The following is a 288358-nucleotide window of genomic DNA, read 5'->3' as shown; positions in this document are numbered from 1 at the left end:
GACAAGAGTCAGCCAGCTCCTAGGTAGGCGGGTTGGCTCCCAGGATAGGGGAACCTCTTGCCTAACCACTCTGTCCTCTTTCATATTCTCTCTCATGTCACCTTAAAGATGGCCTCAGAATCAGCAAAGGAGAATGTTTCAGCCAGACCTGATGGTGTGTGACAAGATGAAGAACCAGGCTCCTCAAACCCGTCTTCTCAGTACACGCCGGACATCCCTGCTCTGAAAATCTGGAATCCAGACTCCCAAACCAGAAACTTGTCGAACACCAAAATGATACCCCAAGTGGAAAATTCCACACCATGAAACCTTGCTTCATGCATAAAATTACTGACCGTATTATATAAGATGACCTCAGGCTATGTGTACAAGGTGTGAATGAGACAAATGAATCTCGTGTTGAGACTTGGATCCTGTCCCCAAGGTATCTCATTATGTATACGCAAATATTCTAAATATAAAATCTGAAATAATCGTGGGCCTAAGCAATTCAGATAAGGGATTCCTCCACCTGTATGTCCTTCTCCCTTTCCCTCTGGGACATTTGTGGGCATCACATTGATGTGGAAAGCAAATGGCATCAGCTGAGAAGTGTTTACTGAACACCTATTTTATGCCAAGGGACACAGATGGCTCTGCCTTCAACTTTTTAGTTAGGAGTGGAGACAAGTGGTAAATGCTGGCTCCACTCCTGGCCCCTTCCAGACAATTTCCACACTATGACCAGAGCTCTCTTATCCTTCTTATTCTACATCTTACTTCTGCTTAAAACTCTTCAATGATGTCCTATTTACTTAGGGTCAAGTCCCAACACCTTCACATACACTAGCAGTCCTCCTGGTCACCTCTGACCCTTGCACATTCTGTTAAGACCCTTCCGTCTCCACCTGCCTAGCATGACATGCTCTGAGTCCTCGCTCCTGTCATGCACACGGCGGTGACGATGGGAAATCTCTGCTGCAGGAGGCTCACACGCACCCGTGTTCCAGGGAGACAACCAGCCACATTCTCTGAGGCTTATGCAACAACATAAGGGGAAAGTAGCTTTTTGCCTCAGTCTGCAGTTCATGTCAAAGTCAGACGGGGAGACGGCGGGCAGGCCTCTGTGGGGAGCAGAGCCTCTTGGGACCAGACACCCAGAAACCGGTCAGTGTCCCAGCAGCTCTTGACTCATGCACAGTCAGGGCAGCCTCCCTGGTCCCTGACCCGTGAGGGCTCCCCACCTGGGATCCTGCATTGCCGGGCCATGGGGTCAGGAGGCTGCAGAAAGCTAAGCAGGATGAGGGAGGCTCATAGGGGCCTGAGGGTAGGTGAGGATGGGTGCTCTGGGGGAGGCTGGGGTCAGGAGTGGTCCTCCCTGGCTGGCCAGAACCCTCACTGGGAGGGACGGAGGCCAGGCGCCCACAAAGCTAATCTCAGACTTCCATCATCCCTTGCATGAAGCCTTGTGCTGGGAACTGGAAGGTTCTCGCTCTATGAAGCTGTGGGACCTCAGATTTGTTGTGGGAACCCAGAATGTCAGAGCTGAAAGGACCCACCCCCTAAGGTACAGATGGGGAAACAGGCGGGAGTTGGAAGGAACAAGTCCAGGGGGCCAGAGGAAGCTAGTAGCTGATCTAAACCTGGGGCTCTAGGGCTCCAGGGCAGCACATGGACTATCGTTGGCAGTTTGCTTCAACCTCTCTGAGCCTCAGTGTACTTATCTATAAAATGGGAATGAAGTCACCTAGCTCAGAGGGTTGTGGGGACTAAACGAGATCCTTCTTCTACTCAATAAGTATTGATCGAGGGCTATGACAAGGGCTAATTACTTCCCTTTCTTTGACATAGAGCCCCAACTTTTAGCTAGGAACACAGCCATTTGGAATAGATAACATTTCTCCCATTTCCTTTGCTTATGTGAAGGTGCAAATTGGAAATATCAACGGAAGGAGTGTATGCAACTTCCAGACAGCCTCCTTAGAACAAGGAAGCACCATCTCCACTCTCTCCTCCTTGCTAGTGGGACTTGGAAGTGGTTGCTTGAGCGATCTTCATGGACCCTGATATCAAAGCCAAGATTTGAGGATGGCAGAGCAGCCAAGCTGAGCAAGCCTGGGTTTCTGATAGTCATGGGGTTTGCAATCGGAACAGGAATCCTTGCCCTGGGTTTTATTTATAAGAGACAAAAATAAAAGTGCATTTTAAAAATTATTGTTATTTTTTAGTTGTAGGACACAATAACTTTATTTTATTTATGTGGTGCTGAGGATCGAACCCAGTGCCCCACAAATGTGATACAAGTGCCCTACCCCTGAGCCACAGCCCAGCCCCAAACACGCATTTTTTTTTTTAATTTTTTATTGTTGGCTGTTCAAAACATTACATAGTTCTTGATATATCATATTTCACACTTTGATTCAAGTGGGTTATGAGCTCCCATTTTTACCCCATATACAGATTGCAGAATCACATCAGTTACACATCCATTGATTTACATATTGCCATACTAGTGTCTGTTGTGTTCTGCTGCCTTTCCTATCCTCTACTATCCCCCCTCCCCTCCCCTCCCCTCCCCTCCCCTCTTCTCTCTCTGCTCCCTCTACTGACATTCGTTTGTCCCCCTTATATTATTTTTCCCCTTACCCTCACTTCCTCTTGTATGTACTTTTGTATAACTCTGAGGGTCTCCTTCCATTTCCATGCATTTTCCCTTCTCTCTCCCTTTCCCTCCCACCTCTCATCCCTGTTTAATGTTAATCTTCTTCTCATGCTCTTCGACCCTACTCTGTTCTTAGTTACTCTCCTTATATCAAAGAAGACATTTGGCATTTGTTTTTTAGGGATTGGCTAGCTTCACTTAGCATAATCTGCTCTAATGCCATCCATTTCCCTGTAAATTCTATGATTTTGTCATTTTTTAATGCAGAGTAATACTCCATTGTGTATAAATGCCACATTTTTTTTATCCATTCATCCATTGAAGGGCATCTAGGTTGGTTCCACAGTCTAGCTATTGTGAATTGTGCTGCTATGAACATCGATGTAGCAGTGTCCCTGTAGCATGCTCTTTTTAGGTCTTTAGGGAATAGACCGAGAAGGGGAATAGCTGGGTCAAATGGTGGCTCCATTCCCAGCTTTCCAAGAAATCTCCATACTGCTTTCCAAATTGGCTGCACCAATTTGCAGTCCCACCAGCAATGTACAAGTGTACCCTTTTCCCCACATCCTCGCCAGCACTTGTTGTTGTTTGACTTCATAATGGCTGCCAATCTAACTGGAGTGAGATGGTATCTTAGGGTGGTTTTGATTTGCATTTCTCTGACTGCTAGAGATGGTGAGCATTTTTTCATGTACTTGTTGATTGACTGTATGTCCTCCTCTGAGAAGTGTCTGTTCAGGTCCTTGGCCCATTTGTTGATTGGGTTGTTTGTTCTCTTATTGTCTAATTTTTTGAGTTCTTTGTATACTCTGGATATTAGGGCTCTATCTGAAGTGTGAGGAGTAAAGATTTGTTCCCAGGATGTAGGCTCTCTATTTACCTCTCTTATTGTATCTTTTGCTGAGAAAAAACTTTTTAGTTTGAGTAAGTCCCATTTGTTGATTCTAGTTATTAACTTTTGTGCTATGGGTGTCCTATTGAGGAATTTGGAGCCCGACCCCACAGTATGTAGATCGTAGCCAACTTTTTCTTCTATCAGACGGCGTGTCTCTGATTTGATATCAAGCTCCTTGATCCATTTTGAATTCACTTTTGTGCATGGCGAGAGAAAGGGATTCAGTTTCATTTTGTTGCATATGGATTTCCAGTTTTCCCAGCACCATTTGTTGAAGATGCTATCCTTCCTCCATTGCATGCTTTTAGCCCCTTTATCAAATATAAGGTAGTTGTAGTTTTGTGGATTGGTTTCTGTGTCCTCTATTCTGTACCATTGGTCCACCCGCCTGTTTTGGTACCAGTACCATGCTGTTTTTGTTACTATTGCTCTGTAGTATAGTTTGAAGTCTGGTATCGCTATACCGCCTGATTCACACTTCCTGCTTAGCATTGTTTTTGCTATTCTGGGTCTTTTGTTTTTCCATATGAATTTCATGATTGCTTTCTCTATTTCTACAAGAAATGCCGTTGGGATTTTGATTGGCATTGCATTAAACCTATAGAGAACTTTTGGTAATATCGCCATTTTGATGATGTTAGTTCTGCCTGTCCATGAACAGGGTATATTTTTCCATCTTCTAAGATCTTCTTCTATTTCTCTCTTTAGGGTTCTGTAGTTTTCATTGTATAAGTCTTTCACCTCTTTTGTTAGGTTGATTCCCAAGTATTTTATTTTTTTTGAAGATATTGTGAATGGAGTGGTTGTCCTCATTTCCATTTCAGAGGCTTTGTCGCTGATATACAGGAATGCCTTTGATTTATGCGTGTTGATTTTATATCCTGCCACTTTGCTGAATTCATATATTAGCTCTAATAGTTTCTTTGTAGACCCTTTTGGGTCTGCTAGGTATAGAATCATGTCATCTGCAAATAGTGATAATTTAAGTTCTTCTTTTCCTATTTTGATGCCTTTAATTTCTTTCGTCTGTCTAATTGCTCTGGCCAGTGTTTCGAGAACTATGTTGAACAGAAGTGGTGAGAGAGGGCATCCCTGTCTTGTTCCAGATTTTAGAGGGAATGCCTTCAATTTTTCTCCATTCAGAATGATGCTAGCCTGAGGCTTAGCATAGATTGCTTTTACAATATTGAGGTATGTTCCTGTTATCCCTAGTTTTTCTAGAGTTTTGAACATAAAGGGATGCTGTACTTTGTCAAATGCTTTTTCCGCATCTATCGAGATGATCATATGATTCTTATTTTTAAGTCTATTGATGTGGTGAATAACATTTATTGATTTCCGTATATTGCATCCCAGGGATGAATCCTACTTGATCATGGTGCACAATTTTTTTGATAAGTTTTTGTATCCGAGTGGCCAGAATTTTATTGAGGATTTTTGCATCTAGGTTCATTAGAGATATTGGTCTGTAGTTTTCTTTCTTTGAAGTGTCTTTGTCTGGTTTAGGTATCAGGGTGATGTTGGCCTCGTAGAATGAATTTGGAATTCTCCCTCTTTTTCTATTTCCCGAAGTAGCTTGAAAAGTATTGGTATTAGTTCCTCTTTAAAGGTTTTGTAAAACTCTGCTGTATACCCATCCGGTCCTGGGCTTTTCTTAGTTGGTAGTCTTTTGATGGTTTCTTCTATTTCCTCAATTGATATTGGTCTGTTTAGGTTGTCTATATCCTCCTGACTCAATCTGGGCAGATCATATGACTTAAGAAATTTATCTATGCCTTCACTATCTTCTAATTTATTGGAGTATAAGGATTCAAAATAATTTTTGATTATCTTCTGTATTTCTGAAGTGTCTGTTGTGATATTGCCTCTTTCATCCCGTATGTTAGTAATTTGAGTTCTCTCTCTTCTTCTCTTCGCTAGCATGGCTAAGGGTCTGTCGATTTTGTTTATTTTTTCAAAGAACCAACTTTTAGTTTTGTCAATTTTTTCAATTGTTTCTTTTGTTTCGATTTCATTAATTTCAGCTCTGATTTTAATTATTTCTTGCCTTCTACTTCTTTTGCTGTTGTTTTGCTCTTCTTTTTCAAGGATTTTGAGATGAAGTATGAGATCATTTATTTGTTGGTTTTTTCTTTTTTTAAGGAATGAACTCCAAGCAATGAATTTTCCTCTTAGAACTGCTTTCAATGTGTCCCATAGATTCCGATATGTTGTGTCTGTGTTTTCATTAATCTCTAAGAATTTTTTAATTTCTTCCTTGATGTCTTCTATAACCCATTGATCATTCAGTAACCTATTGTTCATTCTCCAAGTGATGTATTCTTTTCCCTTCCTTCTTTTATCGTTGATTTTCAGTTCCATTCCATTATGATCAGATAGGATGCATGGTATTATCTCTACTCCTTTATATTGTCTAAGAGTTTCCCTGTGACATAATATATGATCTATTTTTGAGAAGGATCCATGTGCTGCTGAGAAAAAAGTGTAACTGCTTGATGTTGGGTGGTATATTCTATATATGTCAATTAAGTCTAGGTTATTAATTGTGTTATTGAGTTCTATAGTTTCCTTATTCAACTTTTGTTTGGAAGATCTGTCCAGTGGTGATAGAGGTGTGTTGAAGTCTCCCATGATTATTGTATGGTGGTCTATTAGACTCTTGAACTTGAGAAGAGTTTGTTTGATGAACATAGCTGCACCATTGTTTGGGGCATATATATTTATGATTGTTATGTCTTGTTGGTGTATGGTTCCCTTGAGCAGTATGTAGTGTCCCTCTTTATCCCTTTTGATTAACTTTGGCTTGAAATCTATTTTATTTGATATGAGTATGGATACTCCTGCTTGTTTCCGAAGTCCATATGAGTGATATGATTTTTCCCAACCTTTCACCTTCAGCCTATGTATGTCTTTTCCTATCAAATGCGTCTCCTGTAGGCAGCATATTGTTGGGTCTTGTTTTGTGATCCATTCTACTAGCCTGTGTCTCTTGATTGGTGAGTTTAAGCCATTAACATTTAGGGTTATTATTGAGATATGGGTTGTTCTTCCAGCCATATTTGTTTATTTATGTTACTAAACATGGTTTGTTTTCCTCTTTGATTATTTCCCCCCCTTTAGTGTCCTACCTCCCACTGTTGGTTTTCATTGTTATTTTCCATTTCCTCTTCCTGTAATGTTTTGCCAAGGATGTTTTGAAGAGATGGTTTTCTAGCTGCAAATTCTTTTAACTTTTGTTTATCGTGGAAGGTTTTAATTTCATCTTCCATCCTGAAGCTTAATTTCGCTGGAAACACAATTCTTGGTTGGAACCCATTTTCTTTCAGTGTTTGAAATATGTTATTCCAGGATCTTCTAGCTTTCAGAGTCTGTGTTGAAAGATCAGCTGTTATCCTGATTGGCTTACCCCTAAATGTGATCTGCTTCCTTTCTCTTGTAGCTTTTAAAATTCTCTCCTTATTCTGTATGTTGGGCATCTTCATTATAATGTGTCTAGGTGTGGGTCTCTTATGATTTTGCACATTCGGCGTCCTGTAGGCTTCTAGGATTTGGGGTTCTGTCTCATTCTTCAAGTCTGGGAAGTTTTCTCGTATTATTTCATTGAATAGATTGCTCATTCCTTTGGTTTGAAACTCTGTCCCTTCCTGTATCCCAATGACTCTTAAATTTGGTCTCTTGATGTTATCCCATATTTCTTGGATGTTCTGCTCATGGTTTCTTAACAGTCTTGCTGAGCTGTCTATGTTCTTTTCAAGTTGAAATACTTTATCTTCATTGTCTGATGTTCTGTCTTCTAAGTGTTCTACTCTGCTGGTAGTATTCTCAATTGAGTTTTTAAGTTGGCTTATTGCTTCCTGCATTTCTAGGATTTCTGTTTGTTTGTTTTTTATAACCTCTATTTCCCTGTATAGTTGATCTTTTGCTTCTTGGATTTGTTTATGTAATTCATTGTTGAAGTGATCTTTCATTGTCTGATTTTGCTGTCTGATGTCTTCCTTGAGACTCCAGATCATCTGAAGCATGTATATCCTGAATTCTTTATCTGACATTCCATCTGCTGCAGCTATTACCTCTTCTAACGTTGAGTTGACCTGCAATGCTTGTGGTCCTTTCTTTCCTTGTCTCTTCATACTGTTCGCGTTCCTTTCTACTTGGTGAAACTGTTGTGCTATTGAATTTTCCCCCTATATATTTATATTGGTCTTGTATAGTTGCAAAGTCTCCCTCGCAGGCACGGGCGGCGGCTCTGTCCCTCTGCGGGCCGCTAGGCTTGTTCTGTTGGTGGTCACAGTTCTGTCTACTTTGCAGGCGCAGGCAGCGGCACTGCCCCTCTGCAGGCCTCTGGGGCTGTACTGCCAGTGGGTTGCAGGTCCGCCTACCTTGCAGGCGCAGGGGGGGGCGGCTCTACCCTTCCTCAGGCCACTGGGCCTCTTCTGTCTCTCGGTTGCAGGTCTGGCCTGTTCTGATGGTGGTCACAGTTCCGTCTACCTTGCAGGCGCGGGGGGGAGGGGGCGGCTCTGCCTCTCAGCAGGCCGCTGCTCCTCTTCTGCCGGTGGGTCGCAGGCCCGCCTACCTTGCAGGAGTGATTGGAAGCTCTGTCCCGCCGCGGGCCACTGGGCCTTTTCTGTCGGTGGTCACAGTTCCACCTACCTGGCAGGCGCGGGGGGTGGGGGGCGGCTCTGCCCCCCAGCAGGCCGCTGGGCCTGCTCTGTGCGTGGTCACAGTTCCCTCTACCTTGCCGGTGCAGGGGGAGGGGGCGGCTCTGCCTCTCAGCAGGCCGCTGCTCCTCTTCTGCCGGTGGGTCGCAGGCCCGCCTACCTTGCAGGAGTGATTGGAAGCTCTGTCCCGCCGCGGGCCACTGGGCCTTTTCTGTCCGTGGTCACAGTTCCCCTACCTGGCAGGCGCGGGGGCTGGGGGGGTGGCTCTGCCCCTCAGCAGGCCGCTGGGCCCACTCTGTGCATGGTCACAGTTCCCTCTACCTTGCCGGTGCCGTTCCCTCTACCTTGCCGGTGCCTCTCTCCCAAACACGCATTTTTAAAGTCACCATTCTTTGAGGTTTTTTCTGTCTCTTATCAACCAAACTCTGGTTCATATGAGGACCATTTATATGGCAGGCTTTTCTGCCCAGAGAACCAAATGGATGGAAAAACAGAAAATGACTCTTTTCCTCTGAAGCTACCAGTCCTGTGGAGGTGAGAGACCATCAGAAAAGAACATATAGAAGTGAAAATTAGAGCTGCCTGTTGGGAACGGGCAGGCTCCTGGAGAAGCCACACTAAACCTGGAATTTGAATCCTGAAACCAAGGGAAAATCTAAACGGACCCTGGAGTCTCATTAGTTACTTGCTTTTAGTTGACTTTACAAATCAGTAACGTGTGACTGCACATATGGTGTGACGCTACATCGTGCACAACCAGAGAAATGAAAAGTTGTGCTGCAATTGTGTGCAGTGAATCAAAATGCATTCTGCTGTCATATAGACCTAATGAGAATAAATAAATAAATAAATAAAAGTTTTTAAAAATCATTAATTTAAGGTGGGTGTAGTGATGCATGTTTGTAATCTTGGCCGCTCCGGAGGCTGAGGCAGGAGGATCGCAAGTTCAAAGCCAGCCTCAGCTGTGGAGCATTTGCCCCGCCTGTGTGAATTCCTGGATTCAATCCTCAGCACTGCAAAAACAGAACTAAAAACGAACCAGGCTGTTAGAAGTCAGGCTTCTCCCAAGAATAACCAGTAGCTCTGTCCTCTATTTTGGTCGGGGCACTTGTGACATGGTGTGTTCATTTTGAATAAATCCACCAGGTCATGCTCACATGCACACGGTTCAGCCTGTGTGTCATATTTTAATAAAAGTGGTCAAATAAGACGCAGCTGTCTCCGGTGGGGGGGGGGGGCGGCTCCTGTGAATGGACGGCCTCCTCTCCACTGTGCCCTGAGACGTTTGGGTGGTGAATGGGAGAGCAGGACTGGGGGCGGGGGAGCCCCAGGGTGCTGGAGAAGACTCGGGTGCTTGGCGATGGTGGGGCACAGAGCAGGGAGGGGAGGGGAGTGGGGAGGATCAGGGAGGCCCTTGGTTACTTGAAGGGGCTTGGTCACCTTTCTCATGATGCCTCAGGCAAGCGCTCACCCAAGAACACACACACACACACACACACACACACACCAGGCCACACAACTGTGCTGGTTGGGGTCAAGTCACTGGCTCGGAGAGGGACTTGGAGAAATTTGAAGAGCCCCAGGACAAGACTATAGACTGGGTTGGTCCTCTCAGCACCCACCACTGGCCAGGGCCCTGTCCCCCAGAGACACAGGGGCCCCAGGAAGGTAAGGAGAGGCCCAAGGCTGCTGTTTGATGGCAGCGATACTGGGGCTCAGGTCCCTCTTCCCTGGGGAGAGAGGGCGGACTTGGGCCCTGGGGTTTGAGAAGAACCGGGTCCCCAGGAGGGGCCGAGGCTCCCCTGCTGCCCTGGAGACTCCACGTCCATCCTGGGCTCCTGAGGGTGACCTCGTTTGTGGGTGCACCTGCCTCTGAGCTGGGGGACCCCCTTGCTTGCTTTCTCTTCCTCCGTCTCTCCTTCCTCCCCTCTTTCCTTCCCTCCCTCCTTCCTCCCCGTCTTCTTGCTCCCTTGGTCCCTCTCTCCTTCCCTTCTTCTTCTTGCTTCTTGGAATCTTTCTTTCTTTTCCTCTCTTTCCCCTTCTCTCCCTCCCTCCTCTCCTCTCTTTAAATTTTTATCGTAATAAAACACCAAAAATTACCCAGAAGAATAAGGAAGAAAATAGAAATTCCGAAACTGTCCTGAGATAATCCCCATTTTGGTGATTTTTTCCTCCCAAAATAGACTTTTTTAAAAAAAAAATTAAGCCCTTTATTTTTAGAATAAATTAGAAGTCAGAAAAATTCCAGAGTCCCTCCATACCCTCCTACACAGTCTCCCCTCTCACCAACATCTGACATCACTATGGCACATCTGTCACAACAAATGAACAAATAGCAAGATATGATTTTTTTTTTTTTGTACCAAGGATTGAACTCAGGGGCACTCAACCACTGAGCCACATCCCCAGCCCTATTTTGTATTTTATTTAGAGACAGGGCCTCACTGAGTTGCTTTTGCTGAGGCTGGCTTTGAACTCACCATCCTCCTGCCTCAGCCTCCAGAGCCGCTGGGATTTCAAGCATGTGCCACCGCACCTAGCATCAGTGCATAAATATATATTAAAAAAAATTAACCAAAGTCTACACTCAGATTTCCTCAGAGCTCCCTAATGGCCCTTTTTCTGTTCCAGGACACCATGTCACATGTAGTCACCAAATCTCCGTGGGCTTTGCTGTGACAGTTTCTGATGACCCCACCTGCTGTCACGGGAGCAGATCAGTCGGGGTTTGTCTCAGGTTTTTCTCATGATTAAGAGTCGGGACCTCAAAGGTGGGAGAAGCGAGCCCCGGTGCTTCCCTGAGGGAGGAGGGTTTGTCTGGCTCCTGGGAGGGTCTGGCTTCCAGGCCAGCAGAGCTGGGGAGAAAGGATGAAGCCAGACAGGTCCCCAGAGGGATTGTCCACCTCAGTACTCTCCTAAATGACTCAGGTCCATGCCTAATCATGGTTGATTGTTAATGATGATGACTCGCAGGCATGCAGCCCTCCAGGGCTAACAAACGACCATTACTAATAAAATGACTCACCGGCTCTGCCTAAGCTGCTACTGTTTGCAGCCCTGGCCCAGGGAGCTAACATTGTGCCCATTTCACAGATGAGACACACACTTATCCAGGCTGATCTGCCTTATCAGACCCCCAGGAAGTGAAAAAACAGAGAATTAATCCCAGACCTGTCCCGATTCAAGTCCATGATTCCTCTCTTCCACCAAAGCCCACTTCTCTTTAATTTATATCCAATGGTCTCATTTACACAGATGAAGAAACTAATGCTCACAGAGGACCTCTGTCTCCAGTGAGTGACCCCGCCCATCATTACTGGTAGATCTAGACCAAAGTCCAGGTGTCCTGCTCCACTCAGGGCCAGTGTTTGTCAGGGTTCACTTTGTAACCAGCCCAGCCAGGTAATATCCCATAGAGAGGTGTGTGGGGGCAGAGCTTTCCCCTGACCACTGCCTGCCCCCGTACCAGGTCAGCTCCCTCCAGAGCTACCCATGTGTGGCCAGTGCTCCCAGCCAGACCTCAACAGGAGAACAGGGACTGGATCACACTGGACACTCCATGACCCAGGACCTTGAGGCCACACTGTTTCCCGTGTGGACCTGGGGTCTGCACGGAGCAGGGACCTGGGCAGCAGCCAAGGATTAGGGAAAGCCCCTAATCTTACCTCGCATTCCCAGAGGACCTTCCTTCTGCTTTTGGACACAAGGGTCTTCTCCCACCTGAGCCCAATCAGCGCTCCTTGGCTTTGTTCAGTGTCCGGGTCTCCCAGAACAGGAAGGCCTTTATCACCTTTCTCTTAATGCTCCTCTGGGTGTCCCCACCCCCATCCCAAACAGCCTCAGGGTCAGGGTCAAGGTCAGCCCACTGCCCACCCGGCCCTGCTCTATCCTCACACTGCCCTCTAGCCCCAGCGCTGCCCACTCCCCCTCCTCTCTTATTCCCCCTGCCCTGTTTGGGGTTGAATTAGGAACCCCCCCACTCAAGGTTCATATGTGACGCCCAGTGCCTCAGTGGCTGCCGAGGAGATTAGTTAAGATGAGGTCACTAGAGGGAGCAGCACCTGATCCAACACGACTGGCGTCCTTACAACAGGGGAAGGTGGACGCAGAGACAGACACTCCCAAAGGGAAGACGCTGTGAATACCCAGGCAGAGGAGAACCATCTTCCAACCAAGGAGAGGGGCCTGGGGCAGGTCCCTCCTCACAGACCCCTGAGACAACGTCCCCAGTGACACTTGAGCTCAGACTCCCAGCCTCCAGAATGGTGCACAACACAAATGTGAAGTTTAAGCCACTCACTCAGTCAGGGGTCTTTGCAATAGCGGCCCCAACACACTCATTCACATAAAAACATTAGCAGGTTAGGTGGCGCAGGCCTGTAATCCCAGAGGTTCCGGAGGCTGAAGCAGGAGGACCGTAGGTTCAAAGCCAGCCTCAGCAATTTAGCGAGGTGTTCAGCAACTCAATGAGACGATGTCTCTAAATAAAAGACAAAGTAGGGCTGGGGATGTGGTTCAGTGGTTAAGTGCCCCTGAGTTCAATCCCTAGTAACAACAACAATAACAAAAAATTACCGGGCCGGGCACAGTGACCCACCCCTGTAATCTAAGCAACTCGGGAGGCTGAGGCAGGAGGATTGCAAGTTTGAGGCCAGCCTCAGCAACTTTGTGAGTCAAAATAAAAAAGGGTTGGGGATGGATGTAGCTCAGTGGGAAAGCCCCTCTGGGTTCAATTGCCAGTGGCCGCCCCCCAAAACAAAGAAAAAAACAGAACCAAAAAAAATTATAGAGCTCCTGGCCTGTGCTGGGGACAAGCAATGGATATAAAGAGAAGGGATGAAGAGTCACAGCCTGCGTGGGGCTTGGGAAGGCAACTCGTCCCCTCGGCTCTCCTGAGCCCCTCATCTAGAAATCCTCCTGGGCTCCTCCCTGTCCCTGACCTCCCTGTCCACAGCCTCTGTCACCTGCCTTCCTGAGCTCACCTCTCCTGGGGTCACCAGGTCCCTGCTCTCCTCCCTTTTCTTCTCTCTGCCGGCTTCTCTTCTTCCTCCCACTTCTTTTGTCTATTCTTTCTTCTTTTTTTTCTTTTTCTTCTCACTTACTTTTTACTTAGGAGAAGTTCAAGCCTAAAGAAAAGTCACAAAACGAATGCAATCATCACCCTTTTATCTTTCATCTAAATTCACCAATTATTGAAATATGACCACTTTTCCTAACTTAATATATATACACTTATTATTAGCATTATTCGCTGAACCACTGAAGAGTGACCCATGACCCATCACCCTTAAATGCTTCTGCTGGGTTGTCTACAAACCAGGCATTCTCATAGACAACGACAAGTTACTGATGAATATGTGCATTTACTTATTTAATCTACCTATTTATTTACCTCTGGTCTTGGGGATTGAATCCATGGGTTTTTTATACCCCAGTCTATTATTATTATTATTATTATTATCATCATCATCATCATCATCATCATCATCATCGTCATCAAGGATTGAACCCAGGGGAATTTTACCACTGAGCCCATTTTATTTTATTTTGTTGTTTATTTTGAGGACAGGGTCTCACTAAGTTCTTACAGCCTTAAGTTGATGAGGCTGTCCTCAAGCTTATGATCTCCTGTCTCAGCCTCCCAAGTCTCTGGGATTAGAGGCATGCACCACCAGGCCAGGCTTATTTTTTTTTTAAATTTTGAGACCAGATCTGGCAAAATTGCTGAGCCTGACCTCAAACTTGTGATCCTCGTGCCTCAGTCTCCCCAGTTGCTGGGATTACAGGCATACGTCACTGTACCCGGTATACAATTTAAATATAATTGAGTAAAATTTATATTGACACATTATCATTATCTAAAATACATATTTAAATTTCATCAGTTTTCCTGTTTGTAGCATTTGCTCTTTATTTTTAATCCAAACGCCAGTCTGGGATCACGGGTCCCACTGAGCTCCCACATCTGCTCTATTCAGAGACCACAGCACCCTCAGCAGCAGCCTCTCCTGACTTGAGGTCCCGCCTCTCTGCAGCTGTGCCTCTGTGGCTCCTGGCTCCCTGGCCATCGTCTGCCCCCCTGCCCTGGCACTCAGGGGCTGTTGGCTCCTCCCAGGACCATCAGCTTCCCCGGGGCAGGGCTTTTGGCTTATATGCTCTCCCTCCCCATCCCCTGCTGGTCCCAGACCCAGACCCACGCTCACTGATTGCACCATGGGACAGTGAGCAGAGCACAGCCCAGAGTCAGCCAGAGCTGGGTCTCAACTGCTGCTCCTCCTCCTGTGCTGGTGAGATCACTTGGAGTTGTTTGGCAGTTGCTCTGAGCAGATAATACAGCCTACTCTGCACAGCTGCCGTGAGCATCTCTGTGGGTGCCATCTTTTAATGCCTGGCTCCCAGCGGGCCTGGGAGGAAAGGAGGAAGATTGTCTATGGTGTCCTGTGGAGCCCCAAACTAGGAGGGCCGTGGAGCATCCACCCTCCGTCCTGGACTCCTCTGAGCCCCTGCTCCACACAGGTGACCCTCCCACGCTTGGTGGAGATTACAGTTAATGATGCAAGAAATCAGGCTGGAGGTGGGACCCTAGGACCTTTGAAAAACTCCCAACGCTCCTCATCCAGACAGAGCATCAACAGGATAGCCTGGCCATAGTTTGGGTTAGCTTGCCAACACCCCCGCCTCGCCACAGGAAGAAACAACCTGGCACCCATCAGCCTCAGGCCCCTCCAGAATCTCTGCCAGGGCTCTGGGGTCTGAGGCATCCTGCCTTCCCGCAGTAGGAAGGACCAGCCACCCCCGGAATGCATTCGTTAATATCAGGTTCCTAGGCAACATCTGGATCCACTTTAAGGGCAGAACATGGAAAGGCAGGGCTGGCGGCCAGCCAGAACCCCTCAGGAGGGGTCAAGCCCACCATCCCTTTTTCCACAGTGATAGAGTTGCTGGGGACTCAGCCTAGGCCCAGCCAGCCCCCTAGATCCTTTCAAGCCTCCTGGGGAAGGCCCGGCAACCAGCCTTGGTCCCCCTCAGACACGTCTCCCTGTCTGCCTCTCAGGGTTTCCAAAACATTAAAATGATCACCCCCCACACACACACCGACATGAGGCCAGAAGGCAGAAGACTCTCTACCTGCAAGAGTCTGGGGCCCCAGGGGCAATATCTCCCCTAATGCAAAGGGACACACGGGGCTCATGCCTCTACCACACGCAGGTGTCCTGGGACATGCACACCATTCCCTTCTGTGCTGGCCTTCCCTGGTGTCCTGCATCTGGAAATCCCAAGCCCTCAGAGCTGTCAGAACATCTAATCCAACCTTCATTTTGCAGAGAAGGACAGAGTTCCATGAAGCAAGTCCCCAGCCCATTGCTCTTCAACGAATTCCCAGGGAATAAATTATACTTATTAACAAGAACATTACATTTACCAGGTGCCTACTTCAAACCAGAGGCCCTGTTGGGTATTTGAAATATGGTCATTGTTTCAAGTTGATCCTCAGCATAACTGGAGGCTGTGCAAGTGTTTTACCTAAAGCTACCTCCTTGTTCAGTGACGAAGATGGGTATCAAACCTAGATCTACCTGACATCAAATTAGAGGATTTCTTCCATGGTAGGTCCTTGGTGCCTGAAATTCCACAATTAAGTCTTCCCTAGCTCTGTTACTAACAATATGAACGGTGCTGGAAAGTTCCTACTGAAGCCAATACTTAGGGGACACAGGAGGTGAGGACACCAGAAGGCAGTGCCGGGCCTCTGATCAGGAGGCCAAAGTGCGTGAGAGGCACCCTTTCCAGCCTTCTCGATTTTCCAGCCTTGGAGATGGGAGCTGCAGGTGCAGGCCCCCCGCCCCCCAGAAGGCCTTCCTGGGAAAAGGTCTCTTCGTGAGGGGACAGTTCTCTGGCTGTGCTAGGACAAGAGGTGACAGCCAGCAAACATAACTCTGGTCAATGAGTGGTGGTGTCCAGGGATGATGTCTTTCCAGGGACAGCTGGGTCATTTCTATCAAGAAATTTTCAAACATAATTTGGATCCAGACTCACTGCACCTGTAGACACCACCTCCTCAAGAAATAAGTAACACGGTCAAGATATAAAGTGGGATGCAAGAACTGACCATGGCCAGGTGCCGGGTTGCAGGTCCATAATCCCAGAGTCTCAGGAGGCTGAGGCAAGAGGATCGCGAGTTCAAAGCCAGCCTCAGCAACAGTGAGCAAGAGGCTAAGCAACTCAGTGACACCCTGTCTCGAAATAAAATACCAAGCTGGGGATGTGGTTCAGTGGCCGAGTGCCCCTGAGTTCAATCCCTGTGTCCTTCCCATCCAAAAATATTGATCCATTGACGGGTCTGTCTGGAGATTAGGAAGAATTATTATGACCCCCATAGTTTTTCTTGTTTTTATTTTCTTTTATTTTTTTAAGTAGATAGATGGAGAAAACCTTTGTTCTTGTATTTCTGAAATTCGTCCCCCTTCTTTCGATGGCTGCAACCCTGACTTCCCTCCCCCACCACCAGCCTGGCATTTCAGGTGGGGTGGGCACGTGACCTGGGCGTGGCCTATCAGGATCCTCCCCCCTGGGCACAGGGCTGGGCAGAGGGAGCTCAGGACTCCAACGAGGCCAACGGGACTCAGTTCTGAGACTTTGGCTTCAAACCTCCGGGAAAGAGTGCTGCAGTCTGGCTGGGCACAAATCACGAGCCACTCAAGCAGGAACAAACTTTATTTCCAAACTCCCGCGAACCACCCAAGCGGCCTTCTCCAGGACACACCACACAACAACTGGAAATCCCTCCTCTGGCACTTCCCCAACCAACCGAACTCTCCAGGAATCCCCACGAGAACTCCAAAGTAGCCGGTGCCTGAGGCGGACAGCAGGGGTCTAATATACAATTGAATACACAGCTTAACATAACCATCATCGTCTCAATGGCCCGCTGGCGTCACCTCTCAACCACTCCGTTCTGGCAAAAATGCCATGCGTCATTCCGACTAGGCTGTGGCTCTCAGAAAAAGAGAAACTATCCAAAGCTCTCTCGGGTTCTCCTGCCCATTCTCTTGAGTGTGTCAGAGAGTTCCCTGGGATGGGTAGGGGACAGTGAGGTCATACTAGGTCCGGATGCTTCAAGAGAGTTCAGAGAAAATGTGAGTTGGTTCCAGAATGCAAATTGAATGAGCTAAGACCTTTCTGCAGAATTAAAAATGCACAGATGGACTTCAGGGGAGTCCTTGAAAGGAGTTAAGGCCAGAGGCCTTTGCTCCAAGCAAGAAGCAGTTTGTGCCAAATGACAACATAAAAAGAACATCTTTCAGATGGGTGAGCACCCAGAGGAGCCAGGCAAGGCTGAGCGGCCTTCTAAACCCATTTGTCTCAGATTCTGTGTGTGGATCTGTTGGAAGTGGCAGGGGGGCTCAAGATGGGGCAGGGGTGGAAGGGACACACAAATCACAAACTCCCCCATCCCCCAGGTTCATGCTCAGTCTGCAAACATTCCAGCAGGCGCTGAAGTCATTGGGCACCTAATGAAGTTACATCTATTTTTTTTTTAAGTCATAATTGCATCTTAGAAGAGTTGAGTCTGGAATCAGGAAGGATCAGTAGGTCGGGCTGGGGTATAGGTCAGTGATAGTCCAGCGGGTGCAAGACCCCGGGCTTGATCCCCAACATTGTTTTTAAAATATGGGAGAAGAAGCACCACATCTAAAGGATCCGTTAGCTAAAGGTCTAGGGTTGGAAGCCTTTTACAGGAGAGAGTGATCTCCCAGGAAGACCTGGCCCAGCGGGGAACTTGAGCTTTTGTCTTGGGACTGCTGAGTTCTGACTTTGATGACCAGGCACATCTGTCCCTCTGGTTTGGAATTTGGATTGATGGGACAGCTTGTTGCCTGATTAACGGGCTTCCCCCTCGCTCTTGTTGAAAAGCTCTTAGAGGGACGTAGAGGAGGTTTTGAGTTATGATCCTCCTCACTTTCGCAAGGTTAGGAAAAACACTGTGCGAGTCACGTGCCCCAAAATTATAAATGTGTGATTTTCGTTAAAAATGTGCTTTTTCATTTTTCCTATTTACTTAGAGGCTGAATTTCCATCTCTGACACCCTGTTGGCAGACTCCGGCAGGAAGAGAAGGGGATTTAAATTGGCAGCCTGCCTGGAAAGAAGAGAGAGAAAGTTTTTCCTTACTAGAGTTGCTAGCTTGCCCAAGGAAAGGAAGAAAGGAACATTCTCACGTCACTTTTTTTCTTTAAATTTCTTTGAAATTAATAAAACGATGAACCTAGGACCCCCTACCACCGAAAGCCAGCCACATCCCTAGCAATTTTTATTTTTTATTTTTTTTTTAATTTTGAGACAGGGTCTTGCTAAGTTACCCAGGCTGGCCTCAGATTTGAGATTCTCCTGCCTCAGCCTCCCCAGTTGCTGGAATTACAAGCATGTGCCACTGTGCTTGGAGACACAAACACTTTGTTTTGTAATCAAGGGATACAGAAAAGTAATTTTTTTTTTTTTTTGCTTTGCCCAAGTGTTGCTCCTGCCCCTAAGAAGAAGAAATCACTTTCAACTTTGTGTTCTGGTGAGTCCTTCCCTGTCTCTAGTGCGCAGTTTATATGGCTGTTGCTATAGTTGTTGTTGGTGGTATTTTTCAAGATAATTCAAAATAATTCACATGCCATAAAACGCAACTTTTTAAAGAGTGCAATTCAGTTGGGTTTTCTGGGTATTCATAAAATGGTACAACCATCACTACTATGTAATTCTAGAACATTTTAAAAATCATCCCCAAAGGAAATCTCATACCTGTTAGCCACTAGTCCTCATTCTCCTCCCCAACCACTCGCAACTACTCATCAATTTGATGTTTCTGTGGATTTGCCCATTATGGACCTTGCATGTAAAGAACCACACCATAGATGACCTGAGGCTGACTTCTTTCACTGAGTACAGTGTTTCCAAGGTTCATCCTGCTGTAATATGGACCAGTACTTCATTCCTTTTCATGGTTCAGTGGAGCCCGGCAGATGCACAACTGTCATTCCAGGGACTCGGGAGGCCGAGGCAGGAGGAACATAAGTTTGAGGCCAGCCTTAGCAACTTAGCAAGAACCTATGCAATCTAGATCCTGTCTAAGATAAATAAAAGATAAAGCTGGAGCCGGCACTCACTTGTAATCCCAGTGGCTCAGGAGGCTGAGGCAGGAGGATCACAAGTTCAAAGCCAGCCTCAGTGAGCAACTAAGCAAGATTCTGTCTCAAAATAAAAATAAATAAATAAATAAGGTTGGGGATGTGGCTCAATGGTTAAGCACCTCTGGGTTCAATCCCCCGTATCTCTCTCCAGATTGAACTCAGGGGCACTCAACCACTGAGCCACATCTCCAGCCCTTTTTTCTATTTTATTTTGAGACAGGGTCTCACTGAGTTGCTTAGCACCTTGCTTTTTGCTGAAGCTGGCTTCAAATTCACGATCCTCCTGCCTCAGCCTCCCCAGCCACTGGGATTACAGGCGTACAGCACTGCGCCTGGCCACCGTTTTTTTTTTTTTTTTTTAATGATTGAATAATAATCCACTATATGGATATGCCACATCTTGTTTACACATTTATCATTTGGTGGATACTTGAGTTCTTCCCATTTGGGGCTATTCTTATAACGCTTCTATTCTGACAACTGTTTGTGCACACATATGTTTTCAGTTCTTTTGGGTATGTATAACTGTTTTTGATTTATTTACTTTCTCTCTTCTTGCGTTTATAACTTCAGTGGTTGGGATTACTTTTCACTCAAATAACAGAAACGAGACTACAGAGGCTTAAACACACAGGGAGATATTTTGGTCACTTAAAAAGTTCAGTTTATTGTTAGTTCAGCTGCAAGAAACTGTCATTAGGGGCTAGGCTCTCTATTCTTCTTCTCTGCAGTTCTTCTTATATGCATACTTGTCTTCTTTTGATTACAAGATAGCTGCTGCAGCTCCACACATCACATCTACATACCAGAAGGGAAGAAAAAGAGAATGGTAAAGGAACAGGAGCTGTGTATTACCTTTTATGAAGAGAAACTATAAACTTTCTCAGCCCTCCTCCCACCAACCCTTTTAGCAAACTTCCACTTAAATCTCTTTGGCCAGAACTAATTTACATAGCCACATAGAGCCACAAGAGAAGCTGGAGAAACCTGTAAGAAATAAAATCGACATGACTGGTTTAGATCAGTGGTTCTCAACATTGGCTGCATGTTAGAGTTTCCTAGGGATGTTTTGAAATGTACTGACCTGTAGATGGTCTTATCCTAGTCCACTGCTTATTAATCAAGGGTAGTTTTCTGGGTGATCATAACTGGGTGGGGTATCTCTAGCATCAAGAGGGTGAGATGCTGCCAATACCCTACAATGCACAAAACAGCCCCTCAAACGAAGACTTATCCTGTCCCAAATGTCCAAGGTTGAGAAATCTTGCCCAGGAACAATTAAATCATAACTTCCTCTGGGTGGTTTCAATGTGCAGTCAGGCCCCAGAATCACAGGCTTATGAATGATCAATTACGTGTGGCAGGACACACTGATGCCCTGAGCAAAACTGGGGTCTGTCGCAAGAAAGGAGAGGACCAGGAATACGGGTTAGACAGTGTTTCTTTTAGTCATATGCAAATGCTTTTCCCCCTAATTCTGTTGACGATGCAGGGTCTTTCGGCCCCTTCTTCATGAGATGAGAATATTAGCTCCCCCTTCACTTGAACTTTTCTCTCTGCAGACTTAACTCATGTCATGTAGTGAGTGATTTGAACCTCTGTGATTTTGACTTTTACACTGACAAAGTTCATAGCATTTATTTTTTGTCTTCTCATCAAAATTATACAATCTGTAAGCTGTCCAAGTACAGGTTCTAGAAGTTGAAATTTAAAAAGCAGGCTTTGTATGATGACTATTAATATTTACTCAAGAGCCAAGAAATGTTTTAAAATTCATCTTCTTTCTTTATGAGCTTTTTGTTTTTCCTGGAGTTTGTGATATCATTTTTTTCCCTCTTGTATTAGTTGACTTAGGCCGTTTTATTTTATTTTATTTTGGTACCAGGGATTGAACCCAGGGGTAAGTTAGCCCTTGAGCCACATCCCCAGCTCTTTTTATTTTTTATTTTGAGACAGGGTCTTGCTCAGTTGTTTAGGGCTTCCCTAAATTGTTGAGGCTGGCTTTGAACTTGGGATCCTTCTGTCTCAGCCTCCCAAGTCACTGGCCTGTGCTACCCAGCCTGGCTTGACTTTGGTCATTTTAAAGGGCAGTTTATATAACACCATTTTTATCTAGTACAATAAAATCAGAAAGGAAGAGATAATAATTAAAGCTAAAGCAAGTTCCTTGGGAACCAGAAGTTTTCCCGGTCATCCCTTGCTTCCTATTAGATTAAAAGAGTAATGAGAGGGTTGGGGACGTGGCTCAGTGGTAGAGCACCTACCTCGCATATATGAGGCCTGGGCTCCATCCGCAGCTCCGTAAGAAATTAAAATTTAAAAAAAAACTAAGTCACTTAACAAAAGCGAAGTTGGAAATACAGAATAGATGGCTACTACGGTAATTCTATGTATCTTATGTTTAATGCATAAACATTTGGTGAATGTTATTCAATGTTTGCACCCATTTAGAAACAGTCTTACTACATGCTACTCTTTCAGATAGGAGAAAAATCTCTTCTTGATTCTTTTATCAGATACAGTGTGATTTCCTACACTACCCAAGGGCGGAGCAGGGAGGTAACTGTGGGTTAGCTGAGTGAACATGGTGATCGTTTTTAGTAGTAATGGATACTTGTCATTCTTGACTGCTCCATAGCCAACGAAGGTTAAGTGAAATTATATTCAGACTTGCTGTGACGAGGAAGCAAGCCCCCCCACCTCTGTGAACATTTGGGTGCAGCTGTGATGGGGACGTGTTCTGACTCCAGGCCGCTAAACATCTGCTCTGATTGCAGTTCCACACGTAAATCCCTTCTAGGATTCAGTGGTGATTTAGGTAACTTATGATGTGTATGCTTCAAAGCACCGTAGATGAAGACCTGAGTTCCCAGAAGCTCTATAATCCATCCAGTCTTATAGGCATAATACATCACATTTCCACAGGATTTTTTTTGGGGGGTAGGGGGTACCTGGGATTGAACTCAGGGACACTCGACCACAGAGCCACATCCCCAGCCCTATTTTGTATGTTATTTCGAGACAGGGTCTCACTAAGTTGCTTAGGGCCTTGATTTTGCTGAGGCTGGTTTTGAACTTGCAATCCTGCCTCAGCCTCCTGAGCCGCAGGGATTACAGGCATGCACCACCATGCCCAACTTTTTTTTTTTTTTTGTAATTTTTTTGATAGTGTAATTGTTTTTTCTGTTACTCTAGATTGGATTTTTTTTTTTAAATTCAGAGGTGCTTTATCACTGAGTCACATTTCTAGCACATTTTATTTTTTGAGTTGGGAGTCTCCCTAAATTGCTTAGGGCTTCACTAAGTTGATTAGGTTGGCCTCAAACTTTCAATCCTCCTGCCTCAGCCTCCTTAGTTGCTGGGATTACAGGGGTGCACTTGTATAATTGACATTTTAATTGGTTAATTTTCCCTTTGGGGACTGTAGGGTAAATATTACACTGAGATAATGTCCAACTGTCTCTAAAAATAATTTTTAAAAAAGCTTTCCAGGAAAGTTGCATGGGGAAGGGGGTTGGGGGACATACAGGGAACCTAAAACTTACCATCCGTGATAACATTCATCATGTGGTGCAACCATCAACACCTAGATCCAGAAGGAATGAGATTCCAAAAGGAAACCCTGTATGCATTAAACAGTCACATCCCAAGCCCTCAGCAGCCATTAATCTGCTTTCTGTCTCCATGGATTGGCCTGTTATGGATTTTTAAATGGGATCATACAAGAATGACCCTTTGTGTTTAGCCTCTTTTGTTCACTGTGTATAATGTTCTCAAGGGTCGCCCATTCATAGTACAGATCAACTCTTCATCCCTTTTCATGACTGAATTCTATTCCATCACACTGATATACCCACAATTTGTTTATTCATTCATCCATTGATGGGCATTCAGTTGGCTCTCATGTTTTAGTTACTGTGAATAAATAGTGCTTCTGTGAACATTCACATACAAGTATTGTTTTGAACATTTCAATTCTGAAAATGATATTTTATTTGACACCCAAGTACACCACACCTCATAAGTGTCTTTAAGACCAGAGTGGGGCATTGGGACTTGCTATTTTGTTCCTTCTCTGCCTATTACTTGTTCTAAAAACAGTAAAGCAAAACAAAAAGAGCAAATTGGTGTTGAAATTATTAAGCGGGGAAAAGGTCATCGATGTGCATGCATTGTAGTAATTATTTTTGAAAACACCTTTGGCCAGTGCTCAGGAATGAGAAAATCACAGAAATTGAGAACAGAAAGGAGGCACTCGTGCAGTTTTAGTTATCAAATCACAAACTTTCCCAGCATGTTGTGTGCAAGGTTTTGATTTCTATATGTATGGTCAAAGGGGATTACTTTTTTGAACCACAGCGGCTTCTCAGTGGCTGGTTGCAAACCAGGTTGAAATGTATAGCAATTAGAAAAGTGATGACGGGCCCCGGGGAGCAGTCCTGCCAGTGGCTAATTTTGCATGGCACAGACTGTAGGAGGGAGGGATGAGATGAGCCACAGTGGAAATTTGCCCTGTTCAGTAATAGTGTTACCCAGGGTATGGGCACCCTATTGGTTGGGAAACCCACAAAGTTTCCAGTGTCCTGTAATTCCCAGCCCAGAGTGATTCCCCGACCCTGGGGAATCCAAGCATTTCAAGAACTCAGAACGGGGTAATCCTGGATGTCCCCACACATGGGAGATGCCTCTTGTCAGTTGGTGCAAAAGAGCAGACAGAACCCAGGCCCTGTGGCTGAGACAAGTAGCATCTCAGCTCAGCAGGAATAGATACCACTGTCCCCATGTTGATAGGCTGGGGATGTGGAGACAGACTTCCTCCATTCCCTACCCTCACTCAGCTCACCAGCAACTCTCTTCACCTGCCGCGACCGCCTCCGGATCCATGAGTCCTTCGAAATCTGAAAGTAGCCGTGTGACCTTGGGCACATCACCCCACAGATCTCAGCTTTAGTTTCCTCAACTGTAAAACAGTGTTAATAAAAGGACTTGTCACTTGGGGTTAATGAGACAACTGAGTTAATACATATCAAGCAGTTAGCGGGGTCAGGCATAGCATCAGTCAAAACAAATAATACCAACAGCAGTTGTCATTCTGCTCACAACGTGGTGAGGGCACAGTCCCAACCCAGACCCAGTATTAACTTCCTGGGCACCCTGAGCCTTCCTTAAGGGCCTACAAATGGGGAAAGGGGATGAGAAGTTACAGTGTCCCCAGGTCCCCAGATGTCATGGGCCGCTACCAAGGGAAGCCAGACTCGGAATCTTGGCAGCTGGCCCCATCCACCCATGGCCTGTCCTGCAAAGCCACTGAGATTCACTGGGGTAAGTAAGTGTTCCAGCCACCGAATGCCTTGGGACTGTGATCACTCTGCAGACGGGTTTAAATATGTAGACATTTCGCTTAGACCATCATCGTTCATCTGTGTACTGACGAGTAACCACGTTATGAGTCACTAATGTGTGCTAGCCACCCAATATTTTGTCATTTAACCCATTTAGGCCTCAACTCCCCCCATCTATGAAACCCAAAGACAATAATAATAGAAAGTTGTGAGTTTTTAATGAGTTACTATCCTAAGGCACTAGGTACCGTACAAAAAGCACAGACCAAGCACTGCCAACTATTCCTGTTTGGGGAAAGGCTGATGGGAAGCAAGTTTGGGGGAGATGAGGAGTTTCTTTGGGGTGCATGTTAACTCTGAGATGTCTATAAAATATCCAAGTGAAGATTATCGATCAGGAGCTCAGACACACAAGTCTGAAGGTCAATGAAAGGTCGGCATATGGTTGGCATTTATTTATTTATTGTGTTTCTTGTACCGGGGATTGAATCCAGGGGTGCTTAACCACTGAGCCACATCCCCAGCCCTTTTTTTTTATATTTTAATTTGAGACATGGTCTCGTTCGGTTGCTTAGAGCTTCACTAAATTGCTGAGGCTGGCCTTGAACTTGAAATCCTCCCGCTTCAGCCTCCGGGGATGCTGGGATTACAGGAATGTGCCACTGTGTCTGGCATATGGTTGGCACTTAGATCACGAAACTGCTTGAGATCACCAAGGAGTGGAGGTGGAGAGGAGAACCATCCCAGTGAATGACCTTGGGGCACCCCAAGGTTTAGGAGTTGGGGAGCTGAAGAAGAGCAAAGGAGACTGAGAAGTAGAGGGTGGGGAGGGAGCATGATGTCCTGGGAGTCCAGGAAAGAAAGAGGAAGGGGCCCACTGTCAAATGCTCCTGGTGGCCAAGTGAGACGAGGGCAGAGAAGTGGCCGTTGAGTGTGGCCACAGGAAGCTCCCTGTGACGGTGGAACCGTTCTGTGGGATGATGGGGGCGAGTGCTCTATTGAAGCATGTTTCGGGGGAATGGGAGGACTTGAATTGGAGGCCGCAGCCTCTGTCTCTGTTTTGAAGATCTGAGGAAGGCGATCCGAGGTCAGGGGAGTTCTCTTATTCGGTTTTACTTCTGTAAGTTGGGATTCATTTCACCAGATATGCAGATATGTGTGCCCATTTATTTATTTGTTTATTTGGGGGTAGTGGGGATTGAACCCAGGGGGGCTTGGCCTCTGAGCCACATCCCCAGCCCTTTCACTTTCATTTTGAGACAGGGTCTCGTTAAGTTGCTCAAGGCCTTGCTCATTTGTTTGGCCTTGCTCCTTCATTTGCAAGACTGGTCTTGAACCCGTGATCTTCCTGCCTCCGTCTCCCAAATTGCTGGGTTTACCAGAGGATGAGCCACCGTGCCGGGCAATACGCACAGATATTTGAGGTATTCCTGCATGGAGCATTGGAACAAGGTCATTTTTATCATAGGAGGGCACAGAAATTTTCAGAGAAAACCGTGCTGGGTCAGACTGTTCCACGAAGTTAAAAACTATTTCTCATATTTTGAGCCAAGTGGGGAAGTCGGCTCAAGGACCCGGTGATAGGCCCCTCTGGTGGCCTCAGAGAATCAATCACGGGGGAACCTCGCACTTGGACATGTCTGTGTAGTGTGGTACGACATTTCCCGTGGTCTGTCATAACTAAAGAGAACAACAAAGCTGTGACTGAAATTAAAAAGCTCTTGAATGGGGGCTGGGGCTGTGGCTCAGAGGTAAAGCGCTCGCCTGGCATGCGGGAGGCACTGGGCTCCATCCTCAGCTCCACATTGAAAAGAAAAAAATAAATTGTGTCTACCTATAATTAAAAATCAATATTTAAAAAAGCTCTTGTATGAAGAAGGATAAGAAAGGGAGCTAGTGAAGTTCCTGGGCCCCCAATGAAATAACATAAAGCAGAGCAGCACCCCTGGGTGCCCCTGTGAGGGCCGCAGACATAACAGGGTGCACCTCCCTGAGCCAGCCTCAGCCCTCTGCGGACCAAGAGCTTCTCTGACGGGTGGTGGGACTTGTGGGTTAAGAGGAGCAACTCGATTTTGAGACACCTTGTGTGAGGCAGAGGGTGTTTTTCAAAGATTTGGGGTTTCTGTGGGAATCACAGAGCAGGCCGGCCTGTGGGCAAGACTCCCACCCGTAACTACGGGATGAGGGGTCAAGAAGGAGAACCTATCACCTCAGCATTTTTAAAGAAGCTGAATCTGTAAAAATTCTCAAGTCGTAAGGCAGTGGGACCTAGCTGGAGGGAGTGGGTTCTTGGGGGTTTCTTGTCCTTGACGCCTCATTTTCTGTGTCTCCCAGCTGGGATGGACTGAACAGCTTTCCTCCACCATGTTCTTTTTTTATTCCAGTACTGGGGATTGAAGTCAGGGGCACTTGACCACAGAGCCACATTCCCAGCTTTATTTTGTATTTTATTTAAAGACAGGGTCTCACTGAGTTGCTTACGGCCTCAGTGAGCAAGGCTGGCTTTGAATTCGAGATCCTCCTGCCTCAGCCTCCTGAGCCGATGGAATTACAGGCCTGGCACGTGCCTGGTTACCACCACGTTCTTTTGCCATGATGTTCTGCCTCTCCTCAGCCCCAGAGCCGTGGAGCCAACCGACCATGGACTGCAACTTCTGAAACCGAGAGCTAAAAAATTGTTTTTCTCAGGTGTTTTATTCCAGTGTCAAAAAACCAGCTAATGGTGGCTGGGATTGCAGCTCAGAGGTAAAGTGCTCACCTAGCACCTGTGAGGCTCTGGGTTCAATCCTTGGCACCACATAAAAATAAAATAAAGGTTATTAAAAAAAAAACAGCTAATGAATTATAGAAAGGAAATGTCAACACCGTATGTTCCATAAGGTAGTGAGTTTTTGGTATTGTTTAGCCTGGACAATGCTATATATATCAACCAAAGAATGAGATTTTTTACAAAAAATTTTGCTTAACAAGCAAAATGCCAACTACAAGTCATGGGATCTGCTCAAGTTGTTTGATTGGGCACCGTGGGAGTCAGCTCTTCGTGGCTGTGACCAAAACACCCAACAAGATCAACTCAGAAGAGTGAAAGTTTATTTTGGCTCAAGGTCTCTGAGCTTCAGTCCACAGGCAGCTCACGCCGTTGCTCATACTCCTGTATTAACACAGGGACTTCGGGGGCTACCTCATACCCAGACCACAACAGGCCCTACAAATTTCTGCATTTCTGCCTATTTCAGATAATGTTCTTAAAGAATCAGAATGCAGTGCTTGATCTATGTGTTGACCAAAAAGTCTAAAACAGAGCTTGTTTCAGTTGTGATATACACACAAATATGCCACCTGTCAGCGTGTGTGCCCACAAAGACCATCTACCCGCCTTCCTCACGGGGAAGGAAGTCTTGTTCTTAGACTAAAGAACTATTGGGTCAGGTGTGGTGGCACACACCTGCAATCCCAGCAGGCGGGGAGGCTGAGGCATTGAAAATCACAAGTTCAAAGCCAGCCTCAGCCGCTTGTGAGGCCCTCAGCAACTACTAATGAGGCTTGGTCTCAAAAAATAAAAATAAAAAATAAAAAGGCTGGAGATGTGGCTCAGTGGTGGAGCGCCCCTGAGTTCAGTCCCCGGTACAAAGAAAAAAATTGGGAAATTATTTTTCCCTGGTGCACTTGTGGTTTTTGTTTGAAAGTTTTATTTCAATTCCCTATTCCCTATGCCCGTTTCTGACATTATCTGAGCTGCAGAAGCCAAGGTCTGGCCCTGGATTCTTCCTTTTCTCTGATTCCCTCCAAAACTGCGTTTGCCACCACTTTGTGCAGCTGAAGAAACGATTTCTCACATTTGGGCTGAGTGATGAGTAGTTGGGGACTTTACTGGGGAAACTTGAAAATGGACACAAATAAAGCAGCATAACGCATGGAAGGTCAAGGACCCAAGTCACCCAAGCCACATCACCTCCAGAGCCACTGCCTCGCTGCTGAGGGAACCCAAGTGTGATATAACATAAAGTACATATTCGGTCTCACACGTAGCTCTTAAAACCCTTCAAGCTGGGCGTGGTGGCACACATCTGTAATCCCAGCAGGTTGGGAGGCTGAGGCAGGAGGATCGAGAGTTCAAAGCCAGCTTCAACAAAAGCAAAGTGCTTAGCAACTCAGTGAGACCCTGTCTCTAAAGAAAATACAAAATAGGGCTGGGGATGAGGCTCAGTGGTAGAGTGACCCTGAGTTCAATCCCTGGTACAAAAAGAAAATAAAACAAACAAACAAAAAAACAAAACAAAAAGCCCTTTGAATCTCTGGTGTCATAAGAACGCTTTTTGAATGCTAATGAGATGACTAGTGACTGGGAGCCCAGAGGTAACTTTGGGATGGGGCTGGAAGCAGGAAAAACCAAGACTTGATTAGAGGGTGGACTTTCCATCGAGGGGAGAGAGGCTGGAGATGAGATAATCACCAATGGCTGATGATTTGTTGGGTCGTGGCTATGTCACGGAACCTCCATTAAAACTCCAAAATGCAAGTGTTCAGAGAGCGTCCTGGTTGCTGAATCCATGGAGGTGCTGAGGGCTGGGCACACCCAGAGAGGGCATGGAGCGTCCCCCCCTTCTCTTCCATACCTCACTCTATTCATCTCTTCCATTTGGTTGTTCCTGAGTTATATCCTTTATAATAAACTGGTCACTGGAACCAAGTGCTTTCCTGAGTTCTGAGTCATTCTAGGGAATTACCAAACCTACGAAGGGGGTCATGGGAACCCTCTCTTACTGTTGTCAAAAGTACGGGAGCTCCGGGACTCGTGACAGGCATCTGAAGTGGGGGCCATCTGTGGGGCTGAGCCCTTAACTCATAAGATCTGATGTTAACCCCAGGTGAATGAAGTCAGAATGAATTTAATTACGTAATGCCCAGCTGGGGTCAGGGTTGAAGAAGTGGTACTGGACAAGACATCGTGCATTTGGTGTCAGAGACTCAAATTAAAACTGCTCACCAACCATTGAGATGAGCAGACAGAGTGGAGGAGACAGGCTGGAGCCATGTGGAGGGCCGGCATGCTTATTATGTTCGACCAACAATCTTTTGGTTTAAAAGCATAAAGGTCACGTTTAAAGACAGATGTTAGGGTTCAGCATGGTGTTGCATGCCTGTAATCTCAGCTACTCAGGAGGCCAAGACAGGAGGATCCCTTGTTGGAGGCCAGCCTCGGCAACTTAGCAAGAGCCTGTCTCAAAATATAATTTTCAAAAGGGCTTGGGTATGTGGCTTAATGGTAGAGTGTTTGCCTAGCATGTGCAAAGTCCTGGGTTCAATCCCTAGTTCTCCCCAAAATATGACAATAAAATTTTTAAAGAACACATATTCATGATTACTATTTTTACTTTCTATAAACTTGTTATAGTTTGGATAGGAGGTGTCCCCCAGAAAAGCTCTTGTAACAATGCAGGAATGTTCAGAGATGAAATGATTATGAGACTCATAACCTAATCAGTGGCCTGATCTATCCAATGGTTTCATAATTTAAAAGAACTGCTGTCCTGGGTGATCACTGTAAGTGGGTAGGGTGTACTGGAGGAAGTGGGCCACTTGGGGCATGCCCTTGGGAATTTAATATCTAGTCCCTGGGTTTTGCTTTCTCTCTCTGTCTGCTTCCTGGCTGTCATGAGGTAGGCACCTCCCTCCACCACACCCTTCCGCCATGATGTTCTGCACCACCTCCCACCCAGAGCAACGGAGTCAGCCCACCACGGACTGAACCTCTGAAACTGTGAGCCAAGAATACACTTTTTCTCTTCTAAGCTGTTCTTGTCAGGTACCTCAGTCCCAGTGACCAAAAGCTGACTAACACAACACTAAGAGGAAAAGCAAACCCACGCAGTCTGGAGGGTCAGCAATGGGATTTGCGGATGCTGGATTTAACCACTGAGCATCCCTACCAAAGACTCATATAAAGTAACAGTGACTTCAAAAAATTGCTGGGAGGAGGAAATGAGGTCATGTGTCTAAAACTCCTACTAGCACAGTGCCTGGAACATCCGGATTTGTCCACAGTCATCATGGGCCCAGGGGATGAGAGTCCTGGTGTTTTTTGTCAAAAATCAGTTTTCTTTTCATCTTGGAGCCTAAAACCATATATATATATTTGTATTAAACCCGGTGCCTAAAATCCAGCAAACAGAGCAGGAGATGCTTCAGGACAATGAGACGCTGCTGGAGAAATAGAAAATTGTAAAATCCTAACCTTCTACTTGGATATGCAAACACATTCCATTTATTCATGGTCACTGATGTACTTATTGGAGTTGGTACATCTAACACATCCCAACGGCACATGATTAGTCTCCATAATAGAAACGGAGCAAGCTCCCAGGGAGATAATCAGCTAATCACGTTGCAGAGGGTGTTCAGTGCTTTTCCACAACAAATGTGATATTCTGTCGGTCCCCTGATGCCTTGCGTTAATTTGCACATAGAGCGTCATCTGTCCCAGCACCTGCTGATTTCAGATGCGTCAGCATCCTCAGTCACCACAGCTTGACACCCTCCAGGTACTGGGCTCAACTCCAGGCCCTCAGGGGATGAGACCTGATTCCAGAATAAGAGAGAGCACAGTGAGACTGAACAGTGTTTGGCTGGCTTGTTTATTTGATTCAAAAAGAAAGAAAAGAAATCTGTTACAAAACAAAAGTTGGGAGATGCAACCACCTGGGGCCAGGACTTGTTCCTGCTTCCATTATTTTACTTAGATATTTTAAAATGCTTAGTCAATATGGAAAATCGCAATACTGCTTAGCGACCAAATTTATTTATTTTTTTTTAATTTTTTTTATTGGTTGTTCAAAACATTATAAAGCTCTTGACATATCATATTTCATACATTAGATTCAAGTTGGTTATGAACTCCCAATTTTACCCCAAATACAGATTGCAGAATCACATCGGTTACACATCCACATTTTTACATAATGCCCTATTAGTAACTGTTGTATTCTGCTACCTTTCCTATCCTCTACCATCCCCCCTCCCTCCCCTCCCATCTTCTCTCTCTACCCCATCCACTGTAATTCATATCTCTCCTTGTTTATTTTCCCATTCCCCTCACAACCTCTTATATGTAATTTTGTATAACAATGAGGGTCTCCCTCCATTACCATGCAATTTCCCTTTTTCTCCCTTTCCATCCCACCTCATGTATCTGTTTAATGTTAATCTTTTCTTCCTGCTCTTCCTCCCTGCTCTGTTCTTAGTTGCTCTCAGCGACCAAATTTATTAAGAGAATTAGATCTGAAAGATTTCTGATACCAAGCAGGGGTCTAAAGGGAGGTATGGTAAACAGAAGGTTCTAGCATGATGAAGCTCAGGGCTGACACCCCTCCATGCCTGCACTTGACCCCTAACAACAATCATTGATGTGCATTGAACACGTGGTAAGAGAGACAGTACACAACAACCTTCTCTTATCTGTTTTATTCCTTACAAGCACCCCAGAGGTAAATATACTAATTACCTCATTTTTCCCACAAGAAAATGGGCACAGAGAGGCAATATGTTGGTCAAAGTCACTCAGCTGGTAGTGGATCCACAATCTGAACTCCACACCTTTGGGTTTTCTGTTATTATTCATATTATTCATATTCAACCCTGGAGCACAGTTCCTCATGACAAAAACTTCCAAATAGTGAGTGCATTTTACAGGAAAAGATGTCATTTGGAGCTACGTAATCTGACTATGACCTCAATTCTTTTCCTTCACTGAAAAACACATAGATCATGGCAGCTGAAGGGTGGCAGAATATGCTACCCCGAAACATGCCGCTTTTGCATATTGATTATTTTCAGCTGGAGACAATGAAAAGAAGCAGATTCAAGAAAAAACTCTGTCCTACCTATAATTCGTCTAAAAGCAGGACATAAATTTGTAAATGTGGGGCACTCTACTAGGAGGGACAGAAGTCCACCTAGAGCTAATCAGCTTGAAAGAGCACCAAGAGAGTCTAGTAGATGTGGCAGGCCTCACTCAGGAGCTCTGTCTTCAATAGGTCCCCCAAGAAGTCGCCTGGCCACAATTTGCTAGGGGCAGGAAGTCCTGTTCTTCTGTCCTGATACTTCCCTAAGAATTCACTATTCTTTTGTTCAATGCTATGCAAGCCCCAGGCCTCACCACCTTTGGAGTTACACTGGTACTCCCCTGTGTCTGAGATACGTGCTTTAAGAAGCTACTGTTTGGGCTGGGGTTGTGGCTCAGTGGTAGAGTGCTTGCCTAGCATGCGTGAGGCAGTGGGTTTGATCCTTTAGTCCAAAACATCCTATAATTTTTACTCAATATATGCATATTTCTTAAAAATAAATGCAGCAGACTTTGGTTCCCAACCACAATACCAGCTGTAAACACTGCTTAAAAACAACAAAAAAAATGGGGCTAGGGGCGTGGCCAGATGTTAAAGCACCTGCTCAGCATGATTGAAGCCCTGAGCTCCATCCCCAGCACCACAAAAACAAAACAAAACTAAGTACCAACAACAAAGTAAAGAACTGAGCTGGGTGAGGTGGCACACTCCTGTAACCCCAGCAGCTTGAGAGGCTGAGGCAGGAGGATCACAAGTTCAAAGTCAGCTTCAGCAAGTTAGGCAGGCCCTAATCAACTTAGTGAGACCCTGTCTCTCTCTCTCTCTCTCTATCAATCAATCAATCATTAATAAAGCTGGGGATATGGCTCTGTGGTTAAGTGCTCCTGAGTTCAACTCTAGGTATCCTCCCCGCAAAAATAAAATAAAATAAAAATCAATTGTTTGAGTGACAAATCTTCCATACAGAATTCCAAATTAGGTAAGCAGATTTTGTCTCTCCAGTAGATGGAGCTTAATTCTTCGTGAGTGCAGGCTGTTCTTAGAGACCTGTTTTTCAAAAACTGTAATTTCAAAAACTGTACAGAAAGGGAAAACCAGTAACTATACAGAGGAAATATCTGGCAGAAATTACTTTAAGTGATTACAGTTAAAATCACAAGTAATTTGCACGAGGACCGGGATTCGATGCCCAGCCCTGGGGTCTGGGACGTAGTAATAAGTCCAGTTTACAGGACTCTCCACTAGGAAGCAATGGGAGGGTACCTGTATCTGTGGTGTTCTTCCCCAAACCCACCGATCCTTTCCAATGGCAAGAAAACATTAGACAAAGAAAGCCAAACTGAGGGACCTTCTACAAAATATCAGACCCAGTCCTCTTCAAAACTATTAAGGCCATAAGAAACTGGAAACCATTACAGACAGCAAGAGCCTAAGGAGACATGGCCAATGAACTATGGTGGCCTCCTGGATTAGTCATTGGAACAAAAAGGGGACATAGTGAAAAAACCTGGTGACACTGGGATACAACCTGTAGTAATAGCACCATATCAGGGTTCAATTCCCGTTTTTGACAAATGTAACAAGGTCAGAAAAGATGTGACAATTAGGGGAATCTAGATGAAGGATATAGGGATCTCTATTGTGCAACTTCCTATAAATGAAAAATTATTCCACAATGAAATCTTATTTAAATTTTTGGTGTGTTTATTTGAAGATAGTGAGGATTGAGAATCAAAATCCCTGGAAAAAAAAGGGAGGTATATGGAAATGAGGCTGGCATGGTGCCCAGCTCCCCCTTGAAGCATTAGCTTCAAGTGCCATGTGCTGAGAGGCTCGGAGCATTCCCCTTGGGGTCGCGGCTGATTCGTGAGTAGCATTGGACCCGGTGACTTGGAAAACGGAGAGAAGTCTCAGTGGTCTTGCACTGCTGGGGAAACAGAAGTTGGAGTTCAGGGTTCATTTGAGGAGTTAGAAAAGACTCCAAATCTCTAATTAGGACCCTAGAAGGAGATGTCCTAGGAATAAATGTGAAATGGAAATAATCTGATCCTTCTAAAGACTAAAATTTGGTTTTGAACCAACTCAGGCTCAGACTGGATTAAGAAAATCTGCATTTTATTTGAACTGCCAGCCAGAAGCAACAATAAATTCTCTCTGGAACAATCATTATCAGAGTCTCATGTTATCTCTACAGTTTTTTTTTTTTTTTTTTTAATACACAATGCCTAGAATTCAGTAAGATTTAAGTGAAACATGGGATTTGGGGGAAAGGTCAAACACACGTAACTGGAATCCTAGAAGAGAAAGAGAATGTGATTGAGTGACAGGCATCAAGTCATAGACCCAAGAAGCTCTGTGAATGACAAGAGTGAAAATAAAGAAGGACACAATTAGTAATATCATATTAAAACTGCAGACAACAAAAGAGAAAAATTCTTAAAAGTAGCCAGAGGAGAAAATAATGCATTTTTCAAGAGAGTAACAATAAGACTGATAATTTTTCAACAGTAATTATGAAAACCTAAAAAGATAATCCACTGAAATCTTTATGGAGCTTGGACAAAATAATGAACCACCGGGGCTGGGATGTGGCTCAAGCGGTAGCGCGCTCGCCTGGCATGCGTGCGGCCCGGGTTCGATCCTCAGCACCACATACAAACAAAGATGTTGTGTCCGCCAAATACTAAAAAATAAATATTAAAAAATTCTCTCTCTCTAAAAAAAAAAAAAAAAAAAAAAAAAAAAAATAATGAACCACCTAGAATTCCTTTCCCAGTGAAAATGTCTTTTAAGAATGAAGGTAACATGGACCTGTGTTTAGCCAAGCAAAAACGGAGAGGATTTATTTCTAGGATATAGGAATAAAAGAAATGCTAAAAAAAAAAAAAAGCCCTTCAATAGAAGGAAGATTATTAAAGTTGGAGGCACTAACAACGCACAGCAGGAAGGTCAGAGTGTGGTTAAACAAGATGACAACTGTCTACATAAAATAATAAAAATAATGATGATGACTATGCCTCTCAGAATTCAAATAATTTTCAAATAATAGAGTAAGAACCTCCAAAATAAAAGCAAAGCAGACACCAGCAAAAATAAGTAAATAAGTGAAAGAAAGAAAAAGCAAAAAATGACCTCTTTAAGACTTTCAAAATCAACCACCAGCTTGCATGCATAAAGGAGCTTTTATTCAAGAACAAAAGTTGAATCTCAGAAAGAAGAGTGAGCTTTGCAGCATCCTAACTTGCCCTGTTTCCATACCCCTTCTTCCTTAGAACCTGGGTAGAACTGAACACTCGCAGTCTCCTAGAGGAACAGAAATCTACCAGCTGAAACCTCAGTGGTGAGGTAGAGAAACCTGAGCTGTAACTGAGGAATTGTTGGAGGCTCAGAGTAGACAAGGCTGAGGGAAAAATCTCCCGTGGGGTGGTAAGGACGTAGTAGTTCAGTAGTAGAGCACTTGTGTAGCATGCATGAGGCCCTGGGTTCAAAGAAAAAAAAAAAACCCTCCAAACAACAAACAAAAAGCCCATCACCACCACCAAAAACTTCAGGGAGACCTAAGGGATCCCATGTTTTTATGAGATTTACCTCTTAGTTCCCACAGTGAATTTCTGAGAAAAAAAAATCCCTTCATGCTTCCAGAAGATCCACCTAGAGGATAATCCTAGGCAGACCTAGGGAATAAAAGAAGCATTTTAAAACACACCAGAGAATTCTGTCCTTCTTAAAGAGTCCTGCTGTCAGGAGTAACTGTTTTACCAGAGACTAACCTGGTGGGGCTTTATCAGAAGCTAACTGACCCCGGAAAGGTAAAAACCAACTCTAACTCCTGTAATCAGGAAGTAAGATCCTAGATGTCTTCTTAGAGCTCAAGTGTGGAAGACTTTGTCCTAAAACCACAGTATTCAGAGGTGGGGCCTTTGGCAAGTGATCAGATCCTGAGGGCTCTGGTGTCATGAATGGATTACCCATTTCTGGATTCATAGCTTGAGGGATGTGGGGAATTGGGTTGTTATATAACAGCAAGCTCTCTCCGCTGCCTAGCCACAGCTTTGTTGCACACATCCTGCTATAATGTTTTACCTTGCCATGGGACAAAGTAATAGGGCCAAGCAACTATGGTCTAAAATCTCTGAAATTGTGAGACAAAATAAATATTTTCTCATTTTAAGTTTCTGGCCCCCTGCCCCAGGTATTCTGTCACAGCCACAGAAAGCTGACTAACACAAAAAACCTACTCACAGGCAAAAATACAGTTTGAAGAAACAGTATCAGAGTAAGACAGATATGGCCGGTTTGTTGGTATTATCAAACTAGAAAATTTAAAACAATTATGATTAATATTCTAAGGACTAGAATGGATAAAGTAACAGGAACAAAAATGAATAAGCAATGTAGTCAGAGAGATGGAAATTTTAAATAGAACAACAAAGAAATAAAAAATAAAATAATGCCTTTGGTGTGCTCATCACGTAACTGAGAAAAAAAAATCTCTGAGTTTAAAGATACAATAGAAATTTTCAAAACGTAAAGCAAACAAAGAAAAAAAAGCCAACAGAATACCCAAGAATTGTGTGACAAGTATAAAAATTTTTAAATATAAATAAAAAGGATGCTAGAATGAGATTAAAAAGAAAAGAACAGATGAAATATTTGAAGCAAGAGTGACTGTGAATTTTCCCAAATTAATGTCAGACACCACAGATGGAGTTTGGAGAACAGCAAGCCAGATGAATGCCCAAAAAACAACAACAAAAAAATCTATACATAGGAATATCATTTTAAACTTCACAAAATCAGAGACTAAAAGAAAATCTTGAAAGAAGCAACAGGAAAAAAAAGTATGTTATGTATAGAGGAGTGAAGATAAGAATTGCATCTGACTTTTCAGAAAGCATACAAGAAGAGATCAAGTGCAACACTTAAAGTGTTGAAAGGAAAAAAAAAAAAAAACACCAACCTAGAATTCTTCGTGCTGTGAAGTTTTCCTTTAAAATTGAAGAAGAAATAAAGGGCTTTTGCAAACAAAAGTTGAGGGCATTTGTTACTAGCAAACCTATCAGGCAAGAAATGTTACCAGAAGCTCTTCAGAGAGAACAAAAATAATACAAGAGAGATTTTTAAAAACTCAGTTCTACATTTTAAAAAGTCATAATTGTTTTAAATTTTACAGTTTGATAATTCCAACAAACCTGCCATATCTGTTTAGAATAATAATAGCAACAATGTATGCAATTGCATATGCTTATGTGTATATGCATATATTTGTGTACATGTATGCTTATATATAAGGAAAATGAATGATAGCAATGATACAAGGGACAAGAGGGAGACATGTCTTGTTATGCTGGGTGGGGTGGCGCATGCCTGTAATCACAGCGGCTTGGGAGGCTGAGACAGGAGGATTGCAAGTTCAAAGACAGCCTCCGCAAAAGCAAGGGGCTAAGCAACTCAGTAAGACCATGTCTCTAAATAAAATACAAAATAGTGCTGAGGATGTGGCTCAGTGGTCGAGTGCCTCTGAGTTCAATCCCTGGTGCCACCCACCCCACCAAAAAAAAAAAAAAAAAGAAATATGTTATTATTGTAAGGCACTAGAAGCAGTTCAGTATTACATGAAAGTGGATTGAATTAGTTGTAAATGTCTATTGCAAACTCTAGGGCAATTACTAAATAAAGCAAAAGAAGGAGAAGAGGGAGGAGGAGAAATTGTCCAATTAAAACCACAAACAGAAGAAAAATATTCAATAGAAATAAAGAACAAAGACGACAAGCTGAAAAGAGTTATGAATATGGTAGACAGTAATACAGATATATCAATAATTACTTTGACTGTCAATGGTCTACGTTCACAGAAGACAAAGATTTTTACAGTGGCTCAAAACACAAGACCAAGTTGTGTATGGTTTATAAGTCTACTTTAAATCTGAGAACACATATAGATTAAAAGTAAATGGATGGAGAATAGGGTACAGTGGCACATTCTTATAATCCCAGCAACTTGAGGCAGGAGGATTGGAAATTCCAAATCAATGTGAAATGCAAGCTAAAAGTTCTAGAAGATGATAGGAGAAAATCTAGATGATCTTGAGTCAGGCAAGAACTTTTAGATACAGCACCAAATTCATGAAAGAATGATAAGCTAGACTTCATCAATGTTAGAGTCTGTAAACAAGTCTGGATGGCGCCTGGCAAAATGCCAGAGGGAGTGGTTTGTGAAGTAACACCAGCGAGCCATTAAGTGGAGATTTCTTATTGGTTGACTTATGCTAATTAAGATAAGCTGTGTGGAATGTATAAATACCGCTCCTGTCCTACAATAAACGGCTCTCACTCCTGCTGTATCAATCTACACAAGTTGTTCGTCACCCCTGGCTATTTTGCCCAGCCAGCCGGGCTGCGGCACATCAAAATTTAAAAATTTCTTTTTTGAAAAAGATATTGTAAAGAGAATAGCAAGGCAAGCCACAAACCAGAAGACCTTTCTGTAAAAAACACATCTGTTGAAGGACTATTATCCAAAACATACAAAGAACTCTTAAAATTCAACAATAGTAAAACAAACAACCTAACTAAAAAATGGTCCAAAAGGCCTTAATAGACACTTCACCAAAAAAAAAATTATAGATATTCCACATCATATGTCATCAGGGAAGTGGAAATTAAAACTACCATGAAGTCTAACTACACTTGTTAGAAAGGTAAAAATCCAAAGCACTGGCCCAACAAATGCGGAGAAGATATGGAGCAAAAGGAACTCTCATTCATTGGTGGATGGCACCAAATGGCACAATAACTTTGGAAAAGAGTTTGGCAGTTTCCTCCAAAACTAAAGACCTTCTTATCATGTGATCCAGCAATCGTGCCACTTGGTATTTACCCAAAGGAGTTGAAAGTGTACATCCACAGAAACTTGTACAAGGATGTTCACGGCTCTATTTAAAAAATCACCAAAAACTTGAAAGCAACCAGGATGTCCTTCAGCAGATGAATGAAAAAATAAACTGCAGTCTATGAAGACCATGAAATATTATTCATTGCCAAAAAGAAATGAGCTATTGAAAAACCAGCCTCTACCTCAGAGCAAAGCCTGTCCAAGGAAGGGACATGACCTTTGTCCTTGGAAAGACCCACAGAGCACTCCTAGGCACATTCCCACCCAACTAAGTTGTTTTATCTAAAAATAACAGGAGAGATCTGCTGCGCCAGGTGTCCCTGACTCAGTCAGGCTAGGTGGGGATTCATAGCAGCCCCCTAGCAGCCACCAATCAGCATGAGACAGGGAAATACCTGGGATGCCAGATGACCCTCCCAGTAGTTTATGGTGGTTGATAACGTGTTGGGAAACCATGTAGCATGAACACCCCTTTTGGCTTAAACCAATTAGTTCAAACGAATCCCCCTCTTGTAGTAACCAATCACCCCTACCCAACTTGTTCCCACCAGTGAATGTGCTAATCATGTTTTAGAGTTGTTATTTGATTTTCCCGTGGTGTGTGATGATTTGCTAAGAGATGCTATGATGTATGTGGGGGTCCCTGCCTTCTCCAAAGAATGTATAAAACTGCTGCAAACTCTGGGCTCAGCACCTCTCAGCGTCACCAGTTGCTGTGTGTGCGCACGGAGCTAGCTCGCAATAAACACCTCTTTGCTGTTTACATCGATCTTGGTCTCTGGTGGTCTTTTGGGGGTCCCGAATTCGAGCATAACACTATCAAGCCATAAGAAGACATGCAGAAAATGTAAATGCACATCAGTAAGTGAAAGAAGCCAATATGAAAAGACGTGATGCTGCATAAGTCCAACTAAATGAAATTCTGAAATAGGCTAAACCATGGAGTCAGTAAAAAGATCAGTAGTTGGCAAGGGTTAGGAGGAGGGAGGAATCAATAGTTGGAGTTCAGAAGATTTTTAAGATACTGAAACTTTGTGTTTTACCATAATGGTGGATACATATTATTAGACATTTGTCAAAACACATAAAGTGCATAACACCAAGAATGAACCCTAATGTAACCTGCCGCAGTCTGGCTGGGCACAAAATAACCAAGCCACCACGAGGCACTTGTAGGTTCAAAACAGGAACCCTTTTATTGCCTGAACTCCCCAGAACGCCACCCACGTGGCCCTTCCAGGAACACCACCAACCGGAAATCCCTCCTCCGGAACTTCCCCAACCAACGAGAACTCCAAAGTAGCGGGCGCTTGAGGCGGACAGCAGGGGTCTAATATACAATTGAATACACAGTTTAACTTAACCATTATCATCTCAATGGCTCTCTGGCATCACCTCTCAACCACTCCCTTCTGGCAAAAAATGCCATGCGCCATTCCAACATCTGTGGCTCTCAGCAAAAGAGAAACTATCCAAAGCATTCGGGTTCTCCTGCCCGTTCTCTTGAGTGTGTCAGAGAGTTCCCTGGGATGGGTAGGGGACAGTGAGGTCATACTCTCAACAGTAACCCATGGACTCTGGCGGAGAATTATGTGTAAATTAGGTGAAAAAAATTCTAAAAATTTACCCATAGCTGACCTTTAAAATTTTGACCAAATGCCCTGACACAAATAATGGAGCCCTCTGCAAGGACTGGCAGAATTTTTGGTCCAAGAATTTAAGAAACTGTCTAATTAGTAGCTCAAAACTAGAAATAATAGAACAGACTTTAGTGATCACAAATAACAAGGAATACAGCCTTAGTCCATAAGACAACTAGCAGCAACAAAAAAATCTTTAGGATAAAAGTAATCTAATTTCCAGAGTTTTCATATTGTATTATTTTAGATGTCCAATTTAAAAAGAAGAAGAAGTATACAAAGAAACAGGAAAGTATGGTCCACATGGCAGGGTTGAGGTAGAGGGAGCAGCCAATAAGAAACTGTGCCTGCAGATGTCTAAGTTTTAGACTTGGTAAAAAAATTTCTTTTTTTTTCCACAGAAAAGCCAAATTATTATATTACTATATTACTTATTATTATTACTATATTAGCTTGGTTTTGTGAGAGATTACACATTGTGTATTAATGGACTGCAATCAACATTTCAAAAAATGGAAGTTTTATTTATGCACACACACACACACACACAAATATGTTGCCTGTTCTTTATTTTCTAAAGCATACTCATTCACACATTGACTGACTGAAATACATATAGACATTTTCTTGTGACAGGCCATATTATCTACATTTGTACATTATCTCAACTATACAAAAAGAAAACAGGTCCAAAATAGCGTGAAGGGACTTCCTTAGGTAAAACTACAAAACTAAGTGTGTGTGTGCATGCATATGTATACAAATTCATATATATATATATATATATATATATATATATATATATATATATATATATTGCGTGTATATATAGACAAATATATATGTATACATACAAATTCCCATTCCATTCTTTTGGCTAAATTTTATACAGATAATGCTCTTGTATTTTCCACTCATATTAAAGGCGTCACTACCCTGTCACTCAAGCCAAACTTCCTTCTCCTTTACCAGCCCCTTGCCTCTGGTCATCAAGTGTTAGCAAGACATCCTCCTAAACTTCTCTGGAACTGATCTCTTCATTATTTTAGTTTTTTTTGTGTGTGTGTGTGTGTGTGTGGTGCTGGGGATTGAACCAGGTCCATGTGCATGCAAGGCAAGCGCTTTACCAACTGAGCTATACCCCCTGCCCCTCCATTCTCTTACTTTTGCAAGTCCATTTCTTCCTAAGTGTGGCTCTTCTTCAATCAGTGGTGACAGCTCCAGTCTGTTTCCTTTTGTAGTTCTTATCTCATGGTCATAGTCTTAATTCAAAGTAGCATAAATGTGTCAGTCTCTTTCTGCTCAAAAGCAACTGGTTTAAAACATGCACATAAAGTGTGGTAACAAGCTTTATCATCAACAATTCCTTTAAGATTGTAACTGAGTCTTTCTGGGCTCCCGAATCAGGATGATTTGTCTTGATTTCGTATTCTAACCTGGACTGAATGTAATCCCGATCAGAGTCAGCATTCTGGAATATCAGTTCAAGCTTATTGACCTCCGCCTCCATGTTGAATAGTTCAAAAATTTCTCTAGGGAAACTATTTTAAGTACATTCCAAGAACTTCAGCTTCTTTTGTCCTAAGAACCCAAGTATCAAAACAGTGCTTTTGAGAGCTGGGGATGTAGCTGAATGGTAAATGCTTGACTAGCACTACCTGAGTCCCCGGAGAAATCCCCAGCACTGTGAACAAAAACTCACTAACTAGCTAAATAAGTAACATCTTGTCAAATACAGAATATTGTTAAAGAGATAGAAATCATTTTTAAATAGAAATTCTGGAGTTGGAAAGTATAATAAAAATTCACCAAGGGGACTTACTAGCAGATTTGAGCTGACAAAAGAAAGAATCAGCCAACTTGAAGATAGGCCAATGAGATTATCCAGTCCAGGGAATAGAAAGAAAAGAAAAGAATGAAGTAAAATAAACAGAACTTTAGGACCTTGTGGACAAAATCAAGCGTACAAACATATACATAATGGGAATTCTAGAAGGCATCAAGAGATAAAAGGGCAAAGCAAATATTTGAAAAAAAAATATGGCCAAAAATTTCCAAAATTTGATTTAAAAAATTATCTGTGCAACCAAGAAGCTTACTGACTCTAAGAATAAATTTTAAAGACCCATCCCTAAAAACATGACTGCAAAACTGTTAAATGTCAAAGAGAGAATCTTTTGACATATAAGATTAACACAATAAGACTAACAGTTGCCTTCTCATCAGGAACCATGAAGGCCAGAAGACCAGAAGGCAATGTGATGGCATATCCAACATGCAGGGTGGGAAAAGACTACCAACCACGAATTCTACATCCTTCATAAAGGAATGAGAAATTTCAGCACTCCCAGAGAATTCACTGCAAGGATAACTGCCTTATAATAATTGATACAGCCTGTCCTTCAGACAGACAAGAAAGGACACTAGATAAAAATTTGAATCTACCTGAAGAAATAATGCCAGTTACAGTAACTACATAAATTTTAAAAAGATAGTATGTATATGTTTGCATGTAACTCTTTTGTTTTCCTGTATTATTTTAAGAAAATTATTCCAAGACATAATTTTGAATTTCTGTTAATGGTTTTATAGGGTATAAATATGCAACATGTATGAAAAATCATAGCACAAAAGAGGTAGGAAAATGGAGCTACATTGAAGCAAGTATTTCTGTAGGATTGACATGAAATTGGTAATAATCAACACTATATTATTTTAAATTAATTATGATCCTTGGGGCTACCACTACTACTTTTTTAAAAAAAATAGCAAAATAAATGACAGGGAGATTAAATTGCTACACTAAAACAAAATTTATTCAGTACAAAGGCAATAAGAAGTTTGAAATGTGGAACAAAAAGGGTATTGCATACATAAAAAAACAACAAAATGAAGCATGTGTGGTTCACTATACCTGTAAACTTCAGAGCCTGAAGAAGTTCGAGGCCAGCCTTAGCAACTTAACAAAAACCCTACATCAAAATAAAAAATAAAAATGACTGGGTATGTAGCTCAGTGGTAAAGCACCCCTGGGTTCAATTCCCAGTACCAAAGAAAAGTAAATGACAGGAATAAATCTTATTATTTTTGTTTGTTTGTTTTTAATAACTACACTAAATGTAAATGAATCAAATACCACTATTAAAAGGCAGAGATTGGCACAATGGAGTTTTTTAAATGACCCAACTCTATGCTATGTAGAGAAAATATTTTTTTAGATTCAAAGATGTGATAAGTTAAAAGTTAAAAAATGTAAAATAATATATCACACAAACATTAACCAAAAGAGAGCTGGAGCAGCTACACTAATATCAGACAAAATAAATTCTAAGACATAAAATTTTACAAAAAACAAAGACAGGCACTTTTTGTTAGTTTGATGGTGATGGTGCATGTGTGTGTGTGTGTGTGTGTGTTTTACTGGTGAGTGAACCTAATGAATTCATGTGTGCTAGGCAGGCACTCTACCACTGAACTATATCCCCAGCCCTCCCAGAAAGGCATTTTATATAGTGATGAAAGGTTCAATCCATCAGGATGATAAACAACTGTAAACATACATGCACCTGCAACAGAGACCCAAAGTACATGAAATATAAGACAACAATAATATGAATAGAAGGAGTTATGAATGGAGTTATGAATGGAGTTATAGAATGGAGTTAAAGCCTTGTATTATCTAAAAAATATAAAAGTGATCATTTTTATTCAATTCCAATAAATCAAAGATTCATATTATGGGCTGGGGTTGTGGCTCAGCGATACAGCACTCGCCTAGCATGTGCGCTCCCTGGGTTCGATCCTCAGCACCACATAAAAATAAATAAAGATATTGTGTCCAACTACAACTAAAAAATAAATATTAAAACAAAAAAAACATTAAAGAAGAACAATATCAAGTATGATCAATAAACTAATAGAAAAAGAGTCTTTAAAAATTGAGTAATCCAAGAAAAGGGAAGAAAGATGAACATTAAACTATTCAGTTGTAGAGAAAAGGGAGCAAAATTGCACATTTAAAATACCAATATATAATAATTATGTTAAGTGTAAATGGACCAATTATGCTAACTAGAAGATAAAAAAAATGTCATTCTGGATTTTAAAAACTATACGTTTATAAGAGTCTATAGGCTGGGTATGTAGCTCAGTGGTAAAGTACTTGGCTTAGCATGCATGAGGCCCTGAGTTCAATTCCCAGGACTACAAAAGATAGAAGGAGGAAGAGAAAGAGAGATATTGTCTTAAATACAAGAATATACCAAAGTTAGAAACATATGCCAAAAGGAAATTGGAGAGGATATACTAATACCAGAAAAAGTAGCCTTTAAGCTAGAAGGGGAAAAAAAGGTGGGCATTTCATTACAACATAAGGGTTAATCCTCCAGAAAGATTTAACAACTCAAAATTTCACGCACCTGATAACATCTCCTCTAGTAATATAAAGTGATTATTTTAAAATTAAAAGGAGAAATAGACAAATCCACAATTGTACCTGGAAAGTTTAACACACTGTTCTTTATAAGCAATTGAACAAATAGACAAATAAATCAAAAAGTAGACACATAGCTTGAGGGGCTGGGGATGTGGCTCAGCAGGAGAGCACTTGCCTGCAGCACTGCAAACAAATAAAATAAGATAAACAACTTGAACAACAGTTAACATATTTCATCCAATTAACAGATAAAATACTACACTCAACAACTGAAAAATAGAAATTCTTTCCATGTGTACATGGAAAAAAAATTGATTGTTCACAAAAACAAGTCTCAACACATTTCAGATGATAAAAATCATATGGGGTTATATGGTGTGTGTGTCTCTGTCTGCAACGAAAACATGTTAGATATGAATTATAGTATGAAAATTAGAAAAGCTACTCAAGAGTTTGCAAATTAAGCATTTTATTTCTCAATAATCCAGCAATCAAAAAAGAAATTATGATAAAAATTAGCAAATCTTTTGAGGAGAATTATAATTTAAAAGCATATCAGTACCTCTTGGCTTCTATTTAGGCCATGCTTACAGAAAATTCATAGCTTCAAAAGCCTGTATTAGAACAAAAAGTGAAAAAAAATCAGTTATCTAAACATATATATTGATTAATTAGTAAATAACAAATTAAGTGAAAAATAAGTAGGAGAAAGATAACAACAAAGATTAGTGAAGCAGAAAGCAAATATATGATAAGGACTATCCAGAAATTCAAATTATAGGGCCCTAGCAAGACTGATAAAGAATAAAAATAAAGAAGACACAAATTACCATCATTACAGATCCCACAGGTCATGTGACTTTGACCCCCAAATCTGGAAAGGATATTACAACAACAACAACAAAAAGAGGGGGCAGGGTGGGATTACTCACCAGTCCTCAGAAACACAGATGGGGGAAAAAAGAAAAAATAACTCAAGAAAGAAAAAGGCAAACTAAAAAATCAGATCTGGCAACATGTAAAAAGAATAATGTATCCGTTGGACACCAGCTACTCAAGAGGCTGAGGCAGGAGGATTGCAAATTTCAGGTCAGCATGGGCAACTTATTTCGACCAAGTCTTAAAAATTAAAAAGGACTGGGGTGTAACTCAGTGGTAAGAGCATCATGTGTTCAATCCCTAGTACTGAAGAAGGAAAAAAAAAAGATAACATCAAGCCCAAGTTGGATTTGTTTCAGGAATGAAAGATCAGTATAACAATTAGAAATTAGTACTGTAACTCAGTATATTAAGGAGAAATTTGCATAATACAGAAAAAGTATCTGCAAAAATTAAATTCTATTTACAAAAAATGCATAGCAAAATGGAAGAAAAATGAACTTCTCTTTTTACTTTAAAAAAATTGTTTCAGACTTACAAAAAAGTCACAGAAGTAGTACAGAGTTCCTATATATTCTTCATCTAATATCCCTTAATATTTTCATCGTATGTTGCTATAGTGCAGTTATTGAATTCAGGAAATTAGCATTGATACAATATTATCAAATAATCCATAAACCTTATTAAAATTTATCTAAATTTTCCAATAACATCCTTTTTGGGTCCAGGATCCAAATTTGAGATTTCACCTAAATTGTCCTGTCTACTTACCTTCCTCCAATCTGGCACAGTTCTTCCATCTTCCTTTGTCTTCAAGACCTAAATTGTGGTGTGGGGAATCAAGCCCAGAGCCTCGTCAAACTAGGCAAGGGCTTTACCACTGGACTATGCCCCTCCCATCATAACACTTTGTGAAGAGTTCTTCATTTTGTAAAATATCCCTCAACGTGGATTTGTCTGATTTTTTTCTAATAATGAGATTTAAGTTATGAGGTTTTGTCAAGAAGATTACAAAGTGATGTTATGCCTGAAGAGAACTTTCCTAACTTGTTAGGGAACATGTTGGAAATACCTACTGCACACATCGTGGTCAAGGAGGAGGGCTATAATTTTAAAAGGGGGAATAACAAGTGTTGGTGAGGATGTGGAGAAAGTCAAACCCTCATATATTTCTGGCAGGAATATAAAATTGTTTAGCTGTTGTGAAAAAGTTTGGTGGTTCCTCAAAAAAGTTAGACTCCTAGGTATATAACCCAAAGAATTAAAAATGGGGACTCAAAAAAAATTCTTTTACACTAGCAGTCATAGTAGCAGTGTTCACAATAACCAAAAAGATAAAAACATCCCAAATGTCCTTCAAAAGACAAATGGACAGGGCTGGGGCTGTAGCTCATTGGTAGAGCATCCGCCTTGCACATGTGAGGCACTGGGTTCAATCCTCAGCACCATATAAAAATAAATAAATATATTGTGTCCAACTACAACTAAAAATAAATTTTTAAAATATGGACAAATTATGGTACATGAACAAAATGGACCATTGTTCTTAGGAAGGAATGCTACAGTATGCTGAAATCCTGAAACATCCTGCTAAGTGAAAGAAGTCAGTCACAAAATGTCCAGATTGTGTGATTTCATTTCTATGCAATATCCAGAAGAGTACAACTACAGAAACTGAGCAGGGAGGCTTGGAGGAGAAGGGTAAATATTTTGGATAAGTAAAGCTCTTATATATTATTTTGTCTTTGTTCCTATAACAAAATATCTTAAGCAGGATAATTTTTAAAGAAAAGGGGTCTAGGAAGCTCACAGCTTAAGAAGCTGAAAATTCAAACAGCATGGTGCAGGATCTGATGAGGGCCCCTCATGGCATCATTACCTCTTAGCAAGAGCAGGAGGGCTTGTGGGGGAGAGAGGCCACGTATCAAACCAAAAAGCCAGAGAAACTGGAGACCCACAGTTCCTTCTGCTGACCTGCTCACATTTGACGTAGGGGCCGCCTATCAGGCCCCACCTCTTAAGGGTCCCACTTCTAAACATCACCACCCTAGGGACCACGCTCCCAGCACAGGAACATTGGAGGACACACATCCAGACTACAGCAGGTGGTGATTGTACAACGTTGTGAATTACTAAATGCTACTGAATCATTCATCTCAAAAACAAAATGGTCCCCTACTCAGAGCGGCTCAACTTCCATACACATTCAGTAGAAACCAAAGTTCGAATTTTGATCTTTTTTTTTTTTCCTATGGTTCTGAACTGTATTACAACACAGGGCAATGACAGCTAAGCCAAAGTTCCCAGTCAGCACATGATCATAAGGTGCATCAAGGTAAATAACCCAGTATTCTAACTGTGGACCCTGTTGCTAAACTATTTTGTTCAATAGGATGGGTGTATTTCAACTTACAATACGTTCAACCTACTATGAGTTTATGGGAACGTAGCCACATCGTAAGTCTAGGCTCACCTATAATTCATTTTATGTTATGTGAATTTCATCAAAAAATTTAAAATTGAACAGTGATCATTATACTTAATGGTGAAATTTTAAGAGCATTCTATTTTGATTAGAGTAAAGATGCCAATTATCATCACTTCTATTTAACAAGGTAGTAGAGGTCTTAGCCAATGCAACAGTTATAAAAAATACAAAGAGGAGAAGGAAAAGAAGAGAATATCAGGAAAGGAGGTAGGAGGGAAAGAAAAAAAAATCATAAGTATATTTGCACTGTGACCAGAGAGTCCGAGCAGCACAATTGTAGAGGAGGAAAAGTTTATTTGGGGGCTCACGGTTTCAGAGGTCTCAATCCATAGACAGCAGGCTCCATTCCTTGGGGCTCAAGGTGAGGCAGGACTTCATGGTGGAAGAGTGTTGAGGAGGGAAGCAGCTCACACTGCTTGAGGAGGCTCAGGAAGCAGAGAGATTCCACTCATCAGATACAAAAATTACTCCAAAGCCATCTCCCAATGCCCACCTCCTCCAGCCACACTCCACCCACCTTCAATTACCACTCAGTTAATCCCTATCAGGGGATAAATTCACTGACTGGGTTTAAGACTCTTACAACCCAATCATTTCTTCTCTGAAACTTCTTGTCTTTCACTTGAGCTTTTAGGGGACACCTCACATCCAAACCATAACACTAGAGTAGGAAAATATAATCATGGCCTCGTTTTTAAGTAAAATTTCTTAAACAGTATACAAAGAAGTTCTCACCATAGAGGAAAAATAGATAAATTGGGAGATATATATATATATATCTTTTTTGGTAGGGGAGGGTGGGGGTGGTGCTGGGATTGAACCCAGGGCCTTGTGCATGGGAGGCAATCACTCTACCAACTAAGCTACATCCACAGCCCTAAATCGGGTTATGTTAAGCTGAAGAACTTCTGTTTATCAAACAACAATGTTAAGAGAGTAACAAGGCAAGCTGTGGGATGAGAAAAGATTTTTGTACCACATATAGCTGACAAAGGTCTAATACAGATTGAATATTCCTTAACCAAAATACTTGGGGCCAGGAGAGTTTGGTATTTTGGAGTTTGGGGGATTTGGGAATGTTTGGTTATACATAATGAGATATCTTGTTTAAATAAGTTTAAACATGAAATGTATTTATGTTTTATATACAAATAGCCTGAAGGTAATCTTGTTTTGCAATACTTTTCAGTGTTCATTTGACTTGGTTCAACCCATTACTTAGAATCAGATACGAAATTTTCCAGTGGTGGCATGATGTTGGAGCTCAAAAAGTTTCGGATTTTGGAGTATTCAAGATTTTGAATTTTCAGATTAGGGATGCTCAACTTGTGTCTAAAATACATAAATAATTTCAAGTTCATCAGAAAAAAACCCCATAAGATTAGAACACACATAAAAAAAATCCAAATGGACAGGAGACTTATTTTTTAAAAAATTGCTCATCCTCATTATTCATCAAGGAAACACAAGTTAAAACCACAATGAAATACCCACCCAATAGTATACCAAAAATGGACATGACATTGTCACATGCTCCCAAAGATGGGGTGGAAATGAAAGTCTCAAATGCTGTGGGTGAGAGTGAACATGGGCACGATCACTTGGATGAATGGTTTGGTGCTATTTATTTAGTAGAGCTAAATATAATACACCCTTTAACCAGCTAGGTGTATACCCGCCCAAAAGGGCACATAGGCAAAGTCATGTATGAGAATATTTATAGGGGCATTTTCTTAAAGGGTAATGAGGCTTACCTCTCACTCTCTTTTTTTGGTACCAGGGATTGAACTCAGGGGCACTTGACCACTGAGCCACATCCCCAGCCCTATTTTGTATTTTATTTAGAGAGAGAGTCTCACTGAGTTGTTAAGGGCCTCGCTTTTGCTGAGGCTGGCTTTGAACTCACGATCCTCCTGTCTCAGCCTTGCCAGCCACTGGGATTACAGGCATGTGCCATAGCTCCAAAGGGTTTTTATTATTATTATTATTAATGAAAGAAATATGTGTTTCCTTATACAGAATGAAAGTTGAGGGCAAGAGAAAATTGCTTAAGGAATATCACAAAGTCTTTGCATTATTGTTTGTCTAAAATCTCAAATTTACATTTGTGGCATTGTTTTTATTTTTTTATTTTTATTTTTTTAAATTTTTATTGTTGGTTGTTCAAAACATTACATAGTTCTTGACATATCATATTTCACACTTTGATTCAAGTGGGTTATGAACTCCCATTTTTATCCCGTATACAGATTGCAGAATCACATCGGTTACACATCCACTGATTTACATATTGCCATACTAGTGTCTGTTGTATTCTGCTGCCTTTCCTATCCTCTACTATCCCCCTGTGGCATTGTTTTTAATAGACCAAAAAATTGGAGGAGGGGAATTATATATTCACATAAGCAGGAGAATGAATGAACAAAAATTTAAAAAGCAACTTGCTTTTTTTAATTTATCATAGACTTTCTCCTTTATCAGCATATATAAATCCATCTTATTACCTTTAACAACTATATATATTTATATGGTAAAGATATTGTTAATGCTTTTTTTTTATAATTTTTTTAATATTTATTTTTTAGTTATCAGTGGACACAACATCTTTGTTTGTATGTGGTGCTGAGGATCGAACCCGGGGCGCACGCATGCCAGGCGAGCGCGCTACCGCTTGAGCCACATCCCCAGCCCTTGTTAATGCTTTTATTACATGTGACACAACTACTTTTTCTCAATTTGCCATTTGACTTTTGGGGCTGTCGTGTCACCAGAAGTTTTTGATTGTCATATGCTGCATCTCTCCATTTGCTCCTTAGTTTTCTGTCTTTTGTATCAATGCCAAGAAAGAACTTCCCTACTCCAAGATTATAAAAGTATTTCCTTTTTCAGTACTGGGAATTGAACCCAGGGATGCTTAACTGCTAAGCCACATTGCCAGCCCTTTTTATATTTTATTTTGAGATAGGGTCTTGATGAGATGCTTAGGGCCTTGCTAAGTTGCTTAGGGCCTCAGTAAGTTGCTGAGGCTGACTTTGAACTTTCAATCCTCTTGCCTCAGCCCCCTGAGCCACTGGGATAACAGGCATGCGCCACCAGGCCCAGTCTTTTCTAGGCCAAGGTCACAGGGTCCATAAATAGTGGAGCCAGAATTTGAACATTAGTTTGTCTTACTTTGTACCTTGTGTGTATAACCACTCCTCATACTTAATTTTAGCAAAAACAGAAATTATCTCTGGATCTTAAAAAGATGGGGCAGTGGCACACGCCTATAATCCCAGTGGCTCGGGAGGCTGAGACAGGAGAATTGCTAGTTCAAAGCCAGCCTCAGCAAAAGAAAGGCACTAAGCAACTCAGTGAGACCCTGTCTCTAAATAAAATACAAAATAGAGTTGGGGATGAGGCTCAGTGGTCAAGTGCCCCTAAGTTCAATCCTAGCTATCCCCCCACTCAAAAAAAAAAAAAAAAAAAAAAAGAGCAGGGACCTTGGAATCAAACTGCCTGAGCTGATATCTTAAGTCTGTTACTTCTTAGCTGTCTGACTCTGGGTAAGTTGCTTAATATCTCTGTGCTTTAGTTTACTTATCTAAAAAAAATGGGGAAAGTAATAGTACAACTTTGTGAAATTATTGGGCAGATTCAATGAATTAAGTCTTGTTAAATGGACATCTTCAATCCCAAATGCTCAGGAGGCTGAGGCAAAAGAGGATGACCAGTGTGAGACCTGTCTGGGCAACGTGTCATCTCTCTCTCCCCACCCCACCCCCCTCTCAGAAGGTCAGAGAGTTAAGTGACTTGCCCTAATCTAGAGAGAGAGAGAGAGAGAGAGAGAGACTAGAGATGTAGCTCAGTGGCAGAACTCTTGCCTAATATGTATGAGGTCCTGGGTTCAATCCCCAGTATTGGGCAGGGGGCGGGGGAAATGCTTGTTAGAACAGTTTCCATTTCAACAAACATATGTTGTTCACAATAAAAAGAAGCCAAAGTTACTTTTTAAATAGGAATATACTGTTATTGAAAAGCCATCAGTTCAGTCCCTCTGGAGAGCTGTCTTGGGCTTCTGTTGTCTGGGCCACATACTCAGCCCAATTAGTGAAGCCCCAAGAGAATAAGGCAGCCTCATGCCTTGCCCCAGCCCAAGCGTCACCCTTGTTTCTAAGCATCCCAGCTTTCTGATACCAAATAGCTCACTAGGTAAAGAACAAATATTTGACAGATAAAAATAAAAAGTAAAAGTACATGATTCATTCTTCCGATGTTTTCTGAGTGCCAGTTATGTGTCAACTCTCTGGCCAAGGACTTCTGCCATCTACAAGGACCCACCATGTACTGGTCACGTGACAGTCATTATCTCATGGAAAACTCCCAACTGCTCCATGAAATAAGCTCTCCTCTTTTCCCAGAGGAGGAAGCTCAAGGTCAGATAAGTGACTTGCCCAAATCCCCAAAGCCAGTCAGCGGCAGGGCTAACCTTGTCCGAAAGTGGCTTGACCCCGCCTGCTGCTCTGACTTGGCTGTACTGTCCACCAAGGGTCTACGGAGTTCTGAGCCCTGCTGTGTTGGACACCTGTCATTCAAAGGACTTCGTTCAAAGGAGGGAGTGGACCTGCTGTAGCTCTTCTGGGCTCACGAACACCCTTTCTGTCTGTCTGTCTCTCTCTCTCTCTGTCTACTCCCCCCCCCCCCCCCGCACACACACACACACTCCCCTGTCTCCTCTACAAAGGAACGTTATTTAGGAAAAAAATTGGGGCAGTGAAGAAAGCCTGGCCAGCCAAGCAACCTAAGGCAGCCAGCTAGCTTCGCTGCAGCCTCGGGGCCAAGCACCCACACGTGCCTGCAGGGAAGGAAAGGGCCTCTGGGGTCTCCCTCCCTGGGGTCCTGTGTGGGACCCCTGGCCAGGGGATGCACTGAGCTCTGCTCCTCAGAGCCAAGCCAGGGCAGCCTAGAATAGATTTCCCACTGCACCAAGCAGGTCCCACGTGTCCTGAAGCTTCCCCCAAGGCTCTGTCAACATATCTTGGGACACCACGTGGCTCCGACTGCACCTCTGGCACCTGGGAGCCAAGGCTGTGGCTGAATTGCCTCCGTCTACTCTGCAGGTCATCGCATCTCCTCAGCAGAGCCCCTTCTTCCCCCACAGCCTTCTCCACGAAGCCCTCTGGACCCCCAGCCCCCAGGCCAGTACTGTGGGAATGGGCTAGGCATCCCCCGGCCCCTGAATCCAGCACCCTTCCCTCTTCAGGTCTGTGATCAACACCTGCCTCCTCTTTCTCTTCCACCCACAAGTCCTTTTCCTGAAGCAGGAATGAGGCCATTTTCACCTCTGAGTTCCTCATGGCCCAAGAACTAGGCTTGGAGAAAGTGCTTAATAAATGTTGGTGATGTATCAATGGGGACATAAATGGCTCCATGAAGGAATGTTCAAGGAACACAGGAAAGGACTCCTTCAGAGGAATTTGCCTTGAACGGCTAAATGTTTTCAGTTGTGGTAGAAAAAGTGGAGAATCTGTGACACTGAGCTTTGCCCTGACCAGTTTGGGTTCCTGCCTTTGGCTGCCTCTCCAATAACCTTTCTAAACAGGGGTTTCTTCAGCTCTGACAAGTGGACTTCTAGAACAGTCCGGCACTCTTCACAGGGCTGGAGGAAAGGAAGAATAGAGTCCATGCAGGAATCCACACTGTGACAGGCTTTCCTTATTTTGCTTTTGAGGCAGGATTAAAAAAAAAAAAAGAGGTAGAAAGTAGATAAAATGAAAGGGAACTAAAACTTAAATCCAAAAGCCTTATGCTAAAGTTCTGGATACCTCTTCTCCACAGTTCTTTTCCCCAGGCCTGTCGTTCCCACATTTCTAGAAAATCTACAAATCTTCACTCATAATCTTAAAACCCCAAAAAATTCACCCACATATAAAAATTGGCCTGTCACTGTTAATCCCCTAATGCATGTGTTCTTAGAATAGGTTGAACAAAGATAAGAAACCTGTAACGTAGAGTGCTTTCCCAACAGGATCTGCCCATCAGATAATGGAAGAGACATCATCCTAAGGATCCTGAGTATTGTCAGGCCATCACAAACTATATTGTGACCACCAGACTGATGTCATCCCCACCTGCCTTCCCATACGCACCCCTCACCAAGTTTCCTGTAAAAGAAAAACCTGGGGCCCCCAAAACATGCCTCATTCTTGAGATAGCCCAGCCTTCTTCCCTAAATGAGTTTCTGCTCTCCTAAATAGACCTGTGTCTCTAACTGACACAACCTTAAATTCATTTCTGTGACATTTGTCAAGAACTCCATTCGTCCTGCGCTGAGATCCTCTCCTCTGGGAATTCCTTGGACTTCCTCCAGTGACAGTTTCTCTTTCACTGTGAACTACGGTGACAGATACCAGGGTCGGGGTGGGCCAGAGGACATCTTGTTCAGGTCCCCAGCCCAAGCTATTCATAACTGGTCCCCTTTTTCCCTCGTGGCCCCAGGGGAAAGTTGTGATTCAAACTTCAGGGGGCCCAACACTGAGGAGAGGGGCTCTGAGATTCTGAAGTCTCGCCTCACCCTATCCTAGAAGTCTGTCCTCTTTCCCACAAGCCTCAACACCCTGCTGGAAGGTCTGAGGCAGGGAAAGGATTAGAGGCCTTCCAGCTCTGGTGACAGGTGCCTCCCAGGGGATCTTTAAGTCTGGAGAGTAGCCTGCCAGCCCCGTCCAAAGTTCTGAGGTCATTTCCCCTGATACCAGAGACTTGGCGCTTGCCAGAATCCTTGGTGGATGAGAGTGCCAGGATGCCCCAGATCTGACGTCTCCACCCTGGCGCCTGGGAAAGAGACCTGGGAGGAGCAACCCTTCTCTGGTTGCTCAGAGCTTAGGCCCCAATGTAGGGCAGGGTCCACTGAGGCCAGGGGAGAGAGAGAGGGCACTGAGCAGACCAACCCCTGTCCGTGCCCTGAAAGACTGAACTTTGGCCATGGGCACCTTACTGGCAAGGGAAAGAGCAAATCCCTTCCGAGAGCTCAGCAGTGAAATGAGATCTGGTCTGTAGCTTGCAGCCCCTCCATTGTTGACACCACCAACAGTTGCTAAGAGACCAAGCGGGCATTAGAGGTGTTGGCAGGAGGGGATCCCCAGGGTGCTGTGCACAACCTGGCCCCTGGCAGCTGCCTGGGGCTCTGCCCACATACTTGGCCCTCCTCAGGGGCCAGCGGTCTCCGCCAGGAGCCAGTGGCTTCTCTGAGAAATCACTTGTGTGGATCATGTAGGCTGTGCCTGGCTATCCTCAGTGAGGAGGGGAGGGCTCCTGAGGAGAAGGGGGGGGGCAAGCCCACAAATCATGTGACCTCTTTGAACTGAGTTTCCTTCTTAATAAAATGAGGATAATTAGACAACAACTGACCTCCAGAGTGATTGTTAAGGATTAAAAGAGAGAATGTCCAGAGAGCCGAGTTGTAGGGTAGAGTTCCATGCCTGATGTTGTCATTGTAAATAAAAGGACTAGGGTTAGGGCACACTGGAAAGCAGAAGAGATGCCTGCTTCCACTCCGCAAACAAGGTTTACCAAATTATTCAGTAGGGTCTCATCCCACTCTGTTATAAATTTTTAAATGGATATATTACCAAATGATCACAAAAGATTACAAAGTAGGGTATTTCCCATGATATATAGTTTATTAAATATAATCAATACAAACTATATGATTTTTTTTGTTTTACAAATAGTCTGGAAAGTTATTACCCATCTGTTAATATCAAGTGCATCAAGAGGTGATTATGAGGCTGGGGATATTGCTCAGTTGGTAGAGTGCTTGCTTTGCATGCACAAAAACTTGGGTTCAATCCCCAGTCTCTCTCTCTGTCTCTCTCTCTCTCTCACACACACACACACAGACAGACACACAAAAGGAAATTACAAGTAGTTCTTATATTATTCTCTTTGCTTGTCTGTATTTTTTTTTTTTATCTTTTCTGTGACAATTGATTTTTATAAATGAACTGTTCTGGTTCTTTAGAGGGGACTTCTTCAAATCTGTCTTCTCTGAGGGGATTGGCAAGTCCCATCTTGTTCTCCAACCAAATGACCTAGGCCCTCCTGTTGGGGCCTCTCTGGGGCAGCAAACCCCTGTGTTCAAAGGAATCTCCCCAGAAGATCATTGTAGTATGGACAGACAGAGGAGGCTGCCTGGGTAAGGGAAGGGACTCAGATTCAGAAATCCTTGGGACCTGGAGCTGTGGCCTTAGAGGAGACCCTAGCTTCCATCTCTCTTTTTTTTAAAGAGAGAGAGAGAGAATTTTTTAATATTTATTTTTTAGTTTTCGGCGGACACAACATCTTTGTTTGTATGTGGTGCTGAGGATCGAACCCTGGGCCGCACGCATGCCAGGCGAGAGCGCCACCGCTTGAGCCACATCCCCAGCCCTAGCCTCCATCTCTTTACCTGTAAAATGGAATTCCTGCTCCCTGGAGTGGCGTGGAAATTCAGTCTAATCTCTCTGCAAGCAGTGCCTGTACATAGCAAATGCTCCCAAATATATATCAGTTATTACTCAACTTTTTAAACAAAATAAGTAAAAGGAGGGCTGCTCTGGTTAAAAGGGGAGAGCTCACCTGTTGCTCTGCAGTAGACCCACAGGAGACTCCAGGGACACCTGAACTCCACAGAGCAGAGCCTGAAAGTCTCTGGAGTGGTAGATGTGGGAGCAAAAATGAGCTGAGGTCAACAGGTGGGGTGCCCAGCCGGCTCCAGTGCTGGAGAGCTGGCTTTGACAGATTACTTTTGCTCTCTGTGACCGGGGCTGATCTATAAACTCTATCCATCTGTGGTTCTCAATGGGAGGGTTGAAAACTTTTGTGTAGGAGGAAAGGCAGAGTTTGGCTGGCTTGTCACATGATTTTTTTTTCTTTTTCTTTTTTAAGGTACTGGGGATGCAACCCCGGACCTTGTGCAAGTTGGGCAAGTAATCTACCTCTGCGCTCCATGCCCAGCCCCATTGCTGATGGTTTTCCTAGGCTAGACTTTCAACTGCTTCTCCAAACAGCCTTGCAAATTAAATAGTTGTTAATATTCTCTGTTTCATGTTCCATTTCACATACATTCTATACGCTTATGAATAAACATCAAGTATTTTTGCAGTATTAGCCTGTATTGCATCTTCTAGGATTTCAATATCTGTGTACATCAAGGAAACACAGGGTGTACTGCCCCACGCCAATGGATACCAAAATCCATGAATGGTCAAGTCCCTAATATAAAATGGTATAGTATTTGCATATAATCTACTGACATTCTCTGGAATACTTTAAAATCACCTCAGGATTACGAATGATACCTATTACCAATATAAATACCATATAAATAATTGTTGTATTGTTTAAGGAATGATGACCAAAAAAAAAGTCTGAACACAATTTTTCTTTTTCTTGCATATTTTGGATTCATATCTGATTGAATCCTCAGATGCACAATTCAGGTTCAGAGAGCTGACTGTATTCTGTCTGGTTCAGTACTTTAGTACCTAGAGATATCAGAAAAATCAAACCATGGGTAGCGACATGGCATTTGACTTAACAAAACATCTCATTAGAACAAAAATTAAATGTGAAGTAATGCATATGTGAATTAGCTCGATTTAGCCATTTGCTACATACACATTTTTCAAAACATATTGGGACTGGAGGTGTAGCTTCATGGTAGAGCACTCTCCTACTATATACAAGGACCTGGATTCAATTACCAGCACTTAAAAAAAACTCAAATAATATGTTGTACGTGACAAGTTTATATAATTTTTGTCAGTTAAATTAAATTTTTAAAAAAGAGGAAAAAAAATCACATTGCAAAAGAACATGTACATTTATGATGATTCCACCTGGAAATACAAGTATCTATTTCATTAATTCTACTAGTACAGTTGGGCCAGAGCACTTACAAATTTAAAATCATATTTATTTTAAGTTATGTTATTGTAGACTGCTTTTCTTTTCTTCCCCCTCCCCGTCCTCCCCCTCCTCTTCCCCCTCCTCCTCTTCCTCCTCCTCCTCTTCCTATTCTTATTCTTTTTCCTCTTCTTATTCTGTTCTTGCACCAGGGATTTGACCCAAGGAGTTTAACCACTGAGCTACATTCCTTGCCCTTTTAATTTTTTATATTTTAAAAATAAAATAAGGTCTTATTAAGGTACTTAAGGCCTTGCTAAGTTCCTGAGGTTGGCTTTCAATGTGGGGCTTAGACTGCTTTTCATATATATGTGTGTGTGTGTGTGTGTATATATATATATATATATATATATATATATATATATATATATATATATATATATATTCAAAGTATATTTTTGTTCTTCCTCTATTTCCTGGCATACAATTCCTAAAATGTTTGGTTGGACTTATGAAAGGGGTGTTTTGAGAATGAGCTGACTTGGTGAGTGCCATGGCACATGGCGTATAGTTCTAGCCACTCAGGAGGATAAGGCAGGAAAATCTCAAATTTGAGGCCAGCCTGAGCAACTTAGCAAGACCCTGTCTCAGAATAAAACTGGTCTGAGGATGTAGCTCAGATGTAGAGCACCTGCGCAGCCCAGGAGCCTTGAGTTCCATCCCTAGTACAACAGGTCAGGTGGTGGGTGAGTTGATGGCTGGAAGCTTCTAGGTAGCTTCAGGATGACAGTTGGTCACTAGGAGGATTGGGACTTTCAGCCCCATCCCCCAACCTCCAGGGAGGAAAGAGTGACTGGAGGTTGAGCTAATCACCAAAGGCCAATGATGTAATGAATCCTGCCTATGTCATGAAGCCTCCATGAATATTCAACCAGTGCTGGGGGTGTAGCTCAGTGGTAGAGCACATGCTTAGCATGCACAAGGCCCTGGGTTCAATCCCCAGCACATACACTCACACACACAAAATCCAGCCGATCAGAGTAGAGAGAGCTTCCAGATAGCAGAACACTTCTGGAGGCTTCCGGAGGGTGGTACTCCTGGAGAAGGTAGGCAAGCCCTGTGCCCTCCCCGCATGCCTTGTCCTACGCGTCTCTTCATCTGTATCCTTTGTAACATCCTTTATGATAAGCCAGTAAACATAAATGCTTCCCTGAGATCTGTGAGCCACTCCAGCCAATTAATTAAAACGCAAAGAACAGGGCGTGAGAACCTCAATTTCTGGGCATTTGGTCAGAGACACTGATAAAACAATCTGGGGTTTTTGATCAGCATCTGGGGGGCTGGGGGAGTCTTGGGACTCCAGGTCGACAGTGTGTCTGAACAGATTTGGATTGGAAGACACTCAGCTGGTGTCCACTGCAGAATTGCTGGCTTGCTTCCTGGTGGGGAGAAGTCCCCACACCTGTTGAGGCCACAGAATCTTCTGTGGTGACTGTTGTGGTGTGGCTGCAGAGGACAAGCAGGTGTGTTGTTCCGACACAGTACAGAATATGTGTGGGTCAGTTCTGTGTACATCTGATTGAGTTTTCAAATATTTGTTATAAAAAGGAGATATTAACCATCTCATCAAATTGTGGGAGGCGGGCTGGGATGCAGCACAGTGGTGGAGCACTTGCCTAGCATGATTTGATCCCAAGCACCCGTGAAAGGAAGGAAGAAAGGAAGGAAGAAAAGAAAATTGTGGAAGATCCTCCTGGATCTCTAATTTGAGACTAACTTGGGCAACTTAGTGAGACCCTCCTCAAAATAGAAAGGGCTGGGGATGTAGCTCAGGGGTAGTGTGCCCCAGGGTTCAATCCCTAGTACTGACCAAAAAAAAAAAAAAATTGTGAAAAAGGGCTAAAAATGAGAGAGGGGAGAGTATGTTGGGAGGTGAGTTGAGAACCACAGCTGATGTTTCATCTAAGAACTTCCACCTTCCTTCCCTGGGTCACTGAGTGGAGGACCTCTCCACCGACATAGACCCTGGGACTCTAAAGCCCCATAGGATTTAGCAGCTGAGAAAATCTCTTGTTCATCGGGAGCTGACACACCACCTGGGGAGTCTCCTGATGATGTTATTAAGCCTTGATGGCTTCCCCTGGGACTCATCAACTCAAAGTAGGGTGAGGGGGGAGGAGCCTCAGGCAACCTCTCAAGGGCAATCCCTGGGGTTCTGGTTGCCAGGGCAACTTCAGCTGCCTGAGTGTGATCTCACAGGCCTTACCACCCAGGGTCTCAAAAGTTGGCCCTGTAGTCCCAGCCACTTGAGAGGCCGAGACAGGAGGATTACCAGTTCGAGGACAACCTCAGCAACTTAGTGAGACTCTCCCCACCTCGAAATTAAAACAAATAATAATTAAAGGGGGCTAGTGATATAGCTCAGTGGTAGAGCACCCCTGGGATTGATCTCTGGTACCATAAAAAAAAAGTTGATCCCCACTCCATGTCCTGAAATATAAGACTCTGAGGCCAGTGTAGGTATAGAAATGTAGGTGTCAAGACTCCTTTCTTTGAAGGACCATCCTTAACGTTAACGTCCTGACCTTTACACGAACACCCCTTTGTGTGGTGAAATAATTACCAATCCTCCTTCATTTCACCATTGCTCTTCTTTTTTACCTAAAACTCCAAAGCCCCGTGATGGAAGGAGACGACATGAAAATGAGTTCTCAAAAAGCGATGCTGGCTGGCCCGCTGTGGCAACCCTCTGTCCCTGGCACAGTGAGGTCACAGAGAAAGGGTGTGGCCAGCTCTATCTGGGAAAACGTCACAAAGGAGGTGACAGTTCATCTAGGCCTGGAGCCATCGGGGAGAGTTGGGCGGTGAGAAGGGGGAGGGATGGGGACAGAAACGTGAGGGAAGGACATCCTGGCCCAGCCATGTTTGGGAAGTTGCCATCTGAGCATCCCACGGGAGATGACCACCTCGGACAATGAAGTCAGAGCAGGTAACGACAGGCCTCGGGCCCACGGGGCAAGCTAAAACTCGTGAGTTCTGCACCCTAAAATTGATGTCCTCAGCTTTGGATGTTTACTGTTTGGGTTTTAAATTTCAAACTGAACCCAGGAAGGTGGGCGAGTCGGGAGGTCACCCATGTGTGGGTTTCACCATTAAGGGCAGGAGCAGGGAGCCTCTCTTGGGAAGCTCCTTTGTGCTGGGTGTATATAAATAAGCAGGTCATTCACAGGCTACTTGCGGGGGGGGGGGGGGGCTTCTGAGTCACTGTAGGCTCCTGAAAGCAATGAGAGAGGCTTGTTGTGTAGACTCTTCCCCAGAGACCTTCATGACACCAAGCAGCAATTTTTCTAAGGAAGATGGTTGGCACAATCTGTAAGGAGAATAGCCATCTATCCACCCAGTCTGCAAATGTGGGGAATTTTAGGTGTTCCGTGTTGGAGTGAAATGAGACTGACTTCTTTTTATAACTCGATTTAATTTTATTCTGAGCCCCTGTTGGGGTAGGTGGCAGAAACGTCATTTCAGGCAATGTGGGGTGCTTGCCTTTCTCAGGGCTATTTTCTGGGAGACTTGTCAGGGGCTTGTGATCAAGGGTTCCATTCAAGGTCCCTTCTGTCCTCACATCTTGCTGTTGGGACGTCTTCTCCTCAGTGCTCCAGGTGTAGGGCCCTTCCAGTGATGGGGGTGTTTGGCATCTTGCTGCTCCCCAGTCTTGGAAGCTATCTGTGGTTCCAACTCACTCTTCTTTTCTGGGATTTGCATCTCCCCAAAGTCCCTCCCAAGAACTGGCACTGGGCCCTCTGGTTGTCAGCTCCACAGTCTGTCTGGAAGGTTTGTCTCCAATCTGAGACTTCGAATGGGTTCCCCCTCCAGGGTCCATCAATGTCTGCATCCCTCTAATCTGCAGAAGTCACTTTGGGCAGAGGCATCCCTGGCGTGGGCTGCACCTATGTTGGGGAAAGTGAGAAACAGTAATCTGCTTGCAAGTCAGTGACGGGTCCTTCTGCCTCTCCCACCTGTACTCAGGGATCGCATTTCCTTGGCCACTATCTGGCTTCTGTACCTGGGATGATGGAAGATTATCAATGGGAAAGGCTGTCTTGCTTGTAATTGGAGCTAAAAATGTAGCCCTGCTTTAGGTCCATTTTTGACATTAAAGGCAAACATTTCCTTCAACTGCCAGCAGACATCTTATCCTCTAGGTAGCTGTCACCTGCAAAAGCTGTCAGCTTTTTCTGTCATCTAGCAATCCAAGTTCCAGAAACAGGAGCTGCCTTTCTTGAGGCTGTAAGTATTTGTGGTTGGTTAAGAGATTGGGGTCTGATTTGGGCCACTCACCTCCTGAAGACTTTGGAAAGAGAATTTACATATCCGGCGTCTCAGTTTGCTCATCCGTGGTGTGGGGAGAATAGTACTGGGTTAGTGGATCCATGCAAAGTCTTAGACACTTGCCCTATGAAGTCAGCCCTCAGCAGATGGTGGTGGCTTGAATTATGAGGTGACCGAAATGTTACTTCACTGTGGCCCTTGGGAATTTATGAAGACATCAGCGTTGATGGATTCGAGATTTTAAACTAAAGGAAAAACTCTGGGAGGAGGGGGAGAAATCCCGGAAGGGAAATGCTAGGGATTTCAGGTCACAGGAACAAAGCAAAATGATAGCATTTCCACTATAAATAGCACAGCTGGCAAGTCCTCTGTCATCCTGCAAAACAATGACTTCTTCCTTCGTGTCACAGGGAAGGATAAATGGAGGTCCCACCCCCTCTCCAGACACACATGCAGGGAAGTAACTTGAGAGCCAGCCGTGTCCACCCACAGGGGGATCTGGGAGTGCCCCGGAGGGTGCTGGCCTACAGCCCTTGTCAGTCATTTTTCTGTGAACTATAGCCTTCCTTTGTCCACCCAGAGACTGTGAGGCCCTGCCATGAGCTTCCAGATGAAGAAGCCCCACCAGGGCAGGATGGTCCAGTGTGGACTTCCTGGATGGGGCATTTGGACCCCTGCCAGGTGCTCGGCTCTAGGAAAATCTGACAAGAGAAATATCCCTTAGGACTCCAGAGCTGGACATATTCTCAAGAGCCCAGCAGCTCCTGCCTCTGCCTCCAGATAGCCCAGCTTGTTAGTTCAATCATCATCTCTAATGTTTCTCTTGAGCATCTATTACACACCTGGCACTTGGCCAAGTGCTGATACCTCCTCATGCCAGCACACAAGGCCCTTCAGACTTCCCATGAAGTTCTGCCACCAAAACACCTCCCTCCAGGACACCTCTGTTGCTTGCAGAAGCTGGCAGAGGTCAGGCCACAAATATTTATCACTAGTTGGCTGGACTGATGATATGAGCTAGGTTCAAAGGAGCTGGCTGTATTAATAACTAAGAAAACATCAAAGAAACTACACAGCACACGAACGTAAGTTTCTAAAGCAGGATGGATCGGTGACCCAAGGATCAGCTCCAGCGCTGGAAGGAGCAAGAGAGTGAGCACATCCGAAACCTTCTATTTATTGGGGGAAAGACATTCGAGAAAGTTCCACCCAAATAAGGAAAGGGATTGGGTTTCGAAGGGTGGAGTCTTTCTTGGTGATGTCTTGTGGTCAGCAGATTGACTGACATCTTGGAAAACCACACCCATCTCAGGTGCTGTGTGGGATCACAGGCAGAGCAAAAGAAAAGGCACACTTACGTAGCATGCCCAATCAGGCAGTAACGTCAGGCCAATCCCCTCATGTGCTCAAATACGCGTAGCTCACACACACAGCCTATGGATGGCTCGCGACAAATATTTGTTGGGCATCTTCTGTGTGCCAGACCCTTCTCTGAACTAGATACATTGTCACTGCCATTAAACAACCAACTATAAATGTGATGGAGGTAAGCAAAAGGAATATCCACAGCCTGACCTTGGGGAGTAGCCACCAAGGAGGTCAGCCTCATCCACAGCCCTTCAGGCCAGAGCTCATTGATTAGCCGCTCCCTTTCTCTGTTTATTTTCTTGGACATTTTTTAAATAAATATGAGTGCCCCTTGCTCTCTCTCTGGTGGATGGGTGGTTGAGTGACTTCATGGTGACAGATAGAAGACATTCAGGAATAAATGTGCAAGGAACTAATGCAGAAAGGAACAACAGAACAGATGAAGGCTTCATTGTCTCCAGGAAGACCAAGTCGTAGGGAAGCTTGAGCCGTCTTCCCTTCTGTCCTATCCCATGCTCCACCCAGTGCTTGGCTCAGAGGAAGAACTCAGTAATACTTGTTGAATCAATAAATGGATGCATTAGTGAATTATTTTAGCCCTGGTATCTTTCATAGCAGCGCAGTGTACAGTATGAAGTCTATACATGTTTTGTGAATAAATTAATGTATGAAGTTATTAACAATTTGCATCATTAGAAAATGATCAAAACTTTTTTTTCTATTATATTCCATTTATATTTCCCAGTGATAGAGTTTCCACAACCACACAACTGTTTATTTTCTTTTCTTGAACTTTTTTCTTTTTCACTTAATTAATTAATTTTAACTAAGTATATATGAGAGCAGAATGCATTTTGATTCATTGCACACAATTGCAGCACAACTTTCATTTCTCTGGTTGTACGTGTTGTAGCATCGCACCATATGTGCAGTCATACATGTGCCTAGGGTAATTGATGTCCATCTCATTTTACCATCTTTCCTGCCCTCATGCCCCCTCCCCACTTTTTTTCTTTTTTATACCAGGTATTGAACCCAGAGGCACTTAATCACTGAGCCACATCTCCAGACCTTTTTATTTTTTATTTAAGTACAGGGGGACTCTGAGTTGCTTAGGGGTTCACTAAGTTGCTGAGGCTGGCTTTGAACTTGTAATCTTCCTGCCTCAGCCTCTGAGTCCCTGGGGTTACAGTGCCACCATACCCAGCTCCTTTTCTTGAATTTCTTAACAACTTTTCAGAAAGCAATCCACTAGGGAAAAGCTAATCTGAGTCTAAATTTAAAAACTCTATGTGAACATTCTTCCAATAGAACATGGAGCCTGCCCATTGCCTTCTGAGGCTGGAGTTGCTTGGAGCGAGAGTCTGGGTTGTCAGGCAGGAGCAGGCTGCTTGGGAAAGTACAGCTCTCTCAGCTGTACTCCCTGGGGATTCACTCTTTTCTCATTTTCAACATCATTATCCGGTGTCTATATGATTTCACAAGATGCAAAGCAAATATTAGTACAGGTATTTCTTTGCAAAAAGAAGCTATTTAATCTGATGAAATAGGTCCACAGTGATGGACGATGTTTGGACAAGCTGGCTTCGTGCAAAGTCAACATTGACGGGACTCTTGGAGCGGATTCCTTTGCAGGCTTTATTGGAGCATCCCACCTCTGCTCAGCTCAGTCTCCAGCAAAGAGAGAATGAAGAAGGAGAGGGAGACAGAGAGGGAGCCATACTTCAGAAACTTGGAGGCTGAACACCCACGGCTGAAGGGAGACTCCTGGCTGAGTAACCCTCAAGACTTTCCCCGGGTCCTCTGGTCCTCTGAGGTGGTCACTGTGAGCTCGCACCATCATCAAGCACACTTTTTGTTTTCTGCCTTAAAGGACAAGCAGGTGAAGCTCTTTGTCGGCCTTCTCAACAACTTCTTCCTTCTTCCTCTTTTGCCAGGGATATTTGCCTTAAAAAAAAAAAAAAAAAAACAGCAACAACTGAAGATCGGGAGAGGTATGGACACACACAAGCTGGGAGTCTTTGATTTCTCCACCACCTGTCTGCAAGGGAAGGCCTCCCATGCTTCTGCCCATCCCCCCCCCAGATGTTTACTTCTGTCACAAGCATCAAGACCGAGGTCCTGTGTCAGGAGACACACTCTGGAATCAACTCTGGCTCCCACCCACCTCCACACCCTCACCAGGGCAGATGGGCCCGAGCCCGTCCAACTCCCAGCATCCAACTCTGCGACGACTTGGAAAGGGGACCTCCTCCATCCCACTCAGCTCTGCCACCATCATCACAGATTCCCCTCTAGCCGGCACAATTTTTTAAAGATCAGCCTTATGAAGTACAATGTATGTCAATTCACGTACTTTTGGTGCACAGCCCAGTAAGTTTTGATAAATGTTCATCACCACCTCTGTAATCATGAATTATAGTGCATTTTCATGCACCCAAAATTTCCCTCCAGCTGCCGTGCGATGGCACATGCCTGTAACTCCAGCAGCTCTGGAGGCTGAGGCAGGAGGATTTCGAGTTCAAAGCCAGCCTCAGCAATGGCAAGGCACTAAGCAATTCAGCGAGACCCAGGGGGAAAAATTCCCTCCTGCACCTTGGCCCTCACTCTCCTCCCTTATTCCTGACCCCTGGCAACACTGATCTTTCTGTCCCTATAACTTTGCCTTTTCAGAGTTTTATGTAAGAGGAAAGATATAGTACTTCATTTTTTATGACCGTTTCTTAGAATAATGCTTTTGAGATCCATCTAAATTTTTTGCATGTATTAATAGTTCATTTCTTTTTATTGCTGAGTACGAATTTACCTCCGTTTGCTTATCCCATTACCAACTGAAGGACATTTGGGTTGTTTCTCGCTTGGGGCTACCTATGGATGAAGCTGCTATAAACATTTGTATACAGCTGGTAATATCTTTTTTATTAATATTCCTTAAATGACATTGAATTTTTAAAAATAGAATTCTTTGAGTGAAACTTAATATCACTGCCATAAATGGAAACTCTTTGTAGCTTGCTCATAAATCAACCAGGTGGAAATATTTAAAAAAAGGTTAATTTTGTTTTTCAAAGTGATGACATTTCTGCCTGCTCACACTGCCTGCTACCTTAGAAGCAAAGTCAGTAGTGGGGCTTCCTATGCATGGGCTGTATGGAGGAGGATTCCTGAGAAGGAAGCAGAGAAAAGAGACCAATCAGGGGAAGCAGGGGAGCTGAGAGGGGTGGAGCCTCAGCCTGGTTCTTTGGGGAGCCCTGGGATGTGAAGGGTGCTGTGGAATAGGATGATGAAAGCATCAGACTGGGCTTTGGTCTCCTGCACCCATCCGTCATTGCCTGAAGACTGCCCCTGGGGGGAAAGTATAACCTCCCATTATTTCTAGGTGAGGAAATTTCCAAGAGCAAGGTGCAGCTATAAACTGCTAACAGCCCCAACTCAGAGCAACTGGGAGGTGGGTGTATCAATAGGGTAAAGGAGATGAAGGTGGGATTGGCTGCATCTATGACCCCAGCCAAAGGCTTAGACCTCAGGTTTGCTATCTCTTGAAGTTAAAAAAGGCAGAGAGTAGAAAGTTTTAGAGCAATGTTAAAGAGTGGTTAGCACAGCCTTGGTGCATGTTGTGTTGCTATAGTAGAATACCCAAGGCTGGAAAGTTTATAAAGAAAAGAGGTTTTATTTAACTCAAATTTTTGGAGGTTGAAAGTCCAAGATCAGGTGGCTCCATCTATTTGGCCTCTAGTGAGGGTCCCCTGGGATGTGTCACAACATAGCATGGAAGTAGAAAGGGACAGCCATGTGCCGAAGGAGCCAAGGGAGTGAACTCACTCACTCCATGAGACCTGCATAGATCTCTCCTGAGGACAGAACCTTCCTGACCTAATTACCTCACACTAGCCCCACCTCTGCAAGGGCCCACCACTTTCCAACATTGCTACACTGGGGACCGAGCTTCTCGCACATGAAACTTTGGGGGACACACTCAAGCTATCAGACACCAAAACAGAAACTGAAGAGGGACAGCTTTGTCCCTCACAGATAAACTGCTGCTTCACGTCCTGCCTGGTCTGTTTGACACTTTGCTCAGCTCAGGTACCTCGGTCATGGGTCCAGTGCTTTGGGGACACACTGGCAGGCTGTAAGTGGGGTCCAGCCCCAGGGCTGCCTGCTTGACCCCCCCCTTCACTCTATAGGGCTTAGTTCCCAGACATTTCATCCAGCAACCCTGTTTCTGACTTCCAGGTCTATTCCCCGCCTTTCCATTGCTCAGCTCTGTCGGGCAAGAAACTGCATTTCCCAGACGCCCTTGCCAAGCGCTCCAGATACTCTCCCTGATGGGAGAAACCAGAACATGACTCGAGTACAGGATGGGGGGTGGAGTATGGGGGGCATTTCTCCCCTGGCTCTGTCTTTGGGCTCCTTGGGTAGTGACTGCATCTCCCTGTGGTGCCCACTTCCACAGGGCAGCCTGATGTGGCTCCAAGTCCTGCAGGACCACTCTTACCCCCCACCGAGTCAGCCCTCACAATAACGTCAGAAATGGATGCCTGTGCTAACAATGCGCCGAGGAGGGGCATCTGCCAGCCAACATGGGCATCCTCCTCGGGATAAAAGGCTGTTCCCAAGAGGTGTTCTTCACTATCCCCTCTCTAGCTTTCTATCCTTTCATTGTCTGCATAACCAGTTCCTGTATTAAACTCCCTCTGTTGCAAGGCCACATAGTTTCTTCACCCCAACTCATGGAGAAGAAGCAGCAGTGAGCTGACCCCGTGGGTGCAAGTCACATGAGAAGTTGTGCATCAGTCAATCTGTAGCTAGGTCACTCGACTGTAAAAATCATGGAAATCCAAGACCTCAGCCTCACCTGCTTGAAATCTAGATGAAACATAGAAGGAGGAAGAGGAATCGACTACACAGATTCCTCTAGAGGTCCAGAGATGTGTCAACAGTCCTGGCCTTGACCTTGCTCTTTTCCTTCTCCCTCAAAGTAGTGCCTCCTCCTCCCCTTCCCCTTCTTGGCTTGAAAGTTAGTGAGGGTCACTGGCTTATAAAAGAAAAAGAAAAAAAAATAATTCCAAGCTGGACATGGTGGCCCACACCTGTAATCCCAGCTACTTGGGAGGCTGAGGCAGGAGGATCACAAGTTCTAGGCCAGTCTGAGAAACTTAGTGACAGCTCCCGTGATAAACTAGGAAATAAAAAGGGGCTGGAGATGTGGCTCAGTGGTAAAGTGCTTGCCTACCTGTCCAGCGGGGCCTCTCATTAACAACCAGATGTAGAGAACTGGAGAACGACCACAGTGGGACTTAATTTAGAGCCATTTAAATACACGGTCTTATGAGACCTGATTCCCTCATGTCATTTCTGAGTGGGCCGCTGAGGATTTGGAGGCCCGTACACAGCTCCTGTGCATGTGGGAATTGTCCTCCAGGTGAGAGGGGAAGGGGGGTTGGGGTACAGTCAGTCAGGGCTTTGTTGTCCGTTTCTCCTTGGAAATGTTTAGACAGAAGGCCAAAAAGGAGTTCCAGCAAGGCAGCCCCAGGAACAAGTGGCCCGGTGCTGGAGCAGCCACAGGTGCCTGGGACACTCTTTTCTGAGTATCCTGAGATTTTTAAAATCAGTTTCCTAGGACTGACCCCAGGCCTGGTGCACGTGGAGGCTCCCCAGTAAGCAGGATCTGCTCCCTTAGTATGCTCCCCTTTGTGATGTATTATATCTTTAGAAATAAAAAAATCACAAAACTTTGAAGATCTGTTACTGCATCTGGATTTTACTCAGGCAGAGACATTGTATTTCATCCTTCCTGGGCCCTAGTTTTCTGAAGGGCCTGACTTGTTGTGGAGGAGTGATATCAGAGCCCCTCTTGGCCGGGGGAAGCTGTAAAATTACTCCAGGACAAATGGGCCTAGGATCAGGGTTTGGCAACAGAGAGAGAAACAAGTGACCAAATGGGTTTATTCCTCTTTCCATTGCCATAAGATTTTATTGAGTATTTACTATGTCAGGCATTGGGCTGGGCACTTCCCATACATTAGTTAATTCGATCATCAAAGCAGCCTGAAGAGGGCTGGGGATGTGGCTCAAGCGGTAGGCGCGCTCCCCTGGCATGCGTGCGGCTCGGGTTCGATCCTCAGCACCACATACAAACAAAGATGTTGTGTCCACCGAAAACTAAAAAATAAATATTAAAAGTTCTCTGTCTCTCTTAAAAAAATAGATTTAAAGCAGCCTCAAGAGACAGGTGCTATTTTTTTTTTTAGTTATACATGGGCACAATATCTTTGTTTATTTTAATGTGGTGCTGAGGATCAAACCCAGTGTCTCACATATGCGAGGCAAGCGCTCTGTCACTGAGCCCCAACCACAACGCAGTTGCTATTTTTTTAATTGCTGTTTTTTGGGGGGGTTTTTTTGGTGGTGCTGGGGATTGAACCCAGGGCCTTGTGCATGTGAGGCAAGCACTCCACCAACTGAGCTATGTCCCCAGCCCTTTAATTGCTGTTTTATTGATGAGAAATACCAAGGCTCAGAGAGGTAAAGCCACATGCCAAGGTCACAGAGCAGTTTGTGGCTCACGTTGCAGGAACAATGTTTTAAACTCTTCAACCCGGGAGGCAAAATCTGGGGAAGCAAGGATCAGCTGCTAGAGAGGCAGAGGAGAAGGGCCCCCGCTCAGGAATGATAGCAATGTGCTGACCAAACAGTTCCACCCAAAGAGCCGGGGGAAGTGGGGACAGAAGGAACCAGCTGTGAGGCACTGATAAAACAGATTTTCAGGGTGACAGGAAGCGGGCGCATGTGCCCGTCACCTGAAGGTCCACCTGGAATTTACCTTCACTGTGACACTTTCCCAAGAAGCACTTATTTCTCAGACATGACGGAGCAACTACTGTGTACTGAGGCTCCCTCAGGGATGTGGGGGACCCGGCAATGAGACAGGGTCTTGGCCTTGGAGACACCCACAGGGTACAGGGGAGAAGGCCATTTATCCAGATAGAAATGAGCAGGGCATGCCCAAGGAGGGAGCAAACTCTTGGAGACACAGACAGGAGGGCTAAATGGGAAGATTCTCCAGGGAAGGCTCCCCTGGGCTACCCAGGAGGGTGAGGAGCTGGATGGGACTGGAGCATGAGCTGTTTAGACTGGTGTAGGGGAAGGTGAGCCTGGAAAGGTCATTTTGGCTGGAGTTTGAAAGGTCTTAACAGAGGAGGAACTTTCCACACTAGAGATAAGTGTGGTGTATTACAAGTTTTTCATTTGTGAGCACGATGGTACACTCAGCTTTTACATCATCGTCTCTAACCTTAGAACTCTGCTCTCGGGAAGGGCACAGGATCCCCACTGTACCCATGTGGAAACCAGGGTTACAGCAACTCTTGCTCTCAACTTCCTTCCTCCATTACCATGAACAGATTTTCCTAGAGGGCCTCTCTGTTCCCTCAAGAAAACCCATTCTACCTGCCAGGTGGCTGAACATACAAGTGCCATTTCCCCCCAAGAGAAATGCTGCTCAGAAAAGCGTGGTGAGGGAACAGGGCACAGGACTGGGAGGCTGGAGACCTGGGCCCCCACCCTGGACCACCTTACCAACCGCAGGACCTTGGTCACGTCACTTCCTTCCTCTGGGTCTTGTTTCCTCACCTGTAAAGGGAGGAACTAAAGATCTACCAACTTCAGAGGCTGAGTCGTGAATGGACCCGTATGTATGAAGGAGAGAATGGAAAGAGCTTGCTGTCATGTTTAGGCATTTTTTGAGTGCTTACTGGACATTGTGACTTAGGCTAAGGATGGGGCAGAGGAATGAATAAGTCCGGGGACCTCCAATGAAGGAGGAAAGCAAGTGACATAAAGGGGGCAGAGGTGTGAGCCCCTGGAAATAGCAGGGCAGCACGGGTGGGAGAGGGCCTCACAGGTGCTTGGCACCTTGGAAGGAAGGATGGCTGTGCACTGCAGGAGCACAGAACAGCAGGGCCTTCTAGGCAGGAGGGACTGTGTAAACCAGGTGGGAAACGGGCATGTGGCTCTCAGGCAGGCACAATGTGGAGGCCTGTGGGTAGAGGGGGCAAGGAGGCCCCAGGAAAGAGAGGTCTGGCTGGGAGTGCCCAGTGGGCTGCACAGCTGGGGAGTTCTGACCCGGGGACATGACCAGGTTTGCCTGCTGGACCCTTGGTCTGACCAGTGACTTGTGGATCACCCAAGAGGCCCGCTGTCATCCTATGGGTCCTCGCCTCTTCAGGGAAGCAGAGGTGACTCATCACAGCTACCCCACGTGGGAGCTCCAACTGGAAAACAGGGCTCCTGTGGGAATCACAGAGGGCCACAGGTGGCACAGGGTCAAGGGAACTAGGAGGCACACTCTGCCACATGTCATTCTGCAAGCTGCAGCCTGAGTGCCCACAGCATTAAAATTATCATCAGAGCCAAAGATTGGGCTGCATGGGTTCAGTACCCAGAGCACATTCCCTGTGGGCCGGGTGTAAGGATTCAGTAACTATTGTAACCTTTTCACCTATCAATGACCCATTCCAGCCAACAAGATTGACAGCTTCATAAGGGCTAAGAATATCTTTTTTTTTTTGGGGGGGGGGTATTGGGGATTGAACCCAGGGGTGCTAAATCACATCTTCATAGTCTAACTTAATCTTTAGCCTCTGGCTTTGAAGTTACACAGAACTGGGTTCTACCCCCAGCCTGGGATACTTTCTCTTCTTCTGCGACTTGCCAAGTCACCCAGAAGAACTGTGCAGACCCAGGCCAAAGTGTTGGAGGACTCTTGAAGCTGTCCTTGTAAAGTGGCTGCCCCTCCTGCCTGACACCCCACGGAGGCAGCTCCTGGGACCAAGGTCACTGTGGTCTGTGAATGCATGAGGAAGTAGACCTTGGGTGAGACTTCTCTGGGTTCCCAGTGTGTTCATCTGTAAACAGAGGGACCGAAGGACTTCTTTTTATGTCTGCTTAGAACACCTCAATGCCCAGTGCGTCCTGTAAAAGGAGTCTCCTGGCCACTGGCTTCCAAGAAACTCCCCAGCCCTGTGAGCCATGGAAGTTAGAGGAACATGCAATCCCACATTCTTAGACTCTAAGGTCATGAATCCTTCCATGGACGAGCCTCAGGGGTGGCTGGGGAGCCTCTTGAGTTGAATACAAAATGTCACGGGTACATATGGCGGGGAGAAGGTTCATATTAATTGCCATTTTAACCCACAAAATCAGTTCACTGTCCTGATGGGTCATTTTGGTTTTATTTTGTTTTTTCAGTACTGAGGATTATTGAACCCAGGAGCACTTAACCACTGAGCCACACCCCCAGCGTCCAGCCCTCCCCTCCTTTATTCCTTAAATTTAGAGACAGGGTCTCAGGGTCTCGGGCATCTCTTTAGCACTAGGGATTTCAGTTCTAGCTGTCAGTTCTGTCTTGGAGAACATCCTTTGATTCATGCTGTGGAACACGGGGCTCTGACATATTCACTTCACCTCCTCGCCACCTCTTCTCTCCATGGCTAGCTGGTTCTAGTGAGACCTAGTGTCCCACTTAAGGGCCTTGCTGAGTTTCTGAGACTGGCTTTGAACTTGCAATCCTTCTGCCTCAGTCTCCTGAACCACTAGAATTACAGGTATGTGCCACCATGCCTGGCCTAAAGAAAGGGTCGTGTTTATCTTAAGATGTAATATATATGCATCTTTATTTATTTATAAATAAAGATGTTCACTGTGCGATTTTTAAGGGCAAAAAAAATCCTGATTTCCAAACGGTATGTTCGGCATGATCCCTGAAAGGAGATGGATCCGTATTAACAATTGTCATATCTGAGTAGTAGATTATGGGTAATTTTTTAAAATTTCAGCTAATTCAATATTTCTTCTTTTAACTAAAAAAGTCACTTTAAAATATTTGTCTCCTTTACAGTAAACAACAATCATTCTTAACTTCTAGTTTCCTCTGGCCTTCGTTTATTCCCTTTCAATTTCTCCAAGCAATAATTTCTCATTTATGGATTGGTCTTTTTAAATATTTGAAATGGTGGCCTTGTTCTTAGATACAATAATATTTTCTGTGTCCGATTCTTCCTTTTTTTCATGCTAAATGTCTTATTCTGTTCAGTTATTCGGTTCTTGGGGGAAAGTTCTAGATTGTCACGTTGATGCCAGGAAAGCCATCTTACTCATTTTCTCACCCTGGGGTAACTTTTATCCAAAAGGGTCCTTGAGCATTTGCATTGAGACTCCAAGGCTCAGCACAGTTCAGGTGTTTGTGGAGTGAAATAAATGAACAGTCGTGAGTTGACAGTATCCTCCAGCTGGGTCTTTTGTCCAAGAAATGAAAAAAGATACAGTTTACAGTGATCTCTCAGTTCCGTGGCAAACCCCAGTGATGTGTGAATGACATCATCCTGTCATTTTGTTGAATTTCAGGAAAGTTCCTAAAATCTGGCATATTCTCCATGTTTTTAAGATTCATATTATTAAACTAATAGACAGACATGGTAATAAATAGTTTGGGGTTGCTGATGCCAACAGTGTTCCATCCCACTTATCCCCACCCTGGAAGGCATCTCTTTAGCACTAGGGATCCCAGTTCTAGCTGGTCATTCTGCCTTGGAGCACATCCTTTGATTCATGCTGTGGAACTTGGGGCTCTGACACATTCACCTCCTCTCCACCTGTTCTCTCCGTGGTAGCCAGTTCTAGTGTCAGTTTTGCTTCCTCCACTCTAATTTAAATACTCAGAACTTCATTCTTTTCTCTGGACCTGACATCCTCTGTTAACGCCTCACTTTGTAAGGCAGAAACCTTGACCATTTTCTCCACCCTACTTTCACACTTTTGTCAACTACACTTTAAAATAAAGAAAAGGAAAAGCTCTACAATCAACGCTTCCCATAGCACAACTTTTTCTTATAGCACATATCATAAGAGCACAGCTTGATGAATTTTTGTGCATGGAATACACCATGTACCCAGCACCTAGATCAAGAAATCATTCTTGGAGCTTAAGAAGATGGCAGAATAGAGGAGGTGGTGTTCCTGGTTTCCCTGTGGAGTGGAACCAAGAAAACTGACAGGTACCTTTTTAGCAAGGTGGGTGAACAACAACAACAACAAAACAAACAAACAAACAAACAAACAAAAACAACTAAGGGGACTTTACTGGAATTTGAAACTGGACACTCAAAGCAGATCAGCGACTCAGTAGTTTGTATGTATTATAAAGGAAGAAATCCCTGGTGGTACAGTCACTGCCACAGCTGGGCCAGACACTCCAGCCAGAGTGGTCCCTCCGTGAATATGGTGGATGGATAATGGAATTAAAGAAACCCATACTTTTAGGAGGCCTGAGGCATGTCTGAGAACGGAGCAGTTAGAGACCAAGGGCATTTCCCAACAAACCTGAAGGAGACAGGCTGCCTGACATCGGTGTGGGGGAAAGAAGCCGCCATCTCTCCATGCAGAGGACGAAGGAAGGAGCCACTTTGCAGCTGCGGCTGCAAACCCAAGTTTGGCCTGATATACAGGCCCAGGAAACACACACTGCACACAACATAGAGTGTGCTTAAGTGACCAGGAGAGAGGTTTCCACAGGGGACAACTGGTCATGGAAACCCACCTGGGTCTACTCCTCCCTCACCAATCTGGCTGCTTGTAGGACTTGCTGGGAAAGATGCATCTGGTCCAGAACTCGAAAGGGTGGGGGCTGGAGAAACTGGAGACTGAATCTGAGGCCAGGAAATGTGGGGTTAGCAGGTAACATAGGGGACTAAGAATGGGGTCCCCCTCCACATGAGTGGAACCCAGGGGAGATCCCCGGGGTACCAGTCTTCCAGGATGGACCAGCAAGGACTGGACACTGGAGGTGCACTGATTTAAAATCTTCAGGCTAATGAGTATTCAACCAAGAGCCTGGAGCCTGCCTAAAATAAACCCTGCCTCCAGGAACTCCGCCTATAGGATTCCCTATCAGTCCAGTAATCCAGAGGGTGGAGCATCGCACTCCAGAAGACCCCACCTAAAGCTGCTGAGAAGAGAAGCTGAGAATATTTTGAACTCCAATGGAAAGAATTATTTAACTTTTCATCAAGATTTTTTTATTTTTTCTTTTTGCAATTCTTTTTTTAGATTCTCTTTCCACTGTTTAATTATGACCTTAAAGGTACATGGACATTTATACAATTTTTTAATTTTTTTCCTTCTCATCTCTAGTATTTTTTGAAGGCAGTTATTTTACATGGATTAGCTTTTTGTGAACTAGGATGTTTGATTTGTATATTTTTGTTTTGTTTTGTCTTCTTTTCTTTTTCTTTTTTTTTAAAATGGCTGTATGTATTTGTTTCTCCTGTTTCCCTTGATTTTCTTTTCTTCTGCTAACAACCAATCTCTATTGTTCTCTCCTTGAATCCTCCTCTAACTTTTTTCTTCTGTCTCCTCTCCTCTTCTCTCATAATCATCATATCCTATATCACTTCTGTTCTCTCCCTGTCCACCACTTGAAAATGTAAAGTCTTTTGCAAATTTGCTCTTTTTATTATAGGCAATAACTGATCATTTCTGTATATTGTGATAATTAACATTGTAGACACCATACTAGAAACTATTTAGTTTAATATTATAAATTTACAGTAATTATTTGTCTCCTCCTAAACACTGAGATACTGAAAACCTTCAGGGACACTGTCAGTCTACAGGGTAGAAACTTTACTGCCTCAGATCCATACTATTAGATGAGTAGACACACAGACAACATGAAAAAGCAAGAGAACAAATCATTCCCAAGCAAACCAAGATACTCCAATAATGGAAATCCATAGAATGTTCATAGTTACACTGATCTGTGAAGTAAAAGATGATGTAAAAGAGCAAATACAGGTAGCAAAAGATCACTTCAATAAAGAGGTAGAGATTCTGAAAAAAAAAATGTAGAAATCCTTGAAATGAAGGAAACAATAAACCAAATTTAAAAATTCAATAGAAAGCATCACCAACAGACTAGACCATGCAGAAGACACAGAACCTCAGGCAATAAAGACAAAATATGTAATATTGAAAATAAAGAGGACCATGGAGAGAAGATGTTAAGAAACCATGAACAGAACTTCCAAGAATTATAGGACAACATGAAAAGATTTATCAGGATAGATAAAGGCATGACGATAACAAAAAGAATGCACAATCTTTTCAATGAAATAATAGAAAATTTTCCAAATCTAAAGAATGAAATGAAATGGAAAATCAAATACAAGAAGCTTACAGGATCCCCAAATGTGCAAAATTATAACCCACATAAAGGCACATTATAATGAAAATTGCCAGCACACAGAATAAGGATAGAGTTTTAAAGGCTGAGAGAGAAAAATATCAGATTAATCTAGGGGAAACCAATATGGATCTTTTCTCAACCCAGACCCTCAAAGCCAGGAGGTCCTGGAATAACATATACCAAGCTCGGAAAGAAAATAGGTGCCAGCCAAGAATCTTATATCCAGCAAAATTAAGCTTCAGATTTGAAGATGAAATAAAAACCTTCCATGATAAACAACAGTTAAAAGAATTTACAACCAGAAAGCCTGCACTTCAGAATATTCTCAACAAAATAGTCCATGAAGATGAAATGAAAAAAAAAAACAAAAAAAAAACAGTGAATGGAGGAACTACACTAAATGAACAGTCAATCAAAGGAGAAACTAATTCAAACTAAAAACTAGAATTAAAATGACTGGGAACACAAATCATATTTCAATAATAACCTTGAAAATTAATGGCCTAAACTCATCAGTCAAAAGTCATAGACTGGCAGATCGGATTAAAAAAGCAAGAACCAACAATTTGTTGTCTCCAAGAGACTCACCTCATAGGCAAAGATATCCACAGACTGAAAGTAAAAAGATGGGAAAAAACATATCACTCACGTGGATCGTGCAAACAAGCAGGTGTTTCTACCCTCATATCAGATAAAATAGACTTTAAGCCAAAGTTAATCAGAAGGGACAAAGAAGGACATTTCTTACTACTTAAGGAAATTATACATCAACAAGACATAACAATCATAAATATTTATGCCCCAAACATGGAACATCTGCCATACATCAAGCAAACCCTTCTCAACTTCAAGAATCAAGTAGACCACAACACAATAATAATACTGGATGACTTTATCCCACCTCTCTCTCACTACTGGATAGATCTTCCAAACAAAAATCAAAGAAACTATAGAACTAAATAATACAATCAATAATTAAGACTTAACAGACATATATAGAATATTCCATCCCTGAATGACTGGATATACTTTCTTCTCAGCAGCACAAGGATCCTTCTTTAATACAGACTGTGTTATGTGTGCTATCACATAATGTTAGCATGCAATTGTAATATTACCTTAATATATTTTAGCATCTGTAGGGTTATTTTGAAGCTCCCTTTCCATTGATATTAATTTCTGTGTTCTTGCTTTTTTTCTGGATTGGAATTGTTTGATTTTTATCGAATTTTAGCTGTATTATTTTTTCTCTATTTCATATATTTCTACTCCTAATTTTTTCCTTCCTATAACTTAATATTTGAAAATATTTTAAAAATAATTTGTTATTCTAGCTTATTTCTGAGGCAGGTACTTTAAATTATAAATGGTCATCTGAGTACTGTTTAATCCCAGAGATCCTGATATTTTAGGCTTTTATTATCACTTAGTTCAAAGCACTTTTTATTTACTTTTCTTATGCTTTCTTCCTTGACCTCAGAGATAAGCGTGCCATTTAATTTTGAAATATTTGACATGGGGCTGGGGTTCTATTTATCTTAAGGTAATTGATTACTAATGTAATAGCAATCATTTTTAAAAAGTAATGGAAATGCTTTTTATATTGGTTGTTTTGTTACATGTCAAAACTGATCAAATTTCATAATTCAAATAATGTGCATTTTATTGTACTTGAACTTTACCTCAATAGAGCTATGGAAAAAAATTTTTTTAAAAGAGAGAGAGAGAGAGAGAGAGAGAGAGAGAGAATTTTTTTAATATTTATTTTTTAGTTTTTGGAGGACACAACATCTTTGTTTGTACGTGGTGCTGAGGATCAAACCCGGGCCGCACGCATGCCAGGTGAGCGTGCTACCGCTTGAGCCACATCCCCAGCCCATGGAAAATTTTTTTTTAATTAAAAAAAATAATAATAAAACATTCTTAACTTCCTGAAAGCACCCCTCATTGCTCTAGGAGAGTCTCAATGGGGGTTTAAACAAAACTGGTTTTATTTGTATTTATTTCTTTACTTTTGTACCAGGGATTTATCCCAGGAGTCGCTTAATCACTGAGCCACATCCCCAGCCCTTTTTGTATTTTATTTAGAGAAAGGGTCTCACTAAGCTGCTTAGGGCTTCGCTAAATTGCTGAGGTTGGCTTTGAACTCACGACGATCCTGCCTCAGCCTCCTGAGCTGCTGGGATTACAGGCATATGCTACTGCGCCCAGCACAAAACTGGGTGGTTTAATACCTGATTTCCACAGCACCTCACATCCATCAGCCTCTAGACCTGCCTTGCAGGGTGCCACCTTTGTACTATGGTTTCGTGTGACCTTTACTCTGCACATGCTCTCCTGATGTCTCTACTTCCGCTCCTAAGGACGCTAGTCTCCTGGCCAGGGCCCCACGTTAGTCTCCTCATTTAACTTTATTGCCTCCTTAAAAGCCCTATCTTAAATACAGTCACACTGCGGGTTAGAACTTCAACATACGAATGTGGACACAGCATAATTCTACTCAGGACAGCCGGACACACAGACTGGTAGTCTTTGCTTCAGGGTGAGCAGGAGGAAAACTAGCTCCCAAGCAAATGTTGAATAAGCAAGTTTTTTCTCTGAAACATTGTGTCACTTCGGAATGTTTTCAGTCATGCCTTTAAAAACACTCAATTAGCAGAGGTTTGTTTTGTTTTTCCACATAAGGAATTTGGAGACAGATAGATCAGCCTTGTGCAACAGTTTAGGGAGCTCTTGGAGAAATGAGGCTCTTTCCTCTTTGCGGTCTTAGCATTTCTGCTTTTCGTCATTTTGACTGCAAGATGAATCCACAGCTCCAAGCATCACATCTGCGTTCAAGGCAGGACCAGGGAAGGGCTGGCACCAGCCAGGTCTGTCCTAGAGGGTAGGGAAGTCAGGCTTTGCAGACGGCTCACTAGCAGGGTTGTCTTAGACCAGAACTGGGTGACAAGCCACAGCTACAAGGCAAGGGACCTGGGAGACAGAGTATCTGGCAATAGAAACAGAATCAATCATGTACCAGTGCTTAGGATGGGCACATGTGAGCCCCAAATAAAATTGGAGTCCTTGACCAGGTGTGGTGGCGCATGTCTATACCTCAGTGGCTTGGGAGGCTCAGACAGGGGGATCACAAGTTCGAGGCCAGCCTCAGAAACTTAGTGAGGCCCTAAGCAACTTAGTGAGACCCTGTCTCAAAATTAAAAATAAAAAGGGATAGGGATGTGACTCAGTGGTTAAGTGCCCCTGGGTTTGATTCCTGGTTCCAAAATAAATATATAAATAATATAATTGGATTTTTTTAGGAAGGAACAGGGAGAATAGTTTGACAGCCAAGTCTATATGAGGGACACACAGAATCCTCCTGCAAAATTCATACACCTGCCTAAGCAGAGACAAAAGATTCCCCTTTCTGCTCCCAGAGCCCCTGTAGAGACCTTGATGTTGGCCTGGATCACCTGGCTAAGAAGTTGCTTGGTCTACAGTCCTTTGTTTCTCATTTGAGGCATAGCCCCAAAGGGCAAGGAACGTGAAGGGGCCAATCTTCTCGCCCTAACTGTTCTTTCCTCACAATACTTTGAGGAGGAAAGAACTCTTTTTCATGTTCTCTGAGTGGATGAGATTACCACATTTCCACTAGCCCATCCCCTCCCCTTGGACTCCCGTTCCATAGTTTCTCTGGTTGCAGACAGGGTCTCTGGAGTGAGGGAAACCAGCTCACCAATATGAGAACCTAGCTAGTATTTCAAAATATCATAATGGTATAAAATTAATGCAGATATACTTGAGAAGAAGAAATCTTTACTATGCAGATACAGAGATCTCACATGGACCCACAGACAGGGAGCCAGAAATGACAGGATAGAGTCAATCCCCCTCACAATCCTTTACAATAACTAACATGACATTTCTAAGCTTCAAATATGGATTCTCAGGACAGAAACAGGTAGCCCAGCTTGGGTCCTGACGAGGGGAGTGGGATCATGAGGATCAAGCGTGGCTTCCAGAGGACACCCAGGTGGGAAAGGACCCTGGGGAGCAGGTGTTTTTCGAAGGAGAAATGGCTTCTGGGTTAGGCAGACACCTTTCAAATTGTCCACTCCAATGGAGACCCAAATAACTGATGAAATAGGAAATACCTTGTTAAGTATGAGAACTGTCTAACCAAAACATTTTAGCCAATATTCAGTGAAAATACGAAGCTTTTCAAATATTTTCACGTAGTATGGCAGTATTCAGTTGATCTGCCACTTCTATCTACCACCGTTAATTCTTTTGTGGGACATTGATATATCCCACCTCTCTTGCACAAGAGTTATGAGGTGGCAATGGATCTTATAGATATAATAAAAGCACAAGCAAGAAAAGAAATAGATAATTATACTTCATCAGAATGAAAAAATTTTGTGCATCGAAGGACATTTTCAGGAAACTGAGATGTAGCTCAGGGGTAGAGTGCTTGCTTAGAGTGTATAAGGCCCTGGGCTTGATCCCAGCACATAAAAGAAATAAAAAAGGAGGAGAAGGAGGAAGAGGAGGAGGAAGAGGAGGAGGAGGAGGAGGAAAGACTGAAGATACAATTACAAAATGGGAAACATATTTGGAAGTCATATCTCCAGTTTGTGTTTGATACCCAGGATATATAAAGAATTCCCACGATCAACAAAAAGACAAACCAATTTCAAAATGGGCAAAGGACTTGAATATACATTTATCCAAAGATATAGAGATGGCCAATGAGCACAATGACACTCAAAAACTTAGTCATTAGGAAAACGCAAATCAAAACTACAATGACATACCACTTCATATCTTCTAGATGGCCATAATTGGTGGTGGGGGTAAAGAGATTTTTGTAATTAAAAAGAAATGTATTGATGAGGATATAGTGAAATTGAAACCCTTGTGCATTCCTGATGGGAATGTAAAATGGTACAGTCACTTTGGAAAAGTTTGTTTTCCTTAAAAAAAGTTAAATACAGAAATTCATTTCTAGATGTGTACTTAAAAGAACAAAAAAAAAAAAAAAGAGGGGCTCAAACAAATTCTCACATGCTCATGTCACTGAGCATAATTCACAATAGCCAAAAAGTGGAAATAGCGGCAACAGTGGATAAACAAAATACAGTATAGGCAGACAATGGAATATTATTCAACTGTAAAAAGTAACGAAGTTCTGATTCACACTATAACTCAGATGAGCCTTGAAAACATGTCAAGCAAATTAAGCCAGACACAGAAGGACAAATATTATATGCTTCCACTTATGTGAAATATCTAGAAGAGACAAATTCTAGAGGGTAGAGTAGAGGTTAGCAGGGTAGGAGGAGGGGAAAATGGAGGGTTATTTGTTTTTGTTTTTCCAGGGGGGGGTCAGAATTTCTATTCAGGGTATTGGAAAAGTTTTGGAAGTAGATAGCATTGATGATTGTGCAACTTTATGAAAATAACCAATGCCACCAAATCATACACTTAAAAGTTGATATAAAACGGCATATCTTAGGTTGTATATGTTTTACCAAAAGTTTTTGAGAGTCATGAGGAGGTCGGATGAGAATTCTCTGCACTAAGGTGCATGACCCCCCCAGCACGGGAGGCAGGTCTGCTGAAATTGCCTTATCATTAGTTCTGTTCACTTTCTCTATGAGAAACAAACAAGCATCTAAGCAGAAGGGGAAAAGATGCAAAATATTGTGGCTGGGGATGCATTGAGCCCAGTGGTCGTGTGCCTGCCTAGCATGTGTGAGGCACTGGGCTCAATAATCAACACTGCAAAGCAAACAAACAAAAGAAGTGAGGGATTAGGGAAATATCATACTGTAATTATCACAAAATGTAATTAAAGGGTAAGAGGAGATGATGTGTGGCAACGTTCCCCTTTAAGACATGTTAATGCTATTGGACGCTTATCTCTGGTTAAAAATAGGCTGCATGCATTGTGTGTTAAGTTAAGCAGGGTCTTTGCATCTAAGGATGTGTCGGGTATTTTGGGGTGGTTGAGTTCCTTGGATTGAAAGGAATTCACTACGTTACAACTACAGTCAATAGACTCAGATCTATTTCTGTTGAATGTCTCAACTAATACCATCACTAGGATCTTACTACATGATTATGCTTGATCCAGCAATTCCAATCCAGCTCATAGAACTTTTCTTCATAATACCCCAAAGTGGAAATGACCCAATAGCCATCAACTAATGAATGGATAAATCAATATGGTATAGCTGTACAAGGAAATGCAGTTCATCCACAAGAAGAAACAAAGTCTGGGATACACGCTACAACATTCCAGAACTTCAGAAACATTATGTGAGTTGAAAGAAGCCAGGCACAATAAACCACTTATAGTATGACTCCACTTATGTGAAATGTCCAGAATAGGCAAATTTATACAGGCAGAAAGTAGGTTAGTGGTTGGCTGGGACTGAGGGAAAGAAGGAAATGAAAAGTGACTTCTAATGGATATGGGGTTTCTTTTTGGTCCATCTTGCAATTCTATGAATGTGCTCAAAAAACCCTGGATTGTATACTTTGAGTGGATTGCCTGGCACGTGAATTATATCTCAATAAAGCTGTTGCCACACACACACAAAAGTAAACTGAAGATGTCTCTGTAACCCCCTATATGTGAAGACTGATAGAAAGTGAGGCCCCGAGGGTATTTGTGAATCTCTTCTGCTGCACTGTATAATCCCTATGGCTTTTAACAGTGCTCTGGTTTTTAAAGAAGTGGTTATTTGGAATAGCATTCCTAAGATGAAAACACATGCATTGAATTAAATTAAACAAAACACAAAACTCTAAATTACAAAAACCTGCGTGTATTTTACAACCCATGATGAGTGGTTTCGATTGCCTTTGACAGATAATTTATTTAGGGAGATGCAGAGAGAAAATCACCCTTCTTGAGTTACATTCATGTAATCTTTTAAAACAGCTTTATTGAGATGTAATTCACATAGCATACATTTCACCCATTTAGAGTATACAATTCAATAGTTGTTAGCATATTCACAGTTGGGCAACCATCACCACAACCAGTTTTAGAACGTTTTTATTCACTCCCACCAAAAAAAGCCCAGTCCCTTTAGCTCTCACCTCTCATTCCCCCCTCCCAAACCCCCAGGCCTGGGCAACCACTAATCTTTCTGTTTGTTACAGATTTGCCTACTCTAGACATTTCACATAAATGGGATCATATCACATGTGGTCTTTTATGACTAAGTTTCTTTCCTTAGCATAATGTTTTCAAGGTTTACCCCCGTTTCAGGACCTATCAGTACTTTATTCCTTTTGGTAGATATCCCATTGTATGGCTAGGCCACATTTCATTGTGCCTGCTTCAGTTGGCAGTTTTCAGTTCTTGGCTATGATGAGCAATTGCTTCTATGAACATTTGTGTTTATGCAGGAGTTATGTTCTCAACTTCCTCGGTAGACACTTAACGGAATCAGATTGCTGGATCCTGCACTAAGCTCCCTTTTGGGGGGAGGAACTGCCAGAATGTTTTCCAAAGTGGCCGCCCCGGCAGTGCCCAAAGGTTCCCATTGCTCCATGACCTTGCCAGCACTTGTTATTATCTGTCTTTTATCATAGCCACCCCAGTGGGCAGGACGTGGTATCTCAGGGCAGTTTTGACTGACATTTCCCTGATCGCTAATTATGTGAAGCATCCTGCCTGCAGATTCCTTTTAAATTCTCTCTCCTCTCTGTGTCCCCTACCCCTGGGGATTAGGTTCTCATCCTGCATGTCTCCTAACTAGTCTTTCCATCTTCCATCCTGCTCCCTAAAATGTAGTCTCAGATCGCATCACTTTCTGCCTAATACCTTGAATGGCCTCCTACTGCCCCTGGGGTGAAACCTGCATTTCTGAGTAAGGCAAGCAAGACCCTTTCTCCAACCTACACCCTTACCCCATGACCTTCCCTCCCCTTGTCAACCTTTCCCAGAAATGTCTACTGGCAGCACCCCTTATTGAAAGCACAGCTTAAATAGAATCATAAAAGGGAAGCTTGCCTAATAATCCCACCAGAGAGAGCCCTCAAACTGCAGAATTCCAAGGTAATTTACATCAAGGTCAATATTAAGTACAGCCCCAGGGCAAAATCCAGCCCACCACCTGCTTGCTACATTGCAGGCACTAAGAATGATTATTATGTTTTTGAATAGTTGAAAATGATCCCCAAATACACTATTTCATGATACAAAGTCAGTATCCGTAAATAAAGTTTTATTGAAAGGCAGCCATGCTCATTTGTTTGCATATTATCGATGGCTGCTTTTGTGATACGAGAGCAGAGTTTGGTAACTGCAAGAGGTATGGCCCACAAAGCATAAATATTTACCCTCTGGTTCCTTACTGAAAAAGTTTGCCAAACCCTGTTTTATATGAATGGTACCCTGGAGTGGTGTAGGGTACAACCTATGTGGATATTCCCCAGCAGTCCTGCCTCCGGGCTACCCTGCAGCTCTCTTCAGACCTCTACCATGGTACTTATCTTTTTTTTCAGAGACCCTGTGCTCCAAAATCTGGGTCTTGCTCATCTTCGAGGATATAGCCCAGGGTCTGGCACAGAGAAGAACCTCAATAAATATGTACATCACTGCATTGAATTGAATATTTCCTGGATGCTGAAAATGAGCTCATAAAATGCTATAACTATTTCAGGATTAATATAACACCAAAGTAAAAATGATGGTTCTACTGCTGGCGAACTTCTAGATCTGTTGCTTGCAACTTTACAAAGCATGCCACATCCCAGTGTGATTTTCTTCCAGAAAAGTGCTCTTTGGCACATTTTGTAGAGTCAGATTAAAATCACCGAGGTTGGGGGGTTGATGTTGAAGATGTCTTAACACCCACTGAAGAGACCAGCCACAGCTGAGGCTGCACAGAATTGGAATGGAGAGCCCAGCATCTGGACAGGGATCCATCTGATGGCATTGCCTGATCTTGGTTAGGAGATGGATTTAGAATAAAAATTCTTACAAGAGTGTGGTGATGCACATCTGTAATCCCAGCAGCTCAGGGGGCTGAGGCAGGAGAACTACAAGTTCAAAGCCACCCTTAGCAATTTATGGAGGATCTCAGCAACTTAGTGAGACCCTGTCTCAAAATTAAAAAAAAAAAAAAAAAAAAAAAAAAAATATATATATATATATATATATATATATATATATATATATATATATATATATATATATATATATATATGAAGGGCTGGGGATGTGGCCCAATGATGGTTAAGCATCCCTGGGTTCAATCCTCAGTACAAAAAAATTTACCATTCAACAAGGGTTTCCACAGACCTTTTGTGACTCTTGGTGTTTCTTTAGTTTCCCTAAAATTGATTCATTACCTTGCAGGAGAAACATCCCAACCTCAACATGAATTAGAAAGTCCTTCAAGGTCCTATCTACCTACCTCTCTCCCTTCAGTTTTATATTCCTTCAATTCCCCTTCACCTTTGCCAACCCTGGGCCTCCATGCCAAACAAATTAAATTTAAAAAGTAACAGCCAAGATTCCTTTGCTGTTTACCATTTGCTAGGCAATTTTAAGTAATTTCTTTTTAAATTATTTAATTACCTCTTTCAAAGTTTTATCAAGAAGGTATAATTGTAAGTTTCATTTTATAGATGAGGAAGCTGAGCCCAGAGAGGATAAGTAATTTGCCTGAGGTCACACAGCCAGTGAAGTGGGAGTTAGAATTTGAACAAAGGCAGTCTTTTAGTCTGACTTTCAGTTTTTTTGTGTTCCATCCTCTGTCTGTCCTGCAGCATTTGCATTTTAGTTCTTTCTTCCTAATACAATCTCCACTCTACCCGACTAACTCCATTCATTCTTAAAATTTGAGCTAAAACCACCTCTGGGAAGCCTCCACAGTTTTCCTAGTCTGTTTCAACTGTTACTCCACAGCAGAGAGAGCTCTGCTTCCCCTCCGTAGTACTTATCACGCTTGATTGACAGAGCTGCTTACTGTCCCATCTCCCCCACCAGACTGCAGGCTCTGTAAAACCTGGGAACATGCATGGCAGGCTCATGTGAACTGTGTCCTCTTGTGCTAACACTTGACTTGGGTTCTTAATGCTTGTTTGTGGGGTGAATGGATTTGGCAGTGAACTCCTCTGGGTAAAAAAAGTCAAATCAGGTTTTCATGCTATTGTAAAACCTATGTGCTTGGGAGGAAGGGAAGGAGAGAGACCAAGCAGGAGCCCTTAAATTGGTTTTTGTTTTTGTTCTTGGCACCAGGGACCGAATCAGGAGCTCTTAACCACTGAGCAACATCCCCAGCCTTTGTTAAATTTATTTTATTTTGAGGCAGGTTCTCGATAAGTTGTTGAGGGCCTCGCTAAATTGATGAGGCTGGCTTTGAACTTGCTATCCTCCTGCCTTAGCCTCCCAAGTCGTTGGAATTACAGGTGTGCCCCACTGTGCCTGGTGGGGGAGCCCCTATATTGTAAATGATACATAGTGTTCTTTCATCTGCTCCCATAAATCATCCCCAGAACTCATTGTATGCTTTTAGCACAGATCTAAATCAGTGGTCATCAGCTATAACAACCCAACAGCTCCAAGAAGTTTCCCTTCCAGTCCTTCAGCCAACCCTGCTGGAATCAGAGCCACTGAGAAGCCAGGGACTCCATGATGTTGATGCCACTGTGCAGTGGATGATTCTTGCTGTAAACCATCCACCGACCCAGGACAACCTGAATGATGTGACACTATTAGTGCAAGGAAGAAGGGGGTGAGATAGACCCATATAGCTTGTGCTTCTAGAAAGAAGCAGGTCGAAACAATATCAACCAAATTATACAGTTACAATATCAGGTGCTTATGCAAAGAATCCAACTAATATGTATAATTTAATGCACCAACAAAAAAAATATGAAAAAAAATGAAGCAGGACATTTGCTAACAGTGGTTGTCCTGAAAGACTGACTACAGGAAACGCCTGGGAGGGAGAAGTCCATTTTTCCAGCAGACCCTTTGAAAATGCTGGAATTTTATTTATTTTATGGGCATGCATTGTCTATTTAAACACAATTGAAACGTTGGTTTTTAAAACTGAAAGTAGGGAGTCAGGACAGTTGCAGGCTTCATAACTGGCTCAGGGGTTCCTGCCCTCAGAGCCTCTGAAGAGGTGGCCTGGGCTGATGGCCAGGCACATTTCAGCATAGGTTGGCTGAAGGGCTGGCACGTCCTTGATGGCCCTGGGCACATTTCAGCAGGCTGGCTAATTAGCCAAGAACAGTTCACTGCCTCCTTCTCCTGACACTGCAGTTCCTACACCTTCTTGGGATTTTAGCTCATCTCAACTTTCCCCCAGTGACTCACGGAGGGGTGTTTCCCAGGGCAGGGCTGTTTGCATTATTAGGAAAGGTGGCACCACTGTAGGATCCTGAATCTGGCCAATTACACCACCTAATTAAGAACCCCCGCCAGTGTGGAGGGCTGGGAGCACTCTCACTTTCTAATTGCTGGGGGGTTTTTGTTGTTGTGTGTGGGGGGGTGGTTATTATTATCACAAGTCTGTATTCTAATGTTCACAATGTATATTCATTATTTTTGCAAACAAAGAACTTTAAAGGCATAAACAGCACCTGAAAAACCCCCAGGTGGATCCAGTTATTCTACTTTTGTAGAAGTCTTGCAGAAGAGGCCCCTGCCCTTAAGATACCCAGGGCTGCAAAGGAGGCAGCACCCGTCCACAGGGCTCTCCAGAGATTGAAAAGCACAGTCAGAGCTGGGCATGGTGGCACATGCATACCTGCAATCCCAGGTGCTTGGAAGGCTGAGGCAGGAGGATTGCAAGTTTGAGGCCAGCCTTGGCTATTTAGTGAGACCCTGTCTCAAGAAAAAAAACAAACCAAAAAAAAAAAAAAACCTAGCTCAGGGCCTGGGATTGTAGCTCAGTGGTAGAGCACTTGTCTAGCATGTGTGAGGCCCTGGGTTCAATCCTCAGTACCACATATAAATAAATAAAATAAAGATATTGTGTCCATCTACAACTAAAAATATTTTTTTTTAAAAGCAGCTGGGTTAAAGCCTGTGCCACAGGCAAGAGGGAGCTTTAGGCTGGGAGTACACTGGTCTGCAGGGAGCTCGAGTGTCCTTGAATTGTTTTCTTCTTTGCTTTCCGCATATTTAAGTGTCATATGATCTTCTAACAAACATTCCAAACTTGACTTTTGATTTTTCCTACTCCACTCTGAGCATACACACCCTCACTCCCTCTGCCTGCCTGGATTTTACTCTTAGTTTGGGTTTCTATGACAAAGTACCATACAGCGGGTGGCTTATAAGCAGTAGAAATTTATTTCTCACACTTCTAGGAGCTAGGGGTTCAAGACCTCTGGTGAGGACTGGGTTGCAGACGGCTGATTTCTCCTTGTGTTCTCACACGTCAGGCTGGAGAGATCTCTCAGGGTCTCTTTCACTAGGGCACTGCTTTTGCTCTTGAGGGCTTCCCCTTTCATGACCTAGTTACTCCCCAAATGTTCCCCTGCTAATGTCATCACACAGGGGATGAGGGCTTTAACCTCAGGGTAGGGGCATAAACAGCCTGTTGCACCATCTTAATAAATGGCTCAAGAAGACACTAAGGTGCTTTGATTCTTCCTTATCTCTTACCACCCCTTCGCAATCAATAGCTAATCCCACGCATTTCATTTCTGGAATGTTGTTTCCAGTTCACCCCATCTCCACACCTAAGTTCCAGCTGAGACCCAGACCGTCTCTTGCCTGGGTCACTGTGACAGCCCCTCACTGCCGCCCCCAGACCCTGCTCTTCCTGCTCCCTGACCCCTCTTGGACTTAGCAGCCAGGATGCTCTTGCCCAGACACACCTAGTTACTTGTTTGCTTGAACTCCGATGGCTCCCCAACATCTGTAAGATAAAATAGAAACTCTGTAATGTGACCTACAAGATTGTACCCAAACTTGCCTCTTGCTGTTTCCCACTACCCAGCCCTCCCACGCAACCTCCATGAGGTTTTACTCATTTATTTATTTTGGTACTGGAGATTGAACCCAGGGGTGCTTAACCTCTGAGCCACCACCCCAACCCTCTTATATTTTTTTGGTATCAATTTTGTATTTTATTAGAGACAGAGTCTCACTGAGTTGCTTAGCACCTCTCACTGTTGCTGAAGCTGGCTTTAAAAGTTGTGATCCTCCTGTCTCAGCCTCCCAAATTGCTGTGATTATAGGCGTGCACCACCGCATCCAGCCTCCCCAGCCCTTTTTATTTATTTTTTTATTTTTTGAGACAGGGTCTTGCTTTAAGTTTCTTAGGGCCTCACTAAATTGCCAAAGCGGATCTCAAATTTGTAATCCTCCTGCCTCAGCCTCCCCGGTCACTAGGATTACAGGTGTGTACAACCACACTTTCACTACTTCTGAAACCGCACTTTCATGCTTCTGAAACATCTTTGCTCATGCTTGGTACCCTGGGATCCGATTTCTTCACTAGAATCAGTTCCTTTTCTGGTTCCTCACCTCCTCCTCAAATAGTATCCACCTGACCCTGTCTACAGCTTCTACTAAAGAAAACTAAGATTTCACTTCCTCATCCAACTCTCCCTTATTGATCCATCACTATCACTAAACTTGACAAATCACCCAGTAGAATATGTTTTTAAAAAACTCAACAAATTTTGGGAGGGTGATTTGATGATGTTTAAGGGGACCCGGGAAACAGTGCCAGTGGGGTGCCTTAGTGAAGCACAGAAGCATGCCTTAGGAAGGCTGCCCCAGGCTGGCCACTTCCTGAGGACCTGGCCAAGGTCACCACTGTGAGGTGCTATGTTGGGTGACAGCTCCTGAGTCATGGCTCATTCTGGTGGAGGGCCCTCATGTTCAGAAGCATGTGTGGCTAGTAATAACTAGCTCTCAGGATATCACCTCCACGGCTCCACTTCCTCTGGCCACTGAGTTTTGTTAGTTGTGAACATACATACATCAGGGCGTGGTGGCACATGCCTATAATCCCAGCAACTAGAAGGCTGAGGCAGGAGGATTGCAAGTTCCAGACCAGCCTCAGCAACTGAATGAGGCTCTCAGCAGCTTAGTGAGAAGCTGCCTCAAAAAAAAAAAAAAAAAAAAAAATCTTAAAAAGGGCTGGGGATGTGGCTCAGTGGTTAAGTGCTCCTGGGTTCAACCCTGGATAACGCCCCCACCCCATCCCTTCAAAATACATACATATACATACATGCATTTTTTTTCTGTATTGGGGATTGAACCCAGGATCGCTCTACCACTGAGCTGCACCTCTTTCCTTTCTATTTGTTTGTTTGTTTGTTTGTTTGTTTATTGGTTTTGAGACAGAGTCTAAGTTGTCCAGACTGCCCTCAAGGTTGCAATCCTCCTGCCTCAGCCTCCTGAGTCACTGGGATTATAGTTCTGCACCACCACATCTGGCTCCTAAATATATTTTTGAGTGGTTTATTGTCTAATCCAACTCTTGTCAAAATCGGTGTCAACAAACACATGCACAGCTCTGTCCCACTGAATCCACATTTGAAGATCTGCAGACAAGACGGTGGTCATGGGCTGTCTTAGCATGCTGTTGAGGGTGGGTCATTTTCTGAGCCAGGCCAAATTGCTTTGGTTGCTAAGTAGTGGAAAAATTGTCTGAGGCAAGGATTGTGCAATGAGGCCTCACCCTGACTACCTCAACGTAGCCGCGCCACTTGCTGAGATGGTCACATGTGCAGACAAACACCTGTAATTAGTGTTGAGTTGGTGCAGAGGGATGTCACAGAATTCTTGGGTGAGTGCCAAGAAAGGGGCAGGTCTGGAGACAGGAGACTCCTGGCTCACCCTATGAACTCAAGGGCAGACTCCACTTCCTAGATGTCCCCTAGTCTTGAGCTCTGAAAGACCCCAAGGAAACTGTGAGGCTGAGGCCCACTGAGGGTCAAGGAGACTGCAGTGCTGAGGGAGGAGAGTGCGTGGTGGCTTTGTAGTGCCTTTTGAAGTATTGCTCAAGCGTGTGCACCATGACCCTCGGCCTACTTCTGATTTGTTGTTGCACGTTAGTAATTAGTATGTGGAGCAGCCTGGCTGACTCACCCAAGTGACTGAGAAGTCCTCTCTCTGCAGGAAGCCCGGATTCTGGGATTTGGGTCCACTTTGGGAGAAAAGTATGTGAGACCAGTTTAGAGTATTCCAGGCCATCTCGAAGGTGTCACTGGACAAGGATCTCAACGTTCCATCTACTTAACAGATTTGTCTATTTGTTTTAATAAAAAGAAGGAGGAAGAGCCAAGGTGTTTATTCCAGCTACAGAGAAGGCTGAGACAGGAGGATTGCAAATTCGAGACAAGTCTGGGCAACCCTGTCTCAGAATAAAAAAAATAAAAGGTTCTGAGGTTATATCTCAGTGGTAACTCCCCCCTGCCCCAAACCCAGGTTTGGTCCCCAGTTCTCTGGAAGAAGGGAGAAGCAGGAGAGGGGAAGGAGAAGGAAAGGAAAGAATTCCTGTTTTTCCCTTCCAGGATTATAAGAATTGTTGCCCTCAAATCCAAATTCTAAATGTTAGATATTAAATAAGGATCTGTAGATATTAGATACCATTAACACAAAAATTTCTCCACTCTAACATCTTAAAAATTTCATGAATCTCTCTCTCTGGGCATGGTGGTGTGCATGCCTGTATTTCCAGTGACTCAGGAGGCTGAGGCAGGAGGACCACAAGTTAGAGGCCAGACAGGGTCATGTAGCAAGACCCTCAGCATCTTAGCGAGACTCTGCCTCAAAAATTAAAAATAAAAAGGACTGGGGGGGCTGGCGTTGTAGCTCAGTGGTAGAGCGCTTGCCTTGCATACGTGACACACTGAGTTTGATCCTCAGCACCACATAAAAGTAATGATAAATAAAAATAAAGATTATTGTTTCCACCTACAACTAAAAAATAATTAAAGAAGTAAAAAAAAAAGGACTGGGGATGTAGCTCAGTGGTTCAATCTCAGTATCAAAATGAAAATAATAATAATAGTTAATTAATGAAATTTCATGAATCTCAGATTTGTGTCCCTCAAATTTGTTCAGAAAAGTAAGAATGGAAAGTGTAACTCTAGAATTCACTAAAATGAAAAGACAGAGGCTGTAACTTGCTGAATTGATGTTCCAAAGGAGAAGTAGGAAGAGGGTAAAAGACTTCCGTTAACCCCTCCTTCTGCAAACACTCGCCTCCCAGAGCCTCTTGGTGACAAGGGCAAAGGGGTCCAGGTTTTCGGTTTTCAGAGGTGGAGTCATTTGCAGGTGCCCTCTGCCCACTTCCTTCTCTTCTGTAGTTGACTTTCCTGTGCCCTTGACTTTCAGCCCTGCAACACTTCCCCATTCGTTTCTCACCCTTCCTGGGGCTTTCCTCCTCTAGTTACCTCCTAGTTACACCCCCACGAATGCACGCCAGTCACCAGGAAATGTCTTCAGCAGTCCAGTCCCAATCTGACCTCTATTTGTGCTACTATGTTTAGCTTCTCCCCAGCCCACTTCTCTGTACCCCTCCAGCATGTACCCTGCACCCCCAAACACTGCCTTCCACTCCTCACCTTCTCCCACCTCCTCTCCAGGTCCGGGGATGCCTTCTCCCTTGAGATGTGCACCCCATGCCGAATTCCCAACTCTTCCACAGACTCACCTCTGATGGTCCTCAAATTATTTGTGCAAATAATTTGTGAGATGGCAAATTCTCTAAGGACAGGGACAAGAGCTCATGCATTTTTCTATTCTCCACTGAACTTAGTAGAGGTAGGAAAACTATGTTTTTTATTACTGAATGATTTTTTTTTTTGAACTTGGGATTGAAACCAGGGGTGCTCCACCACTAAGCCACATCCCCAGACCTTTTTAGCTTTCATTTTGAGACAGGGTCTTGCTAAATTGCTTTTAAGTCCTTGCTAAATTGCGGAGGCTGGATGCTAACTTGGCATCTCCTGCCTCAGCCTCCTAAACAGAGCAGCTGGGATTATGGGCATGCTCCACTGCACCTGGCTGCGAATGTATGAATTATTTATTTATTTATTTATTTATGGTGGTGCTGGGGATTGAACATGCTAAACTTGTGCTCTTACCACTGAGCCACACCCTCACTCTGAATGAATTTTTAAAGAACTGCTTTTCTCTCTCTCTCTGCTCAATTGTTAATTCCCACCTCCAAAACAAAGAAAAGAAACTAATCTCTTTATAAAACAGGGGAAAGAGAGAAAGGACTTATATCTGAAATGCTTACTAGGCCCTGAAGTTTTCTTTTTATTTGATATTGAAATTTACTTTTGGCATTATAATGAATTATGTTTATTTTTAGTATTTGAAAATATCTTTATTATAAAGTCATAAAGTTAATTGTTTAAAAAATTAGAACAATATGCAAATATGTCACATAGGAATAGAAATATCCCTTGCCCCAGGCTACTCTGTCAGGGTTATGGAGGGAAAGTCCCGCCTGGGGGTTCCTATTGACCAACACAGATGTACACAAAGATAGTGCAGGTTCCCAATAAACCCCACTCCTTTTCTTTCCTTCTGAGAATCATATAAAGTCAACGAGATCTTTGTAATGCAGAGTTTGCAAACACTGCAATTTGATGAGCTGGTCATCTGTGCTGCACTTGTCATGTTGTGACACTAAATAACCCCTCTGGCAATTTTATACCTCAGAAGTAGCGGAGTCTTCAGGGTCTCTGTAACTGTGTGCTGTAGAGGCTGGCAGTGTGAGCGAGGTAAAGCTGTGGCCGGAAGCAAACTTATGGGTGTTAAGAATTGTGAAAGGAGCCAGATGTGAAGATGCGTGCCTGTAATCCCAGCAACATGGGAGGCTGAGGCAGGAGGCTGCAAATTTGAGGCCAGACTTGGCAACTTAATTAGACCCCATTTCAAAAATAAATAAATAGGGCTGCAGGGTGAAGCTTAGTGGTAGAACATCCCTGGGTTCAATCCCTAGTCCCCCCTCTCCACCACACACACACACACACACACACACACAAACACACTCTCTCTCTCTCTCTCTCTCTCTCTCTCTCTCTCTCTCTCTCTCTCTCTCTCAATTAAAGGCCCTGTGTTCAATTTCTAGTACTGCAAAAAAAATAAAATAAAATAAAAGTGTAAGAACTAAGAAAGTTTGGGCAATTTTGCCTTACTTGCAAGCTACCTCATTTTTCTACCAGTTTCATGGATGCTGGCTGAAGACAAAAAACCCCTGGGTCAGAGGCAAAGGATCTTATTACTTACAATGATAGCAATAGCAGAATATTAGCATTTTCTTGCGTCAGTTCCCCAAGCTCCAAGTTCCACAGGATGATATAGAGTCAAGTGACACATATACTTGCAGTGGGTTACATTAAAAAAGAGCATCTCTACACTTCACTTAGGAAACACAAACCTTTTTAATGGGCAGTAAGCACACCTCCCATTTGCTGTGGTGTGAGACACACTCTACACCATCCAAGGCGGTGAGCATACCTGCTCTTTGCTCTGGAGGGAGACACTTTCTTTTTTTTTTTTTTAATTTTTTATTGTTGGTTGTTCAAAACATTACAAATTTCTTGACATATCATATTCCACACTTTGATTCAAGTGGGTTATGAACTCCCACCTTCACAAGGGAGACACTTTCTATCTGCAAAGACTGTTCATTACACAAACATCCTTAAAATGACTCTGTAACAAAGGCAATCAGTGCCTCTATTCTATCTGAAGACCCTTGGACACCTATCTCCCAAAAGCAGGTTTCTACTTTGGCTGATGCTTTGGGTTAATTGACAAGGATTGGAACCAGTACATGGCTGCAAATTCAAATCAGTATTTACTTGGTACTTCTCAGTTGGGAAGGGCAGGATATTCAGAAAACAAATTAAGAAACTAAAAAGCCTTTTTGAAGAGGCAACAAATAAACCAAGATCCGAATTACTTGGCCATGTGAAAGGTGAAGGTAAAAAAAGTTCAGCTCCCCTAGAGGAGAAGTGTGGACTTTAGTGTTGTGAAAATCCAGGGTAGGTTTACAGCAGAGTTCTGGGTTACATGATTAAAATGGAATTAAAAATGCTCAAAGGGACACTTCCTTGTTCTAGTGTCCAAGGCTTTAGACTATTCAGCCAAAGTCAGTTACAAACTGACTCTGCTAGTGAGTCCTCAGAGAGAGGCAGAAGCCCACCTCTGTCTGGAAGCGGATGGTATCCCCTACATTCACAGAAAGGACATTCAGATGACAACCATGGAACAGAATGAGTTGAGCTGACCTTGAGTTCTCAACTTCTGGAGTGTGGACTTCTTCATAGCTGATCCTGTCTGGGTTAAGAAACATGCATAGTCCTGGGGAAATGACCCTTTGCTTCATCGAGGGGCAGTTGCTTAGCCTAATATACGAGACAGCCTGGGGTTCCATCTTAAGCTTTTGAGTGACCGTGCCTGTTTAGGTCTGTGAAGCGGAGATAATAATGGTGCCTTTCTGAGGGTCCCAGAAGCATGGGAAGGGCTAGCACAGTGCCTGGCCCAAAAGCAAGGATTCAGCCCCTGCTCACTGTCCAAAAATGAAGTGGCGCAGAGAGCAAGCCTGTAATCTGAAGGCTCGTGGGAGGAAAGCATGGCTTCAGCTGTCATTTCTAGCAGGTTTGTCAGGGTCAGGGACTTGAAATAGAAAGCGATAAAGAAATAAAAGGCAATAGGGAGGCAGAGTGGTAGAAAGAAATGGACTTTAGACGCAGGCAGACCTCAATGGGAAGGCCGGCTCTACAACCCTAGTCATAATGACCTTATTTGGGCAAGTTCCATTCTAGAACCTTATTTCCTCATTCATGGAATGGAGAAAGCAACAGACCTCTTAGGTTATAAGACTGAGTTAATATAAAGGCCCTGGCCCATGGTAGATGTCCAGTAAACAGCAGTAGTCTTCTTAGAACTCTTCCCACCCCCTCAGGAAGATTTGTACAAACAGAACCAGAAAGAGGATATATCACTTGCCTGAGCTCTTTTCCAGCTCCCAGGCCATCGTGTGACCCCATCCCGGTGGGTCCCTGTGACCCAGCTTCCTGGAGATGGAAGGAAGACTTATGGAGAATGGGAGGAGTGGAGAAATCTAATCCTGTTGGGAGTTTTGTCCACTCCCTGGAAGAGCTTACATCAATTAATTTAATGGACTCTTTGTTTGCAGGCTCAGCCAAGGAGCAGGAGAGGACTGTATCTGTTTATTTGCTTTTCCCTTTCACTACCTGGGTTTCTCCATTGCATATCCTTATATGACTCTGAGGCCCTCGGTGTTAAGAGATCTTTGCCTGCCCCTCTGTGTTGCCAAAGCAACAAGATATAGAAGGGTGCCAGGTGCATAATGTCCTCCCTTGTCCCTCAATACCCAGAAAAAAGAAAAAAAAAATGTGACCACTCAGATCGTTTACTCTTTCCAAGAAAAAAAAAAACCCTGTAATTAGCATAATTTTTAAAAACCACACAAAAATTATTTGAAAGCTGCTGAATGAAAGACATATTTAACAAGAATCCTACTTAGCCTGGGCTTCTGCTTCATAGCTCAGCCTGGAACACACGATCATGGCCTTCAGGTCTTACGATACTTATGCGGCTGACAAAGGCCCTCTAGAAATATGACAGACCCTCCTGGACATTCCCTTCCCCTGGCACCAAGTGTCTGAGTTGAGTGGCAAGGGCTTGGTTCTTCACTATAGGAATATCTTATTTTCTTGAGCCAAAAATGTAGCATCCTGTGAGGGATTGAAAAACCTCAAATCTATTTTCATGGAAATATCTTGGGCTTTTCTACTACATTTTGTTCTATTAGGAGAAGGCTGTACCACTAATTAGAGAAGGAAACACTTAAACTGGGCAGAAGAACCCAGTATTTTTTCTGTGTTCAGAAAATTATTTGGTTAACAAATTAGCTCCAGCAAAAAAAAAAAAAGAGAGAGAGAGAATTTAAGAATTATCTACAAATTGAGAACTTTTCAGTGTTTAGCATTTTTGGCTATGAGTGGAGCTCAATGATGGTGTGTGGGCTTACGATGTGAGAGGTCCTGGCTCAATCCTGAACACCATTAAAAAAAAAAAATTCTAGAATCTCTTGTAGATATCCTTAACGTGATGATCTCTGGTTTTCTTTTTTTCTAATTGTTTTTCTTCCTACAACTTGCTTTTAAGGACTCTACAAAGTGTGATCTCAAAGTGACAAGGTATGAACACAAATTCTAAGGAAGTCAATCACGATGAAATGAAGATGAAGGAAATTCTCTCTGAAGGTATGTGTCAAGTTCCTAGAGAGGTGGTCTTCCCAACCCACTCCTGGTCACAGAGGTGGCCTCCCTAACAACCCTGATTTAATCTCAGCCAGATCGCAAACAAAACAGAGATATTTTATATATCCCGAATCTGACATTACCTATAGGGCTCTGGAGTTAAGTCTCATCTCCTGTTCTCCACCACAGCTACCTCCCTTCCTTCCTCCGCTGAAAACTTCTCATTTACCTTTGCCATCTGCTGTGGGGAAATCAAACACAGAGAAGAAGTCACAGTCCCTATGCCATTTCGTTTTGTAGACCACATATGTAGACATTTAACACAGAACAAAAATGAGGGCATGCTGGCCAAATTGGGTCCTTTGTGCCTGTCAAAATAAAAAAGGGAACATTAAAAACAAAGAAAAAGAAACGAATACAAATGATGGAGATGTTAACGTAAAACCTACATCACCAAAAACGCAGGGGAGATTTTTCTGAAAGGGTATGCTTTGGATTGGTTCTTGAAAAAAAAAAAAAATTGGAGGTAAACTGGGAGAAAGATGACCTTCTTGGTAGGTAGGGAAAGCAATAAGTTACCAAAGAAGGAATAATGATCGGGTGCAGTGATGTGTGCCTGGAATCCCAGCTACTTGGGAGGCTGAGGTAGGAGGATTGCAAGTTCAAGACCAGCCTCAGCAACTTAACAAAACCCTTCCTCAAAATAAAAAATAAAAAAAAAAAAAAAAAATGAACTGAGGGTGTGGTTGAGTGGTAGAACACTCTAAGTCAGTGGGATTAGTTCCTCTGCCTGGAACTCATTCCTCTGAGTTCAGCTGTGTTTGGTAGAACTTTCTGAGGGGATGGTAAAGTTCTATTAATCTGTCTTGTCCAATATAGTAACCACTAGCCAAATGCGGGTATTTCACACTTGAAATGCAGCTAGTGTGGCTGAGGAATTTTTTTAATTGATTTAAGTTTAATTAAATAGTCACAAGTGACTAGTGACCCCCATACTGAACAGCTTGGATCATGGCTTGCTCCTTTGCAATGTTCTGATCTTGGGTTTTACTCACCTTCTCAGAGAAGCTGTTCCTTAGGATTGCTACATGTGGTAGGCAGCAGCAGAATGGCCCTCCACAGATGTCTACATGTTAGTCCATGGGACCTGAAACTGTCACTTTACTTGGCAAACTGGACTTATGGTTCAGATGGATCTAAGTTACTAATAAATTGACCTTGAAATGGGAAGGTGGTTAACTTTACATTGCTATAACAAAATACTTGAGAAAACCAACTTAGACAAGGAAAGATTTACTTTGGTTCATGGTTTCAGAGGTTTCAGTCCATGGTTGTCTGGCTCCATTGTTTCTGGGCCTGCAGAGAGGCAGGACATATGTTAGAAGGGTGAAATAGAGCAAAGCTGCTTACCTTATATAGCAGCCAGGAAGCCGAAAGAGAGGAGGAGGAATTCAGGTATAAAATATATCCTCCAAAGGCATGCTCCTAGTGACCCACCCCTCTCAACTAGACCCCAACTCCTAAAATCTCACCACTTCCCAGCTGGGGACCAAGTCTGCAAACATGAGCCTTGGGAGAACATTCGAGATCCAAACTATATTAGGAGTTTTTCCTGGATTTTCTGGATGGGCCCAATCTACTCATTAAGAGTCCTTAAAAGTTAAAAAAAGAAAAAAAAAAGTGGTAGAGAAGTATGGGCTACAGAGATGAGATGATGGAGGGAAGATTTGGAGGGTGAGAGCACCTGAAGGTGCATGCAGGAGGCACCAAAGCCAAGCCATGTGGGAGGCCCTCAGCTGACAGCTAACAAGGATATAGAGACCTCAGATCCCACAACTGCAAGGAACTGAAATCTGCCAACAAGTCGAACAAGCAAGGAAATTAATTAATTAATTCTCCCCTAGAGTTTCCAGAAAGGAACACAGATGGCCAACACCTTGGTGAGACCCGCACCAGACTTCTGACATACAAAGTTATAAGACTCTGTGTGTGTGTGTGTGTGTGTGTTTTATGCAAAATATGCTTGTTTATTGGGATGAGTTCCCACTATCTTGATTCCGGTTGCTTTTAGTGCTGCTGCCTCCTGCAAACCTTGCTTTTCCTCCTGTAGGCTGCCAGGGACAGGGGAGCAGCCAATATAAAGAACTACTGTTCGTGCGTGGCTAAAAGCAGTGGTGATCTTATGGCATCCTGAGCATTTTGTATCCATGAAGTAGGAACTGGGGACACTTCTTGTGTTTCTTCTTCTCTTCTGGTGAGGGAGGAAGGAGATACTTTGCTAAAGGCACATTCTTGGCAGTGCCGTGGGTGGAGGGGGTTCCTCACCAGTGGAAAGGCAATGGGTGTTGTTTTAAACCACTAAGTTTATAGTAACTTATTTCAGCAATAGGAAACTATGCACCACTGAGACCAGTTCTGGCCCTTTTCTCTCAGGACCCCTAAGAAATCAGGAACCTATGGGTCCGAGAGGAGGTGCCCACCTTGGGCCTCTTCTGGACCACATTCAGCAACTGGGGACCTTAAAATCCCTGCTCAGTGGCTCAGGGCCTGCTCTTAGGGCCAGGTGCATCTTCTCTCACTCTGTTCTCCAGCAGGTGAGCAGAGTCTCAAGTGAATACCTACCCCTTTAGGCCTGAGGGGAAATATGCCAAGGGGCATCTGTTTGGAAGAGGGGTGAAGCCCGAGGTGGGACACTGTGCCACATAGGGTCCTTGATATGTGGAACAGAGCAGAGTGGAGGAAAGATGGGGAGATATGGGGAGACAGAAGGAGGCTAAGGTGTGAAGCCAGGAGCCATAGACCTGTAACCCCAGGAACTCAGGAGGCTGAAGCCGGTCAGCCTCAGCAACTTAGCAAGACCCTGTCTCAAAATTAAAAAAAAGAAAAAAGGCAGGGGATACAGTTCGTTGGTAGAGCACCCCCTGGGTTCAATCCCCAATAATGTTAAAAAAAAAATTCCACTGTGGAACTCTGGGACATCTGTGGATCTTAAATTCAAGCCTGGTATCCCATTCTTTTATGAGACTGTATTTGTCGAGGTAGAACATATTTCCTTTCATAGTCCATTAACTTGACTTATACTTTAAAAATATGTAGATGTACATCTGGGACTTCCTCCTGGGACCTCAGTCTGGCCCTCACAACCTAAGCGGCAGGCCGACTGCTCTCTCTCTACCTGCGGCCCCAGGGCCCCCACCCCCAAGGTTCATCACCTTGCTTCATTTTCTCCAGAACACTTTCTGCTGTCTGAAGTTATCTCGTGTACGTGCTGCATCCCGGGGCCTTCGCTCATTAAGACTCAAACTCAAAAGAACTGGTCTATGCTACTCAAGGCTGTTTAGCCAGTGCCTGGACAAAGCAGGTGCTTAATTGGTAGTTAAGTGAATGGGCAGATACGAAGGAGTCCCTGAGGTCTGCTTCAATTCCTAAGGTCTTGGAGGAAATGGGAAGCTCTGGAGATTCCTGGCCAAGAAGTCTCTCTTGTTGACTTTATTTCTTATCTATTGATGTCCGTCCAATTATCCCAAAACTTATAACAGCTGATAACAATGAATACATATCTCATATACTGTCTGGGTTTTTGTTTGTTTATGTGTTACCAGGGATTGAACCCAGGGGCATTTAATCATGGAGCCCCATCCCCAGCACCCTGCCTTTTTTTTATTTTGAGACAGGATCACACTAAATTGCTTAGGGCTTCGCTCAGTTCTTGAGGCTAGTTTTGAACTTGTAATCCCCCTGCCTCAGCCTCCCGAGTTGCTGGGATAACAGCTGCGTGCCACTGTACCCAGCTTAAGTTTGGTTTTTTAAAAAAATTATTTTTGTTCATTTTTGTGTGCCAGGGATCAAACTCAGGTCACTCCCAGGGCAAATGCTCTACCACTGAGCTATACCCTCAGCCCTTCATTAATCTCTGGAGTGGCTCAGCTGGGAGCAGCGGGGAGGTTCTGGGCAGGGTCTCTTAGAAGGTTGCAGTCAAGCTGTTGGCCAGCATGTGGTCTACTGAGGGCTTGACTGGAGCATGAAGACCCCTTCCAGGAGGGGTCACTTGCATGGCACTGGTGAGAGTCCTCCGTTCCTCACTGGCTGTTGGGGGCAGGCCTTGACTGCTCACCTCTTGGACACATGGGTAAACTTGAGATGACGAGGAGGTTGCATCCCCTAGAGCATGGAATCCCAACCAGGACAAGGAGGACAGGCCTTTTTGACTCATCTCCATCATGCTCACTTAATCTTGTTCTCTAGAAGTAAGTCACTAAGTCCAAACCACACTCAAGGGTTGGAAAATTAAGCTCTACTTTTGGAAGGAAGGAGATTTAAAGAATTTTGTGGGTACGTTTTTAATCTGTCCAATTGATCAAAGGTGAGCTCCTTGCCTGTTCCTTTTACCATTACCTCCTGCTTTTCTCAGGTCTTGGAGTTTCCCCCTACTTTCTACTTTGCCTCTCCTGTTTTCTCTAGCTACAGAAGTATACACAGATAGATGCCAACATTATTAAAAGTCTCTTTTCTTTCCTGGGTGTTGTCCATATAGTTCTATGATCTGGTTCCTCCCTCTCCTCATCTCATTCTTCTGTTGGTTCTTCTTCCTTCTTCTACTCTTTGGACATAGATGCTCCCCAGTGCCTTTTCTTTCTCTCTACACTCATGTTGTTGAAAATCTCATTGACACCTGTATTAGTCAGCCTTTCATCACTATAACAAATACCTGAGAGGATCAACTTACAAAGAGAAAAGGTTCATTTTGGTTCACAGTTTTGGAGGTTTTTAGTCCATGATGGGTTGGGCCAGTTGCCTTGGGTGAGGCAGCAACAACCACATCATGATGGAGGCATGGAGCAGAGCAAAACTGCTCTCCTCATGGCTGGAAGTACAAGAGAACAAGAGAAAGAGGCTGGGATCCCATTATCCCCTTCGCTGGCTTGCCCCCAGTGACCTAAAGACCTTGTACTAGGTCCCACCTCTTAAATGTTCCATAACCTCCCAATAGCTCTAGCCCAAGGCCTTTACCACCTGGACCTTAAGATCCAAACTATTACAGCTTCTGATTTTAACTCCCCCCTCTAGGTTGATGATACTGCAAAGCATGCTACCCTCTCAACTTCCATTCCCAACGTCCTTTGGTCTGCTCTACTTCTTTATCTGGATACCCCAGACAACATTCAGTATGCCAGGTCTAGATTTTACCTCCTCCCCTAATCTCTTCATGCCCTTCCCTAATCTGCTCACCATTTTCAACCCCTAAGATCTGAAACCTGGGTCACTCTGACCCTTCCCTCTCCCTTACCCCATAATCCACTTCCCTTTGGATTTTACCTCCACCCCCATTTCATGAATCTACTCTGAGAGCATCCTCATACTTATTCTGGGTACTAGGCCCAGTCCTTCCTGCTTAGCATGTTATGTCAATCAGCCTTTTCTCCCTGCGACCAAAGTACAACTTAGAGGAGGAAAAGTTTATTTAGGGTTCGTAATGTCAGAGGTCTCAGTCCATACATGACTGACTCCATTGCTCTGGGCTCTAGGTGAGGCACCACATCATGTGCCCTCAGTGGGCCACCTCCCCCATTCATGCCCCACCTGCCTTCAGTTAACACTCGGTCTATTCAACCAGGATGCACTGATGAGGTTACAGCTCTCACAATGCAATCATTTCATCTCCAAGCATTCCTGCATCAACACAGGAGATTATGGAGGACACCTCTTATCCAAACCATCACTCATGCCCAGGCTGATCCTCGCACAGCAGGACTCTCTACCTGTGTTATTCTCCCTGCTCAAAAACTTTCAATGGCTCCTCCTTGGGACAGACTTAGGAATGGATTTCTCAGCTTGACACCCCAGGATCATGGTGAGATCATGGTGGTTTAATGTTTAATCTACAATAAACTTGAAATCCCAAGACCTGAGTAAAATCCTAGGTGTGTCTATTACCACTAAGTGTCAATTGCTACCAAGGGACCCTGGGCAAGTTGCTTCGACCTCCATGAGCTTTTGTTTTCTTATCTCCAAAAGGGCATTATCTCCAGTCAAGTGTCTTGGGAATATATAATTGGGAGGAAATAATATATGTAAAGTACTTATTCTTGTTCATATTAAACTAGGAACGACATTATAACTGCTGTCATTATCCCTTATAAAGGTGCTTAACAAAAAGTGCCTGCTTCTGAGGTGCTCAATAAATGAGTGTATTCCTATGGTGTTACTTGAGTGTGTACTTCAGGTTCACTTGCATTTTTAAATTATTTCTTCTCACTTCTGACATATATGTGGTAAATGACAGGATTTTCAAATGTATTTATAAATGATTTACTCTATGTCAGCTGGGCAAACTATTTATGTAAAGGGTCAGAGAGTAAAAATAGTTTATCTTAGGGGAGCCATGGATGCAGGTATTCAACTCTGCTGCTGTAGCAAAAGCAGCCATGTGGACAATGTATAAATGAATCCCAACAAAACTTTATTAATAGATATGAATATTTTAATTTCACATAATTTTCATGTGTCATAAAATATGACTCTTCTGTCAGGCGCAGTGATGCTTGCCTGTAATACCAGCGGCTTGAGAGGTTGAGGCAGGAGGATCGGGAGTTCAAAGCAAGCCTCAGCAAAAGTGAGGCACTAAGCAACTCAGCGAGACCCTGTCTCTAAATAAAATACAAAACAGGGCTGGGGATGTGGCCCAGTGGTTGAATGCCCCTGAGTTCAATCCCCAGTACCCATAATCCCAACAAGTGACTCTTCTTTTTGGTTTTGTTGTTTTGTGGTACTAGAGATTAAATCCAGGGAGACTCTACCACTGAGCTTTATCCCCAGACCTTTTTGTTTTTAATTTTGAAATAGGGTCTTATTAAGTTGCCTAGACTGGTCTCAAACGCGTGGATCCTCCTGCCTCAGTCTCCTCAGTTGCTGCGATAAGTTTTTGGTGGGGAAGGGAGTACCTGGGATTGAACTCAGGGACACTCAATCACTGAGCCACATCCCCAGTCCTATTTTGTATTTTATTTAGAGACAGGGTCTCACTGAGTTGCTTAGCACCTCGCTATTGCTGAGGCTGGCTTTGAACTCGCAATCCTCTTGTCTCAGCCTCCCAAGCTGTTGGGATTACAGGTGTGTGCCACTGCGTCCAGTATAGGAATGGATTTTTATTGTTCATAAAACTCTACAATCTGGGTCTACCTTGCTTTCTGGCTATATCTCCTTCGGGACTTGGCCAAACAGGGCTTCTGTTTCCCAAATACATTCTGCAGATTCCCCAGTCCCATGGTCTAGAATATCCCCCATCATGCTCATTAAAAGCATGTCCTATAAGGGCCACATAAAATTCCAGCTTGGGTAGTAGAGTGCTTATCTAATTTGAATTCAATCCCCTATACCACAAGATAGAAAATAAAATAAAATAAAATGAACCTCCAACAATCCCTTCCTACCCCCTAAAAAATGGTGTGATCCCTTCTCTGTTCCTCCTCCTTTATCCTCTTTCTCAGTAGTAGCTTGATGGAGCCTCCATTATTATAATTGTATTATAGTCACTTGACATGAAGCTTCTTCAGGTCTGGGTCCTTATCTCACTGAGGATCCCACAGTGCCTGTCAGGGAGCCTGCATTCAGAAAGCATTTCTTAAATTTCGTTTCTTGGAATTGAAAATGGGAGTTTGACTTTATTCCGGCCACTGTGTAACTGACATGTGGAGTGGGAAGAGATAAGTGAGTGGGAAGTAGGAAAGGGAGTGGGTCTGGGTGGGGCTGGGGGTGGAGAGGCTGTGAGAGATGCCACACCTGTGAGCCAAACTGTCCTCTGGCAGATCTTCAAGATGATGTGTGGCTGGTCTGTCTTCATTATCCCTCCTGCAGGAAGCAGGTCTGAATAGGGAGAAAAGTAGGGCTTCCCAGAGCTTCCCACGCACAGGAGAAGGCTAAGCAAAGAACACTGTGGAATTCAACTGCTGATTCTCTCTGGGCCTCAGGAGAGCAGAGTTCTGAGAAGAGCCTCATGATACACATCATGCCCCAGTTCCACGGAGTGAATCAGGTGCTGATGCAATTGGCAATGGGCCTCGATCACGAGCCCCATCTCGCAGGTTCGGTACAGACGAGCTTTGTCATTTCTCTGAGGGAATCACAGCCATTTCTCTACAGGCTAAAAGCAGCTCTCCCCTGCCCCATCTAACCTAGATGAGATGGCCACTTAAACCTCTCCGATTACCAAGTTTCATTAGGTAAAGATGACCGATTAAGCAATGATGGCCCGAATAACCTTCAGGAGACAGACACTGTTTTTTCAAAGGCAGCGGAAGTCTTGCCAAATTAAAGGATGTCAGGATGAGATACTATGAATATCAGTTTCCTTCTCTCTGGCACTGGAGAGGATTAATTAAATGCTTGTGAAGTGCTTTGAAAATTTAAGCTGTTAAGAATTATTGTTCCGTGTAATAGGGAAAAAATAGAATTCTTGGCTCATTAAAGCTGTAATGGGGTAAGCTTGAGCACTATTTTCAGGACATCTTTGAGAGCTACATTTTTATTAAGAGAAAGAAAAGAAACGTGTCTATGAATACATAGACACATTACTGGAAAGTCATTTGGGTTAATCGTGTTTCTCTTGATTAACAAATTAACTGGGAGAAGCAATTTCTAACTACCGAAGAAACAGTTACCAAGAATCAGTTGCTTAAATAACGTAGGGTTAGTTTTACTAAAATATTAGCAAACAGACATATTTGCTTTCTTACAATAGAATCAAAGGACTAAGAAACTGAGATTGCATGAGTAGAGGTCACTGAGCTTTGATGGCCTCCTCTGTCTTAATAAAATCAAACAATGTGGACAACCTTCTGCCTCCACTTTGTTGACAGATTTGCCTAGGGATGTTTTGCTTTGAATTCCAGATGTTCTGTGCTATTTGAAAGCACATCATCCACATCTGTCTGCTCTAGTTTCCTACAAATTACAGCAAATTTGTGGCTTAAAGCAACACAAGTGTATATTATCTTACAGTTCTGGAGATCACCAGTCTGAAATCAGTCTTACTGGGATAAATCAAAGTGTCAGTAGGACTGGCTCCTTCTGGATGCTCCAGGGAAAAAATCTGGTTCCCTACCTTCTTAGCTTTCTAGAGGCTGACTATGTTCCTTGGCTCATTGACCCTTCCTGGATCTCTCTGACCTCTGCTTTCACTGTCACACGCCCTTCCCCTCTCTCTGACTCTCCTTCTTCCCTCTTTCCCTTATGAAGACCTTCATGCCTACTGCTGAGCCACAACCCCAGTGCCCCCTTGAATTATTTTTTTTAATATTTTTAATTGCCAATGGATTTTTAACTTTATTTGTTTATTCATATGTGGTGCTGAGGATAGAACCCAGGGCCTCACACATGCTAGGCAAGTGCTCTACCACTGAGCCACAATCTGAGCCCCCCCCCTCCCCCCGAATTATTTGTAACCACACAAAATTGGCCCTGCATATACATAGGTTCCAGTTCATAGATTCAACCAACAGTAGATCAAAAATATTCAAAAATTATTGAGTCTATATTAAACATGTACAGACATTTTTCCTTGTCATTATCTCCTGAATAATGCAGTATGATAACTATTTACATAACATTCATATTATATTAGTTTTATTAAGTAATCTGGAGATGATTTAAAGTACACAGGAAGGGATAGGGGTGTAGCTCATTGGTAGAGTGCTTGCCTAGAATGACCCAGGCCCAGGGTTCTTTCCCCAGCACTGCAAAAGATGAAAGTACAAAGGAGGATGTCTATAGGTTATATGCAAATACATCACCATTTATATAAAGGTCTTGAGCACCTGCAGATTTTGGTATCTGCAGGGGGTCCTGGAAATAATCTCCCTTGTATACCACTGAGGGACAATTGTACATTGTGTTACTATTATAATTAAAAATAATGACAATAAAAATCTTCAAGGACAAGTTGTGTGATCTTTGAATAAGAATACAGCTATTCTGCCTAGGCTTGATTACTTAATTAGTGACCCTAGACCAAGTAATTTTCACTTTTTTGTGGGCCTTAGTTTCCTCATCTATCATGACAGACCCCTCAGCTATCATGATTGTGCAGATGAACATGTGGAACAGGGCTGAGCTTGAATAAAGAAAATAAAAGCAGAAGCAGGTTGGAAGATGGAAACTGTGGTCATCTTATGGTTTGGATTTGGAATGTCCCCTGAAAAGCTCAAGTTTTGAAAATACAGTCTCCAATGTAGCAAGGTTCAGAGGTGGTATTTTTAGTCAATGATTAGATCATGAAGACTGTAACCTTATCAGTGGATTAATACATTTGATGATGGATTAACAGTTTGAGTAGACCACTGGCAGGTGCCTGGAGGAAGGAGGTCACTAGGGGAGTGCCCTTGGAGACTATATCTTGTCTCCCAGGCTTCTTGTAATAGTTTGGAGTGAAATGTCCCCCAAAAGCTCATGTGTGAGACAATGCAAAAAGGGTTAGAAGACAAATTGCTGGGTTATGAGACCCTTAACCCAATCAGTGAATTCATCCCCTGAAGGGATTAACTGAGTGGCAACTGAAAGTGGGTAGGGTGTGGCTGGAGGAAGTGAGCATTGGGGGTGTGTTTTGGGGTACATATTTTGCATCTAGTGAGTGGAGTCTCTTTCTACTTTCTGATTATCATTTGAGCCACTTCCCTCTGCCACACTCTTCTGCCATGATGTTCAGCCTTACCTAGAACCCTGAGGAATGGAGCCTGCTGTCTATGGACTCAGACCTCTGAAACCATGAACTCTCAAATAAACTCTTCTTTCTCTAAAATTATTCTGGTCAGTATCCCCACCCCACCCCCACCTCCACCCTGTACCAAGGATTGAACTTATGGTCACTGAACCACTGAGCCACATCCCCAGCCCTATTTTGTATTTTGTTTAGAGACAGGGTCTCACTGAGTTGCTTAGCACCTCACTTTGCTTACGCTGGCTTTGAACTTGTGATCCTCCTACCTCAGCCACCCAAGCTGCTGGAACCTATGGATATGCAGGGCCAATTTTGTGTGGTTAAAAATAATTCAAGGCGGGGGGCTCAGATTGTGGCTCAGTGGTAGAGCACTTGCCTAGCATGTGTGAGGCCCTGGGTTCTATCCTCAGCACCACATATGAATAAACAAATAAAGTTAAAAATCCATTGGCAATTAAAAATATTAAAAAAAAATAATTCAAGGGGGCACTGGGGTTGTGGCTCAGCAGTAGAGCGCTCGCCTAGCACATGCCGGGCGCTGGGTTCAATCCTCAGCACCACATAAAAACAAAGGTATTGTGTCCAACTACAACTAAAACAAAATATTTTTTTTTTTAAAAATTCAAATGCGCCAGGTGTGGTGGCTCACGCCCGTAATCCCAGCAATTCAGTAGGCTGGAGCTGGAGGATCACAAGTTGGGTCACCCCTTGGTTCAATTCCCAGTATCAAAACAACATTAATAATAATAACAACCACCACCACCATTACTATTTTGTTTCAAATGTGGAGGAGGGCACAGTGACACACACCTGTGATCCCACCTACTTAGCAGACTGAGGCTTGTAAGTCCAAGGCCAGCCTGGACAATTTAATGAGACCCTTCCTCAAAATAAAAAAGGGCTGGAATTTTAGCTCAGTGTTTGTGTCTAGCATGTGTGAAGTCCTGGATTGAATCTCTAATGCCAAAAAGAAAAAGAAAATCAGTCCCCTTTTCCTCCATCCACCCTCTACCTGGATCCCTCCTTTCTGTATCCTTCACCAGAATGATCCTTTAACCAGTGCTGCTTTAATGCTTCCTGTGCTCTCCAGTGAACCCTAAATGTTATACTTGTATCTTCATTTTTAAGTTGACATAGAGTTGTAGGTAGCTGTCCATGTTTTATCCATTCTTTTAGCATTAAAAATGAAGACCTTGAATTTAGGGTTGGGTTATGGCTCAGTGGTAGAGCACTGGGCTGGCATGGGCAAGGCCCTCAGCACCACATAAAAATAAATAAAGATATTGTGTCCAACTACAACTAAAAACTAATTTTTTAAAAAAAGACCTTGAATTTAAAATTCTCAAGAAGGACTTAAAGGGTCCAGTTGTAACTCCTCTGAGATCCATGCATATCTGTCGAGAGACTCAGACACGGAACAAAAAGCAAGAGCTTCCCAGCCAGGCAGACCTGGACACCAACTTTCACTTCAGCACTTATTAATATGCGCTCTTGGGAAAGAAACTTATCCTCTCTGAATTTCAGTTTCCTCATCTGTAAGATGGGGGAAAAACAAAACTTACTTTATACATTTGTTAGTTTTAAATTAGGTAACCCATAAACTTAAGCATGTTAAGAGTTCGATAGATGCTAGTTCCTCTAAGATACTTTGGAAAGAAGGGCAAGTATCTGCTAATAAGGAATGAAAACATATTAAAAGGAAAACTACAAATAGAGTCCATAGACAGACAGCTTTTAAGGGAATAGTCCTAATGTAATCTATTTTCATTTTTTTCAACCCCTTCCCCCTGCCCCGTGTCCCACCCAGGTACTGGGGAAATAATTCACGGGCACTCTACCAGGATTTCTTTTCCTTTTCTTTTTAAAAGATAGAATCTTTCTGAGTTGCTGAGGCTGGTTTCCTCTTCTCTTGGCCTCATGAGTGGCTGGGATTATAAGCATGTTTCACTATGGTTGGATGTTCAGGCGTAGTGAACATCCAGGACTCTTTATGTGCCAGGCACTGAACTGGGCTTAGATGGCAATACAATCTGAATGGGATATGCCCCTGCCCTCAATGGGATTGGTGTACATGGTGGCATGTAACAGGAGCTCAAGAATTACTTAATTTTTAAAAAGCTAAATTGATAACCATCAAGAAAAATTCTGGCTGGGCACTGTGGTGCATGCCCTGTAATCCCAGTGATTTGGGAGGCCGAAGTGGGAGTATTGCAAGTTGGAGACCAACCCGGGCAACTTAGCAAGATCCTATCTCAAAATCAAAAGTAAGAAGGGTAGGGGATGTAGGTCAGTATTAAAGGACCACTGGATCCAACTTCCGATACTGAAGAAAGAAAGATTAAAAAAGGGGGGGGGAGGAGCATGTGAAAAGGGGAGAGAGGGAGGAAGGGGAAGAAAAAAAAAAGATGTGTATCCTTAAAATGAGTATGTGCATGTTGGGAGGCAGGGGTTTTACTGAATGCATTCCAATTGACTCTAAACTGGCATTTGGAAAGTTACTGTTGTCAATGTCGACACCACCTACCTCTGCAGATCAGCAGGTACATAAAATCCTAAATGAATGGTGCTTCCTGTAATTCCAGCTACTTGAGAGGCTGAGGTAGGAGGATCTTGAGTTCAAGACCAGCCTGGGCAATTTAGTGAGATCCGGTCTGGAAATAAAATTTTAAAAAAGGGTTGGGGGTATTTGTATATCAGTGGTAGATTGTTTGCCTATCTCCCGAAGAACCATGAAGCTATTAAAGGAAAACTTCAGTTAGGGGTAATGCATTTCCTGATCTCTTGGGCTGTTGAGAATTTTTCCACAGCTAGTTCCAATTTCCATCTTGGATTTATTATTTATCTCTAACGTCTTCACCATGTTTGGGAGAATTTGTTTGCATTCACTAGCCCCAGACAGTGAAAAACTGGCAACAGGTGTGTCTGATAAAGAAAACATTGTTTCTGCTCTGCTTTAGGCATGTTTGACATGCTGGGTACCTGCTTTCCTTTATAAAACTGATAGTAATCTACTTGGGAGGTAGCCATACTTCCCAGTTTCAGGCCAAGAAAGGGCTAGCAGCAGAGCTGAACTCTGAAGGGAATGCTAATGGCTCCAGAGCTATCCACCTTAAATGCATGATAAATAGTTATCCATTGTCTGACGTAAAAGGAGATAGCAGTTGAATATTATGGCACATGGCTGTCATGTGTCAACTGCTATCAGGAGACTGAGTCAGGAGAATTGTAAGTTGCTGGCCATCCTGGAGAATTTAGTGAGACCCTGTCTCAAAAAAAAAAAAAAAAAAAGAAAGAAAAGAAAGAGCTGGAGATGTAGCTCACTGTTAGCAAAGGGTTCTTGAGTTCAAGTTCAATCCCCAGTACTATTAAAAAAAAAAAAAAAAGCAGCATTTCCACACTGGGTGCAGTGGCACATGCCTATCTATAATCCTAGCTACTCCGAGGCTGAGGAAGGAGGATCATGAGTCATGAGTTCAAGACCAGCCTGGGCAACAGAGCAAATACTCATCTTAAAAAAAAAAAAAGTTGCAATTACACTGTAAAAGTTGGCTGAACCAGTGCAGACTGTACAAGTGATTTCTATGTGTTTAACATCAACATGATTATTTTACAACAGCCTAGTTCACAAGACCAAAAATATCTGTTTAAATCTCTTCTGAGCTGTGTTTAGTTCTAGATGTCTCTTGTCCAGAAAGCTACATCTTTTTTTTTTTTTCTACTGGAAAATTAGAATTAAATTTAGGGGCATTCTAACACTGATTTACATTCCCATTCCTCTTTTTTTAATAATGTATTTTTTTTTAGTTGTCAATGTACCTTTATTTATTTATTTATATGCGGTGGTGAGGTTCAAATCCAGTGCCTCACACATGCTAGGCAAGTGCTCTACCATTGAGCTACAACCCCAACGCCATTCCCATCCCTTTTTAATTTTTATTTTAAGACAGGGTCTTGTTAAATTGCCCAGCCTGGCTGGAATTTGCAATCCTTCTGCCTTAGCCTCCCAAATTGCTGGGATTACAGGTGTGGGGGCCCCTGCACTTGGTTGGAATTGCTTTTTAATTCATGCAGAGGACAGCATGCTTTGAGTATGTAGAGGACAACCATTGTGTTTTGAATCACATGTTCATTGTTCAAGTGAGTTAGTGAACCAGTAGAGGCTTGATGGAGGAGAAATTTGAGAAATGGGTTTTCCAAAAATTCATGGATTGGAGAAAGTTAGTGATTAGAACATCAGCAAGGCAGAAACTTCACAAAGGCAGGTCTGTGCTTTGAGAAAAGAGCACTGGTGGCTGCTTGGAGGGAGGTGTCATACTAAGTGAGGTGAGATTCTTGAGATTTGGGAAGCATCTGGAAATTTACCTAAGCATTGTAATGTTGTATTGGAGGGAGGATGCAAAGGTTAGAATTTTATATATCTGAGATGTATATGCATATCATTTGAATTCATGTTTTTGTTTTGTGTTTTTTGGCACTAGGGATTGAACTCAGGGGGTGCTTTTACCACTGAGCTAGATTCCAGCCCTATTTATTTCTTTCTGTATGTATTTTGAGACAGCGCCTTGCTAAGTTGCTTAGGGCCTTGCCAAACTGTTGAGGCTGGTCTTGAACTTGTGACCCTCCTGCCTCAAGCCTCCCGAGTCACTAGGGTTACAGGCGTGTACCACAATACTCTGTGGTTGAAACCATCTTTCTTAAATGAAGTACTCTGGAGCCCAAACCTGGTTAGATTGTGCCAAGTGCTTTTTAATTTATGGAACAGCATAAACACAGTCATATAGAGGATGTGGGAGAAAGATGGAGTGTGTGTGAATGTGTCATCCCTGCTGCTTGGGAGGCTGAGGCAAGAGGATCAAAAGTCAGAAATCAGCCTCAGCAACTAGTGAGACCTTGTCTCAAAAAATAAGAAAAAAGGGCTGGGGGTGTAGTTCAGTGGTAGAGCAACCCTGGGTTCAATCCACAGTACTAAGAAAAACAAAACAACACATAGTAATATATAATCTTGAAAACATAGTCCAAATGTTAGAAATCTGGATCAATGATAAACCTACAGTTTTCTGAAGAAAAAAAATAATGCATCAATGCAAAAACAGCACACACCTGTGATCTGAGGTAGGAGGATAGCAAGTTCAACGCCAGTGTCAGCTACTTAGTAAGGCCCTAAGCATCTTAGTGAGATGCTGTTTCAAAATAAAAAATAGAAAATGGGCTGGGGATGTAGTTCAGTGGTAAAGTACCAAACAAACAAACAAAAAACCAAAACTTTGAATTTATTTTACTTGGTACTACTTTATCTCTTAATAAATTCTTACCAGGCATCATAGAAAGAAGAGTTGTTTTAGAGAACAACCAATGAGTTGGTATCTGACCTATGTTAAATATAAAGTTAATACGCATCCACATGAAACCCCCAAACATAGATAGTCATCAGTGCCTGCTTTAGTAGTTAGAGAAAAATCAATCATTTACAGTGGGTCAGTTACAGGACCAGTGCTTTTGGTTCCCTTGGAGTGGATGGAATTGTCATTTGATATGGTTTGAGGAGATCAGAGAGCCTTCCTACCCTGAAATGATTTCCCATGTGACCTGAAAAGATTTGTCACCCAATCTGAAATTTTTTTTAGAGCACTATTTACTGTTTACAAAATGCTTTCTTAGATTAACTGTAATGGAAGCCCAATTCCTTCCTGTTCAGAAAAAGGATATTTAATTATCCCGTCGTGGGGCTATATAATGTGTTCTTTAAATTTCTTTTTTCATTTCTTTTTAAACCCATGGGCATTCTATCACTGAGCCACATCCCCAGCCCTCTTCTCCACCTATCAACCAGAATTAACCCAATCAGATCATCAGGTCAGACCCTCCTAAATCTCATTAATATCCATTGGGTGAAGTTAAACTGATTAGATTAGTTTTGTATTTAAAGGAAGGGAGAGAAGGAAGGAGAAATAATTTTGACTTTTGTAGAGGAGAGCAGAAACAAACCAAGACAAGAAAACCAATGGTAAGAAATCCAGAGGCAGAAGTTGCTTGTGGGGCTGACTTAAAACTCTGATACTTAGAGACTGATCTTGGCCATTGAGTGTTTCTAGTATGTTCCAGTCAACCCTGCTACCTCTAGGAATCCAGAACTTGCAAGGTAATTCAGGACCAGAGAGGTATTGTGTTGTCATTTTCAGAGGGACAAAATGTTTTTGGGTAGAAGGGATAAAAGTGTCGGGGGCAAAATCCGTCTTTGACAAAGCAGGGTTGTCTAGAACCATCAGTTGCCACATTGGCCAAGTTCTCTGTAGTCTCTCTTGCCCAGAGGATGGAGGTTTTGGGGCATGGGGGACAATACCGCATTCTACCCCAGAGCTGTATCTCCCCCAGAGCAACTCAAGTCAAGGCCATATGGCCACTCCTTGCCTATTGCCAGTGAGAATGGAAGGTTTACCTCCAACTGGAGTGAAACTCAACTTTTTAAAAGTTTGTCAATGGACATTTATTTTATATATTTATATGTGGTGCTGAGAATTGAACCCAGTGCCTCACACATGCTGGGCAAATTCTCTACCAGTGAGCCATAACCCCAGCCCCAAACTCAGCTTTTGATGTTGCCATATACATAGGAATTGCAACTTCCCCAAAAAATGTGAGAAAAAAATTGTAGTTGAAATAGTGTAATCAGAAACATCATACAATCATGTATTGCATATGTAAAATTTATCACATGGTGGGCATTTATACTGGGACTGTAAAAAACAAAATGATGTATATTGGAATTTATGGGCGATTGAAGGGACTTTTAAGGATAATTTTGATTATGCTTATTTTTTCTTTGCATTTTCTAACCTAATAGTGTAATATGATACCACTAAACGTTAAGTTTATCAGTATCTCTGAATGTTATCAGCTTCAGTTTCATGTCAGCTCCACCCTCACCCCCATGCTGGTGGCTGAACCCAGGGCTTTGCACATGTCAGGCAAATGCTTTGCCATTGAACTACATCCCCAACCAAAACTTCTTTTTCTTTTTTGTTTTATAAAGAGACAGTGATCACTCTGTTGCCCAAGCTTGCCCTGAACTCCTGGGCTCCTTCTGCCTCAGCCCACCCAAGTAGCTAGGACTACAGACATGTGCCACGGTGCCTGATTTGGTCTGGCAGCTTGTTGAGATCAAAGTTTTATTTCACTTAAAAAAATCCCATGATTCATTTTTGTAATATGTAGTTATGTCATAATTGTAATGGACAAATCTCAAAATGTCTGCTCCAAAATGAACCCTAATTGTGTTTTTTTTTTTTTTTGTACAAAGAATTCATTTAAGTTAGTTTCCCCCATTAGGACCCTTTGTTTCGAGTGGATTCCAGAAAACCTGCCTGAATGGAACTACAGCCAGCCCCTTCATGGGATAGTGACCTGTGGTCTACTTCCTAAATTCTGGGTCCCTAATTCCAGCTGTTTTTTTGCTTTTGCCCTAGGCACTTCTCACCTAATACTTGCAGAGAATTTATCTTGCCTCCTGCTGGGCTCCCTGTACATCACCTTTAGTCTAGCTAATGAAACTGGTTTGGGGTTTGAATCCTGGCTCTTGCCACTATGTGGCTACCTCTCCAGTTCAGGCTTTAATGTCATCATGCCTCAATTGCCTCCTAGTTTAAATGGGAATGATAATGGCAATTACTACTTGGAGTAGGGATTGATGAAGTAATGCATGTGATTGGCACGGGGTAGATGCTTAAAAATTGCAGCTAAACTGGGCCTGGTGGCACACACCCATAATCCCAGGAGCTTGGGAGGCTGAGGCAGGAGGTTCCCAATTTCAAAACCAGCCTTAGTAACTTAGTGAGGCCCAAGGCAACTTGGCAGGATACTGTCTCAAAACAACAACAACAACAAAGTGCAGGGATATAGATTAGTGATAAATCACCCCTGGGGTTAATTCCTAGTACAAAAAAAAAAAAAAAAGAAAGGCAGCTAATACTATTCCTATTTCTACATTTTTTGTCATTATCAGATATACATCGACTCTCTTGAAATCCACTTGATTCATCCAAGATCATCTATCTCTTCAAAGCCCCCCCTCTCCATTTCTGTGGCCACTTCTCCAGTTCAGGCCTTCATTTCTTGTCTGGATTGTCCCTTTCTGAATGCTCCCTCTGCTTGGAAAGCCTTTCCCTCTTCATGTGGGAAACTTCCACCGCTTAGGCCACACCTAGTTAAAACTTGATGGTCTCAATGAATCCTTTCTTGGCTTCACCAGCCTAAGTAGTATTGTTTTAGGAAACTTAAGTAACTTGGCCCACAAAGCTCAGCCTTCTCTGCGCCCCCCTGGCTTCTTGAGCACCACAAGCTGGGCTGCATCTCAGGACTTCATACCCTTCTGTCCTCTCTCCTGGCCCCTCTTTCCCCACCCGTCAAAAGACAAAACAAAAATCCATAGTTGTGTTTTGTCACCCCCCCCCCCCCCCCCCCCCCCAGTTCTTGGAACAGGCAGTGGTTTTACTCTTCTTCAGGTTCTCACTAACTCCAATATGGTTAATTCCTTCTAATAATTTAGATCTCTACCCAGTTCCCTGTCCTGTTACACACTTTCCAAGGCACATTTTTTTTTGCTATTTTTTTGGTACCATGGCTGCAGTGATACATTTAATCTATGACACTGATTAGCATTTTTATTTCCTACTAGGCTATATATACTCTGTAAATGTAGAGCCAGTGGCTCTGTAGTCTCAGAACTTTCCATGAGGACTTCCTCATTTGCTAATCTTTATGACCAAGCATAGTATATGACTGAACATCTTAGAACCCTTCTGTCGATATGTTGGTGAAGAAATGAATGAGAACACCATCATTAACTGTTGGACCTACACAAGGGCACACAAGTCTCCAACTGACATTAGAGCTTTAGGGACCAAGGTCCAACATGTGAGTAGTGTATCATTTGTGGCTAAGCACATTTTTTTTTTTTCTTTTCTGACCTCAAGAAACATTGTTTGGATGTGCTAATGGTCCCAGGGGGAGAGAGCAAGCCACAATAAACAAAATATTAAGAACAGAAGTCCAAGTATCAATGCAGGCACAGACTATACAAATGTGCTCAGAGAAGCAAAAAATTAGCAGGTTGCATTAGTACCTAAGATAACGGATTCTCTGCCTTCAGCGTGTGAGCAGAAACTTGTGTTCTCATAAAAATTGCCCCGTCAAGATCTGCTGATTGTGTGGAGGTTGAATATAAAGAGGATTAGTTGTTTTCTAAAATCTCTTAAGACCTTTTTTGTTTGCACATTTTTGTGGGGGTTGTGTCTCAGGAACTAGCATTTGTTCACTGCATCCATCAAAGAATTGTGATGTTTTCGTTTTTTTTTTTTAAATTTATTTAAAGCAGCACAACACATCGCGTCTAAATAAGAACTTTCTAGATGAGTGAGGACGCATAAGAAAATATGAGTTTCACACTATCTACTCTATCCACTCCATAGCGAAAAAAGCATTTGAAATAGGTCCTGCTTTCGCTGAAGGATCCCCTCAAAACAACAGGAGAGGCTTGGACCTCTTAGGAGGTGTGTCGGTGGCCAGGTCATCCGGTCTCTTTCTGCTTTGGGAAAGAATGGAGTTAGAGCCCATGGAGGCGCTGTGCAAAACCAGCCCACAAAACTGGAGGAGCCATAAATAGCAACCGGCAGCTTTGTCAGGGGTACGAGGCCAGCTCCAGGCAGGCACTCCCGGTTGGGTGCTGGACTACCCCTGGGGACGGAGGAGGGTGGTCGCAGGGACCCGGGAAACAAAGCGCAGCGGGTGGCGAGGAAGGAGTGGCCCCTGACGCGGCAGGCAGGCAGGCAGGCAAGCCAGCTCCCGTTTTCCGCGGCTGGGACAGTTGAGGAGAGAAGGGTGACGTGCCAGAATTTGTTGAGAGGGAGGTGTGAGGGCGCCGCCACCGTAACCCATGAGCTGGAGGGCCAACCGCCGCCCAGGCAGACGCGCACCGCGCTGTTTGTGCGGGGCGCCGCCGCCGCGGCCGGCCGCGCCAGCGCCTCTGCGCCTGCGCACCCACGGGAAGCCCCGCCCCCTCGGGGATCCCAGCGCGCGGGACCGCGCCTCCTCATGGCGGCCGCCGCAGTGTGTGGTATTTAGCGGGAGCGCGCGGCGGGCTCGAGGACGCGCGAAACGGCGGCGGCGGCGGCGGCTAGGGGGGAGCCGTGGCGACCGTGGCGGGGCGCGCTCTCGAGCGGCGGCGGCGGCCCGGGGTGTCCCGTCGGTCTCGGCGCGGGGGAGAGGCGGTGGCGCTGCCCGCGGTGGCGGCGGTTGGTGACGGAGCGCGTTTGAGCCAGGACCGGGGTCCGAGGCGCGCTCTCCGCCCACAGGTAAGTGGGGCCCGGCCTGGAGGGAGGAGCCGGCAGTGAGGGGCTCTCCGGGAGGAGGGTTCCCAGGCCCGGTAATGGCGGCGGGCGGTTGAGCCTGGCCGGGCCGGATTGCGCGGTCAGGGACGGGACGCGGGCAGTCCCCTGCGCCGCGGCGCCTTTGTCTCGGCCGGAGCCCGGCCGCCCGACCTCCGAGCGCCGCCCCCCGCCCCTCCCCTGCCCGCCGCTGCCGCCGCTCGCCCCCGCCCCCGCCCCTTGCGCCCCGGGCCCGGCGGGGCTGCGGGTGGGGGTCGGCCCGGCGCGGCGGGGCCGCGGGCTGGGGAAGGGCCTCGACGGCGCCCCGGCCCCCGCGCGCCCGGAGGCGGGCTCGGCCAGGGGAGGCGCCCGGTGCGCCCCGCGCCCGGGTGCCGGCCTTTGTTGTGGAGGGTCCCGGGGTGTGTGGCCAACATGGCGGAGGTCAGCTGAGTGCGGGCAGCAGCCGGCCCTTCCTCCGGCCCCTCCCCGCGGCGCCGGGAGGCTGGGGCCGCGCGGGGCGCCGCGGCCGCCTTGGTCTCCACTCCCTGCCCGAGACCCCCGGCCGGAGTCGTCCCGGTGGTGCTGCGTTCTTCCTCTCACTCGGCCTGAGCCTTCATTGTGCAGTGGGAAGAATGCAGCCTCCTCCCTTGTTTATGTCATTAAAGAGGAGAGCGCGTGAACGACTTGCCAAGGCAGCTCTAGCTTTTTATTATAAACCCTGCTTTTCCTAGGCTTCCTTCCCCGAGGACTGTGGGGTCCTTTCTCGACTCTCCCAGATGTATAACTTAGGAATGTCGGTAACCTGGACCATATCGATTCGCAGGTTTTCTTTGCCCCCTCTGGTTCCTGGAAAGATGCAGAATATGTTTGCTCTGACATTCAAAAAAGTCCAGTTTGTGTAGTTGATTTGTCAAAGTCATAGAAGTCAGGAACATGGATATTAGGACTGGTGTGATTGTCCGTTTCTTACCAGATGAGCATTCACCATTTCTAGCTAAGCGGCTCTCAGGGGTCAATTGTTAGCTCTTTTCATAAGTTAAGAGTTGGGAACACTGGCTCTGAGGTCAGATTGTCCCCTTTGATCCGAATCCTGCCCCACCGGTTTGTGACCTTGGGCAGTATACTTAACCTTTCTGTACTTCGTTTTCCTTATCTGCAAAATGGGTGTAATGACAGCACTTCAAGCGTGGTTGAGAATTGAGATGAAAATAACTCAAGTGCTTAGATCAATGGCAGGCCCATAGTAAGTGTGCAACAAACGCTTGATACTAGGGCATCAAGTTAGTTTGATAACTAAAGACGTTATGCATGCCTGTAATCCCAAGGACTGGGGATGTTGAGGCAGGAGGATTTCAAGTTCAAGGTTAGCCTCAGCAATTTAGCAAGGCCATATGTGGCTCAGTGGCAAAGCCTCTGGGTTCACTCCAAAAATAAATAAGTAGGTTATCTTAGCATGCTGGATATGTTTGAAGTGCATAGATTGGAATTTGTGAAATCATGTTATAAATCATTAGTGCTGTGTTTTTCTCAGTGTATTTTGTTGTTGAAAAGGAGAATTAAATGATAAGTTGATACACTTTCTGAGATGATTTTGGATATTATGATGGGGGATTTGAATGGATCTTGTAAGTCTGGAATTTAGAAAGTCAAGTTGATTAAAATTGAAGTTTCTTTTTAGCAGTTTTAGACAGTTAACTAACTTGGAAAAGTGGAACATTGAGTCCCTTTAATTGATCATTAGGTATCTGTGGTATCACTATCTCCTTTAGAAGGTACTGAAGAGCAAAGTATAATCTGACAAATGTAATGGTCTGGTAACTTTTTTTTTTTTTTTTTTTTAATATTGGGAATTGAATCCAGGGGCACTTTACTACTGAGCTACATCCCCATCCCCTTTTGTTTTTAATTTTGAGACAGGGTCTCACTAATTTGCTTAGAGCCTCTGTCAGTTGCTACGACTGGCCTTGAATTTAGAACCTCCTCAGTCTCCCAAGCTGCTGGGATTATAGGCGTGTAGGATTTTGGTTAGCTGTTAGAATTTTCTGACTGATAGATTTTGAGACTCAAAATTATTTACACAAAGTAGTTGTGCTTTTTCATTCTGGGAATTTAAATGAGGGTGAATTTCTGTAATCTGGGACGTTTAGTTGCTATTCTGTCCAGATTTTTTTCCCTAGTTTGCACAAAATTTTTCTTTATATATATTGTAGAATGGTTTAAATGACCCATTTAACATCTTTCTAGAATAGTTTAGTAACATTTCATATTTTATTATTTTTTTTTTTACATTTCATATTTTAAACTGAAATATAGTATAATTAATAGAACTGTGAACTCATGGTAAGTGTTGTACAAAATACAAATTTAGAACAAATGTAGTTCAGTTTATATCTATTTAATTTGCATACGTTGTTGTTGTTGTTGTGTTGTTGGAGGCCAGGTACCAGGGATTGAACTCAGGGCTACTCAGCCACATCACCAGCCCTATTTTGAGTTTTTTTTTTTTTTTTTAATTGGTGGTGCTGGGGATTGAACCCAGGGCCTTGTGCATGTGAGGCAAGCACCCTACCAACTGAGCTATATCCCCAGCCCCCTATTTTGCATTTTATTTAGAGTTAGGTTATACCTGAGTTGCTTAATGCCTTGCTTTTGCTGAGGCTGGCTTTGAACTAATATTCCTCCTGCTTCAGCCTCCCAAGCTGCTATGATTATGGGCATGTGCCACTTTGCCCAGTAATTTACATCTTAATATCCTTCATCTTAGGAATTTTTTTTTTTTTACTGGGAATTGAACCCTCAGGGTCACTTTACCAACGAGCCACATCCCTAACCCTTCTCATTTTTCATTTTTATTTTGAGTCAGGGTCTCACTAAATTGTTTAGGGCCTAGATAAATTGCTGAGACTGGCTTTGAACTTGTGATCCTCCAGCCTCAGCCTCGAGTTGCTGTAACTATAAGCATATGCCACCATGCCTGGCTCAAGAAATTTTTACAAAATTACTATAGAATTTTCTTACAATGTAATTAGAAAATAATATTAGATTAAAATTAAAAGATCTGAGTATAGTGACATGTACCTGTAATCCTAGCTACTCAGGAGGCTGAGGCAGGAGGATCGAAAGTTCAGGGGCAGCCTGTGAAGCTTAGTAAGAAGACCCTGTCTAAAAATAAAAAGGTTTGAGGATATAGCTCAGCCCTCCTGAGTTCAGTCCTCAGTATTTTTTGGGGGGGAGGTTTACAAAAGAAATAATTATCTGGTAATAATATGATGAATAGGATTTTATTTTCAGTGAGTAAGGTATTTTGAAAACTGATCTGATATAATGAGAGTAACAAAGTAAGTTTAATAACTTCATAAAGTTTTAGGTGACTGCTTACATTATATTATATCAGTTTTAAAGTTCAGAAGTCCTTTTTTTGCTTAAAGAGGTCTATTGCAGATTTTTCTTTCTTCCTTTATTTTTTAAAAATATTTTTTAGTTGTCAGATTTTTTTTTTTATTGTACTTATTTATTTATATGCAGTGCTGAGGATCAAACCAAGGGCCCACACATGCCAGGCAAGCGCTCTACTGCTGAGTCACAATTCCAGCTCTTAGATTTTTCTTGTATTATAAATTATTGAATTTCTATATACTTCTTGTTAAATGTTAAATTTTGAATATTTTTTGGTACAGACTTTAATTTTCAACAAGTTCTATATGGCATTTCAGAATTCCACTTCCACCCCCAAAAGAACCCTGAAGAACTTGGGGATGAATTTGTTCTTAACAATAATTTTTTTTTTCTGGTTTTCTTTTTTGGTACCAGAGGTTGAACCCAGGGGCACTTTACCATTGAGCCACATCCCCAGCCCTTTTTATAAAAAATTTTGAGACAGGGTCTTGCTGAGAGCCTCCAGTTGCCAAGGCTGGCTTTGAACTTGTGATTCTCCTGCCCCAGCCTCCTGAGCTGCTGGGATTATAGGCAGTGCCACTGGGCCTGGCTACAATAAATATTCTTAAGAATAGTTCTTTTAAATAGTATTTCTAATGTATTTTAAATGATTTGGTTTTATTGGGTTTTAACATCTGCTGCTACATAGGGCAATTTTTTTTTTTTTATTTTCTATATCCTCTTTTTAGTGCTTTATTTAGGGCTTATTTATTTCCTGACCTTCAACAGTCTATATTCTAATGACTCTCAGATCATTTACTTATTTTGGTTCTGGGAGTTAAACTCAGTGGTGCTTCACTACTGAACTACATCCCCACATTTAAAAAATTTGAGACAGGTTCTTCCTAAGTTTCTTAGGCTGTCCTTAAACTTCTGTCTCAGTCTCCCTGAGTCAGGGATTACAAGCATGTTCTACTATAGCTGGCTCAGATCTCTGTTGATTGTATCGTAGACCTGTAAATTCTCTTGTACAGTTTTTTTTTTTTTAATTGACTTTTAAGAGTACCTGTAGGTTCATAGCAAAATTGAGCAGAATACCAAAGTTTCCCATTTAGCCCCTTCCCCTTTACCAGAGATGGTACATATAATCATTTAAACCACATTGATACATTTGTTACTCATAGTTATTCATAGTTTTAGGATTTATTCTTGTTGTTATACATAATGACTTGAACACAATTCATGAAAACATTCAGGTTTAAAAATCCCACCTTTTCGCCCTTCTAACCACTAATCTTTTTACTCTCATCATAGTTGTGCCTTTTGCAGAATGTCAAAGTTGGAATTTTGTACAGTGTGTGGTCTTTTCAGATTGACTTCTTTCACTTAGCAGTATGTATTTTAAGTTTCTTGTCTTTTTTGTGGTCCTGGAAATTGAACCCAGGGGTGCTCGTCCCTTGAGTTTTATATCCTTAGCTCTTTCTTTCTTTCTTTCTTTCTTTCTACGGAGAGAGGGAGAGAGAGAGAGAGAGAGAGAGAGAGAGAATTTTAATATTTATTTTTTAGTTTTCGGCGGACACAACATCTTTGTATGTGGTGCTGAGGATTGAACCCGTGCCACAGGCATGCCAGGCGAGCGCACTACCACTTGAGCCACATCCCCAGCCCAGCTCTTTTTCTTTTGAGACAGTAGTTCTAAGTTGCTGAGGCTGGCCTGAACTTGTGATTCTCCTGCTTCAGCTATGGTGTTGCTAGAATAACAGGCCTGCATCACTGCACCCGGCCTTCATGTCTTTTTTTTTTTTTTTTTTTAAATGGTACTGGGGATTAAACTCGGGGCATTCTATCACTGAGCTATATTCCCAGCACTCTTTTTAAAAAATATTTTTTTAGTTATAGATGAACACAGTATCTTCATTTTTATTTATTTATTTTTATGTGGAGCTGAGGATCGAACCCAGGTCTCAAATATGTGAGGCAAGTGCTCTACCACTGAGCTACAACCCTAGCCCTTATTCCCAGCACTTTTAATTTTCATTTTTGAGGCAAGGTTTCTGTAAGTTGACCAGGCTGGCCTTGAAATTGAGGGACTCCTGAGTCGCCAGGATTATAGTCATGGAGTTCTCCAAGTCTTTACATGGCTAGAAAGTTCATTCTTTTTAATGCTGAATAACACTCCATTGTCTAGGTGAATAAATCAGTTTATTCACCTACTTGAAGGACATCTTGGTTCCTTTTAAATTTTGGCAATTATAAATAACATTGCTATAAACATCCATGTGCAGGCTTTTGTATGGAACTAACTCCTTTGGGGTAAATAGCAAAGAGTATGATTGTTGGATCCTGTGATAGAGTATGCTTAGTTAATAAACTCCCAAACTGTCTTCCAAAATGACTGTATCTTTTTATGTTCTCACCAGCAACGAATGAGAATTACTGTTCTACTAGTATTTGGTGATTGTGTTTTTTTGTATTTTGGCCATTCTTATGATATATAGTGATATCTTATTGTTTTTTATTTGCATTCCCCTGATGAGATGATGTAGAATACTTTTCATATGCTGTTTGCCATCTGTATATCTTTGGTGTCAGTTAAGGTCATTGCCAACTTGTAAATCAAATTGGTTATTTTCTTCATGAGTTTTAAGAGTTCTGTATTTTGGGTAATAGTCCTTTGTCAGATAAATCTTTTGCAAATATTTGTCTAATTATCTCAAAGTTAGTATTGCTTCTCTCACATCTACATTCAGTCCTTCTCTTTTTACCTTGAACTGTCAGCCTGCTTTTGGTCCCTGTAGCATCCAGTCAGTTCTTTCTTCAGTTAAGTGAGTTTCTAATAGATGAACCTGACTTCAGCTGTAAGTATGAAATTGTAAGTTTCTTGACATGATTAGTAAGTACAGATCCTCTCTTGAGCTGGTCTTTCATGTTCCTCCCCTGCCTTTTGGACCATATACTTGCAAATTCCTCTTTCTAAACTCTGTAATAGCCTAGACTTCTGTAGTTGAGAAGCTTTTCCTTAACTCCCTGAAGTGAACTGGGTGCCATCTCTCTGTGTTACTTTAGCACTCTGTTGTTCCTTCTGTAACTTGTATACTCCTGAATTGTGAATTTTGTTCTTTTTTTCTTGGCCTCCAACAATAGATTATAATCTTGGTGAGACTTGGTCTTGGTTACCCTTGTTTATCTATAGTTTAGCACTTTTTTGGGTTGTTGTTGTTCAGTAAATAATCATTGATGATTGGTGCCTTCCCACTGTTGCTAATATACTTTTCCAACCTCATCACCAGCTTTTCCTCTTTTTTGGGGGGAGGAGGGTGAGAAAGAATTGAACCCAGAGGTGTGTAACCACTAAGTCATACCTCCAGCCCTTTTTATATATTTTGAGACAGGGTCTTGTTAAGTTACTTAGGGCCTTGCTAAGTTGCTGAGGCTGGCCTTGAACTCCTCCTGATCCTCTTTCAGCCTCCAGAGTTGTTGTGATTGCAAGCATGCACCAGCATGCTGGGCCAACTTTTCCTCTTTGCCCTACCTATTCAAAACTGGATTCTTCTGTTCCTTGAATGTTTCTCTACATTTCTGTACCATTGCTCATGATTGTATTTAATTTCTCAAATGTTTATCTGTGCTACTTTGGCAGATTACTTAACCTCTCTAAGCTGTAGTTTCCATTAGCACATGAACAGCTATTAAGTATATTGATGCTCCCCTCACCCCTCAATGTCCTAATGTTAAAGTGGCAGTATAATTGAGTGGTTAAGAGGAGAGTTAGACCTACACGTGTCTTTGGCTCCTGTCTTAAATTTTGTGACTTTGAGATCCTTGAAAGCAGGGACACTGCCTACTTTTGCTCTAAAACTACGTTGCTTAACACATAGAAAGTGCTATTTAAATAATTTAAAAATTTAGTTTTAGCCGTTTAAGTTCTGTTGAGGAAAGAAAGACAAAATTACAAGACGGGAGTGGGAGGGAGACTGCTGTCTGAGGTGGTGACATTTAAAGGAAGATAAAAAGATAATGAGCCCTTTGAAGGGAAGAAGGACTGAGCACCTCAGACTGAAGGAACAGCCTGGTAAAGACCCTTCAAGCTGGAGGATCTTGGATTGTTCTCCAAGAGTATTGCTGAAGTAGTTGTATAAGGGGGGAGAAACAGGCAGGAATTAGATCCTGTAGAGTCAAAGCAAGGAATGTGAAACTGTCCAAAAATTTTAATTAAAGGATAATGTAATCCACTGTGTGTGTGTGTGTGTGTGTGTTTGAACTCGGGCACTTAACCACTGAGCCACATCCTCAGCCTTATTTTGTATTTTATTTAGATACAGGGTCTCACTGAGTTGCTTATTGCCTCACTTTTGCTGAGGTTGGTATGTGCCACTGTGCCCGGCTACTTTTTTTTTTTTTTTTTTTAAATATTGGTTTAGCTGTTCAGAGACTTGACTGATTAGAAGACTGTTTCTTTAATCAGATGTAGTTGATTAGAACTAGGATTAAAGTGGTGACAGTAAAGATGAAGTGGGTGGGTCTGAGATATATTTTGGTCTCAACAGGACTTATTGATGAATCAGATATGAAGGAAGGAATTAGGTTTCTGGCCAGAGCGACTGTGTGGATCATCTGCCATTTACCAAGATGGAAAAGACTGGAGGGGATGATGAGACAGAGTGATAGCAGTAAAATTCAGAATTCTTTTTTTGTTGTATTTGAAATGTCTATGAGAGAGCTCAAATAATCCAATGAGGTAAAAGGAAAATTGGGCATACAGTGTCACAGAAGCCAGATCGTATATACTGGTGCATGTTTGTGTGGTAAAGGAAATGACCCTGTAGAGAAAGAGGGAAAGATTGATGTAAGAGAGAAGTGTGAAGTCTTAGAAGAGTAGGGGCAGTGCCCAAGAATTTCAGGTTTACTCATTCTAAAGGGAGGGAAGAAAATGGCAAGTTAGCTTATATTCTTGTTGATGGGAAGATAAGATAGTTTGCTTTGGCTTCCATTGTCTTTTCTCAAGGATGTAGAGGTGAAGTCCTCAGTTTGAGAGTAGACATTAAATAATTAGACATTAAGAGTAGACATTATAGTTAGACATTATACGGGTACTATACTGTGGCACTCTTAAAGTGTAGAGACAGGTTAAGAATCTTGAAGGGTTAGCTGGTGATGATATCTGATTGGGTTGTTCAAGGAGATTCTAGGCAAATTACCTACAATAATTATAAGACACTTTATTTCCTAAGTGTCATTTTTTTTGTTAATACGTAGCATAAATACATAGAAAAAGCATCGTTTTATGTATACTCAGTGAATTTTTACAAAGGGAACACACTATTGTAATGAGCACACCATATTAAGAAGCAGAGCATTAGCAGAACAAGAAGTCCCCTTCTTTGTCCATCTGATTACCTACTCTTCTGCCCATCCCACCCCTCACCTCTTGACTTTTAACACCATAGATTGGTTTTATACTTTATATGAATGGAACGATACAGACACAGTATGTACTCTTTTTTGTCTCTTTGACTTCTGTCACTCAACATTTGTGAAATTCGGAGACATTACCTAGTTTGTCCCTGATAAGGTTATCAGTTGAATGAACTGCGTGTCGCAGCACTTCCATATATTTTTACTCCTCGTAAATCTTCAGAAACTCTAGGTTGAACGATCCGGGTAGGGGACCAGGATGATCCTGGCAAAGATCTTTCATTAGTTTTGAGGTTGCCCAAACATGTTGAATTTATTTGCGATTTTTGTTTATACATTTTTTGTTTGCTCTGTTATGAACAGGGGGCTTGGGCACATGAACTAGAAGGAGAAAACCTTTAGAGTACTAATCTGTATTTATAAAACAGATAATGTTGGTGAGAAGACTTTTCTTTTTTTTTTTTTTAAAGAGAGAGTGGGGGAGAGAGAGAGAGAGAATTTTTTAATGTTTATTTTCTAGTTTTCGGCGAACACAACATCTTTGTTTGTATGTGGTGCTGAGGATCGAACCCGGGCCGCACGCATGCCAGGTGAGGGCGCTACCGCTTGAGCCATATCCCCAGCCCCAAGACTTTTCTTAAAAAGAATTCAATGCCCTTCTTTGTATATGTATCTGTCTCTCTCCCTTTCTCTCTCTCTCTCTCTCTCTCTCTTTTTTTTTCTTTGTGGTACTGGGGATTGAACACAGAGCTTTGAGCTTGCTAAACAAGTGCTTTGCCACTGAGATACATACATCTAGCCCTTTTAAAATTTTTTGTTTTAAGGCTGGGTCTCACTAAGTTTCCTAGGCTGACCTTAAACTTGCAATCCTCCTGCCTCAGCCTCTGGAGTTGCTGGGATTACAGGTATGTGCTACCTATACACCTATGCCTGGTCAATCTTGCATTTTACAGGAAATATTATACTGTACTTGTTGTAGTTATCATTCTCTATAAAGACTACCTTGGAAAGATTACTTCAGTAGTTGGTTTAACTAAATGAAGTAATCCTTAAATGGTTAAAAACTTGCTGGTTTCTCTCTGAATTTCAACTCCTGCGTTTTTGCATTTGACTGATGCTCAGGCTTAGTAGGTAAGGCAACTTTACTTTAAAGATTTGTCAAGGGCTGTGATGTAGCATTGTTTTGGATAACTTCGGATGTCTTGTCACTGCATATCTAAGATAATTTCTGCAGACTTTTTTCAATTTTGTGGGTCAGCAATCAGACAAATTTCATTTTGTTTTATCTTTAAAATGCTAAATTTAATATTTGAAATGTATAAAATGTGCACAAAATATGTTTTTGTGAATAGACTGTTTTTTAATATTTTCTCCAAGTATCCAAGAAAAAAAAAATGGAAGCAGTGCACATTTGCGTGCGTGTGTGTGTGTGTGTGTGTGTGTTATGCATGCGATGCTAGAGATGGAAACCCAGGGCCTCATGCACACTAGCACTGTACCACTGAGCTATAACACCAACCCTGCAATCAGCTGTTAACTTTATAAAGTGTTTTGTTTTGCATGGAAAGTTGCCAGCAGTGTAGCAGGAAAATTTGGGGACATGATGAAATAGGCGTTAAAAAGTTTAAAGAGTAGTTTTTTTTTTTTTTTCGATATTGGTGATTTAATTCAGGGATGCTTAACCATGAGCCGTATCCCCAGTCTGTTTTATTAAAGTTTGAGACAGGGTCTCCCTAAGTTGCTTAGGGCCTTGCTAAATTACAACTGGCCTTAATCTTGGATTCATTCTGCCTCAGCCTCCAGAGTTGCTGCTTAGGTTACAGGCGAATACCACCATGCCAAGCTTAAAATCCTTTTTTATTACTAATCTTATGTTTTATGATTACTTGAGAAATACAGAAATGGGCCCATCTGTTCCCCATCATCATTTGTGATCTGATTTTTGAAAAGTAGCCATTAAAGACATTTGTGTGACCTGTTTGTGTATTTTTTTCCTTTGAGCCATGAGTATGTTAAGATTAATTGCTTTTATCTGACTTAAATTCATATAGGTATTTTCCCATTAAATGATTGTCACCTGTTCGTAACTATCTGAGTTTGAACTGGGAAATTCCAAATGAAGAAGCTTGTGCTTAGAGTTTGTATCTTGCAGTTCTTGATGGTCTGTCTGTCCTTTGGTGGTTCCATCTCTTGGTTTCTGATTCTCCCCTTGTATATTCTAGCATTTTAAAATTTTAAACCACTTTCCACAATTTAGCTGTCATTTTAGTTTCTTTTCTGTTCTGTTACTTGGTACTTAACATGCATAGATATGTGTATCAATGGGTATATGTGTTTTTTCTTTTAACAAATAGGGTTTTGGTCTGTGTATTCTGTGGCTTTTTTTCTAGTCTACCCATTTTTTTTTATTATTACTATTTTTTGTATGTTGTGCTGGAGGTTGAACCTAGGGCCTCAGGCCTTGCTCAGTGTAAGTACTTTAGGCTAAATATGGGTCCCTCTTATTTAAAAAAGAAAAAGAAGACAAAAAGAAAAAATATTCTATTGAGATAGGGCTGTTTTTAACTTATCTGTTATTATAGACAGGATTGCTGTAGGCATTCATATTTGTGTATATGCCTTTGTAACATATGAGAATTAGAAGGAGAACACTGGGAAGAAATAACTATTTGGTTGAAGGGCATACTTGATATTTTTGATACAAACTGCCAAATCATGAGGGGCCTTCATAGTAGATATTCCCAAAGGTGTAGGAGAAACTCTATACCCATTTCTTTGCCAAAACTTGGAATCAAATCTTTGAAAATAAATTTATATGTCATTTCTTTACTAATGCATGCAGTTTGTGGCATTTTTCATATCAAGTTTTTGAACTTTTTTACATGCACACAGTTTAGAATCAATAATTTGGCAAAGTTTTTTTTTTTTTTTTCTTCCTTTAAAGTAAAGCTCCTTGGCCCTATTTCTTTCTGGATATCCCTTTTCACAGCAACTTTACCTCTTTTAGCTGATTATTTTGCATTAAATTTCTTTGCCTCTGAGCCATATGATAAATTGTGATTATCTTTTGCCCTGCCCTGTTTAATTTGTATTTTTTATAACTAGTGTTTCTTTTTTCTTTCTTTCTTCTTCGTTTTGCATGCGCTTACTCTTAATTACTACCCCACATCCCTTCCCACCTGTCTAAATGTTCATTCAGTTTGTTTGCAGGCCTTAGGTTGCTGTGTTCCTCTAGCATAAAGTTGTCATTATTCTCAGTATTCCTTGAGTTTAGTCTTCTGTTTATTGTGACTCCTATTCTTTTTCTTAGTTCCTTCCCTTGTATTTGAAGCCTACATCCATCAGGTGCTTCCTGAGAACATACCTAGGGGAGGTAATGTTTTGAAACTTTGTATCATTATTCTGCTCTCAGCATTTAAGGATAATTTGATTTGGTGTAGAATTTTAGGATGATAATTATTTTCTATTTATTTAAATTATTTACATTTTTTGGGGGAAAAAAAAATTGGTATATTGCTTTGTAACTTTGAATGTTGCTGTTTAAAAGTCCAAAGCTCTTTTGTTTTCTATCTATTCATTCAATAAATATTTATTGATTGCCAGGCATTGTGTTTTCTCACCTTCCAAGCCACTCTTTGGGGAGCCAAGGGGGATCTACAACAGATATAAAAGTTAATAAATAAATCAACTTTTTATATCCTGTGAGAATGTAATATATTTGGGGGAAAGGGTAGAGAAAGGAATTCGTCGGAGAGGGAAGGAAAGAGAAGGAAGGGTGGAATATGCAAAGACTTGGGATTGCATAATGAAGGGTTTTCTGGGTAGGGCACAGATTGCTATTTTTAAACAGAGGAATAGGGTCTCTTTGAGAAACCAATGTATGAATCAGAGATTTGAAGAAAGTGAGGGAGATGGTCACAGGCATATCCAGGAGAAAAGTATTATAAGGCAGAGGCCTAAAGAAATAAACTAGTATTTCATGGAGGACAGTGGGTAGAAAGGAAAGAAGTAGGAGATAAAGTCAGATTATTAGGAGTACATAATCATATTGTGTAGGCCTTGTGATTTCTAGGTTTTAACTTTTACTCAGATAGGGGTAGCCAGTGAAGAGTGAGTATATAGCAAAGGAGTGATATCTGTTAGAAATTTGAATTGGATTAATCTGATCACTGTGCTTAGAACATATTAAGACATGAGGGTGGGAGACAAAGAAACAGGGAGCTTGGTTAGGAAGATATTGTAATAATCTGGGTAAGAGATAATGATGGCTTGAACTAGATGGTAGTAGGAGGGGAAGGTATGGGGTTTTTTGATTCTGAATATATTTTTAAGGGAGGGACAGTACGATTCCCTGGTTGATTTAGATTTGTGATGTAACTGGCAGGATACAGTTGCTGTCAGTTGAAAAGAGGAAGGCTAGGGTACAGGGTCTTTGATATAGTTGAACTCTGGTCCTTCCCATGTCCAAGGTTTAGGACAAATCTGGAGAGTTTTAAAAAAATTTTGTTTTTAACTCGGGGGCTGAAGGAAAAAAAAATTAACTTCTTGGCATATTGGTGGAATTTAAAACTATTAAGACTAGTGGCACTGTGGCACACGCCTATAATCCCAGTGAGGCTAAGGGGAGAGGATCTGCAGTTTTTAGGCCAGCCTGGGCAACTTAGCGAGACCCTCTCTTGAAATAATATAATGACAAAAGAAAAGGGCTTGTGATATGTCTCAGTGGTAAAGTGCATCTAGGGTTCAGTCCCTAGTACTGTGGGGGGGTGGGGGTTGGAGACTGAATGGGACCATTAAAGTCACCAAGGTAGATAAGAAAAGAGAGCCATTGGCAACTCCCACTTTCAAGAGCTTTGGGGTTAAGAACAGGAATCAAAGGAGGCTGAGAAGGACCAGTGAGTCAGTGAACAAAATTTATCAGGTAGGAGCTAGTGATGTATCAGCTCTGAGAGATATTGGTGACAGTTTTAAACTGGCAAGTTAAATGTAAATAAAACTACAAAACCATTGCAAGTTAAATTACTGATTTATGAAAACACTGAATGGCGTCTGCTGAATTTAAATCTTTAGATAATTCTGTAACTAACTTAAGATTATGGAATTGACCACACACAGGTTCTTTTGGAGTTAAGCAGACCTAATTTGCTCTGAGATGTATGAATATCATGCACTCCCCCCCCCCCCCCCACTAATATATACATGCTTCAGTGAAAATCATGATGTCATTTGGGCTTTGCTTCATACAAATGCACATATTAGGCCCATCTTGGCTTTTTTATTTAGCCTGCTGTAATTGGAGTACCAACTTGGAATCATTGTGACCATAAATATGAATAATGGCATTCAATTATATGACTAACAGGTAGATTTAGATGGTTCAAAGTGTGCTAATATTATTTTTTTTAAATATTAAAACAGGAAGATAAGACATTAAATTTTTAAAAAATCTTGTTTATTTTGTGGTACTGGGGATTGAACTCAAGGTAATTTGCTGTTGAGCTACATTCCCAGACCTTTTTATCTTTCATTTTTAAGACAGGGTCTTACTGAGTTGCTGAGACTGGCCTTGAATCTTCAATATTCATGCTTCAGACTCCTAACTTGCTGTAATTTTAGGTGTATGCCACCATGCCCAGCTTTTATTGTATTTAAACATTAACTTTTGTAGAGAAATGTGAACTCCTAGAGACTATTGTGTTAATTTGAAGAAATTAGTGTACAAATTGTTAATTCATGTGCAGTATCATACTTAGTTGAAACAACTGAATGGTTTGGTTAGACTTTCAGATGTAATGTTTACGTAAAGATTATAACTGTTCCAGCTGCATGTAATTTTAATAAGGCTCCAGGAATTTTTAAATGTCATTTCTTTCCGAGAAATTCCATTACTTCCATTTTACTAGTAAAGAGCCACCAATCATAAAATATTAGACAATAATGTGACTTTTTATCCTGTTTCCTTAACTTTGTCTCTCAAGCAGAATCTTCTTTTTGATTTTATCTGTTTATCTTAGTATTACTAACTCTTTATAGGTTACTATGATGTTTATCTTAGTATTACTAATTCTTTATAGGTTACTATCAGTTTTGATCTGTTGAAGAATTTTTGTCCTGAGATTATGTTTCTGTTCTTTCTATGTGTACAGGTGTGTAATAACATACTTATTAGATGGAATGCAGAGTTGCATAGGTCCTATGTTACATTGTAGTACTAGGTACAGCATATTTTATAAGTGAGATTTACAATGCATAGCTTGATGCCAGGATGGAGTAAAAGGGCAAGCATGTACTGGAATGTTTTAGAATTTTGCATTTTGAGGGAATATAAAACATAATTAGGGGAGTACACTGTTGTAATCCAACTTGGACACAAATAAGTGAATAGTATTTGGATGTTTCTCTAAATATTGAAACTTGGTTATATTGAAGTAGTGATTATGTTATAATTATGGCTGACGTAATTTTAATAATTTAATTTCAGGTACTCCAAATTTTTTAAATTATTAAAGAATTTTTGTAATGTGATATAAAATAGTTAGAAAGGCCTATTTGGCCATCTTCTTTTGTTGCTCTTACTTTTTGGTATTTTGATTAAAAATTTTGATTTAAAGATTTGATTTAAAGAATGTAGGGAATTTTTTGTCAAAATTTTGTGTTGAAAAGATGTGTTAGATGCTACACTAAATATTCTATACCAGAGCAAGGAGAGTATACACACTATTTTTAGGGTTATTTTAAAGAAGAGATTTAGAGACAAAGCAGATAATCTGGCTTTGCTTTTATTCTTAATTTTTCTGGTTTTCAATTTCTTCATTTGTAAAATGAGGATAAAATTTACCTTACGAGGTCTTTTTTCACAGAAAACCTTGTGACTTTTACCTCTTTTAGATACAATCTCAGATTGAGATATGTTCCAGTATAGGATCTCTTTCCACTGTAGATTGAAATAACAGTTTTCAGTATAATCCTGTTGTTTATGATGCAGATCTCATTTAATGATTCTCAGGGCAGGGTTGCTAGTGTAGCTCTGTAAACTCACTTGTTAGCAATATAATGAATGTTCTCATGTACTTGATCTCCTATAATGTCCAAAAATCTGTTGTTGTTGGTAGTTTTTTGTTTCATAAATGAGAAACTTGAGACTCAGGAGATTATAATTTTTGCGTGATACAAAAGAAATCAGTAAGTTCCTGGGACAGGGCCGTTCTTCCATGGTCCACTCTGAATCCTGGATGGCAGACATATCCCCTTATTAGCAGGGTTATCATATCATGTATACAGTGAGAGGGTATCGGGGCCTGTTGACCTCCACTTTTCCTCCAAGGGAAGAAGTGGGATCTAAAGGGGTTCAGCCAGGCAGTGAGACCGCATCACCTCCGTTCTGTTTTGCTAGATGCCACTTAGAGTGAGTGCTTGCACTGAGAGCCAAGAGCTTTACACCGACACTGTCTTTTAATCTGATTGTGTAGACTAGCGTATACTTTCCCTGTGCCTACACCTCCACCATTTATTTAGTTTTTAGCAGTACTGGGGATAGAGCTCAGGAGAGTTCCACTACTGAGTTACATCCCCATGCTTTCTCTTTTTCACACAAGTCAGGTTTATTATGATGTGATTTATGTCCTTCTACATTTTTGAAATTTATTCTCTTTGATTTTTAAGTTTCTACTCAAATGTACAGCTCAAAGATTTTTGAGATATGTATGCAACCATGTGACCAACACCAATCAAGGCCTATGTGTTTCTGCTACCCCAAAATGTGCTCTGGTGCCCTCTTGTCCTCCCCTCCCCCACCACAAATAATGAAAGTGCAATTTTATTTCCTTCAGTCAGACATTAAAGAGATTTGTAAATATGTAAAACATCAACACTTTTCTTGATGTTATAAGAAGCAGTTATTTTTTCATAAACATTTTACATGTAGTAGGCATTTACATGTTATATGAAAGGAAATGAGGGGCTGGGGCTATAGGTCAGTACCAGAGCGCTTGCCTAATATGTATAAGGCACTGGGTTTGATCCTTTACACCACATAAAAAAATAAACACATGAAATAAAGGCATGCTGTCCATCTACAACTAAAAAAAAAAAAGATAATAGTTGTTTAAAAATATTTTTTAAATTTCTTTGGCTTAAATTTCTAATAAGTACCAGTACATATAAAATACATAAAAGATCTTCGGGGTACTCAGTAATTTTCAAAAAAGAGTTAACTGACAAAGGCAAATCAAAAAAAGTAATTTTAGTAAAATCAAAGTAATGAATTAAAACTAGTTTCTCAGGCTGGGGCTGTGGCTCCATGGTAGAGTGCTTGCCTAGCATGTGTGAGGCACTGGGTTTGATTCTCAGCACCATATATAAACAAATAAAAATAAATAAAGGTCCATCAATAACTAATATAAAATTAAAAATAAAAACTCTGTTTCTCTTAGAATATAAAGCAAAAAACAAGATGGAAGGGCTTGGTATGTGGCTCAGTGGTAAAGTGCTCTTGGGTTCAACCCCTGGCACCAACATAAATAAATAAATAAGCTTTTTAAAAGGTTTCAAAGCATTTCAGATTTATGGATGTTTAACCTGTACCTAGATGTTCTAATGAAAAATTCTCCCAAAGAAAAAGGGTTCTAAAGCAACCTAAAAAGAGGGAAGGGAGGGTAATAGCTTCAGACTATGAAAACTTTTCTTGAGGCATAATGGTTGACCAGAAAATGGTACAAGTTTTATTCTGGCAGGTGGGAAAAGAAAAGTAGTTTGAATTTCTGAAGTTTCAGTTAACTGTGGTCAACAAATATTAAATGGAAAATTGGGGAAGTAATTTTACATAGTACATGATGAAATCTTGGTGTCCTCTTTGTCTAGTGTATCTACACTGTATGTGCTACCCACCCATTAATCACTCAATAGCCATCCCAGTTGTCATATGGACTGTATCAGATAGTCCTTCCAGTATCACAGTGCTTATTATGTTCAAGTAATGCCCCAGAGTGCAAGAATACTAATGATGGCAATTTATATTTCTTAAAGAGAGGTTGTAAAGTGCTTTTTTTTTTTTAAAGCAAAAAGGTGGAATTTCTTCAGGAAAGAAAAATTATAAACTGAGATTAGGATATATGATAAATTGTTTTTCATAGTTATATATGTATGGCTGGGTGAGAAATGTAGGTTTCAGCACAATCTGCAGTTTCAGACATCCACAGTAGTATTACCCATGGATAAGGAGGACTTACTTTATTAACAAGTTTTTGTTTGAGGTACTAGGGATTGAACCCAGGGGTACTTTTACCACTGAGGTTTGCCTAGCCCTTTAAAATTATTTTTAAAAATTTTGAGACATGATCTCACAAAGTTGCTCAAGGCCTTGCTAAATTGCTGAGATTAGCCTTGAACTTGTAAACCGCCTGCCTCAGCTTCTGGAGTCACTGGGATTACAGATGAGTGCCACCACAACTGGCCTATTGTATTAACATGTTAATGGACTATAATTGTTTTGGGAAATGTTAGTGTAGTGTTTTCATTCTTGATGTTATTATAGATTAGATTTATAGTAAAAATATAAGGATAATAGCTGGTAAAACTGAAATTAGGAAAGAAACCAATGCTGTCTTTTAGAACTCCCCCCAATTGAACCCAGGAATAAGAAAACTACATTCCCAGTCCTTTTTGTTTTGAGACAGGGTCTTTCTGAGTTGCTGAGGCTGGCTTTGATCTTGGGATACTCCTGCCTTAGTCTCCCAAATTGCTGGGATTACAGGCATGTGCCCCTTTGTCCAGTTTGTTCAGTATTACTTACTGCTGGAGTGAAAATGTGGTTGTATTATTTTGTATTCCCACCAGCAAATTATGAGTTCCAGGGTTCCATATGCTTACTAGCATTTGATAATGCCAGTTACTTTAGCCATTCTTTAGAAATACTAATACCAAAGTTTGAAGAATGTATTAAGTTAATGGCAAATTCTCCTTTGGCCTAGAAAAGACAATTGGGAGGGGGTTGAGGACCCAAGGTGATGATTTACATATACATTTTTTAGTCTGTTCTCAGTGTCCTATTGACCTGACCCGACCAATTTATATAAGAAATAACTGCCATGGCATGGTGTTTAGAAGGAATCTCTTAAAACTTACCATAACTACTTCTTATCTCCATCCTTCCAGAATGAAAGGATGACTATACTTCCTTTGCAGAGAAAATGGAAAATTGTCTGATAGAAACTTTGATCTACAACGTAAGGTAGACAGACATACTGTCTCCTTTGATCTATGGAAGAAGTTCCCTCTTCTAACAAAGTCTAGTCCCTCTTAAGTTTAAAAATCTTCATGTTACCAAGAACTTGCTCACATTTCAGTCTCTTCCTGTATACTGGGCTCTTAGTAACATTTACTCTATTGTAGTCTCTATATTTGAAGAAATAAAATAAGCGAAAGCTTCTCTGGACTTTCTAGCCATCACCTACACTTCTTTTTACAATTATACTTCTCAAGTGTTAGTCTCATACAAATCCCCTTCAACCTTTAGTGTGACTTTAACTCTAGACATACTTCCAAGGTTGGTTTTGCAGAAGTCACCAGTTACCTCCTTCATTTTGTCTGGATTGTTAGTTACTGTGCCATTAATTAATTTCTTACCATATGATTTTTAAAAAATATCTATGTAGTTATTTATACCTTGCTGTGTATAATAGGAAAAAACATTTTCCTACTTTTTTAAAAAATTTAACCTCAGATGTGGAGGGTCCCACACTTACGAGGCAACTCTTTAGCAGATGCCAGTTGGGTTTCCTGTAATTCAGTTCTGACGTTATCTGCCTGAAGTTAGATCTCACAGGTTAAGCTGTCAGGCCAGTAAGACTCTCTTACTTCTAATGACCTTTGCAAGTCCCAGGTTGTAAATTGGTGTTCTCAGGACTCCCTCTTCCAGTGTGATAATTTGCCAGGAGGGCTCACACATTTCAGGGAAACACCTTACTTAACGTTTACCCATTCATTTTAAGTGATATTATGGAGGACACAAACAGCCAGATAGAATAGGGAAAGGAATGTGGGAAGGGGAACCGAGCTTCCCATGCAACACCCTCCAAGCACTTCCATATACCTGCAATCTGGAAAGCTGTCTGAATCCTCTATGCCTGTTTTTCTATCCGGTGGTACTGGGGAGGACAGCCCAGAGCCTCAAGCATACTCACCATTGAGCTACATATCCCCCCTCCCCCGATTCATGATCCTCCTGACTTGACCGCCCAAGTAGCTGGGATTGAAAGTATAGGTCCCACCAAAGCAGCCTTGTTTGGGATTTTTATGTAGGCTTCATATGTAAGCATGATTGAATAAATCATTGGCCTTTTTAAAAACATTTATTTATTCTAATTTGTTACACATGACAGCAGAATGCATTTCAATTCATAGTACACATATAGGGCACGATTTCTCATGTCTCTGGTTGTACACAAACTAGAATCATTGGCCTTTGATCAGCTCCTCTCCCTTTTCTGGAGATCAGGATGATGGGCTGGGACCGGAAGTTCAAATTTTTGAAAGACAAGGTTGTTTCCCTTGGCAACCAGCCCCTGTCTTGAGGCTTTCCTGGAGCCACCAGTCATCTTACAAGCATACAAAAAGACACACTTTGAAGATTACAAGGATTTTAGGAGTTGTGTGCCAGAAAAAGGGACTAAGATCAAATATACATTTATTATAAATCATAGTATCATAGTTGCCAGAGTTTTTAATGTTTACGTTCTAATTTGTAATTATAATGCCCACAGTTTAGTGTCCTGTATTTAAATGGAGTCATAGACTTTAATCCTTTTTCTGTAGGATCACCTTTCTTAAATGACTTACTTTGATTAATCATCTGATTGGCTTGATTTCTCATTCATTTTCTTAAGATGTAAGGTTCATGGATGGGTATTATGTTTGAATTCTTGCATGGTTAACATGTCTGCTCTTTGTCTTTCTTTTTTCTAATTACAGGGATAATTCATTTTCCCCGTAGAATATAATAAAGCATAATTTATCCTAACATTGCTGCATATCTGTGTTTTTCTGTGTGTTTCTTTTTAAATCCCTGTTTTCTCTTTGTTTTTGAGGTTCTATCCTCTCCTGATTTTTCTCTTCCCTTGTTGGTTCTCTTCAGTTCTTTAGGCTGTGCTACTCAGTAAGGCCTCCATGTGTGGCATTGGCCACACCTAGGAGCTTGTTAAAAATGTAGAATATCAGGTCCAGCTTCGGCCTACTAAATCAGAGGCTACATTTTAACAGGATCCCTCGATGATTAGTAAGTATAATAAAGTATGAGAACTATTAGACTCTAACTCTTTAATGAAGAATCTTTAACTGTTGGGATTTGCCTTATTTTAGTCAGGCTTCTCTTCTCTGTGACTCCAAATCTCCCTTTTTACCTTTTGTATATCAATCTTTTTTTTTTTTGGGGGGGGGGGGCGGTTCTCAGGGATTGAACCCAGGGAACTTTACCATTGAGCTATATCCCCAACCCCTTTTCTTCTGTATTTGAACTTAGTTACCTCACAGACTTCTCATTCCTATTATTATTTTTGTTATTTTGGTGCTGGGGAATGTAAGGTTGCTTTACCACTGAGCTACATATATCTCCAGCTCTTTTTATCTTGAGACTGGGTCTTGATAAGTTGCTGAGGCTGATCTCGAACTTGTGAGCCTCCTGTCACAGGCTCCCCAGTAGCTGGGATTATAGGTGTATGCCAGTTGTATTTTATTAACCATATTTCAGTATCTAAGTTTAGTGCTTGAGTTTTCAGAATTATCAGGAAAAATGAAACTTTTAGGAAAATGTACAATTAAAATATTTTTCTCTTACTGCTTTGCTATGGTTTGGGAAACTAAAAATATATTTTATAACAATGTTTGATTTTTAACTTTTGGCATTTAAAACAGCTTGAAGCTGTTATTTTTAAGGAGATTTGCCTTGATTTTGTCAGTGCCTGAGAAGCAATTCAGTCTTAAAAATAGAAACAGTGTTTAACATTATAATTTAACAAACATTTTTGACATAATACCTATCATAATGTCAAATAAATGTAGAAAACACTTTTTTCCCAAAAAGGAATTCTGAGAAAAGAAATTTTTTGGTTGGGGTGGGGGGGAGAGTGGGTACTGGGGATTGAACCCAGGGGTGCTTAACTACTAAGCCCCTTTTAATATTTTATTTAGAGACAGGGTCTCCCTGAGTTGCTTAGGGCCTTGCTAAGTTGCTGAGGCTGGCTTTGAATTAGCGATCCTCGTGCCTCAGCTTCCTGAATCATTGGGATTACAGGCGTGCGCCAGTGGCCTAAATGTTTTAATGAAGTTTTATTTAACTCATATTCCTAATGCAAAATACAGATTCCTAACTGATAACTATTATTTTTATTAATATGTTTTTTCCCCCTTCTTCTGTACTAGAAATTGAACCCAGGGCCTCTCACATGCTGGGCATGTGCTCTAACACTGAGCTATTACCCTCTACCTGTAACTTCATTTTATAATAAACATTAAATAGTTTCTAAGAATAATTTTGGGAAAGTAAAGGTGGTATAGCAATATTTGCATCCTATCTCTTACTAAATTAAGAATACATTTTTTTTTTTTCCCTCAATTTGACTGTTTTCAATCATGATCATTTTCTTCTTAGGGGTGGGAAATGCAGGGGATTGAAACCAGAGCCTTGTATATACTACAAGCCTGTGCTGTACCATTGAGCCAACCCTAGACTAATCTTTATAAAGCAAGTTTTCCTTTTGTCTCTTAAAAGGAAAAATAACTAAAAATTACCAGTATCATGTCACAGATAACTCATTTATCCCACCCAGACTTCCTGATTTCTTTTCCTATCCCATTTTCTGTTTGTAACTTGCTTTACAATATATGGTGGTCCTTTTTCCATATTCAACTTCATTTCTCCATTTAAAACTCTTACAGATATTTGTAAAAGGAAGAGTTTTCCACGTGGAATTAAGAATAAAGGATTATTTCCATTTAAACTTTATACCAAATTGGGCTTGAGATGTAAGGTAGATTAGTACTGTTGCTAAATTTTGGATTTTCATTAATTTTGTATTCTATAGACTTAGTAAAATACAGTTTTTGTGAAATTTTCAGCTCTTTTAAAAATCATTGTAAATAAATATTCTGCCTAATTAGGAATTAGGATTTGTTGTGCTAAATAAATGAGTTAAAATGGTGGTTGAGCTCAGGCAAACATGTTTGATCTCAGGTAAATAAATTATTCTGTAATATGTACCACCCATTATATACATAAACTACTAATCTCAATTAAGCCAGACACAAGTTATTTGAGGCTGGAAATATCCCAGTTTTACAACTGATGAAGTGATGGAGCCTGGATATGACTTTAATATACTTTTGTCTTTACTATCTTGAGGGATTTGTACATACCTTAATGGTTTTCAGACAGTGCTGCAAGACACCGTAGTCTTTGGGGGTCTGGTCAATCAGGCACCAACCTTCACTCATTTTAAGCATTTGGGTTCCCTGGTATGTTTGGAGGAGTTTCTCTGCATAAAATGTTTGAAGTCTCCTGTTCTAGAAACCCAGGATCTAGGTAGAATGAATACATGTTAGACTATAAAAAAGCACAGGCAATAGTAATTTGCCCCAGGGGCAGACAGTATCTATTTTCAATTATATTTTTGTTCTTACAGATGTTTTGTGTAGCCTAATATTAAAATGAGTTTGAGGTGATTGAACACAATATTTATAGGGTGGGAAAGTGGTTAGAGTTGAAGTTTGTTGCTGAAAGTTGGTAATGTACAATTCCCTGCATTGGGTTCACTCACTGCCAGGTCTTGGTAAGTTTAAAGGCTTCCCTCAGCATGATGTAATGAAGGTTAAACCTCTGAACACTCGAGCTGATGCAATGCATATCTGAGGCTCACAGGACTTTATGGGGCAAGGGTAATGCTTGTTTAAAAACAAAACAAGCTACTCCTAAGTTTAATGGGGCCGTTTAAGATGGCTTTCCCAGAGTGGGAAGAAAATATAATCTCGATTTGGAGGTTCAAGTAACGAGTTTAACGTGTCTTTAGTGTTTACTACTCTCACTGCAAAAGTCTTTTCACAGAAAGGCGGGGGAAGTATAAATTATGCTGCCAACGGGAAGAAATGAAGTGAGTTAGAATTGAGGAAATATTGTAGTTTGGTAAAACTGTCGTTATTTGGTGAATACTGTAGGATGAACTAGGAAGAATGCGAAGAATGCTTTTGCTGTGTGAAAACGTGAGTTTTCAGGATTCACTTGGATGGTGCACTTCACGTAGAGAACAGTGTTTGTCCGGCCACATTCCTTATTCCCTGGGTAGCTCTTTAAAGAAATTGCGGATACTCTACCGTTTCGACCAACAAAAGCCAGGCTCTCCCTAAACTTCAGTTGGTGGAAATGCTGAGGACGCTAGGTGGCTGGCCTAGTTGGAGCTGGGGAGCTGTGGGCCGCCCTTGGATGTGGGCGGGGCCCTGGACATGGCCCCACCCTCCTGCGCCGCCCCGCCCCCGCACTAGGAAGCCGCCGGCCGCCGCCCTGGGCGCGGCAAGCCCTGGGCCGGCCTGGGTTCCCGGAGTTGGAGCCGGCTTTCCCAGCTGTGGCCCGGTTACCAATGGCTCTCCCTGTGGCTGCAGCAGATTCGGCGGCAGGAGTGCCCTTCCAGAGCTTGCTCCAAGTGCACTCCGGCTCCTTGAGCCAGCGCCGTGCACTCTGCAGCTCCCGCCCGTCACTCGCGTTTAGTGGGAGCGCAGTCAGTGGAGCAGGGGAAGACAAACTTGTGAAATGGATGAAAGCTTAGGCCGCTGCAGAGGACAGCTCGGCCATAGCTCCGAGTTTTGGAGACAGGCGAATTTGAGCTCACAGGGAGGTGTGGTCGCCTCCTGAGGACCGAAGGCCTTCATTTTTCCACCGTTGTAGCCTGTGCTTCCCAATGAGTGTTTTAAGAAGTCCGACCTCACAGTCTTCTGTGCTTAAGACCAGGAGGTGGCAAGGAAGGACTTTTGTTACAGATTGTCCGTTGCTGCTTGGGGAAACGCAATGCGCTGCCTGACTTCTCATGACGGGAAAGCCTACCTTACCCTTTTTGTACTCCTGGAGGGGAGTCTTGCTCACATGTTTACCCGCGGCTAGGACAAGGAAGAGAAAAGGTATTGATGTGAAAAGACTGGGTTCCTGAAACTGAAACTTGAAAGCTGTAAATCAGTGAAATCTGGTGAAAGGAATGGCCGCAGCATAATTTACCTCTTTCCGAGTATGGCAGTGATGTTTCATTTAAGCTGCTATACTTTTCTCTTTAAATCACCTTCAGGTTCTGTCACGACCTGGGCCGTTCTTGGTTCCTGTTGCAGGGCTGCTGTATGATTGGGATTCCTTCTCTGGGTCAAGAAGGAGCTGGCTTCCACCTTTGAAGCTTTGGAAGGTTTTAGCAGTTGCTATCCTTTAATACCTCCATTCATGAGAAATAACTGTCTGCATTTCATTTGTTTTTCACATTTCTAATAGGAATTAAAGTATGCTTTCTACAATGTTTGCAAAGTAATTTTATCATGCAAGCTTGAGCTATTGTGATGATAAATGTTTTGCCAGGTTAAGGAATTGAACAAGTGTTTTGTTTTTTGTTTTTTTCTCAGTAGCTGTATTATGTTAAATACAAACTGAGCTCACTGCCTTTTGTTGTAAATAGGTGTTTGGTTTGGTAATTTGAAAGGTAATTGGGGGCTTAGACTGTGCCCGAAGAGCCACTTTTGCATTATTGTGTTGCTCACATAAGTGAGCAGCATATAATGGACTACTCAATAGGCACAGAGCATACAAGAAGGTGTTTTGGGTAGTGCTCAGCCCATTGTTTTACAAGTGACATAAAATGGATAGATCATCATACACCCAAAGAATTTATACAGAGGGACACTGGATTATAGGAGAGCTCCTTTATAGTCCTTTTGTCAGAACAGCTGGATTACTTCAGGTGATGCGAGTTGATTCATGTTTTTGTAGGCCTGTAGGATGAGCCACATTATGATGGAATTCAGTTATACTTTTGTGTGTGTGTGTGTGTGTGTGTGTGTGTGTGTGTGTCTGGTGTCAGGGACCAAATCCAGGGCCTCACACATGCTAGATATTGTCAGTGTTGTCACCACACTTGTTTCCCTTTAGCATATTTCTTTTAGTCACAAATGAATTAATTTTTTCACACCCCTCTCCCCATTTATAGTGTCTGTTGGTAACCACTTGAATAATCAGTAACCCAAGTTGTATTTACCTGGTCACATTTGTAACTACCATTGTTTCTTCAAAGTTCTTTGCCACAGATTAATGATTGTAATTGAGAGGAAACATTAAATATGAAACATAAATTTTTTGAAGAAACATACCTTAGTATAGTAGTTGCTGGGAGTAGTACACTCTTAGGATACCAGCAGACTGATCTTGTATCACTCCTAAGACAAATGATGACCTGCCATATCCCAGCAGAGGTAGATTCTTGGAAAAGGTACCCTGTTTTGTGTATATTTGATTCATCCTGACTAGTTAGTTACATTATTGATCATCTCTTCCAGATGACATTTATCTGAAAAGTGATGTTTGTTATTCTCCTGATGACTGTTTCAGCTACACTGTAAACCTCAGGGTACAAGGAACTCATTACCTGTTGACTCCATCCCTCATTCCCCATGCTGTGTGTCTTTCTGTGGTGTTTTATCATCATCCTCCTTTTTTCCTCCACCCGCTTTTTCTGATTCTTCTTTCCTCTTGTACATTGTATCTAACTTATATTGTGGAATGGAAATAGAATAGAATGAAGTACTTTTTCTAAATACTAGACTAACAATTTTTATTTAAGGATGACTCTCCATTTCCCAAGTCTTCCTAACATTTGAGGTGGGCAAAGATCAGTAGGAAGTAGTACTTAGCTGATGTTAGCATTTTGTGAAAGATGTAATAGATGAAGGTGGATAATGAGATGGCAGCAGGCTCTTCCCCTAGTGATGCCTTGTACCCCACTCCCAAAATATACCTGTAGAGAAGATGCTGTTCACCACTAGGGAGAGTCAACCTGATGATCTTTGGCATATGAACCTTATAAGACTTACCTCCCAACAGCTGATTCAGAATTGGAAAGAGACGGCTTTAGGGACTCTGAGAGGACAAAGTCAAATCCAAACATTTGAATATGCTTAAGGTCCTATATTATATACAGGTCTCTTAGTTGTTTATGGTTCAGTTTCTCTTTTAGCTTTTCTTATTATATATACGCTATCCAAAGATAATTTTTAGTACTTTTACTTTAAAAGGAATTTAAAATATGCTCTGAAATATTTTGAAAAGGCTTCGTCAGTGTTTAACTCCTAATAACAGATGCACATTTAATAATTTATTTTGTTTTTATATATGCTTTAAAAAAATATCTTTGGTTGTAGATGGACACAATTCAATACCTTCAATTAATTTTTATGTGGTGCTGAGGATCGAGCCCAGTTTCTCACACATGCTAGGCAAGTGCTCTAGTACTGAGCCACAACCCTAGCCCCTATATATGCTTTTTTTAAAAAAAAATATTTATTTATTTTAGTTTTTTTCGGCAGACACAACATCTTTGTTTGTATGTGGTGCTGAGGATCGAACCTGGGCCGCACGCATGCCAGGCGGGCGTGCTACCGCTCGAGCCACATCCCCAGCCCCAATATGCTTTCTAAACCCTAGTTTATTCCTTTATCTCTTTGCTCACAGTAAATTTTGCATGAAACTTCAAAGTTTTTCTGGCATGTAAACATTATTTATAAAACATAAGTTGTAATTATTCTTCCATTTATTTTTTTATTTTTTATTTCAGAGATGAGCCGTCAGACTGCTACAGCATTACCTACTGGTACCTCAAAGTGTCCACCATCCCAGAGGGTGCCTGCCCTGACTGGCACGACTGCATCCAACAATGACTTGGCGAGTCTTTTTGAGTGTCCTGTCTGCTTTGACTATGTGTTACCACCCATTCTTCAATGTCAGAGTGGTCATCTTGTTTGTAGCAACTGTCGCCCGAAGCTCACATGTTGTCCAACTTGCCGGGGCCCGTTGGGATCCATTCGCAACTTGGCTATGGAGAAAGTGGCCAATTCAGTACTTTTCCCTTGTAAATATGCCTCTTCTGGATGTGAAATAACTCTGCCACATACAGAAAAAGCAGACCACGAAGAGCTCTGTGAGTTTAGGCCTTATTCCTGCCCATGCCCTGGTGCTTCCTGTAAGTGGCAAGGCTCTTTGGATGCTGTAATGCCCCATCTGATGCATCAGCACAAGTCCATTACAACCCTACAGGGAGAGGATATAGTTTTCCTTGCTACAGACATTAATCTTCCTGGTGCTGTTGACTGGGTGATGATGCAGTCCTGTTTTGGCTTTCACTTCATGTTAGTCTTGGAGAAACAGGAAAAATACGATGGTCACCAGCAATTCTTCGCAATTGTACAGCTGATAGGAACACGCAAGCAAGCTGAAAATTTTGCTTATCGACTTGAGCTAAATGGTCATAGGCGGCGATTGACTTGGGAAGCGACTCCTCGATCTATTCATGAGGGAATTGCAACAGCCATTATGAATAGTGACTGCCTAGTCTTTGACACCAGCATTGCACAGCTTTTTGCAGAAAACGGCAATTTAGGCATCAATGTAACTATTTCCATGTGTTGAAACGGCAATCAAACATTTTCTGGCCAGTGTTTAAAACTGTTGCATTCAATTTCACAGGAGAATAAGGCACCCATCTGCCTACCAACCTGAAACTCTTTTGGTAGGTGGAAGCTAGACACATGAAGGTAAATAAAAAGAAAGGCTGTTAAATACAGGAAACAGTTGCATGTAGTAACACTAATATATTTAAAAATAAGTCAACAGTAAACCACTGAAAAAATATATATATATATATACACCCAAGATGGGCATCTTTTGTATTAAGAGAGCAAGCATTGTAAAATAATTCTGACTTTTGTGTTTGTTGTAGATTGATTGTATTGTTGAAAATATTGGGTTTTTTGTTTTGTTTTTGTTCTTTTTTGCGCGCTCGTGCGCGCGTGTGTGTGTGTGTGTGTGTGTGTTTAACTGACAAGCCATCTGAGTGGTCTTGGGCCACTGCTTCTCCCTTTGTGAGTCAATACATAGTGCTGCTGGTTGTTTTCTTTTTTTTTGGCTGTGTGTGTGCATTTGCTAATTTTTATTAATTCTAGTTTTTCATTAAATAAATTTGACTTTCTTTTCTGTAATTTCAGGTTTTTCCTCACTTTTTTTTGTACCTTTTTAAAGTTAGTGTCTTTTTGATATGCGTAATTGTTTATGGTAAAGTTTGTGTTCAATACATATTTTTCCCCTCATTAATCAGTTTTTTAGAAATATTTTAAATTCAGCTATTTTGTGAAGATATGAGTCCCAGAAAGGAAAGGTTACATCAAAGAAAAATTATCAAAAACTATTTAAAGCAACTATAAGGTGGTCTCTTTCTCTTCTTTCATCCTCTTTTCCAGTCGAGTCATACCTTCCAGCTTACTCTGAAAAGTTAGGGAATATATTCTGATTTATATAAACACTGAAAAAAATCAGGCTTTTTTCCTTCTCAAATATCTTGGACAAATCACATGTTTAGAAATTTGTTCTTGTATTTATTGGTTTTGCAGAAGAAGGCATCATCATACACAGTATTTGTAATTAAGAGCAAATCATTTGTTTAAAAAAAAGGCAGTTTGCAAAAAAAATATGTTTTTGGTCTTTTATAATTCTCATTAAAAGATTATCTGGCAAATTAAAAAAATCTTAATGTGTCTGCTTCAGCTGTAAGTGTGGTGAAGTCCAGAGTCATTTTCCTGTTCCATTTTGTGCTTTAATTATACAGCAGAAAATACTGTGCTGTCACTCTGAAGTGTGGCAGAGTTTTATTCTAAGTGCAGCAGGAGCCAGGCATGTGGCCTCTGGACTGCCCCAGGCTTCCCTCATCCCCCCCCCCCCCCCTATTTTGATTTTCCACAAGGAAATCCACAGAATTCAGGAGAAAGATTGACTAAAATTTTTAGCTGATCACTTTTGTCCCCTTAAAAACAAAAATTAGTTTTTGGTATTTCATAGCTCTGCTGGTTAAGTATCTTGGCTCTGCTCCACTTATAGCTGTATGACCTTGGGCCCTAGTTTCCTAATGTCTAAAAAGGGGTTACATCCTAGTAGCTACCTCACAGGGTTAAATAAGACACAGTAAAGTTACCCAATCAATGCTTTGTACATATTGTTGCTGGGATTATTATTTTTTAAAAAACTCTTGGTACTTTATAATCATTGTTTCATTAAAACCTCAGGTTTTGCCTGGTGTGGTGGTGCAGGCCTGTAATCCCAGTGACTCGGGAGACTGAGGCAGAAGGATTGCAGTACTTGGCAAAACCCTGTCTCAAAGTATAAAATAAGAGGAGGACTGGGGATGTGGTTCAATGTTTAGGCACTCCTGGGTTCAATCCCTAGTATTAAAAAATTAGAAGCCCTCAGTTTTTACTAATTCAAGTAAATTTAGGTAAATTTTGTATATGTTTGACAACTAGCTAGTAAAGCTGACATTTTTATATTTTATGTTTCAGTCATCATTCTACTTTTGGTCTGCAGTGATGAGCTCTAAAGCCACATTGCTTTGGTCCATTTGAAAATTTGGTTTATTAGGTCTAGCTCTTGTTCTTTTTTTTTTTTTGTTTTGTTTTGTTTTAGCTCTTGTTCTTGAATTGTTATAATAATGAATGGTTTCTATTAATTTCCCTACCCCTTCTTTGGGTGTCGTCTTTCACATTTTATGGGGTAGATGTAGGTAATATTCTATTATTTTGCTTTTATATACTTTTTTTTTTCCTCATGATTTTGGGGCTCAAACCCAGGGTAGGTAAGTGCTGTACCACTGAGCTACAATCCCCAGCCTGATCTATATTTTTCAACTAGAAATTGTCTATTGGGTTGACATGGACCGGTTTAGTGTGTTAGTGATCATTGGAAAGCCTTTTTTTCCTTTGCTTTGATTTTTATTATGTATTACTTATGTTTTTTTTTAACACCCACATTTCTGCAAACTAAATTTTCATAAGTGGCTATAGATTGCTTAGCTCTCAAATAGTAGTATGTGTCCCCCCCACACAAGAGCTCTTTTTATATCCAGGAATCTCTACAATGATAGAATTATATTTCATTCAGATTCCTGAATGGAAGAATTGGTAAGTAATCCAAATTATAAAAACTGAATGAAACTACACTATACCTGGGGTCAGTCTGTGACTGCTGACAAAAGTTAAGATCAGAATATAACGCAATGAGTAGAAGGTATGAATAACCACCTGGTACTGTGGTTATCTGTATGGGTTATACAAGGAAGGTAGACAGTGTTACAGATTGAACATTGTGGAGGTTCAGAGTACCAAGGATTACCTGGTGATTTACAGTAAAATAGATCATTTACCAAGAGAATTTCACATTATCTAAGTGTGGCATCATCCAGACTAAATTGTTTGATACTTACCAAGCACATAGTAAAATCTGGTGGCGTACATTATTGGGCTCTAGACTTTAATTGCCTGAACTGACTTTTATTTAATCTCTGTCAGGTTCTTCCGTAAAATGATCTAATGGTATCTACTGGTGTAAGTGAATGAGGTGGGGCTTATCATTTGGCCTGGCTCTGTAGCCCAGTGTCTTGCTTAGCTACACATTTTCCCTATCTTTATACAGATTGAAGCAATTTCTTTACATTTTAGTTGTAATGTTCTGAGGCCTTTCTAAATTCTGAGATGCATTACAAATTTGTAGAAATTAATGTAAACAGTGGTATGAAAGAATGCTGGATTTTGTAAAAGTCACATTTTGACAGGCTTGCACTATTATGTAAAGACTAGAATTTAGCCTGAAAAATTTCAGTTCCCTGGAAATGTGCTGATAATATTAGATTTGAATTTATTTAACATTTTTTAGTAACGCTAAATAGATTGAATAACTATTCTTTAGTTCGTTAAGTACAGACTATAGTATGTTTCAAATAAGTGAATTTTTATTGCGAATAAAGCTTTTCTTAGAATTAAAATTACTTTGATACAACTGTTTTAAAACCTCTCAATGACCAGTCAATTGCCTGTTGTTTATTTATTCAGATATTTCCAATATTTCCTTCCTGTTTTGGTGCTTTTTTAAAAATAAAGAATATATTCTTTGTAGGATTCACTACATGTTAGTAAAACAAAACAAAATAATGAGTGTTAATATTGGATCATGAATCAAATTGGTGACTGTAGTCTGATTTCTTCTTTTTTTCCTTTAATACTGAAGTTTTCACAGGGCAAAGCTCAAATACAGCTTTTCATTTTGGCCAAAGTAATGTGAGTTTGAACATGTTTTTTTCATTAAAGCAAAACAAGACTACATGATGTTTACATCTAATAATCCCACTTAAACTTTGGGTTTTAGAAGGAAATTGACAAAAGTGACTTAATATCAAAGACTCTTAATAGTAAGGCTTACCTCATTTCAGTAATAAAGGAAATATAAGTCCTTTTAACTGGGCAAGTTGATTACCTGACAGGGTGACTTGGGTAGGGGCATGTGTTACCTAGTACTGGAAGCTTGTGGTAGATACCACTACTAATGACTGTGTCCAGATGGGAATCAAAATCCTCTTACCTGAAGCAACCAAAACCTATCAATTAGAGGTGTTACTAGAAATGAAACTCCTTTGTTTCTAAAGAGGATCTGTGTTATGGCCAGAATGCAATTTTTAAATTTTATTTTTGTGTTGGGGGTGAATCCAGGGCCTGTGCTCTACCATTGAGCTACACCCCCATCCCAGAATGCAAGTCTTGATTGCTATCAGAAGAAAAGGAAATCATTACATGTTCTAGAACATAACACTGTATGCCCACTACTCGTTTAAAATTTCAGGTGTTTAATATTCACAATCATGGAACCTTACCTATGGTCACATATTTGCCAGATGATAAATATGCAGTCTTTTTCACTGAATTTACAGGTAATCAAGTGATTAAGAATCTCAGCCTCTGATGCATGGTTATTCATGGTAAGGTTTAAACAGGGACCAAAAAATGGGTAGTAAAAACTTATACACTTCTATTAGAAATATAAAATTGATAACCAAGGCCTTAAACCTTTATTTAGTTTTAATACCTTAAGAATTTTAAAAGCCTATGCATTAAAAAAACTGTGGTTAAATACATAGATCCCAAGGTTAACATTTTCAATATGAAGTCTAGCTTTTTGTGATACAAGGAGGTCTTAGAGTAACAACTAGTAAGCTCTGAGTATCTTGTAAATAAGTGCTAGAAAAAGATACTCAGCTCACAAGTTGTTAGGGAAATTTGAATCAAAATACTATTGTCACACTCGTTAGGAAGGCTATTATCAAAGTGTTGGCAATGAGAAAAACTGGAACTTATGTGCATTGCTGGTGGGCATGTCAAATAGAGCAGCCAAGATGGAAAAGAAATTTGGTTAAAAAGTTCGGATTATATGTTTTGTTTGTGGTGCTGTAATAAAATACTGAAGACTAGGTAATTTATAAAAGACAAATTTATTTCTCTCAGATCTGGGGACTGGGCAAGTCCAAGATTAAGGCTCCAATAGCGTCTGAGGGCCTGGGTCTCTGCTGCCGAGAGGGAGTCTTGTGGCTGCACGTGGGGGAAGGAACCGAAGGGCAAAAAGAGTCTAGCTGGTTCCCTTGAGCCTTTTGTAAAGTCTACTAAATCCATTCATGAGACAGCCCCCGTGACCTCATCAATCACCAATACTTGGTTAGGTTTATGCCTCTTATTAATAGTATAGTGACCAAATTCGGCACTTAAGTTTTGGGGGACGTTCAGGTCACAGCACATAGGAGCCAGCAATTCCACTTTGGGTAGACACCCGAAAAGAAGCGCATAGCAGGGTTTCCCATGGGTACAGTTTGTGATTAAAAAAAAAAATAGCGTGGACAGCAGTTATACTGTGAATGTCATTGATGTGCCTGAATATTTAGACATTTAGAAATGGCAAACTTTATATTTTGCCCAATTAAAGAGGCAAAGAAACAATAACTCAAATTTCAAACAAACATTGCCTTCTTCCCAACTAACCAACATTGCTAGAGAAAAGTCTCACAAGGGGAAGACTGTCGATTTTCTCAGAGATTTTTTTCAAAAGGGAAGACATTTTTAAAGAGGGCACAGAGGAGTCCTGGGTGTTGTACACAAGTTCAAACTGCATATTCAAGACTAAGGAAGAATACAGAGAACCTGAGTTTTACTACATGTTGTTGCCATTCTGGATGGAATGAGGCAGAGCAATTTGGGTGTGGATTAGTTCCCTCTGGTTGCTGAAGGCAAATTAACAGTCCTGGCATGTTTCTTTTATCCCCTTGTGTGAGATGACTGCATAGAAATAAAATTACAGTAGTTGATAAGATAGTCAAGTATTGGGAAACTTTCAGACTTCATTCTGATCCAGAAGTTAAAAAAAAAAAAAAAATATATATATATATATAAATAAAATTTTGTACTGGGGATTGAACCCAGGGAAGCTTAACCACTAAGCTGCATCCTCAGCCCTTTTTACATTTTATTTTGAGACAGGGTCTTGCCAAGTTGCTCAGGCTGGCTTTGAACTCTCCATCCTCCTGCCTCAGCCTTCTGAGCCACTGGGATTACAGGCATGCACCCCTGCTCCCGGCTCTCTTTTGTAATATAATATTTTGATTCTAAAGTTCAATACTGGTTGGAATAATAGTTAAAATTGCTTAATGTTATTTTACATTTAATCTTCACAGTAATAGTGTAGTAGGTACCACTAGTTACATTTCACAGATTCGAAAAGGAAGATAACAAAAAGTTTACACAGCTAGAGCCTGCCTTCATAGTTACCCACTACCTTGGACTGAACACAGAAGATAGGGATGGGAAGTAGACAGACTTTGGAATTGGCACAAGCAAACTATCAGAAGTGAATTGCAGAAGACAGAATTTGAAGCCTTTATTCTGAAAAACTATTCCTCAAGAGGGATAGCTGTGCCTCCCTCTGAGAACTGAACTTTCTTTCCTGAGACTGTAGGCACCCAGGGCCAGGATGTTTGTTTTCCACAAGGACAAATAGTTGGCTATATTTTTCATCTTTGCAAGTTCCCCTTCTAAGTGATTGGTTCCAGGATCCAATAAAGCCTACAGGTGAGTCTGCTGAGGGTAATGGTTTACACCAGTGGTTCCTGAAGTTGACTGTCAGAATTACCTGGAGGGCCCCATGTCCCCAGAGTTTGAGTCAGGTCTGAACTGGCTCTGAGAATTTTTATTTCTAACAAGTTCTCAGGTAATACAGATGCTTGGGTTCTGTGGATTACACTGAGGACTAGGGATTCCACTGAAGACAAGGATTCTACTTTTATCAGTTTATTAACAGATCATGTTTTCATAATAAACATTAGCCACTAGTTGAATGAGGTTCATTACTCTTGTGATTACTCTTATTGATGTGAATAAAATCGAACTTGTCAGTCTCTTTCAGTACTTCCAAACATTAAATTCTAACAAGTTTGGGGCCTATAACTTGCTATTTACAAGACCAGGTCTGGTCTTGACAGTAAAGCCACCGTCAAAAGCTGCATTAAGAACTTCATCCAGGCAGCTTGCTGTGACAAAACTTAAGTCTTGTCGTACATTGCTTGGGATTTCTTCAAGGTCCTTCTCATTCCTCTGAGGAATAATGATTTGCTTTAATCCTGCTCTGTGTGCTGCCAGAACTTTGTCTTTAATTCCACCCACCTGTAAGGAGAGAAAACACTTTTTAAGGTTTGTGATCACCCTCAAGCTGTGAAAGAAACTATGATCCAACTTTCTTTCACTGAATATAATTAAGACATCTGAACCATCTTCCATTTTAATAGAATAAGCTAGGAAGCCATTAAGGTTTTAAAAAAGTGACCTTTTTCTTTCTGTTACATTGAATTGTTTTAAATGAGAGAAAATCTAAATTTTTGATAGGGGTGGGTGGGTACCTCATTTATCAACAATTCCTTTTTTATGGCCAAGGTTAACATACTCCATTTTGTAATAACACCAATCTTCAGGTTTATTCTGAAAAACTATATATAGCATTATTTTGACCATAAATACTGTTCTTAGTAAATGGATAAATGTTTGAAGACATAAATATACTTAACTTGATTTAAATATCACACAATGTAACATGTCAAACATTATGTGGTATCCCATTAATATGTATAATTTTCATATCTTTATGTTAAAAGTGAAATTAAGGGGTTGGGGATATAACTCAGTTGGTAGAGTGCTTGCCTCGCATGCACAAGGCCCTGGGTTCAATCCTCAGCACCACACACACACACACACACACACACAAAAAGATGTGATTGCCAAAGGAGGAAAAATAATTTAGAAATGTTGCTACAGAGCTTCGTAAACCAGGACCTCTGTGTCACACTTCATGAAGAAAATATACCTCTAAGCTATTTAGGCAGTTTTAAAATAGATCCACAATCAATGGTCCCTTCACAAAAGATGGAGTCTTAATTCCCCTCCCTTTGAATGTAGGCCAGGTTTTATGACTCCTTTACAAGAATAGAGTGTGGTGGGAGTGATGCTATATAACTTTCAAGGTTAAGTCATTAAAAAAAAAAAAAAGCACTTCTACTTGGATAGATCTCTGATCACATCCCCCAGAGCTAGGCAGCAAGTCACCATGTTTGAGGTCACCCACACAGCTTATAGAAAAGCCTGTAAGGTGGGGATCTGGGGTCTTCTGCCAACACCAGACCTAATTTGCTAGACATGTGCATGAGCTACCTTAGAAACAGATCCAGCCTTATTGACGGTAAGATGAGAGACCTTGAGCGAGAAAAAAGTGGCCAAGCCTCTCCTGAATTTCTGAGCCATGGGAATTTTAGAATAAAACATATTATTGTTTGGGGGTGATGTATTATACAGCAAAAGATAACAGAGCTCTCGGTCACACCACCTACAACAGGTAATCCCTAGAGACTGCACTGGGAGCTCTCCAGCCATCTGCTCTATCAGGCCTTCCTGCACCACTGTCACCTTCCCCTCATGATTCTACCCCACTGCTGTCCTCTGAAGTTTCTTTCATGCCACCAGAAGTACACTCAAAAGTACCTTCTTCAAAAAGTATGTAAGATAAACAGATTCCATTTGCACAAAGGAAAAAGTCTATTTTGCTTTCATACTTCATAGTAAGGCCATGGACACGACTAAATTTAAAATAATTTTCACTCAGTTTTAAAGGTACTGCACATCCACTGTCACTTACGACACCTTTATCCTTAGTGATCTGCAAAGCCAAGAGGATGACATCTTCCTGGTTGGTACAGGTCCTTCAATCTGAAGATACCTTCAATTGGGGGAATGTTTCATTTTTTCTTTGACAATTTGTTTAATTCCACTTTCCTCTTTGCCATAATATTACTATTAGGTGCTGGATCTCTCAGATTGTTTTTAACTATAATTTTCACTTTGTGTGTGGGGGTGGGGTGGGGAGGGGGTTCAGGAGGAGACTGGGGATTAAATGTAGGGACACTGAGCTACATCCCCAGCTCTTTTTTGTATTTTGAGACAGGGTTTCAATAAATTGTCCCGGCTGACCTGGAACTTGAGATCCTCCTACCTCAGCCACCTGAGTAGCTAGGATTACAGGTGTGTGCCACCATGCCCAGTCTAATTTTTTTCAGAGTAGTTCTTCAGCCAGTTCTAAGTCTGGACTTTTAAATCTGACAGTTTTGTCTTCTGTTCTTAAATTGTTTTCTTCAGCCTTAGCAGGTCTTTTAAATGTCACTGCTTTCCTTATGTCTCTTTGTAATAGTTTAAAATTGAAGGCTTACTCAAAGCTGTGGCTCCTCAGCTAGACATGGGGAAGCCTTTACATACGTGCATTGTTATTTGCTCTTGAGGGGAGGGAACCATCCATGTAGGAGGCCTATTTGTTCTATAGAGATTTCAGTGACTTTCTTGTTCTCTTGATCTGCATCTTTTGGCTCTGAATGAGGCTTTATCTGCATTTCTGCTGGGAGGTGTCTCTACTTCCAATTCTGATTCATAAGCCAGGACACATCTATCTCCCCAGAAGTTGGGTGAATTGTCAGTTTATCACACCACTGGTTTTTGAGTATTATAATTTATTCTCCTTTATTCCTTGCTTAGTAGTCTACCATGGACCAGGAGACCAAAGTAAGAGTTTGTGGTCAATAAAGCCCCTCTCATTTCCTTTAGTAGCTCAGCTAATATGAACTACCACTTTATAGTATGAACTATAATAGTTGTTGGTTAAGGAAAAGAAAAGAGATGAGTGATTCTTTTTTAATTGAATATAGATATACAAATACACCATCATAACAGTTTAGAATATTACCTAATTGAACTTTTAAAAATTGAGCAACAGAGAGCATTTCTAATTGGTTGTTTTGTTGTTGGGGAATGAATCCAGAGGCCCTCTACCACTGAGCTACATCCTCAGTACTTTTTATTTTGAAACAGGGTATGGGTAAGTTGCTTTGGGCCTTCTAAATTGCCACGGCTGGCCTTGAACTTGCAGCCCTCCTGTCTCAGCTTCCATAATTACTGGGATTACAGGCAGGCGCCACCACACCTGGCAATTCTATGATCTATTTTCACCATTACTTCATTAAAGAAGGAGTTTCTCAGAGTAAAGAACATTTCTTTCTCCTCTCAATTTGCTATGAACCTGCTAAAGTTTGTTATAGACTGATAGTGATAACTAATCACTTAAAACCCTAAATACTTTCTCAATTCTATGCATTTTACCAGTGTTTTTAAATAGTTTAAAATAGGGATGGGAGTTCCAAGACCCAACAAGTATAGAACTTTTTCAAAATTTAACAATTAGATATGGTTAATCCTTAAGTCAGTTTCAATTTTATAGTAGTTGTTTTTCTTTAATTCTATCAACTAAATCTAAGATTTCTATAAGTGGATGGGTAATCTTAAAGGAACTTCAAAAAGTAAGAACTGGGTTTAAAGCTTAAAAACAACTATCCTATATCATACATGCACAACAGATTTAACAATAGCTAACTAAGAGTGTAAATCTTCATGTGAACTGGTGATATTTCTGATGATCGCACTTAACAAGTCTTTTAGATGGGAGAACATGAGGAAAATTATGTTTTCTTTTCTTAATCAAAAGTTTAAAATGATTAATTATAGGTATAAAAATTTAATGTATGCTTAAACCAAAGTGTTTACAAAAAGAAGACAAACCACTATTAATTTAAATTTTAAATGAATTTCAAGCCATATAAGTAGTTTTTCCATACTTACTGGAAGAACAAGACCTCTTAGTGTAATTTCTCCAGTCATGGCTACATCTGAACGTACCAACCGCCCACTAAAAAGTGAGGCGAGACAGGTTACTATGGTAACACCAGCAGATGGTCCATCTTTTGTGACAGCTCCAGCTGGGAAGTGCAGATGGATGTCTGTGTTGTCAAGAAGATCAAAACTTCCAAAAGCTTTAAAAAGGAAAAAACGATTTTAATGTAGAAACATTGAACCTGTTTTCTTTTTATCCTAAAAAAGAAAATCGGACAAGAATGAATGTTTTGGGTAAATGAATCCTTCAAAATATTAATGAATAGTACAATTAGAGTGAAGGTCTGGAAGAATAGATTTATTCTATTCTAAGTAAGATTCAAAACAAAGCAAAATAAAATAGACCGTTTGAATTAGTTTCTAGTTCAGTCCTAAAAATAGGTACTAGGATCCCTATAGGGGTTCAAAAACAGTTCTGTACTTCACTGAATGGTGGAAGTGATAATTTAAAGCTCATCTTAATCTTTGTCATAGAATTGTGAGATGCCTCCTGGATCATGATTTGAAGGTGGTTCTTCCTTCACAGCTGTATCCCAAGTATTGCAAGCCACGTACCATTAGTCAGATGGTATTTCTTTGCATTGCTGCGGAGCCAGCTAATAGCAAGATGGGCAGACTCCTTCATGACATCCCCTAGTTGGCCAGTCAGTGTTAACTGACCTTCACCATCCATTCGACTTGCCTCCACAAACATGATTTTCCCACCTAAGGGAGTCCAAGCCAAACCTATTGCCACTCCTGGTTGATTCAAACGCTCAGATACCTTGAAAGAATGAAGAAAACAATCAGTTATGCCAAGAAGTGCCAAGTTATTTTCAGACTAATAAAATCGTGCTATCCTGCAGGGGTCTGCTTTTACCATAGAAGACTTAAGTTATATATCTCAATATACTTATTACCCAGCATGATTCTGAGTCATACTTACCACTTGCTTTCTGGCTTTCTGCCAGAAGAAATACCTAAACTTCCTCTTTGGCATTTATCAGAAGTAATTTGACATTAAAATATGTGTGAATAACTTTGCTTTTTAAGAATCAGATCTAATTATATGTATTCTAATTTTCAAGAAGCCCAGCAGTCTTCTCTATTGAAATTTCTTTATTAGGCTGTACATATATACATGTACACACACACACTCTCACTCCAGAACCTAACTTCACTGTAGGTAATGATGAATCCAAGGAAATAGAAACCCTCTTATTAACACATATTTAGGAAGTATTGGCTCCAGGGGTCAAGTGTGAAGGTCTATATTACCCCTACATTTTATTTCTCTAACACTTACCTTTACTTTCTCTGTTATTGTGCAGAGATACTGTAAAATACCCATTAGTGATATCTTGAGTTCGTTTACTGACTGGAGTTCACTGTGCTGCCTGGCTGCCATTTTAAAATGAACGTGCTGCTCACCCACGTGATAGGCTATATAGGTTAACACACTGAAGTTAAGGAAACACAGAGCAACAGCTAAAAGACAGCAATATTAACTTATACCGTATCTCTTGAACCTGTGAATTTCTTATCCTATGGAAGTAATTCATGGGAGAGGAACCGAGCACAGTATGTCCACCAAGCACTATTCAATAGGAGATTTTTCTACTGACAAGTAACTTTCTCACCAAGGAACAGTAATGTCTGCAGTGTGGGTTTCTAGTTAGAGGATGGATTGCTGCTGCTTATTCCTTTTCCAATGGGCTTGGACAGTGAAAGTCTTTTTTTTAAAGTTTACTCTAGCTGGGTACAGTGGTGCATGCCTATAATCCCAGTGGCTGGGAGGCTGAGGCAGAGAATTCAAGTTCAAGGCTAGCCTGAGCAACTGATCAAGAACCTGTTTCAAAATTTAAAAACAAAAAGGGTGGAGGACTGGGGATGTGGCTCAGTGGGTAGGCACCCCCTGGGTTCAGTTCTTGGTTTTAAAAAAAAATTAATTTGCATTAAACTTCACAGGATAGGTTAAAGCATCAGCTGAACTGGTGCTAGACTACTGATCTCAGTTCCCTCTGACTTTGGCACTTGCAGTGTTCTAGATTTATGTGGTGGGGAGAGGGGAGAGGAGAGAGAAAAGGCATGTGCAACTGATTTTTTATGCAAAAAATCAGTACTATTTAAAGTGGTCACTAAGTTTTTTTTTTTTTTTTAATCCCCCTTAATATAAAATAAATTTTCTACACCTGAATGACATCTAATTTGGCTCCTTTCTAGGGTGGGGTTAAACAGTCCTGAAGAAAAATTCTCAATATACTAAATCATGTTTAATATATCACAAAAAGTCATTTGATGAACAAGAAAATCATTTTCTTAGAGCTTTATCCTCAACTTATTTGTCAAACAATACTGAAAGGATCCCCAAAGAAGCAGTGATGTGATTCTCCTTGATCATAATGTTGCTTCAAGAAACCAAGCCGGGGTGGGGGGGGGTGGGGGGAAGTAGGATGGTATTTTTATGTAAAGCCTTGACCCAGTGTTTAAGAATATAATTGTATTTCGATCTTGTTATTGCTCCAGTACATAGGAATTATGTAAAGTGTTAAAGCAACTGTATATGTTTAAATTGTGTGTGTTGAAGATTAGGAAAAAAGATAATGGTTATTTTTCCTAAATGAAAAAACTTTCTTCTCTCCACCAAATTTTTTCTGAAGTTAATGGCATTTGGGTCAAGGTTTATATTAAAAGCTACATTTTTAACACTGGCACCCCTCCCCCCCAAAAAAGTAGTTTTAAGCTTGAAAAAAAGAAACCAAGCCTGTTTTCCAACACTCATCATCTGCTGGAGCGTCTTGGTTCTTTGGGCAGAAGTGATTGAGAGGCTTTTAACTGGAAGAGGGTGGTGTAGATAAGTGCCTATGGCTAAACCAAAAGCATGCAGGCTCACAATCACTATTGTGACTTGGTAGTGAGTGTTCTGATAGATGAGACTAATGACAAATCTGTGGAATTTAATATCAACGGGTTCTACCAAACCTGGAAACTCTGTGATCAAGGCCAATAGGAGTTCTTAAAGAGGAAAGAACATTTAATTCTTAGACTTGAAGTCATATTTTTGAGGGCAGGTGCTCTCACAATGAAACCAGTGCCAGATTCCACATGTTTCTCCTTCAGAAATGATGGCGTACAGACACATATTCTTGTGAGTGCAGGCCATTTTACCCCTCTACAGGAAATGAGTTGTGCTCTCTAGCATTCCCTACAAGGTGGCTCAACACAGTCATTATTAAACAGTGTTCATCTACCAGTCCTTTCCTGTCAGCTTGTATTCCCATTACTGGTTTGTGGAGTCATCAGTTATATTAACCAAGACAGACTGGGGCTTGAAGTTTAGGATGTTTTTTCCGTAGATACCATGGAACCTTAGTACCTCAGTATTTCTGTTTCTCAATATTCTACTACTAGCAATAAGTAAATATGCAGACCAAGGAGGCATTTAAAATATTTAAAGAAAACCTAATTAATAATAGGATGGGTCTTATAAGGTTGCATTCTTAGAATGACATCAGTGTTTAAGGAGAATTTGTGTATCAATTTTATACTTCCCTTTCCTTTTGATTGGCTAAAAATAGTGATATTTGATTGAAACAACATTTTTTATGTTCCTTCCAGGGCTGTAGCAATAGTAGCTATCTACCTGATTATCTCTTCGGAGTCTTCGTACTGAGACCACAAGCCTTGGATTTATGAATATTGATTTTTCTAGTTGTGGATTTGTTTTCGTAGCATTAAGGATTTTATTTTTCCAGTACAAGGAACTGAACCCAGGGTCTCATGTATGCTAGGCAAGCACTCTACCACTGAGCTACACCTTAGTCCTGCCACAGTCATTTCTTAAAGCTGAATTGTATAGCCCCGGTCTGCCCTCTTACATTGCTAACAGCTGCTTTAAGATCCTTTCACTAGTCCAGTTGCACATGCCTGTAATCTTAGGAGGCTGGGTCAGGAGGACTGCAAATGCAAAGCCAGCATGGACGACTTAGCAAGACCCCATCTCAAAATAAAAAAAATAAAAGGGGCTGAGGATGTACCTCAGTATAGATTATACCTGGGTTCAATCCCTAGAACCCCATCCCCCCAGAAGATACTTTAGGGCCTTTTCTTGGCACAGCTGCTGCTTTATGGGGTGCTGGGCCAGACTGGGTCTGTAGCATCAGTGCAGTCTTTTTATTTTTTTTATTTTTATGTGGTGCTCACACGTGCGAGGCAGGTGCTCTGCCACTGAGCCACAACCCCAACCCCACAGTGCAGTCTTTAATAAGGCAACTGCAGCATGTTTAGCTGGAGTAGGATGGAGAAGTCATTTACTCTCATGATTCTTTGGGGGCATTTAGTTAGTGCCCATTTATTTCTTTGCCCATTTCTAGAAGCTGATTTTGTTTGCTTAAAAGATGAGCATGATGATGGAATTCCTTGAACTCACCTTTGGATGTGCCCTATTCAGGATGGTTTTAAAATCTGCATGTCTATCCTCTTCCTTTTATTGCCTGTTAAGGGTAATAATCTTTAGATAAGGGTTTTTCATACACCATGGTCAGCAGCAGACACTTCATATACCACCTTGTATGAAGTTTCATACAAGGTGGGGGGACTCTCTAAAAATATAAAAGGAGTCAGGGACAATCAAATGACATGAATCCTGCCCCTAACCAGTTGTACTCACGGTCCTTCATCACTTTGGGGATGCCCCTTCCTAAAAGCAGCCGATATTCTTTGGTGATCTACTCTTTTCATGTAATCTCCATGAGGCAGAAACACGGGCTCTTGTCTCCCACTTGAGAAAATACAAGGGCACAGTGAGGGAATAGGCACATGGCCCTAAACCAGAAGGCCCCTCCTAGGATTGACTGGGGGTGTGCTTTGAGCTAGGCCTGCACTGGGAGAGCTGGGGTGGCGTGGACCTAGTCTAGGCTGCTTCAGGACACTTGTGCCCATGCCTTCTCTTCCCTGTTCTTTCTGCTGCAGCACAGGGAGACTTTTCCTTTATGGTTATTTTCAAAAGTGGGTTTAACTGATCTTCTTTCTATAGGAAATGTTATGGTATTTGAAAAGGTGACCTATGATACAGCTCCTAAATTTGAAATCTAGACTAAGTTCCTAGAACCTATTTTTCAACTCATTTAGAGAATTCTAAAGGGATATAACTGATTAATAAAGTGTGCCTTCTCACCTTTCTTCACTGCCAATTTGCTAGGTCAGTAACATTTTTGGTACTAATATATTTTTATAGTCACAACTTCAATGAAAGTAAAAACAATAATGGATTATTAAAGGTTATTGAATGTGGACACAAAATTAGAAGTATAAAAAGTTTTTTTATTTTTTATTTTTTAGGGAGCATGGTAGTTGTCGGAACTAGTTGGTTCATTTTTTTACTTGGTACTATAGTGGGTGTTTTATAGCTCTTAACTCACCAAATTCTACTAGCTCTCTAATAATATACGTATAATGACCCCACGTATCAGAGACATCAGATTTAAGGAGGCTGGGTTTATCATTAAGTAAGCAGCCCCTTGGGTTTATCATTAAGTAAGCAGCCCCTTACCTCTTTCAGACCATATTCTTCCTCCTTCCTATTAAAACCTGCTTACATCAGCTGGCTTTCCCTCTTCATTCTCTCCTCACTACCTTCCACACTCAAAGACACTCTTCCTTTCCTTACCATCCTAACTCCTGCTGTCATCCTGGTATTTTGGTAAACACACAATATCTGGCTTCTCAGTTCTTTTTTAACATCACCTGAACCCTCAATTCTTTTCTAGGTCCTTGTCACTAACAGAAAACATACTACCTCTGAACCTGCATTTTAAGTCCCCCTCCTGCCTGCCCATCACACTCTCATCCTTCTGGCTGGCCTATACTCTCCCCATGGCCTCGGCCACTTTCTGCCTGCACACCAGCTGTCCAAGCTTCACTGCTGTCCTTGTGCAGCCAGCAGACTTTTCCTCTCTGTCACTACAGTCTTTTCCTTGTATATAACTTGCCCCTTTATTTATAATTCCCTGCAAAGGGTATCCCTTCTCCTATGGCAAGTCACATCTTCCACGTGTGCTTTGGGTCCCATCGTCTCACATCATCAAAGCATCAGCCCTGTCTGTTGGATTATTCTTATCAGCAGATATGCTAAACGTCCCCCCTTTGAGCTCCCAATTCCCTTTTAGCCACCTAATTTCACTGCAATCATTCACAGCTGAATTTCTCAAAATCTGCCTACCTACTAATTCTATTTCCTTCCCTCCCATTCGTTCTACAGCACACTCTAAAAATCTATCACCCCCATCATTCATTGTGAAATCACTCTTTCAAAGAACCTCCAACCTCCATACTGTTAACTTCAATATACATTTTTCTGACCACCTTTTCTGGGTTTGTTTTGGAACCAGGGATTGAATCCAGGGTGCTTAACCACTGAGCAACATCCCCAGCCCTTTTTTTATTTTAGAGACAGAGTCTCACTGAGTTGCTTGGGGCCTCACTAAGTTGCTGAGGCTGGCTTTGAACTTGCAATCCTCCTGCCTCAGCCCCCAGAGCTGCTGGGATTACAGGCATGCACCACCTGGCTTCTTTGATCTCTCAAAAAACAAGTAAACATCATTTGACTTCCCTTCTTGAAATCTTCTCTTTTGTTTTCATGGCAGCACAACATCCTATTATCCTCTTTTGTGATTGAAAGTTCTGTCCTCTCTTTTTATGTCTTTTGTGATGGCTCTTCTAAATAATTCCTAAATAATGATGTTCAGCAGGGCATGTTCCTAGGCTACTTGCTCTATTCTATGTACACTTTTTCCTTAGTTAATTTCAATATTTCTGGGGCTTTAAATATCCTCAATTTTTTGGACAACTCTATAATTTATATCTTCCTCCAAATAGTAGATCTTCATGTTTAAATGCCCACAGATACTTCATAGACATTTCAGATTTAACATGTTCAACGGAGCTGTTTGCTTTGCAACCCACACCACTTCCCCCCATCTTCGCCATCCAGGAAAATGGCACTATCACAAATACCCCATCCTTCTAGCCAGACCCATGTAAGTTCTTTTTGAAAACTTTCCTTCATTCCTCAGCAAGTCTACCTTTACCATTGTCAAGTCTACCTCTAAAGATGTATCTTGGAGATGTCTAGTTCAGTTACTCCCTATCTCAGTATACCCTGTTTGTTTTCTTTATGGCATCAATCTCAATTTGTAATTATTTATTTATTTTCTTCCTAAACTTATAGAAAGTAGAGAACATATCCTGCCTATTCACCACCGTACAAATTAGGTTCTTAATATGTATTTAAAGAATGAATGAAACTCTTTCTAGAAGAAACAACAGACCTTAAACTTTTGCCTTCATGGAGAACACAGGCATTCAAACTAGAAAGATACCTTACGACATCTTAGAAATATTTTAACATGTATTCCAATATTCCAGTATTATAATCTCTCTCTTCAGATTTTTTATCTAGAAAAGCACGAAGAAGGAGAGACAAGCCTGGCCATTGGGAATTCTTTGCAAAGAGCAGAGGACCTGTTCTGTGTGTCTGTGCTGTTTCTCTAATATAACCAACAGCCAAACTTTGGAGCTAGGCAGGCCAATTCTGGTATAAATTGTGTTTTCTGGCGAGTTATTTAAATGCTCTAAGCCTTGTTGCTTTATTTATTATTGGAAAGACACCATAAATAAAGATCCTTTGTAGAGGGCCTTTCACCAGGCCTGATACACAACAGATACACCAATAGGAATGGCCAAGAGGTGGAGCCCAGCCTCTCCCCTTCCAAAACTGTGTGCTACGAATATACTGCAAATAAAAAAACTGATGTACAGCAGATGCCTTTTTTTTTTTTTTTTTAAACTGCCATACATCATTGCCACTGTCTTTTAGCAGGCAAGGACAGGAATTACCTTTGTCTGACAGGGTATCAAAGAAGAGTAGGAAAAATACTGAACTTGGAGTCACATCTGATTTTGAATGCTGATTCTACTGATCATGCCTTCTGTAAACTTATGTAATTCACTTAATGTCTTTGAGATTATTTTTCTGTGTATAAAAGGGAAGATTTCTAGTCTCAATGGTGGCCCTCATGGATAATAAAGAAATGTTCCATAAATCTTAATTTTACAGATTTAAAAACTAAAGCAGGGACTGGGGGTATAGCTCAGTGGTAGAGTGCTTGCCTGGCATGCACAAGGCCCTGGGTTCAATTCCCAGTAGTGCAAACAAACAAAAGCTGAGGCAGAGTATGGTTAAATAACTTGGGGCTAATTGTCATCAGATAACTGTAGGTAGAGACAGAAACCCCAGATTACAGGGCAAAAAAAAAAAAAAAATGAACAATATGTTCCAAACTCTCAGTCACCAGATGTTTGGTTCTAAAATTCCATTTATAAAAGGCAAAATGACTATTAAGAGTCTTCCTTTTGATTCACATTGGTTAGAAGAATTCATGTGTAATAGCTCAGATGCTACAAGGAAAATAAAGTCATTTTTTTTCCAATGACATCAAAGAGAGTTACTAAGCAATATTTATAAAATATCTCATTTCTGTTCTCTTGGCTCTTTCTTTGCCAAAACTCTGGGAATGTCAGCAATGCTTCCAAAACTAACATCAGCAGAAATGGCTGGAGAAAAGGGTTTATGCAACACAAACATGTATCAATTTTTTTTTGTTTTTATTTATAGCTCTAAATTCTTAAAGAACTGCTGGGATATACTTTTTCTGGAAAGCCTAGAGGAAAAAAAGTCAACCAGACCTGTAGGAATCAGAACCCATTTGGTCATCACTCAAAATCACTGATTCTCTCAGGCCAAGAAGGAAGGTTTTTTTTCTTTCAAAATTCAAATCCATGACATCTTAAGGATTCAAAGCACCCAAATAATGCCTCTGATTCTATAGTTCAAGTCTGGATTTACTGTCAAGAGTAAACGAGTTCTATTTTTGTAACAGAGTTTTGTAGAAAGGCCCATTAGCTCTAATGACCAGTTCATTAGTGTTTAAATAGCTAAACAAGATGGGTTTGAGACAATTTCTCCTCTCCTTAGTTTTAAGAACTTAGGGAAAACTAGAGCAACTGGAATGATTTCAAACATTAGATAAAGAGATTTTTCTTATGCATATATAAGATTCATTTTCTGGAAATCTTCCTCTTAAACTGACAAAAGAAGGAATAATAAAGCTGAATTCAATAGTATATACAAACTTTTTCTAGTTATTGACTTACAAAAGCTCATCTAAGTGCCCTATAAAGTACTTAATAATGCCCTCAATGGTCATTTTCTCTCTTTTTAAAAAAATTATACTTTATTTTTTACTGATGACAGAATTTTTATTTGCAAAATAAAAAATGTTAACAAACAATAAAATAAATCTGTTACTGTGTCCTATATGATAAATGAGAGAATGAACAATTGCAACAAAAACATCCCAACAATCTTCTGAGCCCGATGGCAGTACTATTCAACTTGTTTTCCAAAAATATTCCATGATCAAACTTATCAATGGTCATTTTCTAAAACCTCTTTTCATCAACTGCTTCAATTAAGTTCTGAAGAGCAGGCCTTCTTCCATCAGGTAAAGTTAGGGGAGAAAGATGGAAATAGTGCCACACTTGTGCTCAGGTTTAACCTAAGGATGGCCTCAAACTTATGATCTTCCTTCCACAGTCTCCTGAGTTGCTGGGACTGCAGGTGAGCCTAACCTACGAAATTATTAACAATGAAACAATTGGTTCCATCTGGTTTGCACAGGCAGCAGCTTGAACCTAAAGCTGTACTTTGTTTTCAGATATTTTGCATGAGATTGATTTCCTATCTCTTCTCCCAATCCCTTCATAGCACAAGAAATCCTTATGTAACGTGCATACAGTGGGAATATAATTCTTGTAGGGAGGAAAGTCAAAGAAATTTAGGACACTATTCATATAATGGAGCTGGGTAACAGAAATATGAGGGTGGGTTTCTAAAATCTGGCCAGGGTCACACATTCACATCAAGTATTGAAACCTGATACCAAACAGAAAACATGTTATGATTCTAAGACAAAACTCTGCCTCTAGAAACACCCAATTTATTTTCTCCTTGACCTATTAACAACAACCATAGTAAACTGGTGAGTACCAACTAAGAAATGAAAATGGTCACCTCCATTTCATACATCGGGGGCCCAAGGATGTCTTTCAGAGCATGGAAATCAATCAAAATTGGCATTTCAGGTGGTAGGGCCAAGTCAGTAGTGTCACTTATAGATTCTGGTTTTGTATCTTCTAAGATGTGTTCTCTGCAACCTAAAAGAGAAATTTTTATTTATAAGTTCTAAGAGATTTGCTGGTTTCAAAATTTATTAGTAAATATCTAACAGAAGCACAGTGGATTTCAACAGTTCAGTCCTTTTTATGCATTTATTAAAGTATAAAATTCACTTTGTATAAAGCAGGTGGAAGAATTAGTTCTTCAAGATCCCCTGGTATAGGCAATTGCCTTCTTTGTTTATTTTGGCTTGTTTATTGTCTGTCGAGGTTATTACAGTGTAAGGTTGAGGAGGGCAGCAACCTCTTTTGTCTTCTTAACCATTCCATTCTTACATCAAGAACAATGTCTGGCAATATTTAACTAATGGCCTTTACAGACCTGATACTGAAGAGTCAAATGCAATAGATTACTTTGTACAATTCTCTGTTAGATCAACACAACTCAACTTTATGACCAACTTTCAATTCCCTCTCCAGAGGAGTTTGATCAGGTGTCCCATTTTCTAATGGGCAACATGAACTTGGAAATGATAGAACTCATATAAGTAATGAACCTTTTGTAAACAAATAGCTCAACTCTAATAAGGTTATCATTTGCCAATAAATAAATATAATGGTGAGAGAATATGAAGCCTGGTTTGAAATCCCTGTAATAATGGGCTACTTCTTTTGTGCCACCTTTGTGGCTGATATCTTATTAAAGTATTGACTTGGTTTGGGACTAGATACACTTAATAGTCACACTTCACAAAGGATTTAACAGGCCTCCTCTATCAGTCTTTGTAATTCCAGTTTGAGAAAAAAGAATATTATAAACCTGTGGTCAGAAACCTAAAAAAGAGGAATAGAGGTTCAAAATATGTACAAAATGTTGGGCACTATTGTAGCTCACACTAATCTTGTGTTTCTTTTTCTTTTAGAATTGCCATAATTATTCTTATAATTCCTCATAAAATACTTTGTATAAAATTCTTTTTTTTTAAATATATATTTTTAGTTGTCAATGGACCTTCATTATGTGGTGCTGAGAATTGAACCCAGTGCCTCACACTTGCTAGGTAAGCACTCTACCACTTTTGTTACCTCTTTACATATACTCCCTTCTAAAAGTGATCACTATTATGTATTAACAAGCAATATATAATAATTACATTGTTACCTGACATTATATGTCTCTGTTTTAGTTCTGCTATGATTCTTCATTCCTTTTTTCTTCTCCTTTCTGATATCTCATGAAGTTATAATAACTTTTTTTCCACTAATTTCTTTCTTTCCAAAGTGATTACTGAATATAGTTAACTGTGGCAAGCCTTAATTTTAGACTCTAATGCTAACTGGAGACATCTTGGAGTAATCATAAATACCTGAGGCGACATCTGCTGATTTACTGACTATTCTCCTGGGCTTTGCTGGGCTCTTCTTTAAGATGGAATCAGAAGTGATACAGAAAGAAAACAACAATTCATATTCTCACTACTTTATGGCTATCTGGCAGAACAAATGATGCTATGCAAAGTGTTAAACCTCTCACTACCTGTCTCGGTGGGACTGTTCTGAAAGTTAAGAAAATCCTTTGTGGACTGTAAAGTGCAATACACCTATTGTATCAGAGGTGCTGAGTCTTGAATTACATGTACTCTCAGAATCACACCTGCAAGGTTTGGCCCAATCATATTCTAGGAAATCTTCCTGATCTTTCTAACTTCTTTTATGTCACTCATTTGTTTCACAAAATCTAGTAATTATTGGATTTCTTAGTAGCTTGTGAAATGGTAGATTTTCTGCCTATTGTTCTGCTTGCAACACATTTATTCAGAGCAATTCCAATGACCCAGGTTAGGAAAAAAACTCCAGTGATCAGTTTAACTACATGTAGATTTCAAAGCTGAAGAGAAAGCAGGTGTCTTTGCTTAATTAAAATTAATGCACAGAAAGAAAAGCACTACTTGTCTCAGGTTACTATACTCCAAAGATGCAAGGAAGTGGTACTTTGAAATTTCAGCCAGTACAGGGAGGCTGCAAGTTTCTCCAGTGTGCGGGGCTTTGTGAGCTTTTCTGAGATCAAATTACTGTTGCCAGCCTGTATTTCACTATTACAGGAGGAAGCAAGGCTGGATGGGTGAAAGCCTATCCACAATTATGTAACCAATGCCTTAGGACATCAATTCTTTTCAAAGTGTGGGACTGAATTCAGCCTGAATTTGAGTACTGAGTACTGAGTAGGTAGGGGTGGGGACAGCTATTTCTAATAAAACTAGACTAGACCTTATAATACAAAGGATTATAATTCAGGCACAGCAGCTGTACTGTAAAATATTCAACAAACTCAGAACTAATCTGCACTTTAAATTGTCATTTTCTATATAAGAACATAAGCCTAGAGAACTAAAGCGCCAGTCAAGAAGATGGTGCCAACTAACTGGGTGACAGGATCGCACTGCCAGGTGCAATGGTACACACCTGGAATCCCAGTGACTCAGGAGGCTGAGGCAGGAGGATCCCAAGTTCAAGACCAGCCTTAGCAACTTAGTGAGGCCCTTAACCAACTCAGTAAGACCCTGTCTCAAAATAAAAAAAAAGGGCTGGGGAGGTGGCTTAGTGGTAAAGTGCCCCTGGGTTCAATTCCCAATATCAAATAAATAAATAAAATTTTAAAAATCCACTGTACCTTGTGAAATACAACAAGAGAGCAAGGAAATGCTGAATTTTCACAGAATACATGCTTGATTCCTCATTAAAGTAAAGAACAAATAAAATACCATCCTATACATGCCATTTGGGGAATGAGGCCCAGATACAATTAAACCTTCCCAGTCTCATGCACAGGTTTTCAAGCACTCTGTTCTAGATCCATGTTCTCCCTGTCAGAAGATATCAGCACCAAGACGAGACAGGCCTTATCCAAGACTGTTACACTCAAGCAGGATAAACTTTTTCAGGGAAGGTAAAAACAACAGAAACAAAAATTTCAACGTGCTGGCATAATATGGAAGCCCCCACCCCCAAATCCTTTCTACTGGAATTATGTAGTTTCTTATTTATGTACCCTTCTGTTGGACTAAATAATGGTTTAAAAATGGTTAATATGCATATTAAAATGATTGTTTCTCTAAGAAGCAAAGAAGTTATAAAAGCCAGATGTCATTTTTCTGGTTATTAAAATAAAACAGATAGTAAAGAAGTTTAAGAAATAACAAAGGCCAACATTAAAGAGAAGAAATATTTTCAGTGTTGCTTATGATTTAATTTCTCAGGAAAGTAATTTGGCAATATATTGAACATTTCAAATGTTCAAAATCTCAGCCTCTATTTTTTTTTGTAGCAATCTAGTCTTAAGAACATATAAAAAAGTACAGATAACAGTTTATGTATAAAGTTACAGTAGCATTCTACATAGTAGCAAGAATCAGACTCACTATAAATAATGAATGTTGGAAGCATGGTTAAGTGATCATGGAACATGCACATCCATCTGATAAAATACTACACAGCCACTAACACTGGTTTCCAAGTGTTTTTAAGTAATGTAAAAATATTTTTTTGAAACGTTAACCTAGAGAAAGGAGATGGCATACAATTTCACACTGCCTGATTTTTATACAATATACCAAGTGATATGGTCCAAAATGTTAACAAAAGTTACTCCATGTGTTATGAGGTTAACATGAAACAGTAGTTTTCAAACCTGGCTCTGGCTTCCTAATTGGCCTTGCGCAAAGTCACTTTACCTCTTTGCATCTGTTTTCTAATTGGCAAAATCAGAATAATTACAGTATCCTCAGAGAGTTTTGGGGAGAAGATAATAATGAGAGGTACTGAGTTACACTATTAGCTCCCTTTTAGAATAATAATTATTATAGATTTCTAAGACTCCTTCCTTCCTTCCTTCCTTCCTTCCTTCCTTCCTTCCTTCCCTCCCTCCCTCCCTTCCTTCCTTCCTTCCTTCCTTCCTAGAATTAAACCCAGGGGCACTTAACATTCCCAGTCCTTTTTTACATTTTATTTAATAGAGGCAGGGTCTCAGTTGCTTAGGCCCTTGCTAATTTGCTGAGGCTGGCTTTGAACTCACAATCCTACTTCTTCAGCTTCCTGAGCTTCTGGGATTACAGGTGTGCACCACTTCGCCTGGCAAGACCCACATATTCTTACTCTATAAACCTTTCATTTAAAGAAAACAAAGTGCTCTCTACAACCAATTTCAACACAGGAATAGATAGGGTTCTGACCACAATCAAACAACTATTGGGAATATATAAATTCAAAATATGCTTTTAAAAAACTCAAGACTTAGCCCTATGCTATCCTATGTATTACTATTATATTTACTATAAATGCTACCTATTAAAATTCACTTTACAAATAACTTAGAAGCATATTCTTAATAATAATAAAGTGCTCTTTAATAAAATGCTATTAAATAGAGGTTGAAAAGAAAGGTCATGGAAGAGTAAAATGAGTACAACAAGCTAGCTCAACCCCACCCTACTTAAACTACTTTTTTTGTGGTGCTGGGGATTGAACCCAGGGCCTTGTGCATTTGAGGCAAGCACTCTACCAACTGAGCTACATCCGCAGCCCTCAACTACTTTTATTTTAAATAAAATTGGTGAGAAAGTGGGAAGGAGCTAAAGTATTTTTAGCTAATTTACTCTCCTCAAGGATATCTTCATGCTCTTCTTTCACAGATATTACCAGTCTTTTTGAGTTTAATTCAGCACACAGCCAAGATGGTCAGAGCAAAAAGGAGGAGTTTGACCACTTGAGGCAGCAGATAAGCAAATGGTAGCTGGGGCTGCATGAACTGTGGTGACTCTGCAGAGACCTGTGGGTGTGTTCCCAGTCCAGCTGAGCCATACTCTGGAGCTGATGTCACCACAGCTATTGTGAAGGGAAATTCTATAGCTACAAACTCCTCAGAAGGAAGGATTAGGTTTTTCTAAGCAGCTGTCACTGGGGAAACTCAAATGTTCTTCTCCACCCAGGTTTTTTCCTTTGCCACAAGAACATGTTTTCTATGAAAGCAGGATTAAACCCAGGGGTACTTAACATTCCAGCCCTTTTTTACACTTTATTTAATAGAGGAAGGGTCTCGCTGAGTTGCTTAGGGCCTTGCTAATTTGCTTCAGAACCACTGTGGGAAGGAGAGAAAAAAGGAGATAATCCAAGAGGAGTAAAGAGAAAGAATATTGGGATGTAAAACCTCAGGAAACTCCAGTAGCTTTTTTTTTTTTTTTTAACTCCTTGTCTTTTTAAATAAATCCTGCAGCAAAATGGTGTCTCTTGCAGATGATCCAACCAGTGGAAAGTAACAGGGAGGCCTAATACCAACAATTCCCCAGAATGTGAAGAAAACTCAATCTAACTACAGATATCCCTGGGATATCAATAATCTTTATTCAAGACAGGGAATCTTAGTTATCACTTCTTATTCCTTCTATTCTGCTTACCCTTTCAAGCCCAGTTCCATGAGTTCAAAAGATAAATTCTGTGGTACAGAAGTATAACAGGAATTCCTTCTTCCACATTTGTGTGTTCACTTTTACAAAAAAGCAGGTTTTTAATGTTTGTGAACTAGGGGTGGAGGACAGAAGGAAGGGGTGTACAGAATTTGTTAAGTCAGCAATAAAACAAGGTCCAGAGGGGACTCCTTCTCCACAGAAATGATTATTACTGTTTCTGTCATACTAATATAATGTCCCTAGGAAGACAGTTCCTTGAGAATGCCTAGGTTATATTCTGGAGCTTAGGAAATTCAGGAAGCACAGGATAGAACCATGAGACATAAAAATTTAAAAGATGCGAAGAAACTCAAAGATCTGGTCCAATCCTCTATTTTATAACAAAGGAAAAAGACCCAGGGAGATTAAATAAATTGCCTGTAGTAGATAGCAACCATAGATATTATTGAGACTCCTGATTCTCAGCTACAGACACTTTTTATCCCTATAGTCCAGTCCAGAAAGGCCACCTATGGCTCAGGAGTTCCTTGACAAGACAAAGGAAACTGGTGGTAAATTTGGAGATTAGATTATTTGAACCAGGTTCAGTGGGGCATTCCCATAGTCCCAGCTACTGGGGAGGCCAAGGGCGGAGCATTATTTGAGCCCACTGAGTTCAAGTCATCTGGGCAACATAGAACTCTGTTGAGAGAGAAAGAGGGAGGAAGGGAAGGAGGGAGGGAGAACAAAAGAGAAAGAGGGAGGTAGGTAGGTATTTTTTCCTTACTCTAAATAATTCATATAAATAACATAACTGGTATGAACTGGTATGAACAGACAGACTCCCTTCTAGGACTGTTGTCAGGGAAAACTATAAAAGACTTTCAAAATGAACAAAAATAGACTACTGGGTGTTGAGTCTAGTGTACCCTTCTGGGTTGTCTGGGTCTGTTGTTTGTAAGTTGTATAAAACTATTTAGCAATGCAAATGTTTCTTGTTCATAGACATGAAATGAATTTTGTCTTCTAGAGGTGCAACTGATTCCTCCCTTCCCAATAAGCAGGTTTTGAATCTCTTAAATTAATCTCAGCATTCCTGATTGTCTACAAATGTGTCTGGTGTTTTTGGATTCTCCACTGAAGTGGATGTAACATCTTATTGGTTCTTTTACTAACTAATGAATCATTAAAATCTTTGACATTTTTTTATTTGTATGCTAGCAATGATTTTATCATTTAAACATTTATCCTTTCATATTGTACAAAAAAAAAAAAAAGAAAAAGAAAAAACACTTGTTTTTAAAGAGTGGCAGAGTTTAGGAGTAGCCAACTCTGAACCACTAAGAACAGTTGATACATTTAGATTTAAAAAACTTTAGGGCCACTGACAGATATAACAAGCTGCTTTAAATAAAAAACAAAATTTCCCATTTTTAGTATTCCTGCTTTGGGGAAGATCCTCCAAAATGCCCAGCAGAGGTAGAATTGATTCTCCACTCTACCTCCAAGAGTCTTCAGCCAGCCCAAGTTTGAAACTTAGCTTCTTTCACTTACAACAGTAATTTTGGGAAAGTTCCTTAACCTTCCCCCTGCCTTTTTTTTTTTTTTTTGGTACCACATACCTTTATTTTATTTATTTATCAGGATTGAACCCAGAGGTTCAATCCTGATAACCCACTGCGCCACATCCCCAGATCTTTTTTTATTTTTATTTTGAGACAGGGTCTCACAAAGTTGCTTAGAGCCTCAATAAGTCACTGAGGCTGCTTTTAAACCTCCTGCATCTGCCTCCTGAGCTACTGGGATTACAGATGTGTGCCACCATGCCCAGCTAAGACAACTTTATTATGGTATAATTATTTTTAAAAATTTTTTTTTACTTGTAGTTGGACACAATACCTTTATTTTATTTATTTTTATGTGGTGCTAAGGCTCAAACCCAGCGCCTTACATGTGCTAGGTAAGCACTCCACTGCTGAGCCACAACCCCAGCCCATTATGGTATAATTATATAGCAAAATATCTTAAAATGATATTCTGGTTAAAATCTATTTGCAAATGTACAATTCAGGAGCATTAAACATAATCACAATAGTGTTATGCCCATCACCACTATCTATACCCAAACTTTTTCATCATCTCTAGCATAAGCTCTGTACCTACTGAATAATTGTTCACATTCCCCTCCCCACAACCCTGGTAACCCACCATTATACTCTGTTTCTGTGAACCTGACTACTTTGGATACCTCATATTAAGTGGAATCATACAATATTTGTCCTGTGTCTGCTTTATTTTATGTAGCACGTTTTCTAGGTCCATCAATGTTGTGGAATACATCAAAATTACATGCCTATGCTATGTGGTGATGCACACCTGTAATCCCAGATACTCAGGAGTCTTGAGACAGAAGGATCACAAGTTCAAGGCTGACCTGAGCAACTGAGTAAGACCCCATCTCAAATAAACAAAAAAAGGGCTGGAGATGTAGCTCAGTGGTAGAGTGCCTCTGAGTTCAATCCACACTCCAAAAGGAAAAAAAAAACCCTATTTTTGAATAATATCCCATTGTATTTATATATAATATTTTGTTTCTCCATTCATCTGATCATGAACACTTGGGATGTTCACGCCTTTGGCTTCTGTGAATAATGATGCTATGAACATAAGTATGCAAATATCAGAGTCCTCACTTTCAATTCTTTTGAATATATACAGTGACTAGGAATGAAACTGCTGGGTTATTATGCTATGTTCAAATACTGAGGACCTACCAAAGTGTTCTTCATGGTGCATGCACCATTTGACATTGCCATCAGCAATGCAGGAGAGTTCCAATGCATCCACATGCTTGCCAATACTTATTATCATCCTATTAAAAATAACTAATGTAGCTGGGGGCAGTGGCACAAACCTATAATACCAGCAGCTCTGGAGGCTGAGGCAGGAAGATTGCAAGTTCAAAGCCAGCTTCAGCAACTTAGTGAGACCCTGTCTCTAAATAAAATATAAAAAAGGACTGTGGTGTGGCTCAGTAGTTAAGTGCCCCTGGGTTCAATCCCCAGTACCAAAAATAAATAAAAGTTAAATTAGTATTATAGCCATCCTACTAGGCATAAGTAATATCTCCTTATGGTTTTGATATGTATTTCCCTAATTACTAATGATAGTAAGCATCCTTTCATGCTTACTAGCCATTCTAATATCTTCTTTAGAGAAATATCTATTCAAATATTTTGCCCATTTTTTAATTGGGTTCTTTTTGTGTAATTAAACTGTAGGAGTTCTTCATATACATTCTGTATATCAATCTTTAATCATATATATATGATTGCAAATATTTTCTCCCATTGGATAGGTTGTTTTTTCACTTTCTCAATAGTGTCCTTTGATGTACAAAATTTTAAATTTTGATGAAGTCCAGTGTATCTATTTTTTCTTTTGTTGCCTCTGCTTCTGTTGTCACTTCTTTTGTCATATTCATGAATTCACTGTCAAGCACAATGTTATGAAGATCTTCCCTAAGTCTTTTAAGAGTTGTATTGGTTTTAGCTCTTAAGTTTATATCTTTGATCCATTTCTAGTTCATTTTTATCATGCAAGAATGCAAGTCCAATTTCATTCTTTTGCATATGGAGATCCAGTTTTCTCAGCACAAATTATTGAAAAGATTGTTCTTTTCCAAGTGAAGGGTTTGGTACTCTTGTTAACAATCATTTAACCACATAGGTAAGCTTTTATTTCATTTCTCTCCACTCTATTCCTCTGGTCTATATTTTTGTCCTTGTACTGATACCATACCACTTTAATTACAATAGCTCTGTAATAAATTTTAAAGTCAGGATGAATTCAGCAAAACAGTTTGGCAGGTTTTCAAAGTGCTGAACCAGAGCTACAATATAATCCAACAATTCCATTCCTAGGTGCTGTGTATATCCCAAAGAACTGAAAGCAATATCTCTTGATATCTGTGTGTCAAACAGATATATAAACAGATATTTGTTTGATATTCATAGCAGCATCATTCACATAAGCCAAAAGGTAGAAACAACCCCTTTTTTTCTTTTCAAGACTATTTTGTCTCTTGAATCTGAAGATGTACTCTTTCATTTCTTTGAAAAAGGCTCTTGGAATTTGGAAGGAACTACAGTAAATCTGTAGGTCACTTTGCATAGTATGGACATGTTAACAATGTTAAGTTTACTTAACCAAGAACATAGTTATCTTCCCATTTATTTAATGTCTAATTTATTTTGGCAATGCTTTATAGTTTTCAGCATATACATCTTTCACCTTCTTGGTTAGATTTATTCCTAAGTATTTAAATATTCTAGATAGTATTGCAAATAGAATTGTTTTCCTAATTTGCTTTACAGACATCCATTTCTTAAGCTCTTATTTCCTCATCTGAAATAAGTAAAGTAGTACCTACACTTCAAAATGTTATTATAGGGATAATGGAATGGGGTATGAGGATAATGAAAGCATAGTGTAGCTACTGACTTTAGGCTTAAAGCCAGGCCTCTTAGGTTAGAATCTTGACCATAAACCTTTAGTAACTGTGAACCTTGGGCAAGTTATTGAATCATCTGTGTTTTAGTTTTCTCATCTGCAAACTGGACCTAAAAAGCATTACCTACCTTATAGGTTACTGGAGGATTAAATTAGTAAATATATGTAAAATGCTTACAACATAGTATGGCACACAGCAGAAACTTTACAGATAACAATTATTCTTCCTGCCTAGATCATCACAACAATTCTTCATTTGATGTGGCCTTTTGATGCAGTGAAGAGATGTGGTAAACATGAGATGTATGAGGCTTCTATTGGTGTAACACAGGATATTGCTATACAGTAAACCTTCTTCTTCTTTTTTTTGGGGGGGAAGCAGAAGTATTACACTCTAAAGTAATTATAAAAGATATAGTGAAGTGTGGTGGTGCATGCTATAATCCCAGATACTGGTGAAGTTGAGGCAGGAGGATCACAAGTTTGGGGCCAGCATGGGCAATTTATTAAGACCCTATCTCAAAATGAAAAGGGCCAGGAATGTAATGCCGCAGTCTGGCTGGGCACAAATCATGAGCCACTCAAGCAGGAACAAACTTTATTTCTAAACTCCACCAGCACACTCCACACACACTCCGCGGGAACTCCCCTGAACGCCATGCACGCGGCTCCTCCAGGAACCACCAACCAAGGCGAACTCTTCAGGAATCCCCACGAGAGCTCAACCAAACTCAACTGGGAACTCCAAAGTAGCAGGCCAAGGCGGACAGCACGGGTCTAATATTACAATTGAATACACAGCTTAACATAACCATTATCATCTCAATGGCTTGCTAGTGTCACCTCTCAACCACTCCGTTCTGGCAAAAATGCCATGCGTCATTTTGACTTGTCTATGGCCCTCAGCAATGTAGCTCATTGGTAAACTGCTGGATTCAATATTGTAAAAAATAAAATTAAAAAATATTGGGGCTGGGGATATAGCTCAGTTGGTAGAGTGCTTGCCTTGTATGCACAAGGCCCTGGGTTCAATCCTCAATGCCACACACACACACACAAAAAAAAAAATGACAAAAGGTATAGATATATACATATAGTAAATACATAAACCAGTAACATAGTTATTTATTATCATCAAGTATTATGTGATGTACATAATTGTATATGCTATATTTTTATAGTACTGGGATATGGGTTTGTTTATATCAGCATCATCACCAACACGTGACTAATGTGCTGTCCTATATTATGACAGCTACATCACTAGATGATGTGAAATGTTTAGCTCCACTGTAATCTGGGTGTGGTAGGCTGGGGATTACCACTCAGTGGTAGAGCACATGCCTAGCTTGCATGAGGTCCTTTGTTCAATCCCTAGTACTGGGGAGGGGCGGGATGTGTGTGTGTGTGTGTGTGTGTGTGTGTATCTACTACAATGTAGCACCAATACCTTTCTAAGTCTAGTCCCCACTATTTTGAAATTCCTTTTAGCCTAGAGGAGAAACCACCAGTTCATCTAACATTTAGAGAGTACAACCTAGTATAAGAAATGGGGCCTCAGTTTCCTTATTTATAAAATAAAATTCAGACTACATGAACTCTACTGTGTCCACACCATTCATCAAGGTACCTCATTCAAAACAGATAATCAATCATGGTTACTGAATTAAACTGAATTTGGGGTATGCAATCCTTAAATTTTAATAACATTTGTGAATAAATGATAAATCACTAAAATACTTATTAAAAAATCACTGTTTTTAGCACTGATTATGTCAAGTAAACACAAATTTTAAAAAATTTTTATTAGTTATTGATGGACCTTTATTTATTTATTTGTTTATATGTGGTGCTGAGAATCGAACGCATGCTAGGTAAGTGCTCTACCACTGAGCCATAACCCCAGCCCAACCCAAATGTTTTTAATCACTGAAAATTAATTATTTCACAATATTATGAAAAATTTTATTTATATTTATTTATTGGTTAAAATTTTTTCTTGAAAGTTGAATCCTTTCACACTGGGTTTCTGAATTGTGAAGGAAAAGCAACCTCAAACTGGGATTGGTGAACTGTCCTTATATCAGGATGTAGGAGGTGTATTACTGAGTTCCTGTCTCAAAATAAAATAAAATAAAAATAGGGCTGGGAATGTAGCTCAGAGGTGGAGTGCCCTGGGTTAAATCTCTAGTACCACTTTAAAAAAAAAAAAAAAGGCATCTGAGAGCCTTCTCATGGGACAGCAGAAAGGAAAGCAAAGTATCTTAAAAAAAAAATTAAAAAATAAAAAAACCTGATTCCAACTATATAATTTGTACTGTCAGTTTCAGGTTAATCTCTTCCAGAAAACCCTCTTCCCAGCCAGAGGAAGTACGCTAAATGCAACTGAGATTCAAGTTACTGACCAGGATTGCCAAGGCATTTGAGCCTGCATATTTTTAAAAAAAAATTTTTTTTCAAGGAAGAAAGTAGCTTTGGGGGCTGGGATGAAGCTCAAAGACAGGGCATGCTTAGCACCAAAAAGAGAAAGAAAGGAAACTATAAAGGAAAAACCTGTGAATCCAATGTCCAGAAGAACATTTTTGCTATCAATTATTCTTTATTTTCTTTCTGTCAATATTTTCTTCATTATTTTGGGGATGGTAATACAATCTTAATATTACCAAATATACTCTCTTTCAAATTTACCTACTAAACATTTCTACATTATAACCATTGAAATGTAGATGGAAATTACGATTGCAAATCATTTTTCAATTTTTAGTGGCAGTTATCTCTTTATAAAAATAACAAAAAAGAATCTGAAAAGTTTTCCATTCACATTAGAGATATAAATAAGTGAACTTTCAGTTTACTAAAAGCAATTTTAAAAAGCTACAATTAACTATAATAAAATTTCAATGATCAATTCAGTGCCTCCAATGACTTTAAAAACCAGTATTTATTCCACATTTTAAAATTATTTATTTGTATTCTTACCTCCCCCAACAGACTACACTTTTGTTACTCATTAGTCAATTTCCCAATTTAGAACTTGGCATACAGTAAATGCTAGCTGACTCTGACTGAGTGAATCAATACATGCAAGGGCCCAAGATATACGATTCTCTTTTCAGTACCAGACAAGTGAGCCTGCATCGTTTCTCAGCAAGTTATAGGCATTAATAAATTTCATTTCCTGTATTAGAGATTCAGAAAATATTCTTGGAGAATTATTTGGATTAGTAGTTAAAATCACAGAGACAATTTGTGATATTAAAAAAAAAACCCTCCAAGAGTATTCTAAATATTTCTGTAACACAGAAGGACTGGTTTTACAGTGAATTCCACTGTTACGTATAATTATAATGCACCAATGAAAAAAAATTAAAAGAAAGGCTGTATAAAAATGACACCCTGGCTGGGGCTGTGGCTCAGTGGTAAAGCAATTGCCTAGCACATGTTCGATCCCTGGTACCACATAAAAAAATAAACAAATAAAATAAAGGTATTGTGTCCATCTACAACTAAAAACTACATTAAAAAATGATACCCAAAGGCCACTGCATCTTCCTATATGATTCCTATATGATTATTTTATAATATTTTATTTTGTTGTCCCAAAATACAATGTAAATAGTAAGTGTCTGGGACTGGTTCCTGTTATATGTAAGAAGGGCTTTTCTTTCATTCTAGTTTCCTTCCCACCTGCATATAGGCAAACAATCTCTTGAACCAGGTCAATATTGATGCAGGAACAATCAGTAAATCAGTGTAAATGTCAGACTTAGAAAAAGACTATTGTATATCTTCATAATACAGGCAGATCTGATAACAAATCAACACAACCTGATTAGAATACTACCTGACTGTAAATATTTATACACAATATACTGCCCAATGTCCCCACCAAATACAAAGAATTTAGCACAAAAAGTCCTAATCCTAGATCTAATGTTTTTATAATCTTTGTTTGCAAAGTCCAATTAACTCTTAGCAGAAGGCTACAAAGCCCCCAAACCTCACCCTACCAGCAAATCAAATGCCTAGAGAACTGAAACTGGCTCTGAAATCCATATTACTCAATAGTAACCTTAATGCTTTGACAATTATAAATTTTTATTTGTTCTGAGCCACTAATACAATCAAATGAAAGATAAGCACGAACAGGATGCAGGAAAACGTTAAATAGTGAAAATTCCCAACTCAATTAATTCTAACTTGTAAACCATGACTGTGCTGGTTGGTTCCTTAATAAGAAATCGGCTGAAGTTTGACGGATATTCAACAGCATAAATTTCAGTGTTGGCTTTAAAAATTCTTCATTTAATAAAGTGTCTTAGATGGTGATAATTGCAGAACTGCTACTGTCATTTAAATTAGAAAATTGAATAGGAATAAGCAGAAAATTTCAAAGCTATACAACCTGAAGATTAGGAAAACAGGGGCCCATTTTAATTTAGCACCCAGAATAATGATAAAACTTTGATAATGCTCAAAGACGTTTTACCATCAAAGCTGGGCATTTCTGTGGAAATTAAAATCTCACTTTTGAATATTTTAACAATCCAAAATAAATAGCCAATGAATCTGATCTGTGGTTTTTGGACTCAAGAGGCACACACATGATTACTCTCTTTTTATTTTCCAAATCAAATCAGAAAGAAAGACATGGGATTTAGGTTAAAATGTTGGCGGACTTATATGTAACTGGAACTAAGTAATAGGAAACTTCCCCATTATCTTCATTTCACTAAAGATACCTAACAATCTGAATGAGAACAGCAACAAAATCCACATTGAAAGATGACAAACAGAGATTGTTTCAATTTTTGCTAAAGGATCATTCATTTGTTTGTGGGTTTGATTAGGCTTTCTTCCCCTGAAGACCCCTGACAGTGCATAATAGAGATATTCTTATGGCTTCTGCACCACAGAAATTTTCATTCTCTATTAACAAACCAAACCAAAAGTTTTTCTTAGATCTCTAAATAAACTATTTCAATGCTGAGAAATGGGGTCTGAATTAATGAAATGCAATGTATAAAAACCTTCTGTAAAATAGGAATAAATAAATAAGATGGCTCCCAAAAGCCTGTCCCTATCACCTGGAATTCACAGCTTTGTGGAGTCAGTCCCCTCTCATGTAGTACCAGGGTTGGCCTGCATGACCCAAAGAAAGTGGTAACGACAGTTATAAAAGATTGCAGATTCTGGACTCTGTCCCTGGCTTTCTGTATCTTCTCTTCTCACACATTATTCACTCTGGGAGAAACCCAGCTGCCCTGTCCTAAGCCTAGGAAGAGGACCATGTGGTGGAAAACAGAACTGTGGCCAAGAGTCAGCAAGGAACTGAAGGCAGCTAACAACCATGTAAGTGAGCCTTCAGCTGGTTGACAGCTTGAGTGTAGCTCATGAAAAGTCTTGAGCCAGAACTACTCAGGTAAGCTGCCCCTGGATTTCTGATCCACAGAAACTAATGATAAATGTTTGTTAAATATTTTAATCTGCTAAATTTTGGGGGTAGTGTTATACAGAAATAGATAACCAATGTAACATTCAAAAGATAAAAAAGAGAAGATCCTGCAACAAGAAGACTGCTCCAAGAAGACAGAGCAATTTGGTAAAATGTTACACAAAGCACAGAGATTACTTCCTATTAATATAAAGAAATGCACTCCTGGCAGTAGACAAGAAAATGGAAGTGTTCTGATTCAGAGAAGACTAGTAAAAAAACAAAAGGGGGGGCGCTAAAAGGATCAAAAGCACTTGATTTTCCTACAGGGAGAGCTTCCTGTTTTGGTTAGGAAGGAGCCACACTTAAAATAACTAGCATAAAGCATGCTTCAGGCTGGAGAAGTCAATGGCAGGAAGCCACAACAAAGAACTCTGAAAACAGCTCCACACAGAACTGATCCTTCCTGGAGCACTGGATCCTGAGAAGGGCTAAGAGCAAGCGTAGACAGTGAGTGGGATGGGAAATGACGGCAGCACAAGAAGCAGTAGAGAAAATGCAAGCAACTCTGTTAGCATGAGACTCTCCTTTGAGGCATTTTGACCCCTGTACTAAGTATACTTGGTTCAGTGGCAGGATACCTTTCCTCAAATTACCACATTCTAGCTAATAGTTAAGAGTGTGGTCAACTAGGGGAAGTAAATGAATGAAGAAAACTAGCGTTGTTAAATCTTTTATTTTGATTTTTAACTATGAAGGTTTCAGAAAGATTATACCAAGGAATTAAGGACATAGTATTCTCCTTCCATTGAATTACACTGACTTCACTGCCCTGCACAAGGCAAATGCCAGGGAAACCACACATGTCACAATGTAACTCGGGCAAAATGGGATCCAGATTTCACTACAAAAATTGTCATAGAATGAGACAGATTTGTGGTCTGGCCAGCACAGTGCTCTGTGGTCAGCAGAGGGCTCAGGAACCTATCATGAGAGGATAGACCTATCTTCACTGACATCAAATCTTATTGTTTATGACTCATACCACCCAAACTGCTAGTCCTCTTTCAATTTATAACTCCTATTTTCCTATGGACTGAGAAATATATAGCTATGTTTATAAGTCTGTTAACTGAGGAGAACAGGTAAGGCATAATGTTTATTAGGAGATACTGTGAAGGGTTTTATGAATCAAATCAGTGTCAAACTAGAGATTTTATTTACTAGAGTAGTCAATTACATGGTAAGTGGTGGCCTAAAGGCTGTATTTAGTTTTCATTTTTTAATGATAATTTTCAACAAAGACCAAATTTCTTTCTTTTCTTTTTTTTTTTGCTGCTGGGATAATAATGCATTCTACCACTGAGATATCCCCAACCTCAGCTATGCTTTTTGTCAGTTTTTTCCCCCCTTACTTGGGAACTGTTTATTACCATAATTCAGAATGGTTAGAATATGTGCTATGTTTAGAATCATGAAATAATGTAGTCAAAAGTAACTGAAAAGTTAAAGTTGTCAAAGCAGCTGAGAATTCATTGGCAAAATCTCAGAAAGGATGGAACCAGAAAGGAGGAGCTCAAAAAGCTACATTCAAATTCTCCTCAAGTCACTGATTAACTCCTAACTTGAGCATATTCCAGGTGAGACTCCATGAAACCCAAGAGCAAGGAGTTACAGGGAGACTCAAAGGCAGAAGGGACTTTCAGTTAAGAACTCAGAAGCCTCATGCCCTAGAAGTATAAGGGTCCCACTCTAAGGAATAAGAAGCACAAACTTGGAGTACCACACCCTAGAAGTAAAGACTATAATTCCAGGAATAAGGCTAAAGCAGAAACAGACCAGTCCTAAAAAGCCTAAAACTAAGCCTTGATAAGGTTGAAGCAATCACCACCCACCACCAAAACTAAAAAACAACAAATGACTAAAAACCAAGGGAAAAAACCCCAAGTAACAGAAAGACTCATAGGTGAATCAGATAATGGAATGAATGTTCTGATAGGTACTTTAAAAACCATGATCAGTATATCCAAAAATACAGAGGAAAAGATGGGTTAAAGAGCTGAAAAGATGGGCTGGGGATGTGGCTCAAGCGGTAGCACGCTCGCCTGGCATGCGTGCGGCCTGGGTTGGATCCTCAGCACCACATACAAACAAAGATGTGTCCGCCGAAAACTAAAAAATAAATATTAAAAATTCTCTCTCTTTCTTAAAAAAAAATAGCTGAAAAGATGATTTCAATTAAAAAAATCTATTGGAATCTACTATAAAGAATCAAATCAACATTTGAAAAGTAGAAAATACTCCATACATTTAATAGCAGAAGTCAGCAATAATAAATTGGAACACAGGGCAACAAAATATACAAACTGAATTAAAGAGAAAATTAATGCAAAAAGTAGAACAGAGGATAAGTAACAGAGTTCAAAGGACTCCTAGAATCTCAGATAGAGGAGGGAAAAAAGGTGGTGGTGGGAAAATATCTAAAGAGATAATGGCCAAAATTTTTCCCACCGATGAATTTAGCCCACAAATCCAAAAAGGTCAGCAAATTCCAAGCTGCATAAACACAAATAAAATCATAACCCTGCTATGTCTGACATGTTTGTTAACAGAACTCAGCAGCTAAGCAAAGGTTTATTAGAAAGTGTTGGTAAGAGATTTATTTATTTATTAATTTTGACATTGGGATTAAACCCAGGGGTGCTTTACTGCTGAGCTACATCCTCTTTCCTTTTTATTTTTATTTTTGAGACAGGATCTTGCTAAATAGCTGAAATTGGGCTTGCTAAATTGCCCAGGCTGGCCTTGAGCTTGTGATCCTCCTGCCTCAGCCTCCTGAGACACTGAGATGATATGCATGTCATGGGCCTGGCTGAGAAGAGATTTATGAATCAAATTAGGATAAAACTGGATAAATTCTTTGCTAATGGGAACTTCTAAGGAAAAATTCCTACCAGGTAGTAATTGATCATATATGGAACATGAGAAATTGAACAAACGGACATTTGCCTAACTCTACAGAGAAACACACAAGTGTATAAAACTGAATACATGGAGTATTTGTCTTGGCTAAAGAAAGGCAAAAAACAAACAAAAAAAACAGAATAAAACTGGAGTCATGTGCTTTTATCCTTCAACTCAACTAATACCCCAGGAAAAAAAGAGCAATTTAGAACACACTGATAGTATACAGAAAAACATAAGCAGCACTGCTGTTACGAAATGATTTCCATACTTAATAGGTAGGTGACTGAAAGCATAAATATTCTTTCTCTACATTGATCAACTACACATCTCACTGTCTTCTTTTCTGGTCTGTTTAACTGTCGGTTAAAATCCCACAAATACAAAAACAACTGTTCATAGACAGAGACTCTTGGGTCTATTCCAGAAAGTTGGTTTGATACACTGGAGGTTTCTGCATGTTTTGAACCTCATGGCCTGAAGTCACTTTTCTTCCTGGCAGTAACTCTAAGTCCATCATTATTTTTAACATTAAAAATAATCTACAGTGTGATACTTGAAATTTCTAAAACAACTGTTTTCTTTTATACCCCTATTTGAAATAATTCATTTCTTAACGAGAAACTTTCAGTTGCTAAGCTCCATTTAAAATTTTTGGCTTGAAAAATGAATGCAAACTCTTGTAGAAATATTTCTTTCAGCTTGGTTGATGTCATAAACACCACTTCAAGATTCATTATAATTATTCTATAAAATTCTGGAGCACAATTATTTACAGTAACTCATGAATATCTTACAATATTAGGACCAATATGGAGTAATATCTGTGCCTCAATAAGGCTACAACCAAGATCATCCTCAAGAGACAAATATTTATCCTAATTGTTTGTTCATTTGAATTACCTGGGTAATACCTTAACTACCCAAATCTGTTTAGCTACAGCATCACTTAGGAGATGTTCTATGATTTAAAAAAAAAAAAAAAAGAAAGAAAAAACCAAAGGACCAATTAAATGTTAACCATAAAAACTTTAGGGTCATACACAGTTCACAAGCTGTTTGAACAAGTTCTTGAATATTTGTGGGTTATTTTAAAATATCGAATAAGAGCACAGATATTATTAGAAATATGCTAATGGATGTATATATAAACATTAAGCAACACACTATAATTATGGACAGTTTCCCTGGACATCAAATCCCTATATTATAAATTCTAAAAAACACTATCTCAACCTTAAATTTTCACAACGTAGAGAAATTCATTTTACCCTCTATCTTCTTATTAAACCACAGACAAGAACAAAAAGACAAAGGCTTAGATATCTGAAGTCACAGCACAAAGGGAGTGCTATAAGAATAAAAAAGGAGAAATTCAGGAGCATGTAAATCTAGGTCTTACACTTAGAGAAAAAAGGAACGTGATTCAGTCTTCCATTGCCACTGTAGCTACACCAGTGATTTCCCCCCCCCCCCCCCGACCCCCAGTGGTTAAGTGTCCCTGGATTGTTCAATCCCTATTTTTTTAAAATTTATTCTAATTTGTTATATATGACATTTCAATTCATATTATACATATATAGCACAATTCTGCATACCTCTGGTTGTACACAATGTAGAGTCACACCACCCGTGTCTTCGTATATATACTTAGAATAATGATGTCCACCTCATCCCACTGCTTTTTCTACCTCCATGGCCCTTCTCTTTTTCTCCCTTCCCTTTCCCCTATCTAGAATTTGTCTATTCCTCCCATACTCCCCCACCCCATTATCAATCAGCATCCTTATATCAGAGAAAACATTTGGCATTTGTTTTTTGGGGATTGGCTTACTCTACTTAGCATTATATTCTCAAACTCCATCCATTTATCTGCAAATGTGATTTCTATTCTTGATAGGCACTCTCTCACCTAGGACAGTTTCTAAAAATTCAGATTTCTATAAACAGTAGATTATCTTTACAATTTCTCTCAAATCCTATTATAATGAGAATTAAAAAATAAAATATATAAACCTACAAGAACAAAAGGAATGAGAAAGAAGACAACAACTGAGAGGAGATGCTGACAAAATTTGGAAAGCAGAAAGTGGGTGGACCAAAAAATATTGAAAACTCTGCAGGCTAGAGAAAGCAGAGACCTTGGTGTCTGCAGGACAGGGATGTTTCATCAACAGCAGCAAGTTCATCTGAGCCATGAAATCCTATCAAGGGTAGGAATGTAAGGTATCCCTGAAAGTGTGGGTGAGAAGTGGGGCTGTCTGTCTCTTTTATGCTGCTGTAACAGAATACCACAGATTTTGCAGTGAAGAGAAATTTATTTGGCTTATAGTTCTGGAGGTTGGGAAGTCCAAGATTGAGGGTGCATCTGGAGAAAGTCTTCTTGCTACATCATACCATGCAGAAAGGATTGCATGGTAAGAGAGCCCATGAGAGACAAGAGGGAAGGGGATTGAATTCATTCTTTTATCTGGAAACTACTGTGATAATTAACCCACTTCCCTAAGATAATGATATTAATCCATTCATAAAGGTAGAGGTCCCATGACCTGATCATTTCTTAAAAGGTCTCACCTCTCAACAGTGATGAAGTTTCCAACATATGAATTTTGGGGGATACATTCAAACCACAGAAGGGAGTTCAAACAAACATTTTAAAGTCAATATAAGAAATGATTGGAGTTCAATAGCCCTATCCCTACTTCACACAATGAGAACATGACCCCTGTTCAATTCATCAAAAGACGGCTGGTTTATTCTCTGGAAAAAATGAACCAGTGGAGTTCCATGCGAAGTGGGAGTGGGGGTGAAACATCATACAGAAATATGAGAATTATGTGAACATCTGCTCTTTGATGCCAGTGCTGTTGTGAGCTCAGTAAGTGAGAAGTAAAACAAGGAAGATGTTTTTTTAACTGTGTCTGTTCTTCTAAGCCTAGCACAAATTGTGGTTCTTTGATCACATTCATTTAACTCTTTTCTGGAAAGAGCTTTAGAAATGGTAGACTAATAAATCTAATAATCTAATAAATGGTAGACATCTAATAAATCTCTTTACTGAAAGTAATCTTCAGTTCCCTACTATTCAAGTCATATTTGTTATGGCAAGTTATGTTCTGCATACTAGCATGGTATGATAAACCCAAACCCCTACTGTGGGGAGCCACTCCAAACACACACGCACCTTTAAGTCCTGATGCACCACAGGGATCTGAAAGATCACTGTAGTCTGGTGCATTAGTCTTTTCCCTCACTCAGATAACATGGCTAACAAGGTGTGGCTATAGGAGTAGGAGATTCCTAGAGGGTGAGCTCTACTCACCTGTTCACTTGTAATCCTATCTCTTGCCTCATTTAATGGCTTCTCCCCAATAAAAGGGTTCAGTACAGGCTCTCTATCTCTTTCCATGGACCCCTAAGGTTGGAGAAGCTGTTATGGGACCCAAAGGAAAAGATATTTTTCTGTCTCTGTGTGATTATTTTGCAGCCCAGTTCACCTGGACTGACCCTGAGTGTTTAGTCCTAGAATGCGACACCCTACCAGTTCTGGAACAAAAGTTAAAACACTATAACTGGGTAACAAAGGAAATATCTACATTTCATTAATTCCAGTAAAAGAATTTTCCTCCTATTATTATCTCCACAATTACTGAAGAAAAAAATAATTTATATTGCATTTAGTCATATACCTATAAAAGAAAATGTGTCAGAAAAATTACGTACATGAAGCTCTTCCAGAGTACAAAGACCTGCTCTTATAGTACTTGGATAGCTTGGACTTTTGAATGTTGTAGTAAGTTTTTCTTTTCTTTTTTTTTTTTTTTTTGTAATAACTTTTTATGCTATACATTATTCAAAGACTTAACAACTATCTGGGTGGGTAAAAAAAATTAGGGAACACCAGATCCCATACATAAAGTGTATCTTCATTTTAAATCTGAAGAAGTTACAATATCCTTACAGCATTAATATTGAATATTACTCCATTTATACTCTGTACTATTTGTAAAAGAGAACTCTCTTGATAAATTATACCAAACTTTAAGTTATTACTTATTCACTGAGTGCATTTACCACTGGAGTCACACGTGCCACTATTCCCAATGACAACACCATTCTCCACATCCAATTTAATTGTGCCACTCACTCCTAGCTGCCAGGCCTGAGAACACCAAAACAAGGCCACTAACCTTCTCCCTCAGTTATATCTGAACGGTCCAACTTGGCTTCCTTATGTTGTCCTTCTGCAACCTTCACAGCAACGGCTCGGCAAATGGCCCCAAACTTTCTATCCAGAGAACGAACTCCTGCTTCCCTGGTGTACCTGTGAATAAAGAAAAATACTTCATTTTGCCTAAATACCACCTTAAAAACAGATAGAAATACAACTAACCTTTCTATTAAAGGAACAGTATACATTTAAAAGTTTTTTTTTACTCTGCCTTGACTAATGAACTTACCCACACCGAAAATGTCTCATTTAAGTATTGTTACTTCTTAAACATTCAGATGTGCTTTCAGCCACAAATATTTCCTTTATATAGATTATCCTGAACTTTTACCCAATACCTAAAAACAAATCTTTGGTCCTTCAATTTATTTATTTATTTAATATATATATTATAGTTGGAGGTGGACACAATAACTTTATTTTTTTAATTTATTTTTTTATTCTAATTTGTTATATATGATAGCAGAATGCATTATGATTCATATTACACATATAGAGCACAATTTTTCATATCTCTAGTTGTATATAAAGTATATTCACACCATTTGTGTCTTCATACTTATACTTAGGATAATGATGTCTGACTCATTCCACTGTCTTTCCTATCCCTATGACCCTTCCCTTACCTTCCCTCTCTTTTGCCCTATCTAAAGTTCCTCTATTCTGCCCATGCTTCCTAACCCCCATCACCGTTATGAGTCAGCATCCTCATATCAAGGAAAACATTTGGCCTTTGTTTTTTGGGGATAGGCTTACTTCACTTAGCATTATTCTCCAACTCCATCCATTTACCTGCAAATGCCATGATTTATTCTCTTTTAATGCTGAGTAATATATTCCACTGTGTATACATACCAGTTTCTCTATTCATTCATCTACTAAAGGTCATCTGGGCTGGTTCCATGATTTAGCTATTTGTGAATTGTGCTGCTATAAACATGTGTCAGATGTGTCTGTGTCCCTGTAATTCGCTGTTGTTTTTTTTTTTAATAGTTGTAGATGGAGAGAATGCCTTTATTTTATTTGTTAATTTTTATGTGGTGCTGAGGATCAAACCCAGCGCCTCACACATGCTAGGCAAGCACTTTGCCACTGAGCTACAGCCCCAGCCCTAGTATGCTGTTTTAAGTCCTATGGGTATAATACCTTTATTTTTAATTTTTATGTGGTGTTGAGGATCAAACCCAGTGCCTCACGCATGTTAGGTTAGCGCTTAACCACTGAGTCACAACCCCAGTCCTGGTCCTTCAATTTATATTGACAAAGTAAATTTGGCAGCATATAAAATACATTTATTTTTTGATATGTTTAAGAGTTTTCTAAAGCAAAATTTGTCAATTTAAGAAAATTCTAAATTTATTGTACTTGAAATACTACAGAAAGAATCAGAAATTGAGCCAACTGCAATGGTGTATGCCCGTAATCCCAGTGATTTGAGGGCTGGGGCAAGAGGATTGGGCGTTCAAAGCCAGCCTCAGCAATTTAGGGAGGCCCTTAACAACTTAGCAAGACTCTGTCTCAAAATAAAAATATAAAAAGTGCTGAGAAAATAAAATAAAATAAAAAGTGGTAGGGATGTTGCTCAGTGGTTAAGTGCCCCCCTGGTATCAAAAAAAAAAAAAAAAAAAGACAAAAATCAGAAACTGCACTGAACGTAGGACAGAAATCAACTTTTTACTAGGAACTTTGCTAATCACCTAGGGACTCCGTGTGTTTTTATTGTGATTTTTATAAAATACTCTATTTATTTATTTATTTAATATATATATTATAGTTGGAGGTGGACACAATAACTTTATTTTTTTAATTACATATTTAAACTTACATATTTCAGCAAATTCCACAACCCATTCCATAAACCATTTTTGGTGTAACCAACTTTGGTGGGATAGGAATGGACAACATCAGGCAAAAAATTTGTTTTATCTGAAAAACTGGATTTGATTTAGGTAGTCAGACATTCTAGGGAAGGAGATTTTAAAAGTTGTGAGAAAGGACAGATTAAAGCAGTTGGCAAAAATAAAGTAAAACTCATTTCAGTCAAAAAGATAAAAGGACATAAAAATAGAGTTGACATTCTATAACTGAATATAATTTCCTTTTTTACCCTGACACTGGGATTGAACTCAGGGTCTCACACATGTTAGGTAATTGTTCTACCATTGTACCACATCCCAGCCCCAGAATATAATTTAAATAAAGAAGAAACAGGACGGTATACTGAAAATAAACAAATCAACATATAAAGAAAAACCAAAAACCCAAAGTAGCTTCCTAGACAACTACATGATCAGCTTAGGTTTAATGGGACAAAAGATGAAAGCAGAGGGTCTGGATAAGCTTACAAAGGAATGGAATGAAAATACAAAAATGAGACCGTGAGGTTCAGAATGAATTGGAGGTAGCCAAAAATAATCAGGATATGCAACAACAAAAATACCTCTTTATGTGTTTAGAACAATAATGGGCTAGAAACCAAATTCACAGATTATATCATTAACAACTGACCAAAAAAGTAGACATACAAACTCCTATTTGATATCTTTAAATTGTAAAAGGAGGAATAACCAGGGTCAAATAAGAAAATAAGAATTGGCTGTTTGGGGTGGAGGATGTCGCTCAGTGGCAGAGTACTTGCCCAGCATGTGTGAGATCCTGGGTTTGATCCCTAGCAAACCCCCACCCCCCAAAAAAAAGAATTGGTTGATGTTTCTCATGATGATTTGAACATAGGATGTTATATATGCTGATTTTCAGAAGACATAAAAAACTAACAATGAAATATACATAACTACAAATTTTAATGTTTTGGCTTTAAGAAACTAAACTCTATAAACGCAGAATGGGGTATGCCAAGCTTAGCAAAAATTAACTGAAAAGGCAAAATAATAACTCAAAAGAGCTAATAATCTAGAGAATTTTATTCAGAATAAGAAAAATATGATCTTCTTCCACTATGAACTGTTCAGGCTATATTTGAAATAATGCGTTATACTCTGAGTATTTCTATAAAAGGTACACTGATACATACTGGGCTCATTCAGAAGACTAATCAGAAAGGTAAAAAGCCTTGGAACCAGGTCAAGAGGAATGGTAAAGATAACAGGAATGTTTAGCTTGAAGAAGAGACTATTTATGGGGTATATATCTGATATCTGATAGTATTTCTTTTTATTTCAGAAGGAATGCAAAAAGGAGGAATTATACTTAAATTCTAGATGCTCCTATAAAGCAGAAATAGAAAATTATAGGGAATGAATATAAAAAATATCTTTATGGCAAAGTTCTCACCATCCTGGGACTGGAAGTATTCAAACAGGCTGGTTACACTGGGAGGAAGTAAGACTGGAATGCTAAAGGTCTACGACTATGACACACTCCAAAAATGAGAAACTTGAACACAGATACTCTATGCTGTAAGTCTAGTAGCTTACTACATATCTGAAACTTGCCTGGAGTAGCATATACTTGTAAGGTTTTAAATATAAACATAGATAGATAAAAACTAATAAAACTACTCAGAGAGATTTCCTAATGTCCATAGCTTTTATGATTTGATGTTTTACAGTAATAATAATGATGAAATAAATAATAAATGAAACAGTTCTCCAGGAGACAACTGGGAAATACAAATAATGTTTATTCTTCAGAATCATCATTATTCAGATTTAGATAAGAATATCTCTATCACTTGGATTTTATATAGAAAAAGCTATCAAAAGGGTTAAGTGTCTTGTTGAAAGTCACAGAAGATATCATAGGTATTATCTGGTACAATAATATGTCTGGAAGATTTTGGCAAATCACCTAATTTATTTCTCCTGGAATTATTTACACAGTATAGCACAAAGGAAGTTTAGAAAAACAATGCCCAGGGAGGGTGAGGAGGGGAATAATAGAAGTACATTGGATTAGACAAAAGGGAATGAAGGGAAGGGAGTGGGGAGGGGAATTACAGAGAGTAGAATTAACTGGACATAATTTTCCTATCCTTGTATTTGAATACATGACCAGGGTAACTCTGTATCATGTGCTTCCACAAAAATAGGATACTAATTAGAATAAGTTATACTCCACATATGTATAATATGCCAAAATATATTCTACTGGCATGCATATCTAAAAAGAATAAATAAAATTAAATTAAAAAAAGAAAAAGAATGCTCAGGTTAGATTTAGTCTTACTATTTTATATTTAAATTTAAACAGACCCATAAGAAAGTTGGCATAAATAAAAAGAAAGTTTGATAAGCCAAAGATATAGAGAGATGTTTTATATCTTTTGAAAAACAGCATTTACTAGAAAAGGGTGCAAGAGTGTTTGGCAGCCTATACAACTTGCTGGATGATGCAATGGATGTGTAACACTGAGCCAGGAAAACTGTAAGAGGCTATGGTAGATAAAAATTTTCAACAGGGTATGTTTTCCATTCAAACACACAGTCTATAAATACACAGTCTACAATACTCAAATAATTTATGCTGTGCTTGCCACAGGCTTAAGCACTTGGTAGCAAACTTGGGGAAGCACCTTCTTTATTGTTTCAGTGTTAATTCCGAAGATCAAAACTCTTGAGATTTTTAAAAACCTCTCAAAGAGAAGAAAAGGAAATCAGAATAACCTAAAACAGATGTCTGAAAGTTGCAACTCACCTCTTAAGCAAATTAAGCAACTTTCAAGATTCAAGGCATAACAAGTGTCTCTTTATTTTCATGTGTTTGGTTCTTGATCTATCAAATTAATCCCTTAAATTTCTACTGTGGCAAAGTAGAACTTCTAGTTCAATGAAGGTACTTATCAATGAAGATATTCTAAGTTGAATCTCTATGAAATTCTAGTTCATACAGAGTCTTATTTAAATCAATAGCTATGGCAGTGTTTGCTAGAAATTTGTTGGAGAAAGAGAAATGTATACTATGGGAAGACATTAAAAAAATCTGCTCAAACATTAATGAAGCCTTAGGATGGGTGACTAACCTGGTGATGATGGCAAGAGTAGTAACCTGAGGGATCTGAATCTGTTGAGGAGTCAGCCCATGTTGTTCCAGTTGCTTTGGGATTAAGTGCCTGTGGGCAATCTCTATCTTTTCCTCCTGTGTATACCCTAGAAAAGAAGGAACCCTCTTCTGTAATTATTCACATAGCTCCCATAATGCCACGCTTTTTTAGTGAGTCAAATGCTAATACAACAGATCTTGTACTTGGAATGAATTTAAGTATTACTTTAATTAATACTATAATTAGAACAAGAAAATTTCTCAAATAAATCTCAAAACTTAGAGACAGTTATCTCCTCATTCTCAAATGCTCTGAAATTTTACATAGGAAAATAATGCATCCTTTTCCTTTAGCATAATTTGATACATTCTTGAAAAATTTACACATTCACAATTTCAACTAGATAAACAGTGGGTTCCAAGGGAATGACTCCAAAGGAGTTTTTTATTAGAACTCTGCCGCAGTCCGGCTGCAGCAAAATAACCGGGGGGTGACGAGCAACTTGTGTAGATTGATACAGCTGTTGGTACAGCAGGACTGCAACAGAACTCTAACTATAAATTTGAGCAACAAAACAAAAACTAACATGTTCCTATAAAAGTTTTTTACCCCAACAACATGCTGGAAAAATACGTAAATATAAAATAAGAGACTTTATGTTCTTAGTTAAAAGCTTCATTTGTTTTAATTTCTGTCAGAAAAAAATTCCACCCAAACTAATGCATCCTTTCTGTTTAACAAAACAAAATTTTAAATAAGACCTGAAAAAGCAACTTTTGAATACAAAGAGGAGTTAAAACGACCAAAAAAGCTAAAAAACAGGATGACCAAATCTGCCAGAGGAAGAAGGTGGCATCACCTGCTCCCCCACAGCAGATGCCCTGATTGTTCTACTCTACATCAGTGCAGTTACGAATTTCCTGTCTTAATTTGAGGTTTCCAGGCAATTGAGTTGCAGTATTTATTTATTTTAGTCTTATAAATACACACAACCAACTTTTATTCCATCATATTTTAAAACTACTTACAGGAATCAGCAGGGCTTTCAGATAATTAAGAAATCTTATCTCTCACCAAATAGTAAAAATATATTTCAGATTACTATGAAAAATACATGAAGATTACATTTAGATTCTACTCTATTTTCATTTTACAGTACTCTCTGATTTTTTATATCCTCCTTGGCAAAATAACTCTAAGCAATTAAAATTAGGTAAAAAGTCTAGAATTTGCCAGGTGCAGTGGCACACACCTATAATCCCCGCAGCTCTGGAGGCTGAGGCAGGAGATTTCGAGTTCAAAGCCAGCCTCTTTGAACTAAAGATCTCTTGCCTCAGCAACTGGGAGGTGATAAGCAACTCAGTGAGATCCTGTCTCTAAATAAAATTAAATAAAATACAAAACAGGGCTCGCAACGTTCAGTGGTCGAGTGCCCCTGAGTTCAATCCTTAGTAACCACCCCCCCAAAAAAGCTAGAATTTAAGAATTAGAAACACAGAATTTTATCTTTGCACACTCCAGTGAAGAAGACATGGTTTATATGCTGGGTGTGGTGGTGCAAGCCTATAATCCCAGAAACCTAAGAGGCTGAGGCAGGAGGATCACAAGTTCAAGTTCCAGGCCAACCTGGGCATTTTAGCAAGACCCAGTTTCAAAATAAAATGTCAAAAGAGGGGCTGGGGATGTGTCCATGGTGAAAAGCCACTGGATTTATTTACAAATAAATAAATAGTAACTACCTGACAGATTCTACTAAAGAGAAAGGTAAAAGCACCATGCACTTTAAGATACAAACAAGGTTAAATCTGAACATGTCAAAATTTATTCTTGATGTCTTACAGAACATACACGTATTCTTACCTGTTATGGTATAAACAAACAAAAAGTTTTACTGTCCTACATTTTTTAAAAATATTTTTTTTTTTAGTTGTTGATGAGCCTTTATTTATTTACATGTGATGCCAAGAATGGAACCCAGTGCTTCACACATGACAGGCAAATGCTTTACTGCTAAGCCACAATCTAGCCCCCCAGATTTTAACTGTATATAAAAAGCTGGTTTTGGGGCTGGGGATGTGGCTCAAGCGGTAGCGTGCTTGCCTGGCATGCGTGAGGCCCGGGTTCGATCCTCAGCACCACATACAAACAAAGATGTTGTGTCCGCCGAAAACTAAAAAAATAAATATTAAAAAAAAATTCTCTCTCTCCCTCTCTCTTTAAAAAAAAAAAGCTGGTTTATATACCTCATTCAGAACCTTTGAAGATTATACACTGGCACATTAATTTCATTACTCAAAATTCCACAGCATGACTAATTTTAAAGGGTATGCTCAGAAAAGCAAGAAATGTCAAAAATAATGATTTTATTTATGAATTAAGTACCTGGAACCTGAATGATCTCCATTCTATCCAATAAGGCAGGTGGTATAGTAGCAGTGGTGTTGGCAGTAGCTATAAAAAGAACTTGGGAAAGGTCAAAGGCCACATTTAGATAATGATCTGTGAAGTTATGGTTTTGTTCAGGATCCAATACCTAGGAGAGAACAACAAACATTTAGACAAATTCAGAAGGTCCAATAGAAAGCTGTACAAACTGAAACACATATGATATATCTGCAAGATTGACATTTCTGCTCAATATAGTTAGTTTGGTAAACAGAGGTATAATACTAAAACCTGAGCATCAGTCTTTGCATTTCCCATACTTTTAATACTTTTTAAATAATGTAACATGTTCAGTGTCAAGCACAAAGAAGCAAAAATTATACTATGTTCTTAAATCTATTTATTAATAACTCATCATGTGGCCATTACAAGTAGTCAGTCAATCCTGAAGAACCAGTTTGGCAGCACACACTATCCAAACTGCTATAGGAATATAAAGTAAATGTGCAGAGTATTTTGAAATTCTTAGTTAACAGATAAAATAATAGTAAGTATATCTCTCTGCAAACATTATCAGAAAGTCTGGTATCAATTCTTTAACTGAAAGGGGAATTCCAAATAAGATTAAACTAATGAAAAATACCATGTTGCTATATTCTAATTTAGCACAGCAAAAAATTAACTTAAAAATGCCTTAAAGCACAATCTTTCTGCTTATAGTAAAATCAACAAATCTTTACAAATTTTAAATTAACAATTAGATTCTTAAGACAATCAACTGTAGATTAAGACACTGTATCTTCTTTAGGTTACTGCTAACATGCTTCAAGTTATAGACACAGACTTTTACCAGGCTTACATAAGAACCTTAAATAATAAGTACCTTCCACATGTTCTAAATCTTAAACACACTACCACTTTCACTTACGCCAGAATTACTCTAAATAAGTTTAATATACATACAAAAAAGGGAAATAATCCAATTTAAATATTTACTATAATTTTACAATAAAAGCAGCCTTTCCCTGATTCCCTTTTAAAAAATATACAGTTACCCTTAATTCTAAGCTCTTTGCTTATAATCTTAAATTTTATTAAACATTCATTATTAAAAAGTTTTTCTTATTACTGGAAATTCATGTTTATCTACATAACATATCCCAGAAGACTAATTTTACAAAACTAAATCATGTTTGATGTTAAAGAAAGAGGAATTTCCAAGACATCAAAGAAAACTCTTATGTTCAGTGAAGAATTAAAAGTAATCTTACTATCAATTATCTGTCAGTTCAGGTGAAGTAATTTTTTTCCCTTAAATTTTGAAGCACAAAGAAGCAAAAATTACACTCTGTTCTTAAATATATTTAAATCTACTGTTTTTTATAAAGTAGAAAAATCACTAAAGCAATGTTTCTGAAATATGCATAAAATCTTTTAAAGTGCATTATAGTTATATTTAAGTTATGAGGAGATAAAATTAGTGATGTCCAATTTGTCTACCTTCATTTTTTTTGTTGTTGTTGTTCAGGTAAACACAAGAAATGCAGACTTTAAACAGTATCAGAAATACTGATCGATATTCTACCACTAAAGAAGAATTTCTAGCAAACATTATTCATATGAAGACCCAAGGCAAATTGATGAGTCCATCAAGGGACAAAAATTTCTCTAAGAATATTGAAGCCATCAGTCAGGTACAGTGGTGCACACCTGTAATCCCAGTGATTCAGGAGGCTGAGGCAGGAGGTAAAGGTCAGCCTCAGCAACTCAGCAAGACCTTTTCTCAAAACACACACACACACACACACACAAAAAAAAAGGGATGGGAATTTAGCTCATTGATACACCACCTCTGAGTTCAATTTCCAGGACTGAAAAACAAACAAACAAACAAAAAACCTCGAAGTCAATAAATCTCTGCTTCTTACTCCACATTCAGAACCAGTGTTTCCACTGCCCAGTTCACCCACATACATGGTCTGGTTTCCAAACTGATCAGACCTATTTTTTTCTCTCTTCTCCCCAATTAAAAGGCCTTCTCTTTCAATCCTAGAGTTATAATTCTACCTAATAAAGTATGTCTGGAATGGAAGGATCTTTGATATGACACCATATTCCTAGAAACATGGAGTCCAGCTGGGGGTGGGGGTGAGCTGTGAGAGGGTGTCTACCAAGAACTGTCCTTCAATGATAATTTTACTAAGAGAAGAACAACTGATGTTTGTAGGCAATCCAGGAATATCCTCTGCTTATTACAGATGACTGTAATGACTTTAGATATGGTAATATGGTTATGTTTTGTAACAATCTATGCCTTTTATAGTTAGAAACTGAAATATTTGTAACACATGATGTCTGAAACTGGCTTCAATATCTTCAAAATTTAGAATGCACAGAAAATATGTAATGTATATAAATGAAGCACAATAAAATGAACACCTGTGAATCCACTCTCAATTGAGATCACATTTGTATTTATCCGTTTAGAACAGTAGAAAATGACCCACCCTAAGGGCAAGTAGAAACTATTCGTATGAATATTCATCCACATTTATCTAAAAATACCAGAAAGAAATTATCTTTTAAAATAATATATAAATAAAAGCTATGGCCTCCCTTGGTATACACATCATATATGTGAGATAAGTAAGAAAAGGATAGAAATTCTGTTACGTGAAAGGCTGATTGTGGTGCCCATGCACATCAGCTTTCACTGTAACTCACAGACTGGTCCATATGTGCCTGATCAAGTGTTCTTATACATGAAAATGGAAAAATGGAGTGGTTTAAAAATATTACTGCAAAAATAACATTAAAGATAATATATGTAAACATATTAACAATAAGAGAAAAATGATAAAAGAGTTGACACTTTAATTTCCAAAATACGTGTTGATAACCACATTAGTGTGTATGGAGAGCTAAATAGTACACCTCCTTTGTTATGGATTGAATAGTGCATCCTAACCCCCAATGTAACTATCTGAGAAACTTTAAGGAGATAATTAAGGTGTAATGAGTTTAAGAATGAAGCCCTAATTCAATACAACTGGTATCCTTATAAGAAGACAAGTGGCTGGGGATATAGCTCAGTTGGTAGAGTGCTTGCCTCACATGCACAAGGCCCTGGGTTCAATCCCCAGAACCATCCCCCAAAACGAAGAAGATGACTTGTCATCCGCTGAAAGAAAAAAAAATGTATACCATGAACCTTTGAAATAAATAGATGAACTCCTTATCTGCTAAAGACCCACCAGTACATTTACATGTGACACAAAAGCCCGTGAGCTACATAGGAAAAAATCTACAGATGGACACGCCCTTCAGGAGCTGGTGGCAAGAAATAAATGGGTCAGCTCCATAACACATAACTGTGGAGTGGCCTGGATGATTTGATACATTGCAGCCAAATTTTTGCCAGCTCTTTATCCAATCCTTACTTCACTTCCTACTACTTGCACTTTACCATGAATCCTTTATTCCTGAATGTGTCCTATCTGGTACCTTTCTGAGATAGACTGCAAATTCTGATAATATGTAGAGTTAGGAATGCTGTGTAACATAGTAAAGTAGATTTAAACTCTATTATTAAGACTTTTGCCATTTAAGTTGTACATCTTCCTAATTTCAAATACCTGTATAAAATAAAAACAATTCATTTTATGGAAAGATGAAATGAAGCTGACCATTGATAGGGGTTCCCATATTTCTTTTTCACAAATATTCATTTCCTGACTATATTATATAATAAATTGAATACTGAATAGTGTTAACCTTTTTTTCCAAATGACAGAAAAAAATAAGTTAGTTGATTATCTTATTAATTTTAGGTTTTTCTTAAAATTTTCTTGTACTGCTTATCAATAAAAATTGGAAGAGTGGTATACTGATATTAATGCAAATCCTGGACATATTTGTTTAACTGGCATAAGTTTTACATGGATATATGTGCTTGATCTTTTATTTTCTGGGCTCATGGTCATATTCAATCACTGTTTCTCCCTAATCTGATAAGGTAGAGAGAGAAAGGAAGGAAACAAAAAGGATAATTTTAATATTTTTCTTGTAATATCATTATTTAAGATATTTTTACTAGAATTTTTAGAATTCATATGTAAATATAGAAGCTCCTTGACTTATAATGGGTTATTTCCTGATAAGCATATCATAAAAGTTGCAAATATTTTAAGTGGAAAATGCATTTCATATACCTAACTCAACAAACATCATAGCTTAGCAACACAGTAAACTGTAGACTATCAGTCATTTACTCTTATGATCAGGTAGTTAACTGGGAGCGAGTCTACTGCTGCTTCCCAGCATCTCCAGAGAGTATCATACCATATATTGCTAACCTGAGAAAATATCAAAATTCAAAGTATGGTTTCCACTGAATGCTTATCACTTTTGTATCATAATAAATTTGAAAAATTATAAGTCAAGCCACATAAGTTGAAGACCATCTATATAAATGAAGTGAAATGAAAATTTAAGATAATATATTGGGCTTCAAGTTTTTCATCTATAAAAGGATGAGTTGGATTAGAAGACTCCCAAGTCCCTCTTCAATGACATTCTTTGACAATAGCTGAATAACTTAAACTGGAAGATCATTCATGGGTTTTATCTAATTAGTAAATATACTACTTGATCTAATTACTAACTGCATCTAATTCTAATTAAAATCAGAAGTTTTTATTTTAGTTTTAAAGAAAAAAGTTTACTACGTCTGACCATTGACTTCTCCATTTGGGGGGGAATATATATTATTTAGAACTGTAAGTATCACCATCTATATAGAAAATTGGTAAAGTATTTGTGCATTTTACTTGCCCATTCATACAAAAATATTTCATAAATGCAATTTTATTTATTTATTTATTTATTTATTTTTAAATTTTTTATTGTTGGCTGTTCAAAACATTACATAGTTCTTGATATATCATATTTCACAATTTGATTCAAGTGGGTTATGAGCTCCCATTTTTACCCCATATACAGATTGCAGAATCACATCAGTTACACATCCATTGATTTACATATTGCCATACTAGTGTCTGTTGTATTCTGCTGCCTTTCCTCTCCTCTCCCCTCCCCCCCCCCCTCCCCTCCCCTCCCCTCCCCTCCCCTCCCCTCTTCTCTCTCTGCTCCCTCTACTGACATTCGTTTGTCCCCCTTATATTATTTTTCCCCTTCCCCTCACTTCCTCTTGTATGTACTTTTGTATAACTCTGAGGGTCTCCTTCCATTCCCATGCATTTTCCCTTCTCTCTCCCTTTCCCTCCCACCTCTCATCCCTGTTTAATGTTAATCTTCTTCTCCTGCTCTTCGACCCTACTCTGTTCTTAGTTACTCTCCTTATATCAAAGAAGACATTTGGCATTTGTTTTTTAGGGATTGGCTAGCTTCACTTAGCATAATCTGCTCTAATGCCATCCATTTCCCTGTAAATTCTATGATTTTGTCATTTTTTAATGCAGAGTAATACTCCATTGTGTATAAATGCCACATTTTTTTTATCCATTCATCCATTGAAGGGCATCTAGCTATTGTGAATTGTGCTGCTATGAACATAGATGTAGCAGTGTCCCTGTAGCATGCTCTTTTTAGGTCTTTAGGGAATAGACCGAGAAGGGGAATAGCTGGGTCAAATGGTGGCTCCATTCCCAGCTTTCCAAGAAATCTCCATACTGCTTTCCAAATTGGCTGCACCAATTTGCAGTCCCACCAGCAATGTACAAGTGTACCCTTTTCCCCACATCCTCGCCAGCACTTGTTGTTGTTTGACTTCATAATGGCTGCCAATCTAACTGGAGTGAGATGGTATCTTAGGGTGGTTTTGATTTGCATTTCTCTGACTGCTAGAGATGGTGAGCATTTTTTCATGTACTTGTTGATTGATTGTATGTCCTCCTCTGAGAAGTGTCTGTTCAGGTCCTTGGCCCATTTGTTGATTGGGTTGTTTGTTCTCTTATTGTCTAATTTTTGGAGTTCTTTGTATACTCTGGATATTAGGGCTCTATCTGAAGTGTGAGGAGTAAAGATTTGTTCCCAGGATGTAGGCTCTCTATTTACCTCTCTTATTGTTTCTTTTGCTGAGAAAAAACTTTTTAGTTTGAGTAAGTCCCATTTGTTGATTCTAGTTATTAACTTTTGTGCTATGGGTGTCCTATTGAGGAATTTGGAGCCCGACCCCACAGTATGTAGATCGTAGCCAACTTTTTCTTCTATCAGACGGCGTGTCTCTGATTTGATATCAAGCTCCTTGATCCATTTTGAATTCACTTTTGTGCATGGCGAGAGAAAGGGATTCAGTTTCATTTTGTTGCATATGGATTTCCAGTTTTCCCAGCACCATTTGTTGAAGATGCTATCCTTCCTCCATTGCATGCTTTTAGCCCCTTTATCAAATATAAGGTAGTTGTAGTTTTGTGGATTGGTTTCTGTGTCCTCTATTCTGTACCATTGGTCCACCCGCCTGTTTTGGTACCAGTACCATGCTGTTTTTGTTACTATTGCTCTGTAGTATACTTTGAAGTCTGGTATCGCTATACCGCCTGATTCACCCTTCCTGCTTAGCATTGTTTTTGCTATTCTGGGTCTTTTGTTTTTCCATATGAATTTCATGATTGCTTTCTCTATTTCTACAAGAAATGCCGTTGGGATTTTGATTGGCATTGCATTAAACCTGTAGAGAACTTTTGGTAATATCGCCATTTTGATGATGTTAGTTCTGCCTATCCATGAACAGGGTATATTTTTCCATCTTCTAAGATCTTCTTCTATTTCTCTCTTTAGGGTTCTGTAGTTTTCATTGTATAAGTCTTTCACCTCTTTTGTTAGGTTGATTCCCAAGTATTTTATTTTTTTTGAAGATATTGTGAATGGAGTGGTTGTCCTCATTTCCATTTCAGAGGATTTGTCGCTGATATACAGGAATGCCTTTGATTTATGCGTGTTGATTTTATATCCTGCCACTTTGCTGAATTCATTTATTAGCTCTAATAGTTTCTTTGTAGACCCTTTTGGGTCTGCTAGGTATAGAATCATGTCATCTGCAAATAGTGATAATTTAAGTTCTTCTTTTCCTATTTTGATGCCTTTAATTTCTTTCGTCTGTCTAATTGCTCTGGCCAGTGTTTCGAGAACTATGTTGAACAGAAGTGGAGAGAGAGGGCATCCCTGTCTTGTTCCAGATTTTAGAGGGAATGCCTTCAATTTTTCTCCATTCAGAATGATGCTAGCCTGAGGCTTAGCATAGATTGCTTTTACAATATTGAGGTATGTTCCTGTTATCCCTAGTTTTTCTAGAGTTTTGAACATAAAGGGATGCTGTACTTTGTCAAATGCTTTTTCCGCATCTATCGAGATGGTCATATGATTCTTATTTTTAAGTCTATTGATGTGGTGAATAACATTTATTGATTTCCGTATATTGAACCAGCCTTGCATCCCAGGGATGAATCCTACTTGATCATGGTGCACAATTTTTTTGATAAGTTTTTGTATCCGAGTGGCCAGAATTTTATTGAGGATTTTTGCATCTAGGTTCATTAGAGATATTGGTCTGTAGTTTTCTTTCTTTGAAGTGTCTTTGTCTGGTTTAGGTATCAGGGTGATGTTGGCCTCGTAGAATGAATTTGGAAGTTCTCCCTCTTTTTCTATTTCCCGAAGTAGCTTGAAAAGTATTGGTATTAGTTCCTCTTTAAAGGTTTTGTAAAACTCTGCTGTATACCCATCCGGTCCTGGGCTTTTCTTAGTTGGTAGTCTTTTGATGGTTTCTTCTATTTCCTCAATTGATATTGGTCTGTTTAGGTTGTCTATATCCTCCTGACTCAATCTGGGCAGATCATATGACTTAAGAAATTTATCTATGCCTTCACTATCTTCTAATTTATTGGAGTATAAGGATTCAAAATAATTTTTGATTATCTTCTGTATTTCTGAAGTGTCTGTTGTGATATTGCCTCTTTCATCCCGTATGTTAGTAATTTGAGTTCTCTCTCTTCTTCTCTTCGCTAGCATGGCTAAGGGTCTGTCGATTTTGTTTATTTTTTCAAAGAACCAACTTTTAGTTTTGTCAATTTTTTCAATTGTTTCTTTTGTTTCGATTTCATTAATTTCAGCTCTGATTTTAATTATTTCTTGCCTTCTACTTCTTTTGCTGTTGTTTTGCTCTTCTTTTTCTAGGATTTTGAGATGAAGTATGAGATCATTTATTTGTTGGTTTTTTCTTTTTTTAAGGAATGAACTCCAAGCAATGAATTTTCCTCTTAGAACTGCTTTCAATGTGTCCCATAGATTCCGATATGTTGTGTCTGTGTTTTCATTAATCTCTAAGAATTTTTTAATTTCTTCCTTGATGTCTTCTATAACCCATTGATCATTCAGTAACCTATTGTTCATTCTCCAAGTGATGTATTCTTTTCCCTTCCTTCTTTTATCGTTGATTTTCAGTTCCATTCCATTATGATCAGATAGGATGCATGGTATTATCTCTACTCCTTTATATTGTCTAAGAGTTTCCCTGTGACATAATATATGATCTATTTTTGAGAAGGATCCATGTGCTGCTGAGAAAAAAGTGTAACTGCTTGATGTTGGGTGGTATACTCTATATATGTCAATTAAGTCTAGGTTATTAATTGTGTTATTGAGTTCTATAGTTTCCTTATTCAACTTTTGTTTGGAAGATCTGTCCAGTGGTGATAGAGGTGTGTTGAAGTCTCCCATGATTATTGTATGGTGGTCTATTAGACTCTTGAACTTGAGAAGAGTTTGTTTGATGAACATAGCTGCACCATTGTTTGGGGCATATATATTTATGATTGTAATGTCTTGTTGGTGAGCAGTATGTAGTATCCCTCTTTATCCCTTTTGATTAACTTTGGCTTGAAATCTATTTTATTTGATATGAGTATGGATACTCCTGCTTGTTTCCGAAGTCCATATGAGTGATATGATTTTTCCCAACCTTTCACCTTCAGCCTATGTATGTCTTTTCCTATCAAATGCGTCTCCTGTAGGCAGCATATTGTTGGGTCTTGTTTTGTGACCCATTCTACTAGCCTGTGTCTCTTGATTGGTGAGTTTAAGCCATTAACATTTAGGGTTATTATTGAGATATGGGTTGTTCTTCCAGCCATATTTGTTTATTTATGTTACTAAACATGGTTTGTTTTCCTCTTTGATTATTTTCCCCCCTTTAGTGTCCTACCTCCCACTGTTGGTTTTCATTGTTATTTTCCATTTCCTCTTCCTGTAATGTTTTGCCAAGGATGTTTTGAAGAGATGGTTTTCTAGCTGCAAATTCTTTTAACTTTTGTTTATCGTGGAAGGTTTTAATTTCATCTTCCATCCTGAAGCTTAATTTCGCTGGAAACACAATTCTTGGTTGGAACCCATTTTCTTTCAGTGTTTGAAATATGTTATTCCAGGATCTTCTAGCTTTCAGAGTCTGTGTTGAAAGATCAGCTGTTATCCTGATTGGCTTACCCCTAAATGTGATCTGCTTCCTTTCTCTTGTAGCTTTTAAAATTCTCTCCTTATTCTGTATGTTGGGCATCTTCATTATAATGTGTCTAGGTGTGGGTCTCTTATGATTTTGCACATTCGGCGTCCTGTAGGCTTCTAGGATTTGGGGTTCTGTCTCATTCTTCAAGTCTGGGAAGTTTTCTCGTATTATTTCATTGAATAGATTGCTCAATCCTTTGGTTTGAAACTCTGTCCCTTCCTGTATCCCAATGACTCTTAAATTTGGTCTCTTGATGTTATCCCATATTTCTTGGATGTTCTGCTCATGGTTTCTTAACAGTCTTGCTGAGCTGTCTATGTTCTTTTCAAGTTGAAATACTTTATCTTCATTGTCTGATGTTCTGTCTTCTAAGTGTTCTACTCTGCTGGTAGTATTCTCAATTGAGTTTTTAAGTTGGCTTATTGCTTCCTGCATTTCTAGGATTTCTGTTTGTTTGTTTTTTATAACCTCTATTTCCCTGTGTAGTTGATCTTTTGCTTCTTGGATTTGTTTATGTAATTCATTGTTGAAGTGATCTTTCATTGTCTGATTTTGCTGTCTGATGTCTTCCTTGAGACTCCAGATCATCTGAAGCATGTATATCCTGAATTCTTTATCTGACATTCCATCTGCTGCAGCTATTACCTCTTCTAATGTTGAGTTGACCTGCATTGCTTGTGGTCCTTTCTTTCCTTGTCTCTTCATACTGTTTGCGTTCCTTTCTACTTAGTGAAACTGTTGTGTTATTGAATTTTCCCCCTATATATTTATATTGGTCTTGTATAGTTGCAAAGTCTCCCTCGCAGGCGCGGGCGGCGGCTCTGTCCCTCTGCGGGCCGCTAGGCTTGTTCTGTGGGTGGTCACAGTTCTGTCTACTTTGCAGGTGCAGGCAGCGGCACTGCCCCTCTGCAGGCCTCTGGGGCTGTACTGCCAGTGGGTCGCAGGTCCGCCTACCTTGCAGGTGCGGGGGGGGGGGGCGGCCCTACCCTTCCTCAGGCCACTGGGCCTGTTCTGTCTCTCGGTTGCAGGTCTGGCCTGTTCTGATGGTGGTCACAGTTCCACCTACCTGGCAGGCGCGGGGGGTGGGGGGCGGCTCTACCCTTCCTCAGGCCACTGGGCCTGTTCTGTCTCTCGGTTGCAGGTCTGGCCTGTTCTGATGGTGGTCACAGTTCCACCTACCTGGCAGGCGCGGGGGGTGGGGGGCGGCTCTGCCCCCCAGCAGGCCCCTGGGCCTGCTCTGTGCGTGGCCACAGTTCCCTCTACCTTGCCGGTGCAGGGGGAGGGGGCAGCTCTGCCTCCCAGCAGGCCGCTGCTCCTCTTCTGCCAGTGGGTCGCAGGCCCGCCTACCTTGCAGGAGTGATTGGAAGCTCTGTCCTGCCGCGGGCCACTCGGCCTTTTCTGTCGGTGGTCACAGTTCCACCTACCTGGCAGGCGCGGGGGGTGGGGGGTGGCTCTGCCCCTCAGCAGGCCGCTGGGCCTGCTCTGTGCATGGTCACAGTTCCCTCTACCTTGCCGGTGCAGGGGGAGGGGGCGGCTCTGCCTCTCAGCAGGCCGCTGCTCCTCTTCTGCCAGTGGGTCGCAGGCCCGCCTACCTTGCAGGAGTGATTGGAAGCTCTGTCCCGCCGCGGGCCACTGGGCCTTTTCTGTCGGTGGTCACTTGGCAGGGGCGGGGGGTGGTGGGTGGCTCTGCCCCTCAGCAGGCCGCTGGGCCTGCTCTGTGCGTGGTCACAGTTCCTTCTACCTTGCAGGTGCAGGGGGAGGGGGCGGCTCTGCCTCTCAGCAGGTCGCTGCTCCTCTTCTGCAGGTGGGTCGCAGGCCTGCCTACCTTGCAGGAGTGATTGGAAGCTCTGTCCCGCCGCGGGCCACTGGGCCTTTTCTGTCCGTGGTCACAGTTCCCCTACCTGGCAGGCGCGAGGGGTGGGGGGCGGCTCTGCCCCTCAGCAGGCCGCTGGGCCTGCTCTGTGCGTGGTCACAGTTCCCTCTACCTTGCCGGTGCAGGGGGAGGGGGCAGCTCTGCCTCTCAGCAGGTCGCTGCTCCTCTTCTGCCGGTGGGTCGCAGGCCCGCCTACCTTGCAGGAGTGATTGGAAGCTCTGTCCTGCAGCGGGCCACTCGGCCTTTTCTGTCGGTGGTCACAGTTCCACCTACCTGGCAGGCGCGGGGGGTGGGGGGCGGCTCTGCCCCTCAGCAGGCCGCTGGGCCTGCTCTGTCCGTGGTCACAGTTCCCCTACCTGGCAGGCGCGAGGGGTGGGGGGCGGCTCTGCCCCTCAGCAGGCCGCTGGGCCTGCTCTGTGCGTGGTCACAGTTCCCTCTACCTTGCCGGTGCAGGGGGAGGGGGCGGCTCTGCCTCTCAGCAGGCCGCTGCTCCTCTTCTGCCAGTGGGTCGCAGGCCCGCCTACCTTGCAGGAGTGATTGGAAGCTCTGTCCCGCCGCGGGCCACTGGGCCTTTTCTGTCGGTGGTCACTTGGCAGGGGCGGGGGGTGGTGGGTGGCTCTGCCCCTCAGCAGGCCGCTGGGCCTGCTCTGTGCGTGGTCACAGTTCCTTCTACCTTGCAGGTGCAGGGGGAGGGGGCGGCTCTGCCTCTCAGCAGGTCGCTGCTCCTCTTCTGCAGGTGGGTCGCAGGCCCGCCTACCTTGCAGGAGTGATTGGAAGCTCTGTCCCGCCGCGGGCCACTGGGCCTTTTCTGTCCGTGGTCACAGTTCCCTCTACCTTGCCGGTGCAGGGGGAGGGGGCGGCTCTGCCTCTCAGCAGGTCGCTGCTCCTCTTCTGCCGGTGGGTCGCAGGCCCGCCTACCTTGCAGGAGTGATTGGAAGCTCTGTCCTGCAGCGGGCCACTCGGCCTTTTCTGTCGGTGGTCACAGTTCCACCTACCTGGCAGGCGCGGGGGGTGGGGGGCGGCTCTGCCCCTCAGCAGGCCGCTGGGCCTGCTCTGTCCGTGGTCACAGTTCCCCTACCTGGCAGGCGCGAGGGGTGGGGGGCGGCTGTGCCCCTCAGCAGGCCGCTGGGCCTGCTCTGTGCGTGGTCACAGTTCCCTCTACCTTGCCGGTGCAGGGGGAGGGGGCGGCTCTGCCTCTCAGCAGGCCGCTGCTCCTCTTCTGCAGGTGGGTCGCAGGCCCGCCTACCTTGCAGGAGTGATTGGAAGCTCTGTCCCACCGCGGGCCACTGGGCCTTTTCTGTCGGTGGTCACCTGGCAGGGGCGGGGGATGGGGGGTGGCTCTGCCCCTCAGCAGGCCGCTGGGCCTGCTCTGTGCGTGGTCACAGTTCCCTCTACTTTGCCGGCGCAGGGGGAGGGGGCGACTCTGCCTCTCAGCAGGTCGCTGCTCCTCCTCTGCTGGTGGGTCGCAGGTCCGCCTACCTTGCAGGAGTGATTGGAAGCTCTGTCCTGCCAAGGGCCGCTGGGCCTTTTCTGTCCGTGGTCACAGTTCCCCTACCTGGCAGGCGCGGGGGGTGGGGGGCGGCTCTGCCCCTCAGCAGGCCGCTGGGCCTGCTCTGTGCGTGGTCACAGTTCCCTCTACTCTGCCGGCGCAGGGGGAGGGGGCGGCTCTGCCTCTCAGCAGGTCACTGCTCCTCCTCTGCTGGTGGGTCGCAGGCCCGCCTACCTTGCAGGAGTGATTGGAAGTTCTGTCCCGCCGAGGGCTGCTGGGCCTTTTCTGTCCGTGGTCACAGTTCCCCTACCTGGCAGGCGCGGGGGGTGGGGGGTGGCTCTGCCCCTCAGCAGGCCGCTGGGCCTGCTCTGTGCGTGGTCACAGTTCCCTCTCGCAATTTTATTTAATAACTAAATGTGAACATATATCAATTATAAACATGATAAAATCTGGTAAGAAAATAATTCTGTAATTTCAAGTCTATTACTTAAAAGGAATTTCCTTACTTCTAAATGCTATTCAATAACAGACTTGTTTGAACTCTACTGTTTACCACTATTTGTTTATTAAATAGTTACACCTATTTTTATTTATTAAATTTTCAAAAGATGATATCTATATTTTGAATATCCTTTTGGACAACACTTAGCTGGAAATACATTCTATTTTACATAAACAACAATTCCATGGAAGCTCAAGGAAATGGGCATGACTTATCAATAAACATGAAGACAATAAGAATCTATAGGCAGGGTTGGGGTGGTGGCTCAGTGGTAGCGTGCTTGCTTGGCATGTGTGAGGTCTGGGTTCGATTCTCAGCACCGCATATAAATTAATAAAATAAAGGTCTATCAACAACTAAAAATATATTTAAAAAAAAGAATCTATAGGCAAAACAAGTTGATTCTTTAATTTATTCAGAGTAACTACTCTAGGTTAATAATGTAAAGCAATTTTAAAAATATTTAAATTTTTTTTAAATATTTAAAAATAATATCTAGATGTTGTTTTTGTTGTTGTTGTTTGTACCGGGGATTGAACTCAGGGGTGCTTAACCATTGAGCTACATCCTCAGCCCTTTTTATTTTTTATTTTTGAGACACAGTCTCACTAAGTTGCTTAGGGTCTCACTAAGCTGCTGGGACTGGCTTTGAACTTGTGATTCTCCTACCTCAGCTTCCAGAGCCACAAGGATTATAGGTACCACCACGCACAGCCTAGATGTCTTTATTGTAAAAAGTTTTCTATGTGGAAAGCTTAAATCTACCCTCTTGGATCTTCCAAACTCTTAGTAGCGTTCTACTTTAAATCAACTGCCAAAACAGTGAGTATCAAGGTGGATATTAGAAAAAAAAATCGTTTATCAATGATAAAACCTACAAACATTATACTTGGTGACAATTTAAAATATACTGTACAACAACCAAACAGATTGGGAACTTAATCATTTTCCACGACTTACAAAGCTCTCTTTGAGGGACTTCTTTAGACTTCCAAATGCAATTTGTTGAAAAACTTAAGTATCAGTGAATTAGTGTAAAATTTGTTTTGAAAAGATAGTTATAAATGTTTAATTGGAGGATCTGTCAGATTACCTGACAAATGTACCAATGTCAATTAAACTAAAAGCCCAAAGGTATTACCTAAGAAAGCACTAAAATCTGAAATAATGTTCATTATTTTATTGTTCATAATACTGCAGAGTAAACCAGTTACTGAACCAGAATAATTATTGTATGATTAAAAATGAACAAAAACCAAACAAAATCAGCCCTCATGTCCAAATTAGGAGCTTTTAAGTAGGATAATTGTATTTTTTATTGTCCAGACAGAACCCACTTCTAAGACTAAAATGGAGTGCAATTAATAATTAGGCATTATCCAAGACTGTTCCAGGCAAACTAAAATGTATGATCTCCTTGCTTCTAATACACATGCCTGAGGCCATCCTGTTCTAAGATTAGAAAAGCCAAGAAGAAACAGGAAGCCTAAGGGAACTAAAAGCAAGGAAATGAACAGTAAAAAATAAAAACTTTCAAAGTAAGTTTTCTCAATTATACAAATCAATGTGAATTAATAACATTTTACTTAAACAAGGGTAAAAGTGGTAGGAGTAAAGGCAATAAGATAAAGAAGACTGGCTGAAGTGATTTACCAAGCAATCAGGTCTCACATCCCTTCCCCCACCCCAGCAAAAAAAACGGGAGGTTTATTTTCTTAAGGACATAAAACAGTGGCTCTCTGCACAGGGGACAAGGGGCACAACTGAGAAGAGCAGGCACTTTTGTGAGAACAAGGCCTCAGGCAAAGGAGCTCAAGCACAAGTGGAACGCTGGGATACTACCTCACCCCCAATCTTTCTCCCCCAACTAGGTTTCCAGAGGGCTAGCCAATTTAAACAGCTAAGAAGAAAGACATAAAGTTACTGACAAGAGGTTCCTCAACCAAACAGCCCAAAGAGAAAATCAATTGTGAAATTCAAAATCAATAAGCCCTATTCCTGTGCTCACAGTTTCCAGTCAGATTTTTTATTGCTCACTTTTAAATATGAATACATAAACAACTAAAGAATTTCCAGAGGGTTAACAAAAGACTCTAACATAAAAGATACAAAACATAAACAGATAAAAGCAGCTTCAAGTGAAGGGAAATATAAAAACCAAAAAATCTATCAGTGGCTTTCTCACAGAGGTTAAAGGATATGTTACAACTACTGAATGGAGAGCAGCATACTATAAAGTAATATGCAGAGAAGTAAAAACAGAAGTTTCTGAAAAACACATAGAGAGTTTTTAAAGATGAAGCTGAGGAAGTCTGCACAGAAAGTAGAGCAAAAAATAAAAGAGAGAAAAGAACACAATTAAAGATCTCTAAGTAATAGGAGTTCCAAAAAAATGTGAGGGAAAAAAATCATCAACTAAAGAATTTGAGAAGATTTTCCAGAAATAAAGATTAAGAATTCAAAGACTCTTTAAAACATCAACAAAAATGGATAGAAAGAGACTCATATCAAGGCATCCTAGATTACTGCAAAATTTCAGCACACAGACAAAAGGAAGGTCCTAAAAGTTTTCAAAGAGTAAAAAAAGGATCAGAACATGATTTTTATCAACAGCAATACCAGTAGCCAGAAAACAATGAAGGCAAAGTAAAATTCTGCAGAGAAATTGTTTCCAACTCAAATTCTGAACTCAAACTACCAATCAAATATGAGAGACACAAAAATATTTTGGAATAAAAAATCTACTAATATTTACCCACGTAAACTTTATACGAAGTCATCAACATTAAACAAAACAAAACAAACAAAGAGGGAATAAACCAGGAAAGAGACAAGGAATGTAGGAGACAGGAAATCAAACATGGCGGGAAGTGGAGAAAGATCCTACGAAGATAGCCGTGCACCAGATGAAGGAAACAACCAGTTAAGATTGGAAGCTTTACGAAGATAAAATTGATAGAGAACCTAAAATGTTTGAATGTCCTAAAAGAAGAACAAGACAACTAGAAAAAGTAAACAGAAGAAACAAGTCCAGTAGATCTTCAAAAACATGTACAGAAAAACAAAAAAAGGATCAGGAAAGGAAAAATGATCAACTGTGAAATGTATTTACATGATAATTTAAATGTAAATACTTAATAGTGACAATAAAAAAGATAAACTCTATAATGAAAGATTTGGAGTATAAAATGATACATTAGGGGTAAAAGAGAAGAAAAAAGGCAAAAATCTTCAACTCCTACAGAGGGAGACTACAAATAATGCCAAAAGTTGAAAATTCAAAACATAGCAATATATCGAAACTATTTGAAAAAATGGAACTGATCCATAAAATGTTAAAGAAGTGCAGAACAGGAAATGGAGGACCCAGGGAGAGACTCCTTTGATGCTTTTGGTCATAACCTTATAGAATTACTGATCTCTGTAGAAAATTTTGGTAAGCTAGTTAATATAAAAAAAAAGAAAAAAGAAATGAAAAGACTTACCAGAATGAAGAGAAAGAAATATCCAAGACATTTTTATTTAGCTGTCAAATTGCTTCGAATTTTAGGCTATATCAAACCGTTCCCATAACTGATCACACACCAATGTGGATATTATGCAGATATGATCTACTCTCATTCACGCTCTAAGTGTGACTATAAATAGGGAATTTTCTAAAACTTACCTCAAGCAAAGCTGCTGCAGGGTCACCCTGCAGACTTTTCCCCAGTTTGTCAACCTCATCTAATAGGAACACGGGATTATTAACTCCAACAGTCTTCAAGCCATTGATTATACGACCAGGCATACTGCCAACATAGGTTCGCCTAGAGAAAGAAGGCAGCAAATTTACAACCATGAGATGAGGAGGAAAGAACAATATCACTTAGAAATCAAACTTGAGGCCTGTAAAGAAGTAATTCAGCTTCACCACAGCATACCAAAGAGCTCTCTCTCTTTTTTTGATGTATTATGGTACATCAAAAATTATTAGATTCAATTCTTATTTTCTACTTAATTCTGGCTACAAGCTGACCATGATATTAGAAGAACTATATCTTGTTTTTGCATTTAGTAAAACAGGAAAAACACCACACTTAATCCACACAGTTTTGGCTGTTCGTCTGAGATTCCAAAATGTCCAGTGGCCCTGTGAATTTAGTTTTAGTTCCTAAAACTCTCATGGTTTTCCCAGAGCACCCTTTTGCTCCAATATAACAACCATTTTACATATTGAAAGAGCTGCCCTAGGACTGGCTAAAACATCATCTTCATGAAGGAGACTAAAAATGGGCTCAAAGGGCCAATCAGAAGGTGGACCCCCTCCACCATAATAAATAATGAACAACAAACAAATTAGAAAAACTCCAAACTTTCAAAGACAATAATTACCTTTGAAAAGTAACAATCTGTTGTTAGTTGTAGTAAGAGGGTCTGAGATCACCAGTATTTATGTCAAAATTCCATTATTTTGGATTTCTGAACTATATACATCACATATATATTAGGTGGCATAACCAAATTCTGCCAGATATTTTGTTGAGCATTAAAATTTTAGAAGCTGTTTTATCATACTTGAATAAAGACAATCTACATAATTATGACAGATGTAGAGTGTGGTATGAAATAAAAACAAATATATTTACTAAAAGAAACAAATATATTTACTAAAAAAACTATGGTTACAAAGCTGGTAAAACTTTATTTGAAGCAGCAATTTATTAATTTTTAATTACACCCTTACTGTCTAAGTCAGGTGCAAAGCAAATGCTGTTTCTGAAAAGGCATAAAATGCTGACTGCCTAGAAGAAAATGATCAATGATAAATGGAACAGCAGCAGTTATCTCATGATCCACACAAAGCCGATTCACAGAGCAAGCCTCAATTCTGCCACATGACTGGTATAAAGTAGGACAGAATAAATAGAGTGACCTTTGAAAAGACAAGAAAGCCTTAAAAATGTCGTGGGAATGCCTTTCATCCAGAGCAGGTGACTAAGGCACTGGAACCAGATACAATAAACGTTGTACTGTTCGACCTATTATAATAAGAAATTAGCATATTCAAGATTTCAGGATGGGACTGGGGTTGTAAGTCAGTGGTAATACACTTGCCTAGCATGTGCAATGCCCTGGATTCAAGTCCCAGCACCATTAAACAAAAACAAAAACAAACAAACAAAAAATTCAGAACAGGAAACAGGAGAGACAAGATATGAAAATAATAAACTCTTTCAAATTATAATCTAGAGAACTCACACATTTGCTATTACTCATTTTAAGAGTGGTAAAAAAGAGAAATTTTCTTTTAAATCTCAAAGCCTCTGTGAGCCATATTTTGTTGCATTAATTACTTTTTCTTTCCTTTTTTGATAGGTAGCCTCACCAGTCTAAACCTAAGGTCATGGAGAGAAAATAATATTTTAAAAACCCTTTTTAGAGAAGTGGAAATCTAGATATTAGAACTATAAACAAGCAATTTCTCCTGAACTTCCCACTGCTTCCCAGATCCTACAGAACAAGGTTCAAACATCTTTGTCTAGAATTCAAGGGCTCTTCACAATCTAGCTCCTACCAGGTTTTCCCAACTTGCTTCTGTTACTCTCTTGTTTCATTCACAATCAAGACTCTATTATACCCCTCAGGGTTTTCTACCTTTGTTAATATGGTGTTTTCCTGTCTGCTATGATACGGAATGGTCTGAGTATTCAAGAAGGTCCACTTGGTCTCAGGTTGGTGGTATTTAGAAGGTGGTGCCTAGTAGGAAGACATTGGGAGTGGGGTATGTCCTTGAAAGGGGGTAAGATATTTCTTATGGAACTCTGAGTTAGTTCTTTAGAAGTTGTTATAACACTCTCTGCTTCCTGTTTGCAACATAATTCCTTGCTCCCACAAGTGCTCTTACCATTGTAATCCACCATGAGGTATAGCAAACAGGAGGAATCCTCAAAAGGGTCTATACGATGCGGTTTGGCCTTTTTAGACTCCAAAACTGACAGCTAAAAACTCTCTTTTCTTTGTTAGTAGCTTGCCTCAGGTATTTCATTATAGTTACAAAAATCTGACTAAAACACTTCTCTTACTCTCCCTACCTAAATCACAATTCTAAGAAAGCTTTCTGACCACCTCTCACAAAGTGACCTAATAAATACCTATAGCTTTTACTGACCCTACAATTTGTCTAATGCTTACCTACCTAATGACCTAGTTTTTACTCATGAGAATTATAACCTCTTCTAAAGAGGACATCAAGTGGACACTTGATGACAGCAATAGGGTATTATTATCGAGTAGATGCTGGATAGAGAGCTATAACGTTGTTCTCCACGAGATCCATTATGCAATCAACCCAAAGCATCTTTCTGCCACCACTGGTAGATAGATTGGTAGGTAGATAAGGTGATAAAAGCATTTGAGTGCTGCCAAGTGTGGTGGCATATGCCTGTAATCAATCCCAGAGGTTTGGGAGGTTGAGGCAGGAGGATCGAAAGTTTAAAGCTAGCCTCAGCAACTTAGCAAGGCCCTGTCTTTAAATTAAAAAAACAAAACAAAACAAAACAAATTGTTTGAATGCTACTTTGGATAAACTACTTGACCAAAGTCTCAGTTTCCTTATCTATAAAATTGAAACAACAGTGCCAATTTCATAGGCTGTATGAGAAAACAAACATAAAACACATAATAAACACCAATGTTAATTATTAATTGTTAATTTCAATGTTAATTCTTATTTTTCCAGCTACTTAAAAGACTAATTTTGGTTTCTTGGAAAAAGTACAAAAGCAGAAATCAGTACATCTGAATCTGAGTCCCATGAAAACTTCTGCTTTATGAAAGTAACTATTACAAATGTATTTTTATAGCACCAAGTGTACTCAATGTCCTTAATGTTCCTCAGTCACAGGTGACATCTCCCAAATACGCACCACTAGCATAGAGGTCAAAGCACAAAGACAGTCATTACCACTGAGTCCAAAAGTTATTAAGAATGTCTATACTGTGACTTCATATCGAAGTAAAGAATACCCAAGCTAAGAAATACATGAACGTGCCATCTTTTATTAATATTTTGATTCTAAAAAGGTGGTAGGTTTGATTGATTATTTAATGATTTAAGCCTCTCCTGAAAGGACATTTTTTCCTAAAATCAGAAGAAATAAAAATTACTAGCTAGATAACTAATTATTTAATGAAAAGATTTAATACTTATTTATTAAAAGAAAAACTTTTAGTTTTTCAGAAACTGCTCTAGAAATGTAGTAGACAATGTCTTATCTACATTGAATTTGTTTTAACATGTTTTTCTATTAGGTTTTATCAGAAGTTATGGAAGAATGCAATTCACTGACTGATAAGATTATATATTTTGAATAAATCCATAGAGTATGAAATCAGATGATGCAAAATGTTGCAATACACAAAGAAAATGTTCTCTTTCAATATCACCAAACAACTGCAACCATTTCTTACCTAATTAACATACCAAAATATCCTCCTGAGAAACTACATAAGTAGGAAATAAATGAAAGTGGTAATCTTTTACAAACTATGACTTTTTAAAGGGCAAATATTAGGCGTGAACATACTTTATACAAACATCTGAAAATTTGTGCTCTATATGTGTAATAAGAATTGTAATACATTCTGCTGTCATGTATTTAAAAAAAATAAAATAATAAAATTGTACAATCAACATAAAAAGGGCAAATATTAGTCTTTTCTATATTTCTCAAAATATAGCAAATAAAAAAGCAACATAGCATAATAAAGTTTATACAAAGTATATCACTTCAATGACTTATTTTTAAACCTGAATATGATTACCTAGAAATTCTTCCTCCAGTTGAAGTAAAAACATTCATTTAAAAATATACACATTCTGTTAGAACATTACAATGGTATCCCATTAATATAGGCAATTTGTATGTTTTTATATACCAGTTAAAATAGAATGAAAAAGGCTTAAAAAATTTAAATGCATTTAAATATATAAACATAAAAGCAAAATTATTATTTTTTTCAAAAGAAAAATACATAAATTCATATTTTTCTTATTATTTCCTCAGGCTTAATAGATTTATCATGACTATTCAACTAGCATATAAGATACACAAAACCAAACTTTCTAAATAGTTCAAAAATATTAATTATAAGATCAGCATTTTTTATTTTCCAAAAGATAGTTTGGTTTATGCTTCAAAAAACAACTATGGAAAATTAAAATATCATCTATTTTACTGCCTTATGTAATCAATTATCTTAGTCTGATCATACTTAAATACTTCCAAATCTAACATAATCCAAAATATATATATGTATTCATATATATATATACACACACACACATACACACATATACATACACACACACACACACACACACATATATATACTCACATACACATATAAATAGATATTTTTTTTTTATTTTAGGGGATTGTGTGTGTGTGTGTGTGTGTATATATATATATATATATATATAGAGAGAGAGAGAGAGAGAGAGAGAGAGAGAAAACGCACGCGCGAGCGAGAGAGTGCTCTGCCATACAGAGGTTAAACTTTTTATATATAGGCTCAGTATCCCTTATCTGAAGTCTTTCAGATTTTGAATCTTTTTGGATTTTGGACTACTTGCATATATATAACAAGATATCTAGGGAATAAGACCCAAATTCAAACATGAAATTAATTTATGTTTCACAAGTACTTTTTCATAGCCTAATGATAATTATACACACACACACACAATATATATATATATAATCCTCCCTTACTCATTACTGGGGGTTTAACCCAGGAGCACTCTATCACTGAGCTAAGTCCCCAGGTTGGCCTCAAACTTGTGATCCCACTGTTTTTGCCCACTAAGTGGCTGGGATTATAGGTATGCACCACTGCACCTGGCAAATTTTGTATAATACTTTTAGTGCACCTGCTTTTTGACTTAGACCCATCACATGATGTCAGGTGTGGAATTTTCCACTAGGGGCATCATATCAGTGCTCAAAAAGGTTTGGATATTGGAGCAGCTGAAAGGTTTCCAGATTCCAGATGCTCAGTGGATTTATGTTTTATCTCCATAGATGTATGTTAGAAATGCCAGAGGTCTATATGGTTTAATCATCAAAGGAGCAAAATAGACAATACATGGCTAATTTAGAAAAAAGAAAGATCATTACTCATTTTAATTAATGGAGGAAATGTGGGTTGGGGCCTTAAAATAAACTTGTTTTAGAGAGGCAAAAAAGAGTTATATGCAAATACTTGGTTGTAAGGAGAATAGTAAGTAAATCATTATATGTCTGTTATACTATATTAAAAAATGTTAAACATTTGCTACTGAAGTTATTTTTTCCCTTTTAGAGTCTAATAATGAAACTGTTAACTTATAACTTCACCATTTTGGGTTGCATATGAAAATTTATCAACAAGGAAATCACAAGACTGTTTTTCTTCTCATCGTATTTAAAAATTAAGTCAATGATTCCCTACAATAATATACTTTCATTACCTAAACAAACAGCTGGTAAATTTCCTCCAAAGAGTTAATAGAAATAGGGATTGAGACATATCATAGCAATAGTATTTTTTTTAACCAACGAACAAAGAATGAAAACAAATTTCAACTTAAAAAAGTTATTTAATATTGAATTTCTGTGAACTGGTTTAAATTATTTAAGTGGAATATTTAAATATAAAAACTTCAGTTTAAAATCTGATAGATGGGAACATTAAAAAGCAGACAGAAAAAATGCAATGAAGATAAAACCAAATGTGAAATGTTGAGAAGATTGAAAAACTGTATGGGTTAATATGGAACTAAGCATTAGCCTATTTTTCCTTTTTAAGTTATTCAGAATAATACAAAGAAACACAATGGGCCAATGTTTAGTCAGGTCATTATTATTTTTCCAGTTTAATATTTAAATGTAAATGAAGCCTTTCCTTTTTTCCCCTTCTTCCACCTTATTATCACTTAAATATATATCTTCCATTGTTTTTAACATCCATTCCCTACTAGCACGTTCCTTTACATAAACAGGTACTTCTAGCAAATGGCTGGTGTTTCATGCATGGGAAAATAAGGACAGTGAGTGATAAAATCAGGAGAATAAGCAAGGAAGATGACATAAAGCAGCTCTGTTTCTCCTTGGCTATTTTAAGACTGTGGAACAGTGGTGCCTACTCAGAGGCTAAGGAAAAACAAAACTTTTCATGAACTCTAATTGTGAGCATGTGACCAGTACTCAAATGCCAAGACCTGCGTGTTTCCAAAATGCCTCAACTGTCACATGGGACTACATGTTCCCACAGACACCACCCATGGCTGTGCTATAATCCTCCACTGTTCTTTCTCCCCTGCTCCTAGTCACCTTCAATTCATTACTCTGACATGAATGCATACTCTTCCCTCACCCTCTTCATTCCTCAACAACCACACACTACTCTCCATGTGCCTTCAAATAGATTTTCAAATAAAATTTTTTCACCAGGCTTTAATAATTTAGCAGAGAGGTGAGTGATCATTTTTAATAGCACAAGGATAGGCTGTGTAGTGTTTAATGAAACATCTGAACAGGGATGGTTAAGGAATAGTTTCCAAGAAGGTTAATCTAATATCAGGTTCAATGGAATGATTTGGCAATAATCATGATCTCTATGCAAGCCATACATTTCTAAACAGTTTATATTTACAAATATTTTAAGCAGTGGTGAACCTAACACAAGTGCCTTTTACAAAAGACTTAAAAAGTAAATTCTTATTTTCTTTAGATTTAGTATTACACACACAAAAATATACTTACTCGAAAAAATGAACACACTTACTATGTCAGTAAAGAGTTTAAAAGGAGATCTGTTTAAATCCAACAATTTTTATTCTTAAGAAGTGATGAGACCCATGAGAGTATACATTCTCTACCACCATGTAATAGACAAATACATTTTCACAATTCTGTCACATAAATTAAATAGTAATGCTGAAAATAGAATAAATATTTTAGAATGCAACGTAAAAATCAGCTTAAGGCTTATCAAAAATCATACCAAACTATATAAATCCAGACTTATTCCCTATGAATTTAGAATTAAAATAATAATGAGGCTAATTTTTAGTGATGCTTACTGTATATCATATACTGGGTGCCTTTCCAAACCCTTCAGAATAATCAATACAATTATAGAAAGAAATATGAACAAATTACCTACATGTCAAATGCTTATTATACCACTTCCTCATAACATTAATGCCACAAACTGATTCTCTAAATCTCATCAAATACATATAAAAAACTAAGCTACAGATAAGAAAAAAATAACTAAAACAATGTAAGGTATAAATCAAGTCACTTAAATCAGGAATACCTCCTGAAAGCTCTATAGTTAAAATCAGAAGATTGTGGCCCTAGATCCAGCTTTGGTCCAAGAGATGCCAATTTTGTTATGAAAGCAAACTACAGCCTCTAGTGGCACAAGCGAGAATAAGGAAGTCTAGGCAACAAAAATATCTTGACGTTTCCAGAAAGAAACTTCCTTTAAGTTATTCAGAATAATACAAAGAAACACAATGGGCCAATATTTAGTCAGGTCATTATAACCCAATCAATGACCCAAATCAATTCTCTGCTCTGATGTTCCCCCTCATTGCTTATTCATTAAAGTCTTGGATTGTTTCTTCTTTGATTGTAAGTGAACAAATAAGAGAATATAAAAGTAACATTTCTCAAAGAAAAGTTTTTGAAACAGTTTCCCATTCCCACCTAAGGTCAGAGATAACCTGTGAACAGGGAATTGGAAAATAAGATGTTAAGGCTGGTGTTGTAGCTCAGTGGTAGAGCTGTTGCCTTGCATGTGTGAGGCACTGGGTTCAATTCTCAGCACTGCATACAAATAAATAAAAATAAACGTTCATCAACAACTTAAAAACATATTTTTAAAAAATGTATCACATTAGCTGGGTGGGGTGGTATATGCCTGTAACCCCAGCAGCTCAGGAGGCTGAAAGCAGGAGGATGGCAAGTTCAAAGCCAGCCTCAGCAAAACTGAGGTGCTAAGCAACTCAGTGAGACCTTGTCTCTAAATAAAATACAAAATAGGGCTGGGAATGTGGCTCAGTGGTCAAGTTGCCCTTGAGTTCAATTCCTGGTACTCTTCCCGTGAAAAAAAAGCATCTTTTTTTTTAAATAAGCAGTTCATGGCTTCTATATTTTTAATGTTCTACATTTAAGATATACATATATACACACATACAAGGATAAGCCTTAATAGTTATGCTAATCTTTCTTTATTATTGGTATTTATAATACAAATCAGCTTTAATAAAGGAGGTTAAACTGCAAGCAGAAGAAATTTGCTACCCAAGATTCCTCTTTTTCATATCTGCCCTAACTATTACAGTTGTTTTTCTAAACTCTAAACATTTATGGGTCATTATTTATGTAATATAACTGGGCCAAAATGAATGCAAAGACATTATAATATCCAATCATAAAGTAATTTATAATCACATTCAAATGAGATTTCAGAAAAGCTGAGGCATACAATAGCTACCCACTGTCATACAAATATCAAGGTTAATGTAGGTATTCCATTATGATGAGAGGCTCTAGGCTAGCATATAAGTCTTGTAAATGTCCTTTCCATTCAAGATACTACAAATAGTCCCTGAAGAAAGAGAGACATAATATTGTGCCTCAGTGTTTTAGAGGCTCTAGTCAACAAAATGAGAACTAGAACTGGAGATTAGGCTGGGAGATACATTTTACCTGTGTCCTCGAATGTCAGACTGATCACATACTCCTCCAAGCGCAATCCTGTGGAACTCTCGACCTAAAGTCTTGGCCACTGATCTTCCCACACTTGTTTTACCAACTCCAGGAGGGCCAACAAAGCACAGAATAGGGCCCTTCAGGTTGTTTTTCAGCTGCCTGACAGCCAAGTATTCCAGAACTCTTTTCTTCAATTTTTCCATGGCATAGTGGTCATTATCCAGAAGAATTCGGGCTGCCCGAATGTCCAGGCGGTCTGTCAAAAAACCCAACAGAAATAATTTGAACAGGTCAAACTTTTTCAAGCTTGGCAAGAGCCAATTTTTTTTTGGAAAAAAAGATGTGGTAAGAACAAACTTGGATCCTATACTTGGTTTAGTTTTTCTGCTTAAGATTTGGTGTCTCCAGAGATAGAGGGTACTTACTACAGTGACAAGCCAGATCAATGTTTATAGCAGCTCAATTCACAATAGCTAAATTTATGGAACCAACCTAGGTGCTCTTCAACAAATGAGTGGATAAAGAAAATGTGGCATATATACACAATGGCATATTACTCAGCCATAAAGAAGAATAAAATTATGGCATTTGCTGGCAAATGAATGGAAATGGAGACTATCATGCTAAGTGAATAAGCCAGTCGCCAAAAACCAAAGGTTGAATACTCTGATATGTGGATGCTAACACAATAAGATGGGGGGGGATATAAATTCACTGGATTAGACAAAGGGGAATAAAGGGAAGGGAGGAAGAATAGGAATAGAAAAGACAGTAGAATGAACTGGATGTACTTTTCTATGTTCTATATGAATACATGACAAGTGTAACTCAACATCATGTACAACCGCAAGAATGGAATCCTACTTAGAATAAGGTACTGCATGTATTTACAATATGTCAAAATACACTCTACTGTCATATATATCTAAAAAGAACAAATAAACCACTATGCTCACTTTATTTGGAATGATTTTCTAGATACACACTATTTTCATGCAGACATAATTTGCATTTTACTCTATTTATGCTGGCATTTGTTCCTTTGATGGGAACAAATGTGTCCATCCCAGAAAATCTGAAGAAATCAATAAAAGAAGAAAACAGTAACCCATAATCTCATATCCCCCAAAGATCATCATTACCTTCTTTTTGGTATGTTATTCTAGGCTGTGTGAATGTGTACTTACATATCTATTTCTCAAAATACGAATGTATAACGCTTTCTATAATTTTTTTCATTTACTCTTCTACAGCCACTTTCAGTCACATGTATTTTTCTAATATGTTATGACTACTTAATATTGCATTAAATAATCATCCATATTCATTTAACTAATTCTCTATGCTGAGCATCTAGGTTATTTACAAATCCTTGGTTATAAAGAAAACACTGTGCATTCTTGTAACTAATCTTTATATATAGCTATAATTATTTCCTTCAGCTAATCTTCTATAAATGGAAGTGCTAGGTTAAAAAAAATCATTGTAAAGAATCCCCTAATTGCCATCCAGAAAAACTATATTCATTAAAGTATCATAAGAAGCATTTGAATTAGGCTTTGTTTCCAGAGTAAAGCTTTCATCAGGTTTACTAACATGCTTTTAGCATATAAAACACTCATAAATTAAACACCAGGCCATGGAAGCCAAAATAAATTCACTAGTCAGGTGGTTGTTAGTGCATATTATTATACAGTGACATATTCATACTGACAGTGAAAGAAGAAGAGTGGAGAAAAGAAACATACAAACCTACTCTTTCAATTAGCTAGTTGGAATTTTTTGTATACTTTTCTTAATGGAAAAAAAAATGGCCTTAAGTGTAGTTTGGTTCCCAAGATAGTCCATAAAAACCTGGCTAAGCAGTAATATATGTAATTTAGTTACACTATTGATTATAGTCAGAATTGAGGTCTAAGTGGAAGGCCAGGGAAATTGGATTCTGTGATGGCAAGACTCTCAGGAATGCTGGGTTCCAGGCAGAGAGCCAAAAATGTGTTTTATAATGACAGGATATACCAAACTTCTGGGGTTTTCTTCAAAATCCAGGGAACTGCTGGGAGCGGTGGCACAAACCTATAATCCCAGTGGTTCAGGAGGCTGAGGCAGGAGGATTGCAAGTTCAAAGCCAGCCTCAGCAACAGTGAGGCCCTAAGCAACTTAGTGAGACTCTGACTTTAAATAAAATAGGGTTGGGAATGTGGCTCAGTGATTGAGTGCCCCTGAGTTCAATCCCCAGTACATGCCCCCCGAAAAAAAAAGAAACAAATGATCATAAGAGACTACTATGAACAAGGGTACATCAGCAAATTGAATAACTTAGAATTAATTCCTAGATACATGCAACCTTCCAAGACTGAATCAAGAAACAGAAATCCAAAAACAGAGAGAGAACTGGTAATCAAAATCCTCCCCAAAAAGAAAGCCCAGGACCAAATGTTTTTGGTGAATTTTGCCAAACATTTAAAGAACAATTAACACAAATCCTTCTCAAATTCTTTAAAAAACTGAAGAGAAAGGAATACTCCAAATATATTTTATGAGTCTAAAATTACCCCTAAACCAAAGCCACACAAAGATACGAAAAGAAAATTACAGGCCAATATCTCTGATAAACATGGATGCAAACATTTTCAACAAAATACAAGCAAATCAAATGCAGCAGCATATTAAGAGTTATACATCATGATCATGAAATTTATCACTGATATTGCAAGAACTATTCAACACACACAAATCAATAAATGTGACCTAATAAGTTAACAGAATAAAGGATAAAAATCATACCATCATCTCAATAGATGCAGAAAAAACATTGACAAAATGCAACTTACAATTATAAAATACTGGTGAAAGAAATTAAACACAAGTAAATGGAGAGATAAGACCATGTTCATAGACTAGAAGAATATTGATAAAATGTCCATATTTCCCAAGGGAATCTACAAATCCTTTTGATAATCTCTATCAAAATTCTGATGCCATTTTTCACACACACACACACACATAAAAAAAAAAATCCTAAAATTCACATGTAATTACGAAAGATCCCAATGGCCAAAGCAATCTTGAGCAAGAAAAACAAAGCTGGAGGAATCATACCACCTGGATGTCAAGTTATATCTACAGTAATAAAAAAAAAATGGTTCTGGCATAAAACAGACATACAGAACAGAAAAGAATAGCCCAGAAATAAATATACACATATGATCAGCTAATTTTCAATAAAGATGCCAAGAGTGCACAATAGGGCAAGGACAGTCTCTTCAAATAAATGCTGTTGGAAAAACTGGATATCACATGCAGAAGAATGAAATTAGGCTTTGATATTACACCACTCACAAAAATCTACTCAAAATGGATGAAAGACTTAAACATAAGACCTGAAATCATAAGATTCCTAGACAAAACCATGGAAAAAGCTCCTTGATATTGGTCTTGGTAATATTTTGGGATGTGACATCAAAAGTAAGGCAACAAGAGCAAAAAATAAATGAGTGAAATTACATCAAACTAAAAAGCTTCTTTAAACAAAGGAAACAATCAATAAAATGAGAAGGCTATACATAGAAGAAAATATTTGCAAACCATTTATCTGATAAGAGATTAATATCTAAAATATACAATGAACCACACAAATCAACAGCAAAAACCAAATAGCCTGAGTGAAAATGGGCAAAGGACCTCAACAGATCTTTCTCTAAAGAAGACATACAGATGCTCAAAAAATAAATGAAAAGGTGCTCAACATCACTCATCATCAAGAAAATGAAAATCAAAACCACAAAGGGCTGGGAAGTAGCTCAGTGGGAGAGCACTTGCATAGAATGTGCAAGGCCTTGGGTTTGATCTTCAGGCCCCAAAAAACAAACAAAAACCCACAAGCTATTCCTTCATGCCTATTAGAATGGCTATTAAAAAAAAAACTATAAAAAAATTCTAATAATTGGTGACAAGCATATGGAGAAAAGGGAATTCTACACGGTTAGTAGGAATGTAAATTAGTATAGCCATTATGAAAACAGTGTAGAGGTTCCTCAAAAGATCAAAAATAGAATTACCATATGAAGACCAAGAGCGTACTACAGGGATACTGCTACATCGATGTTCATAGCAGCACAATTCACAATTGCTAGACTGTGGAACCAACCCAGATGCCCTTCAATAGATGAATGGATAAAAAAAAATGTGGCATTTATACACCATGGAGTATTACGCAGCACTAAAAAATGACAAAATCATAGAATTTGCAGGGAAATGGATGGCACTAGAGCAGATTATGCTTAGTGAAGCTAGCCAATCCCTAAAAAACAAATACCAAATGTCTTCTTTGATATAATGAGAGCAACTAAGAACAGAGCAGGGAGGAAGAGCAGGAAGAAAAGATTAACATTAAACAGATACATGAGGTGGGATGGAAAGGGAGAGAAAAGGGAAATTGCATGGTAATGGAGGGAGTCCCTCATTGTTATACAAAATTACATATAAGAGGTTGTGAGGGGAATGGGAAAATAAACAAGGAGAGAAATGAATTACAGTGGATGGGGTAGAGAGAGAAGATGGGAGGGGAGGGAGGAGGGATAGTAGAGGATAGGAAAGGTAGCAGAATACAACAGTTACTAATAGGGCATTATGTAAAAATGTGGATGTGTAACTGATGTGATTCTGCAATCTGTATTTGGGGTAAAATTGGGAGTTCATAACCAACTTGAATCTAATGTATGAAATATGATATGTCAGTAGCTTTATAATGTTTTGAACAACCAATAAAAAAAATATTAAATGAGAATTAATGGAGAAATTCTGTTTTATATTGATAACAAGGCAAAAGCTGTTTCTTGGGTGAATTTTTGAATAATTACTCTCATTTTGATTTATGTAAGATCATTATCCAAGACCATTTTTTATATGTTCTCATTTCTTATAAGTAATAAGAATATAGAATGCAATTACAATTTTGTCTTCTTTTAAGTGGTACAACAATAAAGAAATGAACAAAAAAGAATTACCATATGATCTAGAAGTTCTACTTCTGTGTATATATCCAGAGGAATTGAAAGCAGAATCTGGAAGAGATAGCTACACTGCCATATTCACTGTAATGTGATTATTCACAATAGTCAAGATGTGAAAATCACCTCAACATCTACTGAAAGATTCATGAATTTAAAAAGTGGTATATACATGCAATATAGTATACAGCCTTAAAATATAAGGAAATCCTGTCACTTTTGACATCATGGATAAACCTACAAGAGATTATGATAAATGAAATAAGCCAGACACAGAAAGACAAATACTGTATAATTTCACTTATATGTGAAATTTAAAACAATCAAATTCATAGAAGCTAAGAGCAGCAGCAGTAAATGCCAGGGACTAAGTTCAGAGGAATGGTGAAGTGATGGTTAAAGGGTAGAAAGTCTCAATAATACAAGATAGGTTCTGGAGATATGCTATATAGCCTAGGGCATGTAGCTAACAATACTATTTTGTATTCTTAAAATTTGCTAAAAAGGGGCTGGGGATGTGACTCAAGTGGTAACCCGTTCCTTTGGCATGCGTGGGGCGCTGGGTTCCATCCTTAGCACCACATAAAAATAAAATAAAGATGTGTCCGCCGAAAACTGAAAAATAAATATTAAAAAATTCTCTCCTCTCTCTCTCAAAAAAAAATTGCTAAAAAGGTGGATTTTATGCTCCATGATTTTAACATCACCCACCACCACCACATATACACAGAAAGAAATGTCAATTATAACAACATAATGAGCAGGAGGAAACTTTGAGTAGGATAGATATATTTATGGCTTTGATGATAGTGATGATTTCATGGATTAGTCTTATCCTAAAACTCATCAGGATGTAAATACCAGCTTTTACATGTCAATCATAACTCAATAAAATAGTTTCAAAAATGAAAAGTAACTAATTTATTAGTAAGACAGTCAATGGGCAACATATGAAGTGAGAATTTACATGAGCTGAGTGATGATTAGGATGTAAACAAGGTGTTATTTTGTTGGCTCACCAGTTGTACTTTTGTTCCAAGGAAGTTCTACCATAAGTTCCAAATAATTTCTAGTCAGAGCATATTCTGGCATTGATTGAGGCATTTTTTTGAGTCTATGGGGAAAGAATACATATAAAACATATTTAATATTCAAGAATATAAAATAATACCAATACAGAGAAATCAACATGTCTCCCATCCTAGGTGAGATGTATCATGAATATTTAAACAAGTCTAAAAAAGTTTTTAATGTTAATATAAATTTTATTTTGTTTCATAATATAAAAGAAAAAAATGGTGTTCTATTTAACTCTGAGGTTATCCATAAAATATAACCCACCACGGGGATGGGGTTGTGGCTCAACATTAGTGCACTCACATTGCATGTGTGAGGCGCTGGGTTCGATCCTCAGTAGCACATAAAAATAAATAAATAAAACAAAGGTATTGTGTCCAACTACAACTAAAAAATAAATACAAATAAATATATATATATAATCTATTTTGTCATCAAGGTTTCCCTGTACTTTGTGTTGCATAAAGAGAAACTGACAGTTTCTACTTTCTGAAGATTACAATCTAAGAAGAAACAGTGACAAGTAAGAACACAATGATAACTGAACAAATACTACATTTGAACAAAGAAGTATGGTCCTTTCTTTTAGACAAGGAAAAGGCAGCCTCAATAGTTATAATGTCTGACAGCCAAAGTAGAAGTGAAAGATGTCTATCACTTTTTGGTATGATAAAAATATTAATGAAAGTGGTGTTAATTCATGAGTATTAAGAATGTTTTAAGAATTATATTCTGCTGAGGAATGATGAAAGAGGGGAAGTCTTCCAAAGATCAAAGGCATAAGCCACGAATTAGGAAAGTCATGAAAGATAAAAGTTGGCAATGGAAAGATAAAATGAATAGGGTGATCTATGAGTATATTAAGAATAAGAAAAAGAGAAAGAGCAGAGAATATAAAACAAATGATTCAGATTTCAGTTTGTGATCCAAAGCAGCAGAATCAAGTTTCAAAATTGTTACTTTTACATAATAAACAAAAAGAAAATACTAGTGAATTAATGCCTTCAATAATTTACCTTTTTATCTCTTTGACACAGACTTTATGGGCCTGCTCTGGCATACTGGATGTTCGTATTTTTTTCTCTAACATGACAATATCATCATTATCTTCATCCTCGTCCTCATCTTCTAAAGTACCTGGGATGTGTGTGAGTCTTCTAATAGGGCGTATAGCTATAACCTAAGTAGGCAGTAGAAGAAAACTGTATGTCAAAATAATTTAGAAACGAAGTACACAGCTAAAGGTAAGTATAGGATTGATACTGAATAAACACATTTATGGCCACAGCCTATATCTTGAGGAACTAAATTTCTGAACAATTAAGAAGCAGATGTAGCAGAATTTTAAAAGTAAACTAACATAAAGTGGATGTGATTCTTTTGGAACTGCCTACTTGAAATACTTAAAACACCTATGAATCACCTTTCCTTGAACTACTATTGCAGCTACTATTTTCTTCGTCTTCATTATTACTTACATTTGGTGGCTTCATTATTACTTACATTTTTACTTCATTATTACTTACATTTTTCCTCCTCCTACATTACAAAATCTGTCATCTTTAACCTTTCCACCCCTGGCTCTATTATCACTGTCTTCAACACAGAAAAATCTTCCTCCTTTCAAAATAATGTAGCTCACTGATGGGCCCCTTCCAGTTAACCATCACACTATATACTTCCTTTCCTGTGATGTTCTACATCTCCAACAAGTGGCTATAACTACCATGTCCCCTTTCTCACCAATTACAGGTCATCAGTAAGCCTTTGGCTTCTGTCCTGTGGTGCTGAAACTGTTCTTTCAATAATCATGTTCTTTCAATAATCTTCTAATAATCATGTCCCAGGCCAAGTCAAATGTTCATTGTTTATGTTCTCTTCATGATCTTTCTACCATATTTTAAAAGTACTTTCTGTTTTTTTTTAAATTCTCAATTCATTAATTTTATGAATCAACTCCAACCATTACTAGAACAAAATGAGATACTGGTATTTAATTTAAAATCCTCCAAAATTAAAATTTTTACCTGGGAAATTATCTATTTCATACATTCAAATATTAAAAATTTAAAACATATAGTAGTAAATAAGATGTAATTTTATAAAAACATATTAAATATATACTTTTATTCTCATATAAGTCATTAACAAATAAAATTAATATTTTGTAAATAAAATATTTTAAATTACAAAAAAAAGTGAATTTTTTAAGTGAGATTTTTTTAAAAATACATTAATGATTTCATTGTTGAGACAAAAGCACTTTTTGATGCAATTTCCCCTTAGAAAATAGCACTTTTCGTGTTGGTGGGGATGTGGGGAAAAAGGTAAACTCATACATTGCTGGTGGGACTGCAAATTGGTGCAGTCAATATGAAAAGCAGTATGGAGATTTCTTGGAAAATTGAGATTGGAACCACCATTTGACCCAGCTATCCCTTTCCTCGGTCTATACCCAAAGGACCTAAAAACAGCATACTACAGGACACAGCCACATCAATGTTTATAGCAGCACAATTCACAATAGCTAAACTGTGGAACCAACCTAGATAACCTTCAATAGATGCATGGATTAAAATGTGGCATATATACACAATGGAATATTAGTCAGCAATAAAAGAGAATAAATTCATGGCATTTGCAGGTAAATGGATGGAGTTAGAGAAGATAATGCTAAGTGAAGTTAGCCAATCCCAAAAAAACAAATGCCGAATGTTTTCTTTGATATAAGGAGGCTGATTCATAGTGAGATAGGGAACATGGGAGGAATAGATGAACTATAGATAGGGAAGAGAGGTTGAAGGGGAAAGGAGGCGCACGAAGATATAAATGATGGTGGAATGTGATGATCATGATTATCCAAAGTATAGGTATGAAGACACGAATTGGTGTGAATATACTTTGTATACAACCAGAGATATGAAAAATTGTGCTCTATATGTGTAATAAGAATTGTAATGCATTACAGTGTCATATATAAATAAAAACTTTTAAAAAATTTTAAAAAGAAAATAGCATTTTTCAATTCTTAAGGATAAAAAAGGGAGATGGTTTAGGCTAATTATAAATATTATCTTCTGATTCCTACAGTTTGAAGTAATCATCACCTATGTCATCATTTTCTAGAACACTTCTGGAACAACTTTCTTTTTAAGTGCCTTTTAAGTGGTAAAACCTTTACTGATAAAAAAATCCACTGCAGAGTATTACATGGGTTAGACTTTCTGCACAAAATGAATAAGTGAGTCACTGATAGGATCTTAAGCCAGAACTAATTCAGATTTCTGACATTTGCTTTGAGCAGCATGGTGTCCTGAAATACTAAACACCACGTGGTGCTCACACCTCTCCTCAGCTGACTACTACTGCTTCTTTAATCCCACCTTGGGAGTTCTTCACATCTGCTCTTCTCTACAATGTATTCTCTTTGATGAAGGAGCAACACTACAGTGCTGGTGACCATCAAATCTCTAACATTATTCTAACCTTTCACGTCAGTGTTCTGGATATCCAACTGCTTTCAGGGAACTGCCATTTTCACATTTGGTCCACATCAAATATATCTTCCTCATCTTAACTCTACCCAGACATAAAAATAGTAAACTCTATAGCTCAAGGTAGACTTCGAATAATACCCCACTATAAAAACCTAATGGATACATGATAATGGAAAGGAAAGAAATATTTAATTGGTAGTGTTGAGCCAAATAAAAGTTACTCATTGAGGGAAGTACAACTGCTATCTTCAGTTCATTAACAGGGCAAAATTACTAACATGAGTTAAAGAGTTAAGTGCTTTTTAAAAAATCCAATAAAAGTACATGTATGAAGACTTGAATTGGGTGTCAACATACTTTATATAAAAACTAGATACAAAAATTGTGGTATATATGTGTATTAAGAATTGTAATTAAAAAAAAACAACAAAGTACATGTATAAAGGCATAAATTGGTGGAACATACTTTATATAAAGAGATATGGAAAATTGTGCCCTATATGTGTAATAAGAATTATAATGTTTTCCACTGCCGACATGTAGTTAAAAAAATTTGAAAGAATTATTACTTTAAAAAAAAGAAAATGAAAAGGAGTGGATATTTATAAAGCTACTAGAGGACAAAGGACTCAATAGAGAAGACAACAAAAAAGTTTAACTAAGTGAAAATTAAGACTTTTATAAATTAAAAACAAGTCAGCACAATTATAGCACAACATACAGTTCTTTTAGTAAACACTTTTTGTATTATGTTCTTAATACCATATGTAATAAGAAAACACTATACTCAAAAGACACTCATCATATGTATTTGCTAACTTCTAAAATATGGAAAACAATGGAAGTAACACACACGTTTGACTAAAAGGTCAATGGCTCGGTAAATTGTCCCTTTGCATAAGTACTAAAACAAAAACAAAAAAAATATGAGAAAATGCTTGTATGCTAAAAAAAAAATTCAGGTATATAAAAGGACTAGAGGAAACACACCAAACTCTACATCAGAGATAATGAGCTTTTTTCTTCATTGTTCTTTCTTCTCCCCAAGTGTGCATGTTAGGTAATTACTCTACCACTAAGCTACATCCCCAGTCCCCTAACCCTCTTTTTTTGTTTCTTGTGACAGGGTCTTCCTCTATTGCCCAGACCAGCCTCCAACTCCTGGATTCAAGGGATCTTCCTTGTCTCAGAGACTACAGATGCACACCTGGCTTTCAAGTTTTTCTTTTTTTAAAAAGCTAACATTAAATTTCCACATAAAACCAAACAAAATAGAATAAAAGATATATTTACCCGCTTATCATCATCTTGCTTGGGTTTTCTGGTTTTCTGAAGCAATTTCAGACCTTCAATTTGCCTGACAAGCAATGGTATGGTCATCTTGAATCGCTCCTCTAGGCTAACAGCATCTAAAATCTAGAAAATGGGAGTCATTTAATAATACTTCTTTTTCTGAAACACATGCTCCAATACAGACAGTCAGTTATGACTTAGGTAGCTGAGCAAAAATCAAAACAAAACAAAATGGAATCCACTTGGTAGTGTGCTCTTATGGTCCTATCAGGGTGACATTAGGAGGCTGGGAGGGTCTTCTTGGGGTCAGCTCCATGGCCAGCTGTGTGGTCTCTGGCCTTATGCCCCAACCCAAGCCTGCACCTCTGAGCTCATAGGTTGTCACGACCATTTTCCAACTGTAGCCTCCTCTTCTTCCTCTACATTCTCTAAGGGGTTTTGTGATGGGGCCTGTCTGGCCCACCTCCAGGGTATGTTCACCCCACCAAAAACAAAAACATCCCTTACCCATTCCTATCAGTAATTAGAGCTGTTCCGTTACTAACACAGCCAAATTAACTACATTAATCAGCCAGGCTATTTGACATGAATATGAGAATCCTAAAAAAAAAGATACAAACAAAAAAATCTTGGTTTTTCATTTAAAAATGGAGCCATATTCTAAGATCAAGAACCAAACGCATGTTCAATGTCAACTTTTTCTGGGAATTATTCTCTTAGACAAGAATGTGTTTACATTTTGGACCTCAAAAAATTCTAGGTTCAAAATATTAAATTTTTACACACAAGAGAATAGTGGCATTCTTAACCAACTACACAATGATCTATTGAAATAGCAGCCACTCTCCAGTCCCTCAGGACAACATGCTTGCTAATTCCTACAGTCAAGTGACTCCTCAGTAATCCTGAACTTTCCTGCTCCCACCTAGCACTCTGTGTCTACCATCAACCAGTTTTTATTAGTTGTACTTGCTATTATAATTATTGCATTTTGTACTAAGTAAAGTTAATAAAAGAAAGAGTGTTCAATAAAAAATAACAAGTGTTCCAAGAATATTCAATAAAACAGACTATTAAAAAAACTAGCAACAATATTCTAAAATATAATAAAAATACTCTAAATACAGTAAAAAATACTTTAAATACATAAAAAAGTGTGCAAGGAAAACTCAAGAGTTTTATAGCTTGAGGATTAAATCATGCAAATCTAGAATTCTACACTTAAGATTATTTTTCGAGTATCTTCAAAACTCATTTTAAAGAAATAGTAACTGAATATCAAAGATAATACATCCTATGAGTGATTTATATAAGAAAAATCAAGATGTATTCTAATATAACAGGTCCATACAGTGAGAAAGTCTCCACATATTTAGAAAATAATATGGCAAAGCATTTACATATTTTATAATAAATGTTTACTTTTTAAATAATTCTTTGCTTTAAGCAACTTCTTCCACACTTTGTGCAATTGTTTAAAAATATAAAACAGCTACTTTTGAAAGTCAATTTAAGTACAAAAGCATTTTAACTACTTTCTTGAGTCACCAGTATCTCTTTCTTGAAGATGAAAATGTAACTACTCATAATCTAGATTCAAATGAAGAGCAACATTGCAACCTGGCATTCAAGAAGGAAACACCCCATACCTGAAGTTTCTCTTTGTTGCTTGTTCGGATAATTGAAGTGAGAATATCTGGCAAAGCTTCCCTTGGAAGACTATCTAAAAGACGTCTCAATTTAGCAACTGCAGGGACAGACATATCCAACATTTCAACCAACTAGAAGGGACAGAAAAGAAGTCTTTTAATGAAATCTGGCATTATTTGTGAATTAAAAAAAATCAGACTTTCATAAAGTTTTAATGTTTAGGCCTCACTTTTCTTTGTGAAACAATGATTGATTAACACAGGACAGGGCATTTCACAGATCTCAGAGGAAAAGAATGCCACACACTCAAAATGAAAAGCAAAAACGGCTCAAAAGCAAGAGGGATGCAAAAGTTCCTTCTGGGCAAAAGCTTAATATTAATGTTTAAAAGGGGCTCTGTGAATGTGTGCTATGATTTTATTTTTTACTTTATCTTGGAGAAAATTCAAATTTATAACAAAATTGCAAGAATGGTACAATGAACTCCTATATATCCTTCTCTTGGATTCACCAATTCATAGCATTTTGTGGCATTCTCTTTGCACACACTCACATACAATTATTATTACTAAACATCTACAAATAAGTTGCAGACATCATGGACCTTTGTTTTTTCGTTTTTGTTTTGTTGTTGTTGTTGTTGTTGTGTTGTTTGTTTGGTACTGGGGATTAAACCAAGGGGTGCTTTCTCACTGAGTTATATCCACAGCCTTTTTATTTTATGACAGGGTCTCACTAAGTTGCTGAGGTTGGCCTTAAACTTCCACATTTTTTTATCAGGGCATTATAGTTGTACAGAATGGTGGGATTTGTTGTTACATATTTGTACATATACATAATATAATAGTATAATTTGGTTAATATCCCTCCCCAGCACTTCCCCACTTCCTTCCTTCCTTCCCATCCCTTTATTCCTTCCCTCCACTGATTTCCCTTTGATTTTTAGGAGATCACCCCCACCTTTGTTTTCCTTTTCTTCTCTCTAGTTTCCACGTATGAGAGAAAACCTTACCTTAGGAGTTTGACCTATTTCGCTTAACATGATGGTTTCTAGTTCCATTCATTTTCCTGCCATAATTTCATTTTTCTATATGGATGAATAAAATTCCTTTATATATATGTATCGGCCATAATGATTTTTAACATAACATTTGGATAAACTAGAATTTGATCATGGACTGAATGATTTTTAGGGGAAAAAGAAAGCTTCCACTATATGACCTTGAATTAAGCTCAGGACAAGGTTTTATGTGATAGTTTTTAGCAGTACTGACAAAAATTCCCCTTCTTTTCTGGGCACATGTAGGCCTCTTCTTTCTCATCTCCTTTAAACATAGATATGGCTATAAGTCTTAGGTGGGTCCTTGAAAACGTGAGGGATGCAAAAGTTCCTTGGGGAAGAAGCATTACAAGCCATCAAGGGATTAGACACATGTCCTTTTTCTGCATCAGCAATAAGGGAAGTGTGTTGAGATGAAATGTCTAATCTACCTCCATCCCTAAGTAACTCCAACAGGTGGATTGCCATGCCTACTAGTTTTAGGCATGAAGCTTAAGGAAGAAATACACCTTATGCTTTGTGACTGACATTTTGGAATTCACATAGCAAAACTTAGTTCATACTGACTAATTCACAATGAACTAATTCACAAACACTTAGTCAACTCTAGTAAGATTTCATAGTCTAGTAGTAATCAAACAACCCTGAAAACACTGTAATTTAGGGAACTGTCCATTATGGCCTAGAATCAATGTAATGAAAGTATAATTATGATGAAGCTATTTAGGCAGAAGAAGTAGATAATAAAATCTGAAACCTATGCTCCTAGAAATACATCCTAAGAAAATAAAACAGTGAAAACCCATTTCCTAATTTTTACTGAGTAGAAATTATTTGCCAGATACAATATGCTACTTAGAATAGGACAGTTAAAGCTGCTCAGAATAGGTCAGCCAAAGAAGAGGGGAATTCAAATCTGGTAAGGCAAACCAATATACAAGATACATTTCAATATAATATGATAAGCATTATATTAAAAGATATGTATAATGGACTGAGAAGTCACAGAGAAAGGAACACTAGTAGCCTACAGGAATTGAGAAAGCATAAATCAGGACAACTCACAGCAGAGGAAAAAAAGGTAAAATTACAGAAAAATGAAATAATAGGAGGTGAGGTTTCTTGATATTCAGTGTGGCTAAAACTATGGGACTAAATGGAGTAACCAGAGTTAAGGCAAGATAGATGGGCCTAAGACAAATTGAAAAGTGCCTTAACATTATACCAAGAAATTTAAACTTCACCAATGGCCATTAAAGTCTTGCTCAAGGAAAAGGCAGGCGCCAAACTATTTTTGCTTTTGTTTGCTCTGTTTGAAGAAACAAAAGATCAGTGAGCAGGATAAGTTAAACATGAGGAAAAAAGTGAGGAAGCTCAAAGATAGTGGATCAGACAAACCCATAATATGATGGGAGCTCCCCAAGACTGAATTAAAATAGCAATTCTGGAGCTGGAAACAGATATAGGAACTTGGAAAATGCCAGTAGACAAGCCAGTCTTCACCAGAGATAGCAAACAGGTGAAAACCAAAACTATCCGTTTCTAGAACAGAAAGAGAACTAATGAAAGCAACACATGACAGGAGGGTCTGTTGAGTGGTGGCTCAGTGGGGGAGGGGAAACTTCCTTCCAAAGGGATGAAAAAATTTCTTCCATCAAGTTTAAGAAAAGCAGATGCCAATGTCCAGCACAGTCACATTCTGAGCAGAAAATAAGCTTAAAAATAGGTGAACTTGCATGGAGTAAAGCCCCCAGCACATCTTCCTACTCTTCTAATCCAGTGGAGATGGTTAAAAGGGGGAAGCCACAACAGTTCAAAAAGAATTGCTTGAACTTTTCAGTTTCAAACCAAAATCCCTGAAGTTGGTCTTCAATTTCATATTGAACTCTAATTTTTCCCTTTTCTTTATTTCTCCCCCCCACCCCCAACTGTTTCCTTGGTACAATTGTTTCTGAATACCCATGACCAATGAGCCACTTAGGCTCTAATTTTCACTAGACTGGTGAGCGCCTATGCTGCAACTCAGTCTGGGCATAGAGAAGAGATGACAACACAAACTGGCAAAAACTCAGGACCACTACAGCTCCAGCCATGCAGAGGAGAGAAAAACAAAGAAAGGGCATGTAAATCTGAAACTGATGGTATGAGCTCTGGGAGAAGCAACATGGTTAACATGAGAGGGTGCAGGAGTCTGAGGGAACTGAGATTAATCACAGTCAGAGAGAGAGTGGTGAACACCTCCTTCAAGTCCAGAAGGGACTGGGGATAGGCGGATCATCCCACACACAGAGCTTCCCCCCAGCTCCCATACAGAGAGATGTGGAGAGCCATTCTCACGCGTGACTGGGCGACTCCCGGTTTGGGTCTGAGGCTTCTGGCTGTGTCGGAACTTTCCCGGCCCTCTCCTGATGAGAGAACCCGTCAGTGTGGGGGTGTGACTGACCACTGACCCCAGGGGCCCAATCACTGACCCTGACCTTGGAGTGCGGCCCCTCCTCAACCTTCATTGGATGGAATTCTCCCCTGAATTTCTTGTTCCCCAATAAAAGGCTACTCCCTGGCGTGCTTGCTCTCTCTCTCTCTCCTGCTAGCCCTGAGTAATCCTTGCTGCCCTACGGGTGGTTCGAGAATGGAGCCAGAGAGGGGAGCCGTCTCCGACCTTGTCATAGAAAAAGGTAACTGAGTCTGTGTGTTTTATTTCGATCTCTGCTAGCTAACTTTTATGCCAAGAACCTCATTAATGAAACCAATGCGCAGGCCGCATGGTGGAGAGAGACTCTAAAATAAGACACAACAAAGGCAGACAGGAAAGGAAAGGGTAGAGATCAGCATAGAGACTTCCCTAACAAGTTCCACTGGTCTGGGTTAGAGCTGGGAATAAGCACCAGGATACCCGCCCCTCAGAAGCTTCCTCTTAGGAGAGTCTAAAATCAAAGCCCTAGAAAGAAAGACCTCCATTTCAAAAATCTCAATGAGGAAAAAAACTTTTTCTATAGGACAAATATTGTATCAACTGCTTGATAATTCCTAGTGTCTCCCCACATTTTGTATTTTGTCAACATTACAACTAATTTTTATATATTTTGTCAACTGGATCCTTTCTTGATACCTCTTTTCTTCTCTCCCATCTCATTCCCTTGTATTCTCCTTTGTCCTTACTTATTTTAACTTCTGACTCCCTGCTCTCCTCTACCCATTTTTCTTTGTTTTCATTTTTTTGCTCTATTTTAAAAATTTTCTTATTTTTTCTTCCAATGCTACTTAATATACTATCATTAATGCTTATTCTTCTCAGCCTATTCTAAATCAATTTCTCACCCATATTCCTCAAAAAAGTTATAGTAATAAACAGTAATAATAGATTATATAGTATATGTTGATATATGGTTTGCTCTTAAATTACTATTGCTACTAGAGGTTGTTCTTTCCTTTCAAAGAGGTACTGTGGTTGAAATTAACACTTTGATTACACTGATCAGATGTGCTGAAGCTAAGATATATCCCCAGCCCAGGGATTATTATTAAGAAATAACTACTCACTAAAGAACCCTAACATAAAATAGGAAGAGGAATTCATCTCAACAGATGTGCAAAAACAGGATCTCAGATAACATGAGGGAACAGGCCAACAAGACACCTCCAAAAATCTATAACCCCTCAATAACTGAATCCACAGAATGTGGATGAAATCACAGACAAAGAATTTAAAAAGTTGATGGTTAAAATGGTCAATAAACTAAAAGATCTAAGGAATGGACTAAGAGAAAACACAGAAAGTAAAGGAGAAGAGGTGTCAAGAAAAGATCCAGGGCTGGGGTGATAGCTCAGTGGCAGAGCACTTGCCTAGTACATGTGAGGCACTGGATTTGATCCTCAGCACCACTTAAAAATAAAAACAAATAAAATAAGGGCATATTGTCCATCTACCACTACAAAAAAATTTTAAAAAGAAAGGACCCAGTTGAAAAATACATAAAATTAGTTATAATTTTGACAAAAGACAATAAACAGATATTCTGAAAAAGAACCAAACAGAAATCCTGGAAATTAAAGACTCAATAAATCAAATAAAAAATTCAGTTAAAAATTTCACCAATAGGGGCTGGGGTTGTGGCTCAGTGGTAGAGTGCTCTCCTAGCATGCATGACGCACTGGGTTTGATCCTCAGCACCACATAAAAATAAAATAAAGATGTTGTGTCCACCTAAAACTAAAAAATAAATATTAAAAAAATTTCACCAATAAATAGGATCACATAGAAGACATACGCACTGAACACAAACTATATATTTACTGGAAAACTCAGTCCACAATAAAGAAAGGAAAATAAGGAACTGAGATCAGAAGATGCAAGCAATCTGGGACAACAATAAGAGACCAAAACTAAGAATCATTGAAACTGAAGAGGGATCCAAGACACAAGCTAAGAGCATGGATAATTTCTTCAGTGAAATAATTTCAGAGAAATTTTTAAACCTGGGAATGATATGGGCACCCAGATACAGGAGACATTCATAGATAAAATCAAAAAAGAATCCCTCTATAACACATTATAATTAAAATATCGTTATATAATTCCATGTACTAATATATAATAACAAATCCCATTGTTATATACAATTATAATGCATCAATTAAAAAATGTGGAAAAAAGTGCCACACATAGAACAAGGAAAACATCAAGTCACATTTAGAGGTAAGTTAAACATAATTTCTAGTTAGAGATTCTAAAAGTCAGGAAGGTTTGGAAGGATGTACTCCAAGCCCTGACAGTAAACAAACAAACAAACAAAAAACTACCCCAACCAAGATTACTATATCCAGCAAAGCTACCCTTCAGAATTGAAGAAGAAATAAAAGTCTCCCAAAATAAGAATATAATAAAAGAATTCATGACTACTAAGACAGAATTACAGAAAAAAAAAACCGAAGTATTACTATACACAAAAGTTAAAAACAAACTTCAGTGCCCCCAAATGGATAAATCACATTAGAAAAGTAGCTAAACAAATGAGAATTAGAACTGAACTAAACATTAGAAATAAATCAAGATAGCAGGAAGTAATAAATGTCTCTCTATAGTAACACTGTAGATGGTCTTAACTCTTCAATTAAACAATATAGATTGGCAGAGACGCACTCAAGTGTGGTGGCACATGCCTGTTCTCAAAGTAGCTCAGAAGGCTGAGGCAGGAGGATCATAAATTCAAAGCCAGCCTCAGCAACTTAGAGAGACTCTAAGCAACTTAGCAAGACCCTGTCTCAAAATAAAGAATAAAAAGGGCTAAGGATGTGGCTCCATAGTTAAGCACCATGGGGTTCAATCTTTAGTACCTCCCCCCACTCCCCCAAAAAGACCCAATATATGTTATTTGCAAGAGACTCATCTTACAAGCAAAGACAGCCACAGGATAAAAGTAAAAGAACAGAAAAAGATATTCAATGCAAATAAAGACCAAAAGCAAGTAGAAGTAGCTACTCTCACATTCAACCGACTTCATGTCAAAATTAATTGGAAGAGACAAAGAAGGTCACTGTATACTAGGAAAAATTCAACTAGGAGGTATAATGATAATATTTATGCCCGAAATGTCAGTGCACCTAATTACAGGAAGAAAAAAAGACACTACTTGATATGACAAGCCCCAATACAATAATACTAGGTGATTTCAACACATCTCTCTTACCAGTGGATAGTTTATATGGACATAAAACCAGTAAACACTCTTAACACATTAAAAAAAAATGTGATAAATCAGGGGCTGGGGCTAGAGCTTAGTGGTAGAGCACTTGCCTGGCACATGTGAGGCACTAGATTCGATCCTCAGAACCACATAAAAATAAAATATAGCCAAATTCACTTCCTTCTCAGATGCTCATGTAACTTTTTCCAAAATAGAACATATTTTAGGACACAAAGAAAGTCTTAGCAAATACAAAAAAAAATTGATATGATCCCTTGCATCTTATCAGATCATAATGGAAATTAGAAATTAACAGCAAGAAAAACCACAGAAATTAAACACATGGAGACTGAACACTACACTTTTGAATGATGAATGGATTACAAAGGATAAAAAAATTTAAAATTCCTAAAATCAAACAAGAATAGAGATACAAAATATCACAATCTCTGGGACACTATAAAGATGGTTCTATGAGAAAAGTTTACAGCTATAAGTGTGAACATTAAAAAAAAAAAAATCTGAAAGATCCTAAATAAACTACCTAATGATGCATCTCAAGGTCTTAGAAAAATAGAACAAAACAGCTCTAAAATCAATAGAAGGAAGGAAATAATTAAGATCAATGTGAAATTAATAAAGACTATCACCTCAGGCATCATGGAAATCCAGAGGATCATTAAGGACAACTTTGAAAATTTATATTCCAATGAACTGGAAAATCTAGAAGAAATGGACAAGTTTCTAGAAACAACCAACCTACCAAAACCAAACCAAGAAGATATAGGAAACCTAAATAGACCAATAATGAGACTGAAGCAGTAAAGCCCAGAACCAGTTGAATTCTATCAAATCTTTAAAGAAGAACTAATGTCAATGTTTCTCCAGTTATTCTAAGAAACTTAGAGAGACCCTAAGCAACTTAGCAAGACCCTATCTCAAAATAAAAAATAAAAAGGGCTAAGGATGTGGCTCCATAGTTAAGCACCATGGGGTTCAATCTTTAGTACCTCCCCCTACTCCCCCAAAAAGACCCAACTATATGTTATTTGCAAGAGACTCATCTTACAAGCAAAGACAGCCACAGGATAAAAGTAAAAGTACAGAAAAAGATATTCAATGCAAATAAAGACCAAAAGCAAGTAGAAGTAGCTATTCTCACATTCAACAAGGCAGATTTCATGTCAAAATTAATCAGAAGAGACAAAGAAGGTCACTTGGGAGGCACTCCCCAAATCATTCTATGAAGCCAGTAACACCCTGATACCAAAACTAGATAAGGACATATCACAGAAAGAAAACTATAGACCAATACCCCAATAAACATAGATGCAAAAACCTTTAAAAATGTTAGTAATTCATATGAAAAATGTGTTAGGAAGACAGTACACTATGACCAAGTTGGTTTCATTCCAGGGATGCAAGGATGGTTCAACATATGTAAATCAATAGATATAATTCATCACATAAACAGAATCAAGGACAAATAGACATGATCATCTCAAAAGATGCAGAAAAAGCCTTTGACAAAATATAACACCCAATTATGCAAAAAACAACAAAGAAATTAGGAATAGAAGGAACTTACCTTGACATCATAAAGGTTCTATATGAAAAACCCAAAGGTAAGATAATATCAAATAGGAAAAAACTGAAAGCATTTTGCCGCAGTCTGGCTGGGCACAATTCAGGAGCCACTTGTCAAAAGAAACTAACTTTATTTTTAGAACCACACATGCCAAACAAAACAGCTCCTCAGGAAAAACCCTCAGAGCCCAACTGCCACCACCGGCTTCCCACAAGCCTCTCAACCTCCCCCACTCCTCCTGCTCTTGAGGCCCATTGGCTGGGTCACGTGGGCAGAGCCAAAAAAAGTCCCCCAATGAGCAGCTCCGTAGTCTGAAAGGGCGGGGAAACAGCCCAATGAGCATCACCGCAGAGGAGCCAATCAGCTAGAAGTTGCTGGGGCCACTGTGAGCCAATCATCAGCTGGCAGCCTGAAAGTTTGCTGGGGCCCCTTCCGCTGTGGCTCTCAACAGCATTTCCTTTGAAATCAGGAAGAGGACACGGATTAATCAATACAGTACTTGAAAGTTTAGCCAAAGCGATAAGGCAAGAGAAGGAAATAAAAAGGATACAAATAGCAAAGGAAGAAGTTAAATTATCACTATTCGACGAATATATGATCCAACAAATATAAGAAAAAATGTTCAACATCTTTAGCAATCAGGGAAATACAAATCAAAATACACTGAGATTTCATCTTACTCCAGTTAGAATGCGAATCATTAAAAATACAAAAATTTAAAACTGGTGAGGGTACGGGGTAAAGGAACACTTATACTCTGTTAGTGGTATTAAAAACTAGTATAACTGTGGGGAGCCACTCTGAATGATTCATGTTTTCTATCCCAGAGTGGAGAGGCTTTGACCATCACTACATCTTGTAGTGACTTGGACAATGCCCTGGTCCCGGAAGTTTGAGGATGCTCTTCAGATGCAGATGTCACCCTACAGCCTTTGGGTCGAATTACACTCACATGTCCCTTGTAACTACATCCCTTCTTATCTTTTTTGGATGAAATTTTCTAAATAAGGTCCCCCCAATAAAAGCCGACTTCTGAATGTGCTCACGCGCACGTGCACGTGCCACATTCTCTCTCGCTTGCTCTCTCTCTCTCTCTCCATCCTCTCGTGACTATACCTTGCTCTCCCATTTGGGGAGCTTGAGGCTGAGAGCAGAGGAGCCATCCTGAAGCTTGTTTAAAGGTAAAGTGGGTGTCTGTGTTTTACTTGGTGTCCCTGGAAATTCACAGGAGCATTCTTAAGTTCAGCTGCCTCCGTGGGTCTGGAGCAGCAGGTGGTGCCCAGAAACAGGGACTGCTGGGGTGGGGGTGTGAATTTCCAGGTTGACTGAGAGAGAGCCCTATAGAAATTTAGTGAACCGTGATTCTTTGGGGATCACAGAGGAAGCAGACATTCAGACTAGGAACGTCAAAGAATTATCATGGGCAATTCCATGTCTTCAGATAAAGCAATGTATTTGACAATTTAGAGACAATAATCAACTAGAGAAGAAAACAAGTCAGAAGGGCCCAGCTAGCTCAGGTCCTGAAAACAGTTAATGAGGTGTGCCCCTTTGTCAGCAAGACTCACGGGATTTACGTACTTGGGAGAAACTAGGTAGAAAATTATATAAAGGTTGCCTCTCTGCCAAGCTGTCTAAAAGTACAATAGAGAGTGTTCAGAAGGTCTGGACTGCTTTAGAAATGTGTCTTTTTGGTGATCTAGAACAGGACCAATGGTCCACCAAGGACCTGCTGAAAGGGCTTCAAAGAGCTGTTAGAAGTTTGGAGCAGGAGAAACGGCCCAAGACTGCTTCCAAGCGGTTCTCTCTTTCTGAGACAGGACTGAGGACGGAGTCAATTTTTGCTCAGTCTACAGCTCGAAAACACAGACAGGCAGCCTAGGGACAAAACCTGAAATCAAAAGTTTAGTCTCCACTGAGCGGGTCAGAACCAGGATCTTAGAGGAGCACCAAGGGGCATGTTCCAGAAAGGAAACTATCTCCCATCGGATTTCGGATTTCGGTGAGGCAGATTCAAACTGGAGAGGAACAAGATGGACAGAAAGATACAAATGAAAAAGAGTCACAATCTGAGGGGACTCAGTCAGAAGGTGAGGAAAACCTGGAGGAGGGTTTTACTAAATTACATCTAGCTGGCCCGGTACCCGCCATCTAAATTCAGCCACTCTCCCTGGGAGAATGGGGTTCAATAATTACTTTGAACCTGGCAGTCGCCATCCTTAAGTCCCTACAATGTGGCCTTAGAAGAGTGCAGGCGAGGGGAAGACATTACAGGTTTTCAGCTTTTTCCAGTCTTTGAGCAGATTAATGAACAAAATCAGCATGTACACATGCATGCTGCAGTTCCCTTTAAGACTCTAAAGGAGCTCAAAACTGCTTGCGGTACCTATGGTCCAAACTCACCCTTTGTGCAAAGCCTGCTTGATTTGTTATGCCACAAGCCTCGACCCCCCCCCAAAGACTGGATTTCAATGGCAAAGGCTTGCCTTTCCAAGGGTGATTATCTCCTTTGGAGATCTCACTGGACTGTTTATTGCACCAAACAGGCTGAGATCTATTGAGCTGTCAGGTAAAAGGGAATCAGGGAGAAACTTATGGGACATATTTTCCAGATCCACCTCAAGTACACTCAGCAGTGTGGACTGGAGAATCCATCCGGGTATTTACTAATGACTCATATACGATGGGAGGATTTATAGACATATTACTTCCAACCATGTGACTGGATTTAATTATTCTGGCTATAGCACCCAATTACCTTTGTGTTGGTCCCAGAATAAGCATACTGGCTGTCTAAAAGGGTCATTTGAGGAAAAGACAGCAATTGGGAGACCTAGACCAACTAATCGTACTATTACTGGAGACTCAAAACCTTAGATCAGATCAGTTATTAAAATGGGACTTTCTCATAACAAACCAGTCATCTCAGAATACTTCCAAGACTCTTCATAATCAAATAGATACCGATGAAAGGATTGAGACTAAGCTAAATGCCTTAGAGGCTACTGTCATAAATATGGTAATGAACTTCCGGCTTTGAAATTCAAGGAAAGACTTAAATGTCATGCTAACTATAAGTATGTGTGTGTTACTGCTGCAAATACAATGCCTCCCAGTGGGACTGGGAGAAGGTTAAAAACCATTTATTGGTGTGGGAGACCAACCTTGCACGTGACTGAGTTAACTCCCCTGCTGGGCGATGTGTCCTCTGCTGCTAGACTGCCCTGCTCTTCTACGGTTCAAGTGACTGTCTTCATGCCTGGGCTGAGGCTTCCTACAGCCCCCTGGGTGGAGCTATGCTCACCTGTTCCTTTGTAATATAACCCCTTGCCCTGTTTAGGATAGAAAGTTCCATGGAAGTGCCTTGTGTGTGTCCCCTTCTCTTACTGTGCCCTTGGGTGTGGCCTACCTAGATGTCAGTCAACCTGCTGATAGTGGACACAATGAAGATAGATTCAGCCCCCTGAAACCTGACCCCTTGCCTCATTTGAATAGCTTATCCTCAACAAAAGGGGTCAGCGAGTGCTCTTTCCCTCTCTTCCTGCAGACCCTTAAGGGCAGAGGAGCCGTCACAGCGACCCAAAGAGAAAGGTATTTGTGTCTCCAGTTCCCCTGGAGTGACCCCTGAGCCTTTTAGTCGCGAACAGAAACCTGGCATATTGGGTATTTGGCAAAATAATAATAACAGCTTGAATCTTTTGGAGCTCCATCATCATATTCAAGATATACAAAAAAGATTGATTTTTTGGATCCTACTTTAGTTAATCAGATACTTAAAGAATCGAAGGGCTTTAACCCTGGAAACATTCTTAAACATTCTACACGGTCTATCCTTGTATTGTTCTCTTTGCTACTAATTCTCTCTTGTATTGTAATTGTAGGATGGCGAGCCTTCAAAACAAGGATTCCAGACTCGAAATAATGACCCATAACTTGCTTTTTCAAAGAAAGAAGGGGGAATATGTGGGGAGCCACTCTGAATGATTCATGTCTTCCATCCCGGAGTGGAGAGGCTTTGACTATCACTACATCTTGTAGTGACTTGGACATTGCCTGAGGACACGTCTTCAGATGCTGGCCTTGCCCTATAGCCCTTGGGTCGAATTACACTCACATGTTGTAACTCCGTCCCTTCTTACCTTTTTTGGATGAAACTTTCCAAGAAGGAGGGTCCCCCCAATAAAAGCCTACTTCCCAATGTGCTCACAGGCGAGTGCTCTCTCGCTCTCTCTCTCCAGCCCCTCATGACTTTCCCTTGCTCTCCCTTTTGGGGAGCTTGAGGCTGAGAGCTGAAGAGCCGCCCTAAAGTGTTTAAAGGTAAAGTGTGTGTCTCTGTTTTATTTGGTGTCCCTGGAAATTCACATGAGCGACCCTAAGTTCAGCTGCCCCAGCGGGTCGGCATATAACCACTATGGATATCAATACAGAGGTTTCTCAAAAGCCTAGGAATGGAACCACCTGTGACACAGCTATACTACTCCTTGGAATTTGTCCAAAAGAATTAAAGTCAGCACACTACAGCAAAACATGCATGCCCACATTTATCACAAAATAGCCAAGTTATGGAACAAATCTAAGTGTCTTGTCAACAGATAAATGCATAAAGAAAATATGGTGTATATAAACAATGGAGGTTTACTTAGCCAAAAAGAATAATAAAATTGTCATTTGCAGAAAATAGATGGAACTGGAAAACATGCTAGTGAGATAAGCAAGGCTCAAAAAGTGAAGGGTTATTATGCTTTCTGTCATGCAGAAGCTAGAGAGAAAAAGGAAAGAAAAGAGACCTTACAAAAACAGGAGACTGGTAAAGAAGGAGGATGGGGAGGGAATAGGGAAGGAAAAGGGAGGCATGGGGAAATGAAATAGACCAATCTATGTGTATGTATGAATACATCACAATGAATTCCTCTAGTAAATATAATTATAACCAGGTGGAGTAGCACCTGCCTGTAATCCCAGCGGCTCATGAGGCTGAGGCAGAAGGATCTCGAGTTCAAAGCCAGCCTCAACAACGTATGGAAGCCCTAAGCAACTCAGTGAGAGCCTGTCTCTAAATAAAATATAAAAAAGGGCTGGGGGTTGGAATTGTAGCTCAGTAGTAAAGTGTTTCCGAGCACATGTAAGGCCCTGAGCTCGATCCTCAGCACCATAAAGGTATTATGTCCAACTACAACTTAAAAAAGGGAATGCTGGGGATGTAGCTCAGTGCTCAGAGGTTAAGTGCCCCTGGGTTCAATCCCTGCTACCAAAAAATGAAATAATTATAATATACCAAAAAAAATTATTTAAAAAAAGATAGAAGAAAACGAGAGGCCAACAGTTAGGAGGCTGATGAAGAAGTCTACAGATAAAGCCTATAGAAAGTAGATGTCAAAAGGGATGAAAGAGAAGCACTAATTATAAACAATCTTAATGTCTAAAGAGGAATAATAAAATTGATATCCCAAGTCAATAACATTTATACAAGTACTTAAAAATTTCTTTAATATTCTTACAAAAATCTTTATATGTTTAAAAAGTTTCTGTAGATCAAAGTAGAAAGAAGTAAAGGTGAAGAAAAAAAAAAAAAAAGCTATGAAGCTATGCCCAAGCTGTGTCCAACAGAAGTACAAAGATCCAGGAACCCCCACCCAGGAAAAGGAAGAGAAATTCTATTTCCCCCACTCTAAATTCCTAAAGAGTACATGTACCTATTCTGGTGCTGAAACTGAAGTTCCTTTTTTCAGAGTATATTCTTTCTTTTAGTTCCCATAGAAGTTACAGCTCCAGATTAATTTTTCTATTGTTCACCACACTAGGAGTGTGTCACTTCAAAAGATATATTAGATACAAAGACCTATGCTGTGAAGACTTGCCCTGCAAGTCTAACCCTAACCCTAACACTTTTCAGTGATCAATGGTGTTTAAAATCAAGACCTAGGTAGTACCTGCTCCTCACAGATCCAGTTATAGTCAATGGATTATATCTATTGAAAAGTAAAAGACTATAATTTATAATTTTATAGTTCATTGAGGATTAGAATAGAAGGTTTCTATTCTACCTAAAGTTAACCAAAAACTTAAAAATATAGAAGAACCCAATATTTAATGCATACTTGAAGTATTCTTCCCTCTCAGCATGCTAGTTAGTCAAAGTTTTAACCAAACTTGAAATAAGTCCAACTTGATTTTAATCTTCTAGTTACTGAAAGACACAATGTGACTTAGACTTTTGAAGCAATATAACTTCTATTATTTGGTGCCTAGATATTTTAGTGACACGTTTAGACATTTTGTGTGGTATTTTAACACTAAATATTTAGGCTTAATAACTATCTGGTTTGAAGATACTAGAAGTTATAAATAAAGCTCTAGTGATATCTGCTAGAAAAACTTTAGAAGAGGTTTGCTAACATATCTTGGAATGATTTAGGTACAGCTCCAGACAAAAGCAAATTAGGATATAAAATGTGAAATCATTTAAAGGTATGCTACCCTAAAGATTTAGCATATCTTTACAGAGCAAAGACATCAAAGAAAAAAAGGCTTAAGGAAAAAAATAAAAGCCACTTACTTGTACTGCATATTTGTAAAACTGTTCTGAGAGTTCTCCCAGCTCCTCCCTGGTTTTGCAGGTATTGGGAAATTCCTCAAGCCGGTCCAACTGTTCCACTTCAGCAACAGGATATGGCTTCTCTTTTAAGACCTGGACAATCTGGAACCGGCACAGGCCTGTAATCAGCAACGTATAGTGGGGCTTGGGCCAGTTACTGCCCACAACCTGAACCGCCAGCGCAGCTGTCCCAATCCTGAAAAACACAGAATATCAGTATGACAAATATTCACTCTGAAAAACGGAAACTTACTTCCCAAAGTGTCAGATATTCTGAGAAATTCATTAAAAAATAAAGAACATCAGAAGTGTAAATGAACTATGTCTCTAATTTAGCATCCAGTATGAGCTCTATTAAGTCACTACAATCAGCTGTGGGGTAAAGCATACAAATTACGATTGGCACCACTTCTAAAAATTATGTAGGAATTCCCACACACCTGGATTATTTCAGCATAAAAATCTAAGAAAGAGAGTAGTTGACAATTATATAGCTTAAATTAACAGTGCCAACTACAATACTAGAATAAACATTAACATTTTAAATAGAATGAAATACAAACAGTATAAACCAATGTAAGAAATCTCTGTTCCAATACCAGTTTTAAAGTCCAATTATCTTACTTAATCAATCTATAAAACTTCTACATATCTATCTTATTACAAACTACCACCACACTCTGGGAATTAATACATATATATCCTTAATCCTGAATTCCTAAATGTGGGGGCTAAATATTATAGACCATACCATGTCATGAACCGAGGAGAGCTAAAGACTGAGATCTCAAGAAAGTATTTACCTAGTTCTAACAGGCAATCATCTCACCTAAAATAGTTGAAAAGTCTTATTTAAGTCTTAGCTCCTTATCAGAACATACAACTGTGACCGAGTTACATGTAAACTTAATTCACAGAAAGGAAGTATCACTCAAACTAAGCCAAAGATATATAAAATATAAAGACAACATTCAGAATATGCTTCTGAATCCCAAATTAAAATATTTCTCTCCTCAGATATATTCAATTTCAGAAAAGAAACTAAAAGATATGATAGGTCTGGGAAAACGATAATATTAAAATACTACACCTGTTTATCTCAAACATACTGAATCACATACACATACAATATATGAATACATCAGTGAATTTGCTCACTCCTACATAAATACTCATAAATTACACATTTATAGATTTTGAGATTTTGGTTTCCTTGTGGCATTCAGCTTATTTTAAACTATGTCCCTTACTCATTATTTTTGCAGTCATGTCACATGTAAAAGGGATAAAAATTGATTTTAACAATACCTTAAGCTGAATAATTAGGAAGATAATTGGATGAGAGAAAAAAAATCACATACTTTAAAAACTTGAAATGATTTGACATTTATTATTTTGATTTATTTACATTTTACTACTTTTATCCAGTGACTAATCAACAGGTTACAGTTCTCATTTTCAAAAAACCAACTCAGATTGCCTGAGGAAGTCAGCAATGCCTAAACTGATGAGAGATCAACTCAGATATTCAGCAATGTTTGCTCCATGCTGAAAGAGTTCACAATTGTGTTTGTACACTTTTGCAACCAGAACCAGATCCCTGACCTCAGGGGTTTACAAAGTAGAATCCAAGGAGAAACCAGAGAGGGGTAGATGAGCCAAATCCAGATCTCCTAGGAGATAAATTTTATTATTTGGTCTATGTCACTGATAAACAATGACATTAAAATAAGTTTTCTGGGCTAGGGATGTGACTCAGTGATAGAGTGCTTGCTTATAATGTGCAAGGCCCTGGGTTTGATCCCCAGTACTATAAAAATAAATAAATAAACAGTTTCCTTACAAAGCTAAGAATGCTTTTGCTAACAGTGAAAGGAATATGTTCCAAACTGAAATGAGATTAAGTTGAATTTATACTATATGACTCTCTTCTTAGTGAGAAAAAGGTTTTAAATGTAATGGGTTTTTACTTGAAAGCACATGTAGTTGACTAAAATATACACCTTTTAAAGAAAAATATGACCTGTGAAATTATAGTTAGAAACAGTACCTTTTGGTGAAAGGCACTGTGAAAAATGACCATGTTTAATGTAATTTTAGACGAGTTATATTGTCTATTTGGCTCCAGGTTATATATATATATATATAGATAAACCAACAAAATATTCAATTAATCTAATTTCCTTTTTTGATAGACAAGTATTTACATTAAATTCGTCATCTAAACATCCTTACTCTTATATTGTAATATATACATTATCAGGTCTGACAAAAGCAACACTTCTGTCATACCTAATCAATGTAGGTCATATTTGATAACAGATCAAGTCATATGTGATAACAGATACAAATTTATACATCCAAATGAGTGGGGTCTTTCTCTTTAGGTGGTGGCTCTGTAATAAATCTACATACATGCTAAGCAAACTGATATTATTACAGTTCAAAGAATTTTTGAAACTCCTAATTGGAATGGACCTTCAGAGAGTATAAAATATTACAAAATTTTAGTCCACATAAGATATGACTAAAGTGATATGGTTTGTGTAATCTGGAAACTGATTTATATAATTCCAAAAATATTTAAAAACCATCAACTGTAGTGGTGGGAAAATCTAAGAACTACTAGAAAAAAGCGGTTTTCCAAAATGATGATATCATGTAAATATCTAAGCTCTGGTCTATGTATCAAGCACATGGCTTTGTTTTTTGCTTTTATTTTACTTTAAAGCCCTGAATTTTTCTGGAAATCTTCACTCTTCTAAGAGCTGTAATGAGACTAGTTCAGTTCTGTACATATTGAGACAATGTGAATCCACATTTGAAACTACACATTTTGGGAATAATAAATCACTAGTATACAGATTTAGAGTGTTCTGCAGTTACAAAAGGCTTCCATAAGTATTATTTCATTATATACCTCCTTTCACCCCTACAAAGCAGGCTGCACTATATAAACCCTTATTAAAACTGAGTAATTGAGATTAAAAAATGTGAAAAACAGTTATGCAGTTTCAAGGATATTTAAGAGCAACAGAGTACCTGAATTAGATTTTATGACAAATTTTACTCTTTTCTTACCACAATGAATAATATGAACTGTACTAATAAGTATAAAAATAAATAATTTATCTTTCGTAAATTGTCTAAAAAGCTGAGATACTGGAAAGCACTTAATGAACAGAAGCACTTCTACCAAAGCTCTGGAAACAAAAGAAGAGTTGTACATTTCTGGGAAAGAAACACTGAAACATCTTTTTAGTTTTGTTTTGATGTTACACTATACTTATTTTCTTGAACAGTTGATGATTTTTGGAAAAAAATTAATCATTATTAATAATGACTTAGAAGACAGGAATCTACTAGAACTTCCTTCTAGCTCTATAAACTAGAAGAGGTTTATATTGCTAGAGGATTTTTGATTCTCACTCTCTTAAAACTTTACTTGTGAATTTGAAAAATGCCACTTATAGATAGATCTTCCTTAAAAAGAATAAATGAAGATTCAGGAAATTCTAAGTAGAACTATCCATTGCATACTTGCTAATGTAAATGATTCAATTTTGAAATATTATTATCAGATAATATTTCTTAAATTCCTAAGAATGCTAATAGATACAAAAATAATAATGTACGGATAAAGAGTTAATCCTAATTATGGAACCATGCATCTGCCTCATATTTTATTAGATAAATACCAAAGAAACTAATTAAGGGTCTCACAAAGGAATAAAAAAGCCAACAAACAGGGATTGAGGAAACAAAACCATGGATCTGAATGTAAAGTCAGAAGAATGAATGACCATCTTTAAATGCCTGAAAAGATACAGGTAGTACTCAGTTATTATCCACTTTCACATAGAAAACAATGAGTTATTTGGGAGCCACTAAAAACACAGTTCAGTTAGGTAAAGAAATGCAGGACATCCTGAGGTGGCATAGGAGCCAAGTTCTACCCTGCGGGGGTAATGCAAAGCTCTTCCTTTAAAAGGCTCCTGTCAAGCAACATGCCTCACACTAACATGCAGAGGGGGACTCTGTTGCTCAAAATGGCAAAGGCAGTATCACTGGGAAGGTGACATCCATGTGGCAAGAAACATGGGGGAGCAAATTACTTCTGCTGCTCCTTGATTACTGAAGCCAGTGCCCTAGATGGTGTGAAGGAAACAAGAGGCAGGAGCGGAGCCCTTCACCTCCTCTCTAGTGTGCCATCTAGAAGAGCAGGTAATTGGGAAGGACAGGGTGTGTGCGTGTGTGTGTGTGTGTGTGTGTGTGTAGAAACAGACTAGTGTTAGATAACTCAATAGTTTTGCTACTAAACTTTATTTTTTAAGTGAAAAGTGTTTGAAAAGTTATAATAAAGAAAAAAGACACTGGGCACAATGATACATGTCTTTAACCCCAGCAATTTGGGAGGCTCACGCAGGAGGATTGAAAGTTTGAGGATAGCCTGGGCCACTTGCAAGATCCTGTCTCAAGGAGAAAAAAAAATTTAAAAGGGCTGGGGCTGTAATTCAAGGATAAAGCACTCCTGGATTAAATTCCAGCACTATAAAAGAAAAAAACATTTTGGAGTGTATGACCAATCTTTCTACACATACTTTTTAAGTATCAAATGATATTTCTAAGATAACTCTAGAAGGTCTGGTGGGTTCTTACAATGCTGACTTTTCTACAGACCTTTCATTGTCTGTTTTCTAATTAAAATGACTAAATTTTAACATTACTAGTCATTTAAAACAAAGAATATAAACATCAAGGATCAGATTACACATTATCCTTTTTTTTTTTTTTTTTTTTTTGTATAGGAGGTTGAACCCAAGAGTACTTAACCACGGGGCACCATCCCTAGCCTTTTTTATTTTTTATTTTGAAACAGAGTCTCACTAAGTTGCTGAGCCTGGCCTCAAACTTGTAATCCTCCTGCCTCAGCCTCCGGAGCCACTAACATTATCTAAATACTAGCAATTACTTTCAGGCAGAATTTAGTTTTTGTTGTTTTGAAGGGATTTACATAAAAGAAATTAAAAATGTTCCCAAACTGCCAGAATAATATTACCAAATAGTCACTCATAATATGACTGACTTCACTTGTGAAATTCAGTGTATCCATAGGTAACCAATACATATATGTAGCAGAAATAAAACAAAAAATCTAATGTGAGTATTCTTGCCTCAACAAGAAACTAAGTGTCTGTGCACAAAGGCAAAAAATGATGGCAGAAATAAACGTAGATTTAAGGAGTGAGGTCGTGTGTAGGGAAACCAGCATCCAATACAATTTGTCAAAGAATAATGAGGCAGGCACATGCCAGTAATCCCAGTAACACAGGAGGCTGAGGAAAGAAGATCAAGAGTTCAGCCTCTTGAACTTAGCAAGACCCTGTCTCAAAATAAAAAAAATAAAGAAAAAGGGCTAGGATGTGGCTCAGTGGTTAAGCACCTCTGGGTTTAATCCCTGGTACCAAAAACAAAATCAAAAGACAAAACTAAGATAATTAATCTAAAAGTAAAAAAAAAAAAAATTTAATTTACTATCTTGACCATTTTTTTAATACTTTATTTTTATTTTTATGTGGTGCTGAGAATCGAACCCAGTGTCTCATGCATGCCAGGTGACTGGGCTACCACTTGAACCACATTCCCAGCCCCCTAAAGGTAAAAAATTTTTAAGAGTAATGAAACTTGAAAAATGTCCAATTCTGTTTGGGCAATAATCAAAGCAAATCAAATGGAGCCAAGTATTTTTCACTGTTGACAAAAGCCAGGGCTTTACAATGTGAACTGTTCTAGGGTTTTTTGATTTGTCGTTTTGGTTTTTGTTGTGTTAAGGAGGTACCAATCTCCTTTGAGAACCTACTTTCCTCTAAACAATACACAGTTCCCAAGATTTGGGGTAAAAACAAGACATTTTAACCTTCTAAAAAATCCTTCAGTTAGGAACCCTTAATTTGAAAATGAGGGATAAATACAAGGAAAGGTGAATCTCCAAATTGAAAAAAAATCTCAAGTTCAGTTAAAGATAGGAGGCAGGAATCTGGGAGGTAAGTTTGAAGATGTCTGTTGAAAGCATACTATATACCAGCATTGTCCAATAAAAATACCACATATGTGATTTTAGAAGCCACATTATAAAGTAAGAATTGGTAAAATATTAACTTTTATTTAACCCCCAATGGTCAAAATATTACCATTCCAACATTTAATCTACATAATATTTATTAATCAACAAAACATTTCCATGCTAAGATTTTTCAAATCTGATGTGTATTATATATTCACAGCACATTTAGGGTGACTGACCACCCTGATCTGCCTGGACTGAGGGGCTCCCTATAACACAGGATTTTCAGTACTAAAACTGGGTCCCCGCAAACTGTGACAAAGTACTCTCTAGCCACATGCACTGTACAGTACTGGAAACCATAGCTATCCATCTATCCTGATACAAAGGCAATATACATATATGCTTTAAACTAATCTTCATAACACACCTAAGAGACAGATGCTATTAGTTTATAATTTACAGATGAAGAAACAGAGAGATAGGTTAAGTCTTTCACCCAGTGTCACGCAACTGGGGCCATGGTGGAGGGCAATCTAGCCTGGGTCCTAAGGAAAAACGTTAAGATACGAGAGAAGAGACTGGCACTGTGGCGCAGGCCTGTAATCCCAGTGGCTCTGGAAGATGGCAAGTTCAAAGCCAGCCTCAGTAATTTAGCAAGGCCCTAAGCAACTTAGTGAGACCCTGTCTCAAAAAAAAAAAAAAAAAAGAAAGAAAGAAAGAAAGTCCTGGGAGAGGAAGAAAAGGGTTGCACGGAGTGTAGAAAAATACCCCAAAGTTAACGACTGAATGGTGCAATTTAGGAAAATGAAAACCTGGGGAGTTCAGAGTGTCTCAAAAGACAAATATGAGAGGACGAAAGGAGAAAGGGGAAAGGAAGGAATGGGGGGAAAGGTGAGAAGGGGTAAGGGAAGGGGGTGGGGAGAAGGGTGAGAGCACCCAAGAAGAAAGGAGGGGCCTGAGAAGTTAAGGGCGCTGGCTTGGGAAACTGAAGGAGACGACAGGGACAGAGTTTCAAATCAAATGACAACAGTGACAGGTGATATGGAGTTTTCGCCAGGTGTCAGGCACTACTTCATGAATTATCTTATTAACGGTCACTGAGCAGCCATCTGTTATCCCCATTTTTCTTGAGGGGGCGTTGAAGAGGCTGAACCAAGACGCAAAGGCGGTCCCGAGCGGAGCTCCGCGCTCAGGGGCCAGCCGGGCCCGGGCCCGGGCCCGCGAGGAGGCCGCGCCGTCTGCCGCTGCAGCCAGGGCCGCCCGGCCTACCTGTGCAGCGGAGGCAGGTCTTGCGCGTCGCTGGCGGGGTCGGGTGTGTTGGGGATGACACCCAGGATGGTGCTCTGCAGCGACGTGCCCTTGAGCAGCCGGCTCCGCACCAGCTGCAGGTTGCGGGCCGTGTCCACGCTGGTGCGTATAGTGGAGCCGGGCAGCAGCACGCCTTCGTGGGTCAGCAGTAGCGGGAGGCGGCTGGGGATTTGGATAGGGCTCACAGACGACATGGCGACAGCCGGTCCCACTGGGTGCTGACAGATGGAGCGGGACGGACAGCTCTGCGCTTAGTGCGCTTCAGCGATCGAACCCTACAGACAGCGCTCCGTCGCTTCCGGCCCTGCGCTACGGCCAGCCCCCAGGCTCAAATGCCGCCGCTTCGCGCAGCCGCCCGCAGATGCTGCTTGGGGCTTGTATATCGTACATACGCAAAAAGAGGCGCACGAAAAAAAATCTGCTGAGAACTTCCCCTCAGCTGAGCCTAGCTCACACAGTGTGCTGGGAAGGATGGTTGCGTTCGATTTGTGTATACTAGAAACTTGTGTTTTAAAGTTATTATTCGAATGGACTTTAACTTTACAAAAAGGCTGCGAAACTATAGCCAAGAATTTCCACATACCTTTCACTTAGTGTTCTCTGTTGTGATCTTACCTAATCACGGTTCTTTATCAAAAACAGTTTTGATAGAGCCAGTGTTCACAGTATTGTCCCTAATTGAATCTGGTTCAAGGTTCAATCCACGGTCTCACTCTTCACTGTCATGGTATCTCCTAAGTCTTCGCTAAATTGTGACAATGCCTCAATCTTAGCTTTATCATGTTTTATTTTATCGTCTTTTAAAACTATGATACTTTTAAAGGGTATCAGTCAATTGTTTTGTAGAAGTTTCCTCAATTTGGATTTATATGATATTTCTCATGATTAGGTCAATGACATGTGTTTCGGGCTCAAATAGCATAAAAGTAATATTGTAACCTTGTTTGAGTGGGTTTTCAATTCCCTCGTGTATAACAGGACAGTTACTTATGGTGATTTTAATTTTGATGACTAGATGAAGATGTTATCTGCCCACAATGAGTTACTATTTATCTTTTTGTAATTAGTATCAAGTATCTTGTGAGATGATTAATTCAACATTTATTAAATGGTATTCTATAAGAAAAGAACTATTCCTTCTCTCCCATTTGCTTATTTACTCAATTACTTATGTTAGTATGGACTCAAGCATACTTATTTTATGGGTTGCAATCCAATAACATCAGATATTTCTTTGCTTGAATTGTTTCCTATTTGGCCACTGGGAGCTTCTTCATGTTGAGAATTAATATGGATTTGCTGTAGTTTTCAGAGGGAAATTTTTCTCCAAATATGAAGTCTCAGAATCCAGGAGGGAGTTGAAAGCCCATTCAAACCAATAGGCACTTGTAAAGGGACTGCATGGTGCCAGGCCCTGGACTAATTGCAGAGGGACAGAGGGAGAAAGCTAAACATGTTCCCACCCTGAGGCTTCTCTTGGCCAGAGGACAGATCCATAGACAGCTGAGTCTGATTTAGGGCAGACAGAACTACATATTTCTTTATTTGTCACAAATAAGGAAAGGAAAAGTTAGGGTTATTAGGTGCTTTGGAGGAAACATGATGCAGGAATTTGGAAGCTCCTGATTAAAGCTTTTTCTCTGGCATGATCCCAAACTCTTTCCTTCACTCACTAAGTAATATCTTATGTATCCTACCCTATAACAGACTCTGGAGGTGATATGAACGTAAAGTATGCATTGGCCAAGTCCCTAAGAGCTTATCTTTTTATCATGAGTTTCACCAAGGGGCTACATTCTTTGGTATTTTAACAATGGACTTTTAGGGCTGGGGATGGCCCTGGGTTCAATTCCCAGCACACAGACACACACACACACACACACACACACACAAGAAAAAATCCAACAATGAACTTCTAAAACCATTTTACAAAATTTGTGTCAATTTTTTAAACACTATATTTAATGCTTTTAATATCTGTGCATGCCCCAATGCACAATGTAAGTGTTCTGTCCTACAATATAAATTCATACTGCACTTTAAAGGTATAGTGTGGTATGATGTCGTGTGGTGTGGTAATGGGCTGATTTAAGTTGCTTGCTTGATGAATATCTTCTTTAAATCTTGTCTGTATATTTCTGTGAAAACATATATCAGGACACCTGCAGAGCATCAAGAATCCACATATAAAGTCTTCAGTGACAGTGTGGCTTTCTTGGCCCCTTCTTTGACAAGACTGTGCATGTGCTTCATTAATTTATCCATCAAATATTTATTAAATATCTTCTATGGGCTGGGCAGGATTCTAGATTCTAGGATACAAGAAGGAACAAGACAGACAAGGTCTTGGCTTCAGAGATCTTACATTCTAGAAAGGTAGACAGAGAATGAATATGCCAAAAAAGAAATGTGACAATTTTCAGGAAGTGGTAAGCAAAGGAAATGTGATAGAAAATATGCAGAAGGTGATAGGAAGAGGGGCCAGCATTAGATAGGGAGATCTGGAAAGGATGCTTTAAGGAGGTAGTATTTGAACTGAGACCGAATAATAAGAATGGACTAGTTCTCCTGGGCCCAGTGGAGCAGGCGTATAATCCCAGCAGCTCAGAAGATTGAGGCAGGACAATCGCAGGTTCAAAGCCAGCCTCAGCAACTTAACGAGACTAAGCAACCTAGTGAGACCCTGTCTCACAATAAAAATAAAAAGGGTTGGGGATGTGGCTCAGTGGTTAAGTGCCCCTGGGTTCAATCCCTGGTACCAATCAAAAAATTAAAAAACAAACAAACAAACAAAAAAAAAAAACTAAAGAATGGACTGATTCTGCAAGGTTCTGGAGGAAAATGTTTGTTCCAGGTAAAGATTAGGACTAATTGGAAACAGGCAAAGCAGCACATGCCTGTAATCCTAGCAACTCAGAAGGCTGAGGCAGGAGGATCCCAAGTTTGAGGCCAGCCTTAGCAACTTAGAGAGACACTGTCTCAAAATAAAAAATAGAAAGGGCTGGGGATGTAGCTCAGTGGAAAAGAACACCTAGGTTAAAAAAAAATGCAAAAATCAAAAACAAACAAACCAGGACTAATGTGAAGATTGGGGTGGGGAGGAACTTCCTAGTTTCTTGAAGCAGAGGAGAAAACTCGGGAGTGGAATGTGGGGGTTCAGCATTCAACAAATGAATAGTCACTGGCCTCTGGCAGGAATTGGAACTTACAGAAGGAAATAAATTAAGAGCAGGGAAAGTTAATAGCACAGGAGAACAAGGTCTAATCCTTTAAACTTCTTCATATCCTTCATATTATTGCAGGTCCTTCTGCCCACTTGTTCTGGGCACATTCCTTGCCCTCTGGTGTACTTTCTGGTCTTAGATCCCAGATCCTGCTGGATAATGATAATAACAATGAAATAAATCCTTTCATCCAGAACACCTTTGCCACAGGTACCTTTGCTCCAGTGGCCTCCGTCCGTCCTGTTGGCAACTGTTTCACTGTAAGTAAATGGCTCCTGTCTAAACTGAATTTGTAAACATGGTCTTTGCCCCTAGGATGGGAAGAACACAGGGCTGGAAGCATCTGTTTCCTCTCTGGTTTATTCCCAGTCATGACCCTGTCTCCATCTTGACCACAGTAAAGGTCTTGCCACTAATTAAACTTCAAAACGCCAATTTCTTCCTGAGAGGAAGTTGAGAGGCCAGAGAAATTTTCGAGGACTGCCCAAGGAAGCCTGGACCAGAGAATTCCTCTGACCAATCCAAGGAGGAGAGGTTGGGCCTAGTAGAACTGGAAGGAGGCCCCGGTTAATTTGTGGCTGAGTTGCAGTGGTATTGAGATGAACAATTCACCTTCTTAAAACTCGTCCTTTGCATTTGTGTACATTTTCTCCAATTTTATTTTGTTTAGTTTTTTTCCCTGCTGTTAGTTTCCTAAACAAATCCATACAGAGAAGAGTAACACCTGTGAATAAACATAAGCCAGGTTGGCAAGTCATACCACAGCTGAAAATTGAGAGAAAAATCTAGTTTCTTTTCTCGGTTTCTAAGAATTTGTGCTTCCTCAGCATTTCCTGCTTCCCAGTTAATGAGGGGAAAGTAAATGTTGAGGCTTACCATTTTAATATCTTGTTTGATCCAATAATTAAATAATTCTGTTAGACAATGCTCAGTACAGACACAGTCTCAGAGTTTTTGCCTGGCAGAGGAAGAGTTGGGTTCCTGGGCCCAGTGTCCTCAGCTCCTGGGCTTTCCCAGGTGATGATTTTGTCCAGGTGGTCACTGCCTGTCCTACTGTCGTTGATGTCTTCAAGTGAGGCTCTTTGGTTCATTCTGCCTGTCTGTGTTCCCCAAGTTGCTGGGCCTCACTTATCTTTCCTATGCTGACACCACACTCCCTTCTAAGATCTTTCCAAGATTCCTGATTGTTTGCAGCTTGGATAATCCACTGGGCCCACTCACTTTTGGCTTCTTCTGGTTCCTATTTACATTATATGGGACAGGAAAGCTAATTGGCACACACAGGTGGTACTAGCACATGGAGTACTCATCAGCAAATTGGGAAAAAGATGTCTTAATTGGAAGAGGATTTAGGAAAAAGTCACCTCTTCTTTTTTGAAAGGGATGTGACAGTGTTTCGCTGGAGCCTGTTCACACTGGTTCCTGGGAACCAAAATTTCAGGAATTTTGAGAGCCTAGTTGCTAAACATTATTAAAATTTAAATTGTATAAATGAACAGTTACATAAATTATTTCAAAAACAAAGGTAATGTTCGAAATTTATCATTCCTAATTATTTTACTATTATTTATTCTGATGTTTCTTACCACAATTGTCTATATGGTGGTAATAGTATATTGTACTTTAATTCTTTTCCCAACTCTGCATTCATGGAGTTATGTTAATATCTTGAAATCAGCCATGGTAGAGGTATTTACACTATAGAAATTGGTAAGAGTTACAAATCAGGGCTTCATTTATTATTTTGTTGATTGCTTAGACTTAAGACAGAAACATAGATGCAGATTGCAGATGAGATTTACAAGTGTGTATTATCTACAGCTATATTGTAGTAGGAGAAAAAAGGAACATTCTTTTTTCCCCCTCTCCCACAGTGCTGGGATTGAATCCAGTGTCTTGTATATGCCAGACAAGTGCTATACTATGGAGTTACATCCCCAGCCATTATAATTTTCAGATAGGGTCTCAGTAAGTAAGTTGTTTGGGCTGGCCTCAAACTTGGGTTCCTCCTGTCTCGGCCTACCAAGTATCTGGGATCACAGGTGTGTACCACCAACCCCAACCAAAAGGAATATTCTTTTAGTTATTTGAAAACTATTTAGCAAAGTCACTCAGGTTATGGACAAATAAGTGAAAAATCCAACATATATTTTTGGTATTTAACTTTCCTCTTACTCCTTAAAATGAAGCAAAATGTCAGTGTTCAAGTTGGAACTACATTCATTCGCCAATTGCGAACAGGCTAATTACAGATATAAGCAGTTATCAGCACATGGCTGATGCAGCACCTTGCCAGGGTACATGACTTGCAATTTGGGTTTTGTGCTGCCTCCATCCTCCACCCTTTATCTCCAGTGGGAATCTTTGTGTGTGAACACAGCAGTACAGGATGACCCTACCCCGAAGGTCTCATGCTATTGAATCTTGTCAATTTTACTTTAATGTGTCCTAGGCTGGTTTATTGCAGCCAGAAAATTGGCCTCTTCTCAGAGTTTAAACAAAGTATATGGCATTCTCTTACCTAACACATCTTCTCTCCTTTCTGTTTTCCATTGTCACTGAAGGGTCCACATTCTATCATTACTTCACATGTGCATCTCATAATTCCATAGCTGGGAAATCTATCTTGTGTGGTCTATAGAAGAATTCTAGAAGGTGAGTCTACCAAATTTGTTTCTGATTTGTAAGAGGCAGTGGGATAGAGGAGTTGGGTAAAGGAATTTAAAGAATCTTCTTCCAAAACAATGGGTGAGTTGTAATCTATTTAGTTGAAGCACAATTCAATATTTAAATGTCAAGAGCTGCATCTGAACACCAGGCCAGCCATAGCATTTGTGGGGGCCCAGTGCAAAATGAAGAAATGGGACTCCCTTTTCAAATTTATTAAGAATTTCAAGATGGCAATTTCAGAGTATTAAGCCAACTTTGAGGCCTTTCTAACTTAGGGGTCCTGTATTGTACAGGTTGTACCTTAATGACTCTGGCCCCGATGTATACCTTTTTGTCTTTCTATGTCTTAGGAAATATTCCTAATTATCACTCCTTCCCTTGGGTCAACCAGAGATTGAGTCCCATACTCAGAAAAGCAAAAATGAAATACATAGTTGTTGTTTATTTAATGCCTTGATTATTAAAGTTTTCTAAATTGTGCCCAGATTCCCCCCAGCAGTCTATGAAAACCAAGAGTTAGCAAATGACAAAATGATGTTTCTTTCGTTTGTCCTTCTGTTCATCATTTATTTATGGAGTACTTGCTATCCCCCCAGCATGAGTCAAGCCCTAGGGATTCAGTAGTGAGCAAAGTAGATGTACCCCTGTCCTAGTGAGGTTCTCTGTGGATTGTGAGAAATTCTGAACAAATTACGATTCAAACAAATGCACAAGTAGAGACTGTGAAAAGGCAAGAAACATGGTGTCATGAGCAGGTCTTTGAATGATCAGAGGTGATTGATCTGGCCCAAGGGTACAGGATTGGGAGCAAGGTGGAGAAAGTGGTTAGAGTTTCCCTAAGTGATCTGCAACTGAGGTCCCAGTAGATGTCAAAAGAGAAGGACCAAGTGCATCCCTAGCAAGCACAATGACAATGACTATTGCAAGGTCCAAATATCCTCAATAGGATCATGCCCCTCCCTGTGACCACTCAAAGCTATATCTAAGCTGCTCCTACCAATTGCCTTTTCAGATTCTGATTCTAGGAAACAAAGAATTGGAAGAACAACTGAAAATGACCAGGAGAAGGACATACTGGGTTCCCAACTCTTCTGGTGGCCCTGTGAATCTTGGCTTTGACATAAGCGACGACGTGGTTTCAGGACTTGGCTATGTAAGTAGATTATCCTGGTATCAAAATACTAGGAAAGTGAGTTGACAGCCTATGCTCAATGATCATAAATTAGGTCAGAAAATTTTGTGCCATATTTATTTGCCTTTGAGTTTTTCAAAGGACCTTAGGCTTCCACAATAGATAAATTATTATCCTTGGTCATTACATACCTTCATGGTTCATGTGTACTTTTATCTATAAACCTACCTACCCAGCTACCTATCTGATCTCTGAATGTATCTATCAATCATCTACCACCATTTTTCTATGTATTTACCTACAATTAATAGAGTAAGCAGCTGTAAAACCATTACCTACACCAGTTTGAACTTTGACAATCATATGCATCTATTGGTTTTTCCCTGTATCTCATTTTCCAACTTTCCCTAACTGACATAACCACTACCTGGATCTTTTTCCATCAATAACTTGGTTTACTTTTACTTATTTTTTTGGTACTAGAGATTGAACCCAGGGCACTCTACCACTGAACTACATCCCCAGTTCTTTTTATTTTATTTTTCATTTTGAGACAGATTTTTGCTAAATTGTTTAAGGTCCCACTAAGTTGCTGAGGCTGGCCTCAAAATTGTGATCCTCTTGCCTTACCCTCCAGAGTTGCTGGGATTACAGGCTGTGTCACTGCACCCAGCTCCTCCTATATATTTTCAGTCATCTCTAGATTATATATACTTCTCTGGGTTACTATACAATGTGAGTGCTATACAAAACGTTGTTACCATTATATTGTCTAGAGAATAATAACATGAGAAATGTCTGTACATATGCAGTACAGATATGACTTTTTTCAAATATATTTGACCTATAATTGGTTGAATCAATTGATGTAGATGCCAATCATATTTATTTATATGAAGTTGTAAATATGGCCTATCTTTTTGTTTTAGCTGTCAAACAAGTAACATATAATATTTTGGAATTTACTTCTTTACTTACTGACTTTTTTTAGGTAGGTTTGCCCTCGGAAGGTGACTTGGTCTCACATTTTGTGGGTAGCTATTATACCTTTTATTCCTGTCCATATTCTTTGTTGACAGATAAAAATACAAGAAAGTGGAATGGCCTGCCCAGTGAAGATGGAGCAGGGGCAGGGCTGGCACCCAATGGTCCTGTCTCTCAACCCAGGGCTCTTTCCCTGCCTGGATGCCTTTCTTTAGGGAGCTAGATGCAGAAAGATCCATCTCTCCTCAGGCAGCTGATTTAACCCTCCCTTAAGACAGCATTCATGAGATCTGAAACTGATGCCCTTTTACTTTTTTCTTTCCTAAGAAAACTTACACTCTCCAAGATGGCCCTGGGAGCCAGCAGGAAAGGAAGCCTGCCACCCGAGGGGCAGTGGATGGCCTCCCTTGGGAGCAGTACCAGGCTACCTGGAGAACCATGATTCCCTTCCGACCCCAGCCAAGGTGAGTCCTGGGAGGGAGGAAGGGCAGAAGCCACCAGGGTGATGGTCTTCAACCCTCACTTCCTACCCCAGGTTACATAACCATGTCCCTACACCATCATGTCACTCAACCAATACTTGCAGAGCAGCCTGAGGCGCACCAGGAAAGCACAGGCATGCCACATGTTCAATCATTAGACAAGGATCACTGAGCACCCACAAGTGCCAGGCATCATGCTAGACCACAGGAGAGCAGTGAAGTGGGAGCAAGACGGACGTGATCTTTGCCACCACATGGGGGAGAAAGACAGTGAGCAAGCTGGCTCCTAAGTAGACGTGTGACTCCAAGCTGATCGAGGAAGAGGCCATGGAGACGTAGGACAGATGACAGCTTGATAGGTTGAGTGACTTAAGCTGGGGCCTGGAGGATGAACAAGAATTTACTAGACCAGAGTAGGGGAAGAATAATATGGGCAGGGGGGCAACCTATGTACAGGCCTTGTCTTAAGGTGAAAGGAATACAGAAGGATGTGCCCTGGAACTGAGAAGGAGGCCAGTGTAGCTAGAGGGCAGGACGATGGACATGGCATGAGATGAGGCTGCACAGGCAGGTAGATGCCAGGGGACCATGTGGGGCTCCACAGGCCACCTTAGGATGCTGGTCTTCATTCTAAGGGTAGAAGGGGGCTGTGGTAAGGGCTCAAAGCCCTTTGATGTTAACCTTAAATCTAAGACTCAAAGAAATTCAATTTATCCTTCTCCCTTAAATCACCATCTCCAGATTGCTCTCTAACTTGATATAGTCTTGCTTTCAGAATCACACTACAGAATCACACTCCTCACAGCATGTACATATTCATTTATTCATCATTTATTGATAGGACCTTAAAACTCTTCTAGTCTGATTCTCTAGCATTTTATTACCAAGAGTCCCTTTTGTATTTATGATTCTCTCTCCAACACATTTTCTAAGAGTTTATCTATCAACAAACTGCATTTTCTGGGCTGGGGATGTGGTTTAGTATAACATGCACGAGGCCCTGGGTTCAATCCCCAATGCAGAGAGGCACTTGAAAACAAACTACATTTGTTTTCCCATTTTTTAAAAATCCAAGCTTCTAATCAGCACCAGCCACATTATTACCACACTGAGTTGATAATCTCCGCCAAGAGCAAAGTTCAGGCTCTCAATTCTTCGTCAAGTTCTGGAGTTCACCTCTTAGATAAACATTGTTTCTGTTGGGCCTTTGGAATACTGGCACTAGCTCACAGATTCTTGCCCTGCCTTGGGCAGTCACAGATGGCCCCACATACCTGATGATACCACTACTTCTTCCCTCCTGCCTCTCTCTAACATCTTGGGCAAGGGTGAGATTAACCTTGTCCAGAATGCACAGCCCTGGTGGGCTGGCTGTGAGGATATAAAGGGCCAGAGAGTGGAGAAAAGAGGCCACAGTGCTCTCCACCCCCAAATTTCATGAGTTTATCATTTTCATCTTCTTATCTTTATCCCCAAATATTTTTTTGAATCAACTTTTCTTCATGTTGAAACACATAACATTAGAAGCAATTTTGAAAATAAAAGAAAAAAATTACACACAATCCCAACATTCTTAATCCAATAATTTTTGTCTATATTTGAGTCATTCTCAGAGACAAGAATTGTTTGTTTTTTATTCTACTTTATTATTTTTGTAAAAGGTCTGTACAAAATCTGAACAATGAGAATCTTTTCCCTTTGCCAATTCCAATCCCTTTTCCAAAAAGATTTGATACAATTGTACATATTGTTTGGTGTGTTTTCCCTCTTTTCTTCTTCTTTTTTATGTAATTTTTTGAAAGTACTGAATTTTTTCATCACCAAGTGGCTTTTTTTTTCTTACTTAAGATACTTGGAAGTTTTTCCATGTCATATATATATATATATATATATATATATATATATATATATATATATATTAACTCTTGTTTTTAAAAAAATTCTATACTATGTTCCATGTATGGAGATAGCGTAGTTTCTCCCTTTCTTCTTAAATAATTGCTCTATTAATGGGATTTTTTTTCTGTTTTTTAACTTACAAATAATAGTCATGAAAAAATATTGTGTGTACATCTGGAAGACCACATTGTAGTTTTTACATAGTTATAATTCATGCTTTCAAAATCTTGTGTTTAATTTCATTTTTCTCTTCTAAAACCTCCCCGCTAGGTTTCCTGCCCCTCACCCGATGGATGACGCGGGCCTGTTCTTCTACCTCACACTGTCATGGCTCACCCCACTCATGATCAAGGGTTTACAGAATCGCTTAGATGAGAACTCCATCCCTCTGCTGTCCATCCACGATGCCTCAGCCAAAAATGTCAAAAGGTAACGCATCACTTTATGGGTAAACCCATCTTTTGGTGGGATAGTGAGTGACCTGAGGTGCATAAAGGTGGTAGGTAGGTCCATCCTCAGATAATTTGGTTCTTCCTTTATAGCAAGAGGCCTCATGCTGGGTGGATGGATCTTAATCCAGGTCTCAGGAATCTCCTGAAATGATATGCATACTTTGTACATCTGACTGGAGATTTTTTTCTGGAGCAAAAATCCACATCTTTTATGAGATTTGTGAAAAGGCTTATGATCCTAAGAAAAATAGTAATTGTCACTTCTAGTCTCAGCCTCCCTCTCCTTTTTTTTTTAATACCTTTTATTTAGAGAGAAGGACTTGCTAAGTTGCTTAGGGCTTTGCTAAATTTCTGAGGTGGGCCTTGAACTTGCAATCCCCCTGCCTCAGCTTTCCAAGTCACTGGGATTACAGGTGTACACCTCTGCACCTGGCCCTGGTCCTTTTTGATGGTTTCTTCTGGATCAGATCAGGTATTGAACAGTGGGACTTAAATTTGGGGTAAGTGGCCCAATCTCCTGATCCTCACTAGTTAGCCAAACACTAACTAGTCATGTGATCATACTTCCTGTATTACCCTCAAGGTAATATGAAGCTCAAATGGAGAAAAAATGAGTAATTGATTTAAAATGTCCTATACTCATGTTCCTACCTCTAGTTCCTTTATGAGACATACCAGGTAGACAATGGAAGCTTCCATTTGTGTTCCAGGAAATTGTAGCTTCAGAGGGGCTTCCCTGAAAGCATTCAGGGATCAGGAGAGTTCGTGAAATGTTGTATATTCCAGCCAGGTTTCAGGGTTAACAAAGCAAATAGTGTATCTGAGGCAACTAGAAAACCTATTATACAGAAACTGGCTCAATTTTGGCCCATGACTTCTCAGACTTAGTGAAAAACAAACAAACAAAAAGATGCCCGGGAATACTTCTTGGATAATGCCAGATATTGGTCAGCATCTCACCTTTTACCATGATGTTGGACAAGTGGCCCTGTGTTTTTATGAATAAAATAGTGGGCTATAAAATTATCTCATGAACCTCCTTAGGACTATCTAAAAATTCAGAAGAGGTGGTGAACTCAGTTTAAAGTATCTGGGAGCTGGGTGTGTAGCTCAGTGGTAGAGTACCTGCCTAGCATGTGTGAGGCCCTGGGTTTGACCCCCAGTAACACAAAGTAATAATAGTAATTAAGAACAATAATAGGGCTGGGGTTGTGGCTCAGTGGTAGAACATTGGCCTAGCATGTGTGAGGCACTGGGTTCAATCCCCAGCACCACATATAAATAAATAAATAAATAAATAAATAAATGTGTGTGCCCATCTACAACTAAAATAAATAAATATAATAATAAAGTATTTGGGAAAATGCCCAATACATAATAGGCATCCACTTACATTGTAGTTTGCTTCTTCCATAACAATTGTGAATATAAGATCTGAGTACTTCTATCCACTTTTACTCCACAAATTCTGCGTTTCTTATTCCTTTACTCTCTATGTCTGTCTGCCAATACTTTTGCAGTTACTCCATTTTGGGATATTTATTTGAAAAAAAAATTATTGGTGTATTTATACCTTTAAGGATGTAAGGGTTTTCTTTCTGTATATTCACTATTTATTAGGCAGAGTTCTGGGTCCATCTTCCCTAATGTGGAACAACTGTTTGGGCTTTTAGGAAGATTTTCTGACAAACTATCAACCATCATGATCACCTCCACCATCAGCAGCAACAGCAGTAGTAGTAGTATTATCACTTTCATCACCATAATAACTCTTGATACGCTTTACTGTTCTCTAATTACAGAGCAGATCCCCATCAATTATGTTGTTTGACCTCACAATAATTATGAAAAAAATATGATAAATACTACTTTCCCCATTTTACAGATGAAGAAGATGAGAGTTAAGTGAAATGATGTTTCTAGAGTCATATATATCGAATGAATGGAGGAGATAAAATTTGAAACTGAGTCTTTTGACATGGAGTCTGGTGGTCATTGCCAGAAACTGGAAGAGTGGCTAGGAGAGCTGTGGGCAGGTTATGGAAAACTTGGATGTATTTAGTCAAAGTAGAACCAACTCTAGAGCTCATCATCTCTGTGGATTGTGTACATGTAGGGGTGGGAATAAGGAGAAGAGGCTCTGTGATTCAGCCCTAGCAATCTCATCTGTAAGCAAAAACCCTCTAGTAAGTACACGTGTCAACGGGAACATTTTTGCTTTGCTGAGCTAGAGCCCAGCTCATCTGACTCATCCGTTGGTGGATATAGGATAGGGTTGATTATAACTCAGGAGGGAAAGCTGGAATTTTGACTGCAGATAAAGAAAAGCAGGGCAGAAGGATCCTCAAGGTGTTTGTTCCTGTTGGGTTTTAGGCTAGGCATATGTGCCCATGGCTGGAGGAGGCGGGTAGAGAGGGCTAGAACTGTTTGCCTTGAGACTTGGTGAGAGTCTGGACAGGGCTAAGAACCAGCTGTTGAACTCTGGTAACAAAGAATGACCCTGAAAGGGAGGCCATTCTGTCCAGCAGGTTGTGAATACAAGATCTGATCACTTCTATCCACTTTTACTCCACAAATTCTGCCTTTCTTATTCCTTTACTCTCTGTGTCCACCATCCCTTCTTGCAGTTCCTAAGTTCTGCCCACACCTTTGTAAATAGTCACTTTATTAACTTCTAAAATACCCAGAGCTGAAGCTTCAGGGAATACAGGAGGTCCTTTGGCATCGTCCTCGATGTTCTCATCTTATATGGTGGTAGCTGAGCTTCTCAGGCAGTGGAGCCAGACATATGGGAGTGGGAGCCAGCATGTTAAAAGGTCAGGTGCCACATGGCAATGCAGCCAACAGACTGGATTGTAAATATATGTGAAGCATCCTAGAGCCAGATGAAGCCTTCTGGAAGCCCTCAGTGCCACAGCGACTATGCCCCTGCCTCAAATATAATCCAAAACAACAACAACAACAACAACAAACTATGAGAAAGGCAACATGTTTAATTTTTTCATGAGTTCTTTGGTGCATTTTTGAAATGTATAATCCAATTTTTCTCCAAAGAAAAATGTTTTGGGGCTAAGCACAGCCACACCCACCTGTAATCCCAGCAACTCAGGAGGATCACAAGTTCAAGTCCAGCCTCAGAAAAATACAAGGTCCTAAGCAATTTAGCAAAACAAAAAAATAAAAAGGACTGAGGATGTGGATGAATGGTTAAACGTCAAAAAGGTCGTTGTTTTTTTTCCCCCCTGTTTTTGTTGGTATAACACAAACATCTAAGGCATTGTTATCCAGGAATATTAAGATAAGGACACACTTTCATTTGGCTGATCCAACGCTGGGACACCCTTTGGGGGACTTTTTAAAAAGAGGCCAATCAGATTTGTTCTTTAAATGCAAGGTATGAACCCTATTTGGATCTTGACTCAGACACACTAGCTATAAAAATGTATTTTTGAAATAATTAGGGAAATTTGAACATAGACAAGGGATTAAATAACATTAAGGAATTATTGTTATTGTGTTTACTGTGATTTTTTTTAAAAAGTCTTATCTGGAAGAGATACATATTGAAGTATTTCTCCATGAAGTGATACGATGTTTGAGATTTGCTTTAAATACTCAAGAAAAGTTAGAGGGGAAGAAAGATGAAGCAAAAATATCAAAGTGTCGATAATCCTAATGATGAAGGATGAGTACTTGGCAGATTCCTTATTTTGCTCTCTCTGCTTTTGTTATGTTTGAAAAGTTCACCAGGCTCAGTGGTCCAGACCTGTAATCCCAGCCACTCTGGAGGCTGAGGCAGGAAGATCCCAAATTCAATTAAGCCTCAGCGGCTTAGTCAGGCCCTAAGTGAATTATAGAGACCCTGTCTCAAAATAAAAAGGACTGGGATGTAGCTCAGTAATAAAGCTTCCCTGGGTTCAATCCCTAGTACCCCAAAAACAACAACCACTGAGAGAAGGAGGGGTGTGTGTGTGTGTGTGTGTGTGTGTGTGTGTGTAGAGAGAGAGAGAGAGAGAGAGAGAGAGAACATTTTTGCAGTAAATGTTTAGCTTGCAAGATCCAGAATAATTGAGTGACACATGCAAAGAGATTTCACTTGTCTCAATTTCCCTCTTTTCAAGACTTCATTGCCTTTGGGATGAAGAGGTCTCCAGGCGTGGGATTGAAAAAGCCTCTATGCTGCGAGTGATACTGCGGTTTCAAAAAACAAGGATTATTTTTGGTGTTCTTCTGGGCTGCTGCTTCTGTGTTACGAGTATATTAGGTCCAGTAAGTGCAGACTTGGTGAGGTTTTGGAACAAGGCTCTAGCAATTAAAAATGGAACAAGGGAGGGACACCGAGTCGGAGCTGGTGTCTGTCGCTCGCCGGAGTCGCACTCCACACACCAAGCTGGCAGCACATGGAGCCGAGGACTCGCGCGGAGGCAGAATGCATCCGACCGGCGAGATCTGCGAGTGTTCCTCTGAAAGTGGCGAGGAAGGGAAGAACATCGAGGAGAAAATTTTAGGTGACATGAACATTGCATCTCTCGTGGGAGGTGAAGAGGTCTGCGGAGATACAGATAATGGTGACCTTTCTTATGTGTCTGCATTCATAGAAAAGGAAGTTGGAAATGACCTTAAATCTTTAAAAAAACTTGATAAACTCATAGAACAAATGACAGAAAGTAAAATGCAGTTAGAAGAACAGCCATTTGCTGACTGCACAGCCTTGGATGGATGATCTCGGGGCCATGATTAACCAAATTGAAGAGATTGAACGGCATCTCGCTTACCTTAAATGGATTTCGCAAATTGAAGAACTAAGTGATAACATTCAACAATATCTGATGACCAATAATGTGCCAGAGGCAGCCTCTATCCTGGTGGCTATGACAGAACTTGACATTAAACTTCAGGAATCATCCTGTACTCATCTTCTCAGTTTCATGAGAGCCACAGTTAAATTCTGGCAAAAAAATTCTCAAGGACAAGCTTACAAGCGATTTTGAGGAAGTTTTAGCACAGATTCCTTGGCCATTCATTGTGCCCCCTCAATCTCAAACTGTTGGCTTAAACTGACCCACCAGTGCCCCTGAGATATACAGTAACCTGGAGACATTGTTTTGTCAGTTATTGAAACTGCAAACCTCAGATGAATTACTTACTGAGCCAAAAGAACTCCCAGAAAAATATTCTCTTCCACCTTCCCCTTCTGTCATCCTGCCCATCCAGATTATGCTGACTCCCCTTCAAAAGAGGTTCAGGTATCACTTCAGAGGCAACCGACAGACTAATGTTATAAGCAAGCCGGAATGGTACTTGGCTCAGGTACTTATGTGGATTGGAAACCATACTCAATTTCTGGATGAGAAGATTCAGCCAATATTAGACAATGCGGGCTCTGCAGTAAATGCCAGGCTTGAATTTTCTCGGGGTCTCATAATGCTGGTTCTTGAGAAGTTAGCTTCAGATATTCCTTGTCTGCTCTATGATGACAATCTCTTCTGTCATTTGGTGGATGAGGTGCTGTTGTTTGAAAGGGAGCTACACAATGTTCACTACTATCCTAGCACTTTTGCTAATTGTATGCATATTCTATCAGAGGAAACCTGTTTTCAGAGATGGTTGACTGTGGAGAGAAAATTTGCTCTTCAAAAAATGGACTCAATGCTTTCATCAGAAGCTGTCTGGGTATCCCAATATAAGGATATCACTGATGTAGATGAAATGAAAGTTCCAGACTGTGCAGAAACTTTTATGACTCTACTCTTGGTTATAACTGACAGGTATAAAAATCTCCCCACAGCTTCCCGAAAGCTGCAGTTCCTGGAGTTACAGAAGGATTTAGTAGATGATTTTAGGATACGATTAACTCAGGTGATGAAAGAAGAGACTAGAGCCTCCCTTGGCTTTCAATACTGTGCAATTCTTAATGCTGTGAACTACATCTCAACAGTACTAGCAGACTGGGCTGACAATGTTTTCTTTCTACAACTTCAGCAGGCAGCCCTAGAGGTTTTTGCAGAGAATAATACCCTCAGTAAATTGCAGCTGGGACAACTAGCCTCTATGGAGAGTTCTGTCTTTGACGACATGATTAACCTCTTAGAGCGTTTAAAGCATGATATGTTGACCCGTCAAGTAGACCATGTTTTTAGAGAAGTTAAAGATGCTGCAAAATTTTATAAGAAAGAAAGATGGTTATTCTTGCCATCTCAATCAGAACAGGCAGTAATGTCCCTATCCAGTTCAGCCTGCCCATTATTGCTTACATTACGAGACCGTTTACTTCAACTGGAACAGCAGCTTTGTTTCTCCTTATTTAAAATTTTCTGGCAAATGCTTGTGGAAAAGCTGGATGTATACATATATCAAGAAATAATTCTTGCTAATCACTTCAATGAAGGAGGAGCAGCCCAGTTGCAGTTTGATATGACTCGGAACCTTTTCCCTTTGTTTTCTCATTATTGCAAAAGACCAGAAAATTATTTTAAACATGTAAAAGAAGCCTGTATTGTTTTGAATTTGAACATTGGTTCTGCATTACTTCTGAAAGATGTACTGCAATCAGCTTCAGGGCAGCTTACTGCCACAGCAGCTTTAAATGAAGTTGGAATTTACAAACTGGCTCAACAAGATGTTGAAATTCTACTTAATTTGAGGACAAACTGGCCTAACACTGGAAAATAATCCATCTTTCAGAAAAAGTTGTGGGTTTTTTTTTTTAAACAAAAAGGAAGGCAGTTGGATTTAAAGTTATGAAGATGTTCTGAATTAATGAAACTGGACAAATGACAACTTTACTGAATCATTTATTATCTTGAATTCATGGTATTACCAAAATGATGACCATATTTCCCGAGTCCTCTTGTTCCTAAGAAAACCAAAAACAGAAAACTGTGGAAACTCAGAATAATTCCATTTACAAATATAAATGCTGAATATATATGTTGAATAAAATACAAAAGCAAAGAAATTATAACTTTCAACTTCCTGTGCTAAAGGAAACTTTTGTGGATAATCAAACATAGCCAATAAATTTTTTTAAAGTCACTTAAGAATGCATGTTTATCATTGAGGTTCCTGTACCCAGTTTGTGAATTCAGTATATTTCCATGAGAAAACAAATTATGAGATGGTGAATTAGCTAGGATTATTCTTCATGTTCTGTAACTATCTTTCCATTTAAAATACTCTTGGAGCAAGTGAAAGACTGTAGGTTCATTCCCTAGCCACAAAATAAATAAACAAAATACTTAGTTCCAAAAAAAAAAAAAATGGAACAAGGGACATGTTCAAGTCCATGCCAGGAGTTGGGGATGTTTTTGTCTGTTAGCTGCATCCAGAAAATGAAGACCTTTGGAGGGCAGGAGAGCACGGTGGTTATCTGTGCAAACTCTGTAGCCATTGCTTAGGTTCAAACTTTGTCTCTGAATTTCTGGGTGATTTTGGTAATTTTTAATTACCCTTTCAGACTCTGGTTTTCCTCATAGAATCCCCATAATACCCGCTCGTGTGAATGCAAAGCACAATGTCACTGGCCTCATAGTGTGACATTAAATGAGATAAAGGTGTAATGCACTTAGAACGAGGTCTGGTTCAGTATGGTTTTGCTGCTTTGAGAAATGTCTGAACAGCTCTGGGAATATAGGGAGTGGGAACTAATGGTGTGTCTTCTGGGTTCTGTGGTTGGGATGCATGGGCTCTATTCCTGGTCCTCTAGTTCCTCAGTCCAAGATGCTCCTTTCAGAGAAAGGGTCTGATTGGTTGGCTAGGGTCACATGCACAGGGGTTGGCCAGAGGGTGGAGCACTTTGATTGACAATCTAGTCCAGACTGCAAGCAATGGGGTCAATGAGTGTCCCCAGAAGAAAACTGAGACACTTCTACTGCTTTGGGGGAGAACGGATGTAGGTCAGGAAGAAACAGCTGATGACACCAAAGAGACCGCTGACCTGTGGGATAGTTAGCAGGCCAGGTGTTTTCCATTTGTTCCTCTAGATCCACTTGCCACCATTTTCTACCGTACCCTGTGCTCTGGGTGTGGGATCTATATGGGTTTCTCTGGCATTGGGTTGGGCTTGATCAATAACTCGTAGGAGACTAGAAGGGAGAAGAGAGGGTGGACCACCGCTTCTCATGACCCGAGGTCCTGTCAGGTGCCCTCTTTTCATGTTTCCCTCTGCTGGGCCCATTAACTGCACCCCGCCCTCGCCCCTTACCTCTAGGGAAGAAGCAGTTCCCTGCTGTCTCTAGCCCAATAGTAGTCCACCATCCTTTCTTGGAGTTCCTAAGTTCTGCCCATGCCTTTGTAAATAGTCACTTTATTAACTTCTAAAATACCCAGTTGTGTGTGTGTGTGCATGTGTGTATGTGTGTGCACATCTGTGTGTGTGCACATGTGTATATGTATGTGCATGTCCCCTGTTTCCTTTCTGGACCAGCTCCGAGGTGGCAGAACTGGGGGATTCAGATCTGGGTCAGTAGAATTCTCAAGTCTTCTCCAACTGAACTTTGCCCTTCTTGATGGTAGGATTATACCTGAGTACATTTTGATCCTTCAGCAAATCCCCGACCTCAACCTTGACCTCCCCATCCTTCTTTCAGGAAATAAGTATGAAACAGGTGCCTGAAAGGATCGGGAGGTCCAAATGATCCCAACTCCTATTTCCTTTTAGATGCTGGTTATACCAAAGATCCTGGAATATTCTCAAGACCAATCAGGGAATATTGTCCATGGAGTGAGCCTCTGCTTTGCCCTTTTTCTCACTGAGTCTTTGAAGTCTCTGAGTCTGTGCTCAGTTTGGATTGTCAACCAGCATACAGGCATCAGGATTCGAACAGCCATTTCCTCCTTTGCCTTCCAGAGACTCCTCTAGTTGAAGTCTCTAACACACATCACCTCAGGAGAGGTAAGTGACTAGGGATGCGGACTTCCCTTCCCCTCCTGCAAACACTGCCTGGGGACAAAGGAGGGAGGAATGGGAGTTAGGGGAGGCAGAAGAGATAAATGAAAATAATTCTTAGGTTCAGCATTTAAAACCATTCACAATTGCCTCTGGGTCATGAAAATAAGTCAACAATAATCCAAGCTGCCACTTGCATTCAGAGTATTTGGAAAGGATCTATGTGTTCATTCGACAGATAGTAACTGGGGCCTATCTGGGCCAAATTCTGTTCTGGGCACTGTGAACTAAAAAGGCACAAATCCCCTGTAGAAGCACTTTGGAAAGTGCATTCCCTAAGCCAACCTGGAGGTGGGGCTTGGGGAGACCTGATAGTTCAGGGAGTTCTAGGGAAAAGCAATCATAGGCAACCTGAGTTTTAATATTCATATGTGTGAAAGAGAAATACTTAAACCTGCCTGATTGATTGACTTTCCACTATTTGCTCTTGTTCTTCTTACAACTTAGCACAAACATTGATGAGACTAGAGGAAGATACTCCAACATGGACATAGGAAATTTAATTTCAATTTTCCTATTTTTCTATTGCTTACCAATTGCAATCGAGGAGCATAAATTACTTTTTTGTTTAAATCAGCATTTTAATTTTTAGAAAAGGCAGCCCTCCTGTAATAAGTGTTCACTTGATGCTTTGACTGTATCCCTTGTGGCTTTGAAACTTACCTATGTTTTCTTTTTCCCAGTCTTCTTTTCCCTAACCTTTTCCTTTTTCCCCCTGATCTTCTCCTTCGTGATCTCTCCTCTTTAATCTCATTTTCTCTGAATTACCTCTTTAAAAGCCCCCTGTTCCTGCCGATGGGCAGAATCACATCCTTTGGGACAGGAGTCCCCTGGGTTTCTCCTTTGCTAGCAAAGCAATTAACCTTCTTTTTCCTTTTTCTCAAGACCTTGTCTTCATTATTGGATTGGCATCAAGGATGAGGACCAAGCTTTCAGTGACAGTGCTTTGGCTCTTTCTCCTCGAGCCGTCTCCCTTTGTGATCTGGCCGCAGCCCCCTCATAATAATCGCTAAACTATGCTAAGGCAGACGTTGTCGCAAGAGCCTCGCTTGGGTTGCCTCAGTCAGTCCTCTGACCTCCTTCTCTCAGCACCGTATCTTCCCCTATCCTCTCCTCAGCTCCTGTGTTGGCATCTTTCCTTCCATCAAGGCTGGACCAAACCTCCACTCCCCTCCCAATTCCCTCATATGTCAGACATATCCACCTGCTGGTCTTTAAAAATCTCACTCATCCTTCAAGGCCCAATTTAGATATCCCGTCCTTCCTGATGGTATCTCCAAAGCCTACCCTGGGCCCTATCCTTACTAAACCTTATAGTTCTTTTTGTACTTAGTACAAAAAGTGGCTGCCCCCACTAAGATGAGCCCCTTTCAAAGACACAAGCCATTTCAGATTCACCTCTTAATCCCTCAAAAGACTCAGCATCTGAATTAGACAGATATCCAAAAAAACATCTATTAAACCATTTCATCAAGTAGAGGTTTTCTGTAAACTCAACAAGCTGACAAACATGAGGTATTAATTGTAACCATTTCTACTATTATCATTCTTCACCATTTCATTAGCTCTGTGACCTTAGGTAAAATGTCCATCCTCCTTGACACTATAGAAAAAGGACAGAACCAATCTCAAAGGCTTGTTGTCTCACAGGATCAAATCAGTTAGCACATGTGAAGCATGTAGAAAGCAAATAGTGACTCATTTGTGTGTCAATGGCACATTTATTATTAGTTTCTCTTAGACCTTGAACTTGAAGGCTATCCTACCTTCCTGCACTTGACAGACAATTAAAGGGTCCAGGTTGCCCTTCTCCCTGTTTTTTCTATCCTTCTTGATGATATCTCCAAACCCTACCCTGGCCCTATCCTCACTAACCCTTATAGTTCTTGGCAAAGTTATCATAACAAGTGCTAAATTACTCTAAGTCAGACAGTGTTTCGGGGGCTTAACTTGTATTAGCTGAGTCACTCTCTGACACCTCTCTTGTGGTAGATTCTGTTGTTGTTCCCCTTGTCATAGAGGAGGAAAACAAGGCAGAGGCGGGGTGGGTAGCGTGTGCCAGGCCACATGACTGGTAGGCATCAGAGCCTGGATTTAGTCACAGTGGCCTGGCCTCTGACTCTTGCATGTAACTGCCTCACTAAGGGAGACCAGCACTGAGGCCTGCCACAGTTCCTTTCTGCATGTCTCTGTTCTGAGCACCAGCTGTATGCAAGACCCTATTTTCCCCAAACATCTTCACAGAAACATAAAGCAAATGGCCCATTTGAAAGTGGAAATGAACTGGTTACCCAAGTGAGGGTTTTCTGAGAATTGCTTCTATACATTTTATTTTTAGTTTAGAAAACTCAACTGAATACATTCTCCTTGGGGAAAAAAAAAAGAAAAAAAATAAACAGATAACTGGCAGTATAAGACAGATTTAGAGTGCTTGCCTCGCCAGCATGAGGCCCTGGGTTCAATCCCTACCATCACACACACACACACACACACACACACACACACAAATTATATAGAGGATGCTCTAGACGTGGTCTCTTCCCTTATGCATAGAGGTTAGCACCATTATCATTTCTCATTTTTTTGTTATATATTTTTTGACTTCTCAAAGCCTTCTAGACATATGCAAGTTACTCATAGAAAATATGTTGTATTATATGTGTGTGTTTTACATAAATTATACTACATTTTATGTATTTTTCTGCAACTTGTTTTTAACTGATAGAAAACCTCATTAGGTTTTAGCTTTTCATGTTAGCACACATAGATTTTCTTCGTTCCTTTTCAGTGACGCCTAATGATAATTACAGTACTTTCAGGGTCCAAAATAAATTGCTTTATGGGCATTATCTTACTCAGTTCTCAAAGGAAATTATGAAGTAGGTTGTATTATTATTATTATCTTATTTTGCTGATGAGGTCCAGAGGTACAAGGAGTGTAAGCACTTGTCTATGGTTCCACAGCTAGTGAATGACGAGTCTGGGACATGAGATCTGGTTGTTTAGGTTCCAGGACCCAATGTTCCTAGTGCTTCTGGGGTGGACTTTTTAACCTCTCCTCACCAAGGACATGTAGGATGTGTCCAGGGTTTGGCTGGGATTAGCAGTGCTTCGTGAACATCCTGTGCATGCTTCTCCAACACGTGTACATGTTTTCTCAGCAGAGAAATGAAACTGTCAGATCACATGGTCTGTATAATTTTTATTTGGAGGTAAATTGCCTCCAAATAACCAATGTATGCCATCTAATGTGCTTTAATTTTTTTTTAAAGGCTCGGGTTGGGACCTAGTCCTGTGAACTCAAAGGAGATCAGATGATATTAAAAGGAAAATCATTTCTTAAGCCATTCAAATCGGTAATTCTGTAGGACATGAATGAATCGTTTTCTGGATTTGGAATGTCAGTTTTTATATGACATTAAATCTGTATGACATATGACATTAAATTAAATATGACATTTACATGTGGAGGCAGGACAGTGGGCAGAAGAATCTATAGCAAAAATGAAGGATCAAGAGATGATGACTCAGTTAATACTATTAGTAGTAAAATAATGAATATAATAGACGAGTAGAATAAAAGCAAATATCTGAAATCTAGACACTTCAGTGATAATAATAGTAAAAGATATCTTTAGTTGAGTACAATTTGTGTGCAGACACTTTGTATTTCATTGAAATTCCCACAAAAACATAAGAAGCAGGTATAATTACTTTGGCTTTGCAGTTGGGAAGCTGAGGGTCAGAGTGGTAAAGTAGCTTGTCAAGGGTCACATGTCCAGTCAGAAGAGGTCCTTTACCACTCTGACCACCTGCCATCATGTCCTGGTATTAGAGAGGTGACACCTGTGCCATGGGCTTGCTGTCTTACAGGCCATCGGCTTCTTCACCAGTGGCCTACACTACCTGTTTGAAGGGGTGTACTATGGCCCCATGTTGTTGCTCGCCTGTTCCTTGCTGCTGTCCTGCAGCATTGCCACCTACCATATCCTCGGACCCTCTGTGCTCATTGCCACAGTTTGCTGTCTCCTGATTTTCCCATTGGAGGTAACATCTTTCGTGTTGGACACCCCCTAGAACTCCCAGGGTTCTGGAATCTAGGATCCCACTGAGGGGGGCGGGTGTTGCCTCTTGGTCATTCCATTGAGGTCAAGACCCAGCTTTGAGTCCTACTGCCAACCGTCCTCTGGCCACCATGCTTGGTTAATAAGTACGGTGTGAATGTGATGTGTGAGGCCTACCGCTTAGGCTTCCCCAAAGGATTATGTGCTTCACAGGCTTTTCTTGATGGATGACCTCTGTAGAAGGTGCTTATTCCTTCCACCTGGTAAAAAAAAAAATGTAGATGGCATAGTATAACAGGGGAAAGGGAACAAGTGTGCTGCCAAGATGCTGCTGAAATAAAATCAGACAAAGCGGAAGTGACTCTGAATGGCTGAAATTGAATGTTTTCCTCCCACGGCACAGTGACTCTCGTAGGAAGGGATTGCCATTATAGGGGCTTTCGGTTTCTGAAGGCAAAAGAGCTATATTTCTGTTGAGCTAGCCACAGCCTGGCTTGAATCCCAGGAAAGAAAGGCCCTCAGGCTGCCCTAAGACTTGAGGTATCTGTAGGAAAAACTCTTAACAGGGACCAGCAACTAAGAGCCATAATGGATTCACTCAGTGCAAGATTACGCTCAAGTATTCAATCCACATATGAAGTTTACAGTTTACATTTTCCCTTTTCTTTTTGTACTGGGATTTAATCCAGGGTGCTTAACCACTGAGATATACCCCCAGACCTTTTTTATTTTGATAGGATCTCCCTAAGTTGCTTAGGGCCTTGCTAAGGTGCTGAGGCTGGCTTTGAACTTGTGACTCTCCTGCCTCAGCCTCCCGAGCTGCCGGGATCACAGCTGTGCCCAGCTGGAGTTTACCTTTGAAAATACAATTGGCCCTCTTAATCTGCAAGTTCTGTATCCTGGGAATCCATGAACCATGGATGGAAAATATTTGGGGAAAAAAACTGCAGCTGTACTGAGCATGTGTAGATTTTTTCTTGTAATAATTTCCTAAACCATACTATATAACAACTATTAACATAACCTCTACTTTGCATGAGGTACTCTAAGGAATCTAAAAGTGATTTAAAGTATCTGGGAGGATGTGCATAGATTATCTGCAAATACAACCTCATTTTATATAAGGGACTTGAGCATCTGTGGGTTTTGGTGTCCTGGTGGGGTGTGTGTGTGCTAGAACTAATCCCCCAAGGATAGTATGAAGGAGCAAGCGTATTCCCAGTTACCCTACCAATGCCAGACTAAACTCCCCTGTCCTTGTTAATAGCCACTCTTGTGCATTAACACACTTAATGCACCCTGACTCAGGTATTCCTGACCAGAATGGTCATGAAGACTCAGGATCACACATCTGAGGTCAGTGACCAGCGCATCTGTGTGACTAGTGAGGTTCTCACTAGCATTAAGCTGATTAAAATGTACACATGGGAGAGACCATTTGCAGAAACGATTAAAGGTATGTAAAGTTTGTTTTTCTGCTCAGAGACTGGTGATGCCATGGTGCTCCAAGCCCATCACCTCTGAGGAATTCTTTCAAGCTTTGGGGGATGCACTGGTGCTTACTTATGATGTATTTATTTTCTTCTTATCTCCCAGACCTAAGAAGGAAGGAAAGGAAACTATTGGAGAAGAGTGGTCTCATCCAGAGCCTGACTACTTCCACCTTGTTCATCACCCCAACAGTGGCCATAACAGCCATGTTTCTTGCTCACACATTCTTGGAATTGAAACTCACAGCTAATGAAGTAAGTGTCTTGGTGCTCTGTCCCCCTCCAAATAATGATGTGGAATTTTCACATGTGTCCTTCTTAGCCCACGACTTTCAAAGATGAAAGCTTTGCAAAGGGATACTCTACGTTGATTTTGTTTTTCCAGATGATTCAAGCTTTTTTCCTTCTCAACCCATCTGAAAAAGTGACATCTCTTGCAGAGCAGCAGTGGGTGGGAGGGACCCTCTAGAGGTGCTGAGAGGTACATGTGTGGTTAAAACCCTGACCATTCTCACAAAATCTGAAGGATGAGAATTCCAAATGGAGGGGTTTATCTGATCCCAAAATAAGGGCCCTGGAACCGCACTTTGAATGGGAAGATGTAGCTTCTTCAGTCTTTCCCTTTGTGGCCTGACCCTGGCCCCAAGAAGCAGCAGCTGCCTTTCATGATAAGGAATCCAATTCCTCAAAGAGAATAGGGCAGGATGCCACTTGTGGAGAATGGTAATGCAGTCAGGGAGGTGAAGAGATTGTACCTGAAGCAAGAGGGAGGAGTCTTTGAGAATCTGTGGCCAAGGTGCGTGCTCCAGGCAGCTGTCACCTCTGCTTGACACTAGAGAGCCACCCTGAGAAGTCTGAGTGTGAGGCTGGGTTGGGGCTTGGGAAGAAAAATGTTCAGGAGGACTTTAGGGTCCCACAGCACTCATACCAAGTATGAGCAGACCAAGGCACTCAGCACCATTCAAGTTTATCTGTAGATTTAACTTGAAGAAGAAAGGAGTGGAGATGGGCATAGATCAGAAGGTCCTGAAGGCACCTACCTGGGAGGTCCTACTCTGAGAGCTAAGAGCCTGAGGTGGTTTGCTGTATCAGAGTGGGGCTTGCATCAGGCATGAAGGATAAGGAGATTTGGGTTGTTAAAGAGGAAATAAGCATCTAAGGTGAAGAAGAAAGAGGACCTTGATTGTGGTGATAGTACCATGCTACATGGACAGTAGATAATATTCTCTCCAATGGATTTTTTCAGGGTCTTCTAAACCTTATTCCTGTACTGACTTTGGTGTCCTATGCCAATGAGGACATTGAGCAATCTGCTCAGGGTTACAGAATTACCCAGTGACTAAGCTGCAACAGGGAGGAGGTCTTCTAACTATAAGACTCCAAGACAAGTGTTCCTTCCTCCTCTTTCTCAGTCTCTCCCAAACACCAGCTCGGTAGAAGCTGTTGGGTGGCCCCGTGGCTTGAGACTCAGGGAGAGGAGCCCCAAGAAAGGCAGAAAATGTGAAGGACTGAGACCCTCACTATCTCCTCCCGCTCTGATCCAGGCTTTCATATCAGTGGCCACTCTGAATCCCCTGCGCCTGGCAGTGTTCTTCGTGCCCTTTGCAGTCAAAGCCCTCATGAATTCCAAGTCTGCAGTGGCGAGGTTCAAGGTGAGTGGAGAAAAGACTGGCTGCATGGTGCTCTACTGTAGAGATTATTTGTCTTCGTCCCCTGCGATGCTCCTCCTGATTGTGTCCCTGGCCAAGGTGGAGGAGAGAGGCATTAGCTATCTCAATGACCTCCTGTGCTCAGGCTGGGGCAACAGATGAATCAGGGCAGGTCCTGGTCCCCAAGGAGATCTTAGGGTAGTGAATCCAAGCTAGGTCTCAGACAGGTCTGCAGCCCTGATCCAGATTTACATAGGATGGCCTTGATAGTTTTACTTAAACAAACAAACAAACCTGAAAACCAAACTTGTATTTGTTGTTGGTCTTTAAAAACTTGGAAAATTTATACGAAAACCCAAATTTCTGAATTCTCTTGAATAATCTGAAGATCTGGCAACACTGGGTCACATTCTCCTATAGCATGAAGCAGCAGGAGCTGAGCTGAGCAGCTAGTTCCCTATTTAGATGGGGTGTTTGGATACAGTTTGCTTGCAGACTCCACCATGCCCTATTGCATCTCTGATGTCAGGGCTGCATCTTATTTACCATTTGTCCTCTTAGAAATGGTCCACTTATTCATAAAGCTAGTCTTGCTCTAACCAGCATTTGAGTTGGGAAACCCTAATTTAAACCAATATTTAAAAGACATTTCATAGTCATCCTACTTTTAAATGCATACAATCCCCAGTCTGTATCATCCGTCCATCCATCCATACATATATATGTCCGTCTATCCATTTATCCATTCATTCATTCAATAAATATTTATTGAGTACTTACCACATGTTAGGCACTTGAGAATACTACATTAAATATGACCAATAGTGACTGTTTTTAGGGTGTTCCAATCTGGTATTGGAAACACATAATTAACAAGTAAACTAATGATGAAAGAGGATTATATCAGATCACAAGAAGAGATATGAGGCTGCCCCGTAGCCATCAATTCAGAAAGCCAGCAAGGGGTGATGGGGGATTAAGACAGACACACAAACATTTAGAGAGAAAAGTGGAATCAGGTGGGAAACTGATCTCTG

General features: G+C 40.2%; 3 protein-coding genes and 2 non-coding genes across 7 annotated transcripts; 3 read left to right on the top strand and 2 right to left on the bottom strand.

Annotated features, from left to right (window-relative positions):
• Window positions 1-119838: 119838 nt before the first annotated feature.
• On the top strand, window positions 119839-149055 carry Siah1 (siah E3 ubiquitin protein ligase 1). Of its 3 annotated transcripts, none has more exons than XM_046435107.2 (2): window positions 119839-119994; window positions 147636-149055. In XM_046435107.2, the coding sequence occupies exon 2, from the start codon at window positions 147638-147640 to the stop codon at window positions 148484-148486; it is 849 nt and encodes a 282-aa protein (XP_046291063.1). In that variant the 5' UTR covers window positions 119839-119994; window positions 147636-147637; the 3' UTR covers window positions 148487-149055. The 3 variants fall into 3 exon arrangements, with proteins under 3 accessions (XP_046291063.1, XP_046291062.1, XP_046291061.1); XM_046435106.2 differs by lacking the exon at window positions 119839-119994 and adding an exon at window positions 129223-129386; XM_046435105.2 differs by lacking the exon at window positions 119839-119994 and adding an exon at window positions 144345-144951.
• A 6047-nt stretch (window positions 149056-155102) lies between these two features.
• On the bottom strand, window positions 155103-260648 carry Lonp2 (lon peptidase 2, peroxisomal). The gene is made up of 15 exons (XM_046435104.2): window positions 260290-260648; window positions 252915-253149; window positions 238026-238157; window positions 236377-236499; window positions 232603-232766; window positions 231529-231623; window positions 225495-225753; window positions 216416-216557; window positions 199368-199518; window positions 196965-197091; window positions 191946-192079; window positions 169301-169443; window positions 159745-159952; window positions 159139-159329; window positions 155103-155595 (listed from the first exon to the last, which is right to left on the bottom strand). The coding sequence occupies exons 1-15, from the start codon at window positions 260520-260522 to the stop codon at window positions 155374-155376; spliced, it is 2559 nt and encodes an 852-aa protein (XP_046291060.1). The 5' UTR covers window positions 260523-260648; the 3' UTR covers window positions 155103-155373.
• Trnal-caa (transfer RNA leucine (anticodon CAA)) lies at window positions 173908-173981 on the bottom strand. Its single transcript has one exon. It is a non-coding gene; the product is annotated as a tRNA-Leu (tRNA).
• On the top strand, window positions 202449-202524 carry Trnav-cac (transfer RNA valine (anticodon CAC)). Its single transcript has one exon. It is a non-coding gene; the product is annotated as a tRNA-Val (tRNA).
• A 14826-nt stretch (window positions 260649-275474) lies between the features above and the next one.
• Window positions 275475-278206, top strand: LOC124086728 (RAD50-interacting protein 1-like). The gene is given in 3 exon segments (XM_046435210.1): window positions 275475-275860; window positions 275862-276126; window positions 276128-278206. Coding segments are annotated over 3 exon segments (2352 nt in total). The 5' UTR covers window positions 275475-275489; the 3' UTR covers window positions 277844-278206.
• The last annotated feature ends 10152 nt before the right edge of the window (window positions 278207-288358 follow it).

This window comes from Marmota monax, unplaced genomic scaffold (genome assembly GCF_021218885.2).
Source record: "Marmota monax isolate L192 unplaced genomic scaffold, Marmota_monax_Labrador192_F-V1.1 WCK01_AAM20220418_F8-fsc00024, whole genome shotgun sequence".
NCBI classification, from domain to species: Eukaryota; Metazoa; Chordata; class Mammalia; order Rodentia; family Sciuridae; genus Marmota; species Marmota monax.
The sequence above is the reverse complement of the archived record's forward strand: the minus strand, read 5'-3'. Positions and strand labels throughout refer to the sequence as shown.

Coding starts and splice junctions, on each gene's coding strand:
- Siah1 (XM_046435105.2), top strand. CDS start 144,861: ATGACGGGAAAGCCTACCTTACCCTTTTTGTACTCCTGGAGGGGAGTC. Junction 144,952..147,635: donor TAGGACAAGGAAGAGAAAAG/GTATTGATGTGA, acceptor TTTTTATTTCAG/AGATGAGCCGTCAGACTGCT.
- Lonp2 (XM_046435104.2), bottom strand. CDS start 260,522: ATGTCGTCTGTGAGCCCTATCCAAATCCCCAGCCGCCTCCCGCTACTG. Junction 253,150..260,289: donor GACCTGCCTCCGCTGCACAG/GTAGGCCGGGCG, acceptor TGTGTTTTTCAG/GATTGGGACAGCTGCGCTGG. Junction 238,158..252,914: donor TTTACAAATATGCAGTACAA/GTAAGTGGCTTT, acceptor TGTCCCTTCTAG/TTGGTTGAAATGTTGGATAT.